The 288,358-nt window shown below is 45.9% G+C and overlaps 1 pseudogene; it reads left to right on the top strand.

Annotated features, from left to right (window-relative positions):
* The first annotated feature begins 91,596 nt into the window (after window positions 1-91,596).
* On the top strand, window positions 91,597-231,755 carry LOC146769595 (vomeronasal type-2 receptor 26-like; annotated as a pseudogene).
* The last annotated feature ends 56,603 nt before the right edge of the window (window positions 231,756-288,358 follow it).

The following is a 288,358-nucleotide window of genomic DNA, read 5'->3' on the forward strand; positions in this document are numbered from 1 at the left end:
TGAGGTACCGACGGACAGGTAAGGGGAGAGTGAGTCCTGTTAAGGTTCCGTCTGCTCATGATGTATTGGTCTCGTGACTGCAACCGATGGGAGGGCTTTGTAGCTTTTTAGAGTTGAGGGCTGACACCTCATATGCCTTCGTTTCTCAAACTAGCCATGTTTTGGTTCTTCTAAACGAGCCAGACTGCCTACCTATTTGGGAACAATGGAGAAATACACTACCGTTTCGAACTCCATCGAAAATAATGAACTGCAACTCCGTCTTTAGTCTTGTTTCACCAGATCAGGGCAGGGTTTGCAAACACATCTTTCCTACCTGCATTGACGCTTTTCATGGGTTCTCTTGAGGTCTTTGACTTTTTAGTTTTTGAGGTTTTTGACAAAGTGTTTAAAGGTATATGTGTTGAGTATGAAGCGGACAGGTATCCATATGCAACTTGTCTGTTTTTTCTCCACATTTAAACAGAGCGGTGCCCCCTTCTCCGAGCAGTCAGCCGGGTGAGGTGAGGCAGTTCTCCCACATAAGGCTGGGTGAGTTTTTTATAATTCACATACTGTTGTGTTGATAACATCATTCGAGTTTTTTAAAAGTAATGGCAGTGCAGAATTAGCTTTGCCGAATAGTGACCAGTAATGCTGTTTTCTTGTGCATGGTGTCCATTCCTGATGTTTGACCTTTTGGACTCGCTTTTTTAGGAAAGGAGTCATTGTTCTTGCGCTCAAACACGAGACTCCTTGTCTGGTAGGGTGGCTATTGCCACTATCTTACCCAACGTTCACATTTTTTGATTGCATGTCTTTTGGTTTTCACAAATCACTTGTTTTTTGAGCAGTAGCATCTTAGATTATATATTTTTTTTGGTCCTGAAGAAAGCCGGGTCAATTGACCACTTCGTCTGAAACATGTCGACCACACCATAATTGAGCCAGGAATTAGTCTATTTTTTTGAAAAGGCTATAGGCTCTTTTAGATATGAAACTTGGTTAATTTCCAATAAACATATTTTTTGACCTAGTATTCATTTTTAATCTCACATTACACATGAGCACTGCACATTTCTTGAGTCCCCAGGTCTTGGGTATAAACCCTGGCAGGAGTGTTTTCTTTCGGGAATCACTGGCCTGTGCACCTAGCAGAGCCTCTTGTGACCCGCGATTGTGGGCTCAGACCATGATTCCTCAGAGTTCCAAATGACGATGCTCCGCCAGTAAGGGTGGGCTGATGGACTCTCACCTCCTGTTAGGTGGTGTCCCAACTACCTGTAGGATCTCATGCACTTTCTCATAGCATTTATTGGTTAACTATTCTTCTCCACACGGACTTCACACTTTCTGATGGTCATTTGCGGTAAGCTTGGCCTGGCCTTGCCTTTTACCCTCCATCACTTGTTGACCAGGTGAACCCCCTACAGTGACCTCCTTTATCTGCTTCACAGGGGTCTTGATGGGAGTTGAGGTTGCGGGTGAATCTGCCTTTGAGGGCTTTTTCTGTGGACTCTTAGCAGGCACCAGCTTCACAGCAGGCACGGTAGCTGACTGCTCTTCTTTGCAAGAGACTTTTGGGACAGGAGTGTCCTTGCCTGGGGATGCCTTTGAGGCATGTGAACCTGAGGCCTGCATCTTGGCTTGATGCCCCTGAATGGCTTCTGCCTTTGCTCTCTGTGGTGGCTTTGATTTGTTTGGGGGATGGTGTCTGCGCTCTGGTCCGCTTGGGCTGCTGCTGTTGTGTGCTGTGTGTGATGTATCTTGAGCCTGAGGTCTGTGTTGTGTGATCACTCTCGTCAGATGTGGCCACTGGCAGGGGGGTGGCCAAAGGGACTGGAGCTGGAATCTGAGCCTGTGACAGCTGAATTGCTGCTGTCACTGTGGAGGACAAAGATGGACAGTCCTGTGTAGCCCACCCACGTCTGAATGAATGCCCTCCATGAAGGCAACTGCCTGTGCCAACTTCTTGTCATGGTCTAGGAAGGCATTAAGGAGAGTTGTCTGAACCACACACAGCTGGTGCAAAAAGGTCCACAGCCTCAACGCTGAGGGCAGCAGGGTAGACAGGGGCAGGGGCAGTGTTGCCTGAGGGAAAGGACACTCTTCCCTTCTTACTGTTGCGAGCACGTGCAGCACTAGTGGAAGTAGGTGGGAGGGTGGGCACTGGACGCTGTGTGGTGGAAGAGGAGTCAGAGTTGCCACTCCCTGTGCCCACCAACATAGAGGAGTCACCGCTAGCGCCAGATAACGTTGAGGTTGGTGTCTCTGGTTTGGATCCCTCAAGCAGGCTCCTCTCCCCCTCCGAGGCGCTGGTCACATCAGTGTCAGTGTGCTCGTGTGTAGCTGTTGTGTCTGATGCCTCACCACTGGTGTCCGTCCCCTGTCCTTCTCTGCCAACGGTAGATGCTGCAAGAGATAGAGACGTAGGTTCAGTTTAGTGCCATTCACACAAACATCACATGCAAGCAAAGCACAAAACAAGATTATGATACCCCCATGTTGCACACCACCCTGTGCAGTAACATTGTGCATCCTTAATTCCAAAGTCAAAAATTGCATGTAATCATGCAAACTTGGCATAAGTGACCCATGTGATGCCCACTCAGCCAAATAGCCTACCCGTGCCTCTGTGTAACCAGACATACAGATCAACCTGAGCATACATAGGGCCCTGAGGGGGGAAGACATGTACCTCCAAACATGTTGTTACTGTCACATCTGGAGTCAGCATAAGGGGACAACACAGATACAGACTCCAAAATATCAGTTCACAATGGCCATGAGCTCATGCCATCCACCATGTCGTACTTTGTGGCACAACTACGGTTGCACATTGGTGTCAGATGTGTAGTTCTTACAATTTTAAAGTCAGGCACTGCACACATTTATGAAAGCACACTCAGATGAGGCACACTGCCGTTCACTGCCATGGGATGTCCCTGACTCCCCCAATGCTGCCAATGCCATAAGGCCACAACTCAGAATGCAATGTCAAGGGCAATTACTTCAATGACATGAGAAAGTACATGTAGGGAAAATGCATGACAGCTGCACCCAACAGAGAGGTCACTTGCAAGCCATTGCATCACACGAGCAACATCGCAGAGCCCCGCGCTGGCCCAGGCTTGGAACACATGCAGCCACTCACGACCAAAGTCACCCTTCCCAGAATACTCACCGAGCTTGCTGCTGATGCTCCTTTAAACGTGCATCCAGCTCAGGCTGTGTCACAGCTAAGATGCGGGCCATTAGTGGTGTCATGCTCCTGCGTGCCAACCTGCCAGTCTGAGGGAGCAGCCCCAGCGTCATCTCTGCCACGTTTTTGCTCAGCCTGCAGACTTCATCCCACCTCATGTGACAGTGTGTGTGCCGTCGGTTGGAGACACCCAGAGCCCGCACCTTGCATGCAGTGGTCCTCCACACGGCCTTACGCTGGTGGACTCTGAGCTGCATGCATGGGAGACAGGAGGGGGAAATTTCAGTGACACTGGGTTATGTACCACTATCTCTCAGTACAGGGGAATGATACTAACTCAGCACTACTTCACAGATATGGTTAGCAGAGACAATAGAGCATGACACATAGTACATAGGCATGGGATAATCATACCAACATGCATTCAGGTATGAAGATGGACACAGTACCTGCCCATCTCATACACATGCAGGATGCCAGCACCGAAAGCTATGTGTAGGAGGCCCACATCTGCTATCCAGTTTGTGGGTGAGCAAGACATACATTATATTGGAAATGATGTGTCGGGGCAGAATCACTGTGTCCAACACTGCGCAGCCCTCAATGTCCTTGCCCTGTGAATGGCTCACTGTGTCATGGAGCTCACATTTAGGGACATGATCCTACAATCTCACCCCCTTCTCACAAGGTCTGTCGGGTGCAATAAAAAGGGCTGAGACAGCTCTTTGATGGATAGTCTAGCAGACAACCCATATGTCTCACTCTGCACATTCAGTGATGTGTCCTTGTCAAATTGGGCAGTGACTGTGCAGGCCAGGGGGGCTCACACTGAGGTTCAACATGGGGCATCAGAAATGTCACATGCAGTGACGATATGAGAGGGCAAACAGTGACTACACATGCGAGTCAGTACACATGATGATGAAAATGGAAGGGGGTCGGTACAAAAGTACAATAATCTGCTGTGTCATAGGTGAATTTTCACCAAGAGTATCACCCTCTGGCATTTCACTCTTGTGCATAGTGCTGACACATACATGGTGGCAATATTAAGTCAGACACACTTCCATCAGTACCCTCTTGACGTAAACTCTTGGTAATGTCACATAAGAGCCTGTGAAGAACCTCATGGACCCACACATTCATTAGCAAGGGCAATTTCTGTCCTTACTCCAGCTTACCAAACTCACAGTGTCACTGTATGTCTGCAAAAACACTGCATGTCCCTCCCATCCTGATATGCAGCCAGGGAAATGTGTAAAATAGGCTACAAACCCCTTTCCCCTGAAGTCAGCATGCTGGGCAGTGTATCACACAAAGCCACACACTCAGGCACATACGGCAGCAGATCAACTTCATGTGTGCACTCCCTTCACTCACACTTCCACTCTGAAGCACTTTCCATGACATCTGGAGCACCATAGAGCCTCCCATACTGTGTGAGCACCCCGTCCACCAGGACGTCCAGTGCCTCTGTGGTGAAGGGACGATCCCTGATGTTCTCAATCCTCACCATCACTGGGTCCAGGAGCCGCAGCAGCATCACTTGGTGGTGAGGAGTGTCAGGCAGCAGTGTCTGGAGACAGGAGCAGCAGCAGTTGGTGGTGAGGAGTGTCAGGCAGCAGTGTCTGGAGACCGGAGCAGCAGCAGTTGGTGGTGAGGAGTGTCAGGCAGCAGTGTCTGCAGACAGGAGCAGCAAAGGTTGGTGGTGAGGAGTGTCAGGCAGCAGTGTCTGGAGACCGGAGCAGCAGCAGTTGGTGGTGAGGAGTGTCAGGCAGCAGTGTCTGGAGACAGGAGCCGCAGCAGTTGGTGGTGAGGAGTGTCAGGCAGCAGTGTCTGCAGACAGGAGCAGCAAAGGTTGGTGGTGAGGAGTGTCAGGCAGCAGTGTCTGGAGACCGGAGCAGCAGCAATTGGTGGAGAGGAGTGTCAGGCAGCAGTGTCTGGAGACCGGAGCAGCAGCAGTTGGTGGTGAGGAGTGTCAGGCAGCAGTGTCTGGAGACTGGAGCAGCAGCAGTTGGTGGTGAGGAGTGTCAGGCAGCAGTGTCTGGAGACAGGAGCCGCAGCAGTTGGTGGTGAGGAGTGTCAGGCAGCAGTGTCTGGAGACCGGAGCAGCAGCAGTTGGTGGTGAGGAGTGTCAGGCAGCAGTGTCTGCAGACAGGAGCAGCAAAGGTTGGTAGTGAGGAGTGTCAGGCAGCAGTGTCTGGAGACCGGAGCAGCAGCAGTTGGTGGTGAGGAGTGTCAGGCAGCAGTGTCTGGAGACAGGAGCCGCAGCAGTTGGTGGTGAGGAGTGTCAGGCAGCAGTGTCTGCAGACAGGAGCAGCAGCAGTTGGTGGTGAGGAGTGTCAGGCAGCAGTGTCTGGAGACCGGAGCAGCAGCAGTTGGTGGTGAGGAGTGTCAGGCAGCAGTGTCTGGAGACCGGAGCAGCAGCAGTTGGTGGTGAGGAGTGTCAGGCAGCAGTGTCTGGAGACCGGAGCAGCAGCAGTTGGTGGTGAGGAGTGTCAGGCAGCAGTGTCTGCAGACAGGAGCAGCAAAGGTTGGTGGTGAGGAGTGTCAGGCAGCAGTGTCTGCAGACCGGAGCAGCAGCAGTTGGTGGTGAGGAGTGTCAGGCAGCAGTGTCTGCAGACCGGAGCAGCAGCAGTTGGTGGTGAGGAGTGTCAGGCAGCAGTGTCTGGAGACCGGAGCAGCAGCAGTTGGTGGTGAGGAGTGTCAGGCAGCAGTGTCTGCAGACCGGAGCAGCAGCAGTTGGTGGTGAGGAGTGTCAGGCAGCAGTGTCTGCAGACCGGAGCAGCAGCAGTTGGTGGTGAGGAGTGTCAGGCAGCAGTGTCTGGAGACCGGAGCAGCAGCAGTTGGTGGTGAGTGTCAGGCAGAAGTGTCTGCAGACCGGAGCAGCAGCAGTTGGTGGTGAGGAGTGTCAGGCAGCAGTGTCTGCAGACCGGAGCAGCAGCAGTTGGTGGTGAGGAGTGTCAGGCAGCAGTGTCTGCAGACCGGAGCAGCAGCAGTTGGTGGTGAGGAGTGTCAGGCAGCAGTGTCTGCAGACCGGAGCAGCAGCAGTTGGTGGTGAGGAGTGTCAGGCAGCAGTGTCTGCAGACCGGAGCAGCAGCAGTTGGTGGTGAGGAGTGTCAGGCAGCAGTGTCTGCAGACCGGAGCAGCAGCAGTTGGTGGTGAGGAGTGTCAGGCAGCAGTGTCTGGAGACCGGAGCAGCAGCAGTTGGTGGTTAGTGTCAGGCAGCAGTGTCTGCAGACCGGAGCAGCAGCAGTTGGTGGTGAGGAGTGTCAGGCAGCAGTGTCTGGAGACCGGAGCAGCAGCAGTTGGTGGTGAGGAGTGTCAGGCAGCAGTGTCTGGAGACCGGAGCAGCAGCAGTTGGTGGTGAGGAGTGTCAGGCAGCAGTGTCTGGAGACAGGAGCAGCAGAAGTTGGTGGTGAGGAGTGTCAGGCAGCAGTGTCTGGAAGCAGTGGAAATGTGAGGCTCTCTCCCACACATATGTGGCCCCCAGGGGTAGTTTCAGTGGTTCTAAGCTGCTGCAATTGGTTTTTCATGTCCGCTTTTTTCAAATGCATCCAATGACCGGACCTGCGGGGGCGTAACACGCCTACTGCAATTTTCAAAGTTGCATTAGGCTACCGTGATTGCAGTTCCCATTGGCTGTAAGTGCAAGGACATTGGCGGTGACACACCGCAAGGGCCAGGCAGTTGCTACCGTGGTCGTGCATCTTTCAATTGCATCCAATCACCAGCCGTGCATTGGCGGAGGACACCTACCGTGATTTTCAAAATTGCATTAGGCTACCACGATTGCGGTTCCTATTGGCTGAATGGGCATGGGCATTGGCGGTGACACACCGGAGAAGCCAGACGGTTGCTACCGCGGTCGTGCATCTTTCAATTGCATCCAATGACAGGTCCCACGGTGGACGAGCACGTCTACTGCGATTTTCAAAATTTCATTAGGCTATTGCGATTGTTGTGCCCATTGGCTGTAAAGGCATGGGCATAGGCGGTGACACACCACAGGGGCCAGGCAGTCACTACCATGATTTGGCCGCTTGATATTGGTGCCCATGGCTGTGATTGTGTTGGCGGAGCACACCGACCACCATTTCCCAATGTGTGAAACAGTACAGCGATTGCGGTGGACATTGGCGGTGGCACACTGCAGGGACCAGGCGGTCGCTACCGTCATTTCGACGCCTGATATTGGAGCCCATGGCCGTGATTGTGTTGGCAGAGCACACCAACCACCATTTCCCAATGTGTGAAACACTACCACGATTGCGGTGGGCATTGGCGGTGGCATACCGCAGGGGCCAGGCGGTCGCTACCGTGATTTGGCAGCTAGATATTGGTGCCACACTTCCAATAAGTCTGCCTGATACCCAATGTCTCCACATATGCCACACATCATCAACAATGCACAGTAAACAGGGGGGCATACTTTCAAGTTCCTTTTGCCACCAGTATTTCATTTTTTCTGACGCTCCAGTGGCGTTGCTCCATTCCCCATATTTACAAGGTGGTGCTAATTCACTTAACGTGGCTTAACACCAACTTGTAAATAAGCCCCTTTCCACTTCAATCCTCTGCGGCAAAGAGGCGTGCAATGGGTGTTGCTATAGACGTTCTGCCACAACACCCATTGCTTTTCGACGCTGCCCCAGGTTTACAAGGCTGGGGCAGCGCCAAAAACTAAACCCAGGTAATAGCTGGTCTTATTGCTGCTTGTTTGTTGCTCTTTCCATGTGTGCTGCAAATCGCCGTTATTGATTGTTTATGTGCAGGAAGGTTCCACTCCCTGCACATAAACCATCATCCCTGCAGCGCAGGCTCCCTTGTAACATGGCAGCAGGATGCCCGTGCTGGCACTAGGCAGCTTTTTTAACACCGCTAGGGGAAACACAGGGATGTGCTGTATGTTTTGTATGTTTGTAAATAGGGCGCATCCCTGCATTCTGAAAATGTCAGAGTGGAGCATTGCCAAATTTGGCGTAACACTGCGCTCCGGCATTTTATTGTACATATGCCCCAGGGTTGCTGTATAGATAACCCAGAAGGGCTCTGGTGTCTTATCAGGAAGTGCTCCTTTTTTGTTGACTAACTTTTCCTAGCTTCTGAAGTTAAGAATAACAGATTAGATCAGTATGGACTGCTCTGAAATATATCTTTGGAATCCCATGCAACACAGCCCTGTCTATGTGTTCTCATTAACTAAGAGACCAATAGCAGCATAGGAATAAGCATATGAAGCACCCTAGGAAGCCGCATAGTAAGCAGCACAGGAAGCATTATAGGAGGCAGTTTAGGTAGCAGCATAGAATGGAGCATAGAAAGCAGCATCGGAAGTAGCCTAGGAAGCTGCATAGTAAGCAGCACAGGAAGCAATATAGGAGGCAATATAGGAAGCAGCATAGGAATGAGCATATAAAGCGGCATAGGAAGCAGCATAGGAGGCAGCACAGGAGGCGGCATAGGAAGCAGTTTAGGAGGCAGCACAGGAGGCGGTATAGGAAGCAGTTTAGGAAAAAGCATAGGAAGCAGTAATGGAAGAAGCATAGGAAGCAGTATAGCAAGTATCATAGGAAGCAGAATAGGATAAGAGGATTAGACAAATAGCAGCATAGGAAGCAGCATAGGAAGCAGCATGGGAAGCAGCATAGGAAGCAGCATAGGTAGCAGCATTGGAAACCGCATAGGAAGCAGCATGGGAAGCAGCATGGGAAACAGCATAGGAAGCAGCATTTGAAACAGCATGGGAAGCAGCATGGGAAACAGCATAGGAAACAGCATAGCAAGCAGCATAGGAAAAATGATATCAAGTGGCATAGGAAACAGCATGGGAAGCAGCATGAGAAGCAGCATAGGAAGCAGCATAGGAAGCAGCATTGGAAACAGCATAGGAAGCAGCATGGGACGCAGCATGGGAAACAGCATAGGAAACAGCATTGGAAGCAGCATGAAAAGCAGCATGGGAAGCAGCATTGGAAGAATGATATCAAGTGGCATAGGAATCAGCGTGGGAAGCAGCATGGGAAGCAGCATAGGAAGCAGCATGGGAAGCAGCATGGGAAGCAGCATAGGAAGCAGCATAGGAAGCATGATATCAAGTGGCATAGGAAGCAGCATGGGAAGCAGTATGGGAAGCAGCATAGGAAGCAGCATAAGAAGCAGCATGGGAAGCAGCATAGGAAGCAGCATAGGAAGAAGGATATCAAGTGGCATAGGCTGCAGCATGGGAAGCAGCATGGGAAGCAGCATAGGAAGCAGCATAGGAAGCAGCATGGGAAGCAGCATAGGAAGCAGCATAGGAAGCAGCATAGGAAGAATGATATCAAGTGGCATAGGAAGCAGCATTGGAAGCAGCATAAAAAGCAGCATGGGAAGCAGCATAGGAAGAATGATATTAAGTGGCATAGGAAGCAGCATGGAAAGCAGCATGGGAAGCAGCATAGGAAGAATGATATTAAGTGGCATAGGAAGCAGCATGGAAAGCAGCATAGGAAGAATGATATTAAGTGGCATAGGAAGCAGCATGGGAAGCAGCATGGGAAGCAGCATGGGAAGCAGCATGGGAAGCAGCATAGGAAGCAGCATAGGAAGAATTATATTAAGTGGCATAGGAAGCAGCATGGGAAGCAGCATGGGAAGCAGCATGGAAAGCAGCATGGAAAGCAGCATAGGAAGAATGAGATCAAGCAGCATAGGAAGTGAGGCATAAGTGGGATTCAATAGAGCAATAGGAAACCTAATCTGTCTTTCTGACCAATTATATGTTCAGGCTAACAAGTCCCCTGCTGCATGAGGGCCACCAATGTGTGTGATATGTACACTGGCTCAAATGCATACATTATCATTAAACTACTCATACTGAGCTTCCATTAATAACAGAGGCAACCGAACATAATGTGGCAAATATGAGCAGCCAGCAGCTAATATCAACACAGCGACACAGGCTAAAGGACTTGTGCCCATTCGATATTAATTTGCTACTACCTGGGCTTGTCACAGTACAACCTGGGTCCATGGACTAGTAGCCAGTCTCACCCAGAATGGGTACATTTTGGGTTAGAACCCCAACAATCAGAAAAGCAATAGGTTGGAACTCTTGCAGAGGGCACACATGATTGTTCAGTACACCGAGTGGAACACCGAGAGAGACAAGATCATTCTTGTAGAGTATTGCAGTATTTGCAAACCTCACATTAATTCATTTCTGATCTTAGTAGAGAAGTGCATAATTACACCCCTCTACTCCCTCGGCCTCAACCTCTCATGAAGAATATTCTGAAAATGTTTCAAATGTTTTTGTAAGTTTCTGCAATGGATTCTTGTTAATACCACAAGTAGCAGAACACCTGCTTAGGTGATGAATCATTTAATTGCTGGTCTATGGAACACAGAAAGTATCCTGTTCTAAGACTGCGCGGGAGAAAGTGCCTCTTTTGCATGGTTAGCCCCCAACTTTTTCCTGGTTTTGATGTGGTTTTGAATGTAGTGCACAGGTGCCCTGTGCCAGGGCTCTTTCCCTAAAACAAACTCCCAATTGGTACTTCTGCCCATTGTAAGTCCCTGGTAGCTGGTACCCTGGGCACCTAGTGCCTGAGAGCTGAGGAGGGTCCCTTGGGACCCCCCTCACTTGGATCATGCCCTTGCAGCCTGCTTGCCTCCGAGAGGGCATAAACGACAAAGTCGACAGGGCACCATGTCTGGGTGCCATGCTAGCTAACACTGCCTGGCAGTACAGTTAAATCACCCTCTAGCAGGTCTTACAGTCCTAAGGCAGGGTTTGTTATACTCCAGGTGAGGGCATTTCTGCATCAGCAGATATGCCTCTACAACATTGGGCACCATTTCCTAATACTATAAGTGCCAGAAAAGGCATAGAGAGTGCATAGGCTGAGACATCGACAACTTGATGACTTCACTGAATACAGAAGTGTTTGGTACCAAACCACTCCTTTCAATAAAATGGGATTTATTGTACAATGTACCCAGAGGGCACCTTAGAGGTGCCTCCTGAATCCCTGCCAACTCTGTTGTTGCCTATGACCGGCTGTTGGCAGCCAGTCACCACCAGACATGTTTCTGGACCCCTGGGTAGAGAGACCCTGCTCTCTGGGACCAGAAACAATGCACATCCTGGGCAGAGGTGTATTTTCCCCCAGGATGGGCCAATGCTCAAAGAGGGAAGCTTCATAGGCCTGCCGTGTTTGTAATGCGAACCCCAGCCTCTGCCGCTAGCATCAGATGGCAGCCCTTGCAAGCCCCTGGTTTACACACCCACTTTGGGTGGGAAAACCGATGGGAAAATTAAAAAAGATAGGAGGTGAGCCCACCTCTGCCAACCTCACCTCTTAGGTGGAGGGAGGCTACGTGAAGCACTCTTTCAGTCCCCGCCATCTTGAGTATGCAGGACACCTCCAATCAGGGCTAGGTATATGCTCCCTCACCAGGAGGGTGGCATAATAGAGGGTATAGTCACCCCAGGTGTGGTGCCCATGGGCCCTACATGCAACTCCCCTAAAATGCCTCCTAAATGTAGTATTTAGGTGGCTCCCCTAGATATGTACCCCTGATCTGCGATGAACTAAGAAGGAGAAAGACACCCTGCAGCCAAAGCCAGAAGATGACAACTGCCTTTGGCCTCATCCCTGCTGGCTTGTCTCCAGCTTCGACAAACCCTGCGACATGTCCTGCAGAACAACCTCGGAATCCCCTGGGAGGACTGTTGCCTTCAATAGAAAGTCCAATCTCCTGAGGAGAGCGGACTCATCCAAGAACAACCAAACTCCAAGAACTGCACCAGGGCGGACCGGCCCTTGTCAACTCTTCTTGTTGCACTAGAACTACAAGAACTGCTGTAGTTGAGGACTCACACTGGTGTTAAAAAGTCTCACTGCAGTGGTAGAGGACCGGCACTTGTGTTGACAGGACTTATTCCTGCCCACAGAAAGCCCTCCAACGGGATGACCTTGAGGGATCCTCTCGCCCCACAACTTGGGTTACCCACACCTGCGGGGTCGAGAGCCTGTACCCTCCTTCTAGTGGCCCTGCTGGTCACCTTCTGCACTGTCGACCAGACCGCAATCTCTCTAAGATGATCCGATGACAGTGGACCTCCATCCTAACTACAGCCATCGAATACCCGCAGCTGTAACTGTGTTGGCCGCCGGCTAAAACCTAGCCCACTCTGTGCCTCTTCCCACCGCGAGGGCGAAGAATATTGCCGGTATTGACTGCCTCTGCAAAGTTACTGACATTTGCACCGTGCGGGTGCCTTAGCCCCCCATGACCGATCCCGCACTCCATGTGGGTCAGACCACACGAGGACTGGAACTGTAAGTTGTATGCTTGCTTGAAACACTCCTCACTTGATTCCCTCCTCAGGAATCTTGAACTATTCAAATATTGCACTGTTGATTTTTGAACGTGAAAAGTAGCTTTACTTGAAGCGTACTTACCTTGTTGCAAAGATTTAGCCTTAAAATAAAAATAAAAACAAAGTATAATTTTATATATTTGGGTAGAATCTACTTCTTGAGTCGTGTGTCCTTTATGGATAATGTGAGTGCAATACACGTCTTACACTCCTCTGTGATAGGCCTAAACCTGCTCGCCCACACTACCACAAATAGAGTACTTTGGGTTTTGCATTTAGCCCTGTATACTTTTGGGAAAGCCTAGGACTCTGTGCATGGTATTGCCACCTAGTGATAATATCACATACAGAGCCGGCTTCCTACGCTGCATACAACTTATTTAATAAAGAAAATATCAACTTTGTTGAGAATCAATCACAGTATACCTACGTGGCAAAAGGACAACCTGAATGTTTGTTTTCAAAACAACACTAATTAATCCGCTCTTTGGAGAAACTAGACCATCAAGAGGAGCAGAAGATTTTCCACTGAAACCAGCATTCTTCTGTAAGAAAAAGACTTACGATAGAGCATTCACGGGAGCTGCACCAAGGATTTGGAATTCACTCCCACCGTATATCAGAAGAATCACATATACGCAACGATTCAAAAGGAGACTAAGTCATTTCTGATGGGTCCATTTTCCCATAACGAACAATGTGTTCCTAACATAACAATACTATAACCAGCTTGGATATAGAAGAACTCATGAATAATACTATTTTAACCCCTTCAGCGTGGCGCGGATTACCGCGCCGAGCTGAAGGTTCCCTGCGCGGGTGGGGCCATGACGGAAGGGTTCCGTCATGCGCACAGCGCAACCGACGCGCATGACGGAACCGCACCGTCACTCGCATCGAAGGGGTTAAAATCAAGTACGACACCACAATCTTGATTGTAGTCTATTGATCTCTACTATTCCGCACTATATATGTATTGTGTAGGGATAAATATATGCCAACGTTAGCGAATACATAGACATGTTTGTGATGTGAGAGAATTGAATATCTGCTGATATCGAAGGTGTTTTTGAAATGTAAAGCACTCTGACACCCACTCTATGGGTCTGGTTCGCGCAATATAAAACAGTAAATAAAATAAAAACTAAAATAATTGAAAGAACATAAGCTGCTTTAAAAACTTTCAGTTCTAGAATGTAGCCACCATCCCTATGATTATAAAAAATCCCAAAGGGTTGCAAATTGTCACCTGCTGTTGCAAAGTTATCCTGTGCCCGGGGCACCCCCCAACTTTTTGCTGACTGATACTGGTGATAACTGACTCTGACTGACCCTGGGCTCTGTCTAACCAGGCCCAGGGCCCGTTCTATGCTAAATCAGACACATTAGAATACAGTTAAGACACCTACATATACTAGGGTACACAATGGTATGGTGGGGTGCCCCTGTGATTGGCATGACCTACGCTATAGGCCCCTAGTATATAATAGGGCAGGGGGATTGAAACTACCTAGATGTCCCTAGTACCCTAGGGCGTGGCAGTTTAGAGGCCAGCAGCTCTTTTTGCACTTGCATGTGTGCACTGCTGAAGCCTGAGACCAATTTAAAAGCAGCCCTGGGGGCCAGGACAGCTTTTAAAAAGTAAATTGTACCCAAACTCGACTTTGAAGTTTGGGGCACTTAAAATGGATAATCTACAATGCTTTAGCATATTAGGCACCCCAAGGGTCTCCCCTGGGTATCCCAGGGGTGGGGGAGCAGGTATTTATAAGGTACACCCTTATAAAATGAGTTTTTCTATGCCTGGATAAACGGAAATTTCACATTTCACTCCCCACATTGAGGTACAGTGCTGCTAAAATTTGACTTTGATGCTAGGAGCACTTTGGAGGGAGGATCTGCAATATTCCTCCCCTAGTTGCACATGGGGTGAGGTTCCTGTAGTTATAAGACAAGTACTTATAAAATATGTTTTTGTAAGTCCTGGTGCTGGAAAAATGGCCCAAGTCATTCTCCCCTTTGCAAATCCCCTGTTACATAGGTTGACATGGTAGGAAGTTATTGATTAATAACTCTTGATAGGAGAGGGCTAGAAGTGCCATTCAAAGACTTCCCAGAATGGTATTAAGGAATCCAACAATATCATATTGTTGAATTTCTCTTAAAGTGTACATAGAAGAAGTTATAAGACTTTCTTGTTTGTAAGTCCAAATTCAGCCTTCCAGTGGTCTGCCCTGATTTGTCAGAGTTAAGTGGATTAGCCATGCTGCCTTGTAGAGGTGATAAAGAGCTCCTGGGATTAACCAGCTCTGCTGGCAGGGCAGTGTGCTGTTCCACAGGAATGCCATGAGTAAATATGACATTTTTATGGTTAATTGTGTCCCCTATCTTAGACCCCAACGGCTCCATGTACATGCTACAAGTACATGTATGTTCCCTCCAGTTCCAGCTATGAAGACGCAAATATATTTGCGTCCACCGTCAACATGTCCTCTTTCAGATCCACCATGAATGGGTCGAATATTCCATTCCTAAGTATGATTGGCCACCGACTTTATATGGTTCACTTTTCACGTTTTTCAGTTCAGGCGAGTAGGCCCTGAATTCTGCCATCAAGCCTTTTTCTGCTTCTGCCTCTGAAATGCTCCAGCTTGGACCTGCATCTGTATCCATGAACTTTGTCCTACTCCCTGCGCGGCTAGCGGTGTCTGACGCGGCCTGTTGCCTGCCAAAAACTGTATTCAGCCTTCAAGTTATCTGCTCCGCTCCTCATCCAATGCATTCCTGTCTAGTAGTTTAAGGTAAACATCCTTCCAGCTACCGAGCAAAGAGCTTGGCCTCGCTGTCTTTATGCAAGTAATTCATAGCCCCTGTTACCCTGGAAGATTCCTGCCCCCTCGCATCTCATGTAGACACATAGACGCTTATACATGCACTAACAGTCAGTATAGAATAGATTCCGTCCGGGAAACCTTTCCTTTTGGATAACACAGTTCCTTAAACAAAGATATTAGATACAATTTGGGATTAGGTTGACCTGACCCCCCAGACTTTTGTCTCCACATGTAGAGCTAAATGTCAATTCCCCTTCACCCTCTAGTTGCACGTCAATCACACGTCATGCGGCTGCGCGCGCATCTCTGCCAAACATTTCTGCTGACACTGCAGGATTCTCTTATGGATCTACCCACTTGTGACATCATTTTAAATGACGTTTCTAGTATACGCCTGTTATTACGCCCATTTTCATTACGTATGTGTATTCTTATCTGTATTATCAGCTGTTACGCCTCCTGCATCTGTCTTAGTGCAATGCTTTTCATATATATATTGTTACTTGTCAATAATGTATTGCCTATCCCTTCCTGAACCTTCGTGGTGATGGAATAAGATTGCCTAGTTCGAACTATGATTCCTTTGTAAGGAATAAAGCCCTTTTCAGAACCTCTAATACCACGGATTCTGCCTCTTATTTTGACTGAGTTATTCTTACTAGACTTTACCGCATAAAAAATAGTACAGGTAATTTAAATATTTACCACATAATTGGCGCCCGAACAGGGACACTTTCTCATCTCACGCGCCGGAGGTGCGTTGCAGGCCCGGTCCTCTGCCATAGCTGGACGGACAAAAACGCGTACCCGCAGGATTTCCTGTGTCTCCCTCCGGCCAAGCGGGGGTGACTGAGGCTGCGATCAACACCCAGACGAGGCGGTGAGAAGTGCGAAGTATCCCGACCAGAGCCTAGCTGAGAGAGCAAGATCCGAGGTATACAGAGGCCCACCAGGTTCCGAAGTTTCCGAGTCGAGTCGAGTCCAGTCCGGTTCAGTTCAGTTCAGTTCCGAGGCCTTCCGTTCCGTGCTACCCGGTGAGTACCATTACTGGGGAGGCAGTTAGACGTGCACATTGGTTTGTGCCGGTCCTGACGGGTTTGGGTACACAAATCCGGTCTGCACTGTTTTAGCAGTGTATCTGTACTGTTTAGCAGTATATCCAGTATGTTCATGTATATATAATCTAGTATTATCTAGTATTAGTATTATGTCAGTAGTTAGTTTTCTCTTAATTATCATTGTTCGTTAAATGTTAAATGTTAAATGTTTTACTGTGTTCAAAAATTGTGGTATGAATGAATGTTCATTATTGTGTTTTTCGTATTAATTGTGTTCAAGTTCAGTTCAAGTAAGAATCAAGTGGCAAGGTTTAAAAATGCCGTTCTTTTCAAAATTAAGACAGATCAAAACTAGAAAAGGAGTACTCGAAGAAGCTGTTCCCATTCCACCTAGGGATACTCCAGGGTATTTTATGTACCATAAGCATGGCCTAGATGCCGTACTATATCTTGATTTATGGGTGGACTACACCAAGGATTTAGCAGAGAGTCAGAGATGGCCCGTTGCTGGGACATGGGATGCCGATTGCATCATGAGAGTAGAAGAAGAATTATGGAAAAAGAAAGCCAGACAGTCGCAGAAAGATGCCATTGAACTATGGCGTAAAGAATCGCATCGGCGCACAGAGAAAGCGCTCAGACTGGAAGAGAAAAGTAGGGAGAACTTAAATAAAGCCCGAGAAAATATGTTAATTGAGGAGGGTACCCGAGTAAAAACAGAACAAGTAGACAGACAACGAAACACTCTTATGAATGGTATGTATCCTCTCTTGGCCGAAGGTTTACCTAAGGCCACCCCGGAAATACCGAAAGATTTGCCACCCCCATTACTCCCGATTAAAACACATCCCAAGACCGCAAAAGATATTTTCCTTTCCTCCTATTTAGACGATGTAGCTCCCGAATATGTTAATGTTCCGCCACACACACCACCTGTCGAGGGTGCTCAACGCCGAGATCATCCGCCCCCAACTCCGCAACCACAAACTCCTCCGCACAATCCAACTTTTCCTGCATCCGCAGTTTCTACGTTACATCCCACAAACCCTTTTATGGCTAGCACCTCAGAAGGTGCGACAGGAGGTGCGGCAGCAATTTTCGCCACGCCACCATTACGAAGCAAATCGTCTCTTAGAGATTTAGCAAACCAACGTACACCACAAATAGCAACGTCCGACATGTTTAAGGAACATCTTATAGATTGTAGATATGATCCAGTGCCCGGTAAAAATGACAGAATGCTGTTATCATCACTACGTATACGACGAGCTTCAACGTATTTAACGACATTACCAGGGATGATTAAACATTTAAACAATATATATCGCTTTGTCCAAACAGGGCAAGGCCCTGAAAGTATTGACGAAGCCATGGAATACCAGAAAGTGGATGTACAGAGACTACTGTTACGTTTCTTCATAAACTGCTTGATCAGAGACAGAGATAGGTCCGAGGTAGATCAGGATGAAATGCAAGTCCTTACCAGATGGGGTCAGAATATATCAGAGGGAAAGCACGATAAACAGACATGTATAGTAGCTATGTGCCGAAAGATCCGCAAGGAAGTAGAACGAACACATAAAGCCAGATCGGAGGCAGACAAAACTGAATCAGAGGGAGAGGAGGAGGAAGAATCAGAAATGCCCACAGGACAATTAGAAACGATTGCTTATGTAGGTAGGGGAAGACCCTGTAACAATACCAGATACTTTAATGACCCGATACGTCCGATACGTCCAGAATGTAACAGACATTTTCAAGCCCCTATGCTAAATGCGAAGTCCCCTGAACACTTATTCCAGGCCGCTGATAAATTACTCCGAGACCGAAGGGGGTATCATATGCTCGACTCTATGGATGAACAAGAATTAGCCAGGTCAGCAGTACAATGGGTTGACAGTTCTGAAAAATACAGTGATGATGCGTTAGCACACACGTTTTTGAATCTTACCCCAGACGAACAGCGTTTAGCTGGTATATACATGATACAGCACCTCGTTATATTGTATAGAAGCCAACGTTCCGATCCTGGTCCCCTACCTGATATATTGGTAGAATTACTCACGAATAAATGGAGAGGAGCAGAACCACTATCCGTCGCAGCGAAGTCCCAGGGGTACCCCTCTCAGGCTCACAAAATATTTCCCTTGATTTTTCAGGAAAGCCCACTGTTAATGAAGTATCGCAACCGCTTGCATTAACGGTCGGTCCATTAACACGGACTACAGATCTATTGCTCACAAAATCATGCCCAGAAAACTTGTTAGGTATAAAAACATTGAAAGCTCTAGGAGCTGTAATATGTTGTTCTCCGGAAGGAGTACGACTATTTTTGCGTGACTTTAAAGGTCACTATGTGTCTAGAGACATGGATCACCGGTTACAGAATCTACCTGCACATTTATGGGCACAAGGCCCCACTGATGTAGATTGTATGCACATTACACCATATCGAGTTACACTCAAAACAGGAGTAGTATTACCACGAATACGACAATACAAGTTACCGCCAGATGCTGTTGTGGCTTTACTGCAAATCATTGACGAGCTCATTGCACAAGGAGTGGTTGTAGAAACGGACTCCAATATATGTAATTCCCCGATAATTCCGATTCTTAAACGAACTGATCCAAAAGCACCACCAGTATATCGATTAGTTATTGATCTGCGAGAATTAAATAAATGCATTGTACCACAATACCCCGTGGTCCCAGATATCTCTTCATTGCTAACAGCCATAGATTCAGAAGCAACGTTCTTTACTGTAATTGATCTCAAGAACGCTTTCTTTAGCGTCCCAATTGACCCGGAAAGCCAATATTTGTTCGGATTCAGTTTAAATGGACGAAGTTTTAAATTTGCACGCGCACCTCAAGGATTCACAGAAAGCCCCAGCATCTATAGCCAAGCACTGAAAAGAGAACTTGACAGTATCCACATGCCAGCTAACACTGCCTTGCTTCAATACGTCGATGATCTGCTGATCACCGCCCGAAGCGAACCTGAATGTGAAAAAGCATCACTGACGGTTTTACATTTCCTAGCCGATATGGGGCACAAGGTGTCCCCTTCAAAGCTGCAATTCTGTGTCCAGCAAGTTGTGTACCTTGGGCACTTGCTGTCCAAGGGGGGAAGACAGCTTACACCCGACCGTATCCAGTTAATTGTTAACATGCCGATACCCAAGACACAAAAGGAGGTACGGGCATTCATAGGCCTCACTTCGTACTGTAGGCAGTGGATCCCTCAATATGCATTTCTAGCAAAACCACTCATTCAGTTGACAACACAGGAGGCAGCGACATCAACTGTCCTCCCTTGGACTCAGGAACATACGCAAGCTTTTGAAAGCTTAAAGAAAGCTTTATGTCAAGCACCTGTTTTAGCAACACCATGTTACAATAAATGTTTTACACTTTTTGATACAGAACGTGAAGGTACTGCTTTGTCAGTACTCGCGCAGGAACAAGCAGGATCACACAAGCCAAGTGCTTATTTTTCCAGTACATTAGATCCCGTAGCTCAGGCTCTTCCTGCATGCCTGAAATCAGTCGCAGCAACGGCTTTAGCAATCAGACAAAGCGATGCCATAGTGTTAGGACATCAATTGACAGTACAAGTACCTCACGCAGTAGAGGTTCTCTTGAACCGGACCCAAACACAACACTTGACCATAGCAAGACTGACGGGTTATGAATTAACATTGTTCCAGCCACACATAGAAATCAGACGTTGTAGTACATTAAATCCTGCCACACTTTTGCCAGTAAGTGGAACAGACCCATTGGCACATGATTGTATTGAAGTCATTACTATTACGACGAAACCCAGACAAGACTTGACAGATATTCCATTATCAGATCCAGACCTGACATTGTATGTAGATGGTTCATGCATGAGAACAAGTACAGGAGAGTTAGTGGCCGCTTATGCAGTCACAACAGACACTGAAGTTATTGAAACAAATTGCATAGATACCTTGTCAGCTCAAGCAGCAGAGCTCATCGCTCTGACACAAGCCTGTATTCAAGCCAAAAATAAGAAAGTCAACATATACACAGATTCACGTTATGCATTCGGAGTCGTCCATGACTTCGGCGTGCTTTGGCGAGAGAGAGGTTATTTAACTTCTCACGGTGCCCACATCCAGCACGGTCCCCTTATTCAGGCTCTGTTAGATGCAATACATCTGCCGACTGCAATATCGATTATGAAGTGTAAAGCCCATACAAAAGTGATGGACATTATTTCTCAGGGTAACGACCTAGCTGACAGAACAGCTAAACAGACTGCTCAGAATCAGACTCATACAACTGACACGACAAAGACAATAGTTTCGACACCAACACGCTGCATGACAGTTAAGGATCCCGCCCTTGATGTAATTGACATACAGACACATGCTACACCAGAAGAAATAAAGAGATGGACTGAATTAGGAGGGATCCAAACGGATCAAGGATGGATGACAAAGGGAAAATCTATATGGTTTCTCCCCGACTCAATGGTTCAAGTCATCATTAACACAATACATAGTCCAGCGCACCTAGGAGAGAAAGCTATGCTAGACAGTATTCAACACATTTGGTTCAATAAACACTTGCGAGCAGCAGCTAAACAGAAAGTACGTACCTGCATGATTTGTTGTCAGTTCAATCCAGGAAAAGGCGTACCTGTAGAACAAGGTGGATTTCAAACCCCCGATCACCCTTTTGAAGTCCTCCAGATGGATTATATCCAGATGGAACGATGTCGAGGATTCAAATATGTCCTCGTAGTTGTATGCGCTCTTTCCCGGTGGACAGAGGCGTATCCCGTCTCAGATTACACTGCCCTGACTACTGCCAAACAGTTAGTTCGAGAATTCTTCCCACGGTATGGTTTGCCCCGTGTCGTGTACTCAGATAATGGCCAACCGTTCTCATCCGAGCTAATGAAACATGTTTCACTTTTGTTAGGCTATCAATGGAAATTCCACTGTGTCCGACATCCCGAGGCAGCAGGTCTCGTGGAACGGCATAACCAAACTCTGAAAATTAGACTGTCCAAAGTATGTAGAGAAAAAGGTGTCGACTGGATAGTAGCTTTACCAGTTGCGCTCTTTTACATGAGAATGGTAGCACACTCTCGAACAGGGCTATCCCCGTATGAGGTGATCTTCGGTAGACCACCAAATATGTGGGGGACGCCTATACCCCGTAAAATAACTGATGTTGATTGTAATATGCTGACAGATTACCTGGCTTCCTTGATGTCTGCACTACAATCTTGTCGTTCACAGGTAGCTGCAGCTTTTCCCGATAACACTGAGGTGAAGCCCCATGACGTGGTTCCGGGAGATCTGGTACTGATAAGGAACTTCGACAGAAGGAACCCGCTGGAGCCTCGCTGGCAGTCGCCTAAACTCGTCTTATTGACCACAAGGACAGCTGTGAAGATTGAGGGACGTAAAGGGTGGTTGCACTCGAGCCATATTAAAAAATTTCATGGACTATCATCCGACTTGAATTATCAGCCCTGCATTCCCTCACAGACTGACTCAAAACTCCCCTTGGTTGACAAAACCGAAAAAGAAAACTATAAACTGAAACTAAGGTCTAGCAAGTCAGACGATTTGATTGTTTAAGTCCTCTTCAAGGTGAATCGGTTGAATTTATCTCTGACATGTATCCTCTAGACCGAAATAGAGAGAGAAATAGACAGAAACAGCTAAAAAAATATGCGTACTGTAAATCACTTCGTAGTCACTGCATAGTGACATTGTTAATTATGTTTTTTCTAAGTCTTCTGATTATCATTACCAGTATGTTATTACACATGTATTACCCTATTTCCAAGCGTGCTTTTAATGTTACTGCCGAACATTCTTTTAGCGAACTACCCCCGCATGAGTTGTCCTATAGATTTGCGCTGCGCAACAACACATTCATTAGTATGTTACATCATTCCCATCAGACCAGCAATGCTACAAATTGTTGGATATGTGGCCGACTCCCTCCCTATCAGAAATACAAGGGAGTTCTGCCTCTCTTTCCGTATCCATTCACCCACAATGGCTCCTGTGGAGCATGGTTTAGTTTGATTAATTCCCTAGATTCAAATTCAGTAGTTTATCAAGACAACTGGGTTTGGGGAAACCTGAACCTAGTTTTACTTAAAGTCTGCTACCCTAACAAGGAGGGACTTCCCAAAAGAACAGGAACTGATCTAGAAAATGAAGTATATGGATTAGGTAACTTTACACTTAATTTCATGATCCTGAATGTTGAATCTGAAGCTACACCAATCTTGCCCGCTATGTCAGTATTTCCAGTTAGAGGTGAATTATGTGTAAGAAAGAATGGTTCAATTCACATGGGCCATAGTAAATGTACCACTGTAATAGAATTCAGTGATAAAGGCAAATCTACGTTTAGAGCTTCTCGTCATTCCTACTTCATCTGTGGTCACACCGCATACATACGCCTACCCCTAGATTGGGATGGTACCTGTTACATTGCATTCCTTCTGCCACCTGTTTTCCTAGCCCCGCCCGATTACCATAGGAATACCCATTTAGTACACAATAGACAGCAGAGAGATCTCCCGATTGTCGACTACACCGAAACAGCATGGGAGCAATACACAGATTTCAATAAAGGTTTCTTTCCCTACATAGGTACAGTCACTAATAGTAAGTTGATACGTAGATTAACTAGAACCCTTGAAGCAGTAGTGAATGAAACTACTTCCGCCTTAGGCAACTTAACAGAGGAGCAGTCTGCGATGCGGATTGTTGTTCTTCAAAATCGTCTTGTCCTTGACGTCATCCTGGCCGATAGGGGCGGAGCTTGTAGGGTCATCGGATCAAGTTGCTGTGTTTTCATACCAGAAAACGCGCCGTCAGTATATAAAGCCATAACTCGACTTCATAAGATCGTAAGCCAGATACACCAGAATCCAGGCACCTGGACTTGGTCCGGTTGGTTTTGGAGCATGTTGTCAGCCTGGGGATGGAGGATCCTATCCTTCCTAGGTATTGGCTTTCTCATTTTATTCAGTTGCTGCTTGTGTCTACAATGTGGGCCAGCGATTTGTGGTCTGTGTGCCACATCGTGTATCCCGCCTTCGAATTTTCATTCAAGATCCCGGAAGAAGAAAGAAGAACAAATGATGCTATATGAACAGATTGATGGATTGATGAAGATGGATATTTCATAAGGGTCCGTAGGGGACAAGGAGGGAATGAGGAAATATGAAATTTTTATGGTTAATTGTGTCCCCTATCTTAGACCCCAACGGCTCCATGTACATGCTACAAGTACATGTATGTTCCCTCCAGTTCCAGCTATGAAGACGCAAATATATGTGCGTCCACCGTCAACATGTCCTCTTTCAGATCCACCATGAATGGGTTGAATATTCCATTCCTAAGTATGATTGGCCACCGACTTTATATGGTTCACTTTTCACGTTTTTCAGTTCAGGCGAGTAGGCCCTGAATTCTGCCATCAAGCCTTTTTCTGCTTCTGCCTCTGAAATGCTCCAGCTTGGACCTGCATCTATATCCATGAACTTTGTCCTACTCCCTGCGCGGCTAGCGGTGTCTGACGCGGCCTGTTGCCTGCCAAAAACTGTATTCAGCCTTCAAGTTATCTGCTCCGCTCCTCATCCAATGCATTCCTGTCTAGTAGTTTAAGGTAAACATCCTTCCAGCTACCGAGCAAAGAGCTTGGCCTCGCTGTCTTTATGCAAGTAATTCATAGCCCCTGTTACCCTGGAAGATTCCTGCCCCCTCGCATCTCATGTAGACACATAGATGCTTATACATGCACTAACAGTCAGTATAGAATAGATTCCGTCCGGGAAACCTTTCCTTTTGGATAACACAGTTCCTTAAACAAAGATATTAGATACGATTTGGGATTAGGTTGACCTGACCCCCCAGACTTTTGTCTCCACATGTAGAGCTAAATGTCAATTCCCCTTCACCCTCTAGTTGCACGTCAATCACACGTCATGCGGCTGCGCGCGCATCTCTGCCAAACATTTCTGCTGACACTGCAGGATTCTCTTATGGATCCACCCACTTGTGACATCATTTTAAATGACGTTTCTAGTATACGCCTGTTATTACGCCCATTTTCATTACGTATGTGTATTCTTATCTGTATTATCAGCTGTTACGCCTCCTGCATCTGTCTTAGTGCAATGCTTTTCATATATATTGTTACTTGTCAATAATGTATTGCCTATCCCTTCCTGAACCTTCGTGGTGATGGAATAAGATTGCCTAGTTCGAACTATGATTCCTTTGTAAGGAATAAAGCCCTTTTCAGAACCTCTAATACCACGGATTCTGCCTCTTATTTTGACTGAGTTATTCTTACTAGACTTTACCGCATAAAAAATAGTACAGGTAATTTAAATATTTACCACAAGGGGGAGGAGTCGTAAACCATGGTCTTCAAAGAGAAGAGCAGGAACCATTGTCATTTACAACTCTGAACTTACCACCTCAGGCAGATTGTAGGATTAAGGAAGGTATGAGCAGATGCAGGGGGGAGAGTCTAAGTAAATTAGCCATCCTAGGGGTGTGTTTAGCCAGCTCTTACCTCCTGGCTGGAAATTCCGCCATTATGGATTTGGAAGATTTGATGCACTCTGGGGCAAAACAATGCCACACTCTACAGGATGTGTTCATAACTGTGAGGAGTTACCCTGCTCCCATTGGTCAGAAGTGACCTCCTGCATGACCCAGATCTGCTGCTTGAAACTACTGAAGCAAGAAGTGCCCTGATGAAAAGGTTTGCTGTGGAAAGATTTCCAAGGACTGACCTCTGAAGACTGCACCTTCTGAAACTATAGCCCTGTGGATTATTTTGCTGGAAAGGAACTAAAGAACCTGACATCTATAGGTTAAAGGAGCTCATCTGGAACATCACCAACTAAATCTGCACCTTTGTGAACCACCAGTGGATTTCTAAGGGCTTTGTACCAGTGGATTGTGGGAACTGAAATCCTCAACTTTCAAGGGCCATCCTGGAGCTTCCAGACACTTGGAGCGTGTTTGAGACACTTTAGGACCCCTTGAGGAACTTCAGGAAGAAGTTCAAGAAGTTTGGAGAACTTTGGAGCAACTTTGACAAAAAGCTCCATAAAGGGACTGACTCAACCTGGCCAGCAGGGCCGTCTGCCTTCAATCACGAGCCGGCCAAGCCAACCAGGTTTGTCCCGCTAAAAGCTCCATGGGTCCAACTTCCAAGAGTTTGACCGGGACTAGAAGAAAACTGAAGCCGGCGAACCCTCACTGGATCTGACTACATGAGGAGCATTAAGAGTCCCTAAGAGAAAAAGCTCCAGAAAAGTTTTTAAGTCCTCTCGTAGAAAAGGTGACCGGGAGCAACCGCGAGAGACAACCTGCCTGCCCTCCATCACATGTCGGCCTGGGTTCCTCGGTTGTCCCGTTTAAGCAATCTTGAGAAATTTTCTACGTCCGCTCCAGGGAAAATGACCGGGACCTCGTCACAAGTCAAGCCGGCGAACCTTCACCGAATCCGGACTGGCTGGGAGCTTCGAGGGGCCTCGAGGAGAAAAGCTCCAGAAAATGTTCTAAGTTTGAAGGTAGAAACTGAGACCAGGACCTGCCGCAAGCTGTAGCTGCCCAGGCTCCATTACGAGTCGACCTGAAACTTTGACTTTGCTACGCGAGCAAGTATCACAATATGGTGCTATTATCTTCTACGTACTATATTTTATTAAATCTTTGAAAATTCATATCTTCGGTTCCCTACATCCGATTTTTGTCGATTTGGTGTCATATTAAAGATTTTAAAAAATCCTATGTTTATAAATTGGTGTTGGATTTTCATGATATGTTGTGTCTTAATTATTTACTGATTTGGTGTTTTTAAATGCTTTACATACCTGTCTTTGAAGTTAAGCCAGTCTGCTCGCAGCCAAGTTACCAGGGGTTGAGCATTGGAATAATTTCCTAAGACCTATGCTGAGTCCTATCATGTGTTAGTGGCCTTATCGCCAGCGGCAGACCTACATTTGCCCCTACCAACAACCCACTTTCCAACACCTGCCAAATAACATTAATTAGTATATATTACAGTGGTCCCAGTATAAGAGCATCGAAATCGTGTAAAAGAAGGGAAGAAAAAAATACAATAATACTCAAAACAAAAAGTTAAAGCAAGACTGAATCCGTTGTTACAGTGTTATTCAATCACACTGCAACTGATTAGCATATCGTCAAACAAGTATTAAAGGACATACATTTTTGTAAAAAACATCATCATTACAGTGCCCGAAGGGGAGGAGGAAAGGAAAAGAAAGTGATTTGAGTGAGACGGTGAGGTAAGTAAAATATAGGTGGTGTTATAAATATCACAGTCAAACGTTAGGGCATTTACTGTTCGCAAGCCCAAGAAACAGTTAGATATTTATCACATTTTATAACATCTGTGCATATTTAGCCATGTAGCACACACGTCCACAGTAAAGTAAGTACTGTTGAAAGAAACTGGCAATAGCGAAGATTCGACGTTTCGACCCCTTTGTGTATGTGGGTTCTTCAGACCCTTACAGGCGGGGTCTTCCTCAGGACGAGTGTGGGGAGTGCGGGGGGCACCTAGGAGGGACAAAAGGGTGGTGCATGAGGACCATAATTAAAGTAAAAACAAGGTAAAACCAGTGACCCGCACGGTACTGATCAATATAAGCATCGTGAGGAGCAATACCAATAGCTCTACCTATAATATTGCCGAGACCATTGCATTGTAAATGCTTGTTTAATACTTGATACCGCGTACATAATAATGCATGCCTTCACCGCATTCCACCAGTCGGGATATTGCGCCACAGTGTGCTTTAACAACCTGTGAACAGTACCACACGGCAATTTTTGTAACTTATGTTTAATATCGCGCATATGTTATCACAACAATGCACACTCACAAGTCACCTTTCAGACGCATGTATCAAGAAGCGGACCTCACGCCTGATCTCCTCACGATGCTCCGCTAGGGACACTCGATGTTGAGAAATCCTTCCCGTGCACAACTGCTAATTATGTAGCCTGGCTAATGATATTTCTCATTGAGAGAGCAGGCACACCATCTCAGCTTCACACCAATTTCCCAAGTCACCAGGGTCACAGCATGCATGACCCTCTCGTGTTATTTAAACAGCCTTCACCTACCCACTGGTTCCTGAACTCCATGTTTTTTTACCCTCTGTTTGATTAGATCTGCAGACTCCCTTGAGTCATTCGGGATCTCAGACACACAGATTGATACGGATTCGCTCCACACTGTCTTTGGATCTATGCTTCCCCTGGACCGAACCTACTAGAATTTCACGAGTAAGTGACCTTTCCCAGAGGTAATCATTCAATTGCCTTTTGCCTCCCCATCGAGATAGCTCAGCTGGTTGACAGACACCTCATTTTTTGCAGGTGTTCTCTCACTCCTTCCGCCTTACGTTTGGGAATGACACTGAGTCCATTGTCCCTCCACCAGCGAATTGAGAGAGGCCCCTCCCTAACCATTCACGGTAATTATATTGATCAGTACCGTGCGGGTCACTGGTTTTACCTTGTTTTTACTTTAATTATGGTCCTCATGCACCACCCTTTTGTCCCTCCTAGGTGCCCCCCGCACTCCCCACGCTCGTCCTGAGGAAGACCCCACCTGTAAGGGTCTGAAGAACCTACACACACAAAGGGGTCGAAACGTCGACACTTCGTTATTGCCAGTTTTTCTCAACAGTACTTACTTTACTGTGGACGTGTGTGCTACATGGCTAAATATGCACAGATGTTATAAAATGTGATAAATATCTAACTGTTTCTTGGGCTTGCGAACAGTAAATGCCCTAACGTTTGACTGTGATATTTATATCACCACCTATATTTTACTTACCTCACCACCTCACTCAAATCACTTTCTTTTCCCTTCCTCCTCCCCTTCGGGCACTGTAATGATGATGTTTTTTACAAAATTGTATGTCCTTTAATACTTGTTTGACGATATGCTAATCAGTTGCAGTGTGATTGAATAACACTGTAACAACGGATTTAGTCTTGCTTTAACTTTTTGTTTTGAGTATCATTGTATTTTTTTCTTCCCTTCTTTTACACGATTTCGATGTTCTAATACTGGGACCACTGTAATATATACTGCCTTGCACCCAGGTCCCAGCGATTTTGGGTTTACCCTCATTTGTAACCTAATAACATTAATTAGGCATGTAGTTCCATAATTCAGCATTTTGAGAACCATCCAATAGTACATAGGTCTATTTGAAAAATACTATTTCTTTCAAAAAACATCTGAGCGGAAATTGCAATCACTTTTTGCGAATGGAATAAAAAGAGATCAGGACCCTAACTTGCATAAGAAGATGGTTGTCTAAGTGACTAGGAAGAAAGCTTCACAGAGACTAGCAGCCAACATGGCCGACAGGTGAGGAGCGGCTCTGCATCCCGCTCCTCTAGCAATTCCCAAGTTAAAAACTTAGCAGCAGTGCATATCCCTCTACACAACCCGTGCATACTTCTGCATCACAGAAAATGGTGATATACCCTCTCAAGTCAGTATCCATAAGGATGTGAATTCAGGTGGTCACCCTGCCATGCCGTCCCAGAAGCAGAAATCAATGGGTGGTCTGTCTGTCCTGCTGCCCAACAAGTATACACCCATGTTCCTCAATCTGATCCACTGATGCGTATGCCCATGTCTCATACAGAAAAGATTCCAGATATTATATGATCATATTCCAACAGTGTATTGGTTTGCTTCTATTCCCAAATTCAACATTATGAAGATAGATATCAGTGCATTTCGGGGTACGGTCCGTTTTCACGGCACTCCTATTTTGTTTTCCTAGTGAGCGATTTAAAGGCAAATACAAACACTTTGATGTTCCAAAGTTAATGATCATTCACAAAACCTGCCACTCACATTTGGCCATGTGCATCTTGGACCAGTTAAACGATCCCTCGCTTTAGTTGCATCGGTCTGTACATGTTGCACATTAAGCACAGGTGGGGCATCAGAAACCTCTCAGCCCTCTTCATGTCATCTGGCCACTTATTGGATGCAGCCTGAGATCATGTGTTTTTTTTTTAAATGTCTTTGAGTGTTCCTTTGCTCTTGTTTGCAGATCAGCTATGGCGCTCTTGATCCTCTCCTCAGTGACAAATTGAGATTTCCGTCCTTCTTCCGCACTGTCCCGAATGAGCTCTCCATGTACGCAGGAATCACTCAGCTGCTCAAACACTTTGGATGGACCTGGGTGGGGATCCTGGCCTCGGACGATGACAGCGGAGAGAGAGCGATGCGAGACCTTAAGACTATGATCACCCAGAGCGGAGGCTGCGTGGAGTTTTCCTATACGTTGCTCACAGACCTAGGTCCTCATAAGGTCAAAAGGATTAATCCAACTATTGATGCAATACAGAACTGCACGGCTCAGGTTATCATTGTGTACAGCACCAGCGTATCAATGACACGGCAATTTATGTATCATTATTGGAAAAGGATCCCTCATAAAATTTGGATTGGAACCGTGAGCATGTCTTTTTCTAAAATGAGGACCGGGTTAGATGACCTGACTGTATTAAATGGGTCCCTGACTTTCTCCATCAAGGAAGGACAGATTCTGGGATTTCAAGATTTCCTCTATGATGTGGATCCATTGAAGTTTCCAGATGCCAATGGTCTGTGGGAGCTCTGGATTGTAATGTTCTACTGTAACATTATCTCTAAAGCTGATATGGTCCATCTGTTTATACTGAATTTACCTCTGTGTTCAGGAAATGAGACCTTCCAATTGTCTAACGTGTCATCCATCAGCAACTTCAGTTTTCGATTCACCTACAGTGTGTACACGGCTGTCTACGCCTTGGCGCACGCCTTAAATGACATGTATGTGGATGAGTCCAGATCAGGATCTGCAGCTGGGAGCCTCAAGCAGGACTTCAAGCCCTGGAAGGTGAGGGATTGTTGCATGCCCTGCTCATGGCACCATGTCTTGATTGCTCTCTCATTCCTTATCTTCTGCAGTTTTCCTCTCATAGTGATGAGTTTACTTTTGTAGTTTTCTCAAATTTACAAATTTTGGATTTCTGTGGAATGTCTCTGTTCATAATATTCTGCATGATTTGAGGGTTTCAGAAAAGCCTCATGCTTATTTTAAGTCTGTGAATTCTTTTGGTAAATTACACCAAGTTTAGCTTAACATTCTATCTCCAGCATTACATGAAGGTTTGTGAAGTTACTCTGTTCCCTTCATTTATACCTCAGTTCACCTTGTCTTTGACCTTCAGATCCAACCTTCACACATTAAAGTCAATAAAAGAAGGCAGACAATCTCCAGCTCATTACTAGCAGAGGAGGGTGGAGAGGTGACCAGTTTGTTCTATGGGCACCCCGAGCGCCCTTAACAGACCACTGCTCTCATGATGTTTTGATTTATTAAAAGTTGAAAACCTTCAAAAAGAAATCATCACATTTCCTGCCATCTTGTTAATTATCCATTAATTCTGTGATAACACTTCAAAGTAAATTCTCACATTTCATCATACGGCAAATCAGTTCTGAGCTTGCATAAGTGTCATAGCCCGGTACCTGATAGACAGGATAGGCATGTAGATCATGCACAAGAGAGTAGCAACATACACAGATATCTACTGTGCACGACAGTGACAGCATGTGTCGGCACTGGACAGTAATACCATGTGAAGGTATCTCCTGCGTAGGACAATAACAGCATACACGAGTATCTCCTGCGTGGGAGGGTAATGGCATGTGTATATATCTACTGCACAAGACAGAAACAGTATGCTCATATATCTCCTATGTGGTATAGTAACAAAATGCACATGTAGCTCCTGTATGGGACAGTAACAGTACGTAGCAGTATGCTCTTTTAAAAAACAAAAATATATTGAGCAGAATAAATACATACAAGAAGGTATTAAAAATAGAAGTAAATATAATAACACAATTCATACTATAGAATCCTTTTCATTAAAGAGAAGATTTAATCACCACAAGTATTGTACATTAGATGAAAACCATTTCTTGTAAACTAAAGTGCAAGTTCTAAAGTGCCATAAACCCGACAAATATGTCTACCCTTGGAGATCCTTTTCCATTTGATCAAGATATTTCCATACTGAAATACATTTTCTAGTAGCTCCCACCCTTTTCGCATAAACTTCTTCATAGGTTTTTACTCGTTTCATTTTGTTATACCATTCGAAAAAGTTCGGGGCTTTAGTCATTTTTTAATTTTGTAGGATCAGTGAACGTGCCACCAAAAAAGAGATTGTTAAAAACATTTCCCGCCCTCTAGTTAAAAACTGGATTCGCCTGTTTTGATAAACCAAACAGTGCCAGCTCAGGCTTTATCCTACTCACGAGCACACGGCTAAGCTCAGCACACATATTCACCCAGAACTGGCTCAGCCTTGAGCATGTAAAAAAAACATGTATCCAGCCACCCTCCCCGACCTGTTGACACCGAAAAAACTTATTTTTACCTCAGGATACATTTTATGCAATGCTTGTAGGGTGTAATAAGCTGTCCACCGGGACAGAGATGCCATTCTTTAAAGTTTGCGGCTCTCAATGTCTTTCTGCCGTGTTGAGAGATAGTTTGCCACTCTCCAATTGAAGAATTACAAGATAATTCTTGTTTTATTTTTTCAAGAAAATTGGTAACCAATAGGGGCTCACCTTGATTTCGAAATACTCGATACCAATTCCCTATACCTCGCAATTTGGTTCTAAACACAGCTGTTAAAACCGGAGGGGTACCTATATTTCCTGGGAGTATATATTTATTTATCAATGAGCTAACCTGAAGGTAGCTAAAAAAGAGTAGCCTGCTCTGATTGCCACATCTAGCCTGAACCTCATCCCAGTTAATGCATCTACCTCCTATTATGAAGTGGCTTAGCTTCTTAAATCTTTTTATTTCCCAAAGTTTAACATGGATATTCCAAATATAATGGTCCAAGCTTCTGGACTCTGTCAAGCCCAGAAATTCAAATCCCGAAGACTGGGCCTTTAGAGAATAGCATTTCTGAAGTGTGCTGGTAAACGCTTGAAGCATCTTGTTTTTTTGGGAAGTTTTGATGTTTTTATGAAGGCCGGAAGCTGTGATCCAGCTTCATGGATCATCTTACTCAGAAAAAAGCTATCCAGAGATCCCTTATTATCAAGTAACCGAACAACTATATCCATAAATGCTGCTTCATAATAAGTACGAATATGGGGGCGTGCCAGCCCACCCCAGCTAGTATCCAGTTGAAGGATTGATAGTTTTAGCCTTGACGCTTTTTTATTCCAAATAAACTGGCAAAATAATTTTTCCAATTCTCTAAAATAAACTGCATTGACTTCGATCAAAATTAAAAAAAAAAAGAAATATTAATAAGGGTAGTACTGACATCTTTATTAGTGCAACACGCCCAATCAAAGTAAGGGGAAGAAGTGTCCAATTGCCCAATAGATCTTTAATTTTACTCAGCGTTGCTTCATAATTTAATCTAAATAAATCTGCATATTGGTTTGAGACGTAAATTCCCAGATATCGAATCGGCTTAAGAGAATAAGCTTGTTGTTTTAAATTATCTGGGAGAAAATTGCTACACACATTTAACGCCAAAAGTTCAGTTTTTTTATGATTGATTTTGTATCCACCAATCGCCTCAAACTCAGCAAATTCCCTTAAGATCATATCAATATTTTGTCTTTCCAGTTTAAGATACAGTATCACATCATCTGCGAATAACTTTAATTTCGCATCCCCTCTATTGGAATTTTAATATCTATATTATCCCGAATCCTAATGGCCAGAGGTTCTATGAAAAAGGTAAACAAAACTGCGACAGGGGGCACCCCTGCCGGGTCCCCCGTCTAATAGCTATTGTGCCTGCCGATTTTGAGTTTATCCTGATCTGAGCCTGAGCTCCTTGATATATATTCTGGAGCATAGCAATAGTTTGTGCCTGAAAACCAAAAACTTTTAAGACCATAAAATAATGCACCCCAATTCACCAGGTCGAATGCCTTCTCGGCTTCGACCATCATTTTTAAGGTGGAAATTTGGTGGATGTTAAAATTTTGAATTGCTTGAATTGAATAGCCAGTGTTTGACGACATTGACCTGCCTGCTATGAACCCAGTTTGATCTGTATGTATTGCATATTGGGCCACTGAGGTGAATCGATTGGCTCAAATTTTCATCAATTATCTGCAGTCTACGTTTAAAAGGCTAATTGGCCTATAAGAGCCAACATCCCTAGGATTTTTGCCCTTCTTAACAAAACTAACTATCGAAGATTCTTTAAAGACCGTTGGAACATCACCTCCCATTTTAACATAATTAAAAATTTTGAGCAGGAATGGTACTAGCTCTTCCGAAAAAGCCTTATAAATTCGGTCAGGAGACCGTCATTTCCACAGGCCTTACCTCCAGGCATTGAGGCCAAAGCTCTAGAGATTTCATCTGCTAAAATATCGGCCATTAATGCATCTTTCTGCCCTCTAGAAATCTGAGGGAGTACTAAATCATCAAAATTGCACTGAATAGCTTGTCTTGATACCCGACAATCAGTTGAGTAGAGTTCCTTAGAGTGATCTACAAATATTTTTTAAATGTTTTCTTTTTCAGAAACTATTATCTGCGTCCCAGGTATTACCACTTCATCAATTACTGCCGCTTCTTGTTTTACTCTGGTAGACCATGCCAACAATTTTCCCACCATCTGGCTTTCTTCATAGACTCTCTGCTGGTGAACTGCTTATTTCCTCCATAATAAAAAACTCCCTCAATTCCTGTTTGGCCTTGGTTAATTCCTCTCCCGCTTGATGTCCCCCCCCCGAGGAACCTCTCTTTTTTACCAAGGCCGCATCAACTGCTTTCTAAAGTTCCTTTATTCGAGTTTTGCGATCTCTGACTTGTTCCGCCATAAAAACAATCATTTGTCCTCGTACTGAGGCCTTAAAGGCCCCCCAAACTGAGAAAAGCCTCGCAGTACCCCTTTTGATCTCGAAAAACTACCTAATCCATTCTCGCATACTGATAATCCACTGTTGATTGGTTAAGAGAAGTCTATCCATCGGCCACCTGGATTTTTCTCTTCTCCCCAACTCTAGATCAATTTCAATTTTTACCAGAGAATGGTCTGAGAAAGAATTGGCCAAAATCTCAGTATTCAAACAGCTCAGGGAGTGTGATACCAGAAAGAAATCAATCCGTGAAGCAAACTTAAATTGACGAGAATAATAAGTAAACTGTTTAGCTGCACCATGGGTCCTTCGCCACAGATCAACCAGTTGATAATCCTGTTTCATAACATCTATCAACCTTTTGGTCCCAGTTTTCATCTGCTTTTTTAGTTTATTTGATGTATCCATTTGCAGATCTTGTATAAAATTAAAATCACCACCTAAAATTATTGGGCCCACCGCCGTTCTAGCTTAATCATTAATGCTTTTAAGAACTACAGAGTCATCTACAACTGGTGCATAATAATTTACAAAATCCAGCATATTACCATTCACCTTAGCTACAATCCATATCCATCTACCATATGGATCTCTTTGAATTTTAATGATGTCCCAGTTTATCCCTCGTGCAAAGTACATAGCAACCCCCTTTATTGCTGCCTGGGCTGAAGCAAAATAGGCCCTTGAGAAAGCTTTAGGAATAAATAATTTTGGCTCATTAGTCTTAAGGTGAGTTTCCTGTAAAAACAAAATTTGGGGCGAAAATGCCGCCAGCCATCTTATCAATCCACCATACTTTCACCTATTCGAAATGCTGCTAACGTTGCCCGACATAATACGCACATTATAATCCATCACTAGCACTATTGCTTACATCCAAAACATCAGTAAACATACCTTTCCTTCTAATATAAAATTTTAAATAATTTTGCTCATTTTCTTTTTTTTGCCCCACCACCGTCCTTCTGTGCCCTAACCCAACTCCCAAGCCCTCCCCAAATCCCTGTGACCCTTTCCGCTACTGGCAGATGGGGAATTGCCCGCCTTACCCCCTGCCTGCCCAATAAGTGGGTCCTCTATATCGGGTGCCATGATGTTGCACCCTGGTGTGATACACCACCCCGTCCCATACCATCCTGTTCCGACCCAGAAATAGAGAGAAAGGAAAGAGAGGGGGAAAAAAAACTAAAGACACAAGCACCAACGTCCTTCATATCAAACAGTCCAATCCCTTATCTTGCCCTTCGTGATTTTCTGGAGGAGTTCCTGAGCTTCATCTAGGCTTGTAAACATATGGAACTTGCCTTGAACCAAAATTCGTAATTTCGCCTGTTGAGCAATGGGCGCTTGATCTCTCTGCGCTTTAAACAAATAGAGGAGCTTAACAAACTCCTTCTGGCGACGTGCTGCCGCTGCACTGATGTCCAAAAATATACCACAGTTAGGAACCTCTCGCGACGAAAATTGCTACTTCTGTATTGCCCTAGTCATGATCTGCTCCTTCAGTCAATAATCTGCAAAATTCACTAGAATAGTTCTGGGCAGTTTAGAATTAAGGAATGGCTGCGCTGGGACTCTATGGGCGCAAGTGATCGTGAGATCCCCTGAAAAATCCGCAAGGACATTCTCCTTTATAAAGGACTCAACCCATTGTAATGGTTGAGACCCCTCACACACCTCTGGAACCCCAACTAACCACAGATTTGAGCGCCGGGAATGATTCTCTAATTCTTCCAGCTTGATTTCCAGCAAGTTCTTCTGTTTTTTATCTGTTAAGACCTGCTGCTGAATTGAGGTTATCTGATCCTCCTAAAGAGAGATTCTAGATTCGGCCTCCTGCAGTCTTGCCTGCAAATTCCCCACTGCCTCTTCAATTTTTGATAGGCATTAATGGAGTGCTGCAATTTCTGTTGCTTGTGTGGCCTTCATTTCCCTAATCTCGTCGAGAATAAGATTAAGCATGCTTTTTATATCTCACTGGAAACTAGTCGCGGTTACAGACTCCGTGATTCCATCAGCCGCTTCCAAAGATGATGCTGGAGGTGAGAAGTTCACCAAAGGTTGAAAAAGCAAAGGAGGTTCCTGGGCAATCATTTCAGGACAAGATTGAGACAGAACAACAAGTACATCTTTAGCGCTGTCATTATCCTGTTTAGGAGCCTGTTGCAACAAAGGAAGTGGAGACTGCAAAAGAAATTGAGACGCCTCTGGTTTCCGAAACAACAGATATTCCTTGACTTTGCCCAGAGGTAAACTGGAAGTATTTTCCTTCATACTCTCCCGATTCTCCACCGGAGAATTATCCTGACTTTCTCCCATCATAGCCGGGCCAGATATTCATTAACTCCTTCTGTTTCTTCTGGGGTTAATTTGTTAATCTCTGGCAGGCGTTATTCGAACTCACTTGACCAGTGCCCCCTTGGCCCCCCTCACCATGCTCCAAGACTTCATCCTCAGAGCTTGAGGGACTAGCTGTAGGAGCGGAGCCTCGGCGATCTTTCTGCACATGCTCACGCTCGGCCTTTGCTGTAATGGAAGTTACTTTCATCTGTGTCGTACGAGTTTTAGTGTTAGGGGGCATGCTTATATCTGGCTGAATCATTGTACTACCATTCTTTGAATGTTTTCCCATTTAAACAGGATTTAGTTTTTTTAAATTAATGCCTCAGGGATGCCAAGTCACAAAAGGAAAAACCCTTGACTGCTCGTATTTTATTTCCCCCTCCTTTTTGCTCTCACCTTGCTGTTCAGCCAGCTGCGGCCAATGAGGGAAGTTCTCCTTTCAAAACCGGAATCTTGCCCCCAGGCGCTATAACCCGCTCTGAACCTCGATACCTTCTCTGCAGCCTCAGAGGGAAAACGCCGGGTCAGCCAAACCACCCAAAGCAAGCCTGGCCCTCCTCAATTAATTAAGCAGCGACGCCGCACAGGTCTCTCAGCACCGGTAAGCAATCCTACTGAGCGAAGCAACGCACCCTCTTTTCCTTGCAGCCTGCAACACCCAAGGCACAGAGCAAGCCGCAGCTGGTGAGAAATCTGCTTCTCCCCGTCCCTCACGCCACCATCAATATGACGGTCAGAGCTTCCAGGTACGGGGCGAGGTGATGATCACCTGGAGCTACATGCAGGCGGGATCTGCCATAGCCTTGTGAATCACGTAGCAGTATGCTCAGGTATCTCCTGTGTGGGATAAGAACAAAATGCCTAGGTAGCTCCTGCAAGGGACAGTCAATCAATCAATAGATCAATCCATTTGTAAAGCACACTACTTACCCGCGAGGGTCTCAAGGCGCTGGGGGGGGACTGCTGCTACTGCTCGAAGAGCCAGGTCTTGAGAAGTCTTCTGATGGTCAGGGGGGGACCGCTGCTACTGCTTGAGGAGTAACAGCATGTTGCAGCACGCTCAAATATCTCTTGTGCAGGATACTAGCAAAATGCACTGGTAACTCCTGCATGGGACAGTAACATTACCTAACAGCATTCTCTGTTATCTCCTGTGTGAAATAGTAACAAAATTCATATTTAGCTCCGGAGTAGGACACTAAGAGTATGCAGCAGTCTGCTCAGGTATCTCCCATGTGGGATAGTAACAAAATGCATTGGTTACTCCTGTTTGGGACAGTAACAGTACTTAGCAGCATGCTGAGATATCTCCTGTGTGGGACAGTAGCCAAATGCATAGATAAGTCCTGCATGGGACAAGAACAGTATGTAACAGCATGCTCGAGTAACTCCTGTGAGAGATGGTAACAAAATGCATGGCTAGATCCTGAATCAGAAAGTAACAGTAAGTAACAGCATGCTCAGATATCTCCAGTGTGAAATACTAACAAAATGCATAGGTAATGCCTGCATTGGATATTAACGGTACATAGCATGGGACAGTAACAGTATGCAACAACATGCTCAGAAATAACCCCTGTGGGATAGTAAGAAAATGCATAGGCAACTCAGGCATGGGGAAGTAAAAGTAAGTAACATCATGCCTATATATCTACTGTGTGGGATACCAAAGAAATGCATAGGTAATTCTTGCATGGGACAATAACAGTATGTAACAGCATGCTCAGGAATCTTCTGTGTGGGATACCAACAAAATGCATAGGTAACTCTTGCATGGAGCTGTAACAGTAAGTAAGGTCATGCTCAGGTATCTCCAGTGTGGGAAACTAACACAATGCACAGGTAACTCTTGCATGGGACAGTAGCAGTACGTAGGAACATGCTCAGGTATCTCCAGTGTGGGAAACTAACAAAATGCACAGGTAGCAGTAAGTAACAGCATGCTCAGGTATCCCCTGAGTGGGATACTAACAAAATGAAAGGTAACTCCTGCATGGGACAGTAAAAGCATACAAAGGTTTTCCCTGCATGGGACAGTAACAGCATAGGCAGATGCCTCTTGTGCAATACAACTATTCTATGATAAAGAATCATTTTACGTCAGATATATCCCAAATTTCCCTCCATCGGATGCTCTGCTCTACAAAAGTTAATGGCAAGACTATGAAAGTTATGCTCATTCAGCAATGGAAAATATACTTTAGAGGCTTTTGTGAGAGCAGATGAACAGACTTTCACTCACAAAGGAGTCACTGATATGAAAACCCTGTTCTGCGTTCATGTTTGTGAGAAATTGGGTTACTGGTTGAGGGGGAGTGAAATCCTTCTCAGGCAACAACCACATTTCTTGTCAGGGTGAAACAAAAGCAGTTCCCAAATTAACCTGTGCTTAACCCTCCAGTTGACTGGCAGAAAGCAGTCAGGATTAATTTACAGGCATGTGTAAATTATTAATGCAGCACTTAAAACAGCAATAAAGTGAATATACAACACTAGAAAATCTCACATTAATCTTGAAAAATGGATGAAACCATAATGAATAATGTAAAACCAAAACAGCTAAAATCCAATTAGTAGAACTGGAGATATTCAATTTTAAAGGTTTTGAAGAAAAGTAGAGCTCAGAAGCAAGAAGCGCCAATTGCGATTAATTGGTTGTGCTGGAGCGGAACCAAATCACAGTCAGGCCAACTGCAATAGAACGCAGGCCGTAAACAGGACTGAGTTCACACTGTTGTTAAATGCACCTTGTTTCTTCGGCGTACAGATGCAACTTGCACTGGCCTGCGCAACTCGGGCGTTGAGTGTCGATCGATAGGAGCTTTCTTTAAGCGGTCCTGCATCAAGACGCTTAATGCTGCATCTTTGAAATGACTGATCAGGAGTTGCGATGTGGATGATGAGCTGCATCGTGCTGCATCGAGATCAATGAATTCACTGATGCAGAGAGGACTTGCATTGAGATGCATCGCGCTGGGTCGAGATGCATTGAGCTATGCCAGTGGTTAAGGTCGAGATGAGTCGCACTGGGTCGGTGTTTGTAAAGCCATCAAACAGAAGCTACGATCCGTGATCCTGTCTCAGGATGTTTTGAGCTAGGCCTGTTGACAGCTTCAAGATGTTTTGCACGGGGTCAGTGCCTGCGGAGCCGTCAAACAGAAACATAGATGCACGGTCCTGCATCAAGATGCAATGAGTTGTGCCGGCAGAGAGGAGACTGTTGTGTCCTTCTAGCTCAGAACAGGAGGTCAGCCAACTAGCCCTTAGAGTCACTTTGGTGGTCTTGGGTTTAAGATACAAGTTCACTCCATCTTCCTCAAGCAGCAGGACAACAGAGCTCCTTTTGCAGGCAGAGCAGCATGGTAGCAGAACAGCTGAGCAGTCCTCCCGGAAGCAGAGGTGCAAAGCAGCTTCCAAAAGTCTAGAGGTAAGCTAAAGAGTTGGGTCTGAGGGTCCAATATTTATACCTGGTGCCAACTATGAAGTTGAAGAAGCTTCTAGTGTCAACTCCAGCGGATGTGTCTGGAATTTGCTTCCTGTCTTCCCGGGCCACAGATTGTTGGGCTCACCATAGACTAGTGTGCTAGATCAGTCCCTTTGATGTGCAAGTGTGGTAGATGACAGCTCCTTCCCTCATCCTGACAGAGATGGCCCATCCTTCCAACATATATTCCTCTTTGTGTCTCTGTCTGGGAGGAATACAAAAAGGCCAAATACACCTAGTCATGTGACCCTGGATACAGGCTGAAGTCACCAAATGGTTAGGACAAGAAAATGCCAACTTTCTGAAAGTGGGATTTTCAGAATTCTGATACAAAATCTGACTTTAATATTAAAGAGAGATTTACATTACAATTCCTTAGGTACCGAACTCAATATCCCTACCTCAAATGTAATAAGGTGATCCAATATTATCCTGTGGAGGAACGTTTTACAATATTAAAGGTACATGCCACACATTTTTACCACAATGTACCCTGCCCTAAGGGCTGTTTAGGGCCTCCTCTAGGGGTGGAGTTTATGTATTAAAAAGGAAGGGTTAGGACAGGCAAGATGATTATTTTGCGATGTTAAAATTGCACTTTTAAACTGCATTCTCAGGCTGCAACAGCAGGCACGAGACATGTTTTGAACGGCTACTTACGTGGGTGGCACAATCTGCATGGCATGCCCACTAGTAGTATCTAATTTACAGGCCCTGGGGGCATATAGCATCACTTTGATTCACTGACATTATATCTGTACAATATCGAAACACAAGCATAGCGGAAATTAAATATTATTCACAAAACTATTGACTTCCTATACTTAACTAGCAAAATCACAACTATCAAGAACAACAATATTATTTTCAAAAATATTAATTTTTTACTATATCCAAAACAAAAATATTGGGTCCAAAAATATTGTTACCTTTACATAAAAATATATGTCAAAATTATGGACATACACAATACAAATCACAATAATTTTACCAAAATAATTAAATAACCACTAAGAAATATTTTTAAAAAAAATTTTTAGCATGAACAATCACTTGAAACAAAAATAAAACATTTTATACATTTACCTAAAAATATATTACAATTCATTTTCACCACCAAATATATATATTACGTACTGGCGGTCGCCAGTAGGTAGTTATAGTTAGGACTTATTTTCCATAGGAAATCCACAACATTCTATTCCGAATAAGTCTGGCGCCGGTTGACGAATCCTTGCGAAATTTTCCAAACTTTTGGCCAGCTCTGCTCCGCTCCTACCCTGAAAGTTTTGTGGTGATTCATAAAGCGGGGGCTGAGACAAAAGGGGGGTCCCAAAACACGTTTTCCCCATGCAATTTCCCATAAGATCTGTTGTCGCAGCTACAGCCCGAACCGCTGAACGGAATCACACCAAATTTGGCAAAGAGGTAGTCCTCAGTTCGGACTCGTGCCTTTTGCATATATGGTGTGAATCCGTTCAGTAGTTCTTGAGAAAATTAGAGTTAAAAGTACATAAATATCTATGGCCGCGGAGGATCAGCGGACCGTACATGCACCGTAAGCGCACCCTCCCCAAACTGAGCGCGCACCCTCTCGATCGCGCGCCGAATGCTAATTGGCTGTCGAGTGTCTCTCTACATTCGAAACCAGGAACTGTTGGCGGCCATTTTCTGCCTCGGTAGAAGCGAGGCTGAAGAAGTAAGGGGAATAAGTGTGTAAAACATTTAAAGGGGGCAGAGTGGAAATACTCTGACCCTCTAGAGGTGCTTAGGGGGTCCTAGAAGGAATCCCTGGGGCCCCCTTTTTTTTTTAAGCGGTGAAATACGCGCACAGTGCGCGCATCCTATCGCGTTGGGTGCACGGATTCTCACGCGTTGGGTGCGCGGATCCACGGCAATGTTTTTTTAAAAAAGACAAGAAATCATTGGTTGTATGACTACTTTCTACACTGAAAGGTAGGGTGTATATTTCTGTTTTTTAAAGGTATGATTCCTATTGGTTAACAAAAACAGATTGTAAGGAACAGTATATATGATAAGCTGATATGTTGAAAAGTCAAGCACACTTCCTGTCTTGTTTAGTACCATTGTGTGCTGAACTTGTGCTGAACTTGTGACCTGTGAGCTCAGTGCAGTGTTCCATGACCTGTTTCTAAGGTAACAGGCAGAAGGCAGATTGGGGGAAGGGTTGAAATGTATTTCAGTTGGAAAGGGTCGAAATGTTTAACCAATAGAAATGCGTGTTTGCTTTTGAGTTTATTTGTGAAGGATTGTGATTTGATGTTTACATGTGATATGTGTGGAATATGAAAGGGAAACTTTTCCATTCTTTGTTTTTGCTGAGAGGTGCACAGTGCAGAGATTCTGTAAATGAAAATATGGTGAGTGACTGATATACTTCTTAATCTACAAAAGAACTTGAAAGACGAGTTATTTAATTGGGAGGGGATGTATGTAGACTATTTTGATTTTAATCATACTAATGTATTTCTCCTGCTAAAGTGTAGGAAGTACTTTTTTTCTCTACAATCTTATTGACAGTGTGTGTGCATGTAGAAACCATTCTGTGATAAGCATTTGTGTTTTTCATGTGTTTGCAGACAGATAACTTTGTTGTTTTTATATTTTGGTAGAATTAGAAACCAGCCATTGTTTATGAATTTGTGAAATGAGTTATGTTATGGTTCTATACTAAAATGTAGTACTACTTCTAGATGAAGAAGGGATAGTGGTGGTTGTCTAGAATCACACTGTGAGTTAGTGTGTATTTGGGATCACTGTGAGAGAAGCATTTGGTAACATCATGTGTTTGCTGACAGATAACTGTTTAAAACCTGTCATGTTGTCAAGTTTTAGTAGCATTAGAAGCCAGTCATTGCTTATGTATTGATAAAATGAGTCAGGCTTTGACACTAATGTGCAGTACTGAAATATGTAGATTGTGTGCAGTACCCTTACCCCTTCCAGTCTAGTGAATGAGTTTTGGTAAACTCCTAGGATAGTGTTGCTTGTCTAAATTCACACTGTGAGTCTGTGTGCATTTGGGTAAGGAATGTGAGAGAAGCATTTGGTAACATTGTGTATTTGCTGACAGATAACTGTTTTAAAACTGGTTATGTTGTCAAGTTTTAGTAGCATTACAAGCCAGTCTTTGCTTATGCATTGATAAAGTGAGTCAGGCTTTGACACTAAAGTGCAGTACTTAAATATGTAGATTGTGTGCAGTCCCCTTACCCCTTCCACAGTAGTGAATGAGTTTTGGTAAACTCCTAGGGATAGTGGTGCTTGTCTAGAATCTAGAATCACACTGTGGGTCTGTGTGCATTTGGAAACCACTGTGAGAGAAGCATTTGGTAACATCATGTATTTGCTGACAGATAACTGTTTTAAAACCTGTCATGTTGTCAAGTTTTAGTAGCATTAGAAGCCAGTCATTGCTTATGTATTGATAAAATGAGTCAGGCTTTGACACTAAAGTGCAGCACTGAAATATGTAGATTGTGTGCAGTACCCTTACCCCTTCCAGACTAGTGAATGAGTTTTGGTAAACTCCTAGGGATAGTGTTACTTGTCTAGAATCACACTGTGTGTATGTGTGCATTTGGGTAACCATTGTGAGAGAAGCATTTGGTAACATCATGTTTTTGCTGACAGATAACTGTTTTAAAACCTGTCATGTTGTCAAGTTTTAGTAGCATTACAAGCCAGTCTTTGCTTATGCATTGATAAAGTGAGTAAGGCTTTGACACGAAAGTGCAGTACTGAAATATGTAGATTGTGTGCAGTCCCCTTACCACTTCCACAGCAGTGAATGAGTTTTGGTAAACTCCTAGGGATAGTGTTGCTTGTCTAGAATCACACTGTGAGTCTGTGTGCATTTGGGAACCACTGTGAGAGAAGCATTTGGGTACTTCATATCTTTGCATACGCATAACTGCTTAAAAACCTTTCCTGTTCTCAAGTTTTTGTACACTTAGAAGGCAGTCATTGCTTATGTATTCACCCAGGAGCTGTCTTGCAATACTGTAAACATTCAGTTAATATCCAAGTAGTAACGGAGTGAGGCAGGCCTTAGCAAATGCATTGATTCAAATGTTTATCCACTATGCATGCAGTCCTCTAACTATCTACACAGTTCTCTTTCACACCTTTAATTCCACAGTCAGTATCCATACACTTCCAGCAAACACCCTGTCACTCCCCTTGCACTCCTCTAGTGACCCATTCGCACCATGTACTAATCCATTCACTGCGCCAAAACCCAAACACATATACATTCACCCAGGCACTCTCTTTGCAGTATTCTAATCATTCAGTCAGTATCCAAGTACTCCTGCAGCGATCCAGGCCTTACAAAATGAACTGCTTCAAACCCCTATCCACTATGCATGCAGTCCTCTAACCACCTACACACTTGTCTTTCACACCTTCAATTCCCCGGTCAGCATCCATACACTCCAGCAAAAACCCTGTCACTCCCCTTGCACTCCTCCAGTAACCAATTCATCACCATGTGCTAATCCATTCACTGCACCAAAAGCCAAAAACATAAATTCATCCAGGCACTTTCCTTGCAGTACTCAAATCATTCAGTCAGTACCCAAGTACTCATACAGTGAGCCAGGCCTTAGCATATGGACTGCTTCAAACGCCAATCCACTATGCATGAAGTCCTCTAACCACCTACACACTTGTCTTTCAGACCTTCAATCCCCCAGTCAATATCCATACACTTCCAGGAAACACCCTCACACTGCCTTTGCACTCCTCTACTGATCCATTCAGTACCATGTACTAATCCATATACTGAGCCTAAACCCAACCACATATATATTCACCCAGGCACTCTCCTTGCAGTACTCTAATAATTCAGTCAGTACCCAAGTACTCATGCAGTGAGCATGGCCTTAGCACATTTACTTCTTCAAATGCCTATCCACTATGCATGCAGTCCTCTAACCACCTACACACTTGTCTTTCAGACCTTCAATCCCCCAGTCAATATCCATACACTTCCAGGAAACACCCTCACACTGCCTTTGTACTACTCTACTGATCCATCCAGCACCATGTACTAATCCTTTCAGTGCGCCAAAACCCAAACACTTATAAATTCACCCAGGCAGTGTCTTTGCAGTACTGTAATCATTCAGTCAGTACTCAAGTGCTCATTCAGTGACCAGGCCTTAGCACATGGACTGCTTCAAACCCCTATCCACTATGCACGTAGTCCTCTAACCATTTACAAACTTGTCTTTCATACCTGCGATTCCCCAGTCAGTATCCATACACTTCCAGCAAACATCCTGTCACTCTCCTTGCACTCCTCTAGTGACCCATTCAGTACCATATACTAATCCTTTGACTGCACCAAAACCCAACCATTTCTAAATTCACAGAGGCTCTCTCCTTGTAGTACTCTAATGATTCAGTTAGTACCCAGGTACTTATGTAGTGAACCCGGACTTAGCACATGGACTACTTCAAACGTCTATCCACTATGCATGTTTGCCTCAAATCAGCTATACAATTGCCTTTCACACATTCAATTGCCCAGTCAGTATCTATATACTCTAATAAACATCCTGTCACTCCCCTTGCACACCTCCATTGATTCATCCAGCACCATGTACTAATCTATTCACTGCGCCAAAACCCAGAAACTTAAAATATTCATGCAGGCACTCTCCTTGCAGTACTTCAATGATTCAGTCAGTACTCAGGTATTCATGGAATTACCCAGGCCTTAGATAATGGACTGCTTCAAATGTCTGTCTAGTATGCATGCAGGTCTCTAACCACCTACACACTTGTCTTTCATACCTTCAATATCCCAGTCAGTATTTATACAGTTTCCGCAAACACCATGTCAATCCCCTTACACTTCTCCAGTGACCCATTCAGCACCATGTACTAATCCATTTACTGCGCCAAAAGCCAAACACTTATAAATTCGCCGAGACACTCTCCTTGTACTTCTCTAATGATTCAGTCAGTACCCATGTACTTATGTAGTTAACCCGGTTTTAGCACATGGACTACTTCAAATGACTATCCATTATCCATGCAGGCCTCTAACCACCTACACAATTGTCTTTCACACCTTCATTTGCCCAGTCAGTATCCATACACTCCAGCAAACACCCTGTCACTCCCCTTTCACACCTCCATTGACTCATTCAGCAGCATGTACTAATCTATTCACTGCGCCAAAACCCAAAAACTTAAAAGATTTATCCAGGCACTCTCCTTGCAGTACTCTAATGATTCAGTCAGTACCCAGGTACTCCTGCAGTGAACCATGCCTTAGCCCATGGAGTGCTTCAAACGTCTGTCCAGTATGCATGCAGGCCTCTAGTCACCTACACACCTGTCTTTCACTTCTTCAATTAACTAATCAGTATCTATAAACTCCAGTAAACACTCTTTCAGTCCACTTGCACATCTCTACTGACTCATCTGACACCAAGTAGTAATCTAGTCACTGCACCAAAGCACAAAAACTTAAAAAGATTAACCCAGGCACTCTCCTTGCAGTGGTGTAATGATTCAGTCAGTACCCAGGTAATCATGCAGTGTCTGAGGTCTTAGCTCATGGACTGTTTAAACGTCTATCCACTTTGCATGCAGGCCTCTAGTCACCTACACACTTGTCTTTGACTTATTTAATTAACTAGTCTGTATCTATATACTTCAATAAACACCCTGTCACTCATCTTGCACACCACCAGTGGCTGATCCAGTACCATGTACTAATCTATTCAGTGCGCCAAAACCGAAAAACTTAAAAGTTTCATCCTGGCAGTCTCCTAGCAGTAGTTTAATGATTCAGTCATTACGCAGGTACTCATGCAGTGAACTGTGCATTACCACATGGACTGCTTCAAATGTCTATCCAGTATTCATGCAGGCTTCTAACCTACTATACACTTGTCTTTAACAGCTTCAGTTCCCCAGTCAGTATCCATGTACTTCCAGCAAACACCCTGTCACTCCCCTTGCACTGTTCCAATGACTTATTCAGTACCATGTAGTAATGCATTCATTGCGCCACAACTGAAACACTAAATTTACCCAGGCACTCTCTTTGCAATAGTCTAATCATTCAGTCAGTACCTAAGTAGTAATGGAGTGAGGCTCGCCTTAGCACATGGATTGATTCAAACGTGTTTCCACTATGCATAGAGGTCTCTAAGTACCAACGCAATTGTCTTTCAGACCTTCAATTTCAGTCAGTATCTATAAACTCCAATAAACACTCTGTCACTTTAATTGCACACCTCCACTGACTCATTTGGCACTAAGTACTGATCTATTCACTGCGCCAAAACCCAAAAACTTAAAAAGATTCACCCAGTCACTCTGTTTGTAGTAAACTAATGATTCAGTCAGTACTCAGGTAGTTTTGCAGTGATCCAAGTGTTACTCTATGGACTGTTTCAAATGTCTATCCACTATGCATGTAGGTCTCTAGCCACCTACATACTTGTTTTTCACACCTTCAAAATCCCAGACAGTATTCATACAGTTTCCGCAAACACCCTGTCACTCCCCTTATACTTCTCCAGTGACTAATTCAGCACCATGTACTAATGTATTTACTGCACCAAAATACAAATACTTAGAAATTCATCCTGGCACTCTCCTTGCAATATTGAAAACATTCAGTCAGTATCCAAGTACTATTGGACTGAGACAGGCCTTAACATATGGATGGATTCAAACACGTGTCCACTATGCATGTAGGTCTCTAATTACCTACACACTTGTCTTTCACACCATCAGTATCCAAGTCAGTATCCATACACTCCAGCAAACACCCTGTCACTCACCCAGTGTCTCTCCTTATAGTACTGTAATCATTCAGTCAGTTAGCATGTAGAGTTTTAGTGAGGTAGGCCTTAGGGCATGAACTGCTTCAAAGTAGTATGCACTATGCATGTAGTGTTTTAACCATCGTCACACTTGTGCTTCAGGGCTATAGTTTCTTAGTCAGTATTTATATAAAATGTGTTTCTACAGTAATAGAATAGTATAAATTTGAGTTATTAATATACATTTATTTGTGATACTTTTTTACAGATACTGTTTTTCAACGTTAAAATAGAGAAATCATGCCAGAAAAGAAAAGAACGGAGACAGGAGAATTACTTGAAGAAACATCAACCACAAGTATTGAATGAACAAGATAATGTGGCTAAAAAGAAAAAATCTGCTAGGAAGATCACAAAGCAATTTATTAAAAATGTTTGTAGGACCAAACAGAATGTACAGAATGCTGAAACCTCTGTCCCCAGGCAAGGTCGCTTCCTTCCCTTGCTGCTCTCACCGCCTCCTTGGACGACCCAGCCACCGCTGAGCCGCCCTCCAGCTCCCGATCGCCGCCACCAGCTTCCCGCCGCTTCCCGCCGTTTTCCCTCACTTTCCCGCCGCCGCTGCCCCCTGCAGACACGCCCCCCTTGCTGCCCATTCGCCGCCACCCAGCTGACCCTCCCTCCCGGCTCCTTACTTATGATGCCCCCAGAGCGACCGCGCAGCGGACGCGCGCAGCAGGAGCGCCGAATGTGCGCCGAAGGTGCGTCAAAGGTAAGCCCGTCTGCGCCCGTCCGTGCCTGGACCGCGCCCAGCGCCATACCCCCCGGTCCTCGCACTCGCCGATGCCAGCGCACCCGCCTCATCTACGACGCAACATCCCTCCACGCACTCAACGCCAGCCGAACCACCGCCTGCTACCGAGCCACCCCGAGGCGCACCCACGGACCCTTCACCTGCCTGACCTGCCGCTTCACCGGCCTCCGAACCAACTCCGCTCCAGGCAAACCGAGTCCCAGCAACAAACACCTGATGTGCATCCTGCTCAACACCCGCTCCGTCCACAGGCATGCCGTCGAACTCTGGAACCTCCTCGACTCGACAGCACCAGACATCGCCTTCCTGACGGAAACCTGGATGAACGCCTCCTCAGCGCCCGACATCGCCATCCCCATCCCGGACGGCTACAAAATCACCAGGAAGGACCGCATCAACCAGACAGGAGGAGGCATCGCCATCATCCACAAGAACACCATCCACATCACGACCAACTCCGATGACACCCTCGCCTCCGCCGAACACCTCCACTTCCAGATACACACCGACCCCAAGACCATGCTCAGAGGCACCCTCGTCTACAGACCACCAGGACCACGCACACAATTCAGCGAAGACATCACAGACTTCGTCAGCCCGCACGCCATCAACTCCACCGACTACATCCTCCTGTGGGACCTCAACTTCCACCTGGAGAACAAAAAGGACCGCAACACCACCACCCTGCTGGACAACCTTGCCAACCTCGGACTCAAGCAACTGGTAACCACCCCCACCCACTACGCCGGCCACACGCTTGACCCAGTCTTCTCATCCAGCAAGTACGTCGCCTTCAGCCACTCCACCAAGCTCCAAAGGACTGACCACAGCTGCGTCCACTTCAGCTTCAGAAAAACGACGACTCACCACCACCTTCAACAGGCCCCTCGCAGGAGCTAGAACAAGATCACCGAAGACCAGCTCACCACCGTCCTCAGCCAGAACACCCCCACCAACTCAACGGACCCCAACGAAGCCGCCAACAACCTCACACAGTGGATCACCATCTGCGCAGACGCCCTCGCACCGCTGAAGAACCCCCCCAGCAGACGCGGCAGCAAGAAAGCCTCCTGGTTCACCGACGAACTCATCACCTCCAAGAAAAACTGCCGAGCCCTGGAGAACACCTGGCACACCAACCAGACCACAGACAACATGACTGCCCTCAAACACGCCACCCGCAAACACCACCAACTGATCCGCGCTACGAAGAAGACAGCCTTCAACGAACGACTGAACAACACCCACAACAGTAAGGAACTCTTCAGCATCGTCAAAGAGCTCTCCAACCCCAACGCCGAAAACAACGACATCACTCCCTCCCAAGACCTTTGCGACTCCCTCGCAGCCTTCTTCCACGACAAGATCGCCAACATACACAACAGCTTCGGCCCACCTACCACAAACCCCACCACCGAACCGTCCCCCCCACCGCCATCCTCCGCACCTGGACCCCGGTCAGCACCGAAGACACTACACGCACGATGAACACCATCCACTCCGGATCCCCCACGGACCCCTGCCCACACCACATCTTCAACACGGCCGACCACATCATCGCGCCCCACCTCCGCGACATCATCAACACCTCCTTCCACACCGCCACCTTCCCGGAGTGCTGGAAACAAGCCGAGATCAGCACCCTGCTGAAGAAACCAACAACAGACCCCTCCGACCTCAAGAACTTCCGCCCCATCTCGCTCCTCCCGTTTCCGGCCAAAGTCATAGAGAAGACCGTCAACAGACAGCTTGCTGCCTTCCTCGAGACCAACGGATCCCTCGACCACTCGCAGTTCCGGTCCTAATCCATGCAGAGCCTTAAAGGCTATGCAGAGTGACTTAAATTGGATTCTCTGCAGTATCGGAAGCCAGTGCAGTTCAGCCAAAGCCGACGAGGTCGAGAACCGTCTCGACTTCCCCAGGACCAGCTTAGCTGCAATTGCTTGGATCCTCTGGAGCCTATCTATTAGGTATCTTGGGGAATCCAGCAGCAGCGCATTACAGTAGTCCAATCGACTTAAAATCGTGCTCTGGGCTACCAATATGCGCGCATGGATTGGCAGTAGTGGAAAAATTTTGCGAAGAGCTCTAATAATAACAAAACAGCTCCCCACGATTTTATTGACCTGAGATTCGAGCTTCAACTTGTTATCAAACACGATGCTCAGATTCCGAACCTTGTCAACAGGCAATGGAGGACGCTCCGAATTTGAAGGCCAAAAATTTAAGGGCAGCATGGAGGGATTCTTTCCAGCTAGACAATAGAGAACCTCGGTTTTCTCAACATTAAATTGCAATGAATTTTCCCTTAACCAGTTAGTTATATCTCTCATGCAGTTATGGAACACTTCAAGAGACGTAGACTGTTCCCCCTCCAAGGAGAGGATCATTTGAGTGTCATCTGCATAATTAACAATGTTAATATTATATGCCCTTATGACCGAAATCAAAGGTTGCAAATATATATTAAATAAAATTGGACTGACCGCGGAGCCCTGGGGGACGCCATGCGAGGTGTTAATGAAATTATATTGATATGGGGGAATCGGCACTGCCTGCTTCCTGTCAGAGAGGAAGGATTGAAACCACTTCAGAGCGATCCCTGATATTCCCACCTCCCTCAGTCTCGTCAGAAGAATGGCATGATTAACCGTGTCAAACGCGGCAGAGAGGTCAAGCAGGATAAGAACCGCCGCTTGACCTCTATCTGCCCGTGCACGAAGCTCATCCATTACTGTCACCAGTGCAGTTTCTGTACCATGTGCAGGACGAAATCCAAATTGCACATCTTCTAGGATCCTATTGGTTTCCAGATATTTGGATAGTGAACTATAGAACTATCCGCTCTACGATTTTAGTCGGATAGGATAGCAAGGAAATTGGCCTATAGTTTTTAGAACAGGCAGGATCCAGAGTTGCATTTTTTAAAAGGGGTGTTACCAGTGCCTGCTTCCAGCTTCTCGGTACTACTCCAGAACTGAGGGATTGGTTACAAATAAGATGTTCCCTCCCAGTTCCTTCCAGAGACACAGGGTCCAATGGTGAACCCGAGGAGATACCTAGGGCCACCTGGCTGAATTCCTTCATCGCGGGCATCTCAAATTCCATCAGGGAAAACATGCTCTCAGTCTCAAATTCTTTCCTAGCGCCGGAAGGGAACCTCCTCCGATGCCCACAAAGCTCTGGGCCAGCTCCTTCCTCTTCCACAGGGTCCCTGCCAAGGCCATCAATGATAGTTTTAATTTTGTCATTGAAAAACCTGGCAAGGTCATCACAGAGAGCTTGGGAGGAGGGAATCTGCTTCTTGACGCAATCAGGATTCATCAGGTTGTTCACAATTTTGAAAATACTAGTAGTATTATTAGAAGCGTTTAGGATCGACTTGGAGAAGTATTCCGCCTTTACAATATTTATCTCCTTTTTATAGCTAACGATTGCTATTTTCCAGGCAGACTTATCCTTAACTTCATACCTCCTCCTCCACTTCCTCTCTGCTTGTTTACATTCTAGTTTCCGATCTTTTAGTCTATCATTAAACCATGGGGCAGAGGGTCTACCCACTTTCCTACGATTCCTCAGTGGAGCAACCTGATCCAGGGTGGAAGTGATCTGTTTACAGAAGGTCGCATAATTCTCTCCCACATGTCGGTCTGGCATAAAACAGCCATCCAGAGCAAACACCGAGGAAATCCTACCCTTTCCTATCAGGGCCTTCCAATCTCTGCTAACATAATTTTTTATTTCCCTAATTACATGGCTGCCACCCTTTGGTATATATGCCTGGAATTTAATCAGATAGTGATCGGACCAGACCACCTGCAATATATCCAACATTCCCAATATGTGATCCTCTGCAAAAATTAGGTCCAGGGTATGTCCTCCCTTGTGGGTAGGCTCGGAGACCTGCTGATGTAGGTTAAAACCCTCACATGACTGACGTAGATTCTTAAAACCACAGTCTAATGATCCATTCAACCACAGATTGAAATCACCCAGAACCACCAACCTAGCGTGTGTAATTGCCAAGTTACTGATAGTCTCAATCAGTAGCTGTCGTTGCTGCACGCTAATGGCCCCTGGGGGTCTATAACAAACAATCCCAGTTAATACATGCCCATGGGCATCCTTTAGGGCGAAACCAAGCGTTTCGAACCCTTCTGTCACATCGATCTCAATAGTGGCCAAACTCTGTGAATCTTTAAAAATCACACCTACTCCTCCCACCCTCCCACTCAGTCTAGGTTTATGGCAGACTTTATACCCCGGTGGACAGGCCAGTCCTAGTTCTAAGTCACTATCTGGATGTGTCCAGGTTTCAGTCATGAATAAGATGTCCAGTTTATGGAGCTCCAACATCGGCTGAATCTCCACACAGTGCTTGGGCAGAGACCTTACATTAAGTAGCCCGCAGAGGAGGTACTCTTGTAATACAAAATCAGAGAGAGGGCCCGCATTCTCCTCAATTATGAACCCCCCCTTTCCCTTTCCCAGCGCACCTATGTTGCGAAGTTCCAGGCCTGTATAGCGAATACCGCAGCCTCCAACAGTAACAAGCTGTGGTCTGAAACGGGCAGCCTGGCTGGCGCTGTGTGGTGTCGATGCGCGGACGGGCGCAGACGGGCTTGCCTTTGGCGCGCCTTTGGTGCGCCGGCGGCGCGCCCGCTGCGCGCATACGCCAGCGTGTCCTTTGTAGCTGTGGGACCCGAAAGACTAGACCGCACACTTCCAAAATGGCGGGTCCGCTCTAACAGACGGACGCCGCAACTCCAAAACAGGGCACACTCAAGTCAACGAGAGTGACACCCTGAGAACACACGCAATTAATAAAAAGCCCTCACTCTTAGCAGCTCCCCGATTCGTTTTTTTAAAAAGGACTATACTTTAAAAGAAACTCCCCATCATGTGCAAAAACGCAAAGGCCAGGCAGGCAGTTATTTCAATAGGATCATACAACGGTCAGCAGCTCCCCGATAATATTAAAAGAGAGTCAAGTTTTAAAATTGTTTTTAAAATTGTTTCCCCTTCATGTGCAAAAGCGCAAAAAAGTTAATTAGCAGCTCCCCGTGCAACATAGAACTGTTAGAGCAACAATATAGCCTTTATCACAGGGGAAACAAAACACAGGTTCTTGGACTCTTATAGCGCACACTCTGGCCTCTTCCCGACCACTTGAAATTGCATCGCATAAAAAGACCTTCAGCTTCGTGGAACTACATCGCAGCCAAATATTTGTAACAGGCCACGATTGAGTTGTGGTTGTAGGCAGAGCAATTCTATGCAAATGCGGAGCGAGGGTGTGGGTAACGGCCAGAGCAGCCGAGAGCAGCCCACGGTGCAGCTGGGGAATCGGGTTCGAGTCTCGGCGAGAGGTTCAATCACTCGGTCTCCCCGTGGCTAAAAATGAATGTGTCCGTCTGTAATGCAAGGGGTGCGCATGCAAATTGCGCCGAAACCCTCTGTGCTGTACACACCGTCCTCGAACCACGGGCCTGCAGGAACCCTGCGCTGAAATGAAAACCCACTGAGCTGCCATGTGACTCCGTGCCCCGCGTGATGCCGGCTGCAGCCGCCCAGGCATTTTACCCAACAAAACTTTGCATGCCGGGATTATGACTTCACTCCCCACAAGGTCAAAAGCAAAACTAGAACTTGCCCGGCTCTGATCTCCGTCTGCTCTCTCCCTTCCTCCTCCTCCTCCCTTTCTGGTTGCCCCTAAAGCTGCCCCCCCCCCCCCGCAGTCTCTGAGAGGCTTGCCCGTCTGAGCACTGCTTTCATCTCCTCACACCCTGGGGGAAGAGGGACCCTCACAGCACCGGCCTTCCCACATTTAATGCCAATCTCCCTCGCAGCGCCTTCGCCGTCCCCCCTTTTGTAGTACGCGCCGCTCTTTCAACATGAAGCCCCTGAAGGTACCCCTACAGGTACGAGAGAAGCTTCCCTTCTTCACCAGACTAAGGGATCAGCCACCCTCCCCCCGCCCTTTGATGCTCCCAGCGAGAGTGGTATAGTTATGTTACACATATATTTATAGCACATTCCGCCAGCAATGGGACATAGTCAATTCTAATGGTGGCGGGGCACAGTCTTTTATCTTTCCGGTGGAGGGTGAAATGAGTGCCCTTGACTTCAGTTCATGCTAAGCACATCTAGGCACGAGTGAACAGGAAGAGACAACACTTCTTTTTAGGTCTCGCCTGACCAGCGCTTTAGCGCTGGCTCTGGCGAGACTTATAGTAAGCGCGTTTTGGAAGTGCAAACAGTGGCTTTGCAGGCCTCCAACTACAGTGCATGTGACCCGTCCGGGCGCGCGCACCATTTGGAGTCCTGCAACCACTTGTTTGCTTTCACTTTCGCCGTGATGTGATCGCAATCGCGATCACTTTCAGCGCACCATTTGGCAGCCTGCGTGCCCGCCCCCACTCCCCCCTCCCACTTCGTCAGCTTCAGTGCGCGCTTGTTTTGCATTACGCCACTGTTGTCTGCACAGTACAGCAAACATGACTCTGGAGCAGCAACCGCAGTCCAACAGGCTGTTAGGGACTTGGCTTTATTATATCATAACAAAGCGTTTTTACGACTCTCCTAATACAGTATGCACCTCCCATCACTTCCTCCATAGGAGGATAATTCGATGTCTACTCCCGGTGTCCCACAGACGAAGATTAACATCAGTATGTGCATTTCGCTACATCAGGGGACCAAGTTGCCACATCTGACACCTTGATGGATGGTTCTTCTGTTTTTAGAAAAAAAAAAAAATTGCAGTTTTATATCGCACGAACTCGACCCCAAAGTATTGGAGGGCTTTACATGAGCAGCAGTTACGTTACACAATGACTCATTAATTGTTTTGTTAGAGCCCATGCCCAGACTCGAACTTGGCTCCCTCCCTCTGAAGACGGCAGCTCTGGACATTACGCCAGAAAAGCTCCACAAATGCCCCTCTCCTGACTCCGAGGCTTTATCTCGCCGGGCTGCACACCGCCCTGGGAGGGCAGTCTGCAGAGCTCATATCCTACAGCAGGCATGGTTTATCAGAAGACCCTGATAATTGGCAGTAATACACTCACTCGGCGACGAGTTGCCACCCGCAGCTTCTCTACCCCGTAGTCCCCTTTGAACTCCCAGATTTACATATTGAAGGTCTCATTAGCATCGGTTCACAGGACATTAGCAGGCAAATCTTCGCTTCACCCGCTGGGGTACACTTGAGTTTCTTAATCAAGGCTAGATTACATCTCCTCTGCCCCAGACTTTCAAACTACGGCCACACAGCTCTGAGGTGAAGAGGTGGGAGGGACTACGAGGAAGAGTAAACATTTACTTTATCAAGACCTTAGGTACTACCTTCGCTTTACAGTTAACTACATTATATAAAAGAGCAGTAAGTAGGAGGCCTGTATGTTGGCTTCGGCGATATTTGTTTTCTGAAATACGTTCTTTCGAGATCGCTTCAAAATGTATGCCTTGGTACTTTGCAGAAGAGGTAATTGAAATATCCGCCACGTAGCAAACTTACTGACACATCTACATTGAGAGAAGGAGGTGGTGAGAATTATTTTCCATTGTAAAACGAAAACATTGACTGGAAAAAATGAAACCTTTCTGCGAAGCTTCCTGGCTGCATTTCTGAAAAACAAGCATTGGCATAGCTAATAGTTCTTGCCTTTGGGACCTTATGAGTGTTAAGCAGGGCTTTAAGTGGGATGAAAAAACTGCGGGTCTCTCAAAGGGGAGTAGCCAATGTAATTAAGGGCGTGGGTTAAAACACTTAAGATAACAAGCATTTGCAATGCAATAGGTCTCGCAGTTACACGAGTTAAAGCTATTGGCATTGTAAATGACAATGCCAATAGCCATTGTTATTTGCAATGTCAATAACTCAAACTCGCGTAAATGCGAGACCTATTGCATTGCAAATGCTTGTTATATAGAGTGAAACGTATGCTTCCACCGCTTTCATGAAAATGTTTTGTATCAAATGTATTGTCACACCACAGACGCTCTTTTCAAAGCAATAAACAACAAACTGATGGAAGGAATGCTGAACTGTATCTCAGCTGCTGCTGATTGGTTGGTGCTGCATTCTCGCCTATAGCCACTCTGAACAGAGACCAGCCATACCTACAGGACAGTGCAGCCCAAACTGCCCCGCTAGGACCCCTCCAGATGGGAGCCCTAGTAGCTGCGCACCCTTTCATAGCACTACTTCTAGTGAGGGGGCGCTCCTAGTTTACCAGAGCCCCAAACATGCCGGAGCTTAGAGTCTGGATGTATTGAATATGAAACTATCCCCTAGTGAGACGTGTGCAGATCAGAAATGTGACGCCATGCAATCAATCGTAACATGTAATAGGTAGAGAACTGTCAGTTGTCCAGGCAGGACAGCATTTTGTTGTTGTTGGAGCACTCCCACCCACTAACTAAAAGGCCATTTGGGGGGCCATTTCTTGGCATTCAGCACCACTTAGTGGTGGACCTGGAGGTCTCCGTCATTTATCCCTCTTCTGGAAGTGCAGGCCTCACAGCAGCCAGGCACCGGGACACGCGTGCATTGCTCATGGATGAGTAGTGCTGTTAAGCTTTCACCTCAGTGTAGGGGGCATGCAGGGGGTGGGAATGAACATTTGGCGCCCTCTCCCTTAGTTTCCGGCCTCCAGTTGTGCTCCAACAGGTGCCGCCCGTACAGATGTAGTGAGGGGGGACAGGACAAATAAAACTCCATCACTGAGCAACAGTTTCTAGGCACTTCCTATCCCTGCCAGCACCCTGTTAGGCCAGCAGGTTGGCTCAGTGAGTTCATGCTCACTCGCTGACACATGCGGTGATCTGCAGACCACAGGGTTGATTTCTGGCAGGTGAGTGATTGAACATGTGTTACTGAATGCATGGGAGACTAAACCATGTGAAAGTCTGTATCAGTGTCTCAGTTGGTGTAAAAGCGGCTGCATGGATTGTGAGTAGCTTTATGAGTGTCTACATGGGTTATTGATTTGTTGTCTGAGTATCTGTATGAGTGCCTGAGTGTCTGGGTGGGTGGGGTGGTGTATGACTATGTGCATAGATGTCTGACTGGGTTATTCATAGTTGTATGGATTCAAAAGTGCATCTGGGAAGGGCTGTATGGGTGAGTTAGAGTGTGTATGGGTGTGGTTGTGAGTGAATGAATGTCTCAGTGGTATATGTGTGAGCAACTACATATGTTTTAAGGCAGTATATGTGAGTGCTGGAGTATATAAATGACTATACGTGAGAGTAAGGTATTTTAAGAGTGGGCGTATAAATGAGTGTCTGCTTGTATCAGTGATTGTATAAGACAGTAAGTATGTGTTAGTATCTGCATAAATAAGTGATGTGGTGTGTGTATAAATAAAGGAGTTGGTGTGTATAACTGTATACATGAGTAAATATATGTGATACTTTGCATGACTGACTATGTGTGTGAGTAACTCTATGGATGAGTGGCGGAGTGTGACTGTATGTATAGGTGTATGAGTGCATATTATAGTACTGTATTGATGAGTAACTGCAGGTATAAGTGACTGGATGTGTGTGTAGACCTAGGAAATAGTGGGTGGTATGTAGTATGTGGCACTGTTGTGTGTATGGTTTCAAAAATAGTAGTCTGTATTTTAGAGTACGTGTATCAAAGTTTATATTAGGGCATCAGTATGTGCATCAGATTATCACGTGGATGATGTCATCAGTGATGTCATGAGTGATGTCATCAGTGATGTCATCAGTGATGTCACTGACCATGTCATGAGTGATGTAATATGTGACGTCATCACCAGTGCATTGCGGGCGCACAAGTTATAGTTAGCTCAACTAACTATAACGTGCACATTTCTCTGGTTTTATCAGTCAAATGTCCAACTAGCTATAACGCCCCTGAAACCTATGTTTTTTCAGTGAATTTCAAAGGTTTTTTAAATGTTAATTTCATATTTTAATCTTTATAAAACCCATATTTTTTCAAATTTTCTTTGTAATATTTTGGAACTCTATTATCCTATTTTTTTTTTAATTTGAAATATTATGTAATTTTTTTTATCTTCAAAAAAAGTATGTAGATCTTATTTTTTTTTATGTTGAGAAAACTGGACTCCCGTACCGATAGTGTACCAAGGTCAATCAGCACGCGAATCCTATCCTCCATATTGCTAAACTCGTAAAGGATGCACATTTCGTTTCCGACGGCTTCGTAGCACCGTGTTCCGCCTAACATCATATACGTATAAGGTCACGCCAGCTGGTAGTTTGGTATGCGACGGGTTTGCGGTACCAAGCCATGCATTACGTCATATACGTAAGAGGTCGCGCGGGCTGCGCGTTCCGTATGCGACGAGTGCACGCTGACAGGCCCTGTGTTACGTCATAGACGTATGGTGTCGAGCCGGGTACGCCATTCCCTCAATTTTTTTTATGCCTCAAAACTATATCTAAATAAGTTTATTTAAAGTGTATATGAGGGCAAGCGATAATCTAAAATATTTTAAACATTTATATATTTCTAAATGTAATAAACTTATATTATGGCAAATATATTTTCTCAAAATCACGTTGGGTGCGGCATCCTTGCCCGTTCGGTGCGCGATTGCCATGTGACCTTAAAAAAAGCATTTGATTGTTTAATAACAGTTCCTATTGTAACAGTTGGAGGACCCCACCCATTTTAGTCATTCTCTCTACAGCGTTTGATGAGAGACACCTCTTCTGCATAGAGCTTTTTTGAAAAGTTTTTTGCTGTGTACACATATCTTATAGTACACAAAGCGTGCAACGATCATCTTGATCAATATTCATGCTCTGTACAGTAGCCTTCCACGTGTGATGGCCATGCATCTGAGACGTTACATCAAAAAACAAATGTATGTTACACGATGCCCCTGGTGTGTGTGTGTGTGTGTGCGCATTATTGTGCTGCCTTTCGGCCTGGGTATTGGTGGCACAAAGGGGTATCATCAGCCACGGGCAGAGTGCACATCCTAGATCACATGTGACAAACACTAAAGTGTAATGTGTAGATTTGTGTTGCAGTATGCTCTGTTGTCAGGCTTTACCACTATAGTAGTGTGTCATATGTGAGACTTTCAGATTCACGTTTGACATGCATTGCTTGACTGTAATGATCGTTATCACTGTGTATGACGTAACCTCACTGCTGATCCTCCCTCCATCCGAGCACATTCACATGTGTGCGCTTCGCGATAGCAACACTTTCAATAATACCGCACACCATTGACATGCGTGTCTGCGCATATCCACAATGTTTTCGGACAGCATCTCATTAGCGATAGTTGCTGCCCTCCCGTAACATGCTACATTAATGTAAAATGCAGATTGTGCAACGTCAAAACTGCAACAGGGACACACAAATAAGCACACTTCCTGCCCAGGCAGGAACTGAAAAACGCCCAGGTCCCCGGAATAATTATTCACTTCCCTATGCTGGCCTAGCGTACACAAGCCCAGCCCACTTTGTGTACGTATAAATAGGATAACGATAACACCACATGTCCCAGTTCTTCTACACTGCCTCAGGTGATATGGCCACATCCACCTTGCATATCACAATGCGCAATAAAAAAAAAGGGATCCATGAGGTGTACACCATCCTGGCAATCAAAACTACATCTGAGTTGTGAACCCTGCTGGCCATCGTGTTTGGATACACACCAATGACAGCAGGTGAGCAGTGGGGCCTGGGTGCACAGGGGCTGCAATTGAGCGCGGTGCGGCGGGAAGGGTGGGGTGCATCAGCCTGGGTGCGCAGGTGCGAATAAGCGATGTTGCTGTGCGTAATGATGTGATCTCTGACCTCATTGAGACACATCTCTGTCTCATTTTAAGGACCTGCTGGACCGTACTGTAGGCCTGAGCCAGCGGGCAGCGCTGCCCTACAGACAACTGGTGTTGGCTTTTGGGGCACTGTAGTGAGCTGACTACTAAGTGTACATGCACACAGGCTTGCGCCACTGCATTGCACACGCACATTATGCTTCTAGCATGCGCTCTGTTCATTTGCATGTGAACGTTGGCATAACAAATTATTATTTAACCTTGTGTATTCTCGTGCACTCCAACTCCTCTTTGAACCATGATTACCACTAACAGTTGGTAGATCGTACTTCGGGAAGGAAGGATACACTCAACTGGTGTTCTCTATTAAGCTTGAAATAAACCTTCATTTACCTCAAGACGTTTCCACCATTATATTATTTCTTCCTTTTCAGACACTGAGTTAGTGGCATCAGATGAGGCCCTGTGCATTCAGATGCCTTCCAACGTGGTATCAAGACACCGTCCCCGACCGGAGACCTGCTGTGCCACCCTGAGTGAGGCACCCCGGAGTTGGAGCTCATACCGGCACTTCGTTGGACACACCGGTTGTGGCAGGTGAGCAGTGAAGCCTCAGTGCGCAGGAGCTGCAATTGAGCACAGTGCAGGGGTAGGGGCTGGGGTGCAGCAGCCTGGGTGCACAGGTGTAGGCAAGCGATGTTGCCGTAAATAATAATGTAATCTCTGGCCTCATTCATATCCCTGTTTCATATTAAAGACTTGCTGGACCGCACTCTTTCTCGGTGACCCCAGCATCCCAGACACACGGGTGACGGGAGGTGAACAGTGAGGGCTGGGTGAAGTAGGCCGATGCTCTGTCTCCTCCTCCCTCTGTTCTTTTGACTATCCCTCCCCTTCTCCCTTCCACCCACTCGCTCTCTGTCCCATTCTCACTTTCTTCCTTTCATTCTGACTACCTTTCTTTTTCTCTTGGACATGGCAGACATATCAAACATAAGCTAAGATGCACCACAAATTTATAAACAGTGTCAATTTGTCTATTTCCAAATCAATTTCAGAGGACAAAGTAATCCTTGATTTCAGTTTCTTTATTCCAAATTCATTGGACAATGCAAAACGATACAGCCGACGCGTTTCGTCCTAACACAGGACTTCTTCAGGGCAAGAATTAGTGGATAAGTCACTTCTAACTTTATCAATTTGATATTGTGCGATAGAGGCTGAAAATCTTCTGTCCAAATTCTTTTGATCCATATAGTTTAGTCTATATGCGAATATGAGATGTTCAAAAACATATTCTTTATACTGTTATTTTCCGGAATTATTTTTCTACTGAGTTTGATTGGAGAAAAGTGATCCACTCACAAATATGGAGAGGGCACATGAGCTGATCGTAATCTGCTAGTTACAAAAGGCGAGCTACAGGACAATCCACTGCAACAGAAGGTGGTCCACTTTTCTCCAGTCAAACTCAGTAGAAAAATAATTCCGGAAAATAACAGTATAAAGAATATGTTTTTGAACATCTCATATTCGCATATAGACTAAACTATATGGATCAAAAGAATTTGGACAGAAGGTTTTCAGCCTCTATCGCACAATATCAAATTGATAAAGTTAGAAGTGACTTATCCACTAATTCTTGCCCTGAAGAAGTCCTGTGTTAGGACGAAACGCGTCAGCTGTATCGTTTTGCATTGTCCAATGAATTTGGAATAAAGAAACTGAAATCAAGGATTACTTTGTCCTCTGAAATTGATTTGGAAATAGACAAATTGACACTGTTTATAAATTTGTGGTGCATCTTAGCTTATGTTTGATTTATCTGATTATGTTCCCTAGGGAACTAGCATTGTTACAATGGGTGCTACTCAGAATGCACACATCCCCTTGATTTATGTATAATAGCATATCTCTGTGGGAAAGATACTAAAGGGTGATATTAGTTTCAGGTGCTGGCAAAATAGAACGTTCCATTGTTAGTCCATTTCATAGGACATGGCAGACATACTTATGTTTCTTTTTTGTGTTGCAGGTTTTGTACGCTGCTTCCGGAGGAGTACCACCCACTTATTTCATGTTTTGCTGTTGTTTGTTCGAATAAAGTTGTGTTTCCATTTATTTGTGTTGTTTTAATAAAAGTAATTTTTTTTACCAATAAATAAGTGAGTGTATGGGTCTTCTTTTTCTGACAACACTTGTCTGTAGTTTATTGTGAAACCTACCAAATATAAACCAACAGACTATTACATAAATGAAGCCTAGGTAATTCTAAAACTGCAAGGGTTCTACAAGTGTATCACTTTATAACACCATGACTACTGCCTGTGTGATTAAAGAACCAATGAGGCACTGCCTAGGGCCACCGAGGCTTCAAGGACTGGTGACGCCCACCCTGCATATTTAAGTAAAGTCCCGTAGGGTGGCGATCTCTGGACTTAAGTTGGCCTCGAAGCCCCCCTAACAATTACTAAACAATACCCGGGGAGGTGGCGATCCCCTAGGCTGCGAAACATGTCTGTGCCCTCCCGCACCTAATTTACATGTGAGATTAAGGTCCCCAGTGCTGCAGAGACCCTGCAATATAATAATAGGATTGGCCCCGGAATATTACCCACCAGGGGGCTCATTTTAATAAACGGGTGAGACCCCACTTAATTTTTTTTTCCTCAATTTTTACTGAAGCGATATGAGGTTTTCCTCCTGTCGCTTCAACGAGGCAAACAAGGATTTGCTATCACAGCGTGGAAGCCATGCTCCCACCCTCTATTAGCAAACATAAATGTCCCGTGGATGCACACCCCGGGACATAGTATGAACTGCGCCTTGGAGGTGGCGCTCCATAGGGCCATGATGCATTGGTTACTGCATAACTACAGAATTAGTATAAACACATACTAACACTACTTGCACACGTGTTGTACAGCGACCAGAGTGTAGTGATGAGGCAGAGGAAGCCCAAAATCCAAAAATTTAAATCCTACCAGAGGTCGGATGACATTGTTCGATGAGCCAACGACTCTGGGATGAGGAGAAACAGCTTTACCAAGAAAACGGGTCTTCAGCAGAACGCAAGGAAGCACAAAATATTGGTGAGTGCGGCCTTCTTTTTACCTTCTCCCGCTCGTCGCCAAATTTATGTAGTGAATAGGAAGACAGCAGTGGATCCGATAAGTAGATTTATTGCAGGAAAAAAAGACAATTTTAAACAGCCACCAACAGGAGCAGACAGCAAGGCAACCGTCTTCTCCAGCACCGTGTACAAACTCCCCAAGATTCCCCTCATGACAGCCCTACATTCTAATATTACATACTTACATTCTAGTAGCATAACATACTAACATTCTACTATGACTTACATTGGAAAACTACACGGAGCACATGACTTTACAGCAATGAGCTCACGGTTTCATCCACAAGTCTTGAGACCGGTAGGGGTGAGTAGTTCACTTCCCACTCCCTGTATTGTATTAACTCAAACTAACACTACTTCCACCGGTCTGCTACAGCGCCCAGAGCACATCACTTTACAGCAATGAACTCACGGTTGAATCCCCGAGTCTTCAGACCAGTAGGGGTGAGTAGTTCGCTTCCCACTCCCTGTATAGTATAAACGCATACTAACACTACTTACACAGTTATACTGCAGCGGCCAGTATGCTACAGCGCCCAGAGCCCATCACTTTACAGCAATCAGCTCGGTTTGATCCCCAAGTCTTTACACTGGTAGGCGTGAGTACTTTGCTTCCCACTTCTGTTATAGTATAAACGCACGGTAGAGGTCAGTAGTTCACTTCCCACTCCCTGTATGGTATAAACGCCTACTAACACTACTTGCACATGTATGCTACAAAGACCAGAGCACATCACTTTGTAGCAATGAGCTCACGGTTTAGGCTCTCGGTTTCATACCCGAGTGTAGCAGCATCTCATCTCAGCACCATGTCATTCTGAGCAACACCACATTTTCAGACCGGTAGGAGTGACTACTTCGCTTCGCACTACCCCACAGAGGTTACAGTGCTCCTATCCTCCTGTTTCCTACTCTTTTCGCTCTTTTTCCCCCTCACAAAATGGCTGCAAACACTTCCTAGTTACAACAGCTCGCAGCCAATAAGCAGCAAGCTCGTGCTCGTAATGCCTCAGCCAATCAGATGGAAGAATTCCTAAATATCGATATCTGCAAATTTTGATATTTCTCCAAAACTACTGAACGGATTTATACAAAATAAACAAAAGCATGATTTCTAGACCAAGACCCTTCTCCCTGCCAAATTTGGGGTAATACCGTTCACCCGTTCGACCTGTAGCCTTGTCTAAAGTTTCCTATGGAAATTGCATGGAGAAAACACGTTTTGGGACCCCCCTTTTTTCTCAGCCCCCCCATTGACGAATCACCCCCAAACTTTTAACATAGGATCTGATATGATCAAATAATTTGTTTGGAAAATTCATGAAGATTCATCAAACGACGCCAAAGTTATAAGCAAATCAAAAAATGTTCCTAACTATAACTACCTACTGGCGACCGCCAGTAGGTTATATATATATAGGTTTCACACACGTTATAGTTAGGAATTAGCATTTAAAAAACCTTGCAAATACACTGAAAAAACCATAAGTTTCACACATGTTATACTTAGCTGGACATTTCACTCGTAAAAAACCAAAAGTCAAATAGGGGGTGCACGGCAAGTCATGTGATTTAGAAACAACACTTTTCATTGGTTTATAGTAGTTTCAGGTCATGTGATTAAGAAACAACACTTTTCATTGGTTTATAGTAGTTTCAGTTCCAGAAACTTCCAACACCACACCCACTCCCCTCATTATTACTTCTGATTCCCTGGGAGAAGGAGCTGAGCAGCTTTTCCAGTACTCCAGTACTTGAGAATGGCAGACGGCAGTCATCTTCTGGGAGTAAGCAGGAGACCCTTGTGAGACAGAGACAGAGGAAACAGAAAGACTCTTTTATTTGGCAATGTTTTACATTTCCAGTTGGGCAGAAGAAGGTGAATGCTCCAAAAGTCACCTGCACTCTTTGTGATTGTGTCTTATCAAGAGGAGATCCTAAAAAGAAATACTCTTTTAGTATCTTCACTATGATCAGGCACGTTAGAGATGTACATCCTGTGGCTTATGCTCGAGCTGCTAGAGAAAACCCTCCAGCAGCTCAGCCGAGCACATCCGCAGCAGCTCAGCCGAGCACATCATCGGCAGCTCAGCCGAGCACTTCATCTGCGGCGGCAGCTTCACCTGCTTCTGTTCCTCTGGATATACACCCTCTGTTTAAGAGGGTGCATATACGGTGCAATGAGTGCAATGCGCTTCTCTCTTATGGGGACACCAGCATTCCCCTAATAGAGAGCAAGATACAGCAGCACACGTGCGGCACCCTATAATTTTTGCCATTTTTCTGTTCCTCTATCCCTCTATTAACACAACGGCTCTTTTTAGAGCCACCTAACATCTAAACACTTAAATTTGATTTTTAATTCTATTTTTTTAATGATTTTTTTTCTGCCGTGCGCACACCCCGCGATTTAAAAAAATAAATAAAAAAAATGTTTCACCTTTCATGGTCCTTCAGGGACCCCCTGACAAAAGCTAGGGGTCAGGAACTCTGTACCCTGCCCCCTTTTCACATTCTCCACCTTTCTTTTTCACTGTCACACACAAAATGGCGGACGACACTTCCTGATTTCGAACGATTCGAATGTTGACTGACATGTAACCACCAATCACAATTACGCTCGCACACGGCACCGTGCACGCACCGTGCGCGCACGGTGTGCAGCTATAGATATTTATGTACTTTTAACTGCAATTTTCTCAGGAACTACTGAACAGATTGACACCATATATGCAAAAGGCACATCCCTGACCTGAGGACTACCTCTTTGCCAAATTTCAAGTAATTCTGTTCAGCCGTTCGGGCTGTACCTTCGACTAAAGGTCCTATGGGAAAATGCATGGGGAAAACGCGTTTTGGGACCCCCCTTTTTTCTCAGCCCCCACTTGATGAATCACCCCGAGACTTCCAGGGTAGGGGCTGAGCGGAGCGCCCCATTAGTTTTGAAAATTTCGCGAGGATCCGTCAACCGGCGCCAAAGTTATTCAAAATAGAATTTTCAGATTTCCTATGGAAACACGGTCCTAACTGTAACTATCTACTGGTGACTGCGGTCGGCAGTAGGTAGTTATAGTTAGGACCTTTTTTCTATAGGGAATCCGCAACATTCTTTTCCCAATTACTTTGACGCCGGTTGACGAATCTTCGCAAAATTTTCAAAACTTTTGACCAGCTCTGGTCCACTCCTATCCTGAAAGTCTCGGGGTGAGTTGTCTAGCGGGGGCTGAGAAAAAAGAGGGGTCCCAAAAAGTTTTTTCCCCATGCAATTTTCCCTAGGAACCTTTAGTCGCAGCTACAGCCTGAACTGCTGAACGGAATTACACCAAATTTGGCAAAAAGGTAGCCCTTGGTTCAGAGTTGTGCCTTTAAGTTAAATAGGGTAAATCCATTTAGTAGTTGCTGAGAAAATCAAAAGTAAAATCACATATATATCTAGGGCCGCGGATCCTCCCGAGCATGAGCTATATGCTAATTTTTTTGTCAACACTTCAAACCAGGAAGTGTTGGCAGCCATCTTGTGCCTTGGTAGAACCGAGGCACAGGAAAGCAGAAAAAAAGGGCACAAAACGCAAAAAGGGGGCCCAGTAGAAACACCCTGACCCCCTAGGCCTGCTTAGGGTGTCCCACAAGGCCCCCCAGGGTCACAATGATATATATATATTTTTTTTAAATCGCGGGATGCGCTTAGGATCTGCGCATTCCGCCTCGGAAAAAAAACGTGTTTAATGTAATGGGGGGCCCAGAGGGGCTTTTTATAATATGTGAGGGGGGCTGTCAGCCCCCCCAGCCCCAGGGACTGCCACCCCACAGGGCTTCAAAAATATTGGGTGGGGGGGCTCAAAGGCCCCTCCAAGCCTCGGTGACCACCACCCCGGGGCTTTATTTACATATTTGCAGGGGGGTCATGGCCCCCCGCAGCCCCAGGGACCGCCACCCCCAGGGCTTGTTTTATTAATAAATAAACTACCTGTATGTGGGGCTCTTGCCCCCCCACATGCCCTGGGGACCACCACCTCCCCGGGGCACTAAATATTTAAAATAGGGGGTCCGTGATGGACCCCCAAGCCCTGGGGACCACCACCCAGGGGGCTTTGAATTAAGTGGGAGGGGGCCGCACGGCCCCTCTCCTGCAGCCCCCGGGACATTGTAGTTTGCTCCCACCCTGCCATAGCAAACTTGGTTTGGATTTTGAAAGCGAGAGCAGGAAACCTGCTTTCTCTTTCAAAATTCAAACCAAATTGCTTTTCCACACGGGGAGCTGCATCTTAGCAGCTCCCCATGCGGAAAAGCAATGCCGGCTCCCAAAGGATGCGAGGAGCCGGCGGAACCGTGGGGGGATTGGGGAACCCCTCACAGTCCCCAACGGAGAGGGACAGCCCCGGGATGGGGTCCCCAGGGCTACAAGTGGCCCAGAAAGGGGGGCCACATGGCCCCCCTCCTCAGAAATATAAAAAAAATGAAAAATAGGGAAAAAACAGGCCGGCCCTGGGGGATGGGGTCCCTGGGGCCATAATGGCCTAAGGAGGGGGGCAAAGCATCCCCCCTCCTAAAATTAAAAGAAAAAATAAATAAAAGGGGTCAGGCCCTGAGGGATGGGGTCCCCAGGGCCAAAATATTAGGAAAAGAAGGGGGGCCACATAGCCCCCTTCTTAAAATAAATAAAAATGAAAAAGACTGGATTGAATTTATTGATTCGTTAGATATTATAGCATTTCAAGAGACCTGGGCGGTGTCGCCGATTTTTCATCATGGCTATCTCACTTTTCATAAACCTGCTCTGGGCGAACACAAGGGTAGGCCTTCGGGTGGTTTAATTATCTGGGTTAGGCAGTCGTCAGCCTTTAAAATAACCGAACTTGAGACCGACAATGTGGATATTTTGGCGTTAGTCATTAGTATTATAAATCAGCCAAAAATTCTTATCGTCAACCTATATGCTCGGGGGCAGGTAGGTGGTAGGTCCTCAACGACTATCACTGACCTTAACAATTTGTTAGCCAGCAAAGGGGAAGGGTACATTGTAATCATAGCTGGTGATTTCAATACTACCTTTGAGCCACTAGACTATGAGGATAGCCAATTAAGTATAGATGAAGACATCCAATGGGGTATCCCCCAATTGGAAATTGCACCAATTAAGAAATGGACGGAGGCAGCTCTCCAGCTGAAAGCTTTTAGTCTGGAGAGAGGTGTGCGAGCAGTAAATGGTCGTACTCCATCTGACCGCATAGGATCTCACACATACAATAACGGCTTGAGGAGCAGCCGAATAGACTATATTTTTATAAATGTAGAGTACTGGTCCTTTGTAGCAGATATGAAGGTCTGTAGTAGGATCGAAAGTGATCATAATCCACTGTTGCTTTACATAAAAGGTTTAACTCAAGTTGGATCTTTGCTACCAATAGAGCTAACTGAGACTGCCGATGGTGTAATTAGTAATGATATGAGGAGAGTTAAGTGGTCCCGGGTAATCAAAAATGAAAATTCCATCACAAGCATGAACGCTGAGGTGCAAAAGACGTTGGACCTCCTTGATCAATATTCAAACCAGGATGAAATAAATGAAAGCATTAAGCATATTCACGAATCCCTGTTTGAAAATATTAGGAGGTTCTTTACCAAACCTTATACAACCCCAAATCCATCTTACTTAAAGCGTGACCACTGGTACAACAAGGCATGCAGGTTAGCTTACAGACAGTTGTCATGGGCGATAAAATCAAAAGATATAAATATGATAAGACAAGCCCGCAAGGAGTACAAATCGATCCAACACTCTGCCAAACGAGTATGGGATGAACAGAGATGGAAGGATCTTTTGATAGCTAGCAAAATGAAAAACCCTCAATCATTTTGGCAGCTTGTAAAATGGGGTCGTGGAGGCCCAGGAAACATCCCGTCAAATCACATTGCCCCAGACCAATGGGAATCGTTTTTTGAGGGTCAATTTGCTGTCATGGGACAAGTATCCCCATTCCCAGCTCTAAGTATAGTGACTCCGGCTCAATTTTCCCTAAGAGAAGTTGAATTAGCTGTGATCTCGGCCCATGTAGGTAGGGCTCCAGGTCCCGATTGTGTCCCAGTGGATTTATTCATGTCAGACAAAGAACTCTGGCTAAGGAATATAGTGTTTCTGGCAAATGCTATCGCCAGTGGAGCATCTATCCCTGACTCCTGTCGTGGGGTGGAAATTTTCCCCATATAAAAGAAGGGGGATCGTTCGAGTCCCAATAACTATAAGCCTATCAGTTTGATTGACTCCACGCAAAAGATCATGGCCAGACTGGTGTTGAATAGAATTCAATCATGGATCACGGAGAACAATATTTTATCCCCTTTTCAAGCTGTCTTCAGGGCTTACGTGAGCACGATAGACCAAGTATTTTACTTCCTACTAATATATTGGCGTGTTGTACAGTTGGCGGGGGGTACCATCATCGCCACTTTCGTGGATCTCAAAGCAGCTTTTGACACAGTACCAAGAAATAAGCTTTGGACTGTGTTGAGAGACTTGGAATCCCACTAGAGCTATTGCAGTTGGTGATTAAACTGCACGAATCAACCTATGCTCAGGTTCCATGGGGTGGTCAAGGAAATACCAAAAACAAATTTCCAATCTCCAAAGGGGTACGTCAAGGATGCGTTTTGGCCCCAACCTTGTTTTCATTATTTATAAATAGAGTGGTTAGGTATTTCCTCGATCACCCTACTGATGCTCCTTCTGTAGCAGGTATCAAAGTTCCAATTCTCATGTTCGCGGACGATACCCTCATCTTATCTAAGACCCAAGCCGGGTTGCAAAAAGCCCTGGTACGTTTTGAGGTGTTTTGTTCCAAACATGAACTAACGGTGAACGTAGACAAGACTAAATTCATGGTGCTCCATAATCACAAAGCTATAAAGTCAAGAGTTCGAATGAATAACGAGCCCCTAGAACAAACTGACATATTCACGTACCTAGGAGTAACCATTAATCGAAAAATGGATTGGAAGCCCCAAATAAAACTAATGGCACTTAAACATTCACAAATAGCAGGGGTGATTTTGAAAGAACATAGGCTCTCCCAAAACAAAGCCAATAGGCCCCGCACTTCAGATCTATCAGGCCAAAGCCATGGCATCTATCTTATATGGGGCAGAACTGTGGGGGTTTGAAAATTTGTCTGTATTAACCCAGGCCCAAAATTGTTTTTTGCAGGGTCCCTCAGAGTACCCCCTTAATTCACTTACACTCTGATTTGGGGTGCTACCAGTTTACAGAGGTTGCAAGATTCAAACCATTGGCTTACTGGAGAAGGCTATGGTCCACTCCGGAATTAGCCCATTACGCTACAGCCCTCTTGGACATAAAAGGTAATGGTAATTCCCACAAGATTAGCTGGTTACAGCAGGTTAAAAGATCTTTGGTGGACATGGGTATGAGACAGCTATGGGATGATCCGGCCCACAATCTATTTCCGTCTAAAAATTAATATAAGGATGCGTACTGGTCTATGATTAGAGCAGGAATGCTGAAACAATCTGGGGCTATATCATTGACCAGTGCCTTCCTGGAACATAAGCTAGATCCACATTACGAAGAATTCTGGGATATACTAGCTAAGCCACTGGACAGGAAATGCTACTTCCAGTTTAGGGTAGGATCATTACCCACCAAAGCCTTCACAAAATCATGGTACTCGATCATAGACAGTAAATGTTTATTTTGTAAAAACATGGATGAAACTATTTCCCACATATTTTTTGTGTGCTCAGCATATTGTTCTCCAAGGAGGACATGGTTAAAACCAGTCTGTCAGAAGCTTGGTACCAGGTCTAGTACGACTGCCCTAAGAATATTAAAGTCTAGTACCCAAGAGGTAATCGTAATAGCCATAGCGAAATTCTTGGGATGGGCATGGAGAATAAAACAACAATTGGAAAAAACAAGCAGACTGCGACAGAAAAACATACCGTTCTGTCTTCTGCTTAGTTTCCTCCACCTAGTATTGTTAAAACTGTGACTACATATATCTATAAATGACTTATATTTGCATATTTGCTCAGGGGTTTCATGGTATTTTTTTTTCTTTAAGTAAAGCTCCCATTGGCATCGGTTTTTAAATATTTTTTCTTGGGGTTTACTTCGGAGTGGATCTTGACTGATTTTAATATGTTTTTATCACATGTTATTACATTTTTTTAAAAGTCCTTAAGGAACAATCGATTTTATTATGTGATGTTGTAAATATTTGTGTCTTTTATGATCAATTTGGTCGAAATAAAGACTAATAAATGAAATGAAATTAAAAAGACCGGCATCGTGCCAGAGGCCACACCCCCTTCTTGCATCACTCTGCAAACGCGACCCCTGGCACGTTTGCAGATGGAGTACGAATTCCCCTTGAATGCTGGGGGTCCCTGGGGGCCAACTAGCCCACCAGGAACCTCTAGTATGCACCAGGGGGCTGCGTTGCAGAGAGGTGTTCTGAGGCCACACCCCTTTTAACACCTCTCTGCAACACAGCTCTGAGGTAGCTGGTGGGCCACTTGCACCCCAGGGACCCTCAGGATTCAAGGGGAGTTAATCCCCCAACATAAAACACACCACGGGGCGCGTTTGCATAGTGATGAAGGGAGGGGGCGGGGCCTGAGGTGACATGTGTGCAAACACACCCTGTGGCGCGTTTTAAGTTGAGGAATTAATTCATCTTCATTCCTGAGGGTCCCTGGGGGCTAACTAGCCCACCAGGTACCTCCAGTAAGCGCAACAGAGCTGCGTTGCAGAGCGTTGTAAAAAGGGGCGTGGCCTCTGAACACCTCTCTGCAACGCAGGTCTCTGGCACATACAGGAGGTTCCTGGTGGGCTAGTTGGCCCCCAGGGATCCTCAGGATTGAGGAGGAATTAATTCGCCAACTTAAAACGCGCCACATGGCGTGTTTGCACACGTCACCTTATGCCACCTTATGCCACCATTGTGCAAACGTGCCCTGTGGTGAGTTGTAAGTTGGGGAATTAATTTGCTTTCAATACTGAGGATCCCTGAGGGCCAACTAGACCAACAGATATCTCCACTATGCGCCAGGGAGCTACGTTGCAGACAGGTGTTCAGAGGCCACGTCCCTTTTTACACCTCTCTGCAACGCAGCTCTGTGGCACTTACTGGAGGTACGTAGTGGGCTAGTTTGACCGTAGGGACCCTTAGGATTCAAGGGGACTTAGTCTCCCAACTTAAAACGGCCACAGGGCACGTTTCCAGAGTGGTGAAGGAAAGTAACGGGGCCTGAGTTAACGTGTGCAAACTCACCCTGTGGCGCATTTTAAGTTGGGGAAATAATTCCCCTTCAATCCTGAGGGACCCTGGGGGCAACTAGCCCACCAGGTGCTTCCAGTAAGTGCCACTGCGCTGCGTTACAGAGAGGTGGTGCAGGCCGTGCCACTTTGTACACCTCTCTGCTACGCAGCTCTGTGGCACTTACTGGAGGTACCTAGTGGGCTAGTTGGACCCTAGGGACCCTCAGGATTCAAATGAACTTAATCTCTCAAATTAAAACTGCCACACGATGTGTTTACAGAGTGATGAAGGGAGGGGACGGGGCCTGATGTGATGTGTGCAAAAATGCCCTATGGCGCGTTGGGGAAATAATTCCCTTTCAATCCTGAGGGCCCCTGAGGGCTAACTAGCCCACAAGGTGCTTTTAAGTAAGCGCCACTGCGCTGCGTTGCAGAGAGGTGGTCCAGGCCATGCTACTTTTTACACCTCTCTGCAACACTGTTCTGTGGCGCTTACTGGAGGTACCTAGTGGGCTAGTAGGACCCAAGGGACACTCAGGATTCAAAGTAAAACAGCCACAGGGAAAGTTTGCACAAGTCAGTTTAGCCCCCCCTCCCTTCACCGGTGTGCAAACGCGCCCTGTGGTGCGTTTTAAGAGGTAGTTTTAATCCCCCTGCCCTATTATGTACTAGGAGCTTACAGAGGAGGTCATCCTAATCACAGGGGGACCCCAACACACAGTGTTCCCTAGTGTATATAGGTGTTTTTAATGTATTCTAAGTGTCTTTTAACATAGCACTGGCTCTAGGACTGGTTAGTCAGAGTCAGTTACCACCAGTACCCATCTGAAAAAATTGAAAAAACTGCACCAAAACCCAACCACTTATAAATTCACCCAGGCACTCTCCTTGCAGTACTCTAATCATTCAGTCAGTACCCAAGTACTCATGCAGCGAGCCAGGCCTTGGCACATGGCCTCCTTCAAAACACTATCCATTTTGCATGCAGTCCTCTAACCACCTACACACTTGTCTTTCACACCTTCAATTCCCTAGTCAGTATCCATACACTCCAGCAAACACCCTCTCACCCCCCTGGCACTCCTACAGTGACCCATTCAGCACCATGTACACATCCATTCACTGCGCCAAAACCCAACCACTTATAAATTCACCCAGGCACTCTCCTTGCAGTACTCTTATCATTCAGTCAGTAGCCAAGTACTTATGCAGTGAGCCAGCCCTTAGCACAAGGACTGCTTCAAACGCCTATCCACTATGCATGCAGTCCTCTAACCACCTAAACACTTGTCTTTCACACCTTCAATTCCCCAGTCAGTATCCATACACTTCCAGCAAACACCCTGTCACTCCTCTTGCTCTCCTCTAGTGACCCATTCAGCACCATGTACTAATCCATTCACTGCGCCAAAACACAAACACTTTTTATATTCACCCAGGCACTCTCCTTGCAGTACTCTAATCATTCAGTCAGTATCCAAGTACTCATGCAGAAAGCCAGGCCTTAGCACATGGACTGTTCAAACCCATATCCACTATGCATGCAGTCCTCTAACCTCCTACACACTTGTGTTTCACACCTTCAATTCCCTAGTCAGTATATATACACTGCAGCAAACACCCTGTCACTACCATTGCACTCCTCTAGTGAACAATTTAGTACCATGTACTAATTTAAATTCACTGCACCAAATCCCAACCACTTATAAATTCGCCCAGGCACTCTCTTTGCAGTACTCTAATCATTCAGTCAGTAGCCAAGAACTCAAACACTAAGCTAGGCCTTAGCACATGGTCTGCTTCAAACGCCTATTCACTATGCATACAGTCCTCTAACCACCTGCAAACTTGTCTTTCACACCTTCAATTCCCCAGTCAGTATCCATAAACTCCAGCAAACACCCTGTCACTCCCCTTGCACTCCTCTAATGACCAATTCAGCACCATGTACTAATCCATTGTCTGAGCCAAAACCCAACCACTTATAAATTCACCCAGGCACTCTCCATGCAGTACTCTAATCATTCAGTCATTAACCAAGTACTCATGCAGCGAGCCAAGCCTTAGCACATGGACTGCTTCAAACCCCTATCCACTATGCATGCAGTCCTCTAACCACCTACACCCTTGTCTTTCACACCTTCAATTCCCCAGTCAGTATCCATACACTCCAGCAAACACCCTGTCACTCTCCTTGCACTCCTCCAGTGACCCATTCAGCGCAACGTACTAATCCATTCACTGTGCCAAAACCCAACCACTTATAAATTCACCCAGGCAGTCTCCTTGCAGTACTCTTATCATTCAGTCAGTGCCCAAGGACTTATGCAGTGAGCCAGGCCTTAGCACATGGACTGCTTCAAACGCCTATCCACTATTCATGCAGAACACTAACCACTTACACACTTGTCTTTCACACCTTCTATTCCCCAGTCAGTATACATACACTTCCAGCAAACACCCTGTCACTCCCCTTGCACTCCTCTAGTGACCCATTCAGCACCATGTACTAATCCATTCACTGTGCCAAAACCCAAAGACTTATAATTTCACCCAGGCACTCCCCTTGCAGTACTCTAATCATTCAGTTAGTACCCAAGTAATCATCCACTGAGCCAGGCCTTAGAAAATGGACTGCTTATAACCCCTATCCACTATGCATGCAGTCCTCTAACCACCAACACACTTGTCTTTCACACCTTCAATTCCCTAGTCAGTATCCATACACTCCAGCAAACACCCTGTCAGCCCTCTTGCACTCCTACAGTGACCCATTCAGCACCATGTACTAATCCATTCACTGCACCAAAACCCAAACACTTATAAATTCACCCAGGCACTCTCCTTGCCGTACTCTAATCATTCAGTCAGTACCCAAGTATTCATGCAGAGAGCCAGACCTTAGCACATGGACTGCTTCAAACCCCTATCCACTAAGCATGCAGTCCTCTAACCACCTACACACTTGTCTTTCACACCTTCAATTCCCCAGTCAGTATCCATACACTTCCAGTAAACCCCCTGTCACTCCCCTTGCACTCCTCCAGTGACCCATTCAGCACCATGTACTAAACCATTCAATACCCCAAAAGCCAACCACTTATAAATTCACCCAGGCACTCTCCTTGCAGTACTCTAATCATTCAGTCAGTACCCACATACTCAGCACTGAGCCAGGCCCTAGCACATGGACTGCTTCAAACGCCTATCCACTATGCATGCAGGTCTATAACCACCTACAAACTTGTCTTTCACACCTTCAATTCCCCAGTAAGTATCCATACACTTGAACAAACACCCTGTCACTCCCCTTGCACTCCTCCAGTGACCCATTCAGAACCATTTACTAATCCATTCACTGCACCAAAGCCCAAACACCTATAAATTCACCAAGGCACTCTCCTTGCAGTACTCTAATAATTCAGTCAGTATGCAAGTACTCATGCAGCGAGCCAGGCCTTAGCACATGGACTGCTTCATACCCATATCCACTAAGCATTCAGTCCTGTCCCCAACTACACACTTGTCTTTCCTACCTCCAATTCCCTAGTCATTATCCATACACTCCAGCAAACACCCTGTCACTCCCCTTGCACTCCTCTAGTGACCCATTCAGAACCATGTACTAATCCATTCACTGCGTCAAAACCCAACCACTCATAGATTCACCCAGGCACTCTCCTTGCAGTACTCCAATCATTCAGTCAGTACCCAGGTACTCACGCATCGAGCCAGGCCTTAGCACATGGACTGCTTCAAACCCCTATCCACTATGCATGCAGTCCTGTAACCACCTACACACTTGTGTTTCACTCCTTCAATTCCCTAGTCAGTATATACACACTCCAACAAACACCCTGTCACTCCCCTTGCACTCCTCTAGTGACCCATTCAGCACCATGTATTAATCCATTCACTACACCAAAACCCAAACACTTTTAAATTCACCCAGGCACTCTCCTTGCAGTACTCCAATCATTCAGTCAGTACCCAGGTACTCAAACACTGAGCCATGCCTTAGCACATGGACTACTTAAAACCACTATCCACTATGTATGCAGTCCTCTAACCACCTACACACTTGTCTTTCACACCTTCAATTCCCCAGTCAGTATCCATGCACTCCAGTAAACACCCTGTTACTCCCCTTGCACTCCTCCAGTGACCCATTCAGCACAATTTACTAATCCAATCACTGCGCCAAAACCCAACCACTTATAAATTCACCCAGGCAATCTCCTTTCAGTACTCTTATCATTCAGTCAGTACCCAAGTACTTATGCAGTGTGCCAGGCCTTAGCACATGGACTGCTTCAAACCCCTTTCCACTATGCATGCAGTCCTCTAACCACCTACACACTTGTCTTTCACACCTTCAATTCTCCAGTCAGTATAAATACACTTCCAGCAAACACCCTGTCACTCCTCTTGCACTCCTCTAGTGACCCATTCAGCACCATGTACTAATCCATTCGCCGCGTCAAAACCCAAATACTTATTAATTCACCCCGGCACTCTCCTTGCAGTACTGTAATCATTCAGTTAGTACCCAAGTACTTATGCAGTGAGCCAGGCCTTAGCAAATGGACTGCTTCAAACCCCTATCTACTATGCATGCAGTCCTCTAACCACCTACACACTTGTCTTTCACACCTTCAATTCTCTAGTCAGTGTCCATACACTCCAGCAAATACACTGTCACTCCCCTTGCAATCCTCCAGGGACCGATTCAGCACCATGTACTAACAATTCACTGCGCCAAATCCCAACCACTTATAAATTCACCCAGGCACTCTCCTTGCAGTACTCTTATCATTCAGTTAGTATCCAGGTACTTATGCAGTGAGCCAGGCCTTAGGCACATGGACTGCTTCAAACGCTTATCCACTATGCATGCAGTTCTCTAACCACCAACACACTTGCCTTTCACACCTTCAATTCTCCAGTCAGTATACATACACTTCCAGCAAACACCCAGTCACTCCTCTTGCACTCCTCCAGTGACTCATTCAGTACCATGTAGTAATCCATTCACTGCGTCAAAAACCAAACACTTATAAATTCACCCAGGCACTCTTCTTGCAGTACTCTAATCGTTCAGTCAGTACCCAAATGCTCATGCAGCGTGCCAGGCCTTAGCACATGTACTGCTTAAAACCGCTATACATTATGCATGCAGTCCTCTAACCACCTACACACTTGTCTTTCACACCTTCAATTCCCCAGTCAGTATTCATACACTCCAGCAAACACCCTGTCACTCCACTTGCACTCCTACAGTGACCCATTCAGCACCATGTACTAACCCATTCACTGCACCAAAACCCAACCACTTATAAATTCACCCAGGCAGTCTCCTTGCAGTACTCTTATCATTCAGTCAGTACCCAAGTACTTATGCAGTGAGCCAGGCCTTAGCACATGGACTACTTCAAATGCCTATCCACTATGCATGCAGTCCCGTAAACACCTACACACTTGTCTTTCACAACTTATATTCGCTAGTCAGTATCCATACACTCCAGCAAACACTCTGTCACTCACCTTGCACTCCTCTAGTGACCCATTCAGGACCATGTACTAATCTATTCACTGCGCCAAAACCCAACAACTCATAGATTCACCCAGGCACTCTCCTTGCAGTACTCTAATCATTCAGTCAGTACCCAAGTGTAGGAGAGTAGGATCTGCTTCACATGGGGACCCACACTTTTTGCTGGTGTTTCATTGTTTTTCTACCTTAGTCTGGCTGTGGCCCTGCTAATCAGAACCACAGCCTAGCTGCTTCCTCTCTAAAATGGTTTGCATGTACATTAGGGACATATCTAATTGGATTCTGGAGTGCCTTATAAGCCCCTAGTATATGTTATACTATGTACCTAGGGCATAGGTACATCAGAGGCCTACCAGCGGCTGCAGAATACATTATGCCACCCCTGGGAAGCACTCCAAAATGGCACCACAGGTCTGCTACTGCAGCCTGGGTAAGGGTGTGCTTGCACCCCTTACAGTGGTATAGGTTACCTATATCCACACCTATATACAGACACATATAAACCTATAAGCCACTCCTATGGCAGGCCTTGACAATCCTGAAGGCAGAGTGCTTGGTTTTATGTGAGAGGGTGCCCAAGCATGAGCTGAGCCCCTCTGCAGCTTTCGGAAATAGTTCCTTATGGCTGTTCTGTGATACAGCCATACCATATACTCTTAAGTGCATTATAACCTCGCGGAAAATGCTAACTTTGGGATGGCTGCATCAAAACATGTCGTGTTTGGTGTCAAACACTTTGGAATACTACCTCCCCCCCCACCAGTTCTGGCGGCAGGGGTAGCATTCCACCCTTCTAGAGGGAGAGACATGTTCACACTGGTTAAACCCAGTAGGACTTTCCTGAGCCCTGGCATCACAAAATGGATGCCTCTGCCACAGACACGGGTCTGGCCTCCTGCTGCTGACCGAAACTCCGGCAGGGGAGGCCTGGACAATAGGTTTTCTGTCGAAGTGAGGTGTGACCACCTCCCCAGACAGGCTGATGTGTATTGGGTTTGGGCGAGAGCACTCTCTGGTGCTTTGAAGTCCTGCACTGGGGGCACGTTTGCTGTCCCTGTGCATAGCCCATTTCAAACTGGTTGCAGGGGCTACCTGCCCCTGCTCTGGCACAAAATTGGACAAAGGAAATGGGTGTAACTACACCTCTTTCCAGGCCGACCCATAGGTGGGACCTTGGAGTTAGTCCATCCCCTAAACTTACTATAAGTATAGGAATTCAGTCCCTAGGACTTTAGGTTACCCTGGACGAAAATCTGCAATGTACATCCTGGACCTTCGACGTTCTATCCTGACTAGAAGACTGAAGAGATCTCCCTTGGTGTCAAATAGTGACTCCCCTACTTGGCAGGCACCAGAGAAGCAACTGACCGGTCTGCATCGCTGAAGCTCCCACCGGATGCCGAAGTCTTTGCATCACCAGAGGTGGATTTCCAGACTTCACCGAGGCTACCCTGAGTCCACAGCAAAGCTGAGGCCTGTGGGGATTTTGGGTGACGTGGAACCCTCACCCTTGGACACCATGAACTTTTGCAGCAACACTATTTTCCTAGTCCTCCTCGAAGTTGTGCTATGGGCTTCGACTTGCCCCAGCCTTGCGCACCTCCTGCACCAAAGATTGTTGGCCTCCAGTCCATGAGTGACCCGTGGGCCAGCTTCAAGTGTGACCGCTCAAGGTTCCCTCGCGATCACTAGCCCGTTCGCTAGCACGTCCCCACGAAGGCAACTCCTTTTCTGCTTGGGCTTTCCTGGTTTCTCCGGAAATGCACTGACCTACCCTTGCTGGGTGAGTCCCTCAGACCTTGCTGGTCTGCATCGCAGTCCTTTCTATAAATTCCAGTGACTTGCGGTTGCCAAGGATTGTTGGGTCCATTCTGGTCGCCGACATAGCAGCAGTCGACAGACTTCGTGGGGCAGCGTGAATCCAGCTCGTGGACTTCGTTGACGCCTCCTGGACCTCGTGGCTGAAGAGTCAAGACACCCATCAACTCACCTGAAGGACCCGACATCTGTGGGCATTGGTCTATCCTGCCCTAGGTCACTGGCAAGTGACCCAGGCTCTGTCCCCTCTGCTTTCAGGTTCCTTACATCCTAGATCCAGGCTTGGATCTCTCCGGACACTTCTCCTCTTCACGGCAGCAGCAGTTCTTTGTAGGCTCCCATTGAAATCGACGACTCGACCCGACACCAAATACATCTATGCACCCGGCTTCCCTGGGTGAGGTAACTTGAGTACTCCGGTGCTCACGTGGGTGCTAGCCCTAGAACTTCTTAAGTCCAAAAGGGTTTGGTCCTGACTCGATTAGAAGTGTCCCTAATCTTTAAATTTCCAACCGCGACATTGCCCATAGAAGATAACTGGAACCCCACGGTGGTGTTTACACACTGCATACAGTCCGCGTGGATCCCCTGTGTCACTACCTTGGGTGGTTCCTTGAGGTCCCAGCGATTCTAGAGGCTATAGGCCTAGTGTCTATCCCAGTTGTGGTTCTTATACCCCTTTTTTGGTATATGGTTTGGTACGCCCCTTGAGCCCAAACGTGTATTTGTGCTATTACTGATAATTGCTGACTTGTAAACTAAGTACTTCGAACTCCAGTCCCATAAAGAGACTAGAGGGGTGTGTTTTATACTAAAAAATATATTTTTAAAATATACCTGGTGTGGTTGTCTTTTCATTTGATCATTCAAGAGATTATAGACTGGTAAAACAAGCTGCTTTACATTCCTTCAAGACTTAGCCTGAAGGCTGCTCTCCATAGCTACCACTAGGATAGCTTTCAATAAAGGTTGTCTTTAACCTATCACCATAAGGGGTTGTTTGGACTCGTACAAGGTGCCACTTAGCACTAGTGGACAGCATATATCAGGCCACCTTCTCACACCAAGTACTCATTCACTGAGCCAGGCCTTTGCACATGGACTGCTTCAAACGCCTATCCACTACGCATGCAGTCCTCTACCCACCTACACACTTGTCTTTCTCACCTTCAATTCCCCAGTCAGTATACATACTCTCCAGCAAACACCCTGTCAGTCTCCTTGCACTCCTCCAGTGACTCATTCAGCACCATGTACTAATCCATTCACTGCGCCAAAACCCAACCACTTATAAATTCACCCAGGCACTCTAATTGCAGTACTCTAATCATTCAGTCAGCACCCAAGTACTTATGAAGTGTGCCAGGCCTTAGCACATGGACTGCTTCAAACGCCTATCCACTATGCATGCACTCCTCTAACCACTTACACACTTGTCTTTCACACCTTCAATTCCCTAGTCAGTATCCATGCACTCCAGCAAACACCCTCTCACTCCGCTTTCACTCCTCTGGTGACCCATTCAGTACCATGTACTAATCCATTCACTGCGCCAAAACCCAAACACTTATAAATTCACCCAGGCATTCTCCTTGCAGTACTCTAATCATTCAGTCAGCACCCAAGTACTTATGCAGTGAGCCAGGCATTAGCACATGTACTGCTTCAAACGCCTATCCACTATGCATGCAGTCCTCTAACCACCTACACACTTGTCTTTCACACCTTCAATTCCCTAGTCAGTATCCATGCACTCCAGCAAACACCGTGTCACTCCCCTTGAACTCCTGTAGTGACCCATTCAGTACCATGTACTAATTAATTCACTGCGCCAAAAACCAAACACTTATAAATTCATGCAGGTACTCTCCTAGCAGTAATCTAATCATTCAGTCAGTACCCAAGTACTCATGCAGCAAGCCAGGCCTTTGCACATGGACTACTTCAAATGCCTATCCACTATGCATGCAGTCCTCTAATCACCTACACACTTGTCTTTCACACCTTCAATTCCCTAGTCAATATCCATACACTTCCAGCAAACACCCTGTCATTCCCCTTGCACTCCTCTACTGATCAATTCAGCACCATGTACTAATCCATTTACTGCGCCAAAACCCAAGCACTTATAAATTCACCCAGGCCCTCTCCTTGCAGTACTCTAATCATTCAGTCAGTACCCAAGTACTCATGCATTGAGCCAGGCCTTAGTACATGAACTGCTTCAAACCCCTATCCACTATGCATGCAGTCCTCTAAGCACCTACACACTTGTCTTTCACACCTTCAATTCCCCAGCAAGTATATCTACACTCCAGCAAACACCGTGTCACTCCCCTTGCACTTCTCCAGTGACCCATTCAGCACCATGTGCTAATCTATTCACTGCGCCAAAACCCAAACACTTATAAATTCACCCAGGCATTCTCCGTGCAGTACTCTAATCATTCAGTCAGTACCCAAGTACTCATGCAGCGAGCCAGGCCTTAGCACATGGACTGCTTCAAACGCCTATCCACTATGCATGCAGTCCTCTAACCACCTACACACTTGTCTTTTACACCTTCAATTCCCCGGTCAGTATCCATACACTCCAACAAACACCCTGTCACTCCCCTTGCACTCCTCTATTGACCCATTCAGTACCATGTACTAATCCATTAACTGCGCCAAAACCCAACCACTTATAAATTCATCCAGGCACTCTCCTTGGAGTACTCTAATCATTCAGTCAGTACCCAAGTACTCATGCATTGAGCCAGGCCTTAGTACATGAACTGCTTCAAACCCCTATCCACTATGCATGCAGTCCTCTAAGCACCTACACACTTGTCTTTCACACCTTCAATTCCCCAGCAAGTATATCTACACTCCAGCAAACACCGTGTCACTCCCCTTGCACTTCTCCAGTGACCCATTCAGCACCATGTGCTAATCTATTCACTGCGCCAAAACCCAAACACTTATAAATTCACCCAGGCATTCTCCGTGCAGTACTCTAATCATTCAGTCAGTACCCAAGTACTCATGCAGCGAGCCAGGCCTTAGCACATGGACTGCTTCAAACGCCTATCCACTATGCATGCAGTCCTCTAACCACCTACACACTTGCCTTTTACACCTTCAATTCCCCGGTCAGTATCCATACACTCCAACAAACACCCTGTCACTCCCCTTGCACTCCTCTATTGACCCATTCAGTACCATGTACTAATCCATTAACTGCACCAAAACCCAACCACTTATAAATTCATCCAGGCACTCTCCTTGGAGTACTCTAATCATTCAGTCAGTACCCAAGTACTCATGCACTGAGCCAGGCCTTAGCACATGGACTGCTTCAAACGCCTATCCACTATGCATGCAGTCCTCTAACCACCTATACACTTGTCTTACACACCTTCCATTCCCCAGTCAGTGTCCATGCACTTCCAGCAAACACCATGTCACTCCTCTTGCACTCCTCTAGTGACCCATTCAGCACCATGTGCTAATCCATTTACTGCTCCAAAACACACACACTTATAAATTCACAAAGGCACTCTCATTGCAGTACTCTAATCATTATGTCAGTATCCAAGTACTCATGCAGCAATCCAGGCCTTAGCACATGGACAACTTCAAACCCCTATCCACTATGCATGCAGTCCTCTAACCACCTGCACAATTGTCTTTCACACCTTCAATTCCCTAGTCAGCATCCATACCCTCCAGCAAACACCCTGTCACTCCCCTTGCACTCCTCTAGTGACCCATTCAGTACCATGCACTAATCCATTCACTGCACCAAAACCCAACCACTTATAAATTCACCCAGGCACTATCCTTGCAGTAATCTAATCATTCAGTCAGTACCCAAGTACTCATGCAGCAAGCCAGGCCTTAGCACGTGGACTGCTTCAAAAGCCTATCCACTATGCATGCAGTCCTCTAATCACCTACACACTTGTCCTTCACACCTTCAATTCCCTCGTCAGCATCCATACACTTCCAGCAAACACACTGTCACTCCCCTTGCACTCCTCCAGTGACCCATTCAGCACCATGTGCTAATCTATTCACTGCGCCAAAACCCAAACACTTATAAATTCACCCAGGCATTCTCCTTGCAGTACTCTAATCATTCAGTCAGTACCCAAGTACTCATGCAGCGAGCCAGGCCTTAGCACATGGACTGCTTCAAACGCCTATCCACTATGCATGCAGTCCTCTAACCACCTACACACTTGTCTTTCACACCTTCAATTCCCCAGTCAGTATCCATACACTCCAACAGACACCCTGTCACTCCCCTTGAACTCCTCTAGTGACCCATTCAGTACCATGTACTAATCCACTCACTGCACCAAAACCCAACCACTTATAAATTCACCCAGGCACTCTCCATGCAGTACTCTAATCATTCAGTCATTAACCAAGTACTCATGCAGTGAGCCAGGCATTAGCACAGGGAGGGCTTCAAACGCCTATCCACTATGCATGCAGTCCTCTAACCACCTACACACTTGTCTTTCACACCTTCAATTCCATAGTCAGTATCCATACAGTCCAGCAAACACCCTGTCACTCCGCTTGCACTCCTCTAGTGACCCATTCCGCACCATGTACTAATCCATTCACTGCGCCAAAACCCAAACACTTATAAATATACCCAGGCACTCTCCTTGCAGTACTCTAATCATTTAGTCATTAACCAAGTACTCATGCACTGAGCCAGGCCTTAGCACATGGACTGCTTCAAACCCCTATCGACTATGCATGCAGTCCTCTAACCACATACACACTGGTCTTTCACACCTTCAATTCCCCAGTTAGTATTCATACACTCCAGCAAACACCCTGTCACTCCCCTTGCACTATTCCAGTGACCCATTTAGCTCCATGTACTAATCTATTCACTGCGCCAAAACCCAACCACTTATAAGTTTGCCCAGGCACTCTCCTTGCAGTAATCTAATCATTCAGTCTGTACCCAAGTTCTTTTGCTGTGAGCCAGGCCTTAGCACTTGGACTGCTTCAAATGCCTATTTACTATGCATGCAGTCCTCTAACCACCTACACCCTTGTCTTTCACACCCTCAATTCCCCAGTCTGTATACATACACTCCAGCAAACACCCTGTCACTCCCCTTGCACTCCTCCAGTGACCCATTCAGCACCATGTACTAATCCACTCACTGTGCCAAAACCCAACCCCGTATAAATTCACCCAGGCACTCTCCTTGCAGTAGTCTGATCATTCTGTCAGTACCCAAGTACTCATGCAGTGAGCCAGGCCTTAGCACATGGACTGCTTCAAACGCCTATCCACTATGCATGCAGTCCTCTACCCACCTACACACTTGTCTTTCACAGCTTCAATCCCCCAGTCAGTATCCATACACTTCCAGGAAACACCCTGTCACTCCTCTTGCACTCCTCTAGTGACCCATTCCGTACCATGTACTAATCCATTCACTGTGCCTAAACCCAAACACTTATAAATTCACCAAGGCACTCTCCTTGCAGTACTCTAATCATTCAGTCAGTACCCAAGTACTCATGCAGTGAGCCAGACCTTAGCACATGGACTGCTTCAAACGCCTATCCACTATGCATGCAGTCCTCTAACCACCTACACATTTGCCTTTCACACCTTCAATTTCCCAGTCAGTATCCATACACTCCAGCAATCACCCTGTCACTCCCCTTGCACTCATCTAGTGAACCATTCATCACCACATACTAATCCATTCACTGCGCCAAAACCCAACCACTTATGAATTCAACCAGGCACTCTCCTTGCAGTACTCTAATCATTCAGTCAGTACCCAAGTATTCATCCAGTGACCCTGACAAAAAACTAAATTTCAGTTTCAATATTTCAAAAAACATTTTTATTTCCATTTATTATGAAAATATACAGGTGCCGATTCCAATCCGTTAAACCAAATTACCGTACGACTCGTATCCGTATTTTTTTACAAACGAATCGTACAAGTCCCGTACCAATACATACGAATCGCTTCGGGAAAAGTCTACGAGACGTCCCCGGACAGTTTTACATACAAATCGTAAAACTGAAGTTCGAGCGCGCAAGTACGATCCGTACCGCCCGTCCGACAACACAAGCGCATGGAAAACACCCCGTACGGAGCGAACTTTGTACGACCCCTACCCCGAGTACACTTCTGCCCGGGGTACGAGTTGTACGTCCCCCCCAGCCTCCCACCCCTCCTGCGTACATCTGCACCGTACCCCCCACCCCCGTATGTACAGGGCGTACCCCCCACCCCCTGTATGTACGGACCGTACTCCCCACCCCCCGTTTGTACAGACCGTACCTCCCACCCGCGTATGTCCGCACCGTACCCTAGGCGTACCCCCCCACCCGTGTATGTCCGCACCGTACCCCAGGTGTACCCCCCTGCGTATGTCCACACCGTACCCCAGGAGTAAGTCAAAACGTTTGGGAGAAGACCACCTTAAGGCGGACAGGTCTAACAATATCCTTTAGTAAGTAATGTTTTCATCACAATTACAGACGGGCGAATAGCTTTTGACCTGGTTCATTGGGAGAGCCTTTCTATTTTTCTTAAGAAGTTTGGAGTCCCTAACTAGATTAGTCAAGATAATATCGAGTTGATATAAAGTTGCTAGAGAGAGAACAATTATAAATTCCAGAAATATCGGGACTTGTGGGGTGACTAGGGGGGCGAGGCAGGGTGGCCGCCTTTTGCCTATTAGTTTTGCTCTTTTAATAGAACCGTCAGCTATTGCCATACAGACAAATTTACACACAGTTCAAGCGGGATGGTTTTTATCAAGTTATATGTGGATGGCATTGTGAGGTTTTTAAAACATAAAATGGAGAACCGGAAGCGACTTTTCGCAATCTTTCAAGCATACCAAGCTTTGGGTGGCTTTAAGATTAATAAACTGAAAACAGAGATCTGAATATGCAACTGTGCACTGGACACTTTACGTGTTTCATCCTCCAGTTTATTCCTGGCCTAAGTGCTAGTTAGAGGTTCCTTTCTCAGGAAGTGTTGATGACCTTTTGTATGGGAATATGTCCCTTTAAACAGTAAGCTTAAGGCACTGTGTAATTTTCTCTTGGCTGCTATTCCATGAGCCCCTCAGATTATGTTTTTTAAAGAGATGGAGGGGATGTTCTGAGCTTTTACTTGGACCAGTGCGTCACCTTGATTGTCATTACGCACATAATAGTAGTTCCTGAAAAGGAGGGAGTGGGCTGTCCCAGATCTGAGAGAGTATTACTTTTCAAACTGTGTACAAAGCTTATTCAGATTTTTTAAATCCTCAAATGGGAATGGGTTTGAGATTTTTTGCTGAAATAGTTTCTCCAGGACTACCCTATTACAGAATGTTTGTGCCTCACCATAGTTCCTAAAAAGGTTAGATATGAGATGGTATATAAAGTGCACAGAACAGTTGTTCGAGTTCTTTGATATTCCCATGACTCATGAAGCTTCTCACTTGGGTGATCTCTGTACTGGGGATTGACCCCTTTAGAGAAGAATGTTGTCTTAAAGTGGCAGAGGAGCGGTTTCCGCATGATCACTGACTTTATGAAAGAGGAAGTTTGGAAAGTCTGGAGTGACATTGAACCTAGGATTAGGTATTTAAAAAACACTTTACAATGCTCCCTAACTAGGATCAGATGTTTTTAAGGGAATTAGATCTCAGATGAATCCAGGCAAGTCTGGAATTAGTAGAGGACTTGGTAGAACCAGAACGTGCGGATCTATTAGTTGCTGGGTCTCAAACCTCAAACAAAATTAGCATAAAACTGTGTATGAGAAGGTTTGTGATAGGTGGCACTCCAAAGAAAATATCCAGGCTTGAATCGCTGCCTGGAAAAAGATCAGCAAGTTTAATTGTACTTTAATGAAAGACACAAACTTCAGCCAGATGCAGTCTTATGCCAAGTGTGGGTTGTACATACCCCCAGGTTTTCTACACATAAAATGAACCCCGAAATCCCAGCAAATTGCTTTAGCTGTTTAATGGAAGGCGGGAGTTCATGGGCCCACATCACCTGGATTTGCTCAAGAATAAAGCAATTCTGGTCTGAGATTGAGCAGTGCTGTTACCATACCCTAGAACTGACAGCCTATAGAGGCCCAGACATCGGTTTTGGGGTTTGCACCCGATATTAATATAGGTCCCTTGCAGAGAAAAAGAGTCTATATCACTGTTTTAATTGCTAGACCAATAATCCTTCAAGACTGGCTTTTGGGAGAAATCCCAACATTCCAGCAGTGGTGGCCAAAGTTTGCAGAAGCAGGAACTTGAAAAAAGACAGACATCAAGGTCGGGATCTTACGCAAAGTTTCTTAGATTTTGGGAGGTGTTTGATAAAAGTATTTCAGCCGAGGTCAAACAAAAGGGGAAATGTGGAGAGTGTGCAATGTAAAATTATTTTTAGTGGCGATTTTTATCATGGCTTATTTGTTCTCAGTTTGAAAATCGCAGCATCCTTCTGCTTGTATATCATCTAGGTGAACTGCCTGAATAATTATGTCCTTCTGTTTTTATGAGTTTTTATAACCGTTGACCTGTTCCAATAAAATATTTTATAATTTTAAAAAATTACCTATGCCCATTTTGCTTCATTGTCCCATGCAATCTGCAGCTCTTTGAGAGTCTAACTGAATGAATGGGAGCAAACTCTCCCCAATTGTCCTTGAAAGTCTGAAAACAAAAGTCTTCTAACCCCAAATCTAAGCCACTTGCCTGCCCAGGGAGTGTTTGCTGAAGCCTTAAGGACCTCACTTCAAAGCCACCAGTGGTGCCCCCTCTGAGTTTTCAGGACAAGAGACATCTGCACCAACCTTCCTTCCTCACCTGTCCGCCTGACCCTGCGCTTACCCCTAGTGAACTGGTCAACTTTTACCTACAAGTGTGGGTTATTCCTTCCACAGTGGAGCACAGGAAAGAGCTTCCAGTCAAAGTGATCAATACTCAAAGTGGGCTTATTTGTAAAACAAGGAACCAGAAGTTCTTTTTCCTGCCACTCAAGTACCATCCACGAAAATAAGATTCTGCTTCACCTTGTACAGCGCTCCACTGCTCTTCAGCTCAAGTTATACAAATACCAAATATATACATACATACATATACATAAATACCACCTCCATATATACACAAATACGTGCATACATACATACTAAAATATGGTGTCCTTCACTTCCCCAGAGTATGTGCCCTGCATCTGTGTTGATGTGTGCTGTACATTCACACAGTGTCTTGTGTACATGACACTTCCCCTGAGTATGTGCCCTGCATCTGTGTTGATGTGTGTTGTACATTCACACAATGTCTTGTGTGCATGACACTTCCCCTGAGTATGTGTCCTGCATCTGTGTTGATGTGTGTTGTACATTCACACAATGTCTTGTGTGCATGACACTTCCCCTGAGTATGTGTCCTGTATCTGTGTTGATGTATGTTGTACATTCACACAATTTCTTGTGTGCATGACACTTCCCCTGAGTATGTGTCCTGTATCTGTGTTGATGTGTGTTGTACATCCACACAGTGTCTTGTGTGCATGACACTTCCCCTGAGTATGTGCCCTGCATCTGTGTTGATGTGTGTTGTACATTCACACAGTGTCTTGTGCGCATGACACTTCCCCTGAGTATGTGCCCTGCATCTGTGTTGATGTGTGCTGTACATTCACACAGTGTCTTGTGTACATGGCACTTCCCCTGAGTATGTGCCCAGTATCTGTGTTGATGTGTGTTGTACATTCACACAGTGTCTTGTGTGCATGGCACTTCCCCAGAGTATGTGCCCTGTATCTGTGTTGATTTGTGTTGTACATTCACACAGTGTCTTGTGTGCATGACACTTCCCCTGAGTATGTGCCCTGTATCTGTGTTGATGTGTGTTGTACATTCACACAGTGTCTTGTGTGCATGACACTTCCCCTGAGTATGTGCCCTGCATCTGTGTTGATGTGTGTTGTACATTCACACAGTGTCTTGTGTGCATGACACTTCCCCTGAGTAGGTGCCCTGCATCTGTGTTGATGTGTGTTGTACATTCACACAGTGTCTTGTGTGCATGACACTTCCCCTGAGTATGTGTCCTGCATCTGTGTTGATGTGTGTTGTACATTCACACAGTGTCTTGTGTGCATGACACTTCCACAGAGTATGTGCCCTGTATCTGTGTTGATTTGTGTTGTACATTCACAAAATGTCTTGTGTGCATGACACTTCCCCTGAGTTTGTGCCCTGCATCTGTGTTGATGTGTGTTGTACATTCACACAGTGTCTTGTGTGCATGACACTTCCCCTGAGTTTGTGCCCTGCATCTGTGTTGATGTGTGTTGTACATTCACACAGTGTCTTGTGTACATGACACTTCCCCTGAGTATGTGCCCTGCATCTGTGTTGATGTGTGTTGTACATTCACACAGTGTCTTGTGTGCATGACACTTCCCCTGAGTAGGTTCCCTGCATCTGTGTTGATGTGTGTTGTACATTCACACAGTGTCTTGTGTGCATGACATCCTAGTAAATGTCTAAATGTCCTATGTCTGGTTTCTCCACTTGAAGTGGTCCATGGGGGCTACACCTCAAAGACTCCCTCATCCTTGCTCCCAGGTCTGGGTTCTGTGCTGTGATTGGCACTCAGATGGAACACCCCACAGTGCATACATACAATTGCACTTTGGGGTACATTGTTACCCCTGTGCTGGCACCTCACTTCTATTGGCGAGAGGATGATACTAGACATCAGGGGTATATGAGCAGTAAAGGATAGCGCCAAAACACTTGGGGTCACATATTACCCCAAGAAGGTGCTGGTGAATTTCTTCATCAATTCCTTTAAGAGTGTTGTACTTTCAAACACTTTCAAGAAGGTTCACTGTATTGAGACGAGATAAAGCTTGACTAGAAATGTCCTTCACTACATGTGATTGCTGGAATAAACTATCTGAGTTTCAAACGTGCATCCAAGCTACTAAAGGTTTGTTAACCATTGATTCTACCTCTTCTCTAATTAATAAGTAGTTTTTTTTTTTAACAGCTGAATAAGTTTCTTATGAAGACACTCTTTAAGACACCGACTGGGGAGAACATATTCTTTGACATGCCAGCACAGTATGACATTCTAAACTGGGTTAAATTTCCCAATGGATCAATATCTGGCATCAAGGTTGGAAGCTTTGACCTTTCAGCCCCACCAGGTCACCAACTTTCAATCACCCAAAGCGCCATCATATGGCACTCTGAGGGGCCCAACCTGCAGCAGGTGAGTGTGAGACTCTGTCCTGAGTACATCTGCAAGTGATATTCCAATCAGGGGCTTTATTGTCCGCACTGGGCTTAAGTTACCTCATGCTCTGTTACTGTAGATATAACAATGTCGAGTAAAGTTATTGTTGACATGTCTAAGTAAATATGTATGTAATATACCTACATATCATGTGGAGACTTATATTCAGAAAACATTCATAAGCAACTTGTGTGAATGAGGAAGTGAGTAAATGAATTAGTGAGTGAAGAAAAGTGTGATGTTTGAGTGGAATGTCTTATAATTAGAGTGTGTGAAATCTACCACACCCACATGGGCGGCGCAGAATGTGCCCGACCAACATCACAGGTGATGTTTTGTATTTAAAATAAACAAATAAACAAAACACATAGTTTCTTGGATATCACTCAGTGTTAAGGATTCCAAACTCCCATGAAAGTGCCAATGAAGACGCACTTGAAGCTAGAAGCCCATTTACCGCTTCAGGAGGCCAGATATCTTCTCCTGAATGCTCGCTTTGTCACTGGAGGGGCAGTGTGTAGGGCTCTGGCTTGTCCTGGGTGAGGGCCCTCTTGACTTGGGGACCTTTGTTGGCCTGGCGCAGGGCCCTGTGAGGGCTCACCTTCTTGGGTGTGTGAATAATCTCTGACTAGACCCCAGGTTAGTGCTCCGGGTGCCTCTGGAGTAGCCTCCTCCTCTAGGCTCCATTAGCCATCCTGCTGTGTCTCAATGAACTTGGGATGGGTACTGTAGGCACTAGGAGGGCTTCCCTGCATGGCTGGATTAAGGCTCTGGCATGCCTAGGGCTGGGAGACCCTGCCCTGAGCACAATGATCCAACCAGCTGTGTCTCAAAGTGCCGGGGTGGCGACCCATAATATCCAGGGGAGTCTCACTAGCTTGGTTGGGTTGAGAATCTCTGACCAGGCCGCAGAATGAATGAATGTATGAAAGCTTCCTGCCCTGGACTCCATGTTACAGCTGACCGTGTCTCAAAGTGCCCAGGATGGACTCCAGCAGGCCCAGGAAGGTGTTCCCTGTCTCTCTCCATTATGAAACCGTGACTGGGACTTGGGTAAGAGCTGCGACTGGGCCTGTGGTTGAAGCCCCTTCCCTGGCCTCCGTTCCGGGCCCGCTGTGTGGCAACTTACCCAGGATTCAGGAGCTGCAAGCACAGGGAAAACTCCCTGCTTGGCATTGGGAAGAAGCTCTGACTAGGCTCCTGGTCTCGGTTCCTGTTGGCCCGAGGTGGGTGGAAGCCCCCTGTTCTCCATGGTCAGCTGACCATGTTTCAAAGTGCTTTGGGTAGGACCCAGCAGGCCCACAGAGGATTCTTCTGCCTTTCTTGGTTAAAAACCTCTGACTGGGCCTCCGGGCAGCGCTCCAGCTGGACTGGGGGTTGGAGGCTGTGGGACCCATGCTCCCGCGGGATGTGTCTCAAAGTGTCAAAGAGATGAGGGAGATCTCTACTGATTGGCAACGTTAAGAGGTTCAGATTGGGCCCTGGCTCGATCTCTGGCTGGCGCTGGGTTGGAAGCCCCTAGCCTTGGCTCCTTTCCCTGGCCTGCTGTGTCTCAAAGGTACTGCAATGAGGTCCCACAGGCCTGGGGAGTACTCCCCTGCTTGTCTTGGTTAAGAAATTCTGACCGGGCCCTCGGTCTGAGCTCCATCTGGCTCTTGGTAGGAAGCCCCCAGCACTTGGCTCCATGCTCCAGTTGTCCTTGCCTCAGAAAGCCTAGAATGGGGTCCGGCAGGCTCCGTGGGAGACAGCGTTTACAACACTGGTAATACCACGCGGGTTGATAACAACGCGGACGTTACATCGTCTGCGTTGTTACCACACATGGTATTACATCGCAAGTCGTTTCAATGACTTGCGCTAAGTGGCATGCAACACCAGGGAATGTGTTGGATTTTAAACCCAACACCTTCCCTGCTGTTGCGCTAACTGGAGTAGGAATAGTAATTTATACTATTCCTAAGTCCAGCGCGCCATCTAGTGCAAGTCATTGAAACGACTTGCGATGTAATGCCATGTGTAATAAGAACGCGGATGATGTAATGACTGTGTTGTAAGCTACCGCGTGGTAACACCATGCGATAAAACATCACATATTCACCCCGAGAGGTCTCCCCTGCTCGGCCAGTATATTTAACTCTAACCACTTCCCCTGGTACTAAGCTTCATGAGGCCCCAAAACCTGGTGTCTGGGGCCCAGATCGGTCTCCAAGAACCCAGTCAGAAGGGTCCTGTTGTCAGGATTGGCCAGGTGAGAACCCGAAGAGTCCCTAATTACTGTTATGCAGGCTGTAAAATGTGCAGGTACCTTTATTCCAAACTCCGCAGAGCCATTTCCCTTAAGTTGGTTTCGTTATGGCTACAATTACTTCTTTACTAGCAGTCGCGGAATTCCAAGATGGCCTCCCGTGATTGTAGCTTAGGTTGCAGGTCTAGAGTGTTGGCTGTTTGTCAACCGCAGATGTTCTCGCGCTTGCTCTCGTTGAGCGCTGCGCATTTCAACTGAAGTTTTCTGAGGAGAGGCAGCGCTTTTGTTCTCGCTGCCCTCAGTCTACAAGGAAGCCCGTATTTTGAGTGACAGTTTCCTGTGAATTGGAGCAGTTGTCCAGAACTGCTCCTCATTTGTATTTGGTTAGAGAGTTTTGGTCTCTTTGCTTGCTGGAGCTTTGCTTGAGAGAAATTCCCATACCAATTTGTGAATACAGCAACCTTTGGGGTCACAGAAGTTCCTATTCCCCTGGAGGTTTTGACTTCAAGTAAGTTGCTTATATCCAGCATTTTCACAGAGACTATTGTAGATATGCAACACAACTAGAGGGAAAACTATATTAGATACTTCAGAACTAGTGACTCCTTATTACAGCACATTTACAGAAAGGACAACAACAATAAGAGACATATCACAAGTATTTACAGGAGATAGCAAGAAGCAATACTTGAGGGTCGATTCCGAGAGCTGTTTGTAGCCTTACTGTGTGACCGACCCGTACCCGGAGCCGGTCCGTCCTGTTGATGAAGTACGATGCGCATAACTGCCAAAATCCCGACCGACACATAGGCTGTGACTCAAGTTCCAGTCTCTGTCCGAGCCATAACTCTTAACACTGAACCGAATCGCCCGGAAGCAGTATCCATAGCAGTTTCCGCCCTGACAAGTACGATGCGTACTTCCTGCACGCCGGACGGGTCGCCACGTACGGAACATCACAGCATCCGGAAAAGAAGCCTATCAGCTACGATTTGCGCCATAAATCAATCCACGGCTACGAGACGGACCAGCTTGCAACGGGTATGAGACGGAGCAACAAGCAGCGTGCACGAGACGAACACATCATGAATCCCATCGCGCAGGTCATACCAGTACTCTACATCTAAAACCGGATCAGGAACAGACGCGGACGGTGCAGACGGTAAGTCAGACACCCACAACAAAACAAATGACACGTACCCGCAAACTGTCACACACACTAAGGGGATCCATATCCTGGCCACTAACAACAGGCCACCTTAGGGGTTGTATGGCCAGCACTACTGCCACCCCCACCCATAGGGATTATGTTGCCCATCACCACTGCAACCCCCACCCTTAGGGGACCTGTTGCCCAGCACTACTGCTACCCCCACCCATAGGGGACCTGTTGCCCAGCACCCCTGCCACCCCCACTCATAGGGGACCTGTTTCCCAGCACTACTGTCAACCCCACCCATAGGGGACCTGTTGCCCAGCACTACTGCCACCCCCACCCTTAGGGGACCTGCTGCCCAGCACTACTGCCACCCCCACCCATAGATACTGCCACCCCCACCCCACCCATAGGGCACCTGTTGCCCAGCACTACTGCCACCCCCACCCATAGGGCTTTTGTTGCCCATCACCCCTGTCACCCCCACTCTTAGGGGACCTGTTGCCCAGCACTACTGCCACCCCCACTCATAGGGCTTACCTTGACAGGCACTACTGCCACCCCCACCCATAAGGGACCTGTTGCCCAGCACTACTGCCACCCCTACCCATAGGGTACCTGTTGCCCAGCACTACTGCCACCCCCACCCATAGGGGACCTGTTGCCCAGCACTACTGCCACCTCTACCCATTGGGCTTATGTTGCCCATCACCACTGCCACCCCCAGCCATAGGATGGGTGATGCACCATACATCCATCATACTCCAACATTAGCTATGTCAGCAAAATACATCCCCCCTAACATCATGACAACAGTGTGCAGTCTGTAACAAATGCCCACAACAGTGATTATGACTTTGAACATACATTGTAACTACCATCACATGTGTGACCAAAAAATGAGTGTGGCCTACACAAGGCAAGCATCACTAGCACTGTGGCAATGTAAAAATAACACCCCCTGACTGTGTAGAACAAAAGTTAAGTGTGTGGTTCTAAACTGCAGCAAAAGTCAAGCATTGTGGTGATGGGGTCTAAACCCCCCCTCATCACAGTGACCAAAATGTAAGTGTCATCATGGTCAAAGCTACAAATGCCAAACAGCATGTATGATTCCTGGTCCCAACACATGAAACACTTTTGTGGCAAATTAGTGGCTGTGTCCCATACCCACAGAGATGTGGTGAGGCTAACAGTGCTGTGAAAACATAACATACTCTCGGCCATGTGCAGACAAGCACCACACATGGGGGCTGACAATGCATACAGTGTACAATGACACAAAAGCAGAAGTGACCATCACAAAGCATATACACATCTTGAAAATAGACACACTAATCAAAACAACCTGTGTAGACTGCAGGTGTCAGGTCACAAACTCCCATTCCATGCCAGCAATGGGACCTAACAACCAGGATGAATGTGCAGAATGATGTGATATGACTCACAGGGACAGCAGGGTAAATCACAAAAACAGCATCCAGACAATGGCCCACAACAGCAATACCAATGCACTGGTGCAGATGCACAAACACAAACAGGCAACCTCACACTGCACATCTGACACAACATGTGTGTGTGTGTCTCAGTATCGCCAAGCAACTACACAACACATGAGGGGGGCTGAACCACAGTGACACAGATGTGGACACAGTGCCATACAAAAGTAACCCATCATTGGGACCCCCTTAGTGGGCAATCAGGCATTGTGAGATGAGAGGGAGCACAAAAGACACATGTGACACAAGCTGGAATGAACACAAACTAACACAGCAAGAGACTGACACACAACAGCACTACACACAGGGACCAGACATTGGGGTGACACAAGCATGCATGACACCTCCACTGTAATGACAAAGGTAGATGTCGTGCAAATTGTGAAACCCAGACATGTGTCCTGTGCAACAAACGTACATCACATCTACACAAACACAAATCACTCAGCATGGCCCATCATCAATGGACAAACGGGAGCTAGGGGACCATCCATGCAAACATTTACATCAGTCCACCCTCAACACCACACACCCTGAACTGCACCAATGTGCATCTGTGAAGCCCATATGGACAGGTGACATTGCACATGCACCCATGACAAACACAGGAATGTTGGGAGGAGCTAAAGTGCACAGACTCAGCACACAAGGACAGTTCAGAACCCTGGTGAATGACAGACATACTGCACAGTATGCGGTACATGGCCATGATGTCAAAGCACACGCAACCTTCAGAATACCTGCTAAAGTCCCAGGATAATGCAGAAGCCAAGGCGAACCACAAGGCACACATGCTGACACCTGCAAACATTGCAGCCCTGAACCGGACAAGTGGGATCAGTCACACACACATACACATGTCTCAATCACTGAAAGGTATCACCTAGGGACAACTACATGATATTGCGAACAAACAAGTGCCTTGGGGACCCCTGACTGTGTCCCATCTGCGTCTGACAACATCATCCCCACTCAGAACGGACAAATCCCAATGATGAAACACCAATTAAGAGTAGTTCGCTTGCAGAGGGTTCAGAATGCTGCAGCCGGGCTGCCAGTAGCACTCCCGAAGTCCAGCTCAGTTGCTTTTCGGCATCCCAGGCTGCACTGGCTGCCTGTTGAAAAACGCATCCAGTTTAAGGCACTGTGTGTGGCGCATAAAATCTTGTCTTGTCAGGCCCCTGTGGGCTTGTCCAACCTGCTCAAGTTTTATGTTCCGCAACGCCTATTGAGATCGGCGGGCCGTGCCCAGGTCTGTATTCGCCGGGTCTCTAAAGCTAGAGCAGGCGGCCGTTCCTTTCGAAATCTGGCGGCCAAACTCTGGAACTCACTGCCTGTCCCTATCAGAGTAATTCAGAAGCACCTGGCCTTTTGTAAAGCCATAAAAACCTGGCTTTTCTCTGGCTCTGTTAAATCAACATCTCTTTAGCTAACATCTTATTTCTGTCTCCTGGTCGTCTGTCCCGGTTGGGGTCGCGCTGGGACGACCCGTCACTGGGGCAGCCATGCGCGCTACAAATCGGACTAATAATATTAATAATAATAATAGTGTGTCATGCACCCACACATCTGGTAGTCCATGGCAAAGTTGTGGGATAAACACAGTACTACTCAGCAAGCAAGAACAACAGGAACATATCAAGGCAACACTGCCTGTGTATGAAAAGTGATGTGGACACACACAAACATGCTCACACAACACACAACATGGGCTCAGGCTATGTCACGGAACAACACACATACTTGAGGGGACCCACCTCCTGTGGAAGCCCAGCTGTGCCAAACATAGTCACAGCACATCTCAGTCATGTCAGCAGAACACTTGGTCATTCAGCCATCACAATGATGGCTCTGGTCACAACAGCCTGGGTACGGGAGTGTCCCTTAAGTCATCTGCACACACTCACAACATATGTCTAGCAAGTTGCACAGAGGACCCAGTTGCTCCTACACCAATGATGCCCACACCTGTAGGTCCAATGGTCATGTGCCCAAAGTCAGGGAAATATACAAATAGGACAATGGGAAGCACATTATATGTGCATGTGTGCAAGCCACAAATGTGACCATGCAAATGAAATGTTCACAGAAATGTCCACAAATTGATGATCATGACACAGCCAGTTAGCTACAAATGATGACATGGATACCGAACAGAATAGGATACATATCTCATGGACCTCAGTATTCAACAGTGGAAATCAAGCATTACAGGTGCAAGGTCATGCTAAACATCCTCAACATAATGTACTGCTAAATCAAGTTCACAAGGATAAAGAAAAAATCTTTATTCAGCAGATGACAATTTCAACGTCCGTTCAAAACAAAGGCCAATGGCCAGTCCATTATCAAATGACAAGGAGTGAACTTGAGTGACAACTGTCACACTTTGCTTGCCTGCACTGCTAAGGACAGGGGACATCCCCTCAGAGGGGCATGCATGGAGGCAGGCCAGGCACCGCAGGGACAGGATCAGGGCGTGGCAGAAGGAAGCAGTGAAGAGGTGGTGGATGCAGGAGAGTCACTGGCAACTGCAGTGGAGCTGACTGAAGTGGTGGGTGCAGTCACAACTGTGGGGCACAAGTCAGATGGGGTGGGTGCCGGCACAACTTCAGTGGGCAGGTCAGATGGAGTGGATTGGCTCCCCACTGCAGTGCCCAAGTCAGACAGGGTGGTCGTGGACTCCACTGCAGTGCTTAAATCCATGTGATCGGAATGGGGTGCAGGTGAGGTCGGCAGGACAGAGGGGGGGACATGGTCCCCACATCAGTGGCACTAACCGTCTGACCGAGTGTGGAGGAGCAAGTGGTAGGGGGGAGTGCCTCAGCATTTTGGAGATGGTGTATCTGTGGGTGGGGGAACCTGGGGCAGGGTGTGGCAGGAGAACCTCTGGAGTGGTGGTCTGGGAGATGAAGGATGGAGACTTTGTCGTGGAGCTGCATGGCGGGGGTGGGGTCTTGCTCTTTTGGCTCTGGGGGACTTGCGGGTGGGGGCCTCAGTCTGACTGCGCCTGGGGGAGGGTGTTTGGGTGTGAGGGGCACTCCCCTCTGTGTGTGGGGACTTCCTCTTACCCTTGTAATCTAGATCTGGTGGGTCGGTGGGGAAGAGGCCAAGGTCACAGAGGAAGAGCTTCTGTGGAGATGGGGTTGCAGGTGAGGCAAGGGAAGGGGGCTGGGAGGGAGAGGTTTCAGAGGACTGCGGAGTGGTTGTGGATGACTGTGTGTGTGTCTGCAAACCATCCCCTGCGAGTGTGGTATCAGTCCCCTGCACTTGCTTGTGTGCACGTCTAGACCTTGGTTTGGGTGTTTGTGTACTGCCTGTGTCTGTGGCTTTGTGAGAATGTGCAGGTGTGTGTGTGCTTGGGACAGGTAGGATGCTAGGAATCGTTGTGCAGGGGTAGGAGGGGTGTGGGACTGTTGGAGGAGGTACACTGCTGCCATCAGGGAGGAGGCCACGGACTGATTGGTCCTCTGTAGGGCAGACATACCCGATGAAATGCCCTCCATGAACGACACCAGTTGGGTCAACAGACTGGTGTGTGCATGGAGGACACTCAGCATTGATGTCTGCCCTACATGGATCTGTCTAAGTAAGTCCACAGACTGCTCACTCAGGGCAGCAGGGGACACAGGGGCAGGGGGTGTGGTGCTTGGCACAAAGGAGACATGCTCCCAAACACGGGAGACTCCACGGACCTCTGGGATGGTAGCCGATGGGAGGGTAGTGATGGTGGTGGTGGTGGTGGTGGCGGTGGCGGGTACAGCCTCACTAGCTGGGGTTTGGTGGCTGCTGACACATGCCTCCACAAAGGAGTCATCCTTCAAGCAGCTGTGGCCCTCAGCTGGGATGGATGGTGCTGAGGACTCCTCGGTGTGGCTCCACTCAACCTTCATGCCACTGGGTCCCCCCGACTCCTCTCCTTCTGTCCCAGTCAGGCTCTGTGGCTCCTTCTGGTCCGTGGAGCTGTCCCCTCCTGTGGCCGTGGATGTAACTGTATAGAAATAGGAAAAAAGAGAACAACATCAGTCACCTGCACTGACTGCACACACCACAGTGAGTACATCACATCACAGGGCAAGCCCTGGCATCATCATCTGAACACAGCTTAAAGTGCCAACACTGTTTAGAATAAGCCAATTGTCATTCTCACCATCAACCATGGCACACATATCCCTCCTGGACTTGCACCCATATGTCTGTTGCATGTTGGATGCTAATATCGCAATGTGCCGACATGCACCACCCACACATTTGTTGGACATGCAAGTGAACATGTAGGAGTATGTCACTATACACAGGTGTCCGGATGAAGGGATGGCCAGAGACTCATTTCACATGCTTGCGATGCATGCCAGCAACACACACTATGAGGCACTCATGTCCTGATGGGCAAGACCACAAGGGGGTGCATGGAGCACACTTGAACACAATGCAGGATCACTCATAGCAAGTTAAATGCCATGGCACTGGCATGCATGGAAAGTCAGTCAACACTGTCTCCTGTCACAGGGGCAGGGCATCCAGACAACAACAGTATGCACTGTGTCACAATCATAGCTCAGAGGTAAAGCAAACACTGCAGATGACAAGTGCACTTGCCTATCCCCTGCAAAACACGATATCCAGGACCCAGAAGACCCCACATCATGCAAATCAGATATATGAGTCTCTGCGAACACAACTCCCTGTACATTAATGAGTCTCTGCGAACACAACTCCCTGTACATTAGCACATCACAGTCTGCTGTGCATGTAACGCAGCTGCCTGAAGTGCACAGTTGAATACACCATTGTGCGCTGTCAAATTATCACACACCTATATGTCACACAGGTCTTGTTTCTCATAGTCACATCTCAGATGTCCTGCTGACCCTCAAAATCATGAACACCCCAGTTGTACGTAACAGGACGCCACACCATAATGACACAGAGGCAGAAACCTGAAAGCACATGTCACTAAGCACAACCTGTAAGTTGATACACAGGAGTGGGATAACAGAGTGTTTCTAAAAGCCCTTGATTAGGCATGACTGCCCAGGTCTACGTGAAACAGTGTTTGGCCCTGGACAGTGGTCAGGTGGCTAAGCAAGTGTGACATACTTGATATACATACTCCTGAGGCCCACAAATTGGAGTCCCCTGCTGCATGGGTTTGTATGAAATACCCCAGCCACATGTGGCGACTCAGACCAGCAATTGGAACAGATATCAAAGGCACACACAGATCACATGTCAGATCCCAGGTATTGGGTAAACAATTGACCCACCCATGAAACACACAACAGAGTCACGGGAACAGATGCTGTCCGGAAGCTGAAGCATAGCTGACTGCCGGGACACAGTGCCCTAGTTACACAAACAACAGACTGTAGAGGCCACACCTGTGGAACAGATGAGGAGGGTGCAACACACAATTGAGGGACCTGAGTATTGGACTACAAGACCTATGTAATGTGTACACAGATTAGGCATGGACTTACCCCCTCCTTGCTGCTGTCTGGCCTTCAGCTGCCTATCCAGGTCCGGGAAGATCACCGCCAGGATCCTGTGCATGTGGGGGGTCAGGGTCCAGTGTCCGCCCCTCCTGCGTGGAGGTGACAGCTTCAGCTGGACTCTTGCAATCCTCCGAGTCCAATCCCGAAGGTCCTGCCACCTCCTCTGGCAGTTGCGGATCCGGCGCTTGTAGACCCCCACCGAACGAACTGCCAGGGCGAAGGTCAACCATATCTCCTGCTTCTGGTGGGCATCAACTTGTGAGGATGACAAAGTTAAACGTCCATTAACACACAAGCCCCATATTTGTGCTGCACACATTGGGATATACATGTCATCATCACAAAGGGAGATGAGTGACAGAGGTAGTGCACCCATGGAAAAGGATAAATGCCCTGCATGTCTGACATGTTAACAATGCCTGGGAAGTTTAAGCAAGCACAAATGCACTTTAGCAGCAGAACACCTGTTCATTACATGTACCTACACAATTTGGCGGATGAAAGTGCTCAGTGAGAATGCTTGCCACTGGTGTATACACTGCTAGTACTGCTAGTCAGACAACATGCATAATTAGGAAGGCAGTGGACTGCACACTCACCTATTCCCCTGGTTTCCCATACAGCTTGCTGTACTGTGGAAGGAGCCCGTCCAGCAGGGCCTGGTTCTCTTCCTCAGTGAAGGCTGGGGCCCTCTCCAGAGTACGTGCCATAGCAGGAGCCAGAGGATGCAGAGACAGCAGCAGTGGTAGCAGGGATGTGGTCCAGCAGCATGTAGTGCAGGCAAGTGGGCACCCTGGGGTCCAGCCAGCCTTATATCTGTGCTGCAGAGGCAGACTCTGTGCCACCCAGTGATAGGTCCAACACGGTTGCATTCTATGAATCTGGCCAATCCATGGAAATGTACGACTCGTACACGTCTTCTGCATCGTTCAAATCTTCACTTTCATAAAACCCTAGGAATTGCAACATTCTTGTAGGCATCAAACTGAATTTCCAGCACACAGCTCGTACAAGTTTTGAATCCGCTCCGTCTCCATGACAGTCCAGAGCCAATGGGTGCGCACGGATCGGTCAACTGACTGTACAACCGGTATTTTGAAAATACACATGCATCCGTCTCCATACGATCCAATGGCCAAGGCGTACGCCTGTCTCGCAACATGCCTGCCCGACGCGCAAGCATGATAGTCACCCATGTCGGAACTCATTGCAGTCAATGGCAAAGCGTACGCACGGCCCGGTCATGAACCGTGCAATGCGTACGCATTGTCACCCGCGTCGGACCTCATGGCAGTCAATGGCAAAGCGTATGCACGGCTCGGTCATGAACCGTGCAATGCGTATGCATTGTCACCCGCGTCGGACCTCATTGCAGTCAATGGCAAAGCGTATGCACGGCTCGGTCATGAACCGTGCAATGCGTATGCATTGTCACCCGCGTCGGACCTCATTGCAGTCAATGGCAAAGCGTATGCACGGCTCGGTCATGAACCGTGCAATGCGTACGCATTGTCACCTGCATCGGACCTCATTGGTGTGACTATCTGACTGCTTCAACACACAATTACTTGCCAGGGACACATGTGCACACCTACCACACTACAGCATTGGCCACACAGTGTCCCATGGCATGTAAGGCTTCATTCCCTGTGTGTTGGGGGGGGCAACATTTGGTTTGTTGTGTGGCACTTTTGTTCAGCCACGCCCAGGCTGTGCACATGTTCATGGGGGCATAATCCTTTGTGTGTTGTGCACATTACCACTGTGATGTGCAACTGTACAGTAATGGGCATGAGTCATGGAACACAGTTGTAGGATAGATATGTTTAGAACATGTCACATACACCCTGAGTCCTGGGGGTGATGACATGTACGTCACAGTGAGACCTGTAGCCTCAATTCTGATGTGCATGCACAGTCTGTGTGCATGTTGTGTCTCAGACGTGGATGATCAAATGTGCCCAATGGGAGACAGTCTCTATATCCATGTGGTATGTGCAGCAACCTTGATGGTGTGTGTGTGTCTAAGAGACATACATGTAGGGCCTGCAGAGACAACAGTGGCCACTTCCTGTGGGACTCACGCTTGCCTTGTGGCGTGTACGTGATACACCATGTCATACCAGTGTTGATGTGGCAATACAGGGACCCTGGGTATCTGCATGGCAAAGATCTGTGATGCCTGGGAGACATCAGGCCTTACTTGTCACTATGGTGTGTGTTTGTAACGTCACAGTAGAACATAGGTAGGGTGACACAGCCCAATGATTGGCTATTGCACTACATGGGACTTATGTGGACATGTGGAATTGAGATGTGAGGTGATGGTCATGTAGGTAACATATGTGTCCATGCCCAACAGCACACACCTCAGTACATTGTGTAATGACATGATGTATCATGTGATATTGAGCCTGGTCATGGCCACATGGGTGGATGAACCGACAATCTTCCTTTGTGCATCTCTGTACTGCAGGGCACCAGCTGTCCATCGGCCGTTCCCAGACCTTGAAACCATGCAGGAGCGCAACTGCATCTGACGGTACCGCTTCACCAGGCCACTGATTGAGGAGTTGGCGGAGCAGTTGGCGCCACATCTGCTATCTGGCCGTGTCGTAAATTGGCTGCGATTAAATTAGCGTTAGCAGAATCCATCTGGTATTTAGAGGCTATCCTGTACATTTTGTGGAATCCATTTTGTATTTCTGGCAGCCATTTTGTTTTCCCTTGTGCTCTGTTTAAAGGACTGGCTATACTTAGACTCTGCTACTCTGCGCCTGCGCAGAAGAATCTAACTGTCCATACATCTGTTTTTAGTCTGTAACTATCAGGTTGTTTCTACCAGAGTCAGCAACTGCTAGCTCCTCCTTTACTGTTGACTGTGCATTTCTGTATGACCATCTATGTATGTAACTCTTCTCATGTATACTTGTACCGCCCTCTTTTTCAGCCCCTGTGTGGGTATAAAAGACCCATGGTTCTTCTACTCTGTGTGCTACATTCATTCAGCACCACAGAGTGCTGTGTGAATGTGGTTCCACTTCATGAAGGTTTATTAAACTTTGTATTTTCTATTCCAGTTTCTGTGCCAACTTCTTCTAATTGTCTGAGGACTCTGTGCAGAGAAGGGCAAACCCCTTGCACTGGTAGGCCTAGCTGAGGTCTCCTTACAACAGCCGGACATACCCTACAGCACTGACCCCAGAGGTGAAGGTGATGGCAGCCCTGCACTTCTTTGCTACTGGTACCTTCCAGTACACTGTGGCTACTGCTTGTGGGATGTCGCAAACTATGTTCAGTCGTGTGCTACGCGATGTCTTGGAGGGGAGGTTGCATTTCCTTGACCTGTACATCAAGTTCGCCAGCCCAGCTGAAATCCCTGAAATAAAGGATTCCTTTTATACACTGGGGAGGATGCCGAACGTCATCGGATCTATTGATGGTACACATGTGGCCCTGATACTACCACAGGCACATGAGAAGGCATACCGTAACAGGAAACATTTCCACTCGATCAATGCTCTGGTGGTATGTCTTGCAGACATGTGTATCACGTGTGTGCACGGTTCCCCGTTTCTGCGCATGATGCCTACATAATGAGGAGTAGTCGCATTGCAACGCTGATGTCACAGATGCCAGATCAGCGTGCCTGGCTTGTCGGTGTGTACTTACTGTTTACCATTGTGTGTGTTTTGCAATGTTGTATTCCGCACTCCTACAAAACTCAGCTAATTGTTCATTTTTTTGTGTGTAGGTGACTCCAGATACCCCAACATGCCATGGTTGCTGACACCCCTCAGGAACCCTGTGACACCAGCCGAGATGCGCTACAATGAGGCACATGGTCAGAGGAGGAGGGTGATTGAGCGGACATTTGGCCTCCTGAAAAGCCGCTTTCACTGCCTGGACAAGATCGGAGGGGCCCTCCCATATGAGCCTGCAAAGGTGTGCAAAATAATTATTGTATGCTGAATGCTACACAACATGGCAGTGCGAAAGAAGGTGCCTCTCATCCAGGATGAAGATGGCCAACCTTCGCCACCTGTGGAGGATCCCGGCCTGGGCCACGATGCCAGTGATGATGAAGATGAGGGTGACGTCCGCTCACAGCTCATCAACAACTTCTTCACCTGAATGTGAGTTTACAGGTTTGTTATGTCAATGTATGGAGTTAGCCTGGAATGTGTTGTGGCTGCTCTGTTGCTGTCTGAGTGTGTCTGTGTGCCACTTGACTGGATGCGTGCAGTGATGTGTCCATTCAGGTGGTGTGTACTCCACAACAGGGTAGTACTGATAACTTGTTTCTGTGTAGTCTTCTTGTGACATATTTTGTGCATGTGTATTGCATTTCTCTCCTGTTCTGCTGTGCTTTTGACTGTGTCTTGTGTCTGTCCTTTCCAGGGTACTTTGCCTGTTGTTTGGTCAACACTGACCCCCAACACCCAGAATCCAACACCAGTGTGGGAGTAGTCAATTGCCATCAAGTGATGTGCCACACACCCCTGAACTTCAATTCTCATTCTCAGTGTGTCCACCGTAACGTACAATTGCCTTGCAACTATTTGTGATTAAACATGTTGCTGATGTGTAATTAACCTGTGCTATGCTTTCTTAGGTGCGTTGTCTGTCTTCCCAAATCTGAGTGACATTTGCTTACCTCACCTGTGGACTTGTTGCCACTGACTGTGGATAGGTGTTGTGTCTGTGCACACCTATGTGTTTCAGGTCAACATCATTGTGTGGGATGAGTAACATGGCCATGGTGAGTATGTGTTGTGTTGCCATAGTGGTGTGTCTCCCACACATGTCTCACATCACCATGACTCACCTAACGGTGGTCACATTGTTGTAGTATTTGGCATGCACTGTGTTGTTTAGCAGATCGACATCTCCATGACACATGACAAGTTGGAATCACAACAGAGGCAAGTATGGTGTACTGGTTAGTTTATTTTCGAACATGTGTGAGGAAAGTGCACAGGATGGTGGGTGCTGTACATTGGTTTTTGAATCCAAAGTTCACATTAGAGTTGGAAGTGCTGGTAGATGAAATGTCCAGAGTAAAGTCCACAGTCATATGCTGCATTGGACCAACATGAACCCTCCATGTCATGTGGGCGAGTTGTGTGCGATTGGACAAGGTGAACGGGTTGCGCACAAACAACATTGTCCAGAACAGGTTTAGAGGACCTGGGGGATGTGCTGGGGCATCTGCCTCTCACATGTCCTTCTTCGGACGACCCCTCTTCTTCTTGGGGGGGGATCCTCAGGTGCAGGCCTCTGCGGTGCAGGGGACTCTCCGCGAGAGTCCTCCTCCCTCCCTGTGGCACTGGCAGATGGTGTTGAAACAGATGTTGTGGCCACATAGGGAGGTTTGGACATGTTTGTGGTGATCTGGCGGATGCGTTGGAGTATGTCCTGAGGCACCGCAGTAAGGGCATCCCACTTTGCCTCCATGTGGGCATGGTGGGCAGCCTGCTCCTGTTGTATGTCCTTGAGGATCCCCACTACCTGGCCAAATCTTCTGGTGCTATCCTGGTACGCATCTATGATGCGTGCCAGTTGGAGGTCATCATGCAGTCCAGACCCCTCTGCAAGGCACGCCCTCTGCCTCCCACCCCTCCCAGCACCTCTATCCACACGGCCAGGACCAGCGGCGGCACGCACAGGTGACACTGGGACACCTTTGGTGGTGTTGCTGGTGGTGTTAGCTGCAGCTTCCGGGGGTCCTGTGTCCCTGTGCTGTGGGTGTTCTGTGGCCTTGGACTGTCCGTGTTGGCGGGGGTGCCCTGTCTGTTTCCAGATGCTGGAGGCATGGGTACAGGGGGTGCAGATGTTTATGCTGCTGGTGCTGCATGATGACTCACACCAGAGGTGCCAGGTTGTTCTTCGTCATCCGAAGAGGACAGAGACAGAGTCAAACCAGAGAGCTGAGTGTCCACCGGAGTCTGGGACTAGGAATCCTCTTCATTTGGTGCTGTGTCCCCAAAACCACCTGTGTTTGGAAGAGACACACAATGTAAGTTATGTTTCTACAGGCATCAATGGTTCATAAACATGACATATTCTACTGTACGAATGGCTGCCTGCCTGTACACTGCTTTTTTCAGGCTTGTCACGGACAGAGATTGATATTGTTGTTGCACATTGCCCAGCCATAAAGAAACATTTCAATGTGCATGTCGAAGTGTGTGCATGCCCAGCTCATGCATAGATTTGTCTGTACATGCCCATTACTACTCAAGGGCCATCACGTTGCTGACACAGGTGTGTCATCCCTGTACACATGTTAGCTTTAACAAGGACATACGTGCTATTCCACTGGGGATATGTTGTACTATTGGGGCATGTGTGATAGCAGAGTTTGCTAGTCTTTGTGTGCCACATTGGTGTATTGGTACGACCTAGTCACAGTCCGGTATGCCTGTGATCTCTTTGGAGGAATTGTTTTTCTTCCAGTGTTCCTATTTCCCATCTCATTTCATACAAGTGATGATGTCACCATGGTCAATGAGTCTGGTGCTGAGTTTTGTACGAGCATATGTGGTTTGACTTGTCAATGTTCCACATGTTGACATGGATTGGTCAAGGTAGCACTCTGGCTTTTCAATGTTCATGACGGCGAGGGCCGTTGGTGTGTGTGTTGCAGTTTGACTGCTTTGAGTAGCATGTCTCCTCCAATGCTGTCCAGGTTTGACCTTGTCTCTACAGTGTCTATGTCAGTGAGTGGTGTGTTGTGTGAAGGATGCCTATGTTTCACCACGATGTAGGGGTGAAATGCAGCTCACAACAGCACGAGTGTGGATGTGAACATGCTATGGTGTTGGCTATATTGGTGTGTCCATTCCATTCACTGTCAGATGTCCACTGTCAATGATGTATATGTGAGTTCCTGTGTGTTTTGTACAATGTACAATATATATGGCTCTCCACATTTGTCTTCTGCAAGACACACCTCCCCTGCCCGGCCAGGGGGCACCCCTGAACATTTCATCCCCAGACAATGTTTTTGAACATATGGTTGCAATGGCTGTGTGTGTGACCTGGGTTTGTTTGGTCAGTGTATATGTGTGATTGTCAGCCACATCATTTTTCAGGCCCAGTGTCAGACATCTTGTCAGTCCCTTCCCACTCCCTCTGGGGCAAGCATGTTTCAGTGTGAGCGTGCGGGGCCATGTGGGTGGGTGGGGATTGTCTGTGACTGCAACTCCCATCATGCTCTTGGCTACACCCCCCTTCCCAGCATGTCCATACTTCCTCCCTCTTGACTTTGCTTCCCTGTGAGGGGGTGTGACAGCAATGGCAAGATGGCTGGCTGTGAAGTCCTGGTGTTTGTTGTTGCCCAGTTCCCAGCATGGCCTTCTGCTCCCCACAACAGAGTCCAGTGTCAGACATCTTGACAGTCCATTCCCACTTCCTGTGTGGTGAGCATGTTTCAGTGTGAGCTTGCTGGGCCATGTGGGTGGGTGGGGATTGTCTGTGACTGCAACTCCCATCCTGGTCGTGGCTACACCCTCCTTCCCAGCATGCCCATACTTTTTCCCTCTTGACTCTGCTTCCCTGTGAGGGGGTGTGACAGCAATGGCAAGATGGCTGACTGTGAAATCATGGTGTTTGTTTGGCTGCAAGTCCAAAGAGAACCCCTTTGCTTCACACAGCAGCACCCAGTACGGGGTATCTTTTGCTGATATTTCACCGAGGTGTGAGCCAATGCATTCTACCCGGTGAGTTGTGTGGAGTTTGTGTTGAGGGGTGTGTGTGTCTCCACATGCTGGTAAGTATGGTCAGAGCTGTCAGTTCTCCTTCCCACCCGGCCAGACATCCCACCATAAAACGTGCTTCCATTGGAGAGCGTGCAAGTTGTCTTTCAGGATGTCAGTCAGTGGTGTCCTGCTTCTGATTTGCACACAACCCCTACCAGGGCCTTGTGCTCCCCCCAGCAGGACCCAGTGTCAGCCATCTTGTCAGTCATTTTCCACTCCCTGTGATGTGGGCATGTGTTAGAATCCAGATTCCCTGGTTGGCACAAATAGGTACTTAGACCAAGCAGGGGACCTTTCCTCCAGTCAGGGTAAGGGGTTACACTCGATCAATAACCCCTGCTCACCCTCTAGGTAGCTTGGCGCGAGCAGACAAGGCGTTATCTCAGGCGTAATGGTTAAGCATTTTTGACTACATACAACACTTCAATGATACCCCCAACAAATGGACTCCACACTGGGTTATCAAAAATATACTTCTTTATGTAAGCAGACTTATCACAAGACCCAATAAAGTGTAACACGGGCCCACAATACTATTTAGATAAAGCGTTCTTGGTTAAAGATTAGTTCAGGAGGTCTGAGCGCTTATTGCACGTCGGCCGGTTCGTGTGGTGATAAGAGGCTGCGAGTGGGGCTCACAAGCGTCGGCAGACACTCCGGGTGACGCGTGCACCTTACGGTGTGAAGGGGGCACAGTACCTTGGTCTTTGTAGAAGTTCGTCAGGGACGGCGCAGTAAATCCTCAGCGCGCGCGGTTCCTTTCAATCGCGGTGCGAGCTCCGGCTCAAAGGGGGCCTCAGTCACGGTGCTCAGGGGGACGGTGCAGACGTACGGTGCGCTGGCTCTTTAGTTGCGGCGTTCGAGCCGTACCTTTGAGGACGGTGCCTTTGTTCTCAGCGTAATGCAAAGCCGGTCACACGCTCCGGTGGACACAGAGACACACATTTGAACATCGATGATATGTTGAACAGGGCATAGGATGCTGCCAAGGAATAGCATCTTACTCATATAGACATTGGCCTCTGTGGAAGCTCAATGCACTACATGGCATTGAAAGTACACAGGTGGCAGGAGGGGTGCGACACACTCCCTGATCATGGCACACACTGTGCATCACATGCAACACCAGGCTGATCGACAGCACCTCAAAGCAGTTACATGCCCCAGGCCACTGACGCAACCTCAGCAGAGTACACAGACACACACAGGCACAGATCAATCACCTGCCATTGGCAACAGCGGATACATACCTCACTCTGCACATGTGCCCCTTGCTTGTGGGGTGTCACAGGTGTTGGGCTTGCTCAGCAAGTCAGACACACAGCACGGCTTACTTCTCACATAAGATGGGTAGAGCTGTTGCCTCCTTCATGCAGCTGTGGTGCAACACTTCACTTAGGCACTCACCCACATGACAAGGAACCTTCACACACATCAATGTCCAGAAGGGTGTACACATCACTTGGACACTCTCACCACAGGTCCACTCAACTCATACCATCTGTGGGTACAGTCACCTGTCACACCGGGGGGACCACTGAATCACCTCAGGACAATAGCCAAAAAATGCCATCAAGGATTTTCCAGGCTGAATGTGCCATGCACTATGCAGTGAATGTCACAGTAAGCACAATGCAAGTGAGGAGTGCACACAGGAACTACATCATGCTCTGCATGACAGACATAAGCCTTCCCCCTCCTGGGACCCTCTCTAAACCACATTGCATGTCTGTCACACATGGACACAATGCCAGAAGTAACAGTCACAATAAAGGTGCACAGTCAAAGGTAGTGGAGTCAGCACTCACCTGCTCCCCTGGTCTCCCAAACAGGTTGGGGTACTGTGAGAGGAGGACATTCAGCAATGCCTCATTCTCCTCAAGTGTGAATGGCTGGACCCTCTCTACAGTCCGCGACATGGTGCCAGAGGAAGCACAGACAGCAGCAGTGTGGTCGACAGGAAAGTTGTGCAGGCAAGTGCCCTCCCATGGGTTCTGGCTGACTTATATCTGTCTTGCTGGGGGCTTTCATTTACAGAAGTTCAGAGTGATTGGTCAGACTCATTTGCATCCTACGTTTCCTCCAATCCCTTTAAACATACACCAATGACACGAATTTGCATGGTTCAAATTTTGAGCATCATAGCAAGGCAAACACCACTTTGCAACATTGTAATTTTTGGGCCAACTGACTTTTCAAGCCCACATGATGGCCACATTGCAACTGAAATCTCTGTATCCATGACAACCAGCATGCATTTTGGCCTAATACTTGTCCCCTATGTAATTTTTGATTCCAAAAAACATGTACGGTGCGTTTCTCACGTACCCGTACGGCACCACTACAATAGTGATACGGACCGTACACACGCTCTGAGAGCGTGTGTACGGTCCGTATCACTATAGTAGTGGTGCCGTAGGAGTACGTGTGTGTGTAGGGTCCGTACCACGCATACTTCTACGGCACATTACTATAGTGATACGGTCCGTACACAAGACGTGTGTATGGTCCGTACCACGTGTACTCCTATGGCACCACTACAATAGTGATACAGAGCGTACACACGCTCTGAGAGCGTGTGTACGGTCCGTATCGCTATAGTAGTGGTGCCGTTGGAGTACACGTGTGTGTACGGTCTGTACCACGCGTACTCCTACGGCACCACTACTATAGTGATACGGACCGTACACACACTCTCAGAGCGTGTGTACGGTCCGTATCACTATAGTAGTGGTGCCGTAGGAGTACACGTGTGTGTACGGTCTGTACCACGCGTACTCCTACGGCACCACTACTATAGTGATACAGACCGTACACACGATGTTTGTACGGTCCCTACCATGCGTATTCCTACTGCACCACTACTGTAGTGATACGGACCATACACACGCTCTGAGAGTGTGTGTACGGTTCGTATCTCTATAGTAGTGGTGCCGTAGGAGTACGCGTGTGTGTACGGTCCGTACCACGCGTACTCCTACGGCACCACTACAATAGTGATACGGACCATACACACGCTCTCAGAGCATGTTTACGGTACATTTCACACGCTTACACTGGTGATAGGAGGCGCACACGAAAGGAATGGAGGTCTCCAACTCTCACAAGGCTGTACATCAAGTCATTATCATTGCAGACTTTCATGTGCAGGGCCTAGGTGTGTCAGGCAGTGATATTGCACATGTCTCCTCATGTAGTTGCACAATTGATGTGTGATGACCTGTGTACACATGTCATGTGTGATGGGGCACTATGTGGCACACTCCCCCTTCACACTTTGCACATGTGTGCCTGTAGTACAAACGTGTCAAGCACAGCATCACTGGTATGGCACAGTCACCGCCACCCGCAACTGTCCCCTGATGCCAGAGACAGGGACACTAACAACTGACATTTCACGATCAGCGTGCCCCGATGTGACTATGTCATGTGTGTGTCATGTGTTCCCATGAGCTTGCTGTTAGGCTTCCGTCAACTGCATCTGCTGTTGCTGCATCCAACATGTGTCTGTGTGGAGATGGGCATGGCACACATCTACACACACCATGCCACATGTAGATTCCCACGTAAGCAGGGTCTGTATGCATCGAACATGATATTTTGACATGAGGACATATCTGCGTCGTCTCAATGTCTGTGTTTTCTGTTTTCACGTGTACCCCTTCATCGCAATGTGTGTGATCTGTACATTTGACATTCTATGTGACCTGTGCGTCTAGCTTGCCGTCAGCTGTCTGTATGAGATGACATCCTTTAAATGCAGCTATGTGGATGTATGTAACTCCTGTGATGTCTCTGGCTGTTCACTCAGACTGGCCCCCAGATCGTTTTAGGGCATGTCATGTAGACTTGCCAATCAACGGGTGTATCTGGATTTTCGTAGGAGTATCACCAAGCTGGCATACCTGTCCTGGATGTATTCCACAGACCAGACCCTGTATTTAGCAGATGTGTAGTAGCAGTTGAGCATGTGCTCTGTTCATTGACATTGATGTTGTTATGCTCTCAATCTTCGTTATTCATTACAATTTTCTGCAGAGCACCTCTCCCCCGACCAATGCCAGACTTGGGTGCCATGAGGGAACGTGCCTGCATCTGACGTTACAGATTCACTCAACAGTTGATTGAGGACTTGACCGCCAAGGTGGCACCACACCTCCAACCGCGATACAGGTATCCTACTGCGCTGACCCCCAAGATGAAGGTGATGGCAGCCCTAAATTTTTTTGCCACAGGTACGTTTCAATTCACCATAGCTGATGTTGGTGGCATGTCACAGACAATGTTCAGCCGTGTCCTGCATGATGTTTTGGCAGCCATGTTGGAGCACCTTGATGAATTCATCCATTTTCCGACTCCTGAGGAGTTGACAGGTGTCAACGGTGATTTCTGTGCCCTGGGAGGGATGCCCTATGTCATTGGGTCCATTGATGGGACACATGTGGCTTTGGTACCACCACAGGCACAGGAGGTAGCCTACCGCAACCGTAAACATTACCACTCTATAAATGCCCTTGTGGTGTGTCTTGCTAACATGTTGATTTCCCATGTCTGCATGTTTTCCAGGGTCAGCACACAATGCCAAATCATGAGGTGTAGCAGGGTGCCACAAATGATGCTGCAGCTGCACAACGAACGAGCATGTCTTGTTGGTGGGTATACTCTGTTTGTCCTGTGTGTTGCGGTATCTTTGGCTCTTACGGCATCTCCTGACCCACTTATTTACATGATGTTTCCACGTAGGGGACTCTGGCTATCCCTACATGCCATGGCTGATGACGCCTCTCCGCAACCCAAGATCAGCTGCAGATCACTGGTACAAAAATGCACACGGGCAGACCACGCGAGTGATTGAGAGGACTTTTGGCCTCCTGAAGAGCCGATTCCGGTGCCTTCACAAGACAGGCGGGTCCCTCCCATATGCACAGGCGAAGGTCTGCAAAATCTTCCTCGTGTGCTGCATGCTGCACAACATGGCAGTGGAGAAGCAGTGCCACTCATCCTGGAGCAGGATGAGCAGGAACATCCACCCGTGGAGGATGAAGGGATTGGTCCCAAGGAAAGTGAGGAGGAGGAGGAGGAGGAGGATATCCGGAGTCAGCTCATACGCAACTTCTTCTCATAATTGTGAGTCACTGGGTCTGAGTGTGCACACTTGGTGCCTTGGGTGGCATGTGTTGCAATGTGTGTGTCCAGCTGACTGTATGCTAAGTGACTTAGATGTGTTTTCTGATGTGTCACTCGAGTGATGAAGTCATTTCACACATTTTAGCTGAGACACTTTCTTTTAAATTAGCATGGGGATAACATTGTTCCTGTTTAGTAAATGACCATGTATGCGATGAAAAATATTTTAGCTGACTTCTTGTGTGTCTGTCATTCCCAGGTTCTTGCGCATGTTGTCTGCTCGTGTCATCGTTGTCCTCCTGCTATTCCTCATGAGTATTGCAACGTGTACTGAATCAGCGTTCCATGCACGGACATGGGGAAATGTCATTTTGGGTAAGGATTGCAGCAAGGCATATTGGGTGTGGTACGTGTTTGGAATGTGTGGGGACTGCTTCTGTGCATGTTGTGTTACCATGCATACATGTCGACTCACCATGGGGCACATAACATGTAGCATGACTCCCATGAATTGATAGTCACCCCTCGTGACAGTCATCTGTAATGGTTTTTGGATTCTGATGAAGGCATCAATGTGTGTAAAACTTCCCTCTGAAACATACGGGCTGCTCCGAGTGGACATACTGTGGGACATCCCCATAACAGGCTCAATGGGGAATTGCAGCCTCTCCGTATGCAGCAGGAGGTGTTTGGATCATTGCCGGTATGCGTCCATGATGTTGCGTATGTGTGACATACCGGTCCCTTCAGCTGGCTGGTCAGGTTCTCGCCTCCGCCTGCCTCCACTCCCACCACCCCTGCCCACATGAGCCTGGCCTGCGGTTGTGGGCAAATCGGATCTACGGGACCCCTGAGGGATGGCAGTTGCAGGGGTTGTCTGCCTCCTCCTGGGTGCCCGGCGAACCTTGTCCCACCAAGTCAGACTGGCTCAGTTGTTCAGTGCGGGCAGGGCTCCTGGGTGTCTCCTGGGATGTTGCAGGAATGGGGATGGAGGTTGGCACAGATGTACCTGAAGCAGGTGCTGCAGTGGCTTGGACACCAGAGGGTCCAGGTGGGTTGGGGTCATCCGCGGAGTTTTGAGAGGCGTCGCTGCCGGTGGGATGAGGTTCCTCCCGAGCCTGGGACTGTGATTCTTCCCCCCCAGTGTTGGGGGGAGATCCATGACGTTGCCCTGTGTGTGAGAGAGAGACAATGTTAATGCTGTTTCATGCAACATCCATGTTTTATACATATTCAAGTTGGAACAGTTCCTCCAGGTAGTCGTATGTGCCTAGCATTCCCCTCAATGTTCACTTGTGGATGGGTATGTTGCGGGGGAGAGATTGATATGTTCTCCTGAGTGTTTGACATGTAGATTTTTGGCTTGGATGCTTCTTTGGCTATGGATTGATCTTGTTGTGTTACATGTCCATTGTGAGAGTGGGTAAATCCATTGCCTGCCCCGGGGGTGTGTGCTTGTGTAAGGGGTGTGTGTGACCGGGCCTGCTGTTGGGTGTAGTGTGATTTGGCATTGGGTCTCCCAGGTGATATATCTGTTCCCTCATGGAGCATGCTGCCATGACAGTGAGCGTGAGTTCCTGTCCTAGATATCTGAGCTTGTGGTGATGGTGTTTGAGTTTACAGTGGTCACAGGAGGGCCTTGTGCTGCCTACAGCAGGGCCAAGTGTTAGCTACCTTGTCAGTACTTTGCCAGTCCCTGTGCATTGAGCATGGTGCATGGGTATGTACCTGGGCCATATGGGCTGAGGGCAATGGTGTCTGATTCTGAGCTGAACAATGTGTTTTGTGAGCCCCACCCTCCCAGCATCCCGGACATCCAGTCTTGGGTTTGTGGTTTGTGTAGCCTGGGACATGGCATGGCCTTGCTTTGTGAATGGAGCATACACATGTTAGTGGCATGAGCGTTGTTTTTTAGTTTGGTTGTGTCCGGTGAGGGCTTGGGGGTAGTTGCGTGCATTTGGTGTAGTTGGGGTGTGGATGCCATTACCACCATGTTACGAAAGTTGTTTGTGTACTCACCAGGCTCTGCAACTCCTTCAACTCCCAGGGATGGTAATTTACCGGTCTGCGGGGCAGCCCACCTCCAGTGATGTTGCTCTGGGCGTAGTCCTCATTCATTTTCCGCTTGACTGCCCTCCGCAGATCGTACCACCTGGCTTGGCAATAATTCCTGGTCCTTCTGATGGGCCCAACAGCATTCACCCTATCAACGATCCTCTGCCACAGGCGTGATTTTTCGGCTATGCTGGTCTGTCTGACCAATGTTCCAAAGAGCTGTGGCTCGACTCTGATGACTTCGTTGACAAGGATGTCCAGCTCCTCCCTTGTGAACTTTGGATTCTTGTCTGTGGGCATGGTGTGGGGTGAGGGTGTGGATGGTTGTGGGGTGTGGGTGTGAATGTGAAGTTGTGTGTGGGAATGTGAAGAGGGGGTATGTGTGAAGGAGTGTGTGTGTGAAGGTGTATATGTTAAGGTGTAGTGTAGAAGCTGCAGTGAGTCTGTTGCAAAGGCTCATGGTTTGTGTGTGTGGGCCCTTTTTATTGGTCCATTTGTGGGTGTGCCCGAGTTTGAAATTTTTGTGGGTGTGTTATAAGAGGTGGTTGTGAGTTTGGGCCTCTGTTTGCTTGTTTGGATGTGCCAGGTCAGTCATTTGATGTATTTTCTACTGTAGACGTGTTTTGTGGTGTTGTGCGAGTCAAATTTACCCTCCTTGTGCGGTTGTACAGTATCCTGGTTCAGTAGAAGTCGTTTTCGCGTATGTAAGGTGCGTACATACGCGATGTTGTTGTACCGTGCTCGCACACGCAATGTTGTTGTAAGGTCCGTACATACGCAATGCTGGGGGATGGTGCTGGGGTACGGTGCGTCCAAGTACGGGGCTGGGGTACGGTGCTGGGGTACGGTGCGTCCAAGTACGGGGCTGGGGTACGGTGCTGGGGTATGGTGCGTCCAAGTACGGGGCTGGGGAACAGTGCTGGGGTATGGTGCATCCAAGTACGGGGCTGGAGTACGGTGCGTCCAAGTACGGCGCTGGGGTATGGTGCTGTGGTACAGTGCGTCCAAGTACAGGGCTGGGGTACGGTGCTGGGGTACAGTGCATCCAAGTACGGGGCTGGGGTACGGTGCTGGGGTACAGTGTGTCCAAGTACGGGGCTGGGGTATGGTGCTGGGGTACGGTGCGTCCAAGTACGGGGCTGGGGTATGGTGCTGGGGTACAGTGCGTCCAAGTACAGGGCTGGGGTACGGTGCTGGGGTACAGTGCATCCAAGTACGGGGCTGGGGTACGGTGCTGGGGTACAGTGTGTCCAAGTACGGGGCTGGGGTATGGTGCTGGGGTACGGTGTGTACAAGTACGGGGCTGGGGTACGGTGCTGGGGTATGGTGCGTACAAGTACGGGGCTGGGGTAAGGTGCTGGGTACTGTGCGTATAAGTACGGGGCTGGGGTACGGTGCTGGGGTACGGTGCGTACAAGTACGGGGCTGGGGTACGGTGCTGAGGTACGGTGCGTACAAGTACGGGGCTGAGGTATGGTGGTGGGGTACGGTGCGTACAAGTACAGGGCTGGGGTACAGTGCTGACATACGGGGGTACAGTGCTGACATACGGGGGTACATGCGGACAAATACGCGGGGGGAGGGGAGGAGCTGTACGACTCGTATCCCGAGCACAAGTTTACCCGTGATATGAGTGGTACAGAGTTCGCTCCGTACGGGACGTTTTACATACGCTTGTGTATTCGGAAGGGCGGTACGGATCGTAATTGTACGTCTCGTAGACCTTTTCCCGAAGCGATTCGTATGTATTTTTCACGTACGAATCGTACTTCACCGGTGGGACGGGACTTGTACGATTCGTACGTAAAAATATACGGATACTAATCGCACGGGAATTTTCTTTACCGGATCGGAATCGGCACCCAAATGTATGTAATAATTAATGTTTTTGTTTCTGAATATTTTCTAATTCAAAATATTTTTTTATTTGAAAATAATTTTTTCATTTATTTAATATAATATTTGTATGTATTTGTCATATGTATTTAACATTCTAATATGTTTCAATTTGTTAATATTAAATATATTTGCATGTATTTATATATCTATTTATATGTATATCTATATATATATATATATATATATATATATTCACTGAAAAAACCATAGGTTTCAGGGGTGTTATAGTTAGCTGGACTTTTCACTTGTACAAAACCATTGAAATTCCCCCGTTATAGTTAGTTCAGCTAACTATAACTCGCGCGCCCGCAATGCACTGCTGATGACGTCACATATTACATCACTCATGACATGGTCAGTGACATCACTCATGACATCACTCATGACATCTCAAATGACATCACTGATGACATCACTGATGACATCATCCAGTGAATGTGTGTTATTCTGAAAATTAAATATGTTTTATATATGTATATCTCAAGGTTGATGGAAGAATAAATGGGTATATAAGTGTCTAAATGGATGATTTGTTTTTGAAAAATTGATTGTGTAACTGACTGATTAAGTGTATCATAGTGAATACATGGCTTAGTGAGTAATGTTTAAATATGTAAATATCTGTATCAGTCTCTCACTTTGTGTATAAGTGGCTGCATGGGTTGGTGAGTAGCTACATGGGTGTCTATATAGGTTATTAGTTCTTTTTTTGAGTATCAGTCTGAGTGTCTGCATGGTTCGGTGGGGGTATTACGTAGTGCATAGGTGCATGAATGAGTGACTCACTGTTTGTATGTGTTGAACACAGTATGTGTGCAGGACTGTATGGGTGGATGAGTGTGTGTATGGGTGTGTTAGTGAGTGAATGACTGTCTCAATAGTGTCTTTATGAGTAACTACATATGTTTTAAACTAGTATATGTGACTATTGGTGTATATATCTGAGTATATGTGAGAGTGAGAGATTGAAAGAGTTCCTGTATGAATAAGTATGTGTTTCTATAAGTGATTGTTTAAAAGACTAAGTATGTGTAAGTTTCCGTAGAAGTAAGTGTGGTGGTGTGTGTATAACTGTATATGCAAGTAAATGTATGTTTGATTCTTTATTAGCATGAGTGACTATGTGTGTGAGTAACTCTATGGATGAGTGGCATTGTGTAACAGGATGTATAGGTGTATGAGTACCTATGATGAGTGAGTACATGTATGAGTGACTGTATTGGACAGTTGGTGAATGAGTGGATGTGTATGTGGATCTTAGAATTACTGAAGAGGTTGTTGTAACTGGTATTGGTATGTCCATTGTTTTGAAAATTTTAGTCTCTATTTTTGAATGTGTGTATCAAAGGTTATATTAGGGTGAGAGGAGGTCTGCCACTCTATCACAAGGATGATGTCATCAGTGATGTCATCAGTGATGTCATTTGAGATGTCATCAGTGATGTCATGAGTGATGTCACTGACCATGTCATGAGTGATGTAATATGTGACGTCATCAGCAGTGCATTGCGGGCGCGCGAGTTATAGTTAGCTGAACTAACTATAACGGGGGAATTTCAATGGTTTTGTACAAGTGAAAAGTCCAGCTAACTATAACACCCCTGAAACCTATGGTTTTTTCAGTGAATTTCTGAGGTTTTTTAAATGCTAATTCCTAACTATAACGTGCCTGAAACCTATGGTTTTTTCTGTTAATTTCAAAGGTTTTTTAAATGCTAATTTCTAACTATACCTACAGAGATAGGACATGTGAAGAAAGAAGAAAAAATGCACAGAAAGAAACAAAAGAAGTGCAGAAAGAAGCAACAGAAGTCCTCAAATACGAAGATAAGTGCAGGAAGAAGGATAACGTGCAGAAAGAACAAAAAGAAGAGCAGAAAGAAGCCTTGTTGCAAAATCATCCTGTACCCTCAACTTTTTCAGACGGATACTGGTGGTAACTGAGTCTGACTAACCAGTCCTAGAGCCAGTGCTATGTTAAAAGACACTTAGAATACAGTGAAAACACCTACATACACTAGGGAACATTATGCGTTGGGGTCCCCCTGTGATTAGCCTTACCTCCTCTATAAGCCCCTAGTATATAATGGGGCATGGGGATTAAAACTACCTCTTAAAACAGGCCACAGGGCGTTTTTGCACACGTTAACTCAGGCCCCGTCCCCTCCTTTCACCATTGTGTAAACACGCCCTGTGTCCGTTTTTAGTTGGGAGATTAAGTTCATTTGAGTCCTGAGGGTCCCTAGGGTCCAACTAGCCCACTAGGTACCTCCAGTAAGCGCCACAGAGCTGCGTTGCAGAGAGGTGTAAAAAGGGGCTTGGCCTTAGAACACCTGTCTGCAGCGCAGCTCCCTGGCGCATACTGGAGATGCCTGTTGGGGGCGCGTTTGCAGAGTGCTGCATGGAGGGGGCATGGCCTCCGGCACGATGCCAGTCTTTTATTTATTTTCTTTTTTTAAGAAGGGGGGCTGTGTGGTTCCCCTTCTTATTCTAATTTATTGGCCCTGATGACCCCATCCCCCAGGGCCTGTCTCCTAATTATATTTTTTTGACCCCAATCCCCAGGGCCGGCCACTGTTTTTTATTATTTTTAAAAAATATATATTTATAGACACGCCTAGGACATGCTGGACAAACCGTACGTACCTATCACCATGACGATTTGCGTGATATTCATTAAAAGGCGACTATGCATGCAATTAATCCACGTGGAATGTATTTACACCACTAGTGAAGCTCTGACATGTCTGATGCTCTACCGTGCCTAATCCCGGTAGACACCCTTGTCGTTTATTTATACAAACATGGGTAGCTATTGACGGGCACATTTAATACACATGCACACCAAGCCATTCAAAGGGGATTCGACAAAAATTCGACCAAAACTATGCAAGAAACCCCCCTCACAGTTAATAAAACACACATCCACTGCCGGATGTGTAATACTTTTTATTTTACTCTCTGGAAAGGGGACGAACATCACTTGCGAGTCACAGCGCGCTCCTGACAGAGCCCAATGCTGTGTTACACCCACCATTGCCTGCCGAGTGCCACACACCTCTGTATTGTATTCCACTAGCTAGTGCATATGCTATGACACTCTCTAGCCCATGTGCACTGTAACACCACCCCGTGAAAATGTCATGCCACACTTGTCTTCGCACGGGTTATATTGCCCCATCTAACGTGCCTTCCTCGATGCCTATGTTATAACGCACAGTGCTATGCCATACATATTACAATTTGGGATCCATATCTTTGTCACAGTGCATATGCAACGTTACACTCCCCAGCACATATTTTATATTACAACTTTAGAGACTAGTTAGGTTACACAACACTGCCCTGTGCATATTACACTCCAAGGCGCATATCGCATAGCACGCGCTAGTGCCTGTGCTATCTCGCGCTCTCCAATGAATTTGTCATTGCGCACAATGTATTGCATATTATATTTCACGCCTGGTTCATCTTATATCACACTTTTTGGTGCATAGTTTATACCATACACTATATCTAGTTTTCATTTTCAATCGTGCTCTCAGGACTATGTTCTATATAACACTGTGTTCACCTACCCTTTTCACGGGCATTACATTTTGCGATAGGGGGTGGAGGGTCAGGTGGTGTTTTTGCCAAGTGAGCCCGGAGTCACAGTCACTAACGTCTTCTTCTTCCTGAATAAAAGTGAGATTATGCTGCATACTTGTTCATATTTTAAGTAGTTTGCACAGACAAAATGTTTTAAAAACAATAAAGTTTCTAATACCCGCCTTCTCTGAACAGTTAGCTTGCTGCCCCATCCCCCTCCTCCCTATCCTCTGTTGTGTGAATCCATGGACTAGCCTCCTCCCTCCTGCCATGCATGGTCTGATGTGCTGCCACTGCCCTCAATTTAGTATGATGTACCAGTCCACTCCTCCTGCCCTCCATTGCCCAATTCTATGCCCCATCATTGACCTCCTGCTTAAACTCTGTGCTTAGCTTGCTGCCCCTATTCTCCTTCCCCCTGCCCTCCGATGTCTTTGTGCATGCCCCTGCTCCATCCTTTTTGCCCACCATGTCCCATGGACCTGCCACTCCTATCTACTCTGAGTGTTCTGTTGAGCTGCCACTCCCCTCCCACCTGCCTAGCATTGTCAGATGACTGTAACCTGTCCCTGCCACCTCCACCCTGCCTGTCCACATGCCATGCCTCTATCCTCTTCCTCCTGTCCTACATGGTCCATTGTACTGCCACACCCTTCTGCCCTCCCTGGTCTGTTGTGCTGCAACTGCTCCTCCTGCCTGCCCCGTGTGGTCTGTTGTGAGGCCCCTTCCCCTGAACTTTCTTGTCTGTGCACAGGTCCTGACCCTCCCTTCTATCCTCCATCGTCCTTTGTGCATGCCCCTGCACCCTCCTTCTTGCCCATCATAGCCATTGTGCTGCCACTAACCCTCCCACTTGCCATGCATGGTCTTCTGTGCTGCCATGGCCCCTCCCACCTTCCCTGTGTGGTCAGTTAGCTGCCCCTGACCCCCTCCCACCTTCCCTCCATGGTCTGTGTGTATGCCATCACAGTCTCACTGTTGCTCTTCATGTTGTGTCTTGCTTCTAGTGCCCATCCTGCCTGACCTCCATGGCCATCTTGCTGCTCCTGCCCTGCCCCCTTGCCCCCAGCCCTCTGTTTACATGTGCAGACCCCTACTCCCTCCCTCCTGGCTTGTCTGTTCCATTGTAATGCCCCTGATCCGTCCCTCCTGCCCTTTATGGTCTGTTATGCTGCAGCCTTCTCTCCAGTCTGTCCATTATGGTCAGCTAGCTACCATTGCCTCTTGCCCCTCTGTGCTCTGTTGTCCATGTGCATGGTCCTGTCCCCTCCCTCTTGCTTTCTATGGATTGTTGTGCTGCACTCCCGTCCTGCATGCCCTGTGTGGTGTATTGTGCTGCTGCAAACCCTGATGCCTGCCCTGCAGGGTCAGTTTGGTGCACCTCTCCATGTCTCTCCTGTCCTCTGTTATCCAAGTCCATGTCCCTATCCTATTTCCTTCCATGATCCAATGTACCATACTTGCGAACATTTTGAACTTGGTAAGAGGGAGATTTTGAAAAAAAACTGGGGTATTGATTTTCCCCTTTGAGTTACATTGAAAAAGAGGATATTGTAGACAGGAGACAGATCAAATAAAGCCCATTTGAGCTTAAAAACATTGGACGTTTCCTGGCTGAATCGGGTCTGTTGGCATGTATGGTTGTACTACCATTGCCTCTTACTTCTGCCCACAATGGTCTATTACATTGCCACAGCCTTGAAGGAGGGTAGATTTTGTATCACAGGGGGCCCCTGGCCCGTTCTGTCCACACCTGAAGTATGAGACCCTTGTCCTTGCCCTGCCAGCCGCATTTGTAGGCCGTATTAAATTGACCAGCGGGTCCTGTGTTGCTATATAATTATCCTGAGACATCCTTACCACTCAGCCAGCATAAAACCCCTGTGTAGGCCCTTCTATTCAATATGTAGGCCTCTTTGTTAAATTGACCATAGCTCTGCAATTTTAGTGTATAGCAGTCTGAAGGCAGGTCTGCGAGGCCTTCTGCTCCAAACTAGTAGCCCCCACCCTACCCGAGTGCTCCGTGCTCGGTATCAAAGTTCAACATCCCCCTGAAGCTGTCGACATACAGTAGGCTGCATCCTGGACTGGTACTTGCTTCCTGGGCAGGTTTCCCGCTTTTAAGGAAGTGGCAACCGCAGAGCGTCAAGTTAGGAGAACTGAGGAGATTTTATACATGAATATATTGAATTCCTGTACAATACCCATTATTTTCTGCTTGCTCTATGGAACTTACGATAAGCGATTGGCCTGAGAGACTGACCTTTTCACCCAGTCCATTGTCAGCATTAAGTGGGTAAATGACGAAATGTCTGGTAAAATCTGCAGACGAAGCTTTTGGGTAGCATACGTAGGTAGATGTAGCGTGCAAAGGAGCCCACAAAATGATATAAAAAGGGAGCACCCACAGATATCGACGGACAACCTCGCCGTCTGTATGTAGGTTAACAGGCTGTGCAGGTTTTCCCCAAGAACTGGGAGCTCTTGTCTTCCTTTGCTTAAAATGTCTTGCTCTGCTTTGCTTGAAGTATCTTATTCTATTTTACCTATATGAAATGTCATGTTATGTTTAACCATTGTTCTCTTTACTTTTGCATTTAAAAGATGTTGTATTGTAATTGCAGGAATGCTTGCTCTAAGAGTAAACGTGAGTGTTCCTAGGTAACATTTTCCTTGGTGTAACTTGTTTCTCATGATGCATTTATAGATGTGTTTTCTCTCTCTCTCTGTCAGTACATTAATTGAGATACAGAGAATATCATGACAGCTGTATGATTATCTGGATTCTGTATTTTGTACTTTATGTCTCTATTCTGCGGTTTCTTTGAAGTTGCATCTTCTCATTAAACTGCCATTGTATTCTGCCTCCAATTCCATGTCTCATATGTCTGTTTTCTTCATTTTTGGAGCAAGCGTTCCTAGGCACCCGGGCTCAAATTAAGGTGCCCCTTTTGTCCCTGACTCACTCTCCTGCTCAGTTCTGTGGTGGCTCCCGGGGCTCTGGGGACCGCCCCTAGCTTCCTTGACCCGTAATAGATCTTCCCTCCAACAGCCTCTCTTGCAAGTCCTGTATTGTTGGTTTGTTGCCCCTGCCCCCCTTTCCACTGCCCTCCATAGTCTGTTGTGCTTCCACGGCCCTTCCTGCCTGCTCAGTGTGGTTAAATTGTTGCCTTTGCACCCTCCTACCTGCCTTCAATTTTCAGAGTCTGTGCCCCTGGCCTCTGCCTCTCAACAGTATCCTAATGAACAACTAGATTGCTAACATTCTATATTTATTACAAAAGTGTGGAACGCCTGACATCATCTTGATGTAATCAAAACTGTAATACCTAGAGCATTCCTTTAGAAATTACATATATGAGAGGGTCTTATTGGCATCAAAATTATGGTTAGTGCTCTAAAAGACTAAAATAAGGACATATTTTCTGAGTTTTCAAATAGCGACAAAGCACTTTTAAATTATTTGTTATCTTTATGTTTTTTTATCTAGTTGACAACTTGATTAAATGTTGCACTTAGGGGAGAGGATGTGGTGTTACTTCCAGAACTGCAGACTTTGCAACTGGGGAACCAGGTTGAAGTTTCTGCTTCAGCTCGACATTCTGTGATTCTGGTCAAATCACTTAGTCTCCCCATGTCTACAACCAAAATGAATTTGTTCTTGTGTGATGTAACCAATGCTCATGTAAAGCACTCCAATACCTGACAAGTCTGCACTATATAACACTGCAAAAACACAAAATAATAAGTGTTTTGCACACTTCTGTCATTGGGCTATATTTGGGCTATATCTGGGTGATTTTGGGCTACATTTGGGCTCTTTTGTCTCCGGTGGCCATCTTGGGAGATTTATTTGTTATGAAGTTTCCTAATTTCCTCATGTACTGCAGTCTCCTCAGTCGGAAATGCTTTCAGTTTTTTACTTTGATTCCATCATGAAGGTATCCAGATATGTCACACATTTGCCATGAATTCTGAATGTTAGCACTCTAGTTGCTCATTAGATCACTGTAGTAAAACTACTGTTCACCATGGAAGTCTGCTCCTGGTATTAAAAGTGCATGTTTCAGTCTGCATGTCAGAATTTTTTAATGAAATAGAAGAGGATTTGAGAAGTCACTCAAAATGTGCCCTCATTTTCTTTCTTCAGCATTAATCATAATTTCTATGGCAAAATGAACCCCCTCATTGTGTTCCTTTTTAAATTAAATGTTTTAAGTGTTACCAGTTTATTCCAATCAAGATGGCTTCAGGTGTGCCATACTTTTGTCATAATGAAGACAGTAAGTGCTCTAGTTGTTTTTAAGAACATTCTTGGACATTCTGTCATTGGGCTATACTTGGGCTACATCTGGGTGATATTGGGGCTACATTTGGGCTCTTTTGTCTCTGGTGGCCATCTTGGGAGACTTATTTGTTATGAAGTTTCCTAATTTCCTCATTTACTGCAGTCTCCTCAGTAGGAAATACTTTCAGTTTTTTACTTTGATTCCATCAAGAAGGCATTCAAATGTGTCACACATTTGCCATAAAATCAGAATGTTAGCACTCTTTTTGCTCATTAGATCACTGTAGTAAAGCTACTGCTCACCAGGGAAAACTGCTGCTGGTATTGAAAGTGCATGTTTCAGTCTGCATGCCAGGATTTGAGAAGTCACTCAAAATGTGCCCTAATTTTTCTTTCTGCAGCACTAATCATACTTTTTATGGAAAAATGAACCCCCTCATTTTGTTCCTTTTTAAATTAAATGTTTTAAGAGTTACCACTTTAATCCAAGCAAGATGGCTTCAGGTGTGCCATACATTTATCATAAGTAGGACGGTTAGCGCTCTAGTAGTTCTTTGGAACACTCTGGAAAGCTGCAGTAGAACACAAAGGAATCAACTGACAGTCTCTGCCCTTGTTGGATGTACATGTTTTACTGAGAATGTCAGACTTCATTCTCACATGACTGAGAAAGATAATGTGAATTTACAGAAAATAAGCTCTCAGTTTAGCTTATAGATCACCTTCCAAACCTCTGTGGTAAAAGCATGAGAAAATATTTTTCTCTCAATCATGATATCCCAGCAGAAGGCTTTTTCACATGGTGAAATCACCTTAGAACATACCACAATTCCTAAAATGAGTATGGTACCATCAACAAATGATTTATAATGTAACTAAAGTCTTAAAATCTTCTATTAACTGCAATGCTTTTTAATGAGGTGCTATCATGTATATTGGTCCCAAGATGGCTGCCAACACTTCTTGGATGAAGTGCTGACAGCCAATCAGATCTCAGGATGAGATGTGTGGTTAGGCTCCGCCCACATATATATATTGATTTAAATGCTATTTTCTCAGGAACTACTGAACAGATTTACACCAGACCTACAAAAGGCACTTCCTTGACCTGAGGACTACCTCTCTGCCAAATTTCAAGTAACTCTGTTCAGCCGTTCGGGCTGTAGCTGTGTCTAAAGGTCCTATGGAAAAATGCATGGGAAAAACGCGTTTTGGGACCCCCCTTTTTTCTCAGCCCCCGCTTGACGAATCCCCCCGAGACTTTCAGGGTAGGAGCGGAGCGTAGCGCCCCACCTATTTTGAAAATTTCGCGAGGATTCATCGACCGGCGCCAAAGTTATTCCAAATAGAATGTTGCGGATTTCCTATGGAAACAGGGTCCTAACTATAACTATCTACTGGCGACCGCCAGTAGATAATATATATATTACCTTTTTTCGTTTTTCCCATGCATTTTTCCATAGGACCTTTAGAACGAGCTACAGCCCGAACGGCTGAACAGAATTACTCAAAAATTGGCAGAGAGGTAGTCCCTAGGTCAAGGAAGTGCCTTTTGTAGGTTTGGTGTAAATCTGTTCAGTAGATTCTGAGAAAATAGCCTTTAAATCAATATATATATCTGAGCCCGCTTACGGTACGCTTACCGTACGCTTACGGTAAGCGTACGGCGGCGTGCGCGAGCGCGATTCTGATTGGCTGTTAGATCTTAGTAAACATTCGAATCGGCCGAAACCAGGAAGCGGCGGCCGCCATTTTGTGTATTTCACTCTGAAAAAAAGAGTGAAAACAAGGAAAGGGGGCAATGAGGAGAGTTACAGACCCCCTAACATTTGTAAGGGGGTCAAAGAAGGACAGAAAAGTACAAAAAAAACATTTATTGATTTTAAAAAAAATCACGGGGTACGCGTACGGTAAGCTTACGGTAAGCGTACGGTAAAAAAATAAAAATAGATAAATGAAAAGCAGATTTAAGAGTTTAGAAATTAGGGAGCTCTAAAAAGAGCTGTTGTGTTTATGAAGTCATTTTTTTAGTGGTACCTACAAGTAAGTACCGATGCAGAGTCTAAGGTTCAAGAGGAAGACTCTGTTCCCTTCATCATTGAAGTGCACACCATCTCCTCTATAAATGTCTTGCATGTCATAACGCAAGTTGTTGTGGTAAATGGCACCCATACCATAGTCACGGAGGAAAGCAGAAACAGATTTGTTGACGTGCTTTCTTGCTTTGTCAATCTGTGGACAGAAATGATTGGACCAGTTCCATTTTTGCCTTTGGCATATGTTGGAAAACACAAAGGCAGTTTTAGGGAAAAGTGTAAACAGTTGTGCAAAGGTGTCCTTCATAAGCATTTCCAGACCTACCCCAGTCAAAGTGCCTAGGTCATTGCCACCACAGTGCACTATTATGAGGTCAGGGTGTTGGATTTGAATGAAGGATTTCACCAATGGCATCAATTGGTGCCACTTTAACCCTCTCTGACCAATCCATTTAATGTCTACATTTGGCAAAGCAAGGTCTCTCACCATATCTGTTTTCTCTGCAAACTTTTCACTCCAGAAGACATAGCTGTGCCCTACAATCCACACTGTGAACATCTTCAAAGGAGAACTGGATGCACTCAGGAGGTGTCTTTCAGTAGAATGGCAATATGAAAAGAAAGACAGTTTGGAAATGGAGGCATACATATTTTTTTAAAACAAAAAGAACTGATTGGCTGTTTCATACCATTCTAGAATAAAAACTAGGCTGTATGTGAAAATTAATAGAAGCATGTTTTGTATTGGTACAAAAAAATGTGTAACCAAAGAACAGTACTATGGATTTGCTGTAAGGTTTGAAAAGTCAAGCACTCTTGCTCTGTGGAATTGAAACATTGTGTGTCGAACTTCTGACCTAACTGCACACAGCAGTGTTCCATGAGCTGTTGCTATGGTAGCAGGCAGAAGTCAAGTTGGGGGAAGGGTACTAGGCAGAAGTCAAGTTGGGGGCAGGGTACTTTTGGAAAAGGGTTGGTTTTCAACCAATAGAAATGTGTGATTACATTTGAAAAAAAGGGGGAAGCACTGAGATTTGAAACTTACATGTATATGTGTGAAAAATAGAGGGAAAGTTTGCCATTATCTGGTTCTGCTGAGAGGAGAGAGGTGAACACAACAGAGATCCTGGCTCTGATAATCTGCTGTTTGAGTGTCACATTTCTTTCACAACTAACTAATTTTAAAGGTGAGTTTAGAGTTTGAGAGGGGATGTATGTGGTAACTTAAGAAATGAATAATAGAAATGGGAATTGTTTTTGTTGTAGTTACACATGGTGGTTTCATAATGTGACAGTGTGTAAAAGTGATTTACACTTGCCCCGAAAAAAAAAAGAGCAGTAAGTGTGCTTTCAAATTGGCAAAGAAATTTCGTTTTGGGACTAATGTGAAAACATGACTCTGTGTGCATAGAAGAATTATAGGCAGAGATTTATTGCGTCTTGCTCTGGTGATTTCACAGTTGCATTAGATGGAAAGGGGGAGCGAATTTTTTGGGGAAGAAGCAGAGGCTTAGCACACACCCATGTGCTTGCCATGTATAGTCATGCACAGTATTTAGAAGCCAGTGGGGTTTTCAGGTTTAAGTCTGTAATGCAAATACATTCAGCATCACTAAGGCTGGTTGCCCTTGGTGGAGTGTAGGCAGTCACAGAGAATGCACATGGTGGTGGTCTGAAAAAAAAACAGCTTGGACACATGCAATTAAATAAATCAAAAATAGTGGTTTCATAATGTGTCAGTCTGTAAAAGTGATTTCAAATTGTAAAAAGAGATTTTCACTTGGCCCGAAAAAAAAAGAGCAGTAAGTGTGCTTTCAAATTGGCAAAGAAATTTCGTTTTGGGACTAATGTGAAAACATGACTCTGTGTGCATAGAAGAATTATAGGCAGAGATTTATTGCGTCTTGCTCTGGTGATTTCACAGTTGCATTAGATGGAAAGGGGGAGCGAATTTTTTGGGGAAGAAGCAGAGGCTTAGCACACACCCATGTGCTTGCCATGTATAGTCATGCACAGTATTTAGAAGCCACTGGGGTTTTCAGGTTTAAGTCTGTAATGCAAATACATTCAGCATCACTAAGGCTGGTTGCCCTTGCTGGAGTGTAGGCAGACACAGAGAATACACATGGTGTTGGTCTGAAAAAAAAACAGCTTGGACACGTGCAATTAAATAAATCAAAAATAGTGGTTTCATAATGTGTCAGTCTGTAAAAGTGATTTCAAATTGTAAAAAGAGATTTTCACTTGGCCCTAAAAAAAAGAGCAGTAAGTGTGCTTTCAAATTGGCAAAGAAATTTCGTTTTAGGACTAATGTGAAAACATGACTCTGTGTGCATAGAGGAATTATAGGCAGAGATTTATTGCGTCTTGCTCTGGTGATTTCACAGTTGCATTAGATGGAAAGGGGGAGCGAATTTTTTGGGGAAGAAGCAGAGGCTTAGCACACACCCATGTGCTTGCCATGTATAGTCATGCACAGTATTTAGAAGCCAGTGGGGTTTTCAGGTTTAAGTCTGTAATGCAAATACATTCAGCATCACTAAGGCTGGTTGCCCTTGGTGGAGTGTAGGCAGTCACAGAGAATGCACATGGTGGTGGTCTGAAAAAAAAACAGTTTGTACACGTGCAATTAAATAAATCAAAAATAGTGGTTTCATAATGTGTCAGTCTGTAAAAGTGATTTCAAATTGTAAAAAGAGATTTTCACTTGGCCCTAAAAAAAAAGAGCAGTAAGTGTGCTTTCAAATTGGCAAAGAAATTTCGTTTTAGGACTAATGTGAAAACATGACTCTGTGTGCATAGAGGAATTATAGGCAGAGATTTATTGCGTCTTGCTCTGGTGATTTCACAGTTGCATTAGATGGAAAGGGGGAGCGAATTTTTGGGGGAAGAAGCAGAGGCTTAGCACACACCCATGTGCTTGCCATGTATAGTCATGCACAGTATTTAGAAGCCAGTGGGGTTTTCAGGTTTAAGTCTGTAATGCAAATACATTCAGCATCACTAAGGCTGGTTGCCCTTGGTGGAGTGTAGGCAGTCACAGAGAATGCACATGGTGGTGGTCTGAAAAAACAGCTTGGACATGTGCATTTAAATAAAAGAAAAAAAAGTGGTTTCATAATGTGTCAGTCTGTAAAAGTGATTTCAAATTGTAAAAAGAGATTTTCACTTGGCCCGAAAAAAAAAGAGCAGTAAGTGTGCTTTCAAATTGGCAAAGAAATTTCGTTTTGGGACTAATGTGAAAACATGACTCTGTGTGCATAGAGGAATTATAGGCAGAGATTTATTGCGTCTTGCTCTGGTGATTTCACAGTTGCATTAGATGGAAAGGGGGAGCGAATTTTTGGGGGAAGAAGCAGAGGCTTAGCACACACCCATGTGCTTGCCGTGTATAGTCATGCACAGTATTTAGAAGCCAGTGGGGTTTTCAGGTTTAAGTCTGTAATGCAAATACATTCAGCATCACTAAGGCTGGTTGCCCTTGCTGGAGTGTAGGCAGACACAGAGAATACACATGGTGGTGGTCTGAAAAAAAACCAGCTTGGACATGTGCAATTAAATAAATTTTTAAAAAAGGTTTCATAATGTGTCAGTCTGTAAAAGTGATTTTCACTCGGCCCGAAAAAAAAAGAGCAGTAAGTGTGCTTTCAAAATGGCAAAGAAATTTCGTTTTGGGACTAATGTGAAAACATGACTCTGTGTGCATAGAGGAATTATAGGCAGAGATTTATTGCGTCTTGCTCTGGTGATTTCACAGTTGCATTAGATGGAAAGGGGGAGCGACTTTTTTGGGGAAGAAGCAGAGGCTTAGCACACACCCATGTGCTTGCCATGTATAGTCATGCACAGTATTTAGAAGCCAGTGAGGTTTTCAGGTTTAAGTCTGTAATGCAAATACATTCAGCATCACTAAGGCTGGTTGCCCTTGCTGGAGTGTAGGCAGACACAGAGAATACACATGGTGGTGGTCTGAAAAAAAAACAGCTTGGACATGTGCAATTAAATAAATTTTTAAAAAAGGTTTCATAATGTGTCAGTCTGTAAAAGTGATTTTCACTCGGCCCGAAAAAAAAAGAGCAGTAAGTGTGCTTTCAAAATGGCAAAGAAATTTCGTTTTGGGACTAATGTGAAAACATGACTCTGTGTGCATAGAGGAATTATAGGCAGAGATTTATTGCGTCTTGCTCTGGTGATTTCACAGTTGCATTAGATGGAAAGGGGGAGCGAATTTTTGCGGGGAAGAAGCAGAGTCTTAGCACACACCCATGTGCTTGCCGTGTATAGTCATGCAAAGTATTTACAAGCGAGTGGGGTTTTCAGGTTTAAGTCTGTAATGCAAATACATTCAGCATCACTAAGGCTGGTTGCCCTTGCTGGAGTGTAGCACTGTGGACATGGGCTTTTTAAAAAATCTGAAAAGTGGTTTCATAATGTGACAGTTTGTAAAAGAGATTTTCACTTGCCCAAAAAAAAGAGCAGTTTGTGTGCATTCAAATTGGCAAAGAAATTTTGTTTTATGACTATTGTGAAAACAAATGTAGTAATATATTTAAATACAATAAAGGATTTTTTTTTTAGTTTTTTTCAGGTATTGCTGAAGAACAGTGAACAAAATTTAAGATGCCTACAAAATCTCGAGCTCAAAAAACGCTAAAAAAAAAACTATATTTGAAGACAACTGGAGGACCAAAGTTAGTAGAAGATGCTCATGTTGGGAAAAAGAAAAAATCTTCTGGTAAGCAGAAAAAACAATTTCTTAACAAAATATTCAAAACAAAGAAAAATGTACAAAATGTCTGTCCTCGGAAAAATGTAACAAAACATAGAGAACAGCAAAAAATTGAGAATTTAGTTAATGCAAATATACCTTCTGCAATTGAAAAGTTTAACATAAACAGAAAAACAGCGTTTAAAGAGATACGTAGAAAAATGTTTCAGAGAAGAGTTATGTCCAATTTGATAAAGGATGTAAAGAAATATAAGCAAAAGGCAAAATATTACAAGAGAAAAAAAGAAATTGAAGCCATTGCAGCAAAAGCATTAGAATTAAAAAGGAAACTATTCATATTAATTTTGAATAGGATGCGTACATTAGATAAAATGGTTAATGTACTGAAATCACAAAGCAAAAGCAAAAGAGTAGTGAACAGAACAAACTTTTGTAAAGTGTTTTTAGGAAAGTGGATGCATAGTTCAAGTAGTGAACCTTTTTTTAATGAAGAGAGCTATTTTCAAAGTAATAGTTTGCTGCATGCAGTTGACACCAGAGGTCGTTCATACGAAGTAAAAAATGGTTGCATAATGGAGAAGGAGATAATGGTTCCAAGAGATGAGGTACAAGTGATGGCAGATGAGGCAATGGGGAGACGTCCTAAAGCCCCAGTGTACACTTGGAATTGTAGTAGTATTTGCACTGTGCGTCAGGAATCTATTGACAGATTTCGAGAGTTTCTAAGAGAATATAGTAAAAAAAGTGTAAAACAAAAGATTAAGGTGCTTCAAAGTCTGGATCCATGCAGAGTGAGAGAGAATACTGGTTTGCAGGGTCATTCTCTTGCTTGTCTATCTAGAAAAGTGTGCAATAGTGTTTTCCATCATTTTAGGATGCTGGCTGTTCATCATACTGAAATGAGAAAGTTTGTGAGACGGTTGTATTTTGCCAAAAGTCCAGCAATAAAGTTAAATGAATTGAATAGGACTCTGTTCCGAGGAACGGTATCAGATGTAGAGAAGGTTGTTGATGAAATTCAGTTTTGTTACTTTGGTCCTGAACAAAACAGTGCAGAGAAGGACACAGTAAATGAGGCAGAAGTGGAAGAGAATGTAGAACCCTCTGTAAGTAACACATTTAATGATCACATAACAAAATTTGCAATAGTCTCTAATGAAAGACCAAATGTTACTTGTATTTGTTGCCGCAGAACTCATTATAGAAAACAAACTAGGAATGTTGATCTCTACAGAAAGAGTGAAAATGAAGATAATTATAAGTGGATGGATTTTGCCACATATATATTTCTTGAAAATTGTTTTGAATTGGGTGAAGATCAGCGTATTTGTAAATACTGTTACAACAAGTTAGAGGAAAATAGAATGCCGACCAGAGCTGTACATAATAATTTAGAATTGGATGCTATTCCTGCTGAACTTTCTGAATTAAATACATATGAGTCTATACTCATTCAATGTGTTCATCCGTTCCAGACCATAGTACGTATGGAGCCCAAAACTGGTAAATTACCTCCTTCAGATTTACTGAGAGGTTTAAAAGGTAGAGTGGTGTATTTGCCCTTGGATTTGAAAAAAAATATGGAAACTATTGATGCGGATACTTTGGAAACTGAACCATTAATTATTCTGGTTAATGGTGTACCTACAAAGAATAAGAAGATTTGGCAGGAGCTGGTAGATGTGCGGAAAGTACAAAGAGCAAATTTGTATTTGAAAAAAAATAACAAATGGTATGAATCAATTTATATAGAAGAAGAAGAAGAAGAAGAAGATTTTCATGAACACACAGAAACACCAACTGGACAAATTGAAAAAGTGGACAAGTCAAAGGAAGAAGAAATTTATGAACATTTTAGCATACATCCTCTCCATTCGAAAGAAGTTATGGGAGACAATATTGATCTCTTTCAGATGAAGAAAGCAAAAGGAAATCCCGTGAGTGTATGGGAGGAGAGCTTGGAAGCTCGATGTTTTCCCCAGCTGTTTCCTAAAGGAAAAGGAGGACGATACGATGAACGTCCAGAACAGATTCCAGCTTCAGAGTATCGGACTACAAGACTATATGCTGAAGATCCCAGATTTCGACAAAGTATTCCTTATTTGTTCCATCTTTTATTTGAAAGCGACTTGTCTGCACTGTCTTATGCAGTAAATCACATTTTAAAAAGTGGAGTACATTTACAAAATGTGTCTGCTAAGGATTTTATGGAGAAAGTGCAGCACCGAGATGATCATTTGGAAACACAACTGATCAATCTGATGGCTTGTCAGCGTGGGACAAATGAATATTGGTACCGACGCCATGGTGAACTAAAATGCATGTTACGCAATTTAGGAACACCAACATGGTTCCTTACCCTAAGCTGTGCCGAGTACGCTTGGGATGATTTACTGGATTTTCTACGAGAGGCCAATTCAAACATTAAAAACATCGAATACAAGACAGCAGGAGAACTGTGCTCATTGGATCCGGTTAATGTTTGCAGATATTTCAATCATAGATTTGAGGCTATGATGTCCTTCATCTGCAATAAAAAAAATCCACCCCTTGGAGAAGTAGTGGATTTCTTTTGGAGAAAAGAGTACCAGGCAAGAGGTGCTCCTCATATTCATATGCTGCTGTGGATCAAGGATGCCCCAAAGTTTGGAACAGATACTGATGAAGCAGTGTTATCTTACATTGAAGAATATGCAACATGTGGTATACCAAAAAGCAAAGAAGAGAACAAGTTAAAGGAGCAAGTTCTACGTTTCCAAAGTCATCGGTGTGGAAAATACTGTCGACGGAAATACAAGAGCAAAGAAAAATACTACACTAAATGTCGATTTGGATTTCCTAGACCTGTTCTTTCAAATGGAAGAGTCAACAGTTTTATGTCAGCTGTGAGACATACTATCACAAGAAAATCACCTAAGAATACCTACAACCTTAAAAGAAAAGAAGAATCAAAAAATATAAATGACTACAACCCAGTCATTTTATCCATGTGGAACGCTAACATGGATATACAGTATGTAGCTGACAATTCCATTGCTGTTGCACGATATGTAACGTCTTACATTACGAAATCAGAAAAAACAGAATTGAAGGAAATGTGGGAAGAGATTTCTCACGAGAAGACTGTCAGTAAGAAGCTGTACAGTTTCAGTTTGAAGATGTTATCGCATCGAGAAATTGGATCCTACGAATGTTCAGATAGGTTATCTTCTGCAAGTCTCTACTCGAAGTCAAGAAGAATAATTTGGGCAAGTTTAGGCCTTGCAGCAATGAGAAATCGGGTACTGAAATCTGTTGGAGAAATTGAATATTTGGCCGAGAATGACCCAGAAAGTACAGATATATTGAAAACAAACATGTTGGACACATATTATCCCAAGAGAAGTCATCATCTGGAGAACATGTGTCTCTATGAAGTGCTGCAGAACTACATTTACTCACGGAAAGCTGCAGAAGACATCAACAGTGGAAAATATAAAGTTGTTGGTGAAGAAGGATGTTTGGTGAAGCAAACCAAAGGAAGTTTGATAAATCACCGGAAGCTGAGTTGCGACACAACCGACAAGAAAGAATTTTACTACTTGGCTCTTTTACAGTTGTTTAAACCATGGCGTACAGAGGATGAACTACTGGGAGAATTCCAGAGCTATGAAGATTCTTTTAATGCTTGCAAAGACAGCATACAATGCAGTACATTCTCAACTTATCTGCAAATGTTAAATGAAGAAATTGAACAGGAAACTACAATTGCAGCAGAAATAGCTAGAGACAGTTCTCAGGACAGCCAAAGTTCAGGAACATACAGTCAAGATCCCCTAGGACAACCAATCGTTGAAAATGAAGCATCAATAGCCATGAATGAAGTGGAAACGGCTATGAATCAAGCTCAAGAAGAATTTATAGACTTACAAAATTTGGAAAGACAACTGAATCAAGAGCAGCAACACATTTATGAAGAGATCAAAAACAAAATTGATCACGGATTTCTACATATAAAAAAAGAGTGCTCATGCACATCATTTCATCCAATCAGGATGTATGTAAGCGGACAAGCTGGCACTGGAAAAAGTTTCCTAATTAAAGTCATCAGAAGCTACCTAAAGCAAAAAACGGATTCTACTTTGTCTTGTGTGGTTACTGCTCCAACTGGGTTAGCAGCATATAACATAAAAGGAATCACCTTACATCGTTTGCTAATGTTACCAGTGGAGCATGAGAACAAAATACAATTCAACAAGCTAACTGGAGAAGCATCCTTGGAAGTTTCAAGAGTATTGAAGAAGATGCAAGTTCTCATTATTGATGAGGTGAGCATGGTATCAAACTTAATGCTTGCCTTTGTGCATTTAAGAATGCAGCAAATTTTGAAGACAGACTATGACGTGTTATTTGGTGGAAAACACGTCATAGTTTTTGGGGATCTTTTGCAACTTACTCCAGTTAAAGGACAACCAGTGTTTAATACTGTGACACATGAAGACACGAAGAAGTCATTGGGAAGCATTGGAAATACAAATATTTGGTCCTTCTTTGAGTACAAGGAACTTACAACTAATATGAGGCAAGCAAACGATGAAGAATATGGAAGTATTCTGAAAGATATCAGAATTGGACTACTCACAGAAGTTGGGAAAAAAGCATTACAGAGTCGGCTGCTACATAATTTATTTCCAAAGGAAGAAATAGTTGCAGAGAAAATATACAAGAATATTGCAGAAAACAAAAGTGTCATCTGCTTAATGCCAACTCTACGTGAATGCTCAATATTTAATGAGGAGCTTTTGAAATTGGAAAAGGAAGAGATCAGGAAATTGGAAGCAGTGGACAAAATTGAGGATGGAAGAATTACTGTCACAGTAACAGGCAAACTGAAAAATAAATTGGACTCACTAGAGAAGAACATCTCCAAAACAGCAGGATTAGAAAAAAATCTATATGTTTGCATGAACTGTAGAGTATTTTTAAGGAGAAATTTGGATGTTGAGAAAGGCTTAGTGAATGGAGCGATGGGAAGAGTTGTGGGTTTTATTAATTATCAGAAAAAAGAAGGAATTGAATGTTTACAGATAAAATTTGATCAGATAGATGAAGTTAAAGATATTTGTCGTTGTACAGTTCGTTTTATGCTTGTGAAAGACTTATATGTACGTAGGAAGCAGTTTCCGTTTTCTCTAGCATATGCTGTAACTATCCACAAGTCTCAAGGATTGACTGTAGATTGTGCATTTGTGAACATTGGTTCAACTGTGTTCAAAGAAGGTATGGCATATGTAGCTTTGTCACGAGTCAAAACATTATCAGGTTTATTCATGATAGACTTTGATGACTCAAAAGTTAGTGCTGATACAAACTGTGTAAAGGAGTATAATAGATTAAGAAGAAGCTATGCTCCTCATTTAGGTCAGTATCCTGTGTTGGAGAAACGTGTAGTTTCTCGTAAAAGGAGAAATGAGAATATCTGTAATGAAGATATAGAGAAGAGGAAAAAAAAGAGGAGTGATGTAATTGCAAGCAAAAAGAAAAAGGACAATGAAGAACAGGTTGTAGGATGTCATTTTGAAAATAGCTCTGGTGTCAACTGCTACGCTAATGTAGTGCTGAATGTTGCATTTTATCTGGAAAGTTTGCAAGAGCAGATAATAGTAAATCAGGGAAAAAGATTCTGTTCAGAGCTGAGTCTCCTTTTTCAAAAGCTGAGTAAAGATAAAACTCAAATAGAAAGTGCTACTGATATTAGAAAACTTTTAGATGTATGTTCAGGACGAACACAGTTTTCTCAAAATGAACAGCAAGATGCACACGAATTTTTGATGTATTTTCTTCAGGTAGTGGAAGAAGAAGGAGTTCCCATTGACATTTTTTTTGGTCTCTCTTATAAATGGGAACATAGTTGTGATAATTGTTATAATATATGTGGCTCTATTGTTGATAATGAAAGGTTTATTTATTTGACATTGCCAGAGAGTAAAACAGTCACTTTTGCAAAATTAGTTAAAGATGCTAATCATAGCATGAAATGTGGTGAGTGTAATTCTGACATGTTTTCAACATTAATTTTAAGGGAATACGGACAGTATGTAATTTTAATGATGCAACGATGTAGAGCTGATGGTTCAAAATTGGATACTTTAATAAAGAAGTTTACAGGACAGCAATTATCAATTTCAGGAAAAACTTTTGTAACTGTTGCAATAATTTTCCATGATGGACCTACTGTTACTTCTGGACATTACACAGTTTATCTAAAATGTGAAAAAGGCTGGACACTGTGTAATGATTCCCAATTGATTTTCAAACAACGTTTGCCTTTTGATTTAGCAAATTCCTATCTAATCTTCCTGAAACCTAAATTTTAGAGAGACTTGGCAAGATCTGGACAAAATAATTTTACCATTTTACTGGATTACCATTGCAATTTTGTAGAAAAAATATTTTTAAAATTATCATTTGGCCTAAAGGAAAGATAACCAATTGTAATGTGGACTTTTTTAATTTTTAATGCAATTTTGAAAAACCAATAATTTATAGATAATCGGTAACTTCTGCACATTTTAAATTTTGGAATGCTATTGGACTGCCATTGGAAATTTTTTCAAAAATGATTTAAAAAATTACTATTTGGCCATGTGGAAAAGTAAGCAATTCTATTGTGGACTAAATAAATTATTCAAAAAATTTTCGTGAACCAAAATGTTACAGAGAATCGGTGAGATCTGGACAGATTAAACTTTAGAATTTTAATGGATTTCCCTTGGAAATTTATTCCAAAAAAAAAAAAAAAAATACTATTTGGCCTAAAGGAAATGCAATCAGATGTATTTTGGAGTTATTTGAGATATAATATTGTGATTATACTTCTGAAACAAACATATCAGACGGTATTTTAAAGAAATAAGTATTGTTTTTAGATGATATTTTTTTAGAATAATATGCATTTCTGTAATGATAAGTTTAAGTGAGAAGAGATTCTGGGCTTTTTTAATACAATCTTTGAGATTGTTATTTTTTTTTGCCCGCTGTAAAATGATGAATGCAATTGCTTTCACAATTTATAGTGAAATGCAATATATTCTGAAAACAGCAAAAATAAGGCAAAAATATTTTTTTGAAAAAAATGTAAATATGTATGTATACTGTATTATAAATTGTTAAAAAAATATTAATACTTTTTTCTTTTTTTTCAGATCGATATAGAAAATTTTCGAAAACTACAACCATTTTTAAAACTATTTTTTAAAAAAACAAATGAATAAATATTTTTTTGAGTGAGTATGGTAAGTCAATAATAATAATTGTAGTCTCTCAAGGACCTTGTAATGTGATAATTGATTTTTAGTGTTTTTTTTAAAAAATAAAAAAAAGGTACGCGCACCGTACGCGTACGGTAAAAAAAAAAAAAAAAAAGGTTTTAAAAAACATATGTAAAAAAAAGATGAAAGATAAGGTTGGCTCTTAAAAGAACCGTTGTGTTCATGCAGGGACAGAGGAAAGGAAGCATGGGAAAATCATTCAAAGCTACAAATGTGCTGATCTATTTTGTTGTTCACTAGGGAAACACTGGTCTCCCTATGACAAATTAGACCTTTACAAAATGTGCAATGAATATCAACCTTCCGAAATCGAAGGTTCATTTCCAGAGGGCCAGCAAAAGGAGATTCTCCCCCCACAGATGAAGGGCTCACCTGACCTGCAGAAGAAGGAGTCAGCCCTGCAGATGATGGTCCAGGCTGAGCTGCTGTGGATGTACTGGCTCGTCTTTCTGAAGAGTTACCTCCAAAAGATGACCATGTGTCCTTCTGTGTACATCCTGGAGGTGTCTCTTCATGGTGTGATTCCCAAAGGAATACTTCCTGTTAGGATTACCTCTAGAAAGTACACGCTTACACAGCTTGCAAGTAACTAAGGGTGCATTCACCTTTTGCTGGCCTTCTGGAAAAGTAAAATAATCCCAAACATAAGAAGGCTTTTGTTTCCTCGATCTCTGCCTCAAGACAGTGCTGCTGGTGCTAGCCTCACTCTCAGAAGAGCTCTGCTGTTCTGCCATCGTATCCCAAAGACAAACCAGCTCCTTCTCCCAAGGGATCACAAGCAGAAATGAGGGGAATGGGTGTGGTGTAGGAGAGTTCTAGAACTGAAAGTAGTTTCAACCAATCAAAAGTTGTGTTTCAAGATCACATGACCTACCGTACGCTTACGGTACGCTTACGGTACGCTTACGGCAAAAAGTAAAAAAAGACACGCGCTTGCGCGCATGCGCATAACAGTCACTCCCCGGCACTTCCGCGTAACGTGCGCGTGTGGCGTAAGCGCGCTCGCGTCCCACGCGCAGTACGCGCGGCTACGCAAAGTGCGTAACTATACGCAAGCAGCGTAGATAGATTACGGACGTTGCGTAAACCGTACGCTTACCGTGAGCTTACGGTAAGCGTACTATAAAAAAAAAAAAATCTGTGATGTCATGAGTGATGTCACTGACCATGTCATGAGTGATGTAATATGTGACGTCATCAGCAGTGCATTGCGGGCGCGTGCGAGTTATAGTTAGCTGAACTAACTATAACGGGGCAATTTCATTGGTTTTTTACGAGTAAAATGTCCAGCTAACTATAACATGTGTGAAACCTATGGTTTTTTCACTGAATTTCTAAGGTTTTTTAAATGCTAATTCCTAACTATAACGTGTGTGAAACCCATGGTTTTTTCAGTGAATTTGCAAGGTTTTTTAAATGCTAATTCCTAACTATAACGTGTGTGAAACCTATGGTTTTTTCAGTGAATTTGCAAGGTTTTTTAAATGCTAATCCCTAAATATTTCGTTTTTGAAACCTATGTTTTTTTCTGAGAATTTGTATGGTTTTTTATATGCTAAGTTATGTATTTTTAATTAAAGATATTTTTTTTTATTTAAATAAAATTACTTTATATTCATTTATATATTATCTGTATTTTTTTATAAATTATTTTTTTAAATAATTCAATTTGGATATTTTTTTTTTATAATTTTTTAAATTATTTAATGTCCTCTTTTTTTTTTTTATTTATAATTTCTTGGGGTGCGCGCTCTGAGCGCGCACCTAGTACTATTTCGTATGTTTTTTATGAATTCCGGCGTACGTTATTTACGTACGCAAATATACTTGTTGGTGCGCGCTGGGAGCGCGCACCCAGTACGTATGCGTACGTACGTACGCACGCATGCGTCCTACGCCCTCGACGCGGTTTACTTCCGCATACGCTAAAATTACGCGCAATAACGGTCGCGTATACGCGTGTTAAACGTATGCGCGCTAGGTGCGTGTATATGACGTATGCACCTGCGCGTTTACGCGTTCGTGCATACGTCATCACGGGGTGCGCGCTCGGAGCTTGCACAGTGCGCGCACCTCGGGTTTATACATAAGAAAACAACATTTCTTATTGGTTATCATTACTTTCAGTTTCTAATTGTTTCAATACCACACCCAATCCCCTCATGGCAAGTCATGTGATCAAGAATCATCACTTTTGATTGGTTTGAAGTACTTTCTGTTCCAGATTCTTCCCAAACCACACCTACTCCCCTCATTATTAGTTCTGATTCCTTTGGAGAAGGAGCTATTCTGTTGTTGAGAGACAATGGCTGAACAGCAACCTACTTCAGACAGTGACCAGGACACTCTTGAGAGGCAGAGGAACAGGAAGCAGAAAGACAGCTTTATATGGCAGTTTTTCACTTTTCCAGAGAATGAGAAAAAGGTAAATGCACCAAAAGTTACATGTGTACTTTGTAACAAAGTCTTATCTCGTGGGAATCCTAACAAGAAATATTCTTTTAGCATTCACACTATGTTAAGACATGTTGACAAAATGCACCCAGTATCTTTTCGTCGAGCTTCTGAAGAAAACTCTCCACCTGCTCAGCCGACGACATCAGCAGCAGCTCAGCCGAGCACATCTTCGGCAGCTCAGGGGAGCACTTCAGCTGCGATGGTGCCTTCACCTGTTTCTTTACCTCTTGTTGGTCCACCTTGTTTGGCGAGGTTGTCTACACGGTGCACTGATTGCGGTTCACTTATTTCTGTGGGGGAGACCAGTCTTGATCTCCTTCAGAGAAAATTTGATGCGCATTCATGCACTAGGCCATAGATTTTTTTTCATTTTTTGCGTTTTTCTCTTCCTGTTTCCCTCCATTAACTCAAGGGCTCTTTTAAGAGCCACTTATAAACTTAACCAAAAAAATTTTTTTGGGAATTTTTTTTGAGGTGCGCGCACCCTGCGCGCACCCAAGGTTTTTTTAATTTTTTTTTTTTTTTTTTTTTTTTGAGAGACTCCCCCTTTTTCCTACTAATGCAACTGTGAAATCACCAGAGGAAAACGCAACAAATCTCTTCCTGTAATTCCTATTTGCACACAGAGTCATGTTTTCACATTAGTCACAAAACGAAAAATCTTTGCCAATTTGAATGCACACTTACTGCTCTTTTTTGTTGGCAAGTGCAAATTACTTTTACAGACTGACACATTATGAATCCACTTTTCAGATTTTTTTAAATGCACATGTCCAGACTGCATTTTCAGACCACAAACCATGTGTATGCTGGGTGACTGCCTACACTCCAGCAAGGGCAACCAGCCTTAGTGATGCTGAATGTATTTGCATTACAGACTGAAACCTCAAAACCCCACAGCACATTATCAGAGCCAGGACCTTTGTTCTCTACACCTCTCTCCACTCAGCAGAACCAGATAATGGCAATCTTTCCCTCTATTTTTCCACACATATAGATGTTAATTTCAAATCACACTGCTTCCCCCTTTTTTTCAAATGTAATCACACATTTCTATTGCTTGAAAACCAACCCTTTTCCAAATGTACCCTTCCCCCAACTTGACTTCTGCCTAGTACCCTTCCCCCAACTTGACTTCTGCCTGCTACCATAGCAACAGCTCATGGAACACTGCTGTGTGGAGTTAGGTCAGAAGTTCGCCACACAATGTTTCAATTCCACAGAGCAAGAGTGCTTGACTTTTCAAACCTTACAGCAAATCCATAGTACTGTTCTTTGGTAACACATTTTTCTGAACCAATACAAAACATGCTTCTATTAATTTACACATACAGCCTAGTTTTTAGTGTAGAATGGTATGAAACAGCCAATCAGTTCTTTTTTTTTAATAAAAAATATGTATGCCTCCATTTCCAAACTGTCTTTCATTTCTTTTTACCATTCTACTGAATTACACCTCCTGAGTGCATCCAGATCTCCTTTGAAGATGTTCACAGTGTGGATTGTAGGACACAGCTATGTCTTCTGGAGTGAAAAATTTGCAGAGAAAAGAGGTATGGTGAGAGACCTTGCTTTGCCAAATGTAGACATCAAGTGGATTGGTCAGAGAGGGTTAAAGTGGCACCAATTAATGCCTTTGGTGAAAACCTTTCTACATCTCCCACAGCCTAACCTTATTATTGTGCACTGTGGTGGTAATGATCTAGGCACTTTAACTGGGGTAGGTTTGGAAATGCTTATTAAGGACACCTTTGTGCAATTAATGTCGCTTTTTCCTCAATCTGCCTTTGTATATTCTAACATATGCCAAAGGCAAAAGTGGAACTGGTCCAACCAATTTTGTCCGCAGATTGACAAAGCAAGGAAGCACGTCAACAAATCTGTTTCTGCTTTCCTCCGTGACTATGGTATGGGTTCCATTTACCACAACAACTTGCGTTACGACATGCAAGACATTTATAGAGGAGATGGTGTGCACTTCAATGATGAAGGGAACAGAGTCTTCCTCTTGAACCTCAGACTCTGCGTTGGTACTTACTTGTAGGTACCGAAAAACAAACAATAAACACAAGGGCTCTTTTTAGAGCCACCTTATATCTAAACACTTAAATGCAATTTTTTTTAAATTTCTTTTATTATTTTTTTTTCCGGGTGCGCGCAGGGTGCGCGCACTCGGCAATATTTTTTTTCAAAATATTATTCTTTTTTTTTGCCCTACAAGGTCCTACTTTGACCCCCTTACAATGCCTACTGGGTCTATTTCTACCCACTCTGCCCCCTTTTCAAGTGCTCCCCCTTTGTTTATCACCCCCTCTTTATGCGATAGACAAAATGGCGGCCGCCGCTTCCTGACTTCCACCGATTCGAATGTTTACTAAGATCTAACAACCAATCAGAATTGCGCTCGCGCACGGCAAGGTGCGCGCACCCAGCGCGCACTCTGCGCGCATACAGATATATATATTGATTCAAAGGCTATTTTCTCAGAATCTACTGAACAGATTTACACCAAACCTACAAAAGGCACTTCCTTGACCTAGGGACTACCTCTCTGCCAAATTTTGAGTAATTCTGTTCAGCCGTTCGGGCTGTAGCTCGTTCTAAAGGTCCTATGGAAAAATGCATGGGAAAAACGCGTTTTGGGACCCCCCTTTTATCTCAGCCCCCGCTTGACGAATCCCCCCGAGACTTTCAGGGTAGGAGCGGAGCGTAGCGCCCCACCTATTTTGAAAAATTCGCGAGGATTCGTCGACCGGAGCCAAAGTTATTCAAAATAGAATGTTGAGGTTTTCCTATGGAAACGTGGTCCTAACTATAACTACCTACTGGCGACCGCCAGTAGGTAATATATATATATATATATATATATATATATATATATATATATACATATATATATATATTACCTACTGGCGGTCGCCAGTAGGTAGTTATAGTTAGGACCACGTTTCCATAGGAAAACCTCAACATTCTATTTTGAATAACTTTGGCGCCGGTCGACGAATCCTCGCGAATTTCTCAAAATAGGTGGGGCGCTACGCTCCGCTCCTACCCTGAAAGTCTCGGGGGGATCCGTCAAGCGGGGGCTGAGATAAAAGGGGGGTCCCAAAACGCGTTTTTCCCATGCATTTTTCCATAGGACCTTTAGAACGAGCTACAGCCCGAACGGCTGAACAGAATTACTCAAAATTTGGCAGAGAGGTAGTCCCTAGGTCAAGGAAGTGCCTTTTGTAGGTTTGGTGTAAATCTGTTCAGTAGATTCTGAGAAAATAGCCTTTAAATCAATATATATATCTGAGCCCGCTTACGGTACGCTTACCGTACGCTTACGGTAAGCGTACGGTGGCGTGCGCGAGCGCGATTCTGATTGGCTCTTAGATCTTAGTAAACATTCGAATCGGCCGAAACCAGGAAGCGGCGGCCGCCATTTTGTGTATTTCACTCTGAAAAAAAAGAGTGAAAACAAGGAAAGGGGGCAATGAGGAGAGTTACAGACCCCCTAACAATTGTAAGGGGGTCAAAGAAGGACAGAAAAGTACAAAAAAAACATTTATTGATTTTAAAAAAAATCACGGGGTACGCGTACGGTAAGCTTACGGTAAGCGTACGGTAAAAAAAATAAAAAATAAATAAATGAAAAGCAGATTTAAGAGTTTAGAAATTAGGGAGCTCTAAAAAGAGCTGTTGTGTTTATGGAGTCATTTTTTTAGTGGTACCTACAAGTAAGTACCGATGCAGAGTCTAAGGTTCAAGAGGAAGACTCTGTTCCCTTCATCATTGAAGTGCACACCATCTCCTCTATAAATGTCTTGCATGTCGTAACGCAAGTTGTTGTGGTAAATGGCACCCATACCATAGTCACGGAGGAAAGCAGAAACAGATTTGTTGACGTGCTTTCTTGCTTTGTCAATCTGAGGACAGAAATGATTGGACCAGTTCCATTTTTGCCTTTGGCATATGTTGGAAAACACAAAGGCAGTTTTAGGGAAAAGTGTAAACAGTTGTGCAAAGGTGTCCTTCATAAGCATTTCCAGACCTACCCCAGTCAAAGTGCCTAGGTCATTGCCACCACAGTGCACTATTATGAGGTCAGGGTGTTGGATTTGAATGAAGGATTTCACCAATGGCATCAATTGGTGCCACTTTAACCCTCTCTGACCAATCCATTTAATGTCTACATTTGGCAAAGCAAGGTCTCTCACCATATCTGTTTTCTCTGCAAACTTTTCACTCCAGAAGACATAGCTGTGCCCTACAATCACCCATGTGCTTGCCATGTATAGTCATGCACAGTAATTAGAAGCGAGTGGGGTTTTCAGGTTTAAGTCTGTAATGCAAATACATTCAGCATCACTAAGGCTGGTTGCCCCTGCTGGAGTGTAGGCAGTCACAGAGAATACACACGGTGGTGGTCTGAAAAAAAAACAGCTTGGACATGTGCATTTAAATAAATTTAAAAAAAAGGTTTCAGAATGTGTCAGTCTGTAAAAGTGATTTCAAATTGTAAAAAGAGATTTTCACTTGGCCCGAAAAAAAAAGAGCAGTAAGTGTGCTTTCAAATTGGCAAAGAAATTTCGTTTTGGCACTAATGTGAAAACATGACTCTGTGTGCATAGAAGAATTATAGGCAGAGATTTATTGCGTCTTGCTCTGGTGATTTCACAGTTGCAGTAGATGGAAAAGAGGAGCGAATTTTTGGGGGAAGAAGCAGAGGCTTAGCACACACCCATGTGCTTGCCATGTATAGTCATGCACAGTAATTAGAAGCGAGTGGGGTTTTCAGGTTTAAGTCTGTAATGCAAATACATTCAGCATCACTAAGGCTGGTTGCCCCTGCTGGAGTGTAGGCAGTCACAGAGAATACACACGGTGGTGGTCTGAAAAAAAAACAGCTTGGACATGTGCATTTAAATAAATTTAAAAAAAAGGTTTCAGAATGTGTCAGTCTGTAAAAGTGATTTCAAATTGTAAAAAGAGATTTTCACTTGGCCCGAAAAAAAAAGAGCAGTAAGTGTGCTTTCAAATTGGCAAAGAAATTTCGTTTTGGCACTAATGTGAAAACATGACTCTGTGTGCATAGAAGAATTATAGGCAGAGATTTATTGCGTCTTGCTCTGGTGATTTCACAGTTGCAGTAGATGGAAAGGGGGAGCGATTTTTTTGGGGAAGAAGCAGAGGCTTAGCACACACCCATGTGCTTGCCATGTATAGTCATGCACAGTAATTAGAAGCGAGTGGGGTTTTCAGGTTTAAGTCTGTAATGCAAATACATTCAGCATCACTAAGGCTGGTTGCCCCTGCTGGAGTGTAGGCAGTCACAGAGAATACACATGGTGGTGGTCTGAAAAAACAGCTTGGTTTCATAATGTGACTGTTTGTAAAAGAGATTTTCACTTGCCCAAAAAAAAGAGCAGTTTGTGTGCATTCAAATTGGCAAAGAAATTTCGTTTTGTGACTATTGTGAAAAGAAATGTAGTAATATATTTAAATACAATAAAGGATTTTTTTTTTAGTTTTTTTCAGGTATTACTGAAGAACAGTGAACAAAATTTAAGATGCCTACAAAATCTCGAGTTCAAAAAACGCTAAAAAAAAAACTATATTTGAAGACAACTGGAGGACCAAAGTTAGTAGAAGATGCTGATGTTGGGAAAAAGAAAAAATCTTCTGGTAAGCAAAAAAAACAATTTCTAAACAAAATATTCAAAACAAAGAAAAATGTACAAAATGTCTGTTCTCGGAAAAATGTAATAAAAAATAGAGAACAGCAAAAAATTGAGAATTTAGTTAATGCAAATATACCTTCTGCAATTGAAAAGTTTAACATAAACAGAAAAACAGCATTTAAAGAGATACGTAGAAAAATGTTTCAGAGAAGAGTTATGTCCAATTTGATAAAGGATATAAAGAAATATAAGCAAAAGGCTAAATATTACAAGAGAAAAAAAGAAATTGAAGCCATTGCAGCAAAAGCATTAGAATTAAAAAGGAAACTATTCATATTAATTTTGAATAGGATGCGTACATTAGATAAAATGGTTAATGTACTGAAATCACAAAGCAAAAGCAAAAGAGTAGTGAACAGAACAAACTTTTGTAAAGTGTTTTTAGGAAAGTGGATGCATAGTTCAAGTAGTGAACCTTTTTTTAATGAAGAGAGCTATTTTCAAAGTAATAGTTTGCTGCATGCAGTTGACACCAGAGGTCGTTCATACGAAGTAAAAAATGGTTGCATAATGGAGAAGGAGATAATGGTTCCAAGAGATGAGGTACAAGTGATGGCAGATGAGGCAATGGGGAGACGTCCTAAAGCCCCAGTGTACACTTGGAATTGTAGTAGTATTTGCACTGTGCGTCAGGAATCTATTGACAGATTTCGAGAGTTTCTAAGAGAATATAGTAAAAAAAGTGTAAAACAAAAGATTAAGGTGCTTCAAAGTCTGGATCCATGCAGAGTGAGAGAGAATACTGGTTTGCAGGGTCATTCTCTTGCTTGTCTATCTAGAAAAGTGTGCAATAGTGTTTTCCATCATTTTAGGATGCTGGCTGTTCATCATACTGAAATGAGAAAGTTTGTGAGACGGTTGTATTTTGCCAAAAGTCCAGCAATAAAGTTAAATGAATTGAATAGGGCTCTGTTCCGAGGAACGGTATCAGATGTAGAGAAGGTTGTTGATGAAATTCAGTTTTGTTACTTTGGTCCTGAACAAAACAGTGCAGAGAAGGACACAGTAAATGAGGCAGAAGTGGAAGAGAATGTAGAACCTTGTGTAAGTAAGACATTTAATGATCACATAACAAAATTTGCAATAATCTCTAATGAAAGACCAAATGTTACTTGTATTTGTTGCCGCAGAACTCATTATAGAAAACAAACTAGGAATGTTGATCTCTACAGAAAGAGTGAAAATGAAGATAATTATAAGTGGATGGATTTTGCCACATATATATTTCTTGAAAATTGTTTTGAATTGGGTGAAGATCAGCGTATTTGTAAATACTGCTACAACAAGTTAGAGGAAAATAGAATGCCGACCAGAGCTGTACATAATAATTTAGAATTGGATGCTATTCCTGCTGAACTTTCTGAATTAAATACATATGAGTCTATACTCATTCAATGTGTTCATCCGTTCCAGACCATAGTACGTATGGAGCCCAAAACTGGTAAATTACCTCCTTCAGATTTACTGAGAGGTTTAAAAGGTAGAGTGGTGTATTTGCCCTTGGATTTGAAAAAAAATATGGAAACTATTGATGCGGATACTTTGGAAACTGAACCATTAATTATTCTGGTTAATGGTGTACCTACAAAGAATAAGAAGATTTGGCAGGAGCTGGTAGATGTGCGGAAAGTACAAAGAGCAAATTTGTATTTGAAAAAAAATAACAAATGGTATGAATCAATTTATATAGAAGAAGAAGAAGAAGAAGAAGAAGATTTACAAGGAGACACAGAAACACCAACTGGACAAATTGAAAAAGTGGACAAGTCAAAGGAAGAAGAAATTTATGAACATTTTAGCATACATCCTCTCCATTCGAAAGAAGTTATGGGAGACAATATTGATCTCTTTCAGATGAAGAAAGCAAAAGGAAATCCCGTGAGTGTATGGGAGGAGAGCTTGGAAGCTCGATGTTTTCCCCAGCTGTTTCCTAAAGGAAAAGGAGGACGATACGATGAACGTCCAGAACAGATTCCAGCTTCAGAGTATCGAACTACAAGACTATATGCTGAAGATCCCAGATTTCGACAAAGTATTCCTTATTTGTTCCATCTTTTATTTGAAAGCGACTTGTCTGCACTGTCTTATGCAGTAAATCACATTTTAAAAAGTGGAGTACATTTACAAAATGTGTCTGCTAAGGATTTTATGGAGAAAGTGCAGCACCGAGATGATCATTTGGAAACACAACTGATCAATCTGATGGCTTGTCAGCGTGGGACAAATGAATATTGGTACCGACGCCATGGTGAACTAAAATGCATGTTACGCAATTTAGGAACACCAACATGGTTCCTTACCCTAAGCTGTGCCGAGTACGCTTGGGATGATTTACTGGATTTTCTACGAGAGGCCAATTCAAACATTAAAAACATCGAATACAAGACAGCAGGAGAACTGTGCTCATTGGATCCGGTTAATGTTTGCAGATATTTCAATCATAGATTTGAGGCTATGATGTCCTTCATCTGCAATAAAAAAAATCCACCCCTTGGAGAAGTAGTGGATTTCTTTTGGAGAAAAGAGTACCAGGCAAGAGGTGCTCCTCATATTCATATGCTGCTGTGGATCAAGGATGCCCCAAAGTTTGGAACAGATACTGATGAAGCAGTGTTATCTTACATTGAAGAATATGCAACATGTGCTATACCTAAAAGCACAGAAGAGAACAAGTTAAAGGAGCAAGTTCTACGTTTCCAAAGTCATCGGTGTGGAAAATACTGTCGACGGAAATACAAGAGCAAAGAAAAATACTACACTAAATGTCGATTTGGATTTCCTAGACCTGTTCTTACAAATGGAAGAGTCAACAGTTTTATGTCAGCTGTGAGACATACTATCACAAGAAAATCACCTAAGAATACCTACAACCTTAAAAGAAAAGAAGAATCAAAAAATATAAATGACTACAACCCAGTCATTTTATCCATGTGGAACGCTAACATGGATATACAGTATGTTGCTGACAATTCCATTGCTGTTGCTCGATATGTAACGTCTTACATTACGAAATCAGAAAAAACAGAATTGAAGGAAATGTGGGAAGAGATTTCTCACGAGAAGACTGTCAGTAAGAAGCTGTACAGTTTCAGTTTGAAGATGTTATCGCATCGAGAAATTGGATCCTACGAATGTTCAGATAGGTTATCTTCTGCAAGTCTCTACTCGAAGTCAAGAAGAATAATTTGGGCAAGTTTAGGCCTTGCAGCAATGAGAAATCGGGTACTGAAATCTGTTGGAGAAATTGAATATTTGGCTGAGAATGACCCAGAAAGTACAGACATATTGAAAACAAACATGTTGGACACATATTATCCCAAGAGAAGTCATCATCTGGAGAACATGTGTCTCTATGAAGTGTTACAGAACTACATTTATTCACGGAAAGCTGCAGAAGACATCAACAGTGGAAAATATAAAGTTGTTGGTGAAGAAGGATGTTTGGTGAAGCAAACCAAAGGAAGTTTGATAAATCACCGGAAGCTGAGTTGCGACACTACCGACAAGAAAGAATTTTACTACTTGGCTCTTTTACAGTTGTTTAAACCATGGCGTACAGAGGATGAACTACTGGGAGAATTCCAGAGCTATGAAGATTCTTTTAATGCTTGCAAAGACAGCATACAATGCAGTACATTCTCAACTTATCTGCAAATGTTAAATGAAGAAATTGAACAGGAAACTACAATTGCAGCAGAAATAGCTAGAGACAGTTCTCAGGACAGCCAAAGTTCAGGAACACACAGTCAAGATCCCCTAGGACAACCAATCGTTGAAAATGAAGCATCAATAGCCATGAATGAAGTGGAAACGGCTATGAATCAAGCTCAAGAAGAATTTATAGACTTAGAAAATTTGGAAAGACAACTGAATCAAGAGCAGCAACAAATTTATGAAGAGATCAAAAACAAAATTGATCACGGATTTCTACATATCAAAAAAGAGTGCTCATGCACATCATTTCATCCAATCAGGATGTATGTAAGCGGACAAGCTGGCACTGGAAAAAGTTTCCTAATTAAAGTCATCAGAAGCTACCTAAAGCAAAAAACGGATTCTACTTTGTCTTGTGTGGTTACTGCTCCAACTGGGTTAGCAGCATATAACATAAAAGGAATCACCTTACATCGTTTGCTAATGTTACCAGTGGAGCATGAGAACAAAATACAATTCAACAAGCTAACTGGAGAAGCATCCTTGGAAGTTTCACGAGTATTGAAGAAGATGCAAGTTCTCATTATTGATGAGGTGAGCATGGTATCAAACTTAATGCTTGCCTTTGTGCATTTAAGAATGCAGCAAATTTTGAAGACAGACTATGACGTGTTATTTGGTGGAAAACACGTCATAGTTTTTGGGGATCTTTTGCAACTTACTCCAGTTAAAGGACAACCAGTGTTTAATACTGTGACACATGAAGACACAAAGAAGTCATTGGGAAGCATTGGAAATACAAATATTTGGTCCTTCTTTGAGTACAAGGAACTTACAACTAATATGAGGCAAGCAAACGATGAAGAATATGGAAGTATTCTGAAAGATATCAGGATTGGACTACTCACAGATGTTGGGAAAAAAGCATTACAGAGTCGGCTGCTACATAATTTATTTCCAAAGGAAGAAATAGTTGCAGAGAAAATATACAAGAATATTGCAGAAAACAAAAGTGTCATCTGCTTAATGCCAACTCTACGTGAATGCTCAATATTTAATGAGGAGCTTTTGAAATTGGAAAAGGAAGACATCAGGAAATTGGAAGCAGTGGACAAAATTGAGGATGGAAGAATTACAGTCACAGTAACAGGCAAACTGAAAAATAAATTGGACTCACTAGAGAAGAACATCTCCAAAACAGCAGGATTAGAAAAAAATCTTTATGTTTGCATGAACTGTAGAGTGTTTTTAAGGAGAAATTTGGATGTTGAGAAAGGCTTAGTGAATGGAGCGATGGGAAGAGTTGTGGGTTTTATTAATTATCAGAAAAAAGAAGGAATTGAATGTTTACAGATAAAATTTGATCAGATAGAGGAAGTTAAAGACATTTGTCGTTGTTCAGTTCGTTTCATGCTTGTGAAAGACTTATATGTACGTAGGAAGCAGTTTCCGTTTTCACTAGCATATGCTGTAACTATCCACAAGTCTCAAGGATTGACTGTAGATTGTGCATTTGTGAACATTGGTTCAACTGTGTTCAAAGAAGGTATGGCATATGTAGCTTTGTCACGAGTCAAAACATTATCAGGTTTATTCATGATAGACTTTGATGACTCAAAAGTTAGTGCTGATACAAACTGTGTAAAGGAGTATAATAGATTAAGAAGAAGCTATGCTCCTCATTTAGGTCAGTATCCTGTGTTGGAGAAACGTGTAGTTTCTCGTAAAAGGAGAAATGAGAATATCTGTAATGAAGATGTAGAGAAGAGGAAAAAAAAGAGGAGTGATGTAATTGCAAGCAAAAAGAATAAGGAAAATGAAGAACAGGTTGTAGGATGTCATTTTGAAAATAGCTCTGGTGTCAACTGCTACGCTAATGTAGTGCTGAATGTTGAATTTTATCTGGAAAGTTTGCAAGAGCAGATAATAGTAAATCAGGGAAAAAGATTCTGTTCAGAGCTCAGTCTCCTTTTTCAAAAGCTGAGTAAAGATAAAACTCAAATAGAAAGTGCTACTGAAATTAGAAAACTTTTAGATGTATGTTCAGGACGAACACAGTTTTCTCAAAATGAACAGCAAGATGCACACGAATTTTTGATGTATTTTCTTCAGGTAGTGGAAGAAGAAGGAGTTCCCATTGACATTTTTTTTGGTCTCTCTTATAAATGGGAACATAGTTGTGATAATTGTTATAATATATGTGGCTCTATTGTTGATAATGAAAGGTTTATTTATTTGACATTGCCAGAGAGTAAAACAGTCACTTTTGCAAAATTAGTTAAAGATGCTAATCATAGCATGAAATGTGGTGAGTGTAATTCTGACATGTTTTCAACATTAATTTTAAGGGAATACGGACAGTATGTAATTTTAATGATGCAACGATGTAGAGCTGATGGATCAAAATTGGATACTTTAATAAAGAAGTTTACAGGACAGCAATTATCAATTTCAGGAAAAACTTTTGTAACTGTTGCAATAATTTTCCATGATGGACCTACTGTTACTTCTGGACATTACACAGTTTATCTAAAATGTGAAAAAGGCTGGACACTGTGTAATGATTCCCAATTGATTTTCAAACAACGTTTGCCTTTTGATTTAGCAAATTCCTATCTAATCTTCCTGAAACCTAAATTTTAGAGAGATTTGGCAAGATCTGGACAAAATAATTTTACCATTTGACTGGATTACCATTGCAATTTTGTAGAAAAAAGATTTTTAAAATTATCATTTGGCCTAAAGGAAAGATAACCAATTGTAATGTGGACTTTTTTAAATTTTAATGCAATTTTCAAAAACCAATAATTTAGAGATAATCGGTAACTTCTGCACATTTTAAATTATGGAATGCTATTGGACTGCCATTGGAAATTTTTTCAAAAATGATTTAAAAAATTACTATTTGGCCACGTGGAAAAGTAAGCAATTCTATTGTGGACTAAATAAATTATTCAAAAAATTTTCGTGAACCAAAATGTTACAGAGAATTGGTGAGATCTGGACAGATTAAACTTTAGAATTTTAATGGTTTTCCCTTGGAAATTTATTCCAGGAAAAAAAAAAAAATACTATTTGGCCTAAAGGAAATAAAATCAGATGTATTTTGGAGTTATTTGAGATATAATATTGTGATTATACTTCTGAAACAAACATATCAGACGGTATTTTAAAGAAAAAAGTATTGTTTTTAGATGATATTTTTTAGGAATAATATGCATTTCTGTAATGATAAGTTTAAGTGAGAAGACATTCTGGGCTTTTTTAATACAATCTTTGTGATTGTTAATTTTTTTTGCCCGCTGTAAAATGATGAATGCAATTGCTTTCACAATTAATAGTGAAATGCAATATATTCTGAAAACAGCAAAAATAAGGCAAAAATATTTTTTTGTAAAAAATGTAAATATGTGTATTGTATTATAAAATGGATAAAAAATATTAATACTTTTTTCTTTATTTTCAGATCGATATAGAAAATTTTCGGAAACTACAACCATTTTAAAAACTATTTTTTAAAAAAACAAATGAATAAATATTTTTTTGAGTGAGTATGGTAAGTTAAAAATAAAAATTGTAGTCTCTCAAGGACTTTGTAATGAGATAAATGATTTTTAGTGTTTTTTTTTAAAAAATAAAAAAAAGGTACGCTTACCGTACGCGTACGGTAAAAAAAAAAAAAAAAGTTTTTAAAAAAAAAGAAAAAAAAAGATGAAAGATAAGGTTGGCTCTTAAAAGAACCGTTGTGTTCATGCAGGGACAGAGGAAAGAAAGATTGGGAATATTAGACGGTACGACAAGTGTGCTGATCTATTTTACTGTTCACCAGGGAAACACTGGTCTCCCTATAAGTAATTAGATCGTGACAAGTGGCGCACCGTACTTCAACCCTCGCAAACCGAGGGTTAATTTCCAGAGGGCCAGCAAAAGGAGATTCTCCCCCCACAGATGAAGGGCTCACCTGACCTGCAGAAGAAGGAGTCTGCCCTGCAGATGATGGTCCAGGCTGAGCTGCTGTGGATGTACTGGCTCGTCTTTCTGAAGAGTTACCTCCAAAAAGATGACCATGTGTCCTTCTGTGTACTTCCTGGAGGTGTCTCTTCATGGTGTGATTCCCAAAGGAATACTTCCTGTTAGGATTACCTCTAGAAAGTACACGCTTACACAGCTTGCAAGTAACTAAGGGTGCATTCACCTTTTGCTGGCCTTCTGGAAAAGTAAAATACTCCCAAACGTAAGAAGGCTTTACTTTCCTCGCTCTCTGCCTCAAGACAGTGCTGCTGGTGCTAGCCTCACTCTCAGAAGAGCTCTGCTGTTCTGCCATCGTATCCCAAAGACAAACCAGCTCCTTCTCCCAAGGGATCACAAGCAGAAATGAGGGGAATGGGTGTGGTGTAGGAGAGTTCTAGAACTGAAAGTAGTTTCAACCAATCAAAAGTTGTGTTTCAAGATCACATGACCTACCGTACGCTTACGGTACGCTTACGGTACGCTTACGGCAAAAAGTACGCGTGCGCGTAAAAAAGACACGCGCTTGCGCGCATGCGCATAACAGTCACTCCCCGGCACTTCCGCGTAACGTACGCGTGTTGCGTAAGCGCGCACGCGTCCCACGCGCAGTACGCGCGGCTACGCAAAGTACGTAACTATACGCAAGCAGCGTAGATAGATTACGGGCGTTGCGTAAACCGTACGCTTACCGTGAGCTTACGGTACGCGTACTATAAAAAAAAAAAAAAAAAAAAAAACTGGAAATAAATTTTACATGTTTATTTTAAAAAATATATATAAAAAAAATATTTAAGGATTTTAAAAATTTAAGCATAGTCTTTATAAAAGATAAGAAAATTAAATTAAATATATGTTTGAAAAAAATGAAGAATAAAAAAAAAAATAGCATTTAAAAAACCTTGCAAATTCACTGAAAAAACCATGGGTTTCACACACGTTATATTTAGGAATTAGCATTTAAAAAACCTTTCAAATTCACTGAAAAAACCATGGGTTTCACACACGTTATAGTTAGGAATTAGCATTTAAAAAACCTTAGAAATTCACTGAAAAAACCATAGGTTTCACACACGTTATAGTTAGGAATTAGCATTTAAAAAACCTTAGAAATTCAGTGAAAAAACCATAGGTTTCACACATGTTATAGTTAGCTGGACATTTTACTCGTAAAAAACCAATGAAATTGCCCCGTTATAGTTAGTTCAGCTAACTATAACTCGCGCGCCCGCAATGCACTGCTGATGACGTCACATATTACATCACTCATGACATGGTCAGTGACATCACTCATGACATCACTGATGACATCTCAAATGACATCACTGATGACATCACTGATGACATCATCCTTGTGATAGAGTGGCAGACCTCCTCTCACCTTAATATAAGCTTTGATACACACATTCAAAAATAGAGACTAAAAATTTCAAAACAATGGACATACCAATACCAGTTACAACAACCTCTTCAGTAATTCTAAGATCCACATACACATCCACTCATTCACCAACAGTCCTATACAGTCACTCATACATGTACTCACTCATCATATGTACTCATACATCTATACATCCTGTTACACAATGCCACTCATCCATAGAGTTACTCACACACATAGTCACTCATGCTAATAAAGAATAAAACATACATTTACTTGCATATACAGTAATACACACACCACCATACTTACTTCTACGGAAACTTACACATACTTAGTCTTTTAAACAATCACTTATAGAAACACATACTTATTCATACAGGAACTCTTTCAATCTCTCCCTCTCACATATACTCACATATATACACCAATAGTCACATATACTAGTTAAAAACATATGTAGTTACTCCTGAAGACACTATTGAGACAGTCATTCACTCACTAACACACCCATACACACACTCATCCACCCATACAGTCCTGCACACATGCTGTCTTCAACACATACAAACAGTGAGTCACTCATTCATGCATCTATGCACTACGTAATACCCCTCACCGTACCATACAGACACTCAGACTGATACTCAAAAAAACAACTAATAACCTATATAGACACCCATGTAGCTACTCACCAACCCATGCAGCCACTTATACACAAAGTGAGAGATACACTTAATCAGTCAGTAACACAATCAATTTTTCAAAAACAAATCATCCATTTAGACACTTATATACCCATTTATTCTTCCATCGACCTTGAGATACACATATATAAAACATATTTAATTTTCAGAAAAACACACATTCACTGGATGATGTCATCAGTGATGTCATCAGTGATGTCATTTGAGATGTCATCAGTGATGTCATGAGTGATGTCACTGACCATGTCATGAGTGATGTAATATGTGATGTCATCAGCAGTGCATTGCGGGCGCGCGAGTTATAGTTAGCTGAACTAACTATAACGGGGCAATTTCATTGGTTTTTTACGAGTAAAATGTCCAGCTAACTATAACATGTGTGAAACCTATGGTTTTTTCACTGAATTTCTAAGGTTTTTTAAATGCTAATTCCTAACTATAACGTGTGTGAAACCTATGGTTTTTTCAGTGAATATATATATATATATAGATATATAGATATATATATATATAGATATATAATATTCACTGAAAAAACCATAGGTTTCAGGGCTGTTATAGTTAGCTGGACATTTCACTCATACAAAACCATTGAAATTCCTCCGTTATAGTTAGTTATCTGTATCACTTTGTCAGTTGTTGTGAAAATTGCTGCACCAGTTGGTTACTAGCTACGTGAAAGTCTATATTAGTTATTGATTAGTTAACTGAGTATTTGTATGGGAGAGTGAATGTGTGTGTGGTTCGGTGGGGGATGTGTGACTGCCCAAAGATGTGTGAATAGTTGATTCTGTAGGTATATCAGGTTAAGACTGCATGTTATAACAGTTGTTTGGGTGAGTGAATATCTTTATGGGTGTGGTGATGAGCAAATATATCTCTCAATGGTACATGTCCAACAAACTAGAAAAATAAAAGGCGGTGTATGTGACAGTTGTTGTATGTAAATAAGTATAAATAAGACTCAGTGATTGTATGAGTGACTGTACACTTGTAATAGTGATTTTATAACACACTAAGTATGAGATACTATCTATATGAATAAATGAAGTGGTGTTTGTATAAGCGTGTAGCTGACTAAATGTAAGTATGATCCATTGTTTGCATAAGTGAGTAGGATGACTGCATAAGTGAATAGGATGTGTGCTGGTGTGTAATGTCAATATAGGTGTATAAGTATATTTGATAGTGTTCTATTGATCATTGACAGACTGTATAGTGAATCTATAGGTGAGTGATTAGATGTGTGTGTAGATCTAGGAATCACTGAGTGGGTTTTTAGAAACTTGTATTGGTGTGTCAATGGATTCAAATATGGTACTCTGTATTTTACAGTGAGTGATGAAAGGTTATATTAGTGTATGATGAGGTGTATCTGATTGTCACGTGGATGATGTCATCAGTGATGTCATCAGTGATGTCACTGACCATGTCATGAATGATGTAATATGTGACATCATCAGCAGTGGATTGAGGGGGCGCGAGTTATAGTTAGCAGAACTAACAATAACAAAGGAATTTCAATGGTTTTGTACGAGTGAAATGTCCAGCTAACTATAACAGCCCTGATACCAATGGTTTTTGCAGTGAATTTCTAAGGTTTTTTAAATGCTAATTCCTAACTATAACATGTCTGAAACCTATGGTTTTTTTCAGTGAATTTCTAAGGTTTTTTAAATGATAATTTTTAAATGTAATAATAGTTATATGTATTTTTTATACTGATTTTGTACAGTTTTAAACTGTTTATTTTTTACATATTTTATTTTTTAAATTGCAATATATATTTTTTATATTAATGGAAATAAAAATGTTTTTTAAAATATTGAAACGGAAATATTGTTTTTTTCATTTTATATTTTTATTTTAATATATTTATATGATTTTCTTTATTGTTTTTTTCAATTTTTTGGGGGGAGTCGTGCACCAAAAACGTACCTTTCTCGATCACTACGCGGAAGCTAGCCACCATTTTAGAAATGTTGTGAAGGATCCGCGTAGGGTGTGCACGATCGCTATGCAACTGGTAGGCGACTCCAGCTCCCACGCATTCGAGACACATGCGCATTACTGTACGCGACGCTTGCGCACTTCCGAATGACGTCATATACTTGTTCGACGTGGTGGGTGCGCTACTCCCGCAAAAAAATTTTATGTCTAAAATGATATATATAAGTCTTTAATATACATATTAGGGCATGACATTATCTAAGCTATTCATAAAAAATAATATATTTTTACCTGTAATAAACTTATATTACTTTTAAATACAATTTTACGAAGTCGCGTTGGGTGTGTGCTGCCTGGGCGCAGGGTGCATGGACCCCATGTGACCTGAAAAAAAAAGATTTGATTGGTTCATAACATTTCCCATTCTAACTATTGAATAACCCCACCCATTTCCATCATTTTTCTTTGAGCTTCTTTGGAGAGTGATCTCTGAGCTTGGAAGAACCTATTCCCATTACATTTTTTTGGGTGTTTTTGAGCATAAATCCAACATCATGGCTTCAGGACAACAGCCACAGGAGCAGGAGGAACATTCTTCAGAGGAAGAATTTTTACCGAAAGCTCCATGCCCACAAAGGCCAGTATCGGTGGTATGGAAGTTTTTCAAATTTCCGGAGGGACAGAAGAAAGTGAATGCCACTAAAGTAACTTGCAAAATCTGTGAGCGTGTCTTGTCCCGAGGTAGTGCTGATAAAAAATACTCTTGCAGTACTGAGTGAATCTGGCTCGGGAAGAGTGCAGGAGAGCACAACAGAACCCTCTACCTGCAGTGCCTGGTACCTCTGGCAGTTCTACATCACCATTACCACCGGACATACGTCCTGAATTTGATCTACTGAAGCAGCACTGCGTAAAGTGCAACAAACTAATATCCTATGGAGAGCAGTCTGTTGAAGCAGTGTGTGCGGCGCAACAAAATCATCGTTGTGAGACTTTTGTTTGCTTTTTTTGTTGGGAATGGCTGTTAGTTCCTGAAGTGTACATTTTTTTGTTCTTTTTTCTTTTCTTTTTTCTTAAAAACACCAAACAAATAAAATCGTTCATAAAAATACCAAAAAAATATAAAAGAAAAAAAGAAGAAAGAAAAAGTTCTTCTCTCTGGTTAAAGAAAGAACTATATTTGTATGTTAATGTGTGAAAGCTTGTTTGAATGTATGTGTATAGCTTAATTGACTGAAATAATGCATTAGTAGTGTATGGTAAATGTATAAGTGCAGAACTATAAGTGTGTTGGTTAGTTAGGGGACTGCATGCATAGTGGATAAGGGTTTGAAGCAGTCCATGTGCTAAGGCCTGGCTCACTGCATGAGTACTTGGGTACTGACTGAATGATTAGAGTACAGCAGGAAGAGTCCCTGGGTGAATTTATAAGTGTTTGGGTTTTGGCACAGTGAATGGATTAATACGTGGTGCTGAATATGTCACTGGAGCAGTGCAGGGGAGTGACAGGGTGTTTGCTCGAAGTGAATGAATACTGACTGGGAAATTGAAGGTGTGAAAGACAAGTGTGCAGGTGGTTAGAAGACTGCATGCATAGTGGATAGGGGTTTGAAGCAGTCCATGTGCTAAGGCCTGGCTCACTGCATGAGTACTTAGGTACTGACTGAATGATTAGAGTACTGCAAGGAGAGTGCCTGGTTGAATTTATAAGTGGTTGGGTTTTGGCGCAGTGAATGTATTAGTACATGGTGCTGAATTGGTCACTGGAGGATTGCAAGGGGAGTGACAGGGTGTTTGCTGGAGTTTATAGATACTGACTGGGGAATTGAAGGTGTGAAAGACAAGTGTGTAAGTGGTTAGAAGTCTGCATGCATAGTGGATAGGCGTTTGAAGCAGTCCATGTGCTAAGGCTTGGCTCAGGCAGGAGTACTTGGGTACTAACTGAATGATTAAAGTACTGCAAGGAGAGTGTCTGAGTGAATTTATAAGTGGTTGGGTTTTGGCGCAGTGAATGGATTTGTACATGTTGCCGAATGGGTCACTACAGGAGTGCAAGGAGAGTGACAGGGTGTTTGCTGAAGTGTATGGATACTGACTGGGGAATTGAAGGTGTGAAAGACAAGTGAGTAGGTGGTTACAGGACTACATGCATAATGGATAGGGGTTTGAATCAGTCCATGTGCTAAGGCCTGGCTCACTGCATGAATACTTGGGTACTGACTGAATGATGAGAGGACAGCAGAAAGAGTCCCTGGGTGAATTTATAAGTGTTTGGGTTTTGGCGCAGTGAATGGATTAATACGTGGTGCTGAATATGTCACTGGAGCAGTGCAGGGGAGTGACAGGGTGTTTGCTGGAAGTGAATGAATACTGACTGGGAAATTGAAGGTGTGAAAGACAAGTGTGCAGGTGGTTAGAAGACTGCATGCATAGTGGATAGGTGTTTGAAGCAGACAATGTGCTAAATCCTGGCTCACTGCATGAGTACTTAGGTACTGACCGAATGATTAGAGTACTGCAAGGAGAGTGCCTGGTTGAATTTATAAGTGGTCGGGTTTTCGCACAGTGAATGGATTAGTACATGGTGCTAAATGGGTCACTGGAGGATTGCAAGGGGAGTGACAGGGTGTTTGCTGGAGTGTATAGATACTGACTGGGGAATTGAAGGTGTGAAAGACAAGTGTGTAAGTGGTTAGAAGTCTGCATGCATAGTGGACAGGCGTTTGAAGCAGTCCATGTGCTAAGGCCTGGGTCAGTGCAGGAGTACTTGGGTACTAACTGAATGATTAGAGTACTGCAAGGAGAGTGTCTGAGTGAATTTATAAGTGGTTGGGTTTTGGCGCAGTGAACGGATTTGTACATGTTGCAGAATGGGTCACTACAGGAGTGCAAGGGGAGTGACAGGGTGTTTGCTGGAAGTGTATGGATACTGACAAGAGAATTGAATGTGTGAAAGACAAGTGTGTAGGTGGTTAGAAGACTGCATGCATAGTGAATAGGGGTTTGACGCAGACCATGTGCTAAGGCCTGGGTCACTGGATGAGTTCTTGGGTACTGACTGAATGATTAGAGTACTGCAAGGAGAGTGCTTGGGTGAATTTATAAGTGGTTGGGTTTTGGCGCAGTAACTGGATTACTACATGGTGCTGAATGGGTCACTAGAGGAGTGCAAGGGGAGTGACAGAATGTTTGTTGGAAGAGTATGGATACTGACTGTGGAATTGAAGGTGTGAAAGACAAGTGTGTAGGTGGTTAGAGGACTGCATGCATAGTGGATAGGGGTTTGAAGCAGTCCATGTGCTAAGGCCTGGCTCACTGCATGAATAATTGGGTACTGACTGAATGATTACAGTACTGCAAGAGAGTGCCTGGGTGAAATTATAAGTGGTTGGGTTTTGGCGCAGTGAATGGATTAGTACATGATGCTGAATGGGTCACTAGAGGAGAGCAAGGGGAGTGACGGGGTGTTTTCTGGAAGTGTATGAATACTGACTGGGGAATTGATGGTGTGAAAGACAAGTGTGTAGGTGGCTAGAGGACTGCATGCTTAGTGGTTAGGGGTTTGAAGCAGTACATGTGCTTAGGCCTGGCTCGCTGCAGGAGTACTTGGATACTGACTGAATGATTACAGTACTGCAAGGAGAGTGCCTCGGTGAATTTATAAGTGTTTGGCTTTTGGAGCAGTGAATGGATTATTACATGGTGCTGAATGGGTCACTGGAAGAGTGCAAGGGGAGTGACATGGTGTTTGCTGGAGTGTATGTATACTGACTGGGGAATTGAAGGTGTGAAAGACAAGTGTGTAGGTGGTTAGAGGTCTGCATGCATAGTGGATAGGCATTGAAGCAGTCCATGTGCTAATGCCTGGCTCGCTGCAGGAGTACTTGGGTACTGACTGAATGAAAAGAGTACTGCAAGGAGCGTGCCTGGGTGAATTTATAAGTGGTTGGGTTTTGTCGCAGTGAATGGATTAGTACATGGTGCTGAATGGGTCACTACAGGAGTGCAAGGGGTGTGACATGGTGTTTGCTGGAAGTGTATGGATACTGACTGGGGAATTGAAGGTGTGAAAGACAAGTGAGTAGGTGGTTACAGGACTACATGCATAATGGATAGGGGTTTGAATCAGTCCATGTGCTAAGGCCTGGCTCACTGCATGAATACTTGGGTACTGACTGGATGATTAGAGTAATGCAAGGAGAGTGCCTGTGTGAATTTATAAATGTTTGAGTTTTGGCGCTGGGAATGGATTAGTACATGATGCTGAATGGGTCACTAGAGGAGTGCAATGGGAGTGTCAGTGTGTTGCTGGAGTGTATATATACTGACTGAGGAATTCAAAGTGTGAAAGACAAGTGTGTAGGTTGGTTAGAGGACTGCATACAGAGTGGATAGGCGTTTGAAGAAGTCCATGTGCTATGGCCTGGCTCACTGCATGAGTACTTAGGTACTGCCTGAATGATTAGAGTACTACAAGGAGAGTGCCTGGGTGAATTTATAAGTGGTTGGGCTTTGGCGCGGTGAATGTATCAGTACATGGTGCTGAATCGGTCACTGGAGGGTTGCAAGGGGAGTGACAGGGTGTTTGCTGGAAGTGTATGAATAGTGACTGGGGAATTGAAGGTGTGAAAGACAAGTGTGTAAGTGGTTAGAAGACTGCATGCAAAGAGGATAGGGGTTTGAAGCAGTCCATGTGCTAGGGCCTGGCTCAGTAGTACTGAGTACATGGGTACTGACTGAATGGTTAGAGTACTGCAAGGAGAGTGCCTGGGTGAATTTATAAGTGGTTGGGTTATGGCACAGTGAATGGATTAGTGCATGGTGCTGAATGTGTCACTGGAAGAGTGCAAGGAGAGTGACAGGGTGTTTGCTGGAAGTGTATGGATACTGACTGGGGAATTGAAGGTGTGAAAGACAAGTCTGTAGGTGGTTAGAAGACTGCATGCAAAGAGGATAGGGGTTTAAAGCAGTCCTTGTGCTAAGGCCTGGGTCACTGGATGAGTACTTGGGTATTGACTGAATGATTAGAGTACTGCAAGGAGAAGTGCCTGGGTGAATTTATAAGATGTTGGGTTTTGGCGCAGTGAATGGATTAGTACATGGTGCTGAATGGGTCACTAGAGGAGTGCAAGGGGAGTGACAGGGTGTTTGCTGGAAGTGTATGGCTACTGACTAGGGAATTGAAGGTGTGAAAGACAAGTGTGTAGGTGGTTAGAGGACTGCATGTATAGTGGATAGGGGTTTGACGCAGACCATGTGCTAAGGCCTGGGTCACTGGATGAGTTCTTGGGTACTGACTGAATGATTAGAGTACTGCAAGGAGAGTGCTTGGGTGAATTTATAAGTGGTTGGGTTTTGGCGCAGTAACTGGATTACTACATGGTGCTGAATGGGTCACTACAGGAGTGCAAGGGGTGTGACATGGTGTTTGCTGGAAGTGTATGGATACTGACTGGGGAATTGAAGGTGTGAAAGACAAGTGAGTAGGTGGTTACAGGACTACATGCATAATGGATAGGGGTTTGAATCAGTCCATGTGCTAAGGCCTGGCTCACTGCATGAATACTTGGGTACTGACTGGATGATTAGAGTAATGCAAGGAGAGTGCCTGTGTGAATTTATAAATGTTTGAGTTTTGGCGCTGGGAATGGATTAGTACATGATGCTGAATGGGTCACTAGAGGAGTGCAATGGGAGTGTCAGTGTGTTGCTGGAGTGTATATATACTGACTGAGGAATTCAAAGTGTGAAAGACAAGTGTGTAGGTTGGTTAGAGGACTGCATACAGAGTGGATAGGCGTTTGAAGAAGTCCATGTGCTATGGCCTGGCTCACTGCATGAGTACTTAGGTACTGCCTGAATGATTAGAGTACTACAAGGAGAGTGCCTGGGTGAATTTATAAGTGGTTGGGCTTTGGCGCGGTGAATGTATTAGTACATGGTGCTGAATCGGTCACTGGAGGGTTGCAAGGGGAGTGACAGGGTGTTTGCTGGAAGTGTATGAATAGTGACTGGGGAATTGAAGGTGTGAAAGACAAGTGTGTAAGTGGTTAGAAGACTGCATGCAAAGAGGATAGGGGTTTGAAGCAGTCCATGTGCTAGGGCCTGGCTCAGTAGTACTGAGTACATGGGTACTGACTGAATGGTTAGAGTACTGCAAGGAGAGTGCCTGGGTGAATTTATAAGTGGTTGGGTTATGGCACAGTGAATGGATTAGTGCATGGTGCTGAATGTGTCACTGGAAGAGTGCAAGGAGAGTGACAGGGTGTTTGCTGGAAGTGTATGGATACTGACTGGGGAATTGAAGGTGTGAAAGACAAGTCTGTAGGTGGTTAGAAGACTGCATGCAAAGAGGATAGGGGTTTAAAGCAGTCCTTGTGCTAAGGCCTGGGTCACTGGATGAGTACTTGGGTATTGACTGAATGATTAGAGTACTGCAAGGAGAAGTGCCTGGGTGAATTTATAAGATGTTGGGTTTTGGCTCAGTGAATGGATTAGTACATGGTGCTGAATGGGTCACTAGAGGAGTGCAAGGGGAGTGACAGGGTGTTTGCTGGAAGTGTATGGCTACTGACTAGGGAATTGAAGGTGTGAAAGACAAGTGTGTAGGTGGTTAGAGGACTGCATGTATAGTGGATAGGGGTTTGAAGCAGTCCATGTGCTAGGGCCTGGCTCACTGCATTAATACCTGGGTACTGACTGAATGATTACAGTACTGCAAGAGAGTGCCAGGGTGTAATTATAAGTGGTTGGCTTTTGGAGCAGTGAATGGATTAGTACATGGTGCTGAATGGGTCACTGGAAGAGTGCAAGGGGAGTGACAGGGTGATGCTTGAGTGTATAGATACTGACTGGGGAATTGAAGGTGTGAAAGACAAGTGTGTTGGTGGTTAGAGGACTGCATGCATAATGGATAGGCGTTTGAAGCAGTCCTTGTGAAAAGGCCTGTCTCACTGCATGAGTAACTGGGTACTGACTGAATGATTAGAGTACTGCAAGGAGAGTGCCTGGGTGAATTTATAAGTGGTTGGGTTTTGGTGCAGTGAATGGATTAATACATGGTGCTGAATGGGTCACTAGAGGAGTGCAAGGGGAGTGACACGGTGCTTGCTGAAATGTTTGTATATTAACTGGGACATTGAAAGTGTGAAAGACAAGTGTGTAGGTGGTTAGAGGACTGCATGCATTGTGGATAGGGGTTTGAAGCAGTCCATGTGCTAAGGCCTGGCTCACTGCATCAGTATTTGGGTACTGACTGAATGATTACAGTACTGCAAGGAAAGTACCTGGGTGAATTTATAAGTGTTTGGGTTTTGGTGCAGTTTTTACAATATTTTCAGATGGATACTGGTGGTAACTGGCTCTGACTAACCAGTCCTAGAGCCAGTGTTATGCTAAAAGACACTTAGAATACAGTTAAAACAACTACATACACTTGGGAACACTATGCGTTGGGGTACCCCTGTGATTACCATGGCCTCCTCTGGAAGACCCTAGTATGTTTTAGGGCAGGGCGATTAAAACTACCTCTTAAAACGTGACACAGGGTGCATTTGCACACTGGTGAAGGAAAGGGGTCTGAGCTGACGTGTGCAAACACGCCCTCTGGTCTTTTTAATTTGGGGGATAAAGTCCCCTTGAATCCTGAGTGTCCCTTGGGTCCAACTAGCCCACCAGGTATCTCCAGTTAGTGCCACAGAGCTGCGTTGCAGACAGGTGTTAAAAGGACCACCTCTCTGCAACACGGCACAGTGGCGCTGACTGGAAGCACTTGGTGGACTAGTTGGCCCCCAGGGGCCCTCAGGATTGAAGGTGAAATATTTCCCCAACTTAAAAAGCACCACAGGGCGTGTTTGCACACGTCACCTCAGGCCCCATCCCCTCCCTTCACCACAGTGTAAACGCGTCCTGTGGCCGTTTTAAGTTGTGAAATTAAGTCCCCTTGAATCCTGAGGGTCCCTAGGGTCCAACTAGCCCACTAAGTACCTCCAGTAAGTGCCACAGAGCTGCGTTGCAGAGAGGTGTAAAAAGGGGCACGGCCTGGACCACCTCTCTGCAACGCAGCGCAGTGGCGCTTACTGGAAGCACCTGGTGGGCTAGTTGGCCCCCAGGGACCCTCAGGATTCAAAGGGACTTAATTTCCCAACTTAAAACGCACGACAGGGTGTGTTTGCACACGTCACCTCTGGCTCCGCCCACTCCCTTTACCACTGTGCAGAGGCTCCCCGTGGCGCGTTTTAAGTTGGGGGATAAAGTGCCCTTGAAAACTGAGTATTCCTGGGGTCCAACTAGCTCACCAGGTACCTCCAGTAAGCGCCACAGAGCTGCGTTGCAGAGAGGTGTAAAAAGGGGCGTGGCCTCTGAACACCTCTCTGCAACGCAGCTCCCTCGTGCATACAGGAGGTACCTGGTGGGCTAGTTGGCCCCCAGGGACCCTCAGTATTCAAGGGGAATTAATTCCCCAACTTACAACTCACCAGGGGGCGCGTTTGCACAGTGGTGAAGGAAGGGAGTGGGGCCGGAGGTGACAAGTGTGCAAACACACCTTGTTGCGTGTTTTAAGTTGGGGAATTAATTCCTCTTCAATCCTGAGCACCCCTGGGCGGGCCAGATCCCGGTGGCAGAGAAACAAAAAGTGTCTTACTGAATGCATGGGTTAGTGAATAAACTGTGCTAATGTCTGCATCGATCTGTTAGTTGGTGTGTAAGCGGCTCCATGGGTTGGTGAGTAGCTACATGAGTGTCTAAATAGGCTATTGATTGGTTGTCTGAGTATCTGTATGGGTGCCTCAATGTCTGTGTGGGTGAGTGACTCTATGCATAGATGTGTGAGTGGGTGATTCACTGGGTGTATGGGTTCAAGTGTGCATCTATGAATAGCTGTCTGGGTGGGTGAGTGCATGTATCGGTGTGTTGGTGAGTGTTAAGGTGTCTCAATGGTGCATGTGTGAGTAACTACATATGTGAAAGGCAGAATGTGTGAGTGTTGGAGTAGATAAATGACTATGTGTGAGAGTGAGTGATTGTGAGAGTGGCTGTGTGGCAAAGTGTGTGCTTGTATAAGTTATTTTATAATAGTGTACGTATGCGTTAGTATATGTTTGAATAAGTGAGGTGGTGTGTGTATAACTGTATAGGTGAGTAAATTGGAGTGTGATTGATTCTTTGCATGACTGACTAGGTGTGTGAGTAACTCTATGGATGAGTGGCGGTGTGTGAGTGTCTGTATAGGTATATCAGTGCATATGATAGTGCTGTATTGATGGTTGACTGCATGTATGAGTGACTGTATGGGTGAATGAGTGGACAATTTTAGACCAATATCCAGACTTCCGGTACCTGCTAAAATCATCAAGAGAAATTTAAATATGTGACTCAGCCAATTTCTGGAGTTTACACAAGCCTTGGACCAAACTCAGTATGGTTTTCGAGGGGGCCAGAGCATCGAAGCTGCTCTCTTGAAATCTACGGAAGAGATACGGACTATTCTACATCAGGGTGGCAAGGCTGCTCTGATCTTGTTAGATCTCTCTGCAGCATTCGATACGGTCCACCACGAGTTGTTGATGGACCGGCTGCAGGAGATTGGTGTACAGGGTTCAGCCTGGAGACTCCTAAAATCATTCTTGTCAAACCGGAGTCAGCTGGTGGCGTTGGGGGAATTTGTATCCAAACCTTTCTCACTACCATGTGGGGTCCAGCAAGGGTCCTCACTGAGTCCAACACTATTTAATATATATGTGTCCTTCCTGGCGCCCCTTATTCAGTCATTTGGGTTCAGTCTGACTACGTATGCGGTTGATACTCAAATTGTGGAGCCTCTTCTACCAGCTGAGTCAAAGAGCACGGCAGTCCGTTTTAAAGATTGTATGAATGCCATAGGGATCTGGATGGCCCAAAACTGCCTTAAGTTAAACTCCAGTAAAACGGAGGTGGTATGCTTTGGGAATGATTCTAATTTTTGGACTTCAGATTGGTGGCCAGACACCTTGGGCCCTCTTCTCGCACCCAATAAGAATGTTAAATGGAAAAATATTGCAAAACGGCCCTTCAATGAGCCGCGAAAGTGTCCGTCGGTGCTTATAATCCAAAGGCTTGTTGTCCCCACATGTGGAGCATCAGAAAATTCTGCGCCCGTGGCCCCATGAAATCCGTTGGGTGGTGCACCCTCCACGCCCTGAAGCCGGCGCGAATACATCATACACAGTTTGTTCGGCAAAATAAGGGCGCACTCATATTTTTCCATCCCATTGGGTCAAAGGTTGGCTGCAGCACTACATATCCCAGCTAACACTGGGGTTCTCATTTGAGTAGCCCATTGGAGGGCAGGTATTTAAATTGATTGCTGCAGCATTGCGAGACTTTGGACTATGCCTATGATTAAGGGAATGTTTTCTCGAAACGCGTCAGGCAGCATGGATTTTTTAAAGCGTCTGCTGTGCTTAATGGATGATTCTTGTGTCCTGAGTGCGCCCTTATTTTGCTGAGCAAACTGTGTATGATATATATATATATATATATATATATATATATATATATATATATATATATATATATATATATAAACTAATGTAATTAATAAAAGTCTTAAAAGTAAATATAAAACTCTTAAAATAAATATATATATCCATACACCAGTAGAATAAGGCGATCACTCAGAGTAGTACTCCCATCAGAAAATGGTTTATTCAGTAAAGCTTGTTCACACGCTGTATTGTGGGTACTGACTGCAATACATACTGAGTATAGAGATCAACAAAGGACAACATCAGGTTAATTCACCTTTACACAAATGTGGCGTCCATCTTGTAGTGGTAAACATTTACTAACATTATTCAACATAAAATCTGGTTAATTTACCTTTATATAAATGAGGCATCCATTCGGTCGTGGTAAATATTTACTAACATTCTCCCACACATACCCCTCTGTCTGGACTGGCATCCTTAGTGCACATGAGTGTTACTCTATTGTTATGTCGGCACATGAGTCTCAAGAGTGCACTTCACAAGTATGTAAAACAAGTGTGCATAATTCAATCAAGCGTCAAGTTATCGTTGTGGCTAATTCAGTCGCAAAATGTAATAATAGACAGAAGCCTTCAGATGAATATAGTGCAGTTGATGCACCTGCGCCAACAGACTGCTATACTGCCAAACTGGCTCGGGATAGCCCGTGAGAACAACATGGTGCTGTGGCAAGTGCCAAAACCGGATAAACTGGCCGGAGTCCTGTAGCTGTACAGTATATGTGCCAAGTGCCTGAATGGTATATGATGGGTAGTTGTATCAAAACCAACACATGGGAATGCCCTCAAGACCTGTCACTCCTGTTACCCTCGGCCCATGCCTGATTGTAAGTAGATAAGGCTTAACAGTTAAACCAATCTCAGATACTGTAGTATGCACACCCCAACAAAACCAAAATCCACAAAGAAGAAACAAGACAAAATTTAAAATTGTGAAGTCATCGACTATCTCCCCATCAATTGTTTCGCCACAGATGAGCAAATATAAAATATAAAAAAATCAAGATAACAGAGAGTCTCTTATCTGTGGGGTTCTTCCCACCACCGTAGTGATGTCGAAGAAAAGGGTAGGGGGTGGATGTTCTATACTGAAGCACATCCTCTAAGTCAACCCCTTCCTTTTCGCCTGTGATTAAAAAAGAAAGAAAAGATGAGTTTTTCTCACAGTCGGGGTTAATATCCTTCAAATGTCATCAATAAAGTGCATACAGATAATCATCAGTAAACTAAAAGCTAGAAGACTACAGAGAGAAAGAGTCTAAGTCCTTGGGCGCATACAGAAGAAGTTACCCAAAGTTACTATTCATACAAGTGAATACTCATTTCTTTGTCCTGGTTAAGCCCATCCGGACTTTTAGTTTGTAAATTGATTATGTGCCAGGACTCATTCTTCCGTAAAATAAGAACTCCATTCCCTCCCCTGTGACTCTGCTCGATTTGTTCTATGGCATAGTAAGCAAAGAGGGATTGTTCGAAAGTTGATAGTCTGTGAAATGCCTAGCCACCGGATAGTGGGGGTCCTTGTTGCTGATAGCTCTCATATGTTCCAAGACCCTCTTTTTGGTGGCTAGTGTAGTGCTATATATAATAAATAATTAAATATTTAAGTTTATTTGTTATATTTGTTAAAATGTAAATTATATCTAATTTATTTTTTCAAATTATTTTATTATTTATTATATTTAATATTTATTGTTTTACTTTATATGTTTTAAAATTGATATTTTGTACAACTATATTTTTCATATCGATATGTTTTTCAAATATTTTTTTACTTACCTGTGTAAGTATAGGGAGTCGCTATTTTTGGATTCTATATTTTTACCTCTGTATTTTTTTTAATCTATATTTTTGAAGTCGATATTCTGTCTGTGAACAAACTGATGTAAAGCAAGCTGGCATTTCAAAGTTCCTAGATTTAGTTATCCCACTTCCTCCAAACAAACATGTTGTACAATGCATCAGACATGCTAAATTATCTTCTTTTACATATTCCCTTTCCTGACTCTTCTACCTTTTGGTCTTAATTTGAAGACATGTTTTTTCAAATTAATCTTGTCATGTTGAATTATCTCTAAGTGAATTGTGTATCTTTTACTTAACCGTAAATGTTCATCTATATAAATATATAGAATAAAATAGATATTTTCAGCTACACAAAATAAAACAATTTGGTTATTCAAAATATTTAGAAAGGGCGTGGCTTGGCAGCCGACGGGCATGGACGCGTGAGCACAGAGCTCCGCATCCAGCCCAGCCGAAATCCTGCAGTAACTGTGGCCCCGGTGCTCCGGGGGCCCCGGAGGGCACCCCCGCCTGGTCAGGACCCTGAGGGCGGCGCTGCAGGACGGAGCGAGGTGCCGAGGGCGGGCACTGCTACCGGAGTTGCGGAAGACGCGGGCCGCTGCCGGCCATTTTGTGCGGCCTGCGAGGTGCCGGGCAGCCGCGGCCCACAGTGCATCGGTGGCCGCCTAGAGACGAGGCGCGCCCGGGCAGGCACACCGGAAGTGGCGGTTCCGCCGCGGCGGAGGACGGACAGGACAGCGTCGAGCCGGGATGGAGTGGCTTGATGCTTGAAGCCCCACTGCGACCTCGCCCAGCCGCAGCAGCTGATAGCGGGTGAGGCAGCTGAAAGGAGCACTGAGTAAGGCCTGTGATTAGGGCAGAGGCCCCAGAGACGGAGTGGGGGCGGGAGCCCTAGAGGCGCTGGCCAGTGACTGGAGAGCGGACGGCCGGCTCTGCAGGAGCCGCGAAGGAGGAGGGCGGACTGGATCTGGGCTGCGGACCGGACCGAACAGCTGGAGGGCGGCGCCTGCATAGGTGGAGTGGCGAGAAGCAAACAGCAAGGCGGGCGATCTCAGGGAGAGGTGAGGGGTCTCCTCGCAGGAGCGCTTGGTGGACTGCGGACAGTGCTCGCAGGCGTAGTCATCGTTCTGTGGCAGGAGAGCGTGGTGTCCTGCGGCAGGTGAGGGAAGGGTCAGCGCACCGTGGAGACCACTGCTTTGGGGCACGTTACTGAGGGACGATTGCCTGGCGGCCCCCTGGTGTGCGTCATTCCCTGGGAGCATGGGTAAACCGAGGCCCAAACTGGGAGCGAATCCGCCAGACCCCGCGGAGGACTCAGCCGGTGGCCGGGATGGCGGGACACGCGCGGACTCTGCGGCGGGCCTCCAACAACGCCAGTTGGACCAAATCCTGCAGGCCATAGTGGATACGCGAGCTGCGTTGCAGACCGACATTGCGCAGGTGTCCTCGGATCTGGGACTGCTTAGGGCGGACCACAGGAAGCTGGTGGACAGGGTCAAGCAGACGGAGGACACGTTGGAGTTGGTGGCACCGGCGCAGAAAATATCGGAGGCTCAGACGGTGGACCTTCTCCGACGGGTGCTGATCCTGGAGAAGAGGGCCGAGGATGCTGAAGGGCGTAACCGCCGTAACAACATTCGTGTGGTGGGTCTGCCGAGAAGATCGAAGGGGGAGACATGCTGACCTATTTGGAGACCTGGCTCAAGGAGGTGGTGGCACCCGGGGGGCTCACGCAGTTTTATACCTTGGAGCGGGCGCACAGGGTCCCGGCTCGCCCCCCGGATCCGGGCCGGCCTCCCAGACCGGTAGTGGCCCGCTTGTTGCACTACAGGGACCGCGATATTATCCTTCAGAAGGCAAGAACCATGGGCCCCTATCATGTGGAGAATGTCCCGGTCTCTATCTACCCCGATTACCCCATGGAAGTCCAACGCAGGCGCTCCTCCTTTCAGGCGGTGAAAAAGGCGTTACGAGACGAAGGATTGCAGTACTCCTTATTGTTCCCGGCCCGCCTGCGAGTTGTGCTGGACGGTAAGACATCCTTCTTTACTGACCCCGCTGCAGCCTGGAGTTGGCTGGAGTCGGTCCGGACTGGAGCTGCGGCGCATACTGTCGAGGGGGGGCCGTCGGGGACCCTGGCGAGAGCCCGTCGCAGCAGACGCACCAAGACACGGGCGGCAGGGGTCCGATCGCCGGAGGCTTCACAGACGGTGCTGGAGCGGCGGGCGGCACTGCGGGCGGTCTCTGTGATATCGGGGGCCGTGGCCTCCCAGCCCGATGGTGACTCGGGATCTCAGAAGAGCTCTGAGGCCTCCCTCTCGGATGATGTTGGTGGGGAAGCAGAGTTGCTGCCTGATGTTACACCAGGGACAGCGGATGAACTGCTGGATGCCTGAAGGTGCGGGGTACCACCTGGACACCGTAAGAGGGACATGGGCAGAGCGGGAGCTGCTGGAGAAGGGGGGCTTCGCATGGTTTAGCGGGATTGGGGGAGAGGTCGATACCTGCTGACGGACTGTGGGAGGGGCCTGTTGAGGGGGCCTGGCCAAGGGAGCGGGGGGTCTGGAGGGCCGGGGGAGCACCGGGGGAGGATTTGCAGAGACTGGGCGCGGATGCACAGTTGGGGACCGTCGACAAGCCCAGCTGGCGCAGAGCCACCACCTCACCCTCACAGACGATGTGAGACCCTGGTGGCTACCAGAGTGTTTGGTTTTTTTCTTGGGGTGGTATTTGGATGGGTAACTGTGGTTTAGCACCTGTTCTGGGGAGGGGAGGGTGTTTGGGGAGTTGGGGAGTTTCGGGGTTTCAAGGGGATGTCAGTGTGCCCCAGAGGAGTCGGAGAGGATGGTTGGTAAAACAATGGGATGGGGACCCCACCTGAATTGCGATTTCTGACCTGGAATGTGAGGGGGCTCACCTCCATGGTGAAAAGACATAAAGTCCATGCCTACTTGGTAAGGAGAGGGGTCCAGGTAGCCCTCCTCCAAGAAACCCACTTAGACCGAGAGGAGGGGAAGGCTTTGCAACGGCGCTGGCGGGCCAGTTGTTCTATGCTACTTTTTCGAAGTTTGCCCGGGGTGCTTTGATTTGGGTGAGGGCGGGAGTTCCTTTCCAACCTTTGATGACGCATGTGGACCCGGAGGGCAGAGTTGTAGCAGTACAGGGGCGATTGGACGGGAGGGACATAGCCATATGCAGTGTGTATGCTCCTAATGTAGACCAGGTGGCCTTCTTCTCCCGACTGTCGGGGCAGTTGGCGGAGTACTTGACGGGAACGGTGGTGATGGGAGGGGACTTTAATTCGGTGGTCGATGTTGAGTTGGACAGGTCCCACCCGCCCCTTGCGCAGTCGGTGGTCCGTCGGGTGGCCAATAGTAGACGGGCTTGGCAGAACACCTGGGGGCTGGTGGACACTTGGCGGGCGCATCATCCGGTAGATAGGGATTACTCCTTCTATTCCGCTCCTCACGAGTTGTATGTCCGGTTAGACAGCATACTGTGCTCCCCGGATGCTCAGGCTTTGATGCGGCATAGTGAATATCTGGCGAAAACCATTTCTGATCATAACCCCTGTGTGGGTGCGCTGCAGTGGTCCAGGCAGCGGGAGGCGATCCCTACTTGGCGTCTCAACCCCTTGCTGTTGGAGGACCCGGTTTTCCAGGCCGAGGTTAGCGGCTGCATAGAGCAGTACTTTGAGAATAACTCGGAAATGGCATTGAGCCGTGCAACGGAATGGGATGCGTTTAAAGCGGTTGTCCGAGGGGTTTGTATATCGTCCACGGCTGGAGTGCGAAAGACCTTGCTGCGGGAGGTGGAGGGGGCGGAAGCCCAACTGCGGACGGCTGAGCGAGCGCACCAGGCGGGGAGGGGCATGATGGTTGCGGTCACGGAGGCACGCGAGGGAGTAGCGGTGCGGGTGGAGAAGCTTCGCTGTTTTGACCACAAAGATTATCTCACCCGGGCGCATGCGGAAAGAGATAAGGTGGGATCCCTCCTGGCATGGTTGGCGACCCCGACGGCCCGCGGTACCCCGATACTTTCTCTGGTCGAGGCGGGGGGGCCTCTGTCTACTCCCAGACGGGGATAAATAAGCAGTTTGCTAGCTATTATACAGGACTGTACGATAGCACCATGCCGGGGGAACCTGACGGCCTGGACGAATTTTTAGTGGCGGCTCGACTGCCCCGGCTGGACCCAGAGACCGGGAAGGACCTGGGGGGTGCCATATCACCGGACGAGATTCGCGCTGCGATTAAACATATGGCCCGGCGAAAGACCCCGGGGGCCGATGGCTTGCCCGTAGAGTTTTATGCGGCTTACCCGGATGTGCTGGTGCCGCAGTTGCAGGTCCTCTACAGCGAGGCGTGGCGGGTTGGGCGCTTACCTACCTCCGCTCGGGAGGCAATTGTGGTGCCCCTGTTGAAGCCTGGAGGAGAGGCCGGCGCTCGCGCGGCATACCGTCCGCTCTCCATGCTGACAGTGGATTATAAAATCCTGAGCAAAATATTGGCGTCCCGCCTGTTGACACACATGACCGCCCTGATTCACCCGGAACAGGCGGGCTTTATCCCTCGGCGTAACACGGCCACCTCCATTCGACGTTTACTGAGGGTGATGGAGATGGACCGGGACACGTACCCGGAGGCCTGCGCGCTGTCGGTTGACATAGAAAAGGCCTTCGACAGCGTGGAGTGGCCCTATTTATATCGCGTGTTGAGGGCATTTGGCCTGGGGGATGGCTTTGTGCGCTGGACCGCCTTGCTCTATAACGACGCAACGGCCCGGGTGCAGACGGGGGCAACTATATCGGCCCCTTACCACGTGCGGAGAGGGACGAGGCAGGGCTGCTCGCTCTCCCCGTTGTTGTTTGCCCTAGCCATTGAACCGTTGGCGGCGCATGCCCGGCTCGGGTGCTCCTATGTAGGAGTACAACTGAGGGGGGAGACCCACTATATGTCCCTGTATGCAGATGATCTGCTGATGTTCTTAGCAGAGACGGATGGCGCGCTCCGGGGGGCAGTCGCCTTGTTGGAGGCCTTTGGTCGCCTGTCTGGGCTCAAGGTCAACTGGGGCAAGACATGCTTGTTTCCGCTGTTACCGGGTGGACAGGCCCCCCAGTCGCTGGGAGTGCTCCGATGGGAAGGGAGCTGCATGCGATATTTGGGGGTTAATATTTATCACACCCAGCCTGATTTGCTGGCGGGGAATATTAGCAGAGCCATTCGTGGTTTGCGTGGTAGTATGGGTTTCTGGAGCACGCTCCCGCTTTCGTGCGCTGGGAGAGTAGCGCTGTTGAAGATGGTGGCGTTGCCACGCCTCCTCTACTTCTTTCGCACCCTGCCCATATGGGTACCTGCATCGATTTTCGCGCGGCTTCGAGCACTATCTACGAGCTTCATTTGGGGCTCGGGAAGGCGGCGGGTGGCGTTGACCACATTACGGCGGCCGAGAGCGGAGGGGGGACTGGCAGCCCCGGACTTTGAATGGTACTACCTGGCGGCCCAGCTTCAATGGCTCACGCAGGCGGTGGCCAGGGAGTATAGAGGTCCGGGCGGCCCACAGGGTAGGTTAATCCCGTGGCATGTGCTCGCCTTTATAGTCCTTCAACAGCGGTTGGACCTTGCCCAGCTTACTCTGGAGGAGCGTACCCTCCGGTTGTGCTGGAACAGGTGCCAGAGGAGGACCGCCGTGGCTCACCCCTATGCCCCGGAGATCCCTTTGGGAATGTGTACGGCGCTCCCGCATGGGGGCGATTGGTCTGGACTGGCAGTTTGGGAGGAGCTGGGTGTGCAGGTGGTAGGCGATTTATTTAGGGACGGGGTGTTGTTGCCCTTCCAGGACTTGCAGGACTCTTATGGACTGCCGCGGGGGGACTATTTACTCCACGCGGCCCTTATCGCGAGCCTCCAGAGGCATTGGACAATGGGGCTCTCGGAGCCACCGGTCGCCGCGGGTTGCCAATGTGTAGTGATGTCGGCGGGGACGGCCAAGGCCATTACTTGCCTCTACCGCAGGCTGTCGACAGAAGGCCTGCAACCCCTGACCGTGTTGAGGGGTAAGTGGGAAGCGGACCTTGGGAAATTGATCCCCGAGACCACGTGGTCCACGCTGGTGCGGAGGGCCTGGAAGGGAACGCGGAATGCCCGGTTTCAGTTGGTTCAGTTTTTTACGCTGCACAGGGCTTATCTGACACCGGTCAAGATATTGCAATATTTTGGGGGTGCTCACTCACAGTGCCCGCGGTGTGGGGGAGAGGGGGCTGATTTCCGCCATATGTTTTGGTCCTGCGTGCAGTTGGGTGACTATTGGGCAGATGTTGTGGATTGCCTGAATCAGCTGACAGACCGTTCTATTGCTCCGGAAATGGGGGCTTGCTTGTTACTTTGGTTTCCCCACACCCGACGGACGAAGGTTACCAGTAAGTTCTACGATTTAGGGTTGATTATGGCCAAGAGGGAACTGACTATGCACTGGAAATCCCGGGCGGGCCTAGTTTCTTGCGGTGGAGGGTGGCGTTTGCGAGATGGGCTGGAGCGGAGGGTACGCTCAGGTTGCAGTTGGCCCTCCGGAGGGAAGATGAGAAGGCCCTGGCGACGGCACGAGCGTGGGAGGCGCTGGTGGTGGAACTTCAGGGGCAGATGTCTGGCGCGGGGGAAGCGGGGAGCACCTCTGACAGGCAGGAGGACGCGGTGGGTGGGGAGTAGCGGAGGAGCAATGGTGAGTGCTGGACGTTTTAGAAGTAGCGGGATGTGTGGGAAGCCTGGGTTTCCTAGGGATGGTTGAGCACCCGTACATGATTCATTGTCGGGAAGGGTACATCGGGAGTGGAGACGGCAGATGGGGGCACACTGACATGAGGTGGGAGGGGGAGGGAGGGAGGGACCACCTGGGAAGGAGGATTAAGCTCCTGGACATTTGGCAACACTGATAAATGTAACGCTCTCCTTATTACTTGTGATATGCCGGTGGCAGCGTGACATGGGACACATACACATGAGTAGTTTACCATCAAGAACTGTGAACAATTTCTGCATTATGAACAAAAACTACTACTCACCCAGGTCTCCTTTGCCGTCTCACCTGAACCCTTCCTTCATTCCAGTGATGCTCCTCACACAGGTCTCCTTTGGTGTCTCACCTGATCCCTTCCTTCATTCCAGTGATGCTCCTCACACAGGTCTCCTTTGTAGTTTTACCTAAACCCTTCCTTCATTCCAGTGATGCTCGTCACGCAGGTCTCCTTTGCCGTCTCACCTGAACGCTTCCTTCATTCCAGTGATGCTCCTCAAACAGGTCTCCTTTCCCTTCTCACCTGAACCCATCCTTCATTCCAGTGATTGTCCTCAAACAGGTCTCCTTTGGTGTCTCACCTGAACCCTTCCTTCATCCCAGTGATACTCCTCACACAGGTCTCCTTTGGTGTCTCACCTGAACCCTTCCTTCATTCCAGTGATGCTCGTCACACAGGTCTCCTTTCCCTTCTCACCTGAACCCTTCCTTCATTCCAGTGATGCTCCTCACGCAGGTCTCCTTTGCCGTCTCACCTGAACCCTTCATTCATTCCAGTGATGCTCCTCACACAGGTCTCCTTTGGTGTCTCACCTGAACCCATCCTTCATTCCAGTGATGCTCCTCACACAGGTCTCCTTTGGTGTCTCACCTGAACCCTTCCTTCACTCCAGTGATACTCCTCACACAGGTCTCCTTTGGTGTCTCACCTGAACCCTTCCTTCATTCCAGTGATACTCCTCACACAGGTCTCCTTTGGCGTATTACCTGAACCCTTCCTTCATTCCAGTGATGCTCCTCACACAGGTCTCCTTTCCTTTCTCACCTGAACCCTTCCTTCATTCCAGTGATGCTCCTCACACAGGTCTCCTTTGGTGTCTCACCTGAACCCTTCCTTCATTCCAGTGATGCTCCTCACACAGGTCTCCTTTGGTGTCTCACCTGAACCCTTCCTTCATTCCAGTGATGCTCCTCACACAGGTCTCCTTTGGTGTCTCACCTGAACCCTTCCTTCATTCCAGTGATGCTCCTCACACAGGTCTCCTTTCCTTTCTCACCTGAACCCTTCCTTCATTCCAGTGATGCTCCTCACACAGGTCTCCTTTCCTTTCTCACCTGAACCCTTCCTTCATTCCAGTGATGCTCCTCACACAGGTCTCCTTTGGTGTCTCACCTGAACCCTTCCTTCATTCCAGTGATGCTCCTCACACAGGTCTCCTTTGGTGTCTCACCTGAACCCTTCCTTCATTCCAGTGATGCTCCTCACACAGGTCTCCTTTCCTTTCTCACCTGAACCCATCCTTCATTCTAGTGATGTCCTCACACAGGTATCCCTTGCCATCTCACCTGAACCCTTCCTTCATTCCAGTGATGTCCTCACACAGGTCTCCTTTGGCGTCTCACCTGAACCCTTCCTTCATTCCAGTGATGCTCCTCACACAGGTCTCCTTTGGTGTCTCACCTGAACCCTTCCTTCATTCCAGTGATGCTCCTCACACAGGTCTCCTTTCCTTTCTCACCTGAACCCTTCCTTCATTCCAGTGATGCTCCTCACACAGGTCTCCTTTGGTGTCTCACCTGAACCCTTCCTTCATTCCAGTGATGCTCCTCACACAGGTCTCCTTTCCTTTCTCACCTGAACCCTTCCTTCATTCCAGTGATGCTCCTCACACAGGTCTCCTTTGGTGTCTCACCTGAACCCTTCCTTAATTCCAGTGATGCTCCTCACACAGGTCTCCTTTCCTTTCTCACCTGAACCCTTCCTTCATTCCAGTGATGCTCCTCACACAGGTCTCCTTTCCTTTCTCACCTGAACCCTTCCTTCATTCCAGTGATGCTCCTCACGCAGGTCTCCTTTGTAGTTTTACCTGAACCCTTCCTTCATTCCAGTGATGCTCCTCACGCAGGTCTCCTTTGCCGTCTCACCTGAACCCTTCCTTCATTCCAGTGATGCTCCTCACGCAGGTCTCCTTTGGTGTCTCACCTGAACCCTTCCTTCATTCCAGTGATGCTCCTCACACAGGTCTCCTTTGGTGTCTCACCTGAACCCTTCCTTCATTCCAGTGATGCTCCTCACACAGGTCTCCTTTGGTGTCTCACCTGAACCCTTCCTTCATTCCAGTGATGCTCCTCACACAGGTCTCCTTTGGTGTCTCACCTGAACCCTTCCTTCATTCCAGTGATGCTCCTCACACAGGTCTCCTTTGGTGTCTCACCTGAACCCTTCCTTCATTCCAGTGATGCTCCTCACACAGGTCTCCTTTCCTTTCTCACCTGAACCCATCCTTCATTCCAGTGATGCTCCTGACGCAGGTCTCCTTTGGCGTCTCACCTGAACCCTTCCTTCATTCCAGTGATGCTCCTCACACAGGTCTCCTTTGGTGTCTCACCTGAACCCTTCCTTCATTCCAGTGATGCTCCTCACACAGGTCTCCTTTGGTGTCTCACCTGAACCCTTCCTTCATTCCGGTGGTGCTTCTCACGCAGGTCTCCTTTGCCGTCTCACCTGAACCTTCCTCTCCCAATCTTTGAAGCCTGAAAATATCAAAAGGTATTATAAAGCAAAAAATATATGATCTTAGATCTAATGGTCAAGTATTATAATAAGGCAAAAAATATATGATCTTAGATCTAACAGTCATAAATGCACTTTAGCATTTAGGAAAACTCTAGTAGTCTCACAAAAATCCGTTACAATTCACCAAAGTCTTTGACCAACTCAAATGAATTTCTAATACTTGAACCTGAAGAAAATTCACACCTCAAAACTTTGATCAGCTCAGTTTCCATATCTTGGGTGTGATGCACAAAGCCATACTGCAGTCACAGAGTCTCCAATTCTCGAACTGACTGTGTGTGTGACTGCAAAATTTCTTTTACAATGTACCAAACCCAGTGATTTCCCCAAATTGCAAATCTGATTTTGAAAGGCATTACATATTGCTATTAAGAAGGCGCTATTTTTTGTGCACCCCTTACAAATGACAATTCATCACAGTATATATCAATGTTTATGACAGAAATACGGTCACAAACATTGAAAGGTTGCTGACTCCCAAGTTGGGGTGCTAACACATTTGCGAAACTTCCTATTGGAGCCTTTTCCAATTTGTGAATGTCAAAATAGGTTTGTCTGGGAGAAATCTGAGGTCCATTGGACTAAGGCCAACTTTGTAACAAAAGTTAAAAAAAAAAAGTTGATTTAATTTAAAAAGTCTTCAAATCCATGATGTTCTTCTGTCTCAGCAGGTCACCATCCCTGTGATGACATCCAATCATAGTGAGTCACAATGTGCAACCTGTCTCATGATATTGACAAGGCCGGTCTGATTGCGACACACGATGGTTTCAATCTTGATGCACCCACCTGCTCGTACATGGAAAGTAGGGCAAAGTAAAGGGCTATACTGTCCGGCGCAGAGTGCACCCGAGGAGGTATTTGTACACTGCCAACGGCAATTCAAATACAAATATGTTAATATAGGGCACACCCCTAAAGCCAAATTATATAAAAAGATACAATTATTTTGAGTCCAAATCTCAACAATTCATTTATGTCATCTGAAAGAATTCTAGTCTGCAATAAATATATACATAAAAATAATATAATTATCTCTATATATTATCAATAATACAATGCTGAAAATTATCATAATCTCAATAAAATGTCTAAATGATATTTTTCCACCATAAAAATAACAATAAACCGCGGCTTGAGTTGTGAAACGTGTGTTGGCTTGGCCTATTTTTGAAGAGCTATACGACGAATGATTATACTTACTTTGCAAATATATGATACAGATATTGTATTGAGATACTTTTGGAGGATTGTAGTGCTGATATTATATTGAGATGATGATATACTTTTTTCCATATTCACATCAATTTTCTGGTTTATTTATTGCATACTAGAAATCTTTCACAGGACATAAATAAATTGTTGACATTTTGACTCAAAAGTAATAGTGTTCTCCTGTACAATTTGGTATTTGGGTTGCCCCCTACATTATTATTGTTGCTATTAGTACATAGTAGCAGGCCTGTTCAGACTATGAACCCAGTTTCTGGAATGAATGAATGAATGAAGGAACATTTCTAAAGCGCTTGGTTACCCGGGGGCATCACAGCGCTGTGGCACCATTTATGCTTTTAGCAGATGAGGGGAAAAAAAAGGTTTTCAGTAGTTTTCTAAAATGTAGATAGCTAGGCTCGGAACGTAGATGGTGGGGAAGGTTGTTCCAGAGCCTGGCCGCGTTATGTGTGAACAATCGACCTCCACTTTGTGATCGATTGATCTTCGGAACTGAGATTAAACCCTTATTGTCGGATCTCAGGGCTCTGTTGCGACTTTACGTGCTTGTTCCTTGAAACCAAGGTTGCAGTTGAGCCAGACCCCTAAGCTTTTATTCTCTTTTTTTGGAACAGGGGGTGAGTCAGGCCAAAAGAGGTCTATATTTGAGGGGGCGCAGTTACCCAGGAGCATGAGTTCGGTCTTTGCTCCATTACGTTTTAAGAATGAGTTGCTCATCCAATTGAATGCCTTCTCGAATCAGGAGGCTAAATCAGGACCATATTGGTTGTGTTGTGTCAGGGAGACGACTAACTGGGTATCATCAGCAAATGTGACGATCTGTACACCAAATGGGCATACAATTTCTGCCAGCGAGCTCATGTATATATTGAACATGGTGGGGCTGAAGGAGGATCCCTGTGGGACCCCACATGTCAGGGGTATTTGTTTTGAGGAGGATTCTTCTTCAAAGACTTAAAGATCCGGTTTTCAAGAAAGGATAATCCAGTCACTACCGCCTCCCTCAAAGGCTGCGCTAAGGTCCAGCAAAATCAGGGCAGCGCAGCCTCCGTTATCAAGAATCTTCCTAGTTTACTCTACAACGGCAAGAAGAGCAGTCTGCGTGCCCTGTTGGGATCTGAATCCTGTCTGAGTGGGATGAAGGCAATTATTGTTTTCTAGGAAGGCCGAGAGAATTGAGTTAGTATACGTCTCAGCTAATTTGCTTAATCCAGGCAGCAGGATGATGGGTCGATAGTTTGCCCACTCTTCTGGGTCAAGGTTTTTTTTTTAGGAGTACTTTGACCCTGGCGTGTTTCCATAGGGATGGCACGATCCCTGCCTTGAGTGATGTGTTTATCACATCGAGTATAACTCGCAACACAACCTCTGTGATCTGATGAAGAATGATGGGGGAGCGGGGTCTGTGGGGGAACCCGATTTTAACTCTCTCAGGAACCCTTGTAGGGTGGGAAGATTGAGTGGCGGGAATTCTTCCAGCAGAATCTGTACTTTCGGGATTGCAATGTCAGTTGATGAAAGAGTTTGATGATCTATGATTTGAGGAAAGGACTTGTAAATAGTTTGTATTTTTTCAGAAAACAATTCTGCTATTTGATTGCACCAATGTTGGACATTGTCAAAGGTGGTAGGGGGCTCGGGGTGTGAGAAGGGATTTGGCAATCTTAAATATTTCACGTGGGGAGCTTGCAGCTAATGTGATTTTTTTTTGGTACTAGAGAGCTTGGGTATTTTTTTTTTGGTTTTATAGATTTTAATAGCTTCTCTTTATTTGGCTTTCCTGGAAGCGGAAAAGTCCTTCCGCCAGCTTCTTTCATATTTTTTACATAGCTGTTTTAGTTCTCGCAGTTTCTGGGAATACCAGGGATTTTTTTTGCCTAACACTTTTTCTGAAATCTCTTTCCTTGAGAGGACTCGATTAAGTGATGACTCAAGCCAATTATTGAAATTGTCGTTTGCAACAACAGGGTTTGAGTGAGATATTGGAATAGTGTCTTTTAGATTACTTATCCAGGAATCCAAGGGAGCTTAGACCATTTGCGAGCCAGTTTAGTGGTTCTGCAGCTCGTGAAATGGAGTCAGGTAATAGCCAAGTGAAAGGAAGTAGAAAGTGGTCTGACCAAGGTAGAGGGACAGACTTAAAAGGTTACATATATTTGAAAAAATAGGATCAAGCAAGTGTCCTTTCGTGTGGGTGGGACCATCCACTTTTTGAGTGAGTTGGAATGTTGACAGTTCATCTGTAAGTTCCAACATGGATGAGGATTGGGCATCATCGAAGTGCATGTTAAAATCTCCCAGAATTGTGAAGTTGGGGGAAGAACTGGCAGGGTTTGCTGCAAGATCGGGAAGGTCTTTGTTAAAATGACCGAGGGGGCCTGGGGGTGGTAAACTAAGATCCCTGAACAGGTGTAAGTGGGTGATAGGCTGATTACAAAGTTCATACTTTCACAGTCAGGAATAGGATTTATCGCACCCCGGCATATAAAATCACCTTCATGGATTATAGCTAAGCCGCCTCCACGGCCTAGATTTCGGTCAAGCCTCGGAATTACATAATTCGGACGAAGGGCTTGAACAATGGCAGAGTCTGTCTCTTTATTTAACCATGTCTGTGTTAAAAATAAAACATCTGGGTTCCTCTCTTCTAGGAACAGTAAGTTTCAGTAGAGTGTTTAGGAAGTGAGCAGCAATTAAGTAAAAGCATTGTGATCTGTTTTTTGTTGGGGGTGTCTACAGGGGGTTGAAGAGTGGGATGAAGTTTAAAACTACAGTGTGTGCATTGCGTGCTGGTGCTGCCTAGCTACATAGTGTGAGCACACTTACTTCCCACTTCTCTTCTAAGATGGTGGAGTTGCTCCGTATTATAGGAGTGCCTCTCCCTCACATAACTGTCACGGGGTCCAGCCCCTGGCCCCGATTGGGTACGGACGGGCGCAGATGGGCTCGCCTTAGGCGTGCCGAAGCGCCCGCTACGTGCGTCCGCTGCACGGTCGCGTCATCGTCAATTTTATGGAGCCGAGTGTTCGCGTCAGCGTCAAAGACTAGTGCGCTGACTTGCCAAACGTTTGCATAACCCCCACGCCCCCCCCACCCCCCCCCGGAGCTATAACACAGCTCTTACGTACAGTGCACAAAATACAATTATAAAAATAATCTCTAAAACATTTGTTAAAAACTGTCTTGGATATTTAAATCATGAAGTTTCCTTTGGACAAAGTGGATTCTGCCCTGTCACCACTTGCAAATGGCAGAAAAAGCCAAGTGCCCCATATTCGTAAGGACCAGCCCAGCGCTGTTCCCACTGTGGAAAGGGTTGAAGATATAACTCTGTAAACAATACAGCAGCAACCCACTGGCCAGTTACCGCTCCTATCACTTGTTGACTGCATCTTGCTGCTGACCTTATAGAGGGCTCTGCTGCTATTTTGCCTCCACAAGCACACGTGCATGAATGCACGCCTCTCTGCACCCCTCTCATGGTAGCCCTGATTTATTATTTATGTGATGTGTCTAAGACGGGGAAGGGTTTTCGGAGGGCGCTGCATGAGGGGGATCTGCAACAAACCACCGAGTTAACACATTGTCAAAACTACCACTGACTCCACTAGCTAATCACAGGTCAGAAGATCTGCAAGACCTCAGTGTGTTAACTCCTAGCATGAAGCATCTGAAACACACGTACACAGAAGCAAGCAGGAGGGGCTGGATCACAACAGAACAGTGCACCACAAATCCTACCAAATGCTCCACCACACTCAAAATACTTTGTATCATATTTGTGCCTAACAAAAAAAAATAACAAAATGTGTCCTTGTGTAGCGCAACTGCTGCTCATGCAAAGCGCTCTGATACCTGAAACCTTCTGGTCAATTTTGCACTACATAAAACTCCTGGAGAAAGAAAAAAAAAGTAGGAGAGTCCTGATTTTATACAAAGTTTAACAGACCATGTAGAAGAATAACACAGAATGCTCTTCAAGCAGACCCTCAGCTGTAAATCAATCAATCAATCAATCAATCAATCAATCAATCTAGGGTTGGTTAAGCACAACTACTTACCCGTCAGGGTCTCCAGGTGATGGGGGAAGTGGGGAGCAGATTTGTTTAAGTGCTGGGTTCATTCAAAGAGGTCCTTCCATGACTGGGGGTAGCATGGGAGTTGGAGGGATACGGTGTGGGTCTATGGGATGGTGACCAGGGTGAACTGTGTGTGTGGAAGGGGAAGCACTGTTCAGATCTGCTGGTCCGGCATTGTGGGGGGCCTTGTAAGTGTGGGTGAGGAGTTTGAAGGTTATTCGTCTGTATGCCAGGAGCCAGTGGAGTTTGTGGAGTTGTTGATTGATGTGACTATGCCGGGGGAGGTTGAGAAACAGTCTGGCTGTGTGTTTCTGGCCATTCTGGAGCTTGCAGAGGTTTTTCTGGGTAACGCTGGTGTATAGTGCATTGCCTTAGTCAAGTCTGCTGCTGATTAGCACGTGAGTGACGGTCTTTCTGGATTCGGTGGGGAGCCATTTGAAGGTTTTTTACAGCAGGCGGAGGGTATCTAAACAGGCCTAGGCTACTGAGTTGATCTGGTGGTCCATAGTGAGTGATGCGTCTAGCATGATGCCAAGGTTTTGCGCATGGTCCGTCGGGGAGGGGGAGTTCCTAGCACAGAGGGCCACCATGTATCGTTCTATGTGGAGGGGGTGGTTCTTCTTGTTTGTGTTGTCTGTGTTGAGCGTAAGGCAGCTGTTCTTCAACCAAGAGGTGACAGCTTTCATCCATGCTTGGAAGTCGTGCCTGGTGACTTTAGGTTCATTTGTGAGGGAGAAGATAAGCTGTGTATCATCGGCATAGGAGACGATGTTGAGTCCCTATCACACTTGATTCATACTTAAGGCCCTAATTACTGCTAAGACGCAGGTAAACAAAATAATAATGGCATGATTTTTCCAGAGACTTAGCAACAAAAGAAAGTGGCATGCTCTGACTAGACACATAACTTAAGGACGTGACCGTAGCAGGTGACACAAAGTTCTCTGCAAACAAATGCGACCACAGCCGATGCCTGAAACCCTGCAGTGGAGGAGCAGTGCACACAGGGCCGGACTGGGAACCAAAACCGGCCCTGACAAAGTGCTCGGCCGCCCCCCCTCCACCCCCGGGGGGTTGGGGGTGCGGCCAAACTCTTTGACAGGGCCGGTTTTCGGCCGATTTTGTTACAGGGCCGATAGCTTCAAAAACGGCTCTGTAACAAAAACGGCCCCCAGAGGCCCAAAACCAGCCCCCACCCATGTGGCGCACCGGGGAATTGCCCGGTGCCCGCTACGGCCAGTCCGGCCCTGAGTGAACCCCAGGGGATCGATGCTGGTGCCTCAATCAGGAGCCTCATAGCTCTGATGGGCTCTCCCCACCATCCGGGGTGGCAGACCAGCAAGGGGCAATTTAACCTCTCCCCAAACCTGCCACCCAGAAGGGCTAACAGTGCTTTCTCTTCTCTTTTCTCATATTCAGTGAATGGCTTGAAGTTTGGGGTAAACACTGACATCCTTTAAAGTCTATAACAGTTTCCTTCAGGTGATAAGATTTTGCTGCTGAATGTGTGTGTGTGGATGGATCCTGGGCCTTCACATATTTATAAAGCCATCATTCCAAACAGCTTCTCAATGATTCCATTTCAAGAAATCTCTGATTCCTGCCCAATGACCATTGTTCTGCTAATCTTCTGCCTGATTGGAAACAGACATACTGGCATGTTTTAACTTTCACATCCCATATTTGTGCATATTAATGCTGCTTCTCAAAGATGGGTTTGTTCAGTTAAATAAAACATAAACAAACTTAATGAACCCTGTTCATACTTTGAGATTTGCAATGTTTCCTCTGTCTTGTGCTTTGGAGATTCTTAGCTTTCAGCTCAGACTTTACATCTAATCTTCCTCATTTATTCCCTCTTTCCTCACAGATTCCTCGCTCGGTCTGCAGTGAGAGCTGCCCCCTGGGCCCTAAGCTAAGATTTTACATATAATCTTCTTCCTATCTTTTATTCCCTCTTTCTTCACAGATTCCTCGCTCTGTCTGCAGTGAGAGCTGCCCCCCTGGGCCGGCAGCTCAGACTTTACATCCAATCTCCTTTATTCCCTCTCTCCTCACAGATTCCTCGCTCTGCAGTGAGAGGTGCCCCCTGGGCCCTTAACTAAGTCTTTACATCTAATCTCCATTATTCCCTCTTTCTTCACAGATTCCTCGCTCTGTCTGCAGTGAGAGCTGCCTCCCTGGGCCCTAAGCTAAGATTTTACATATAATCTTCTTCCTATCTTTTATTCCCTCTTCCTTCACAGATTCCTCGCTCTGTCTGCAGTGAGAGCTGCCCCCCTGGGCCCTTATCCCAGACTTTACATCTAATCTCCTTTATTCCCTCTTTCCTCACAGATTCCTCGCTCTGTCTGCAGTGAGAGCTGCCCCCCCTGGGCACCGAAAGGCTCCAATCGAAGGGAGGCCCATCTGCTGCTTCGACTGTGTGCCATGTGCCGAAGGGGAGTTTTCAAACAGGACTGGTGAGTGAACACCTTATAGTTCTTTCAGACCAGAGACCAATTGTGCAATGTACACATTTGAGCGGATGTTGATCATGAGAATTAATTGTTTGAAACTTGAAAGAACATTTCAAAGATGCCTGGCACATTGGAAGGAACACGTGGATTTATGAATTTAGCTGTTGCAATTCTCAGCAAATGGACTTGGTAGTTTGTACTTTGTTAGCTCTTGTGTCAATATGATTAATTAGCGGCTTAAGTTGGGCTGGTGTCACAGGAACTTGCAGGTCAGATTACCGATAAGACATATATCAAATGACATAAATATTGTGGCCTAATTATCACTTATAACTGCTTGTGGGTGTAGACTGTGTAGGATTAACTGCGATGGACATTTCTTTGTAAGCGATGTCTCAGATACAACATTAGGGCGACAATAGTCCGTGCCACACCCGCGCAGTCGATCTGAAGCCCTCTCAGAGGCATCTCATTCGAGAGAAGGGACAGGAGTGGACTGATTATCCCTTGTGATTGTTGACATGTATAGTTAGCTGTTTCACTGTTGGCTTATGGGGCCTTCTTATGTTTGTTGCCGCAGACTAAAGACAAATGTGCCCTCACTGACACCAGTCATCGCTCGAACACCACATCCTGGTAGATCCTTCTCAGCAGAGGTTCCCTTTGCTTCCAGATCCTCAGTGAATAAGTTCTCTGCTCTCTGTCACTTGGCCTCCTCTGCCTGCTTAAGCCCTCTTTGTGCTTTGCCACCTGGTGCACTCAAGAGACGTTTTTAATATCGTCTGCTGAAGGTAACGCTGCTTGTTCCATCGTTGCTCCTTTCTCTCCATCATCTCTCTGTACCTGATTCTCCAGTCACTTGAGTGCCCCTTTGTTCTTGTCTTCAGCTCTTCCATCTTCAATCATCAACTCCCTCTTAAAGAACTTTATTTCGCATGTTCTGGCCAATGATAACACTTAGGGGTCGATTCCGATCACGGTCGGGTCTGCCCCCAAAGAGCCGCTCGTAGGCATACCTTCCGAACGACACGTTCCGGCAGCCGGTACATCCGGGCGAGGAAGAACGATGCGCAAATGTGTCCAAAACCCGTACGAGCTGTACACTCCCATTCCAGCCACAGATCCCGTACGAGCCGGATCTGGAAAGGCTGAAACAAGTCACACGGAGTCAAAACAACAGTAGTTTCCGGGAGGGCAAGTACGATGCGTACTTCCTACGTGCCAAACGCGGAAGAACAGTATATCAAATTTGATTCATGCCACAACACGATCCACTGCTACGAGACGGACCAACTCACAATGCCGACGAGATGAACCAACGATCCACGGCTATGAGACGGAGCAATTCACAACACCGACGAGACGAACCAACGATCCACGCCAATGAGACGAACCAACCATGAATCCGATCATCCAGGTCATACCTGTACTGTACGTCAATGACCGGATCAACAACAGGAATCGACACGTACGTCGTAGAAGGTAAGTCAGACACCCACCACACAAACAAACATCACAAACCACCTAAATGCAACACAAACATAGGGGGTGGAAATCCCTCACCACCAGCATTGCCCAAGCCATAGGGGTTGGATATCATTCACGACCAGTACTCTCTACTCATAGGAGGGGATAGCTACCACTACCAGCAGTCCCTACTCATAGGGGGGATACCTACCACTTCCAGAACTCCCAACTCATAGGGGGGATACCTACCACTACCAGCAGTAACCACTCATAGGGGGGAAACCTACCACTACCAGTACTCCCTACTCATCGGGGGGATACCAACCACTACCAGCAGTAACAACTCATAGGGGGGATGCCTACCACTACCAGTACTTCCTACTCATAGGGGGGATACCTACCACTACCAGCAGTAACAACTCATAGGGGGGATACCTACCACAACCAGCAGTACCCACTCATAGGGGAGGATGCCTACCACTACCAGTACTCCCTACTCATCGGGGGGATACCAACCAGTACCAGCAGTAACTACTCATAGGGGGGATTCCTACCACTGCCGGTACTTCCTACTCATAGGGGGATACCTACCAGTACCAGCAGTAACCACTCATGGGGGGATGCCTACCACTACCAGTACTCCCTACTCATAGGGGGGATGCCTACCACTACCAGCAGGAACCACTCATAGGGGGGAAGCCTACCACTACCAGTACTCCCTAATCATAGGGGGGGGATACCTACCACTACCAGCAGTAACCACTCATAGGGGAGATTCCTACCGCTGCCAGTACTCCCTACTCATAGGGGGATACCTACCAGTACCAGCAGTAACCACTCATGGGGGGATGCCTACCACTACCAGTACTCCCTACTCATAGGGGGGGTACCTACCTTTACCAGCAGTAATCACTCATAGGGGGGGATACCAACCACTACCAGCAGTAACCACTCATAAGGGGGAAGCCTACCACTACCAGTACTCCCTACTCATAGGGGGGATACCTACCACTACCAGCAGTAACAACTCATAGGGGGGATGCCTACCACTACCAGTATTCCCTAGTCATAGGGGGATACCTACAACTACCAGCAGTAATCACTCATAGGGGGGATTCCTACCACTACCAGCAGTAATCACTCATAGGGGGGATGCCTACCACTACCAGCAGTAATCACTCATAGGGGGGATACTTACACTACCAGCAGTAGCCACTCATAGGGAGGATGCCTACCACTACCAGTATTCCCTACTCATAGGGGGGATACCTACCACTACCAGCAGTAATCACTCATTGGGGGGATACCAACCACTACCAGCAGTAACCACTCATTGGGGGGAAACCTACCACTACCAGTACTCCCTACTCATAGAGGGGGATACCTACCACTACCAGCAGTAACAACTCATAGGGGGGATGCCTACCACTACCAGCAGTAATCACTCATAGGGGGGATATTTCCGCTACTAGCAGTAGCCACTCATAGGGGGGATACCTACCACTACCAGTACTCCTGACCCATGGGAGGGGATACCTTCCAGTACCAGTACTCCTCACTCATTGGCGTTGCCGGACAAACACACCACCCCTACCATCACATCAAGATTGTATATTGTGTGTCAACTGCCTGCAAGTGAAGGACACATTTAGGAAATGCGAAATAACATAAAGTTGACCTATGGATACATAAAGTAAATATGTAATCACCCAAGTAAATATCAAAAATATGTTTTATTTTTAATCACTATATTTCTGGGGTACGTATGAAGTTAATTTTTCCAGTGAACAAAATACAAAATCAAGAGCATTTTTAACAGTAGATAGTACAATGTATTTGATAAGACTGAGTAGTTGTTAGACAAAGTTCCAGTCCATTGCTGCTCTTTTCTGATGCAGGCACTCATTCATTCATTCTATACCAGGACTGTGAACACACTAATAATTCACTTGCTGCCGCAATCAATAGTACAAAGGATGAATGATGCATTGTTTTCAAGTTGAACATACCCTGTATATTGAAATAGTTACAACTCAGAAGACAGCTACATTGATGAGGTTAAAACTGTCATGGCTGACGAAATTCGCATCTACGCGCGTTTCGGCGTTATGCCTTCATCAGGTAGCCAAGTAGTGGAGCAAACCTAAAGGATATTATAAATAAGGCATACTTAGTAAATGACATATATGGGGTCCTACTATTAATCTCTGATCCCACAAGAGTGAGGACATCATTCTAAAACAATCTTGAAGTGATCAGTTGTAGATGAGGAGAAAAACGAAAAGAAGAAACGCAATAGCCAACATTAGATGCAAGTGATAGCTCTCGTATGTAGGAAGGTGGAATCTGACTATATGGTTGCCCCCACTTTTTTCCTGGTGTTTTGCTGGTTTATGACTTAGTTGGACTGGGATCCTGCTATTCAGGGCCCCAGTCTATCTGCTTTCTCTGTAAAATGGTTTCCATGTACATTAGGTACATATCTAATTGGATTCTGGAGTGCCTTATAAGCCCCTAGTATATGGGATACTATGTACCTAGGGCATAGGTACCACAGAGGCCTACCAGGGACTGAAGCATTTATTATGCCACCCCTGGGAAGCACTCCAAAATGGCACCACAGGTCTGCTACTGCAGCCTGGATAAGGGTGTGCTTGCACCCCTTACAGTGGTATAGGCTACCTATATCACTACCATTGAACACACATATAAAACCTATAAGTCACTCCTATGGCAGGCCTTAACAATCCTGAAGGCAGAGTGCTTGGTTTTTATGTAAGAGGGTGCCCCTGCATAAGCAGAGCCCCTCTGCAGCATTCGGAGTACCTCCTCTGATGCTGTTTGTGGTGCAGCATGACCAAATACTCTTAAGTACATTATAACCTTTCGGTACATGCTAACTTTGGGATTGCTGCAAGGAAACATGTCGTGTTTGGTGTCAAACGCTTTGGAATACTACCCCCGCCAGTTCTGGTGGCGGGGGTAGCATTCCAACCTTCTAGAGTAAGAGACATGTTCACACTGGTCTTACCCGGTAGGACTTTCTTGAGCCCTGGCATCACAAAATGGATGCCTCTGCCACAGACACGGATCTGGCCTCTTGCTACTGATCGAAACTCCGGCAGGGGAGGCCTGGACAATAGGTTTCCTCTCCCAGGGAGGTGTAACCACCTCCCCAGACAGGCAGATGTGTATTGGGGCTGGACGGGAGCACTCTCTGGTGCTTTGAAGTCTTGCACTGGGGGCACACTTGGTGCCCCTGTGCATAGTCCAGTTCAAACCGGTTGCAGGGGCTACCTGCCCCTGCTCTGGCGTGAAACTGGACAAAGGAAATGGGTGTAACCACCCCTCTTTCCAAACTCTCCCATAGGTGGGTCCCTAGAGTATGTCCAATCCCCAAACTTAGTATAAGAATGGGCACCCAGTCCTTGCGACTTTAGATTACCCTGGATGAAACTCTGAAATATATATCCTGGACCTTCGATGTTCTACTTTGACTAGAAGACTGAAGAAATCTCCCTTGGGGTCAAGGAGTGACTCCCCTGCTTGGCATGCACCAAAGAAGCAACTGACTGGTCTGCATCACTGAAGCTCCCACCGGACGCTGAAGACTTTGCATCACCAGAGGTGGATTTCCAGACTTCCCCGAGGCTACCCTGAGTCCACAGCAAAGCTGAGGCCCGTGGCTATTGTGGGTGATGTGGAACTGTGACCTCTGAACACCGTGAACTTTTGCAGCAACACTATCTTCTGGATCTTCTTCAAAGTTGTGCTTTGGGCTCCGAGTAGCCCCAGCGTTGAGCACCTTCTGCACTGAAAATTGCTGGCCTCCACTCCACGAGTGATCCGTGGGCCAGTTTCAAGTGTGACCGCTTGAGGCTCCTTCGCGATCGCTAGCCCGTTGGCTAGTAGGTCCCCATGAAGGCAACTCCTCTTCTAATTGGGCTTTCCTAGTTGCTCCAGATGTGCCCCGACTTTCTCTTGCCAGGTGAGTCCCGCAGACCTTGCTGGTCTGCTCCGCAGTCCTTTCTCTGAATTCCAGTGACTTGCTGTTGCCAAGGCTTGTTGGGTCCAATCTGGTTGTCGATACTGCAGCACTCGACAGACTTTGTGGGACAGCTTGAATCCAGCTCCTGGTTGTCATTGGCACCTTCTGGACCTTGTGGCTGAAGAGTCAAGACACCCATCAACTCACCTGAAGCACCCGACATCTGTGGGCATTGGTCCATCCTGTCCTCGGTCACTGGCTAGTGACCCAGACTCTGTCCCCTCTGCTTTCAGGTTCCTTCCATCCCAGATTCAGGCTTGAATCTCTTTGGACACTTCTCCTCTTCACGGCAGCAGCAGTTCTTCGCCTCCATTGGGCTTGAGCTGTCGGCTAAAGTCCAGTAGTGTGATGCTGTGGGGCTCGCCGTCGGCCCTTGGAGATGTCTCCATTGGGCTTGAGCTGTTGGCACATGTCCCTTAGTGTGATGCTATGGAGCTCGCCATCGTCCTTGGAGATGCCTCCATTGGGCTTGAGCTGTCGGCTCAAGTCCCGTAGTGTGATGCTGTGGAGCTCGCCGTCGTCCTTGGAGATGCCTCCATTGGGCTTGAGCTGTCTCTAAAGTCCCGTAGTGTGATGCTGTGGGGCTCGTCGTCGGCCCTTGGAGATGCCTCCATTGGGCTTGAGCTCTCGGCTAAAGTCCCGTAGTGTGATGCTGTGGAGCTCGCCGTCGTCCTTGGAGATGCAGCGTGGCCTCCATTGGGCTTGAGCTCTCGGCTAAAGTCCGATAGTGTGATGCTGTGGAGCTCGCCGTCGTCCTTGGAGATGCCTTCATTGGGCTTGAGCTGTCGGCACAAGTCCCGTAGTGTGATGCTGTGGAGCTCGCCGTCATCCTTGGAGATGCCTCCATTGAGCTTGAGCTCTCGGCTAAAGTCCCGTAGTGTGATGCTGTGGAGCTCGCCGTCAACCTTGGAGATGTCTCCATTGAGCTGGAGCTCTCGGCTAAAGTCCCGTAGTGTGATGCAGTGGAGCTCGCCGTCGTTCTTGGAGATGCCTCCATTGGGCTTGAGCTGTCGGCACAAGTCCCGTAGTGTGATGCTGTGGAGCTCGCCGTCGTCCTCGAAGATGCCTCCATTGGGCTTGAGCTGTCGGCACAAGTCCTGTAGTGTGATGCTGTGGAGCTCTCCGTCGTCCTTGGAGATTCCTCCATGGGGCTTGAGCTGTCGGCACAAGTCCCGTAGTGTGATGCTGTGGAGCTCGCCGTTGTCCTTGGAGATGCCTCCATCGGGCTTGAGCTGTCGGCACAAGTCCCGTAGTGTGATGCTGTGGAGCTCGCCGTCGTCCTTGGAGATGCCTGCATTGGGCTTAAGCTGTCGGCACAAGTCCCGTAGTGTGATGCTGTGGAGCCTGCCGTCGACCCTTAGAGATGCCTCCATTGGGCTTAAGCTGTCGGCACAAGTCCCGTAGTGTGATGCTGTGGAGCTCGCCGTTGTCCTTGGAGATGCCTCCATTGGGCTTGAGCTTTCTGCTTAAATCCCGTAGTGTGATGCTGTGGAGCTCACCGTCGTCCTTCGAGATGCCTCCATTGGGCTTGAGCTGTCGGCACAAGTCCCGTAGTGTGATGCTGTGGAGCTCACCATCGTCCTTGGAGATTCCTCCATTGGGCTTGAGCTGTCAGCACTAGTCCCGTAGTGTGATGCTGTGGAGCTCGCCGTCTTCCTTGAAGATGCCTCCATTGGGCTTGAGCTCTCGGCTAAAGTCCCGTAGTGTGATGCTGTGAAACTCGTCGTCGTCCTAGGAGATGCCTCCATTGAGCTTGAGCTCTCGGCTAAAGTCCCGTATCTAACGTGCTGGTCCTCCGTCTGGTCCTACTTGTGCGCTGCAGATATGCGCGCATCAAATAGCGGGGAGACCGACAGCGGGAAAACGGCCTCATATATGTAAGTTGGAGAGTAGGTGCCGCCACAAATGAACAAGGGCGGAACTGGAAAGCCCAACACCGGCTTGGGAATCACTCAAACTCTATAGGCTCCGGAGCGGGGGAGCCCCTGATGATACGAAAATATGAGTGCATCTACGTCGGCCATGTTGTGCCGAGGATACAGCATTGCTACACTTCATCAATGCTTGTTTTACCCACGTGTATGGGCCCAAAACGTAATCAAGAGTGTCCGCATGAATGAATGCAAGCACCTTTCATTCTGTCGCATATGGGACTACAGTGCATAAAATTTTATAAAAAACGGAAAAGAGTTCTATGTGCCTGGGCGTCCACTCGAAAAAGTGCACTAAATCTTCCTATTAATATAAAGAATAAGATGAAGTAGGACTCTAAGATGGGTAGTGGCGAAAATGAAAAAGCGGAAAAGAGTTTAAATTGCCTGGATGTGCTCTCAAAAAAGTTTACCAAAACTTAAAATTAATATAAAGACAAGGGTGAGGTAAAACAGTAAGCTGTGTGCTGGCAACCTCAAAAGGGACTGTGGCCATATTAATATATCAGCATGCTCTATGGCGTAATACAGGTACGGATGGACATTAGTAGGGCGACAGCTCAATTAATTATTGTTGTATCGGATCACGTGGTCCCATGGGATTTCGCTTTTCAATCCCTTTCTGTAGGTATCCAAAGTAAAAATCCAATACACTTCTCTGCGTTTGCGTATTTCAGTACTTCGATTACCTGTACTAATTCGGATTTTTTCAAGGATTAGCCCGTTAATGTCGTTGGAGGTATGTTGGACTTCCATATAATGTTTGACTAAAGGAGCATTGACCTTATTGGGCCGGATAGCTGACCTATGTTCTGTCGAACGTGTGGCCACTGTCCTCGAGGTTTCACCCACATAGCTCTGGTTGCAAGGGCATACAATTACGTATATGATGTTTGAGGTTTTACAATTGGTCAGACTGTTCAGATCAATTTTGGTTGCATTAAAAGTGTAGGTACTAGTTTGAATAGCAAATTGGCATGCAGCACAATTCATATATTTATGGTTCCTAACCCGGGGTTTGTTGCCCAGTGCTGATAGTTGTTTTGACTCCTTCTGGTGATTGATCTTTAAGATTCTTGTTTTTACTGTGCTCAAAAGGGGTTTCGGTATGTGATTTTATCTGTCTCTATTGGCATTTAAGATCTTCCAATTGGAATTTACGATGTTTTGAATGTTTTCGTTCATCGTGGAATGCCGTGTTACAAATACCAATCTCGGACTGGGTATTGTGATGCGCTGTGAGAGTAAGTGGCGCCTGTTGTGATACCGTGCTCGCACTAGCCTTCTGGGGTATCCCACAGGCCAAAAATATTTCTTTCATTTCCATGGCTCTGGTGTCAAAATCCTCAAGTTTGGTGGAATTTCTGCGCAGGAACTGCCCAAATGGAATGCTGGTTTTGTGTGACTGGGGGTGAAAACGTTTGAAATGCAACAGTGTGTTGCGAGCCGTGGGTTTTGTATAAAGATCCACCTCAAGATGGTCAATATTGTTTTTGATGACAATATCTAAAACTCCTACTTTATTCTTGCTGGAATTTGCTGTAAAAAAGATTTTATTGTCACAGAGGTTTAGCCAAGATACAAAGTTAGGGTTATCCTGTTCACCTGCAGTCCAGATAAAGAAGACATCGTCTATGTATCATGACCAATTATTGACTGATTCACTGAAGGGCGCTATCTCGTTATCAATGAATTTGGATTCCCACAGAGCCATATAAATATTGGCTACCGTGGGGGCACAAGATGCCCCCATGCTTACTCCCTTGGTTTGTTTGTAGAGAGATCCATGGAACTCAAAGGTGTTTTCTTGGGAAATGATGCTGAGACATTCCACAATGAATGTTCTAGGACAATCAATATCAAAGGTGTCCATGAACCATGTCACAGCTTCCACAGCCTCCCTTTTGGGGGATGTTGCTGTAGAGAGCCTCGATGTCCATGGTAACCATGGTGTGGGTCATAGGATTGAATTGTAGGTTTTACTTTTTATTTATAATATCTCGAGTATCCCATATGTAGGATGGTATTCTGGGGACTTAGGGTCTCAGTATGGTGTCTACGTATTTGGAAAGTGGCTCAGTGACAGAACCAATCGTAGTTACAATTGGTCTATATGGCGGGTTGGTACTGTTTTTATGAATTTTGGGAATACCATAAATTGCCGCCATACTAGGTTTCTCAATATCCACGTAGTCCCATTCTTGATCACTGATCTGATTCAATCTAAGTGCATGAGTGGTGATATCAAGCACTAACGTTTGGACCCTTTTGGGAGGGTCAATTTTATTCGGTGTGTAGTGTTGTGTGTTCTGGAGCATAGCCTCCATATTGTGGACATATTGAGCGGTGTCAATGAGGACTGTGCCCCCACCCTTGTCACAACTTTTGATAGTCACTATTTGTCTTGTGTGAGATCTTTGAGAGCTGTGTGTTCTTCACGAGATGTGTTGTAACTAGGTGTGGGGATATATCTCATGGCTGCTGTTAGTTTATTAAAAACAACATGCTCAAAGATCTCTATCTCTGGACCTACTTGTTCCAAAGTGGGGAGAAAGGTGGACATGGGTATAAGTCCTGACCTGTTTGTGTGGGATTGGACATCATTATCTTGTCTTTCAAAGAAGGCACGCAGACAGATTTTACGAAAAAAGATGATAAGATCTTGAAAAAGTTCAAATGTATTCACTTTTGAATGAGGGACAAAAGATAACCCTTTGGTCAGCAGGGATTCTGTGAACGAATCTAATCTTTGACTACCAAGATTTAAAATGGGTATTTCGTCTAATCTCGCCAATACTGGCAATGTCGTGTTACCAGATGCTGGTTCTCGTTCTGGTATTGGATCTGCTCTTGTTGGAAGTAAGTTGGAGTTTGTTGGTATTGCTGGTTCTAAGACTGTTGGCGGTTTCCTCTGAACCTGGGTTGATATGTCATACACCAACGTGTGCGTTTTGTCCCGCGCCTGGCTAAAAAAGGACTCTGATCTGTCAACTGCCTGCAACTATGACACTGAAAGAGAACACATAACGTCCTCCCATCATTGATGTGACCAAAAGGTGAATGTGATGGTAACAGTGTTATAATGAGGTCTAAACACCCCCTCACTACAGTTACCAAAAGGTGATTATGGTGTTCAATAATCCAGCACATCATGAACATCATGGTAAAGGGGTCTAAAAACACCATCACTACAGTGTCGAAAAGCTCAGTGTGGTCACAAATTCAGCTGCCACTTCAACACACCAGGCATCATACCTGTCACGTACACAACAAGCAATGTAGTGACAAAGTAGTGGTTGTGTTCCAAACACACACAGATCTGTTGATGGATAGTTTGTTGGGTGTCACAAATGTACACTCAGCGATGTGCAGACAACCATTGCCCATGGGGGCTGACAATGCTCCTGTGGGCAATCAGACCATGTAACGCACGGATACATGCACACAGAACATACCCCATAGCCTCTGGCAATTGCACGGAATGACACACTGCCATGAGGTGGCTCCACTCCTGTGGAAGGTCAGGTGTGCAAAAAGTAGTCTGTGTAGGGCCCTGTCATGTCTGCCTAAATTGTGGTTAGTGAGCCAACAACTGCAGCACACTGAAAGCTCAGGTCACATCAGACTGTGTACAGGAGGGTATGCACATACTCAATTAACATATATGGCAATTTGCACTGATGCCACAGATGACTTGGTCACCATGTTTAGCAAAAACCTGCATGTCCAGTGAAGAAGTGCCCACTGTTCCAAGAACTGACTTTGTGCACAAGTGTGTGCACAACATAGGTGCAACAGTGCAAGCCACAGATGTGACACAGCAGAGGAATTGTGAGGCTCCCTGTGCCAAATTGTGCGGATCATGACACACTCTAATTGCAGCAAAGGATTACATGGACACATACTGTAATAGGACTCAGATACCAGGGACCACATGGAGTCCATCACAATTGAAAGACAACCAATAGCTACATTACAAGTATCACAACTGCAACTCAGGATGCACATGAACAACATGATGTGCAGCAGATGAAAAACAACATTGAAATGAAATGAGCATTTGCTTTATTCAGCTTCAAATCATTGATGTGGTGAAAACAAAGAGAACATAAAGTCCCGTGGCCAGTCCATTAATATTGTCCATTAGGTGTGCCACACAAATGAGTGCCCCACATTGCTTGCCTGCACTGCTACAGCCACAGGACATCTCCCCTTGGAGGGGCATTAATAGGGTCAGGCCAGGCACCGCAGGGACCGGATAAGGGGATAGCAGAATGGGGCATGTGAGGGGTGGTGGGTGCACGATTGTCAGTGACAATTGCAGTGGGGGTGTCTGACACAGTGGGCACTGTCACCACAGCAGTGCCCAAGTCAGACGGGGTGGAGGGGGTCTCCACAGTAGTGCCAATGTCAAAGGTAGGGTCTTCGGGCAAAGGTGAAGTGGGCAGGACAGGTAAAGGGGACACTGATTCCCCAGCAGTCGCAGGAACTGGCTGAGGGTGTGAAGTGGGGGGTGAAGTGCATGTGGAAGGGGAGATGGCCTAATCAATTTGGGATTGGTGTATCTGTGTGGGGGGAACCTGGGGCAGGGTGTGGTGGGGGAACTGTAGGAGTGGTGGGCTTGGGACTGGAGGACGGAGACTGTGTTGTGGTGGTGCATGAATGGGGAGGGGTCTGGCTCCTCCTGTTCCTAAGGGATTTGCGGATGGGGGCCTCAGTGTCCTTGAACCTGGGGGAGGGTGTCCGTGTAGCAGGTGAACTCCCCTCTGTGCGTAGTGACCAGCTCTACCCCTTGTGAGTGCGATCAGATGGAGCTGTGGAGAAGAATCCAAGGTCACATAGGAAGAGTTGCTGGGAAGTGGGTGTTTCAGGTGAGGCAAGGAAAGGGGCTTTGGAGGGAGAGGTATCTGAGGACTGTGGAGTGGTTGTGGATGCTTGTCTGTGTGTCTGTGCCTTATCCCCTGTGTGTGTGCTGTCAGTCCCTGGAGTGTGGGTGCTTGTGCGTCGTGATTTTGTATTGCGTTGCTGTGTGCTGCTTGGGTCTGATGATGTGCTTGCCGGTGCCTGAGTGAGCGTGCTCCGGGTAGGTAGGGTAATGGGCATTGTGGATGTGGCCGATGTGGAAAGTGTGAGGGACTGTTGGAGGAGAGACACTGCTGCTGTCAGCGAGGAGGCCATGGACTGAATGGTCCGCTGTTGGGCAGACATGTGTGATGAAATGCCCTCCATGAAGTACACCAATTGTGTCAACAGACCAGTGTGAGCGTGGAGGACACTCAGCATTGATATCTGCCTCACATGGATCTGCTTACTCAGGTCCACAGACTCCACACTCAGGGCAGCAGGGGAGACAGCGGCAGGGGGTGCGGTGCCTGGACTGAAGGAGACATGCTCCCTAACACAGTAGCCTCCACGGACGTCACGGATGGGAGCAGGTGGAGCCAGTGGTGGTGGTGGTGACAGACGTGCTAGCTGTTGATTTGGGGCTGCTGACACCCGCCTCCGCAAGGGAGTCATCACTGGTACTGGTTGCGTCCTCAGCTGAGGTGGTTCTAGCTTAGTGTTCCTCAGTGTGGCTCCCCTCACCCTCCGTGCCACTGGGTCCCCCCAGCTCCTCCTCAGAAGTCACAGTCTGGCTCTGCCACTCCTCCTGGTCCATGGAGCTGTCTCGTCCTGTAGTCTTTGATGCTGCTGCAAACAATGAAGAAAAACATGTTCACATTTGTGACCTGTATTGAGTGGACACATGACTGTAATCGCAGCACATCACAGAGCAGGTCTCGGCATCATCTGATAAGCATAGCAAAACATGACTGACACATATGTGAAGCAGCCACTTGTCATCCTGCCAAGCAAATATGCCTCAAGTACCCATCCTGGGCATGGACACATCCGTCTGGTGCATGTATGATGTCACTAAGTACATGTGCAAACATGCCGCACAAAGGGCCACATCTCAGATCTGCAAGGATTGTGAGTGTAATGCCTCACTATGCACATATCACATCTCTCTCCAGTGACTCTGTTCATGTGTCCGGAAATGGGATGTCCAAAGTCACTGTTACCATGATGGATTTAATTCCAATCCCAGACACCATGATGGCCTCATGTCATGATAGTCAATGCTACAACGGAGTGCGTGCAGGACAACAGACATCGCTGCAGTATCCTGATTTGCAGGTGGCACAGCATACCACAGGCCTGTCTGGCCAATTACTCTGTACTGTCTCCTGTTACCGGGGCAGAAAACAGCTGTGTGAAGTGTGTCACACCAATGCAGGCACTGCTAACTCTGTAGCTCTCAAGTACACATGTACAGCCCCTGCTACCGACATCACAACCAATCAAATGATCACAAGGTATCCACATGAGACCTTTGAGTTTGTGCTAACACAAATTAGTAAACATGGACACATCTCAACCTGTCGGGCATAAAGTGAAGCAGCTTGCACTGTAATTTTACATCCACAATCAAGTAATTACACCTCAATGTTTTGCCCCATGCACTGCTACACCAGCCACTTATCATAAGGCTAGCCGTTACGAAGTAAAAGAAGCCATGCCAGTCCACAATGACACAGATGCCGACACCCCATTGCACATGTCAGGATGCTCACATTGTTTGCTGACAGCCAGGATTGGGAGGTACAAGTGTCACATCTGTGCAGAGTTGGCATACCTGTCCTGGTTCATGGGCAACAGGTGATGACCAGTCACAGTAGGCATGTGGCTATGCATCTGTCATACATGGAAGGAAGTTGTTTACCGTGGTTACATTGTTCTAATATGGATTTACACGTGATTAGTTGTATATTACATGCTGGTTACTTAGACGAACCGTCAGATTGCAATTTCTGCGTTAAAATTTATAGCATTAGGGAGGACGGTGCATTCTAAACAATTGTTTGGAAACTTGAAGGTCCGGGGGAAAGTGAGATGAATCACATCTTGGTCTAGTGGTAGGATGTGATGCATTATGGGGCACGGAGTACACAGCGAGGTGGTGGGAGATGATTGGTCAGTTACGAGAGGCGGGGTAACAACACTTGAGTTTAAATGCAATGGAAGTGGAGAACGGGTTGGCACACCATTTTATCTTTGGAATTGTTTGAAATTGGATTCAAGAAGGAAGTAGCAACGAAGGTATGTGAACTGATGGGTGTGAGGTGGGGGTTGAGGTTATGGGTAATTAATTTAGAGATTAGATGGGCATTTCTTAGTATTGTGGGGGAGTAAGTACGGGGACATAAGGGCGAAAGGGTTGAGAGCTGTGTACAAAGTTCATGAAGCGGGAACCTTCAGGGCTGTGTGTTTAGAGGGAAAGCGCAGGCTATACAAAGCCCGAAATGCATTGGGTAATCCATGAGTTGCATCTGAGAATGTTTTACGTTTATGCACGTGCCCAGGAAAAGGCATATGAAGCTGCTGAATCTGTAATTGTCTCATGTGGGTGAATCAAAACAGCAAGAAAATAAATGAAGTTGGATTAACGTTCTGGAATACACTTTTCAAGTGTATTCGAATTTGGGAAAATTGATGGCAAAGAAGGTGTAAAATGTACACGTTAAGCTGTGCGTCTGGTGTAGGAGTGGGACTTTGCTCCATCTGTTGTTTGTATGCATCTGTCACAACCATGAGATTCCATCACCAGATGCACCAACATTCGCATCACATCATGCATGTGTGTCTGCTAAATACCTCTGACACAAATGATGCCCCAGATCAGAATTTAAAATACCTTTGAAAACCCACCTTTTTCCCTAAAAGCAACTTGCTCTTCCGGAACCCCGATCTCCTCCCCCCCCCCTCCCCTCCCTTACCCCCCTCCCTTCCCGGCCCTCTGACCTGTAGAGGTAGGGTTCTTAGCGCTGGGATACCTCCGGGTGACTACGCGCTCTATAACATTTTTTAATAATAATAATAATTTGTATTGCACACACAGAGTCCATGTCAGACACCTGTCTATGTGCAGACACATGTCATGAAGCACAGAACGAGGCACCTGTAGCAGATGCTGGCCCTGACATTATCCGTGGACAACAGAAAGGACACGCAGCACTAGTGACACTACCCAGAGACGCCAAAAGGCCGACACCCAGTCAGCAGATGAGAATGGGTATCCAGCAAATGTGTCCACATTAGTGTTGTCTCAGAAGACACACAAACTGTGGGAGTGTTAGGAGACTGAGGGAGTGCAAACAGCATGTTAGCCATAGTTCACCAAAGAGGAATGAACGTACCCCCTCCTTGCTGCTGTCTGGCCTTCAACTGCCCACCCAGGTCAGGGAAGACCACTGCCAAAATCCTCAGCATGTGGGGGGTCAGTGTCCATCCTCCGCCCCGTCTGCGTGGAGATGACAGCTTCAGTTTCAGCTGTACCCTGGTGATCCTCCTGCTCCAGCCACGGAGGTCCTGCCACCTCTTCTGACAGTTGTGGCGGTGGCACTTAAAGACCCCCACTGATCGGACCGCACGTACAATGGTCTTCCAGATTTCCTGTTTTTGATGAGCATCAACCTGCAAGGGTGACAATGTGAGGCACCATCACTATACATGCAACATGTTTGTACATTACCCATTTGACCATACATGTTGTCATCACAAGGGGTATGCTGTACACAGTTGGAGCCACCATGCTCGTGGGCATTGGTCCTGTGTGCAAGCCGGCATCAATGAACTGGAAACAGACACACACGAAAAACAATGCGCACACTGGCATCACTGCACCTGTACAGTAATTGTATCCACAAAGTTTGAGAGTTACAAATACTCTGTGGAAGAGGTGTGGCGTAGCGGTCAGGGTGCCTGCCTCTGGTCTACGGGGTTCATGGTTCGATCGCCGGCGGCGGGTTAGCCCAGCACCATGTGACTCTGGGCAATAGCTCGCTTAATCTTCCCGACGGCCCCCAGCTCCGGGACACCACTTCAGAGGTAGCTGTGCGCTTTACAAATACTGGTATTTCATTTCATTTATTCATTTATTTCATTGCTGAACACAATGCCAGTCGTGCTAGTCAGACTCCATGCACAATTTGGAAGACAGTGGACTGCGCACTCACCTGCTCCCCTGGATTCCCATACAGCTTGCTGTACTGTGGAAGGAGACTGTCCAGCAGGGCCTGGTTCTCCTCCTCGGTGAAGGCTGGGGCTCTCTCTACAGTACGTGCCATTCTTGAAGCCAGAGGATGCAGAGACAGGAGCAGTGGTGTGAGAAGTTGGCCTGATATATGCTGTCCACTAGTTCTGGTGGGCACCTTGTATCAGTCCAAACAACCCCTTATGGTGATAGGTTAAAGACAACCTTTATTGAAAGCTATCCTAGTGGTAGCTATGGAGAGCAGCCTTCAGGCTAAGTCTTGAAGGAATGTAAAGCAGCTTGTTTTACCAGTCTATAATCTCTTGAATGGTCAAATGAAAGGACAACCACACCAGGTATATATTCAAAATATATGTATTTAGGTTAAAACACACCCCTCAAGTCTCTTTATGAGACTGGAGTTCGAAGTACTTTGTTTACAAGTTAGCAATTATCAGTAATAACACAAATACATGTTTGGGCCCTAGGGGCGTAGAGAACCATATACCAAAAAAGTGGTATAAGAACCACGACTGGGATAGACACAAGGCCTAGAGCCTGTAGAATCCCTGGGACCTCAAGGAACCACCCAAGGTAGTGATACAGGGGACCCAAGGGGACTGTATGCAGTGTGTAAACACAACCACGGGTCCCCGTTAGCTTCTATGGGCAATGTCGCGGTTGGAATTTTAAAGATATGGGACACTTAGAATCGAGTCAGGATCAAACCCTTTTGCACTTAAGAAGTTCTAAGGCTAGCACCCACGGGAGCACCGGAGTACTCGACTTACCTCACCCAGGAAGCCGGGTGCATAGGTGACTTTTGGTGTCGGGTCGCGTCGTCGATTCCAATGGAAGCGTGCAAAGAACTGCTGCTGCCGTGAAGAGTAGAAGTGTCCAAAGATATCCAAGCCTGGATCTAGGATGGAAGGAACCTGAAAGCAGAGGGGACAGAGTCTGGGTCACTAGCCAGTGACCAGGGGCAGGATGGACCAATGCCCACAGATGTCGGGTGCTTCAGGAGAGTGGATGGGTGTCTTGACTCTTCAGCCACGAGGTCCAGGAGGCGTTGATGAAGTCCACGAGCCGGATTCGAGCTGACTCACGAAGTCTGCCAAGTGCTGCGGTGTCGGAGACCAGTATGGACCCAACAGTCACAGGAATTCAGAGAAAGGACTGCGTTGTAGACCAGCAAGGTCTGAGGGACTCACCCAGCGAGGGTAAGTCAGGGCATGTCTGGAACAACCAGGAAGCCCAATTAGAAAAGGAGTTGCCTTCGTGGGAACCTGCTAGCCATTGAGCTAGTGATCGTGATGGAGCCTCGAGCGGTCACACTTGAAGCTGGCTAACGGGTCACTCGTGGAATGGAAGCCAACAATCGTCGGTGCAGGAGGTGCTCAAGGCTGGGGCTACTCAGAGCCCAAAGCACAACTTCAAGGAGGACCAGGAAGATAGTGTTGCTGCAAAAGTTCACGATTTCCAGGGGTCACGGTTCCACGTCACCCACAATAGCCATGGGCCTGAGCTTTGCTGTGGACTCAGGGTAGCCTCGGGTAAGTCTGGAAATCTACCTCTGGTGATGCCAAGACATTGGCGTCTTGCGGGAGCTTCAGCGATGCAGACAGGCCAGTTGCTTCTTTGGTGCTTGCCAAGCAGGGGAGTCACTCCTTGACCCCAAGGGAGATTTCTTCAGTCTTCTAGTCAAAGTAGAACATCGAAGGTCCAGGATATATGTTTCAGAGTTTCGTCCAGTGTAATCTAAAGTCCTAGAGACAGGATTCCTATACCAAGTTTAGGAGATGGACTAATTCTAAGGCCCCACCTATGGGTGGGCTTGGAAAGAGGGGCGGTTACACCCATTTCCATTGTCCAGTTCCGCGCCAGAGCAGGGGCAGGTAGCCCCTGCAACCGGTTTGAACTGGACTATGCACAGGGACACCAAGTGTGCCCCCAGTGCAGGACTTCAAAGCACCAGAGAGTGCTCCCGCCCAGCCCCAATACACATCTGCCTGTCTGGGGAAGTGGTTACACCTCCCTGCGACAGGAAACCTGCGAGGAATTCTTCTTGCAGGTGAGGCCTCCGTTGAGTAGTCCGGAGCCTCTAGGTTTACAGTGAGGACTGCGGACTGGGCATCATGAACCTTTCGCTGGATCCGTGTGGGCCGCTGCAGCTAAGAGAGAGCTGCCGACGCTGAGTGCCCACCTGAATCTGAACCCCTGAACCGTTCGCTGGACCCGTGTGGGCCGCCGCAGCTAAGAGAGAGCTACCACCCCTGAGTGCCTGCACCCTTGCCAACGTTTGCATCATCGTGGCTCATCCTGTGGGCCGCCGCAGCAAAGAGAGAGCTGCTGCCGCTGAGTGCCCGCACCCTTGGCCACTTTGTCTCATCGTGATTTCTCCTGTGGGCCACCGCAGCTTAAGAGAGAGCTGCTGCCGCTGAGTGCCCCCACCCTTTGCCACTGGGCATCATTGTGATTCCTCCTGTGGGCCGCTACAGCTAAGAGAGAGCTGCTGCCGCTGAGTGCCCACACCCCTTTCCATTTGCATCATCGTATTTTGTCCTGTGGGCCGCAGCAGCTAAAATAGAGCTGTGGCCGCTGAGTGGCCGCACCTTTGTCAGTTTTGCATCATTGGAATTTGTCCTGTGGGCCGCTCCAGCTAAGAGAGAGCTGCTGCCGCTGTGAACCCACCACGGAGCTGCACCACGAGAGTCATCGCCACCACCAGCCCAGGCCGCCGCAGCCACGTGCTGCTGCCGCTGAAAGCCCGCCTGTCCCCAAGTGCCCAAACCATTGTGGGTGCACGCTACGGACCTCTGCAGCCATGACTTGTGGTCACTGGGAGTCCGCATGTCACCGTCTCCGCTTCTTCAAGAAACTGCGTGCTGTGTCCCCTTTTACTGAAAGGTATCTGGTGCACAACAGGTTGCGTAGGCTCCGGCCTTGAACTCAGTCAGTGTCCCTATTGGGTAGCGTGAATTGTAGTTGTTGAAACGCTTTGAGAATTTCGAGTTAACCGGTTAGATAACGATCAGATTTTCCTATACCTACCTGAGTTGTGTCCTTTTGTGGTGTCGTTATTACCATGTTGTGCGTGGTCATAAATGATTCATACACTGCCTCTGAGATAGGCCTAACTGCTCCGCTCCGCTCCGCCAACCATGCTCTCGCCACCATCCGCCGCATCCGCCGCACCATCGCCGGAGGAAGATTCTTCTCACACCTCGCTGCCAAAACCTGGAACTCTCTACCACTCCAGCTACGCCACACCCAGGACCTCCTAACTTTCAGGAAACGCCTCAAAACATGGCTCATCGACCAGTAGCATCCCCTCTCCCCAGCGCCTTGAGAACCTAACGGGTGAGTAGTGCGCATTATAAGTATACTGATTGATTGATTGATTGAACTGCTCGTACCGCGTTACCACAGGGTTGAGCAGGGGTTGTCAAAGGGGGTAGCCCACTTGCCCTGACTTAGGAAGAAGGGTCCCTATTTGGATATTGGCGCTAGCCATGGCCAACTAGAGACCCCCATTTCTAACATGCATTTTTGATCCACGTACAATAACTGGAAAACACCACTGGTGAGTGTAGACCAAAGCACGGCCACAATTTTTTTAAAGTATTGTTCGGTTGGTTGTCTTAGTATTGAATTTTTGATAGCAGCCATGAGTACTGCTAGTAGAGAAAGGCCAACGTCCAATGTTTCGGAGGATCTCACCTTTGAGGAGGAAAGATTAGATACCTATACTGCCAGACAGCTGAAGTCATTTTGTAAGCAATTTGCAGTCCCCGTGATAGGTCTTTCTAGGAAAGTACCAGAAGGCGCTCAAGGCCTGGTGGGAAGCGAGAGAGTCCGCTGGGGATGAGGAAGAGAATGCTGGAGGGCAGCCGGATGGTGCAGTGGTGGGGGGTGGGGATAGAACACCCTCCAATCCAGGTACTAGTGTATCCCAAAGGACCCTGTTAGAAATGGGGGTCTCTAGTTGGCACAGGTATACACTTGCGACAAGCAGGGACTCTCAATTCCAAGTCAGAGTAAGGGGATCACCCTTTCAAAAACCCCTGCTCACCCTTTAGGTAGTGTGGCGCAAGCAGTCAAGACTATTCTCAGGGCGTCATAGGTTAAGCATTTGTGAACACATACAGTAATACAATGACACACCACAAATGGACACCAGTCAAGGTTATATCAAAAATAGGTTTCTTTATATAAGGCTTAGCACAAGACCAGAATAATGATTACAATGACCACAGTATTATTTTAAAGTTCAATGTTCTTGTAAAAAAGGCTTAAAATGCAAAAATAGGCTTCTTTTACTCAATTCTGCTTCTTTTTAGGCTTTGTACGGTTCGTACCTGGGTGTGCGACTCGTCCGTATCAAAAACAAAGAAAGTACGAGTCAAACAATCGGTGCGGACTCCGGGGTCCGTGACGCGTACGCTGCTGTGCGAACAGAGCAAAGTACCTTAAGTTCGTGGGGTCCGCGACGGACAGTGCGGGACAAGTTGATGGGTCCGGGTCGTAGTTCGGCAGCGTATTCGGTCTGGTCGGGTCACGGCGTCGGTACGCGGCGTTGGTACGGGACCTTCAGGGATACGTGCGGATGGCCCGGATCAGCTTGCAGAGTCCGTGGCGTTCGGCGTTCGAGCCGTACCTTCGGTGCGGATAGGCGACGACACTTCTAGGCGCCGTACAGCGTACGGGGAGGATCAGCGTACTGCGGCTTCTCGGCTCTGAGCACGGCACGGAGCAGTACGTTAGCAGCATACGGTCCGTACCTGCGGGACAATGGAACTTGGGTCCGGCGTACAGGGTTCGGCAGCCAGTGATGTACGTCTCGAATCGGCGGGGAAGGTTAGGTGCGATCCGGCCGGGAGGGATACGGCGCGTACTAACGCTTTTGGATCAGCGTACGCACGGTGCCGGGCGGCAAAGACACGGCTTCGTGGCGGATGGGGTACGAGGCGTACTGGGGCCAAATCCAGTGGGAAACAAGCACAGATCGTCCAGGCAACTCAATTTTTGAAGGCAGATGAGTCCAATGGTCCTGGGACTCAGTTCAGGGGGCAAGCTCTTCTTCCAAGCCCTTGGAGATAGTTGAAAAACAAAGTGCAAAGTCTCTTTCAGTCTTTTCCTCTCCTTTCTCAGCAAGGCACCAACTGCAGGCCAATCCCCCAGGTCAGGGAAAGTTACTCCTCCTTCAGCTTCTTCCAGGTCCTTCTAGTCAGGCAGAGTTTCTTCGTGGTTCAAACAGGATCTGATTTCTTAGGAGCAGGGCTCCTACATTTATACCAAGTTTCTTTTGTCTTTACAGGCCAGGGGGGCGTTTGCATAATCCCAGTCCAGTTCTTTTCAGTGAGGAGCACTTTGTTGTTGGGACTCTGACTTCTTCTTTCAGCAGGCAGAGCAGAGACATCAGACGCTCCCCAGGGGGTGGAGCCAGCATTGTGGAGGCAGAGCACTGCCCTATTCAGAGTCAAGGTGCACTCCTCCCACCCATCCTGGTGTAATCTTTCTATTCACCACCTGGCAGCCCCAGCCTGTCTCCTGGAACTTCCCAGCCCTGTCACTCAAGCTATACACAAAGAAGACAACCCCTCCCAGCAGAGGCGGACTGAAATGGTTAGGCAAGCAAATGCTAACTTTCTAAAAGTAGCATTTGCAAACACAGGATATTAAAATAAACTTTACTAAAAGATGTATTTTATTATTCTGAGTTCAGGCATTCTAAACACGAATTTCTACCATGCTTCCTGAGCCTGCTAGGATTATAGAGTGTTATAATCTAGCAGCCCATTCTGGCCTATGGAGAGCAGGTAGCCTTACAATAGTGAAAAACGAAAATGGCTGTAATTCACTATTAGGACATGCCACACACCTCAGGGCATGTCCTACCTTATCCTTACAATGCACCCTGCCCTAGGGTCTACCATAGGGGTGACTAACATGAAGGTAAGGGAATGTTTAGGGACTGGCAAGTGGGGACACTTGCCCAGTCAGCATGACAGTACCAGACTGCATGCAGGTTCTGCAATGGCAGACCTTTAGACACATTTTACCCCGCTGCTTCTGTGGGTGGCACAACCAGTGCTGCAAGCCCACTAGCAGCATTTGGATATACAAGCCCTTGGCACCCCTGGTGCACTCTACTAGGGACTGATAGTAAACCAAATAAGCCAAACATGGAAGTCAATTCTCATAATACATTTTACCATAGGGAGAGCATATGCACCTTAGCACTGATCAGCAGTGGTAAGGTGCCCAGAGTCATAAAACAGCCAACAACAGGTCAGAAAAAATACAGGAGGAAGGCAAAAAGTTTAGGGATGACCCTGCAACAAGGGCCAAGTCCAACAGAGCCTGACCCCAGAAGAGCTGGAGGACAGGGAGAGAGATAGGAGGCATAGTTTGGAGAGGGCTAAATTGAAAGGTCAGAAGGACCTTGAGAGTCAGAAGTTAGACATTGAGAAGAATCGATTGTCAATTGAACTTGAGAAAATGAAAATGGAGCATGAGAGAATGTTGAGGGAGATAGAGATCAGGGCGTGGAGTGTCCTGGTCTCCTCCTCTGGTGGCAGCATACCTTTAGTAACTCCGGAGAGTAGAGTTTATGTTCATAAAGATGTCATTAGTCCACGAGTGAGGATACTGGGCAATGGTTTGCCGCATATGAGATAGCCATGGTGTCCCACCGGGTCCCTGAGAAGGATTGGGGAGCGGGGTTGTGGGTACGCTTTGTGAGTGATGGTAGGGATACCCTGTTGGACCTGCCTGAGGAGAGCAGGATGGTGTATGCCCATATGAAGGAAGCTTTGATAACCCGTTATGGTTTGACCCCAGAAATGTACAGGCAGAGGTTTAGAACCTGTAAGAAGTTAGAGGGTACCAGATGGGTTGAATATGTGTCGTATTTCTGCAGAGCAATGGATCGCTGGGTCAAAGGTAGCAAGGTGGAAACTTTTGAGCAGTTGTATGATTTGTTTGCGTGGGAGCATTTTTCTAGTAACTGTTTTCCAGAGCTATGCAGCACCTGATTGATAGCAAGCTGACTAACCCTAGGAAACTTGCTGAGGAGGCGGAACGCTAGGTGAGCACCTGGGTCCGCAAAGGTTTTGTGGGAGACTTCGCCAGAGGTGGGCAGGGTCCCCAGCAGAGAAGTGGGGGGGACAAGGGTAAGCCGAGGGAGTTCCAGAGAGGACCCCAAAGTAATTCTCCAGGGACCCAAGCAGTGGTTTCCCAGCGTCCCCCTGAGAAGAAGCCAGTGTCCCCGACAGGTAGGCCTGTTCAGAGGGGGCCACTCACTTGTTTCAAGTGTGGTCAAGTAGGCCACCGGTATTTTGATCTCCAGTGACCCCAGAGGGACCCCAATGCACCCCTCGTGCACCACCCCGTGCACCATCCCACCAGATTGCCAGTGTAGCCCTGGGGGGGAGGTGGAGGTCCAAGGTGGGTGGGATCCCGTAGAGTTAACCCTTGTCTCGCAAGGAGACTTTGAGAAGCTCTCTAACCCCACACTGCCTAATAACACTAAGAAGTACCGGCAGTGGGTGACCATCAATGGCCATAGGGTAGAGGCTCTCAGGGACACAAGAGCTAATGTGACTGCTGTCAGCTCCAGGTTGGTGTCCAAAGAGCAGGTTGTTGAAGTACTGGGTTTTTAAAACCCAGCGGTGCAGGGGAACACACCCTAGGACTTCGGGTTCTTCCTGTTTCAGACCTACAGAAACACAGAGTCTTCTGGGTGAAGTCAAAGATCTTGTTTATTGGCTGCAGACCAATTACAGGTATCAGAGAAGTACAACACAATGTATGTTCTCAGGAGACTGCTTAAACTTACAGAAACGGGCTTCTCCTTATATACAAAATATCATGCTTCAGGCACACATTCCTTGTTTTACGATATGGTCATTCATATGTATTCATTACAAGAGAAAAGGCAGAGTCATGATGACCATCCCACATTCCAGTTAAGCCAGCCCACAATTATTTACCCAGCGAGGCTCAGATCCCACATCAGATATCAACAGACCCCAATAAACACGGGCACCTCCTGTTTGTAAAACAAGCCATAAAGCAGGAAGAGTCAGGTGTGAAAGAGATTAGCCGGAGGCTCGTGTGGGATGAAAAGGCTTTATGGTGTGTCAAACCCTGATGCTAATCACAGGTGGCCGTAGGACGGGCAGCTCGTGGGACCGGACTGAGCTGGGGCGGTGGAGCCAAGTCGCACAGGTCACAGAGAAGTCAATGGAAGGCACATGTGTTCTAAAGGCCTGTACTTGTCCTTAATGTGTAGCCTATGTGAGGGCAACCATAAGATGGCCACCGCTCCAAGATGGAACCCACGAAGTCAATGCGTAATATCGTATGCACAGTGCATTTATCGATGAAACGTTATGCAAAGCACTTGTACATACTGCATTGGCCATTCGCGGTTCGCTAATACCGGAATAGACAGGGGTAGGGCCCTGCCTCCTACGCGGTCCCAAATTTTAAAGTACCAGATTGTCCCCCATGCATTTTGCCCCGTAGTGTCAGCAGACAACTCAGAGAGCCAGTATGAGGTGGATCAGGTTCCCTTCGAGTGGGGGGGGGGGGTCTCAGGAACTCTTCAAGTGGCGATGAGGCCCGCCATGCCTGTAGACTGTCTGTTAGGCAATGATCTAGAGAACTCTCCATGGGCTACGTTAGAGAGAAAGTCTCATTTGGAAATGTTGGGCCTACCTGAGTGGGCGTGTGCACCCACTCAGTCCATGTCAGCTCAGAATGGTATTCAAGAGGGCCTGGAGCCTGAAATTATGGCCCAGGCCCCTGCCTTAAAGAGAAGGGGTAGGGGGTGCAATAAACCGGCCCCCGCGGTTCCCACGGTCCCGGAGGGAGCAGGCCCTGAGGGGGATGCCCTGTAACCTACAGGGGAACAAGTGGCTGAACTGTGGGACCTACCAGAGCCGACCCATTGGCATCAGGAAGGGGGGCCCACCAGGGAGGAATTTTGTGAGCAACAAAGCACCTGCCCTTCTCTTGAGGGGGTGCGGCGACATGTCACTGCCCAAGCAGCAGGTGATCAGACAGGGTCACATTGGATCTATTGGGAGAATGACCTCCCTTACATCGAGCCTAAGGTTGCTGAGCCTGGGTCAGCCCGTGTGCTGGTGGTACCCCAGCACTTCAGGACCTTCCTACTGGGGTTGGCTCATAATGTACCATTGGCCAGACATCTGGGGCAGACCAAGACCTTTGAGAGGCTGGTCACCCACTTCTATTGGCCCCAGATGCGCAGGAGCTCTGATGCTCACTGCAGGACGTGTGAGACTTGCCAGGCAAGTGGGAAGAGTGGGGGAAGATTAAGGCCCACCTACAGCCCTTCCCTGTTGTGAGTACCCCATTCGAGAGAGTGGGCATTGATATTGTGGGGCCTCTGGACCCCAAGACAGCCATGGGCAACAGGTAAATCCTTATCTTGGTGGACCATGCCACCAGGTACCCTGAGGCCATCCCGCTCAGGACAGTGATGGCCCCCATGGTGGGACGGGCACTGATGGGGATTAACTTCATCTCCAAGTACATGAAGTCTCTGTGGGAGGAGTGTGGGGTAACGTATAAGTTTACCCCTCCTTACCACCCCAGGGCAATGGGCTGGTTGAGAGATTCAACCGGACCCTTAAGGGCATGATTATGGGCCTAGGTGAGCCCATGAGGTGTAAGTGGGATGTCCTCTTGCCATGCCTGTTGTTTGCCTATCGTGAGGTGCCACAGAAATCCATTTAGTCCCTTTGAGCTGCTCTATGGTCATCCGGTAAGAGGGCCTCTGAGTCTGGTCAAGAAAGGCTGGGAGCAATCGCCCAGGAAACCTCCCCAGGATGTGTTTAATTACATGCTGGCCTTCAGAAACCAGACTCGGCGTTTCATGAAACTTGCTGAGGCAAACCTGGGAGCCAGCCAGGAAGAGGTGAAACGCTAGCACGATCAGAATGCCACTCTGATCGACTTTCAGCCTGGACAAAAGGTTTGGGTCATGGCCCCAGTGGAGCCCTGTGTGTTCCAGGATAGGTGGACCGGCCCCTTTGAGGTGGTGGAGCGCAAAAGTCATGTTACCTACGTGGTGGACTTGCAGTCTCCCAGGAACCCCTTGCGGGTCCTGCATGTTACCTGTCCCAAGCCCCACTTTGAGAGGTCTGAAGTGGGAATGCTTCTGGTCACAGATGCTGGGATGGAGGAGGAGAGCCAGCCCCTTCCTGACCTCCTGTGTGCCGTGGAGCTAGATGGATCAGTCGAAGGTGTGGTCCTCTCCCCCACACAGACTCCTGAGTAGCAGTGTGATTGTCGCCTGTTGGGGCGATTTAGTTATCTGTTCTCCCTGGTGCCTAGTGTCACTGATTGGTGTGTCCATGATGTGGACACCGGGGACAGTCCTCCCATTAAGCACAAGGCTTACCGAGTGACTGACTGGGTTAGGGCCTACATTAAGGATGAGGTTACCAAAATGTTTGCCCTTGGGGTGATTGAGTCCTCTAGTAGCCCGTGGTCCTGGTCCCAAAAGCTGCCATGCCTGGTGCCACCCCAGAACATCAGATCTGCGTGGTGTATCGGGGCCTCAAATCAGTCACAAAGACTGACACGCACCCCATCCCCAGAGCTGATGAGCTCGTAGATCGGTTGGGGGCTGCGAAATACCTCAGCACATTTGATTTGACGTCTGGGTATTGGCAGATTGCCTTGACTGAGGGAGCAAAGGAGAGGTCAGCCTTCTCCACACCTGATGGGCACTACCAGTTCCGGGTGATGCCCTTTGGAATGAAGAATGCCCCTGCCACCTTTCAGAGGTTGGTCAACAGGGTGTTTGTTGGGCTGGAAGACTTCAGTGCCGCCTACCTGGATGACATTGTGGTGTTTAGCTCCCCTTGGGAGGACCACCTGCGCCACCTCTGGGAGGTATTGATGCCACTGCGGAGGCAGACCTCACAATCAAAGCCAGTAAGTGCCAGATTGGGCAGGGTTCTGTAGTGTAGTTGGGGCACAACAGGTTGCGTAGGCTCCGGCCTTGAACTCAGTCAGTGTCCCTATTGGGTAGCGTGAATTGTAGTTGTTGAAACGCTTTGAGAATTTCGAGTTAACCTGTTAGATAAAGATAATATTTTTCTATACCTACCTGAGTTGTGTCCTTTTGTGGTCTTGTTATTACTGTGTTGTGCGTGGTCATAAATGATTCACATACTGCCTCTGAGATAGGCCTAACTGCTCGTGCTACGTTACCGCAGGGTTGAGCAGGGGTTGTCAAAGGGGGTAGACCACTTGCCCTGACTTAGGAAGAAGGGTCCCTATTTGGACATTGGCACCAGCCATTGCCAACTAGAGACCCCCATTTCTAACAATAGGCGTGCGCACGTCTCGGTCAGTCAGTGTACGATGCATCTCCTGGGAACAACCACGCATCGATCGCCATTGTAGTCAATAGCATAGGCGTGCACACGTCTCACTCAGTCAGTGTACGACGCGTCTCCTGGGAACTCACATGCATTGATCACCATTTTTAGTCAATAGCATAGGCGTGCGCTTGTGAGTATGTGGGTACACATGGGATCTTGTATGTTGGACTTAGTGGCACACATTCCCAGGCTTTGCTAGGTGTGATGGTGACAGACACCACTGTGTGTAATGTACATAAGCACTGTCATTTCCAAATGTGCAGATCACACCCCGAGGCATGTACACAATTCTAGGTGCCCATTGTGTGCTCACATGTAACATACATCCTGACTCATAGGTGAAAGGGTCAGTGTGTCACTGGGTGTCCCACATCTGACATTGTGGTGTTGATGCTGAGTATGTGCGTATTGTGCTACACACATGTCTCTGATCATTTGAGGTAGTTGTGAATCGTCATCATCCTCTATGTTTTTTTGACATGTGATTCGCTGTTGTTCCTGTCCATCACAGGCATTTATTTTTTGACTGTGCAACACCCTGGTAGCACATCATGTATGTTTTGTGGGTGTGTTGTGACATGTACATCTGATGCTACATAATGTCAGTGCCCTTGTGGCGAGACAAGATAGCTGTGTGTGTGACAGACAAACACCGGTCATGTGGGAAACACATCTGTCTGACCTAGTCACTGAGGTGTGTTTTGGGTACATGACATGTGTGATGATGTACTGGGAGAGACAACATTGATTGTTCACAGCCCAGCCGAGCACTTGTTGGTGAACATGTAGAGCTGAGATGTCATTTGAGGGGCACATAGCTGACATTGTTGTCCGTGCCCAACAGCACACACAACACGTTATTGTGTCTTGTTCTGAAGTTACATGTGATATTGTGCATGGTTATTGCCACATATGTAGGGTCACTGACACACTTTCATTGCTCACCTATGTTCTGCAGGAGACCAGCTGTCTATAGACCATTCCCAGACCTTGCAACCATGTATGAACGTGACTGCATCTGGCGGTACCGCCTTACCAGGCCAATAATTGAGGATTTGGCAGAGCAGTTGGCACCACATTTGCAAATTGGCTGGACATATCCATCAGCTATGACCCCCAAGGTGAAGGTGATGGCAGCCCTACACTTCGTTGCCACTGGTACCTTCCAGTACACTGTGGCTGGTGCTGGTGGGATGTCACAGACCATGTCCAGGCGGGTGTGTCACGATGTATTGGCGGCAATGTTGCTATTCCTGAACTGTTACATCCAATTCCCAACACTAGGACAATTCACTGAAATTAAGAGAGACTTTTATGCCTTGAGAAGAATGCCACATGTCATAGGCTCCATAGATGACACACATGTTGCTTTGGTGCCACCACAGGCACATGAGCAGACATACCGGAACCGGAAACATTTCCACTCTATTAATGCCCTTGTGGTATGTCTGCCAGACATAACCATCTCGCATGTGTGTGCACGTTTCCCTGGTTCTGCACACAATGCTTATATTATGCGGATGAGTCAGATACCAAACATGATGACACAGCTGCCAAACCAGCATGCCTGGCTTGTTGGTGTGTATTATCTGTTCCCTTGTGTGTTTTATTAATTTTAGAGATTCACCCACTTCTCCAACCCATTGAATGTTTGTATGTAGGTGACTCTGGATACCCAAACATGCCGTGGTTGCTGACCCCCCTCAGGAACCCTGTTACACCTGTGGAGATCCGTTGTAATGAGGCACATGGGCGGACCAGGAGAGTGATAGAGCGGACATTTGGCCTACTGAAAATCAGATTACACTGCCTGGGCAAGAATGGAGGTGCCGTACAATATGCCGGTGACAAGGTGTGCAAAATCATTACTGTGTGCTGCATGCTACACAACCCGGCAGTGAGGAAGGAGTTGCCTCTCTTCCTGGATGATGATGACCAACAGCCGCCTGCCGTGGAGGATCCATCACTGGGGCCTGTTGCCAGTGATGGTGAGGGTGAGGGGGATGTACGAACACAGCTCATCGACAACTTCTTCACATGATAGTGAGTATACAGTGATATGTTGCCTATGTTTTGTAATTGGCTGATATGTGTAGGTTTTGCAATGTTGCTGCTTAAGTGTGTCTGTGTGCTCATTGACAGGCTGCCTGCAGTGATGTGTCCTACTATTGAGTATGTGCTACCAAACAGTGTTGGGATTGTAACTGCGTTGTGTCCAGGTATCTTGAGCTTAGTGACTGGTATGTGTATTGTAGATGTATGCTGTCATTCAGTGATTCTAATGGTGTTGTATGTTTGTGCTCCACAGTGTCCTATGGCTGGTGTTCGGTCACGTGTGACCTCCCAAATCACAGATTCCTGGTGCAGACAGCAGGCTGCCGTTGTCCTAACTATGATGTGCCACACACGCCTGGACTAATATGGTTTACCAGTGGCTGACTTTGTGCTCGCTGTCAAGTGAGGTTACCTCCCATCTGTTGATGACTTATGACTCTGGCTGGTGTAATAAACCTGTGTATCACTTTGGAGTGTGCTTTGACTGTGTCCACACATCCAACATTCGTTTGCATGCTGTACCTGTGGGCAGCTTGCCACAGACTCAGGATGGGTGTTTTGTACATGCATCACACTGCAATCTCTGTTCACATGTGTTGGGATGATGAGTTAGATGGGCATGGTAAGTGTGTGTTGTGTTGACGTAGTGGGGTGTCTACCTCACATATGTCACATCATCATGACTCATATTACTGTGTTCACATAGCTGTAGTAGTTCATCCTCTCAATGACACAAACCACGTTTCAGTCACAACAGACGCACGTATTATGTTGTAGTGTATTTATTTACATGCATGTGTTGGAAAGTTATACATAAGTGGAAGTGCTGTACAGTGCAATAGGAATCCAAATCTCACAGTCCAGTTGGTAGTGTTGGTTGATGAAATTCCTTTGGGACATTGGTCCAACATAGATCTGCCATCACATGTGTGGGAGTTTAGCAACAGTCAACAAGGTTAACGCTTTCCACACATTGGATGATGTCTAGAACAGGTAGTCACGTCCTGGTGGGTATGCATGGCGATCTGCCCCTTACTTGTCCTTCTTTGGACGACCCCTCTTCTTCTTCTCTGGGGGACCCTCATATGCAGGCTGCTGCTGTGCAAGGGACTCTCCGCCAGAGTCCCACTCCCTCCCTGTGGCAGTTGGTGATGTAGTGGCCACTGTTGTAGTGGGCAAAAGGGGAAGTGTGGTCATGTTGTTGGCTATCTGGCGGAGGCATGTCAATATGTCCCTATGCACCGCCGTAAGGTCATTTGATTTGTCAATTATTAACTCCATCTGGGTCATGTGTTGTTCCACCCAGGACATGTGCGAGTCCATTCTGGCATGATGTGCAGCCTGCTGTTGTTGCATGTCCCTGAGGATCCCCACAACCTGGCCAACTCCTCCGGTGCTTTCCTGGTACGCATCTATGATGCGTCCCAACTGTGAATCTTCCTGCAGTCCAGCCCCATCTGCAGGCCGTGGCCTCGCCCTGACCACCCTCATACCACCCCTGCCCACACAGGCAGGAGCTGCCCTAGCAGGCACAGGCAACCCTGGGGCCCTGTCTGTGTTGGCTCTGGTGTTGTTGTCCGTCAGCTCCTGGCTCCCCTGTGTACCTGTGCTGTCGTTGTCCTGTTGCCTTGGTCTATCTGTGTTGGCAGGGGTGATTAAAGTGTTTGCAGATGGTCCAGGAGTGGTGGCAGGGTGTGCTGATGTTGCAGCTGCTGAGGCTGGAAGTGAAGCCACACCGGGGGTGCCAGGTCATTCATCCTTGTCTGAAGAGGACATGAAGGCATCCACATCGGGAAACTCAGGCACATCCAGTGTGTGGGACTGGGATTCCTCTTCTATTCTTGCTGTGTCCCCAGCATCCCCTGTGGGTGGAAGAGACACACAATGTATGTGATGTTTCTGCACACATCAACGATTCACACACATCACAGTTGCCACTGCATGTCATGAAGAGTGTATGTACATTACATTGTCCTACATTGTCAGAGACCGGTGTCTATTTTGGTTTAGCACAATGTCATTTGATGCTTGAGCATTTTGATGGGCACAAAGAGCTGTGCGCATGGACATCTCATATCATGATTATTTGACTGTACATGGGCATCGATACTCATGTGCCCTCATGTGCCTGACATAGGTGTGTCCCTCCTCTCAACATTAGTACTTTAACAATGACATACATGCACTTCCAGCTTGCGATATGTAGCACGTTTGGACGATGTGTGCTGGTATTTGTGCTTGTATTTGTGAGTAACATTGTTGTGTCTGAACAACATGGACACAGTACGGTGTGGCTGCATTCACTGTGGAAATACTATTGTGTTTTGTGTGTCCCTAGTTCACATATCATTTCACATATTTGATGGTGTTGTCTGTAGCTAATGATGTTGGGGCAGAGTTCTGTGCGTGACGATGTTATTTATGTGGTCAATCTCATCCATGGTAAAGGGGATTGACCAAGGCAGATCACAGACTTTCCCATGCTCATGAAAGTGAGGCCCAGGGGTTTGTGTGTTTGACCTATGCTGCTTTAAGTTTTATGCCTACTCCTACCCAGTCCAGGTTGCTCTTTGTCTTGCAAGTGAAAATGACAGTGAGGGGAGTGTTGTGTGAGGGATGCAATCAACGCTGCACGATGTAGGAGTGGAATGCAGATCACCAAAGTGCCTTGCAACAATGACACCATGCTACGGTGTCAGCTATGTTACTGTGGCCATTCCATTCACTGTTATGTGTCACCTGTGAATGGTGTGTATGTGGTTTGGTTTGTGGGTTTTGGTCTGTGCTCTTTGTGCACCTCCCCAAATGTCATAGAGGGCACAAACCTTCACAGCTAGGACAGGGGGCACCCCTGCAACACTGCAGGCCCAGACAGAGAAAGTCTACATACAGTTGCAGTGGCTGTCAGTGTGAAGTGTTTTTAGGGGGCACGTGCATAGGTGGGACTTGCAGCCAATTCATACATCTGGCCCATGTGTCATGCATCTTGCCAGGGCATTTACTTTTTGTGTGAGTGGTCCTAAGGGGTGTACTTGTTCCTGCTGTGAAGGTGTGTGTATTTGCTGGATGGCTGGTATTTGGTGTACTTGCAGGCCCACCTTCTCCCATGGAGGCCTGCCAATCCCCCTGTAGGTTGCTTCCATTGCAGAGAGCCCTAGTTAAAGTTCTGGATGTCAGTCAGTGGAGTCCTGGTGTATGTTGGTGCACAACCCCCACCAGGCCCTTGTGCTCCCCATTGCAGGGCACAGTGTCAGCCATATTGTCAGTACTTTTCCACTCCCTGAGAGGTAGACATGGTTCAGGGTGGGCTTGATGGACCAAGTGGCAGGGGGTCTGGTGTCTGTGACTACAACTCCCATCAGGCTTTTGGATACACCCACCCTCCCAGCATTCCCAAACTTCCTTCCTGTGACTCAGCTTCCCTTGGAGGTGGTGTGGCAGGTTTGGCAAGATGGCTGACAGTGTTTGTTGGTGTTTAATACCAATGCATTGCTGTATTTGTTGTTAGGTTTTTACATGTTATGACCTAGTGCTATGTTACTCGTGGATAGCAGCTATTGCCTTTCTGTAACTAGCATCCACATCACTGAATAACCTTTTACAGGCTTAATTTGGCTTTGCTAATGCTACTTGTTTTCAATGTCCCCTTCTCAGTGATGTGTGTGTGTTGCCACACAATGTTGACTAGATTGGTTGTATACTCACCAGACTCTGGTATTCCTGTCAATCCATGGATGCCCTCCGGTGGGAGTATGGCCCGCACTTTCTCCTCCCAGGACATGAAGTATGTTGGTTTTGCAGGAGGGCCACCACCAGTACGCTGGCTCAAGGTGTGCTCTCTGGCTATGAGCTTCTTGACCCTCCTTTGCACATCGTAGTACCTGTTCTGGATGTCATCCTTTGTGCGCAGGCAAGGTGCTTGTGCATTCTGTGACATGGGTGTCTGATGGACAAAGGTTCCAAATAGATGTGGCTCTACTCAGAGTATTTCATCAAACAATACTTCTAACTCACTATCTGTGAACTTTGGATTCTTCTGTGGGGGCATGGTGCTGGGTGGTTGTGGAGATTGATGTGTGTGTGAGGGAGTAAGTGAGGGTGAGTGGGTGTCAGTTTCTCTTGCTTGTTGTGAGTGTGTTTAGGAGGTGATAATGGTGTGGATGTTGTGTGGTGAGTGAGTTGTGGGTGTGGCTCAGAGTGTAGTGTAGTTGTTTTCTCTGCTGTGATGTGTTTGAAAATGGCCAAAGGATCATGGTAGTGGACTTGGGCATTAAATGTAGGTGGAGTTGTGGGTGTGTCTTTTTTTTTCTTATTTCTTTATTGAGTTAGACATTGCTTGTTTGAATCTTTTTCTCTGGATTTCAACGTGGTTTTTGTTGTGCATGACAGAGACGTTCAGTTGACTGTGAATGACGTGGACAGGGGCAATCGGGAGATACTCTGAGTTTGTCTCACTCACAATGTGCTGTGTTGCAACGTTTGCGTACGCGTCGGTCGAGACCGGCTGTTTTCAACGGTAGTCACTGTTTCCCGTACGTCTCGTTCTTCCGGATTGTGCTCCGTGCTAGTCATTTTGCTTTTGCATGCATTGCATCGTACTTGTATGCTCGTACGGAGCGTATATGTGTCGTTCGGGTCCAGTCCGGGTCCGTGTCGGTCGGTAAGTTTTGCGTTCCCTTTACTGGCGGGTCACTGTTGACCGTGCGGCTCAGGTGTGCGTATTGCGCTCCCTGAGACTCGTTTGGAAATCAAACGCATGGCATCGTACTCGTACGGCTGTACGGAGAGTGTACGTGTGGCTCGGACTCCAGTCCCGGTACTTGTCGGTCGGTACATTTTACATCCCAGATCGGAATCGGGCCCTTAGCGTTTCATGGAAACTTCTGAGCTGTGCTAAAACTGAGATCATTCATCCTTATAGAAAAAAAAACACAAACAGGACATGACAACCTTGCAAAGAGATGCCCTAAAACGTAACCTCCTTCCAAAAAAGGCAGTGAAACAGAACAACAAAGCCTCTCCACTGGTATCGACGTATCTAAAACTGTCCTCAAGTGGCTCAGGGCTAATAATAGCTGGTAAAAAGCCTTGAGGTCCAACATTCCAATGGTTCTCTTTCTTTTCCTCGCGTTTCAAGGGCTTGACATGCAACTCAGCCTTTAGCTCGGGATCATGGCCTAGCCATGAGCTGCGTGCTGTAAGGCTATCTGACAACATAGAGAACTGCAGTTAAACTAAAACATGTATATACATTTCATGCTACACAAACACACCTGCAACCCATAACACTGTCACTGTGGTCATAATGCTGAACACCTGAAAATACTTACCTACACTTTGAAGAGGGGAGAGATATCCCCTTGCAGGTGGGTGCAGTGAGTGGCTGCACCCCCTGGAACGGTATGTGTGGGGGGACCATAGGATCCCCGTGATCCCCTCCAGAATGCTGCCATCAGAGGGCGTAGTGACAGTGCAACACCATTTTGTGATGCACTGTCAGCGCAACACCTAACACTTCTTTTGCCTTTGCGCCCCCGTCCATAATACAGCACAGAGATTCCCTCATTTGCATGGGTCTGCACCCATGTAAATGAGGGAATGCCCTCTTGAGATAGCACTAGTTTTTCATCTGCTCCTGCGCTATCTATTTTAGAAAAGGGGCTGTCCATATGTCTGCATCTCCTTCTGTAATACTAGGGTGCTCTATTATTCGCCTAATGTACCAGAGACCACTGATTGCTTGCTCATCCACTGGTCCCTACAAGAGCCAGAGAGCACAGGCAGAAAGTGAAACATAGTTGGAACATGTTGCACACTGCAATCACTAGAGAGTGTGGGATGATGGCCTGTGGCTTGCCCATTCCTGTGCCAAATTCAATCAATCAATAAATCAATTAATCAATCAATCAGGGGGTTATACAATGCACCTACTCACCTATGAGGGTCTCAAGGTGCTGGGGGGGAAGGGGTACAGTAAAAAAGCAAGGTATTGAGATCATTCCTGATTTGGGCAAACAACAGCGATTGCCTGAGGTGGAGGGGCAGGGTGATCCAGGTCTTGGTGGCGAGGTAGGAGAAGGATCTTCCTCCAGTTCTGGTATTGTGGATCTGTGGGACGGCGGCCAGGGCCAGTTGGGTGGAGCAAAGGGGTCTGGTGGGTAGGTGGAATGAGAGGTGGTGGTTCATAAATGCTGTTCCTGCTTTGTGGAGTGCTTTGTAGACATGTGTGAGGAACTTGAAGGTAATTCCTTTGTGGACTGGGAGCCAGAGGAGTTCGTGAAGGCGTTCAGTGATATGGCTGCCGCAGGGGATGTTGAAGCCCAGTCTGGCTGCAGCATTTCAAATATTATGTAGTTTCCTGAGGAGTTTCTTGGTGACCCCCCGTGTGGAGTACATCGACTCAGTTGAGTCTGCTGCTGACTAGTGTGAGGGTGACCATCTTTCTGGATTCAGTGGGGATCGATCTGAAAGTCTTTCAAAGCAGGCAGAGCGTGTGGAAGCATGATGAGGATACGGTGTTGATCTGGCACTTCATTGTAGGCGAAGTGTCCAGTATGATGCTGGGGCTACATGCGTGGTCTGTGAGGGCAGGGGGTTCCAAGTGCAGCAGGACACCAGGAGTTATCCCAAGCTGAGGGGGTAGGTCCTAAGATAAGTACTTCAGTCTTGTCAAGTTGAGTTTGAGGCAGCTGCCTTTCATCCAGGTGGCAACGGCCTTCATCTCTCTGTAGAAGTTGATTCTGGCGGTTGTGGGTTCGTTGGTGAGGGGGAGTGTCAGCTGGGTGTTTTTGGCTTAAGAGATGATGTTGAGTCTGTGGTTCCTGATGATGGCAGTGCGGGGGGCTTTGTAGACATTGAAGAAGGTGGGGTGCAGGGAGGAGCTCTGGGGTTCTCAAAAGCTGATCTCTGTGGGTTCTGAGAGGAACGGAGGTAGTCTGGCTCACTGTGTTTGGCCAGTGCGGAAGGAGTGAATCCAGTCCCCAGCCTTGTCGGATGCCGGCATCGTGGAGTCTTGTGCTCAGGGTGTGGTGGACAGTATCAAAGGTGGCCGAAAATTCCAGCAGGATGAGGGCTGCGGTTTTGCCTTGATAGAAGAGGGAGCGGATGTTGTCAGTTGCGGTGAGGAGTGCAGTCTTGGTGGTGTGATTGCTTCAGAAGCCAGATTTGGAGATGTCCAGGACATGGTTCACTTTGATGACCTCGATGAACTTGGACAGTTGGGCGTTGATAGCCTTCTCGATGACCTTGGCTGGGAAGGGGAGCAGAAAAGTGTCTGGTGTTTTTGAGGTCTCTCGGGTCAGCAGATGGCTTCTTCAGCCGGGGATTTATCTAGGCATGTTTCCAGTTGATGGGGATGGTGGTGGTCACAATAGAGCAGATGATGGCGTGGCGAAGTTTGGGGGTGATGGAGGTGGCTGCTCTGTCGAAGATGTGGTGCAGGCAAGGGTCTGAGGGGGCTCCGGAGTGTATGCTGTTCATGATCTTGAGTATGTTGTCTGAAGTGAGCGGGGTCCAGTTGAGGAGGATCTGATGTGGTGTGGCGTGGTTCGGTGGAATGGTGTCGCGCGTTTTAGGATGCTCTTGAGTGTTGAAACTCTTGTAGATCTGCCTAATCTTGTGGTGGAAGAATGTGCCGAGTTTGTTACAGAGGTCTTGGGAGGGTGGGATGTCTGTGGTATCACTGTTGTGCCTGGCAAACTCCTTGACAATGGCGAAGAGTTTTTTGCTGTTGTGTGCATTGGTGTTGATTCTGTATTGGAAGGCTGTTTTCTTTGTAGTTTCGAGGAGGAGGTGGCGTACGGTAATAGTTGTGTTGAAGGTTGCGTGGGTAACCTGAGTCTTATTGTTCCTCTATCTCTTCTCAAGTTGATTACAGGTTCATCTGGTCTCGTAGAGGGAGGGAGCGAACCAGCTGTCTATCTTGGAGTGTTGCTTGCCGGGTGCCTTCTTGAGGGGTGCCAGAGTGCAGGTGCAGTTGGAGATCCATCAGTGGAGGTTCCGTGCTGAGGTGTTAGCGTCTGCTGATGGTGGTAGTGTGGTAGTGCTGAGAAAGGTGGTAAGATGTTCTTCGGTGACCTTGTTCCAGCTACAACATGGGGGTGGTGAAGGCTTTGGTGTATGGTGGGAGTGGTGAAGGTGAAGGGCACGCAGTGGTGGTTGGTCCAGAGGAGTTCGGTGGTGTGGCTGTAGGAGATGTTTCCACTGTAAGAAAGACCGGGCTGAATGTGTGCCTCCCCTGTGTGTGTTAAGTGGTGACAAGCTTCTTGAGTCTGATGTTGGTAAGGTTCTCCAGAAGGGATGCAATGTTCGCGTGAGTGCGGTTTTCCAGGTGAAAGGTGAGGTCACTGAGTAGGATATAATCGGTGGATGCTAAAGCCTTGGATGCAATGAAGTTGACAATGGCGTCAGTGAAGTGTGGGTGGGGGCCAGGAGGTCTGTAGACAAGGGTGCCACGGAGGGTGGTGTTGGGGTTGGTCTAGACTGTAGGTGTTCCTTGTTTGTAGTTCGGTTGTCTGAGTGGGTGGTCAGGCGGAAGGTGTTTTTGTGAACAATGACGATACCTCCTCCTAATTGGATGGTGCGATCCTTGCAGGTCATTCCCCGGTTCAAGCCATGATTCCATTATTCTGAGAATAGTGTTGCTCAGTTCACCATGATGATGATGAAGCTACCCTCTAATGCTGTCCTGGCGCTAGGCAGCCAGAAACAACTTTTCTTTTTTTAAGAACCCAAGTATTCAGATTATTAGAGAATTGGCCCTCGGGCCAAAAACATGCTGCTAAAAGGTGAGGGCTAGAGAGCCGGAGAACTAAAGGGATAGAACTCTGGGGATACTGTCTGCATGGGTCGGCCCCCGGGAAACGCGTGCCTTCTTGCACATTACCTGAAATCAACCTACCTTTTTTGAGCTTTGACTCAAGGACCCACCACAATGTTCTATGTAAAAAACCTGTTTATCTGTACACGGAAGCAATTGGAGTGTTTTAGTTAATGTACCCATTCTTAAGGTTTAGTATCATTTTTTTTAAACTATTTTATCTGTTATGCAGTGGTTTTAATTAACTTATGCACAAAAATAAATAAACCTCGATAAAAATAAACAACATGAACTGACAGCTCTGCCCTATCACCAGCCTGTCCAGACCAGACCCCAAATTTTATGTGCAAGTGTGCATAGGGGGTATATGCAGTTGTGAAATACTGATAGCACCAGAATGGGAACTTGCCAGGCCCTGAACAGGGGAGGTTGAGTGGCCACAGTGGGCTGGGCGCAGGGCCTGGGTGAAGCCTTTTCACAATGCATAAGGGGTACGTGCCATGAGCAGTGGAGGCTGAGTGGCCAATGTAGGCTGGGCACAGGCCCTCATCAAGCCCTTTGCATAGTGCAGAACTGCTACGTGCCAGGCCATGAGCAGTGGAGGCTGAGTGGCCAATGTAGGCTGGGCACAGGCCCTGGTCAAACCCTTTGCATAGTGCAGAACTGCTACGTGCCAGGCCATGAGCAGTGGAGGCTGAGTGGCCAATGTAGGCTGGGCACAGGCCCTGGTCAAACCCTTTGCATAGTGCAGAACTGGTACATGCCAGGCCATGAGCAGGGAAGGTGGAGTGGCCACGTGGACTCGACACAGAGCCTGGTCCTGAAGCCAAGCCCTGCGGCAATGGCAGATTAGGAGCAGGTCTGAGGGTGTCATTTTGTGAGCTGCATAAAAAGCAAATGTGTGATTTTTTTAAAGTCGTTATCGCTCAGTACAAATTTTAAAGGAGATGGCAAAATGCCATAAAAAATTGAAAAAAGCCCTGTACGCAGCCAACCTTTGCGTGCATCAAGAGAGGGCTTCTGGTGCTTTGGTGACATTTATAAACCACCTGACCTGGTTAATGATCTCACCAGAACTCCTCGATTGCAATATGTTCCATTTGGATTGGATCGCAATTAGCATGCTAAATGTTTGTTTACCATTTATGAATAAATTGTTGCCTAAATAAAAGGCAAGGGAGAGGGTCAATGGATTTATGTGATCCAAGAAAGAACAGGAGAGTATTGTGATGAGTGTGGAGAGATGGTAGTGATTTGATAGTCAAAGGGATAAATGTATAATGGGAGAACATTACTAAAGGCAACAAGACATTGCAAGAACCTAATATTATGTCATGAATCACCTTTATTGTAATTATTGTTTAAATATCAGAATTTCATTAACAAATTTGTTGACATTATGCTGCATGTAGCATTGATGGAACATGTGTAGCTTCTATTTTTACAAATTATTAAAATATCTTTTTCACTTTAGATGTTGAAAACTGCCTGAAGTGCCCTGAGGACAAGTGGCCCAATGTCAGGAGGGACAACTGCATCCCCAAAACCATTGCTTTCCTCTCATACAGCGATATCCTTGGTGAGACTTTGGTCTTCACAGCTGTATCCTTCTCTATAGCCACAGCTGTAGTGCTGGGAATCTTTATTAGACACCGAGACACACCAATAGTCAAGGCCAATAACCGAGATCTCAGCTACGCACTACTCGCCGCCCTAATGTTGGCCTTTCTCTGCTCCCTTCTATTTATAGGACGCCCCGGGACATGGACCTGTCTGATCCAACAAGCTGCATTTGGGATCGTTTTTACTGTTGCTGTGTCTTGTGTTTTAGCAAAAACCATCACTGTTGTCATTGCCTTTAATGCCACCAGGCCTGGGAGCAGATTAAGCAGATGGCTGGGATCACGGGTGTCCGGCTCTTTTGTCCTCTTGTCCACACTAGGAGAAGTGACAATCTGTCTGTCTTGGCTGCTCACCTCTCCACCTCACCCTGGCACTGACACACAGTCTGAGACTGGGAAGATAATCTTGCAGTGTGACCAGGGCTCTGTCACTGCCTTCTACAGTGTGATTGGTTACGTGGCCCTCTTGGCCTTTGCTAGCTTCATGGTTGCTTTTCTCGCTAGGAACCTCCCTGACCGCTTCAACGAGGCCAAGCTCATCACATTCAGCATGCTGGTGTTCTGTAGTGTCTGGGTCTCCTTCATTCCTGCCTACCTGAGCACTAAGGGCCGCAACATGGTGGCCGTGGAGATCTTTGCCATCTTGGCTTCTAGTGCTGGACTGCTGGGCTGTATATTCATTCCCAAATGTTATATCATTCTATTTAGTCAGGATATCAATACCAGAGAACAAATAGTTTTAAAAAATAATATGTAGCCTTGAAGCGATATTGTCACGTGGCACTACATGCCACACTGCAAGGGAGACAGTCTACGACATATACATACAGTTTGTATATTTTACATACCATAGATTTTTTTTAGTTTGCTATATTTACTTGGGCACTCGCATCTTAGTCTTGTTCATCATAACTGCTCAGGAGCTTCAAAGGAAGTAAAAATGCTGTGAACATTGAAGGAGCCAATACCCCTCAGGACAACTGGTCTGCTTATAGATCCAGTGATAAGAGTAGATCAGAGTTTATCAATGAGACTCTAGCGCTTCCAGTGGTGGGAGATGGAATGACAACAGGGTACATTTTTACATCCTCGTTCTACCTGCAGAGCAGCTGGGGCACAGAGTGAGGGCATGATAGAAAGGGCACAAGACCTGGACACAGGCAAGAGCTGTAAGTTCCATTGACTTGGCCAACCTTTAAAACCTAGTTACCTGTAGCATTGGAGAGGAGAATTTTAAATACAGGAATGTTATATGTCCATATATTTACAGAAATTCAAAATATAAATAAACGTATAACTTTCTAGAAATGTGGGCTTGAAGATCAATTGATCAAAGTAGTCCCCGATCATTAGGCAGATGAAGATCTGTGTTCAGGTGTGTTTGGTCATACATTGATGCTTTACCTGTGAAGGTGCAGTGGGGAAATACATAAATGTTTCCCTCTGACATTAACTTTTCAGATTCTTACATTACTTTTTAAAGGGCTAAAGATGGGTGGAGCTGAAAGGACGCGCTCTTACCTTTCAATATGTCTCGACAGAAGAAGCCGTACAGCATCTCAGCCCGAAGCATATCTGAACATTTCTTTACAAGTCACTTATTCCTAACTACAAACCTGCTGCTCACACAGGTTTCACAGCACAAGTTTGATAGTTGTTGGATTCACTGAAAGCCTCTCTGGTGACAGCTGCTTATATTTCTAAAAAGCTAATTCCATATTTGATAATCCTTTGCAAGCACATAATCAATCAATCTATCAATTAGTATTTGAATAGCGAAACACCGTCACCACTAGGGGTATCTGGGCGCTGTGGATGTGACATCTCGGTAGAAGAAGCAGGTCAGAAACGAGCAGGAAGAGGCAAAATATTGGGCAGAATGAGAGCTGGAGGTTGGCAGTGGGCAGCAAAAGGCACGAAAACAAGCAGGAAATGAGCAGTGGGGTCACAAACAGAAGGAGCATGAGGAACGTATAGTAAGTGGTAGAGCAGGTCATGAAAATCCGTTCGGGTAGGGAAAAGGCTGTGGCTGGACACTACATCATATCCTAGAAAAGTTTGCTACTTTGCATCATGGTATATGCAGTCCACAATTGGCACTCCCTCACTGTTGACTGTAGCGTCAACACTACAGAAAACACACTTTTCATGACCTTCTCTACCATTTATCACATGTTCCAAATGTTCCTTTTGTAAAAATTGCATTCCAGCCCATTAATTACACTTCATCCGGCCCGAGCCGGAGGGAACGACCCGAGCGGGAGAGTACGGGCCGGGTGCAAAGAGTATGGCCAAAGCCAGAGATTCAGGTCCAACTGCAGACGTAAAGATATGACTCGTAAAGGACCTCTGTGAACACCAAGATTCGTAAAGATATGACTCGTAAAGGACCTCTGTGAACACCAAGAGTCGTAAAGATATGACTCGTAAAGGACCTCTGTGAACACCAAGAGTCGTAAAGATATGACTCGTAAAGGACCTCTGTGAACACCAAGAGTCGTAAAGATATGACTCGTAAAGGACCTCTGTGAACACCAAGAGTCGTAAAGATATGACTCGTAAAGGACCTCTGTGAACACCAAGAGTCGTAAAGTTAGACTTTTGTCTCAGATTGCCGTTGTGAATCAGGCCCAATGTCTTTCAAGGGATTGCGGTAAAAGTCCTTTGGCTGAAGGAATGGTGGGCGGCGACAGTGTTGCTGCACTTCCAGCTTTAAACAAGTCAAATTGATCGAAAGTGGTAGGTTCCTCTTCCGAATTGGTGGCGCGCACAGGTATACTAAGACCTATATAGGTCTACTTCTTATCAACAACTTTCAAAAAAATTCTTTCAAAGACGTACTCTTGATTTATCATCCTTATGTTTATTCACAACCATTTTTGTTGTATCTCCATTGCAAATTCATTATTTCATCTGAATTTACTGTCATTTTACAATTTTACAATCACCCAATGCATTTCGGGTCGATAAGTAGACCCTTCCTCAGGGGTCTGTAATTGGAAAGAAAAAAGGAAATTTACAGGGCTGTTCAGCCTATTTAACTCTTATGTGAAGTACAAGTACAATGCTCTAATTACTTAATGGACAATTTCTAGCTAATACCTCGCTACTCTTTAAAGGTAATGCATCTCTAGATTTGATGTTAGAAAAGAGGCCGATCTAAAAAACATAGTCAATATACAAGTGAATACCAGTAACTTTCTTTAGTTTATCAAAACGGTAACTGGTTTTCGTATTATCTCCAATCACGTTCAAATAAATCCTTAACATAATGCTGACTACATAAGTTAAGTAAATGATAAATTGAAAAATCGGTAACCTAGTTGTTCTCTGTTTGCGTGAGTGTGTCATGTACTTACTTCCTGGTGTAAAATTGCCGCGTATTCGTCTTCCAATGGAAATCGAGTTAGTGAACGTTTACGTGTCTATGGTATTTATGTGAATCCTGATTGGTTTAAATTTGTTCAAGTCTTCCAATACAATTACCTTATAAGAATTTCACGTATTGGTGCTATTGTAAACCTGTGTTGATTGGTTCCCGTCAAAATGACGTGTTTACACACTCGAGACCCGTCTAAGACTCTTGCGTGTGTGGGGATGCCACGTGTCTTTTAACCAATAGAAATAAAGTATATACGTGTGAACTTGAATTCTATTTCTTAATTAAACTCTGATTGGTTCAAACGCGTGAATATAGCTATAGAACCAGTTGATCGTGTGATACTCCGATGTTACTAGTTGTTTAAACAAATAACTACTGGCATATGTTTAAAACAATGCGTAAGTACAAACTCACATTTAGGATATTAAAAAGTGAAACATGAAAAAATGTCAAAAGGCTTATCCATCTTTCATAAACAATGCAAACAATGTGAAAAGCAAATTAAATCAACAATGTATGTTCCAAACGAAATATCATCTGAAAACCAAAAGTTCATGAGTTCAGCCATCTTGAATTGGGATGGTAATATGGGATTCAAGCAGGAATACAATATTGCATCCTCAACAAATGTTCAAAGAAAGCATGATAATTCAATTCTATCATTGATTCCTTTCGGTTGCATGCTGTCCATTTTCCTGATCCAAAAATATTCCGCTCTCAGTCTTTGTTTATGGGCATCCATAGTAGGATGTGGTTTTATTACTTCCATTATCGTGAATCTCAGTTGTGCGATGTTATGACCTGCTTCTGTCCAATGTCTGGACAATGCTGATTTTAAGTTCTTATTTCTGATGTTGCTTTTATGTTCTGTTATTCTTATTTTTATCTTGCGTTCCGTTTGTCCTATGTATAACTTCCCACAGGGACATTTAATTCCATAAATTACTCCTTTAGTGTCACACGTACTTGAGTGTAATAAAGTAATTCTTTTCCCAGTCGTTGGATGAGTAAAATCTTGGCCAGTCATCACATTATTGCAGTGCATGCAATTTTCACATTTCCTCATTCCTTTGTGTATGATTTGTTTGTTTGCCATGTGAGAGCTCTTCATTAGTTCTTTTAAATTTCTTGACCTTTTGTATGCAAATGTGATTTGGTTTGCTACCAATGGTCGAAGGTCTGGTTCTTCTGTGATAAGAGACCAATGTTTTTTCATGATAGTTGTGATTTGACTGGTTTGCACTGAATGTTTCAATACACATACTGTGAGTTTTTTGTCTGTTCTTACTTGTTTGTTGAGAAGAGATCCTCTGTTCATGGATAGGACTTTCATTTTGGAATCTTGAAGTATTTTTTTTGGATATCCTCGTTTCATGTATTTTTGGATCTGCGTATCAATTATGGAGGACAAATCATTGGGGTCTGATGTGATCCTTTTGTAACGGATAAATTGAGACAACGGTAAATGTGTCTTCAATGAGTGGTGATGAAAGCTGTCAAAATGGAGGCCGCTGTTTCTATCGGTAACTTTGGTGTGAACCTTAGTGTTGATTTGACCATCTTTTATGGTTATTCTTACATCCAAAAAAGCCAATTCGTTTCTATCCATTTCATGGGTAAATTTAATTCTGTCGTGCACTTGATTCAGTATTTGGATGTTTCTCATAAGATGTTCTCCAGCTCCCTTCCATAATATAAAAATATCATCAATATATCTTTTGAATACCATGATACCACTTGTCCATTGTGAATTGTTCAATATATGGTCGTTTTCAAATTTTGCCATAAAGGTATTCGCGTAGGAAGGTGCCCCCGCAAAACCCATCGATGTTCCACTGCATTGTTCGTAGAATTCATTATTCCATTCTAGGTAACTATGAAATAATGCAAAATGAAGTAGTTCTAACAGAAAAGACTTATCTGTTCCTGTAACTTCGTTTTCCAGTAAGATCCATTCCATGGCTTCTAACCCTTCATTGTGCGGGATAGAGGTATACAAAGCTGTTACATCAATTGAACATAGCCATAGTTCTTCATTTATTGGTATTTCAACCGTGTTCAATAGATTTAAAAATGCGGTTGTGTCCTTAATGGAGGTATTCCATTTTTGTACCAGCGGTTGCAGAGTGGAACACCTTGAGCTCACTCAAAGAAATGACAAACATCACTATACAAAAAGCTGATAAGGGAGGAGCCCTAGTAGTCATGAATACGGAATTTTACACAGAGAGTGTTAAATCACATCTACAAGATGCCAATACATATCGCAGACTTGAGCAAGATCCAACTGATGCCTTTGTAAGCACATTAAAAATAATTCTGGATAAAGCATTAGAAATGAAATGGATAACAACAAAAACATACCAATTTCTAAATGTCAAATATCCCAGGAGACCTCAGTTTTATATGCTTCCAAAAATACATAAACATGCCACCTTACCACCGTTTAGACCCATAGTGTCCGCCTGTGGATCAATTTCAGAACCTTTAGGACAATATTTGGATTGGTTTCTGCAACCGCTGGTACAAAAATGGAATACCAATTTATAAAACTGGGAAATATGTTTATCTGTAAATTGACACCAAAACAATGAAAATCAAAATGAGGGAGCCAGAGATATTAATTTTTAAAGAATAAACACTTTCTATTGCTTAGAAACCAAAAGTGCCACTTCTGGACATCTGGTCGCACTTGACCAGGACAAAGTCAAAGTTTGAGGCCAACCGCGATGGAGCCCTGCTCAGATACTCCACGCAGTCGACCTTGATTAAAACTTGTCTGTGGACTTAGAAATTTTCTTAAGCTTCTTCTGGCAAGGGCCCTTGATGCTCACTACCAGTCCCTATTCGGTGAGGGTTCACCGGTTTCACATTCAGGGATCTCCAGATCAAACTCTGGAATTTGGACCTTCGGAGCACTTCAGCATCACTAACCTGGAATCCGGGCCAGGTCGCGGTTGAAGGTGGCCGGCTTTGTTCTCGCGGTCGAGTGGGTAACCTCCCGGAGCTTTTGCCAAAAAGTTACCCAAACTTTCCCAAATGTATGGAGGTCCTTCCAGAAGGTCTCCTGGTGGATTTCAAGTGTCTACAATACTAATCCAAGAGTCTAGAATCTCCTAGATGGTCCTTAGCAGGCCTGGACTACACTTCCCACAATGCACTTGGTCAACCCCTTAAAACTCAACTGGACACACTCCAGGAGGAGGACTATGGCTGAAGTAGGGTCAGTTCAGCTCTGTTAACCTGTAGATGCAAGGAGACCATTCCGTATTCTTTATTGAAACAAGACAAAGTCCTCGGAGCTGTAGTTCCAGATAGTGCAGCAGGCAAAGTCTTCATCAGGGAGGCCCTTGAGTGAAGATCAAGATTCCAGTAGGACAATACGCATTCTTCTAGTAGTTTCAGGCAGCCGAACTGAGAGGCTATGCCCCTCTAACACATTTAATCTCAGCTTCGAAGCTTCAAGAGGGGTGCACCCCTGACAAATGAAGTGCAGGGTGCAACCCAGGTACATAACAATTTAATCCAAAGTGTGGCATCTTCTTGTCCCAGAAGCACTATCCCTCAAAGATCCATCCTGGCTGAAAAACTCAGCAGAGCAGCAAGAGCTAACTAAAGCAACTTTCATTGCGACTCATTTCCATGGCTCTCCTCCCCCTCCATCTGCAAATTCCTCCCTAAGCCTGCGAGCTGGCTGGGGCTCACGGGACGGAGGCAGGTAGACCTGGCATTCCCTGCCTGTCCTGTCCTCCTTTGAAACCTCATGCTTCCCGACCCCTCTCCCCTGCCCTGTCATTCCTGTGTATCTGCAGAGCTCTCTCCAGCAGACAGCCACATGTCACCTAATCACGTCAGCCTTGCTAAGACTGCTAGCACTGACCAATCAGGGAAGACTGCAGGAAGGCAGGACTTTGGTTTACATACAAGAAAGTGTTGTAACTTTTGTTCTGTATATTTTAGGATACATTTGACACAAACAATCTGTTGGATTTAACAATAACATTCTGTTAAGTCTTTGAATTATATTTCTTTATGCTTTCCTAGCTTAGTTTTGTGCCCATAGCATATTTCCCTATGAGGTCAACTATGTGGGGAAAATGAAATGTGCAATTTCGTCCTCACCAGGGTTTATAAAACCTATTTTGTAAGAGCTCTGCTTATAGTTACATGACCCAATCCCTAGAACACCTAGGGGGGACCTGAGGGAGTTCCTAATATGCAAAAATGATTTCAATTATTACTTCACAGTGCCCACTACACCTAAGTCGACTTTGTAGCAAATTTCCTGCACTGGGGAGAAACACATGGGAAGTTTTTACTCACATGTGTTTATAAAACATCTTTTATAGGGACCCTGCTTATAGTTACATGACCCCCACCCCTGGAAAACCTAGGGGAGATTTTGGGGGTACCTCATATGTAAAAATAAGGTAGATTGGCACTTTTAAGATGCCCATACCACCAAAGTCGAGTTTGCAGTGAATTTTACTTTTAAAAGCAGTGCTTCAACACAGGGCTGCTTTTGAAAAGCCCCCTGTCTCTCGGCAATGCACACATGCAATAACAACAAAGGCTGCTGGCTTCTAAACTGCCCTGATCCATACTAGGGCCTTATAGGTAGTTTGCATCCCCTTGCTTTATTATGTACTAGGGACGTACAGGTAGTTTGTATACCCTTGCCCTATTACATACTAGGGAGTTACAGGTAGTTTGCATCCCCTTGCCCTATTATAGACTAGGGACTTACAAGTAGTTTGTATCCCCTCGCCCTACTATATACTAGGAACTTATAAGTAGTTTTTCATCCCCTTGCCCTATTACATACTAGGGGCTTACAGGTGGTTTGTACCCCCTGCCCTATTATGTACAATGGACTTATAGGGTAGGTCATGCCAATTAAAAGTGTACCTCAAGGCATATGTTTGTGTTTAACAGAGCACTGGCCATGGGCCTGGCTAGCAAAACTCAGGGAACAGTCAGAGTCAGCTGCCACCAGTGTCAGTCAGTACAAAAGAAATGGAGGGGGAACAGGCATAAAGGGTGACTTTCAAACAGGTGCAGACTCGCTGTTTTCTTGTGGGCTGTTCCATTTAAAAGAAAAGCAATGGATGTAGGCCCAGATCTCTGTACTGGGGTGTATGTTTGACATTGTGCAGCATTCTGTCCATCAATAGTTCTTTTTTGCATTTGTCACCCTGAGTGGGACGGGTATGCGCAGACGTGGGTCCCGTGCTCTCCATGCCACTGGAGTCAAACTAGCCTGGCTGATGAAGGAGGATGCCCAGAAACCAGTCCCAGGATGCCAAATAGTTGTAGTCAACTTTGCCCTCTCTAGAAAAAAGCTTGTCGTAGTTTGCCATAAGCCACTTACTGGGACTAAAGTTCAGATGTAGTCTTTTACCTTGTGACGGCAGCCTCTGGACAGACCTCTGCCCGCAGATTCATCAGAACTTCTAATCAATTATGGCATCTGCTCAACGGTCTTGTTCGCATAGATGAGTCAGTTTAGGAACGGGTCCTTGACCTTCGGCAGCAATCAGGCTCGATAAGCCAATCTCTCCTAACCCGCTCGCCAAAATTTTTGCTCAGATATGAATTTACCTTAAAGAAAATGACAGGACAAGAGGCATTTGGCAATATAGAAATGAGCTGATTTATGTAAACGCAGAGGCCGAGAGAGTCTCAACAGAATGCATCTGAGGAAAGTCTCTTGGGTTACAAAGTTTTGGCTGCTAGTATATACGTCTTGTGAGGTACAATTAAACAAATTCTGCATTCTTGAAAAACAAATTAAGTTGTAAATTAAAAGGATTGGCATCTGATAAGGACACAGGTGGCTCTTAACCTCGGGGAGAGCTAGTGTGGGCTAGTGTGTACCTATCAAAATGTCCGGCATGAGGAGCCCTTGATCACTACATGTGGTGTGCATGTTGTGTCCTGATTGGCTGAGTGTTTCTATCTACATATGATATCTAACTTTGTGGTATTTTTGGGGAATACAAGCCTTTCGCCAAATGTGTTTCTTTGAGGCCAATTGCCTCAGACCTGTTTGTGGTGCAACTATCTATCTGTGGGATCGATCCGGGTTTTCCCTGGGCACGCGTTTGTCTTTGGGTTCAGAGAGACCCCACCTGTGACTTGTTATTTAATTGGCATGTGTTGGGGTCCCTGGATCTGTCTGACTACGTGGGCCCGATTCACAGAAATAACTTAAGACAAAATCCTAAACTTACTACTTTTGGTATTCACAGAAGTTAGGATTTTGTCTTAAGTTTGTCTTAAGACAATCTTAAGACAGACTTAAGAAAGACAGACTTAAGACAGACTCAAGACATACTTAAGACAAACTTAAGACAGACTTAAGACAGACTTAAGACAGACTTAAGACAGACTTAAGACAGACTTAAGAAAGACAGACTTAAGACAGACTCAAGACATACTTAAGACAAACTTAAGACAGACTTAAGACAGACTTAAGACAGACTTAAGACAGACTTAAGTTAGGATTTTGTCTTAAGTTTGTCTTCAGTCTGTCTTAAGTCTGTCTTACGTTTGTCTTAAGTTTGTCTTAAGTCTGTCTTAAGTCTGTCTTAAGTCTGTCTTAAGTTTGTCTTAAGTTTGTCTTAAGACAAACTTAAGACAAAATCCTAACTTCCGTGAATACCAAAAGTGGTAAGTTTAGGATTTTTTTTTAAGTTAGTTCTGTGAATCGGCCCCCGTATCTCTGACTCAGGGTTGATGGGGAGGTCACCTTGGGTAAATCCAGCAGCAATGGTGTGAGTTCACTGGAAATTCTAAAAATAATATGGCAGTCACTGGTGTCATTTCTATTGACATTCTCAACATTACGTATACAGTTGTCATAGCGTACATTGATATTGTCTTTACTGATAATTGACTTAGTTATGCATTCCTGGATCATGATGCACATTGGCATTGCTTTTACTGGTAACAACAGTGTCCTTCCTCGACGGATTGTGGCATACATTAATTATTGTTACTGTTGGTATCAGCATGGTTGTGCGGGCTCAGGACACTGCATCTGTGAGTATTACTGTTGTATGGCCTGCACATATCACAGTATTCATTGATATCTTAATATCGTATTTACCCATTCAAACAACCTGACTGATCTCCTTGAAGTACTGCAAAAACAAGTCAACCCTAAGGTATGGGCAATTTGGAAGAATGATGTAGGTATTATGCACATTGAACCCATTAAAGTTCTGCAAAACCAGATGCCCGACTACCTCCAATACCATACTATCAGATGAGGAAGATTAAAGAGGGTTATTCATGATTAGTTAGCAGATGGGGTGATAAAAGAAACAGAAGGAACTCATGCAATAGCCTTATACTGCTTGTGGTTAAAAAGAGTGATGACCCCTTCAAACCTGATCAGTACTGACTAGTGGTTGACCTCTGGTCCATTAACCGCATAGTGCATCCGTGATCTCCAGTGCTCCAAAATGTACCACGATACTAGACACCATACAACTGGCGGTAGCTCACTTCATGGTCACTGATCTAAGGAACACCTTCTTTTCCATCCCATTGCATGGACATTCCCCAAATCTATTTGCCTTCTGTTCTGTAGGTATGTCCTATACATTTATGCGCATACCCCAAGGATTTAAGGAGTCCCCTTATGTATATTCACAAACATTGAAAGCTGAATTAGATGCATTTACATTTAGCCACAACACCACTTTGATTCAGGACATAGATGATCTTCTGTTCTGCAGTATAGATGAAGACAGTGGCATTACAGACATAGTTAACATCTTGAATTTCCTCTGCAGCAAAGGACACAAGGTTTCACTCACTGAACTGCAAAAGGGGAGAGGAAAATTACTCCTGACAGAATATGTAACATATTGCAGATTCCTGCACCACAAGTACAAAAGGAAGTTAAAGCATTCTTAGGCTTAGCGGGATACTGTAGGCAATGGATACCAAATTTCTCCCTTCTCTCCTCTTCTCTCCAATCAACTACAAATGCTGACCAAGAAAGACATAACAGACCCCATCTTGTGGAGTGGAGAATGTCAACAAAATGTCAAGGCTCTTCAATGACCTGTGTGTGATGCACCCACACTATGGTTGCCTGACTACACAAAAAAAGTTCACTTGTACATACATGAAAAGCAGGGTTGTGCATTAGCCATGCTGACACAGGCCCATGTGAACCAGAAAGGGACGTGTGCCTACTTTTTTGCAATGATTTACTTGGTGGCAAAAGGTCTAACCATGTGTCTTCAAGGTACAGCAGCAGCTGCCACCTCCCTTCAGCTAACTCACACTCAAATGTTAGAAAACACATGGCATATATGTGTCTCACAATCCCTAGATTAGATTCTGGACAAAACTAGGACACAACAGCTAACAAATTCAAGATTGACACATTACGAATAGTGCCTAAATGCACCCAATACAATTAGGCAGAGATGTAATACTCTTAGCCCCCTCCACACTGCTACCCTTGCGAGCCTCCAACTGTGAAGAGCCCCATGATTGCGTACTGATAACAGTTGAACAATCAAGAGGAATGGTAGATACATGATGGGCGTGTGTGTCCCCTTCTGTAACATAGATCGCGTCAGCGCTATCATTAGGTGGCACAGAAGGGGCTTGTGTGTCCCCTTCTGTAACATAGATCGCGTCAGTGCTATCATTAGGTGGCACAGAAGGGGCTTGTGTGACCCCTTCTGTAACATAGATAGTGCCAGCGCTATCATTAGAAGGCACAGAAGGGGCTTGTGTGTCCCCTTCTGTAACATAGATAGCGCGAGCGCTATCATTAGAAGGCACAGAAGGGGCTTGTGTGTCCCCTTCTGTAACATAGATAGCGCCAGCGCTATCATTAGGAGGCACAGAAGGGGCGTGTGTGTCCCCTTCTGTAACATAGATAGCACCAGCGCTATCATTAGAAGGCACAGAAGGGGCTTATGTGTCCCCTTCTGTAACATAGATAGCGCCAGCGCTATCATTAGAAGGCACAGAAGGGGCTTATGTGTCCCCTTCTGTAATATAGATAGTGCCAGCGCTATCATTAGAAGGCACAGAAGGGGCTTATGTGTCCCCTTCTGTAACATAGATAGCGCCAGCGCTATCATTAGAAGGCACAGAAGGGGCTTGTGTGTCCCCTTCTGTAACATAGATCGCGTCAGCGCTATCATTAGGAGGCACAGAAGGGGCTTGTGTGTCCCCTTCTGTAACATAGATAGCGCCAGCGCTATCATTAGGAGGCACAGAATGGGCTTGTGTGTCCCCTTCTGTAATTTAGATAGTGCCAGCGCTATCATTAGGAGGCACAGAAGGGGCTTGTGTGTCCCCTTCTGTAACATAGATAGTGCCAGCGCTATCATTAGGAGGCACAGAAGGGGCTTATGTGTCCCCTTCTGTAACATAGATAGCACTAGCGCTATCATTAGAAGGCACAGAAGGGGCTTAAGTGTCCCCTTCTGTAACATAGATAGCACTAGCGCTATCATTAGAAGGCACAGAAGGGGCTTGTGTCTCCCCTTTTTTAACATAGATAGCGCTGAGGCTTGTGTGTCCCCTTCTGTAATATAGATAGCGGCAGCACTATCATTATGAGGCACAGAAGGGGTGTCCCCTTCCGTGCCGCCTAATGATAGAGCTGGCGCTATCTATGTTACAGAAGGGGACACACAAGCCCCTTCTGTGCCTTCTAATGATAGCGCTGGCGCTATCTAAATCACAAAATCTAAAATACAATACACGTCAGAAATGCTACACTCATGAATTCTCGCTAAGATCTCAATGATGTTGAGGTTTGCGCTTCCTATTCCTTTCATAAGCAAGCACCCTCGCAACTCAGGACGGTGCTCGTCCAATACTCAAACATTCTGACTTTTCGAGATGGGATCCCCTGCTTACTGTAATTATAACAGAGGGATAAAGTAACCCCTAGCAACTGCCAATATCTCTTGCTCACATATACATTTCGGAAACCTGTTACTCTCTGGAAGATAAATGAGTCTTGCAGGGATGCCTACTTCACACCCCCATAGAACAGGGACCCACAAGGAACTGTTAGTATAACGTGAGCAGATGGCTGCTGTGCACCTTTTCTGTAGTTAATACCTTAGTAGTATTGAATGTCTTTACGGTTGCCGCACCGTAACTGAAACCAAATGAATCAATTATATGCCCCCCAAGGCGGGCGACGGTTTGAACGATGTTATAAAGTATCACAAAGCGTTTGCCGCTGTTGTTTCACCGCTGTCGGCACAATGTTCCTATGCTGAGTGACCTGGCCGCGGTTGCTTCACCGCTATCGGCCCAACGATGCGGAGCAGAGTGACATGCCCTCCATGTCCCCCTCCCGCCGTACTACAATCGCACAGTCAAGGCAACAAAGTGAACGGAGCCAAAGTATACGCCCTATCGAGGGAACGCGTCCTGCAAATCAGGAAAGGCAAGTACTGAAAGGTTAACCACCGTAGAAACGTTCTGGTTATACTTGCGGGTTTACAGACGAGACCGGACTCTGCCTCCTCGTCCGCGCATACTCGCGCGCTCTGGTACGGAAGCTCAGCGGGAACACGCCGTCGCCGGAAACAAAGGCGGAGTCCACGGCATCAATTTCCAAAGCCTTAGAGGCGCTCAACTTGCGGTTCTCCTCAAAACTCCAGGAACGGAATCTGGAACGCAGATTCGACAAGTTTGAATTACGCACAACGTCTGTTGTGCGTCAGCGTTATTTATACACACGGCTCCCCCTCTCTCTCGCCGTTGTTTCTGGGAGATGTAGGCGAGGCAGGCGCATGACGCCTGATTCCTGACAGAGATAGTCAAAACTGCCTAAGTGGATGCCCCTATCTTTATTTATTCAGGTCCCCTCTTGGCAGAGTTAGAAAAAACAATGTGCGGGTATATAGGTGAAGCTACATCTCTGTTACCCTGTCTGCATGTGCCAACATGTTTCAGCTTATTCTAAATATCCTTCTGGGTCACTGGCCTTCTTTTTAAAGTCCTGATCCCTCCTAGTTTTATTTACCATATGGTAGGGATAAGAATAAATATATGGCAATATTGCCTTTAGTAGACACACTCAGGAGGCGTACCAAAGTATCATTATTAATGCTCCAAACTCGGGCCAGAGTGGGAACATAACCTCGTACTCACACTTTCATCAAGGTGTGGCATTTCCTTCTATGCCACTCTGCACCCTCCGACTCTCAGTGCGCTCAAAAGTGCCAACAGAGTTCCGAAGCACGGGTGCGCGATTACAGCAGTTCCCTGCCCGCACTGAGAACTCTGTTTGCTGGCCATTGTCTGGGTGGGACTTTGTCCCCCAGACTCAAGTGTGGTTGGAGGGCTCCCACCCGAGTGAAGAGAGGGCCTGTGTGAACTCATCCGCGGCAAACGAGGCTAGGCTGGGCTTCCGTCTTGGCTCTGGCCCCGTTTTAACCCTATCTCTTATGGGTGTTGTTTGGCCTCCTACCTTTTTATGAACTGCCCGCTGCTCTGGACCAGCTACCCAGGAAGTAAGTGCGAATTACACCTCTGTACTTTAGTATCGTAATGCACGGCCTTGTCCTTTTCCTTTGATGCCCAACTGGGATATATTGTACTAGGGGTCCAATTACTTCTCCAACCTAAGGCTCTATTTACTACTATGAGCAGAAGGTAAGAGGACGCGCCGAAGGGCTCTCTCCGTAGCATATGGAGGGCTTTTCCTCCCACTTCCTAAGCGCCATACCTTTTGTCGTTTTGGTGTCTATTTGTTCATTAAAATACAATCTACTTTTATAGATTGGAGTTGGATTTTTTTATTGTGTGCTGTGTCTTACTTATTTTATATATGGGTGTTTTTAAATGATTTACACACCCGTCTCCTAAGTTAAGACCGCCTGCTTGTTGCCAGCTACCAAGGATTGAGCAAGGGATTAATCTATTAAGACCCTAAATAAGCCTTGTATTGTGTCTGTGGCCTGGCAACTCATTGTAAGTCACTACTTATCACTACTAATAAAACCCTTTCCAACGCATGTGAAGGGGATATTCAGGTCAGTGGCGTTTGCTGCCTGATAATGCTGAATGGTTTATTCGGGTGGTGTCTAGGAATGTCTCGCTGGGATCTGAACACAGTGTTTTGTGCTTTGAAAATGTGTTTCTTGTGCTGGTTTGTTTTGAGTCACATTAGAGCTGGATGTGAGGTCGAGGGAGTGTGTCTCCGTCTTATTTCTGCCATTCGGAGCCATCTTGTCTCTTCATTTAGTTCCCTGATGAACCAAAAGCAATGGGGATCGCTTCCCAGCCTTTTGAGTTTTAATAATGTGACTTCACCTAGTACACCTGGCATGGTTGAATTGTAGGGGAAGTTGAGGCCATTCACAATGTGAGGATCACTGGAGGGTTGAGGGTGAAAGATGATTTTCAATGGCCGCTCGTTGGGGTGGATTCCTGTCGTGCTTCTGGCTCAGTGCTGCGGCCTTCAGGTTTATCCTTTTACTGCTAGATTTTCAGAAGTGAGGCAGAAGAGGATGGTAAGGTGGTCCGACCGGTAGGATGGGATCAATAAGTGTGAAGTCTGTCCGTTGGTTATAAGGAGGTCAAACACAGCTCCCTTTATGTTTGTTGGACTGTCACATTGTTGTATCAGGTTTTATTTTTTTATTTTTATAAACCTCTACGATGTGTTATCAGGGAGTTTCTGGGGTCATTTATGCATGTTTAATTCAACAAAAAACATGTTGTAGGGACACAGGCAAAATGATTCTGTAAGGAGATGCATTCTCTGATAAGTGAAGAGTTGGTGGTCAGCTTGTGGATGTGAGATGGCATGCATTGTGCTTGGTGTTAGGCCAGCAGAGAGAGCAAACCCCAGACACTGAATGGAGAACTATGTGTCAATAGTGCAGCTGTTGATTTGCAGAGGTGCTCAGGAAAACCATCTCTGGCATGATTCTCCTGGTCTGGGCACCTTATGGGGGATGTTTCCTGCAGGATGATACTAAATAGTTTATTTGGGTTCTGTCTGGAAATGTCTTGTTGGTATCTGAAGAATGTTGCTCTTGTTGTGAACATGTGCTTCTTGAACCAGTTTCTTTTGAATTGCAGTACAGTTAGATGTGGGATCAAAGGGCCATGTCTACATCTTTTTTCTGTTATTCCGAGCTGTCTTCTCTCATCCTTTAGTTCTTTGTTGAAGCAGAAGCAGGCAGGGTGGTTCCTTTCTCTTTATTTTTAGTGGGGCACCTTCGTTGAGCTTGTCGAACATGGTTGCATTGTAGTGTGAAGTCAAGACGTCAACGATGTAAGGCTTATCGGGGTCGAATGGGAGAGATGAATTTTGATGCCAGCTCATTGGTGTTGCTGTATTTAGTGTTTCTGGCCCAGAGCTTAGGTCTGCATGCTTGTCCTTGTACTGCTAGATTTTTAGAGGTGAGGTGGATGAGGGAGATGTGATGGTAAGACCAGTCCATACGTAGGGTGAAATCTATAAGTATGGATGCTAAGTTGGCCATACGGATATTAAACGTGGTTCCCTTTATGTGTTGACCGCTGTCACAGATTTGTATCGGGTTGCCTTTCTTTTTATAAAATCTCTAAAATGTGCAACTGGGGAGAAGCTGAGGTCATTCCAAGGTTTGTTGAAGCTACTTAGAATGACGCTGTTGGTGAACCGGAGGAATTGTTTTATAATGAGATCAGTTCTTTGCCTGGCTTTAATCGCCCAGAGGGAAGCTCAAGCCCCAAACACTTAAGGGAGGATTATTGCTCTAGATGGCAACCACAGTCCCTTCAGTAACACCCTCCTTGTCTCTCTGTTGAGACATTAGGAGGCACCTGAAGGTCAATCAAAGGTGAGGACAAGCGGCTCAGCTGGGTTTCAATATCATGAGACATCATTGTTTAAGGTAAAGGTAATTTTCCAGTATTTGCAAAGTGCAGCCCAAACAATTACCCGAAGGTGTGAAGGCACTGGGGGCCCTCGGGAAGGTTAAGCAAGCTATTGCCCAGAGTCACATGGTGCTGGGCTGATCTGCCGCCGGCACCAGGGATCGAACCGTGAGCCCCCGGGTTCTGACGTCAGTTTCCCTGGCTGCTGCACCACACCTCTCCACAGGGAAATCTGTAATGAGTTTGGCTGCTGATTCGAACTTGTGCTGCATGAATAGAAGCCTTGTTTTGGAAGTCATAGGATCTGATTCCCAAAGGTAATTAACACTTTTGAGTAAATTTGCTTTTGAGATTACTTTTCGCTACTCACAAACTCTGAGTGTAAATTTAATTCAAAGCTGTAACTTACCTATCTCAGAGTCTGATAGGCTTTATTAACAACCATAAACTTACGACATGTAATAATCACTGGTATTTACGTCTGGCAGAGACTCTGCACTCCGCTGGAGACTCCATTACCAGGACAGGCACTCTGCTTGGGAGAGCATAGGACACCTCCACATACGGGGCAGAATCTCTGCACATGAAGAACTCTACATGGTTGTGAAAATGAGACATAAACCTTTTAATGTTTAGAGACATTATATGCACCTTCAAGCAACCAGGCACACCTGACACACTGTTGCGTAAGTTACAACTTTAGCGTCATTCTACAAAGTGTGCTTTCCCACCAACGGTGAACTTGGTTCAATGCCTCAAAGTTGAATGTGAAGGACATCATTGTTTAAGGTAAATGTCATTTTCCAGTATTTCCAGTTGTAGCATCTCCAAAGTGCAAAGTGTGCCGGGAGTAGGTGAGACCATCGCTGGCAGAATCTCGGGTAATAATCGGGGTGAAGGACCTCTCCTGACAAGTAGTCAAGTGATATTCCTTAAGAGAACAGAAAATTAAACAGTGACAGAATCAGTTCAAATACTGTTTCAAATCCAGTCACCAGGCCAGATCCAATGTTCGTAAAAAGATGCACAAAACCAGTTGCTACAGACAATATAAATCTTGTTTGCACAATATCTGCAAAATGTGTTGGGTGTGTCCTGAATGTCTGAAGCAGAATTACAGGGACAGAAGGCCAGACCGTCAACAGAGAATTGAGTTGAATTTGAGGTTCCATTCTGTATTATAAAATTTATGCCTGATTCAGACATATTTGTTTGAAATTTCCAATTCTTGAACATAGTCAAACTGACTTTTGGAATAGAAGGTTCATTAAGTCCTTCATTGTTCCGTATCCCAGATAGGTCGTCTGCTGGATACTTTTGCTTTGAAAGATCGTTTCTTTTGGTGTTATACGGGCGGAAACAAGGCTTCTTTTCCTTGGAGCTGCCAGAATGTGGCTCTCCAAATACCTTTTGCATCAGCATTTGCCTTCCAATGCGCATATCCTTGAATAGCCGGGATTTGACTAAATCCGCTTGTTTGACTGATTCGTTTTCAGGAAGCTGCTGTGGCTTCTGTATGTAATACAAGGCTGAAGGATGTGACCTGTCAGCACTCTGAAAGGAAGGGAAGTTCTTCTAGAAGTTAGAATGACTATTGAGAGGCGGAACCTAATGTGCATCGCAGTACTAGAAATACATTTCTTTGTAATTTACTGAATTCAAATAAGGATCTTCCTCGTGCAAAGACGCCTGTAAATCAGATAGCATTCTTTTAACAGTCTCAATGTCCTAATTATCTGAAATAGAACCGGTGTTATAACATCATTCATTAAAACTTTTATTAAATCTTTGATCAAATAAGGCAATTGCAATGTCTCTGTGGGCCCCAGAATCCGATATGGAACCTTTTTCCAGGCTATGTCCTTGGGCACATGATAAGCTGTAATATTCACAGCGAAGAGATGTCCTCGTCCTCTGTGGGACGAAGAGTGAGGCTGCAGTTCACGAACCACAGGGGATGCAATTGTTCTTGCAAGGGAAAAGTGTCCATTGAGTAGAAGTAGAATGTCAAATATCATTGAAAACCACAGGATGAAAAGAAAAGTTCCCACAGCAATCTAGGCATGGCACCATGGACGAGTTAAATATTGCCACTAAACCATTGACAAGCATGAAGCAGATTCTGGCGGTGAGTGACTGTAGAAGGGTTTGAAAAATCTCCTGTAAAGTATCCATCATCACATTCACCAGTTCAAATGACAACGTGTCCAGTGGAACTTCATAGAAAACCTCCAGATTGCATTGGACGGCAACCACTGTATATTCTTGAAACTGCCCTGAGAGAGCATCAGTACGCTCGAACTCCAACCGTGAATAAAATGTCTCATGGGTATACGGATGTGCAACTATTACAGTAGCAACTGCCACCACCCCCTCATTGGGGAACCTCAAGTTATGAGATGCTGAGTAACCGCTTCCCTGCTATTGACCCCTATCACAGTCGGTGCACCCATATTGAATGGACCAATTGGAAATGGAATCAAAGAAAAAGAATGGGGAATAAACTTGCATGAGTCAAGTGTGACAAACCTATGTAAATATGAGCTCCCTTATCCCCAGTAGAGGTAACTCTAATTGCTGCGGATCTCTCCGTAATGACGTAATAATAATTCAAGTGTTTGTGAATGATGACAACTACTCAAGGCGTAACCGTAACATATGAGTCCCACATTGGGCACCAATCTTACAAGGAGGGCTTTCCCACCCACGGGTGACATTGGTGAACATGGTACAAGGCACCAAGGAGGAATGTGAAAGGCAGGTTAATGTAGCGCCGCAGTATCTTACTCAATGTCTAACTGAGATAGAAATGTTGCTTTTGAGTTACTAACTATCCCAGAAAGGAATCAAGTGGTAACAGTAACAAATGTATTTCATTATTAACAATATCACACACACAGCGCAGTAAGAAAAATGAATACTTTAAGTTAAAAGTATTTATTACTGCAAGAACAAAATGTTTCTCAGTGCATCTAAAACAACTACACAGAATATTTTAAAAAAACAGCAAACAGAAACATTTTTAATAATGAGAATAAAATGAAAATGTCTAACATTGTTAAAATGTCATCTAAAACCTAACAACCTAACATCTACTCGTGTGCGCTACCCTAAGAGGGCATGGAAGGCAGCACAACTATCAATGTAGAGTTTCTTAAGGAGAATAGGTGAGCTCCTTACCTAGTCAACAGCAAAGACTGACCTCATCAGCGGACACGTGAAGACAGCGTTCCCCGCTTTAGCGGTCTGTGGGTCTCCTCCTGGACATGACTTTATCAAGCTTCCGGGAATGTGTAGCATCTGCAAAGTGTGAAGTGTGCTGGCAGTAGGTGAGGCCATCTCTGACATCATTTTGGGAATAATCTGGGCGAAGGACCTCTCCTGGTAAGTGGTCAAGTCGAAGTCCTTAAAAATTAAACCTTATCAGAAACTGGTGTTTCTAACATACATTACTGGCATCAAGGTACGCGTTCCTTTTGAATATACAAGGCAAAAGGGTGTCAATGACTTTAATATTTTGGTTACATGTCTGTGTATGTTCCTTTTTTACCTTGACATGGTGGAGAGTAGACATTTGGCTCACATGTATGTTGAACTAGATGTTGTATGTATGTCATTAATCGAAGAGCTTGATGCTACCTCAATTCCTAGAAAGATAATGTCCGGCAGCATCTGCATCTCAAGGCACGCATAAGAATGATCCAGCATAAATCAGGGAATATGGCGGCTTCTGGTGTCTAAGTTAAGAAAGATGGCAACTACATAGGCTAAGATAGAGTCGAGGCCTGCATAAGATGTAGTCGGACCTTAAGTACTCTATGTTAACACATTCACTTACAAGCACATATATTCTCCCCACAACTTAGAGCCTATTTCTTCCATCTTCAGCATTTGCCTCCTGCTCCTTGGTGTGCAGTTCACTTTGGGACTTTTTCCAAAAAGGATGCTGCCTGAGCTGAGGAAGAGGAAGCAAAGAGTGACGTGTGGGATGATTGACATCTTCTCAGACACTGGTAATTGCTTGACCCCCTTACAGTCCATTCTTTTTCTGCTCCCTATGTCACCTCAGAATAGACTTAGCCATATGCAAATCAGCTTGATGCTGCGCCAGTTGGTACAGTCCAGCCTGAACTGCTAAACTAGGAGTCAGAGTTCGAAAAAACAGTAGAGTATGGGCACTTAGGGAGTCTTGTTTAATTAACTGAAGGCAGATTCAGAAATATGCAAAAAGTGTTTGTCCAAAAGCAGACAGCTTGTTCATGGAGGAAAATAACATTCAAGATGGGCTCCAAGTCTGTCCCTTGAAGGCTCCATCTTTAGTGATACTGGAAGAGGAGAAAACAAAGGACGCATGCCAGAAAGATGGGCGGCTCACTCATTGGATTCTTCCTTTCCTGCTTCGTCTTTGGGGTGGCTTGGTAGTGACAGACACTGATGGGAGTGGTAGTGCACTCCCATCGATGCCCCAGACGGTTTGGCCTGCCGTGTCACGCTGGCCAAACCATCATGCGCAGAGAACGCTCTCTCCAACCCAGCAGCGCAGCTGGGCTGGGCAGAGCAGGCACAGACTCACAGTCTGTCCCGGAGCTTGACTTGAGGGTGCTCAGGCCAGTCATGAAGCTGCTCTCATGTGTGAGAAGAGCTTCGGGATTGGCCGCAGGGCATTCTGGGAGCCTGTGCCTTCCTGAGGAGGTGTATAAAACGTGACAAGATGGCTGCAGGTAAGTTTTGTTTATTTGTTTATTCCCCCTCCCTGCGACCCCTAGTGCCCCTATCCAGCTATACCACCCACCCGCCCCTCCGCACCTTCAGCATACCCGCAGCTCCTGCTTAGAGTTTCTCATCACGCTTCTTCTTGGAGCTTCTAATGTGATTTCCCTCATGAGGCGGCGAGTTGTTTCTCTTTTGTAGTAAAGATATTTTTGTTTAGAAGTTGCAGTAAAAGAAGACACTACTCAAGCCTGCACGTGTCTTTCAGCGTGAATGCAGAGTGCCATATTCTCTCTGATTTCTACTCTATCTACTCTGTCTATCGGGACTTATTGCGATCAACTGCTTCCAACAGACTTTTCCTGAAATTCATTCCCAGGAGACCTAAAAGCACAACTGAAAAGCATGGCAAAAGTCAACTGAGAAAGATAATTAAGAAATGGTTGTATCATATTTAAATGCAATTACATTGTGTGAAAACAAAGAAAATATCAAGAGAATTAAGAGCATCTACAGAGACTGTTTAAGAGAGGCTAATTCCTATGTATTGTGGGTATATTAGAAAAGATATCATTTGTGTTTAAGTGGTTAGAATTATTGATAATGCTGTGTACATAATTTTCCTGAATCCAACACTCATTGGTCAGCAAACCAATCACCAAGAGAATTCTATACTCAACAGATGTGGGAGGAGAGCTGAGGAACCCCAAGTAAAACAAAGACAGTCTCTTCTCTAATCCCAAACCCCTTTGCCTGGTGTTTATCCTTTCATGGTTCTCATATAATCTAGAGGCCGAGTAGGAGTCTGATGAGGCATTGGGAACGAGACATCATTCTGCTCCTGTGACAGATCAGCGACTGCCACTAACTCCTCCATGAATTGGAACACTAGATACCCAAGACATGGCTTCACACGAGTTGGGGCTCTTCAGTCTGGTGCAGCTTGGCTCACGTGGCACATTAACCACGGTGCCCATGTCCGGGCAGAACCGACACACTTAAGGCATTGCAACACATGAACAAAAAAGTGAAGAGTGGGGTGCTTGAATTAATCTGTCAGTGCTAATTACTTGGGTCACATGCCAGTTCATTGTTTTATGCCCACAGTGGCTCCGCAAATGAGACCGAGCCATATGTTAATCAGCCTTGATTCCACGCCAACAGGAACAGTCCAGCCAAAACTATCTAGCCAGATCCTTTATGAACTGGAACAAAAGCAACCCAAGACAATTTCACCCTTGTTGGGGTGCTTATGTCGGGTACAGTTTGGTTCCCGTTGCAAAGTGTGCATGAAATCCTTGTCTGGGCATACCCATCACACTTAGGGTGTTCCAATGAAGTAAATGAAAACGTGAAGGGTAGGGTGCTTGAAATAGGCTCATCCACTGGTAATTACTGTTCTCTGAAGGAAGAGACATTTCCTTAAGGAGGAGACAGCCCATGTGGTGAAAATTAACAACTCCATGTGCTGCCTCCCTTCCCCCTCACAGTAGGCCAAAAGGCAGCCTCATGGCAGGTGGTGACTGATGGGGTAAACATATTGGGGGAGGAGTTATAAATGGCGGAATGGGAGGAGGCAGTTTAAGAAGTTCTACCAGATCGAGTTGGTGACGTTCTTCCTGGAGGACCAATTGGAGTCCATCTCCATCCCAACCCACTTGAGAAGTCTGTCCTCTCCACTATGCATCGCCATATGAGCATATGAGCTGTATCTTCCTGACAGCACTAATGTGGTGCACGGCCATAGTTGACAGCGCACTCCCAATACACTCCCTTGATTCTAACTTTCTCTGTTTTATGTGTGAGTAGGAAAGCCAGCGCACGGTTAACATTTTGCATAATGTGACTTGTAGTAATGATTTCTATAACATGAAGGAAGAGTTTTAATAAAAAAATACCCTCCACGGATATCATGGATCTATAAGTTATATTTTTAAGTTAATTGTTTATCTTAAAAATTGTGTTAATTGTCTCTCTTGTTTTTGTACATATATATGTTGCAATGGCTGTAAAAGTCCCAGAATCAGGAATAAAAAACAGGGAATGACCTAGTTAGTCATGCATGAACCTTGACTATGTGCCAGCTAAGAGTCCATCTCTCCATGAGTGAATCCACTATCTGGATGCTTCACTCATACCTGCAGACCCTGGTGGGCAACATATGTCGAAGAAACAAATGGCAGCCGGGGAACCCAATGCCGCCCAGCCTGGAGTAATCCCTTGTATAGTGATCCCTCTTTGCCCACTTCTAATAGCCGGCTGCTCATTGACTATACATTCTCAAGTTTGTGTACAAAAACAAGAGCGGCAACGAGCCCAATTTTTAACAGAAGTAATTAACTTCGAAATACAAATCCGAGATCTATGTTGTCCGTGTAGGACATTCTTTTTTTAAATGTATCATCCATGTTACAAAAAGTGCAGCCAACGAGTTTCACCTAAGCAAAGGCTTCCTCAGGGCTGCAACCAAAAAACAAACATATATCAAATCCCAATGACCTAAAACACAAACATACACTTCCATCACCAAGTTCAGTCTCTGAGCCTATTTCCTCGCCTCATTCCCAACACATTATAGTCATGGAAAAATGATATCACACCGAGGAACAACAATATAACTTAAGACATATTATTAATATTCATACAATATTTTAGAAATTCTATGCAAAATCTACAGAAAGAATGGCCAACAAACAAGAACAAAACTTAAAATCATATACAAATCCAATATACAATTTTTAAAAAAACTTTGCAATAATATTTTTTATATTATTAAAAAATGAATTTTACAGAGGCAGATCCAGAACATACACTGAAAAAACATACCAGAGAATACCCCCATGTAGGAAGGCAAAGTGCATGATCAGAAGAAGAAAATATATATACCACGAACCCCAGTCAAGTGCCAAGAGGGAGCAGAAACATGAACATCGCTTGCAACACAGGAGATAGGGGAGAGAGACAAAATACTATGATACCAAAAGAGAAGCAACTTTTATGTGCATCTAGTATACCTTACATACCCTTGTTGTGTAGTACAACCAAATACACAGACCGTGTGGGGTATTACCAGCATCATCAATCCAGCAGCTCTCCTAGATATCAAAAGGCGTTCATCAAAAGAGGTCCAATGTGAGACAAAGAAGTTCAGTCTTACTTACACAATGAGCTAAAGGTCTCAGGGACACCTGGAAGGGCCTCACACATGTGTATCACTTCATAATGCCCATAAGGCTACTTGAAATGTACATAAATTAAGATGAACTTCCTCTCAATGGTTCCATTTCTGCAATCTAGTCAGTCTAGTTCACATTCATCGCACAAGCATCATGGAGTCAGACGATGCTTAAACCGAGGTCAGCTGCTCCTCACTAGAAGGATCCACCTTCCACTCTGGATGATGGGTGGGATCCCACTTACGACCATGGTTGTACAGCCACACTTTGTTTACTTCCTCATTAGCCTCACTGTAAGATTGCCTTTATCATTCTTCTCACAGCTCCGCCATCTCCTGATTACACTGGTGTGGGGTGAGGCCAACATCACCTGAAATGGCTGACTCTCACAAGACCAAGGGAAGAAGGGGGTCTAGAGATGCCAGACTTCTATTTATATTGTTTGGTTGCACAAGCACCCTATGCCAGATGCTGGGCTCCTGATCATACACCTGTTATGCACTCTAGAACTGACTATACACTGGCTCGCCCCTTACCACCACTAGCAAAAAAATAAGAAAGTGACCTGCAGCCCCCCACGATGATGTGGATTTATTGAGCCTGCATGCTCGCCTTTGTAGGAGTCAACTCACCACAGTGAAGTGTCACACTCCCAGCTACTTACAGTCATCAACAATCCCAGTCTTCCACCTACCACAGAGAAAACTGCATTTGAAATTAAAGGGACATTTGGGATAAAAATGCAAAGGAGTCTTTTCTCAGGAGGAGCATTGATTACAAAGGGCGGGGAAGGATCACAGCACCGGCTGCTCTGTTTATCACAGTTTGAGAGATCAGCTGATGTATGCTGCCCACAGGATACCTTCAGAGGAGTGACACAGAGAATGAAACATCACAGATTGACAGCTCAGACGATGTATGCTGCCCACAGGATACCTTCAGAGGAGTGACACAGAGAATGAAACATCACAGTTTGAGAGATCAGCTGATGTATGCTGCTCACAGGATACCTTCAGAGGAGTGACACAGAGAATGAAACATCACAGTTTGAGAGATCAGCTGATGTATGCTGCCCCCAGGATACCTTCAGAGGAGTGACACAGAGAATGAAACATCACAGATTGAGAGATCAGCTGATGTATGCTGCTCACAGGATACCTTCAGAGGAGTGACACAGAGAATGAAACATCACAGTTTGAGAGATCAGCTGATGTATGCTGCCCACGGGATACCTTCAGAGGAGTGACACAGAGAATGAAACATCACAGCTTGAGAGATCAGCTGATGTATGCTGCCCCCAGGATACCTTCAGAGGAGTGACACAGAGAATGAAACATCACAGATTGAGAGATCAGCCGATGTATGCTGCCCACAGCATACCTGCAGAGGAGTGACACAGAGAATAAAACATCACAGATTGAGAGATCAGCTGATGTATGCTGCCCACAGGATACCTTCAGAGGAGTGACACAGAGAATGAAACATCACAGATTGACAGCTCAGCTGATGTATGCTGCCCACAGGATACCTTCAGAGGAGTGACACAGAGAATAAAACATCACAGTTTGAGAGATCAGCTGATGTATGCTGCCCACAGGATACCTTCAGAGGAGTGACACAGAGAATGAAACATCACAGATTGACAGCTCAGCTGATGTATGCTGCCCACAGGATACCTTCAGAGGAGTGACACAGAGAATGAAACATCACAGATTGACAGCTCAGCTGATGTATGCTGCCCGCAGGATACCTTCAGAGGAGTGACACAGAGAATGAAACATCACAGTTTGAGAGATCAGCTGATGTATGCTGCCCACGGGATACCCTCAGAGGAGTGACACAGAGAATGAAACATCACAGATTGAGAGATCAGCCGATGTATGCTGCCCCCAGGATACCTTCAGAGGAGTGACACAGAGAATGAAACATCACAGTTTGAGAGATCAGCTGATGTATGCTGCCCACAGGATACCTGCAGAGGAGTGACACAGAGAATGAAACTTCACAGATTGACAGATCAGCCGATGTATGCTGCCCACGGGATACCTTCAGAGGAGTGACACAGAGAATGAAACATCACAGATTGACAGCTCAGCTGATGTATGCTGCTCACGGGATACCTTCAGAGGAGTGACACAGAGAATGAAACATCACAGTTTGAGAGATCAGCTGATGTATGCTGCCCACGGGATACCTTCAGAGGAGTGACACGGAGAATGAAACATCACAGATTGACAGCTCAGCTGATATATGCTGCTCACAGGATACCTGCAGAGGAGTGACACAGAGAATGAAACATCACAGTTTGAGAGATCAGCTGATGTATGCTGCCCACGGGATACCTTCAGAGGAGTGACACGGAGAATGAAACATCACAGATTGACAGCTCAGCTGATATATGCTGCTCACAGGATACCTTCAGAGGAGTGACACAGAGAATGAAACATCACAGTTTGAGAGATCAGCTGATGTATGCTGCCCACAGGATACCTGCAGAGGAGTGACACAGAGAATGAAACATCACAGTTTGAGAGATCAGCTGATGTATGCTGCCCCCAGGATACCTTCAGAGGAGTGACACGGAGAATGAAACATCACAGATTGACAGCTCAGCTGATGTATGCTGCCCACAGGATACCTGCAGAGGAGTGACACAGAAAATGAAACATCACAGTTTGAGAGATCAGCTGATGTATGCTGCCCACAGGATACCTGCAGAGGAGTGACACAGAGAATGAAACATCACAGATTGACAGCTCAGCTGATGTATGCTGCCCACAGGATACCTGCAGAGGAGTGACACAGAGAATGAAACATCACAGTTTGAGAGATCAGCTGATGTATGCTGCCCACAGCATACCTGCAGAGGAGTGACACAGAGAATAAAACATCACAGTTTGAGAGATCAGCTGATGTATGCTGCCCACAGGATACCTTCAGAGGAGTGACACAGAGAAATGAAACATCACAGATTGACAGCTCAGCTGATGTATGCTGCCCACAGGATACCTGCAGAGGAGTGACACAGAGAATGAAACATCACAGTTTGAGAGATCAGCTGATGTATGCTGCCCACAGGATACCTTCAGAGGAGTGACACAGAGAATGAAACATCACAGATTGAGAGATCAGCTGATGTATGCTGCTCACAGGATACCTGCAGAGGAGTGACACAGAGAATGAAACATCACAGTTTGAGAGATCAGCTGATGTATGCTGCCCCCAGGATACCTTCAGAGGAGTGACACAGAGAATGAAACATCACAGTTTGAGAGATCAGCTGATGTATGCTGCCCACAGGATACCTTCGGAGGAGTGACACAGAGAATGAAACATCACAGATTGACAGCTCAGCTGATGTATGCTGCCCACAGGATACCTGCAGAGGAGTGACACAGAGAATGAAACATCACAGATTGACAGCTCAGCTGATGTATGCTGCCCCCAGGATACCTTCAGAGGAGTGACATAGAGAATGAAACATCACAGTTTGAGAGATCAGCTGATGAATGCTGCCCACAGGATACCTTCAGAGGAGTGACACAGAGAATGAAACATCACAGATTGAGAGATCAGCTGATGTATGCTGCCCACAGGATACCTGCAGAGGAGTGACACAGAGAATGAAACATCACAGATTGACAGCTCAGCTGATGTATGCTGCTTACAGGATACCTTCAGAGGAGTGACACAGAGAATGAAACATCACAGTTTGAGAGATCAGCTGATGTATGCTGCCCACAGGATACCTTCAGAGGAGTGACACAGAGAATGAATCATCACAGTTTGAGAGATCAGCTGATGTATGCTGCTCACAGGATACCTTCAGAGGAGTGACACAGAGAATGAAACATCACAGATTGAGAGATCAGCCGATGTATGCTGCCCACAGGATACCTTCAGAGGAGTGACACAGAGAATGAAACATCACAGTTTGAGAGATCAGCTGATGTATGCTGCTCACAGGATACCTTCAGAGGAGTGACACAGAGAATGAAACATCACAGTTTGAGAGATCAGCTGATGTATGCTGCTCACAGGATACCTTCAGAGGAGTGACACAGAGAATGAAACATCACAGTTTGAGAGATCAGCTGATGTATGCTGCCCACAGGATACCTTCAGAGGAGTGACACAGAGAATGAAACATCACAGATTGACAGCTCAGCTGATGTATGCTGCTCACAGGATACCTTCAGAGGAGTGACACAGAGAATGAAACATCACAGATTGACAGCTCAGCTGATGTATGCTGCTCACGGGATACCTTCAGAGGAGTGACACAGAGAATGAAACATCACAGATTGACAGCTCAGCTGATGTATGCTGCTCACGGGATACCTTCAGAGGAGTGACACAGAGAATGAAACATCACAGTTTGAGAGATCAGCTGATGTATGCTGCTCACAGGATACCTTCAGAGGAGTGACACAGAGAATGAAACATCACAGATTGCGAGATCAGCTGATATATGCTGCCCACAGCATACCTGCAGAGGAGTGACACAGAGAATGAAACATCACAGTTTGAGAGATCAGCTGATATATGCTGCCCACAGGATACCTTCAGAGGAGTGACACAGAGAATGAAACATCACAGTTTGAGAGATCAGCTGATGTATGCTGCCCACAGGATACCTTCAGAGGAGTGACACAGAGAATGAAACATCACAGTTTGAGAGATCAGCTGATGTATGCTGCCCACAGGATACCTTCAGAGGAGTGACACAGAGAATGAAACATCACAGTTTGAGAGATCAGCTGATGTATGCTGCCCACGGGATACCTTCAGAGGAGTGACACAGAGAATGAAACATCACAGTTTGAGAGATCAGCTGATGTATGCTGCCCACAGGATACCTGCAGAGGAGTGACACAGAGAATGAAACATCACAGTTTGAGAGATCAGCTGATGTATGCTGCCCACAGGATACCTGCAGAGGAGTGACACAGAGAATGAAACATCACAGATTGACAGCTCAGCTGATGAATGCTGCTCACAGGATACCTTCGGAGGAGTGACACAGAGAATGAAACATCACAGATTGACAGCTCAGCTGATGTATGCTGCCCACAGGATACCTTCAGAGGAGTGACACAGAGAATGAAACATCACAGATTGACAGCTCAGCTGATGTATGCTGCCCACAGGATACCTGCAGAGGAGTGACACAGAGAATGAAACATCACAGTTTGAGAGATCAGCTGATGTATGCTGCCCACAGGATACCTGCAGAGGAGTGACACAGAGAATGAAACATCACAGTTTGAGAGATCAGCTGATGTATGCTGCCCCCAGGATACCTTCAGAGGAGTGACACAGAGAATGAAACATCACAGTTTGAGAGATCAGCTGATGTATGCTGCCCACAGGATACCTGCAGAGGAGTGACACAGAGAATGAAACATCACAGATTGACAGCTCAGCTGATGTATGCTGCCCACAGGATACCTGCAGAGGAGTGACACAGAGAATGAAACATCACAGATTGACAGATCAGCTGATGTATGCTGCCCACAGGATACCTTCGGAGGAGTGACACAGAGAATGAAACATCACAGATTGACAGCTCAGCTGATGTATGCTGCCCACAGGATACCTTCAGAGGAGTGACACAGAGAATAAAACATCACAGATTGAGAGATCAGCTGATGTATGCTGCTCACAGGATACCTTCAGAGGAGTGACACAGAGAATGAAACATCACAGATTGAGAGATCAGCTGATGTATGCTGCTCACAGGATACCTTCAGAGGAGTGACACAGAGAATGAAACATCACAGATTGAGAGATCAGCTGATGTATGCTGCCCACAGGATACCTTCAGAGGAGTGACACAGAGAATGAAACATCACAGATTGACAGCTCAGCTGATGTATGCTGCTCACGGGATACCTTCAGAGGAGTGACACAGAGAATGAAACATCACAGATTGAGAGATCAGCCGATGTATGCTGCCCCCAGGATACCTTCAGAGGAGTGACACAGAGAATGAAACATCACAGTTTGAGAGATCAGCTGATATATGCTGCCCACAGGATACCTGCAGAGGAGTGACACAGAGAATGAAACATCACAGTTTGAGAGATCAGCTGATGTATGCTGCCCACAGGATACCTTCAGAGGAGTGACACAGAGAATGAAACATCACAGATTGAGAGATCAGCCGATGTATGCTGCCCCCAGGATACCTTCAGAGGAGTGACACAGAGAATGAAACATCACAGTTTGAGAGATCAGCTGATATATGCTGCCCACAGGATACCTGCAGAGGAGTGACACAGAGAATGAAACATCACAGTTTGAGAGATCAGCTGATGTATGCTGCCCACGGGATACCTTCAGAGGAGTGACACAGAGAATGAAACATCACAGATTGACAGCTCAGCTGATGTATGCTGCCCACAGGATACCTGCAGAGGAGTGACACAGAGAATGAAACATCACAGTTTGAGAGATCAGCTGATGTATGCTGCCCACGGGATACCCTCAGAGGAGTGACACAGAGAATGAAACATCACAGATTGACAGCTCAGCTGATGTATGCTGCTCACAGGATACCTGCAGAGGAGTGACACAGAGAATGAAACATCACAGATTGACAGATCAGCTGATATATGCTGCTCACAGGATACCTGCAGAGGAGTGACACAGAGAATGAAACATCACAGTTTGAGAGATCAGCTGATGTATGCTGCTCACAGGATACCTGCAGAGGAGTGACACAGAGAATGAAACATCACAGTTTGAGAGATCAGCTGATGTATGCTGCTCACAGGATACCTGCAGAGGAGTGACACAGAGAATGAAACATCACAGTTTGAGAGATCAGCTGATGTATGCTGCCCACGGGATACCTTCAGAGGAGTGACACAGAGAATGAAACATCACAGATTGACTGCTCAGCTGATGTATGCTGCTCACAGGATACCTTCAGAGGAGTGACACAGAGAATGAAACATCACAGTTTGAGAGATCAGCTGATGTATGCTGCCCACAGGATACCTGCAGAGGAGTGACACAGAGAATGAAACATCACAGATTGACAGCTCAGCTGATGTATGCTGCCCACAGGATACCTGCAGAGGAGTGACACAGAGAATGAAACATCACATATTGACAGCTCAGCTGATGTATGCTGCCCACAGGATACCTTCAGAGGAGTGACACAGAGAATGAAACATCACAGATTGACAGCTCAGCTGATGTATGCTGCCCACAGGATACCTTCAGAGGAGTGACACAGAGAATGAAACATCACAGATTGACAGCTCAGCTGATGTATGCTGCCCACAGGATACCTGCAGAGGAGTGACACAGAGAATGAAACATCACAGATTGACAGCTCAGCTGATGTATGCTGCCCACGGGATACCTTCAGAGGAGTGACACAGAGAATGAAACATCACAGATTGACAGCTCAGCTGATGTATGCTGCTCACGGAATACCTTCAGAGGAGTGACACAGAGAATGAAACATCACAGTTTGAGAGATCAGCTGATGTATGCTGCCCACAGGATACCTTCAGAGGAGTGACACAGAGAATGAAACATCACAGATTGAGAGATCAGCTGATGTATGCTGCCCACGGGATACCCTCAGAGGAGTGACACAGAGAATGAAACATCACAGTTTGAGAGATCAGCTGATGTATGCTGCCCACAGGATACTTTCAGAGGAGTGACACAGAGAATGAAACATCAGATTGACAGATCAGCCGATGTATGCTGCCCACAGGATACCTGCAGAGGAGTGACACAGAGAATGAAACATCACATGTTGACAGATCAGCTGATGTATGCTGCCCACGGGATACCCTCAGAGGAGTGACACAGAGAATGAAACATCACAGTTTGAGAGATCAGCTGATGTATGCTGCCCACAGGATACCTGCAGAGGAGTGACACAGAGAATGAAACATCACATGTTGACAGATCAGCTGATGTATGCTGCCCACGGGATACCCTCAGAGGAGTGACACAGGTAATGAAACATCACAGTTTGAGAGATCAGCTGATGTATGCTGCTCACAGGATACCTGCAGAGGAGTGACACAGAGAATGAAACATCACAGATTGACAGCTCAGCTGATGTATGCTGCCCACAGGATACCTTCAGAGGAGTGACACAGAGAATGAAACCTCCTCTAGTACAGAGAGGCTACGATGGCTGCATCATTTCCCCCACCACATCTGGTACAAAGAAATATTGATGAAAGATGTGCACACAGCTGCACAAAGGTTCAGGGGACCCCACTTAATTATCGGCATAAGCTGATACAACTTAGATACTTATACCAATCTTACTGCACCCCTGAGTGAATAGCAAAGTTTTCCCAGGCCCTATTCTTGGCAATGCTGGGGGCCACTGCGGACTTATCCATATGACGCTTTGTGTCCATGGCACTGGTTCTGCCCAAAAAATGGGTATCGGCAAAGCCCCCAAATGAGAACATTGGTTTAAAAAAAGGGGAAATATACTATGATTTGGTGTGACAACGCAGCAAGACACCTCGCTGCACTGCGCTGCGTCAAATAGAGAGAGCAGGGATGTGCCACAATTACTAACACATGGTACATTGCAGCTCCCTCGCTGGAGCACTCGTGGCTGCCAAGCACCAGCGCAGGCACCCCTGCGGCACGGTGGAAGGGTGTCTGTGTTACCGCAGGATTGCTTTTGGGCAGGAAGGTGCACCCTTACAATCCATAAAGGCCTTTTCCTCTTTCTTCATGTACTGCAGAAGGTCAATAGGCGAGTAGCCGACCCGCAACAAGATCTGGGTCACAGGGTCAATTTCCAGCACCCAAGGAGATTGATGACTCTGATTTCGCAACCGATCATATGATACCTCATTGATCCACTCTGTGATATTTGCAGGAAATCACAATTTTAGGTTTGAGATGGGAGATGGTGTGTCTGCTGCGTCCATAATTGTGTTTTCATGTCTGTCTTACCTTGAACACCTCTGAGGTTTGAATCACAGGCAATAAACATGTTTTTGTGGATCTTTCCCTTCAGAGATCAGACACACGATGAACAAATTCTGTTATTCTTTGATCTAAAACTTTAGAGTCTTGTCCCAGACCCTTGAGCCTCACATCTATATATAAGCTGGGCCCCAGGACGGTTATTATAATGCCCCAGATCAACACATTCACTAGCCTTTTTCTATAAGAACTCACCATGGACAATGGCTCGCGTAGCGCTTTGTTACTGTGACCTGTAATTCACTGATGCTTGCACACCTGTGTTTCTGCTGGAAGACGAGAGTCTTACAATATCTGCGAGCAGAGGTCCCAAGGCAGGATGGGCAGGGTTTATGATCTGCCTGCTGAAAGGTGAGTGCAAATTCATAAACACAATATTGTTCCTTTGCAAGAAAAAAGGCACCCCCTGTTCACTAGGGACATCGCCTGTCTAGACCCTGAGCTCCTTGTAGCCCTTTAGACCTTCAGCACACGCTCAGACCTCCAGAGAGAGGGCCCCCTCCGCTCTAAGACCTCAGCTTTGGGGTCCTTTCCTATTGATCTGCTCAAAGCTCAGCCTTCGAGTGGGCTCCCCCACACTATCAAATATGAAGCCCTTTGCCAAGAGACGTCCACAGGGGTGGTCAGAGCCTTAGGAATGTGGAGAGTCAGTCAAGCAGTTGCTCAGTAAAGATGTGTGAGTGAAGGGGTGGCCACGTAGGAATCCATCACTGTAAAGACTTCTTCGCATAGCTCAATGCACACAAAGCTTTTGTAGGATGAGATGTTTCTAACTTTTTTGCAGAGCTGTGGACAATTGAGTGAAAGTTTGAGCTCATCCTGAACCCTCTAGCAACAGTCATTCCCTTCTGTAGGTCTGCTCTGATGAGACACCTCGAGAGGACCCAATGTCAGACCTGCAGAGCTGGAGGTGAGCACAGTCCTGGAGAAGGGGCTCTGTGCTGCCACCTGCAGGGTGTGGGCTGCACTGAAAAGACACCGAGAGCTGGTGCAGGGGCTCTGTGCTGCCACCTGCAGGCTGTGGGCTACACTGAAAAGACACCGAGAGCTGGTGAAGGGGCTCTGTGCTGCCACCTGCAGGGTGTGGGCCGCACTGAAAAGACACCGAGAGCTGGTGAAGGGGCTCTGTGCTGCCACCTGCAGGGTGTGGGCCGCACTGAAAAGACACCGAGAGCTGGTGGAGGGGCTCTGTGCTGCCACCTGCAGGGTGTGGGCTGCACTGAAAAGACACCGAGAGCTGGTGAAGGGGCTCTGTGCTGCCACCTGCAGGGTGTGGGCTACACTGAAAAGACACCGAGAGCTGGAGAAGGGGCTCTGTGCTGCCACCTGCAGGGTGTGGGCCGCACTGAAAAGACACCGAGAGCTGGTGAAGGGGCTCTGTGCTGCCACCTGCAGGGTGTGGGCTACACTGTAGAGACACCGAGAGCTGGTGGACGGGCTCTGTGCTGCCACCTGCAGGATGTGGGCCGCACTGTAAAGACACCGATAGCTGGTGAAGGGGCTCTGTGCTGCCACCTGCAGGGTGTGGGCCGCACTGAAAAGACACCGAGAGCTGGTGAAGGGGCTCTGTGCTGCCACCTGCAGGGTGTGGGCTACACTGAAAAGACACCGAGAGCTGGTGAAGGGGCTTTGTGCTGCCACCTGCAGGGTGTGGGCTACACTGAAAAGACACCGAGAGCTGGTGAAGGGGCTCTGTGCTGCCACCTGCAGGGTGTGGGCTACACTGTAAAGACACCGAGAGCTGGTGGAGGGGCTCTGTGCTGCCACCTGCAGGGTGTGGGCTACACTGTAAAGACACCGAGAGCTGGTGAAGGGGCTCTGTGCTGCCACCTGCAGGGTGTGGGCTACACTGAAAAGACACCGAGAGCTGGTGAAGGGGCTCTGTGCTCCCACCTGCAGGGTGTGGGCTACACTGTAAAGACGCCAAGAGCTGGTGAAGGGGCTCTGTGCTGCCACCTGCAGGGTGTGGGCCACACTGAAAAGACACCGAGAGCTGGTGAAGGGGCTCTGTGCTGCCACCTGCAGGGTGTGGGCCGCACTGAAAAGACACCGAGAGCTGGTGAAGGGGCTCTGTGCTGCCACCTGCAGGGTGTGGGCTGCACTGAAAAGACACCAAGAGCTGGTGAAGGGGCTCTGTGCTGCCACCTGCAGGATGTGGGCTACACTGAAAAGACACCGAGAGCTGGAGAAGGGGCTCTGTGCTGCCACCTGCAGGGTGTGGGCTACACTGAAAAGACACCGAGAGCTGGTGAAGGGGCTCTGTGCTGCCACCTGCAGGGTGTGGGCTACACTGTAGAGACACGGAGAGCTGGTGGACGGGCTCTGTGCTGCCACCTGCAGGGTGTGGGCCGCACTGAAAAGACACCGAGAGCTGGTGAAGGGGCTCTGTGCTGCCACCTGCAGGGTGTGGGCCGCACTGAAAAGACACCGAGAGCTGGTGAAGGGGCTCTGTGCTGCCACCTGCAGGGTGTGGGCCGCACTGTAAAGACACCGAGAGCTGGTGAAGGGGCTCTGTGCTGCCACCTGCAGGGTGTGGGCTGCACTGAAAAGACACCGAGAGCTGGTGAAGGGGCTCTGTGCTGCCACCTGCAGGGTGTGGGCCGCACTGTAAAGACACCGAGAGCTGGTGAAGGAGCTCTGTGCTGCCACCTGCAGGGTGTGGGCTACACTGAAAAGACACCGAGAGCAGGTGAAGGGGCTCTGTGCTGCCACCTGCAGGGTGTGGGCTACACTGAAAAGACACCGAGAGCTGGTGAAGGGGCGCAAGTCAAACATAAATCTGCCCCTCAGTCACTTTTAGGCCCATGCTGCGTCAAAACCCTGCGCCTGCCTGAAGCAGACGTAAGGATTGACGCAGCATTGTACAGATAGGGCCCCCCAGAACATTGCTGGAGCTGCGTCGCGCTTGCGACGCAACTCCAGCAATGCGCCACTTTTACAGCACAGATGCGTGACGCATCTGTGCCGTTTTTGCCCCATGGTGCGCCGCATTATAAATGCGGCGCATCCATGGTGGCGCAGCTGTGGCGCATAATAATTGGCGCATCCCTGCTGATATGCAGGGATGCGCCAGTTAACATAAATCTGCCCCATAGGGGCAGATTTATGTTTGACTTGCGCCTCATTTACGCCGCCGTTGCGTCACTTTTGTGACGCAGCAGCGGCGCAAATCCTGCGCCATGGTGCGGGGTATTTACAACGTGACGCATCTGGGAGATGCGTCACGTTGTAAAGCCCTGCGCCACATGTAGGCGTTCCAGGGCAGGTGGGGGCGTTCCGGCGCAGGAACGCCTCCTAAAAGTGGCTGAGTGAAATCTACAAGATTTCACTCAGTCACTTTTGAGCCCATGCTGCGTCACAACCCTGCGCCTGCTTGAAGCAGGCGTAAGGATTGACGCAGCATTGTACAGATAGGGCCTCCCAGAACATTGCTGGAGCTGCGTCGCGCTTGCGACGCAACTCCAGCAATGCGCCACTTTTACGGCACAGATGCGTCACGCATCTGTGCCGTTTTTGCCCCATGGTGCGCCGCATTATAAATGCGGCGCATCCATGGTGGCGCAGCTGTGGCGCATAATAATTGGCGCATCCCTGCTGATATGCAGGGATGCGCCAGTTAACATAAATCTGCCCCATAGGGGCAGATTTATGTTTGACTTGCGCCTCATTTACACCGCCGTTGCATCACTTTTGTGACGCAGCAGCGGCGCAAATCCTGCGCCATGGTGCGGGGTATTTACAACGTGACGCATCTGAGAGATGCGTCACGTTGTAAAGCCCTGCGCCACATGTAGGCGTTCCAGGGCAGGTGGGGGCGTTCCGGCTGCGTCAAAACGCTGCGCCTGCTTGAAGCAGGCATAAGGATTGATGCAGCATTTTGCAGATAGGGCCCCCTAGAGCATTGCTGGAGCTGCGTCGCGCTTGCGACGCAACTCCAGCAATGCGCCACTTTTACGGCACAGATGCGAGACGCATCTGTGCCGTTTTTGCCCCATGGTGCGCCGCATTATAAATGCGGCGCATCCATGGTGGCGGAGCTGGGGCGCAAAATAACTGGCGCATCCCTGCTGATATGCAGGGGTGCGTCAGTTATTATAAATATGCCCCTTACTGTTCAGCGTGCCTGTAAATGAAAATCAGTCTGAAAGAAAGATAAAACGCATGTTCTCTATAAAATGCACTTTAATGATGTTCTGGACATTATAAAACTAGTAAGCAGCCCAGCCATATCTAGAAGAGGAGAAGGAGGCTTCAGGGAACTGTAAATGAGGGGAGGGGGATTCTTCACTCCGAATGTTTTGGGACTCATATTACGAATTAAATAAAAATGTCCCTGCCCTAATTCATAGAGGCGGATTGTACCTTTCACAGGTGTCGACGTCCCCACACCTGACAGGCACCTTCCCAATGCTAGCCCCAGGGAACAGTCGTCTGTGTATTGGAGGAGGGATATTGCCTCTCAGAGTCTAAAGCATGCTTGTAGGATGCAGGGGTAACAGCAGAGCAAGAGAAGATGGGTGACGAAAAGAGAGGGGAGCAGGGAAAAGACTCATGCAGAGATAGACAATATCAGGTTAAGAGGACCGGAGAAAGAAATAGACAGGAGACTAGGTGGATGACGCTTGGGCCATGGAGGAGACATGGAAGAAAGGTGGGGAAAGAGACAGGGAGACTAGAACCTTTCCTGATATTAAAATAAGATAACATGTGTGTTTGCAAAGCACACGTTCACCCAGAGGTCTCCTGACGCTCAATCATAGATGTTTATTGTCACCCAACTCAATGGTGCTGAAATGCAAACGATAGATCTGGGCTCTGCCAAAGCGAGGAATGACAGCGGGGCAAGATCTCTTTTATAAGGAAACGTGATTAGATGAGTGTGTTGTTAAAGAAACCTCACTGGCTCATCATCCAGGAGAGGGCACCATTCAAAGCTGGCCGTCTCACTCACAGGCACGCCCATCTGCACACCTGCACCATCATGCAGCACTTCTCACCATGCTGGGTGGAGAGGGGACTTAAAACAAATAAATCTTGCTTTAAACCCTGGCCTTGATTGCGTCATATCCGGTTCACTTGTAAATGGCCCACGTGACATTTTAAATTAAGCTGAGCCGTGTTGTTTGGGCACAGACTGGAACTCCCTCTCTAGAAATAAACTACTGACATTTCAGATTGTGGACGCGACCGAGTTGGGGTTACTGAGGATGGCCAAGCCCCGGTTACTTCGATTCATCACAACCAGCTGATGTTTTGGATTGCCTACGCGACTGCACCAAGAAAACTTGGGACTGTTTTCTCCCGGTCAACCTTTGCACCAGAACCCATGGTGTAAAACGTCACCCCAGATTGCCTGGCGCATTTCAGATCTTCCATAGATTGCTAAATTTCTCAAAGCTAAAAAGCAAGCGCTGATATTGTCGGTCTTAGTATAACAAAATCTCTCTGAGTCTTGGAGACCCAGGTACCCGCTTTGTCCTAAGGAAGCCTTGAATGGTAGGCCGAAACGTGTTGAACCCTACTTTCCAGGATCATCGCCAATCATCCAGAAGACATCTATGCACTTGATTGCGAGTTTGTGACCATAGAGATGCCATTTGAGGCAACGTATTGAGTTATTAACTAGATGATCAGAATTTAATTAGACGTTGGTACACAATGGTGGTATACACTCCTTTTAATTGTTAAGTATATATTATTGGCCGTTGCAGCAACTTGTGTTCACCTCTATGTTGTTTATGTCAGTGTGATGCTTTTTTGTTGTGTAAATATTGTGTACATATATATTATATTGTTTTATAAGTGAAACTTTGTGAATACATCTTGATTATTTGGAAAAAGCACTACATAGAAAGACAATAAAGGAATAGCTGTGACTCACTTCCAGTAATGTCCTCTGTTAGCGAAGAGAAAGGAATTCTCCTTCAGTTTTATTGGTAATTGAGTAAATATATGCGTCAAGCTCGATTTTCCTACCGCCAGAGGCGACAAACAGTCTTTCATCTGCCTTAAAAAATGTTTTTCAATTCTTCTTGCTAGAGCAGATCTCTGTTTTTCGTGAACACGTCCTCAGCACTGAAAGAGTCATTCACTGTTGCTGATCCCAGATTTAACAACTCCTTTTCTCCTTATCCTCTCTGTATCTGATAACTTTCAGGAAGCTTCATCTCAACTCAACTGACATGTTTCAATTTACCCAGCCCGCCCAGCCTCACTATTGTCTGAAAAAATTACTATTTTTGTTGCCTTTCAGATTTATTCGCATGAAAGCGTATTACTCTGGTTATTTGTGAATCAGACTCTGCTCCGCGCGAGCTGTGGCTGCGCCCTGCAATCCCCCCCATAAGCACTTGTTGACCTTGTATCTCAGTAATGTTAACAACATCCAGTGACAGAAGCTGGGTAGAGACAGGAGGGTTCAATGATACGTCTACAGGCGGCCTGGATACAGACACAGAGCTCAATGATAGGGCTACAAGAGGTCTGGTTACAGACACAAGAGTTCAATGATAGGGCCACAAGAGGTCTGGTTACAGACACAAGAGTTCAATGATAGGGCAACGGGAGGTCTGGTTACAAACATGAGGGTTCAATGATAGGGCTACAAGAGGTCTGGTTACAAACATGAGAGTTCAATGATAGGGCCACAAGAGGTCTGGTTACAAACATGAGAGTTCAATGATAGGGCAACGGGAGGTCTGGTTACAAACATGAGGGTTCAATGATAGGGCCACAAGAGGTCTGGTTACAAACATGAGAGTTCAATGATAGGGCAACGGGAGGTCTGGTTACAAACATGAGGGTTCAATGATAGGGCCACAGGAGGTCTGGTTACAAACATGAGAGTTCAATGATAAGGCCACAAGAGGTCTGGTTACAAACATGAGAGTTCAATGATAGGGCTACGGGAGGTCTGGTTACAAACATGAGGGTTCAATGATAGGGCCACAAGAGGTCTGGTTACAAACATGAGAGTTCAATGATAGGGCTACGGGAGGTCTGGTTACAAACATGAGAGTTCAATGATAGGGCCACAAGAGGTCTGGTTACAAACATGAGGGTTCAATGATAGGGCTACGGGAGGTCTGGTTACAAACATGAGAGTTCAATGATAGGGCAACGGGAGGTCTGGTTACAAACATGAGAGTTCAATGATAGGGCCACAAGAGGTCTGGTTACAAACATGAGGGTTCAATGATAGGGCTACGGGAGGTCTGGTTACAAACATGAGGGTTCAATGATAGGGCTACGGGAGGTCTGGTTACAAACATGAGGGTTCAATGATAGGGCCACAAGAGGTCTGGTTACAAACATGAGAGTTCAATGATAGGGCCACAAGAGGTCTGGTTACAAACATGAGGGTTCAATGATAGGGCTACGGGAGGTCTGGTTACAAACATGAGGGTTCAATGATAGGGCTACGGGAGGTCTGGTTACAAACATGAGAGGTCAATGATAGGGCCACAAGAGGTCTGGTTACAAACATGAGAGTTCAATGATAGGGCTACGGGAGGTCTGGTTACAAACATGAGGGTTCAATGATAGGGCTACGGGAGGTCTGGTTACAAACATGAGGGTTCAATGATAGGGCCACAAGAGGTCTGGTTACAGACACGAGAGTTCAATGATAGGGCTACAAGAGGTCTGGTTACAAACATGAGGGTTCAATGATAGGGCCACAAGAGGTCTGGTTACAAACATGAGGGTTCAATGATAGGGCCACAAGAGGTCTGGTTACAAACATGAGGGTTCAATGATTGGGCCACAAGAGGTCTGGTTACAGACACGAGAGTTCAATGATAGGGCCACAAGAGGTCTGGTTACAAACATGAGGGTTCAATGATAGGGCTACAAGAGGTCTGGTTACAGACACGAGAGTTCAATGATAGGGCTACAAGAGGTCTGGTTACAAACATGAGGGTTCAATGATAGGGCTACAAGAGGTCTGGTTACAGACACAAGAGTTCAATGATAGGGCCACAAGAGGTCTGGTTAGAAACATGAGAGGTCAATGAAAGGGCTACGGGAGGTCTGGTTACAAACATGAGGGTTCAATGATAGGGCTACGGGAGGTCTGGTTACAAACATGAGGGTTCAATGATAGGGCCACAAGAGGTCTGGTTACAGACACAAGAGTTCAATGATAGGGCTACAAGAGGTCTGGTTACAGACACGAGAGTTCAATGATAGGGCCACAAGAGGTCTGGTTACAGACACAAGAGTTCAATGATACGGCCACAAGAGGTCTGGTTACAGACACAAGAGTTCAATGATAGGGCTACGGGAGGCCTGGTTAAAAACATGAGGGTTCAATGATAGGGCTACAAGAGGTCTGGTTACAGACACGAGAGTTTAATGATAGGGCCACAAGAGGTCTGGTTACAGACACAAGAGTTCAATGATAGGGCTACGGGAGGTCTGGTTACAAACATGAGGGTTCATTGATAGGGCTACGGGAGGTCTGGTTACAAACATGAGGGTTCAATGATAGGGTCACAAGAGGTCTGGTTACAGACACGAGAGTTCAATGATAGGGCTACGGGAGGCCTGGTTACAAACATGAGGGTTCAATGATAGGGCTACGGGAGGTCTGGTTACAAACATGAGGGTTCAATGATAGGGTCACAAGAGGTCTGGTTACAGACACGAGAGTTCAATGATAGGGCCACAAGAGGCCTGGTTACAAACATGAGGGTTCAATGATAGGGCTACAAGAGGTCTGGTTACAAACATGAGGGTTCAATGATAGGGCTACAAGAGGTCTGGTTACAGACACAAGAGTTCAATGATAGGGCTACAAGAGGTCTGGTTACAGACACGAGAGTTCAATGATAGGGCCACAAGAGGTCTGGTTACAGACACAAGAGTTTAATGATACGGCCACAAGAGGTCTGGTTACAGACACAAGAGTTCAATGATAGGGCTACGGGAGGCCTGGTTACAAACATGAGGGTTCAATGATAGGGCTACAAGAGGTCTGGTTACAGACACGAGAGTTCAATGATAGGGCCACAAGAGGTCTGGTTACAGACACAAGAGTTCAATGATAGGGCTACGGGAGGTCTGGTTACAAACATGAGGGTTCAATGATAGGGCTACGGGAGGTCTGGTTACAAACATGAGGGTTCAATGATAGGGTCACAAGAGGTCTGGTTACAGACACGAGAGTTCAATGATAGGGCTACGGGAGGCCTGGTTACAAACATGAGGGTTCAATGATAGGGCTACAAGAGGTCTGGTTACAGACACGAGAGTTCAATGATAGCGCCACAAGAGGTCTGGTTACAGACACAAGAGTTCAATGATAGGGCTACAGGAGGTCTGGTTACAAACATGAGAGGTCAATGATAGGGCTATGGGAGGTCTGGTTACAAACATGAGGGTTCAATGATAGGGCTACAAGAGGTCTGGTTACAAACTCGAGAGTTCAATGATAGGGCCACAAGAGGTCTGGTTACAAACATAAGAGTTCAATGATAGGGCTACGGGAGGTCTGGTTACAAACATGAGAGGTCAATGATAGGGCTACAGGAGGTCTGGTTACAAACATGAGGGTTCAATGATAGGGCTACAAGAGGTCTGGTTACAAACACGAGAGTTCAGTGATAGGGCCACAAGAGGTCTGGTTACAGACACAAGAGTTCAATGATACGGCCACAAGAGGTCTGGTTACAAACATGAGGGTTCAATGATAGGGCTACAAGAGGTCTGGTTACAAACATGAGGGTTCAATGATAGGGCCACAAGAGGTCTGGTTACAGACACAAGAGTTCAATGATAGGGCCACAAGAGGCCTGGTTACAAACATGAGGGTTCAATGATAGGGCTACAAGCGGTCTGGTTACAAACATGAGGGTTCAATGATAGGGCTACGGGAGGTCTGGTTACAAACATGAGGGTTCAATGATAGGGCCACAAGAGGTCTGGTTACAGACACGAGAGTTCAATGATAGGGCTACAAGAGGTCTGGTTACAAACATGAGGGTTCAATGATAGGGCCACAAGAGGTCTGGTTATAAACATGAGGGTTCAATGATAGGGCCACAAGAGGTCTGGTTACAGACACAAGAGTTCAATGATAGGGCCACAAGAGGCCTGGTTACAAACATGAGGGTTCAATGATAGGGCTACAAGAGGTCTGGTTACAAACATGAGGGTTCAATGATAGGGCCACAAGAGGAATGGTTACAAACATGAGGGTTCAATGATAGGGCCACAAGAGGTCTGGTTACAGACACAAGAGTTCAATGATAGGGCCACAAGAGGTCTGGTTACAAACATGAGGGTTCAATGATAGGGCCACAAGACGTCTGGTTACAGACACAAGAGTTCAATGATAGGGCCACAAGAGGCCTGGTTACAAACATGAGGGTTCAATGATAGGGCCACAAGAGGTCTGGTTACAAACATGAGGGTTCAATGATTGGGCCACAAGAGGTCTGGTTACAGACACGAGAGTTCAATGATAGGGCCACAAGAGGTCTGGTTACAAACATGAGGGTTCAATGATAGGGCTACAAGAGGTCTGGTTACAGACACGAGAGTTCAATGATAGGGCTACAAGAGGTCTGGTTACAAACATGAGGGTTCAATGATAGGGCTACAAGAGGTCTGGTTACAGACACAAGAGTTCAATGATAGGGCCACAAGAGGTCTGGTTAGAAACATGAGAGGTCAATGAAAGGGCTACGGGAGGTCTGGTTACAAACATGAGGGTTCAATGATAGGGCTACGGGAGGTCTGGTTACAAACATGAGAGGTCAATGATAGGGCCACAAGAGGTCTGGTTAGAAACATGAGAGGTCAATGATAGGGCTACGGGAGGTCTGGTTACAAACACAAGAGTTCAATGATAGGGCCACAAGAGGTCTGTTTACAGACACAAGAGTTCAATGATAGGGCTACAAGAGGTCTGGTTACAGACACGAGAGTTCAATGATAGGGCCACAAGGGCTACAAGAGGTCTGGTTACAGACACGAGAGTTCAATGATAGGGCTACAAGAGGTCTGGTTACAAACATGAGAGTTCAATGATAGGGCCACAAGAGGTCTGGTTAGAAACATGAGAGGTCAATGAAAGGGCTACGGGAGGTCTGGTTACAAACATGAGGGTTCAATGATAGGGCTACGGGAGGTCTGGTTACAAACATGAGAGGTCAATGATAGGGCCACAAGAGGTCTGGTTACAAACATGAGAGGTCAATGATAGGGCTACGTGAGGTCTGGTTACAAACACAAGAGTTCAATGATAGGGCCACAAGAGGTCTGTTTACAGACACAAGAGTTCAATGATAGGGCTACAAGAGGTCCGGTTACAGACACAAGAGTTCAATGATAGGGCTACGGGAGGCCTGGTTACAAACATGAGGGTTCAATGATAGGGCTACAAGAGGTCTGGTTACAGACACGAGAGTTCAATGATGAGGCACAAGAGGTCCGGTTACAGACACAAGAGTTCAATGATAGGGCTACGGGAGGCCTGGTTACAAACATGAGGGTTCAATGATAGGGCTACAAGAGGTCTGGTTACAGACACGAGAGTTCAATGATAGGGCCACAAGAGGTCTGGTTACAGACACAAGAGTTCAATGATACGGCCACAAGAGGTCCGGTTACAGACACAAGAGTTCAATGATAGGGCTACGGGAGGCCTGGTTACAAACATGAGGGTTCAATGATAGGGCTACAAGAGGTCTGGTTACAGACACGAGAGTTCAATGATGAGGCACAAGAGGTCTGGTTACAGACACGAGAGTTCAATGATAGGGCTACGGGAGGCCTGGTTACAAACATGAGGGTTCAATGATAGGGCTACGGGAGGTCTGGTTACAAACATGAGGGTTCAATGATAGGGTCACAAGAGGTCTGGTTACAGACACGAGAGTTCAATGATAGGGCCCAAGAGGCCTGGTTACAAACATGAGGGTTCAATGATAGGGCTACAAGAGGTCTGGTTACAAACATGAGGGTTCAATGATAGGGCTACAAGAGGTCTGGTTACAGACACGAGAGTTCAATGATAGGGCTACGGGAGGCCTGGTTACAAACATGAGGGTTCAATGATAGGGCTACGGGAGGTCTGGTTACAAACATGAGGGTTCAATGATAGGGTCACAAGAGGTCTGGTTACAGACACGAGAGTTCAATGATAGGGCCCAAGAGGCCTGGTTACAAACATGAGGGTTCAATGATAGGGCTACAAGAGGTCTGGTTACAAACATGAGGGTTCAATGATAGGGCTACAAGAGGTCTGGTTACAGACACGAGAGTTCAATGATAGGGCTACAAGAGGTCTGGTTACAGACACAAGAGTTCAATGATAGGGCCACAAGAGGTCTGGTTACAGACACAAGAGTTCAATGATACGGCCACAAGAGGTCTGGTTACAGACACAAGAGTTCAATGATAGGGCTACGGGAGGCCTGGTTACAAACATGAGGGTTCAATGATAGGGCTACAAGAGGTCTGGTTACAGACACGAGAGTTCAATGATAGGGCCACAAGAGGTCTGGTTACAGACACAAGAGTTCAATGATAGGGCTACGGGAGGTCTGGTTACAAACATGAGGGTTCAATGATAGGGCTACGGGAGGTCTGGTTACAAACATGAGGGTTCAATGATAGGGTCACAAGAGGTCTGGTTACAGACACGAGAGTTCAATGATAGGGCTACGGGAGGCCTGGTTACAAACATGAGGGTTCAATGATAGGGCTACAAGAGGTCTGGTTACAGACACGAGAGTTCAATGATAGGGCCACAAGAGGTCTGGTTACAGACACAAGAGTTCAATGATAGGGCTACGGGAGGTCTGGTTACAAACATGAGAGGTCAATGATAGGGCTACGGGAGGTCTGGTTACAAACATGAGGGTTCAATGATAGGGCTACAAGAGGTCTGGTTACAAACTTAGTTAGGTCAGGTTCGCCTACGGACCCTCTGCGCCCAACACAATTTCAAGAGCTCGAAGAGTGCTGTTATCCGGCGATCCTCGATCTTATTAATCTATCCTTTGAATCAGGAAGTGTTCCGGTCAAATGGAAACAGGCAACCGTTGTACCCATTTTGAAAAAACCTTCCTTGGACCCCTCCCTTCCTGAGAGTTACCGTCCCATCTCCCTCCTCCCCTGGATCTCCAAATTAGCGGAATCTCATGCCAACCACGTTCTGTCTTCCCATTTGTTGGAAGCTAACATCCTCGACCCCTCTCAAAATGGGTTTCGAGCGCATCACAGCACTGAGACCGCTCTCCTTGCGGTAGTGGAACAAATTAGAAAGCTGCTTGATAGAGACCAAACGGTAGCGCTGATCCTGTTGGATCTCAGCGCTGCCTTTGATACCGTCTCTCATTCCATCCTTCTTCAGCGGCTTTCTGATGCGGGGGTTGGCCTGACTGCACTTGATTGGTTTCGGTCGTTTCTTACTGACCGATCCTTTCAGGTGTCCACACCGCCTTTTGTTTCCACCTCTCGTTCCATACTGCAAGGTGTCCCTCAGGGGTCGGCTCTCAGCCCGACCTTGTTTAATCTATACGTCCAACCCCTGGCAGAGGTTGCCCAGAGATACGGTCTCACCATGGTGTCTTACGCCGATGACACCCAGCTGGCGGTGGCACTTAATGGTGAGTCCGCATTGGACGCTGCTGCCTTTCAGGTCGCTTTGCGAGGGATCATGGAATGGATGTCTGACAACAAGTTGCAGCTAAACGCCTCAAAAACCGAGGTCTTAATCTTTGGAAAAAACACAGACCTCTGGGGCAACCAGTGGTGGCCTCCGGAGCTTGGCCCTGCTCCGGCGCCAACTGATGAAGTCAGGAATCTTGGGGTGTAGTTCGACAATAAGTTGTCCTACATTCCCCACACCAAAAGACTGGCCGGGATCTGTTTTGGCACCTTACAGTGTCTCAGACCTATTTTTAAATTTTTTGACCCTACCACCAGGCAAATCATAGTTCAGGCTATGGTTCTAAGTAGATTGGACTATGCTAGTTCACTTCTATTGGGATTGAACAAAGCTGAGCTTCTCCGCCTTCAGCGTATCCAAAACGCGGCGGCCAGGATGCTGGTTGGCTTGCCTCGCTTCTGTTCTGCCCGTCAAACCATCCAAAATTTGCACTGGCTCCCGGTGGAACAGAGGATCAAATTTAAGGCACTTTGCCTTACTTTTAAAATCCTAAAGCTGTCTACTCCTCCTATCCTTGCCCAGACTATATCCCCTTATCTCCCGAACAGAGCGCTTCGCTCTGCAGGATCAAATCTGGCAATTGTTCCCCGCTTCAAAAGAGCTAGAATGGGTGGACGTTCTTTTTCGGTGTTAGCTGCCTCACTTTGGAACACCCTCCCCCCTTCGCTTCGTTCTATCACCAACCTTTTTCCTTTCAGGAAATGTCTGAAAACCTTTCTGTTTGCCACTACTTAGGTCCTTCAGCTCATCTTGACTAGTTTTTTCTCTCCGTTATGTTTTACCGTCTCCTCAGCGCCAGGACGCCACTTTGCTGCGGCATCTGTGCGCTATACAAAAAAGTTATAACATAACATAACATAACTCGAGAGTTCAATGATAGGGCCACAAGAGGTCTGGTTACAAACATAAGAGTTCAATGATAGGGCTACGGGAGGTCTGGTTACAAACATGAGAGGTCAATGATAGGGCTACAGGAGGTCTGGTTACAAACATGAGGGTTCAATGATAGGGCTACAAGAGGTCTGGTTATAAACACGAGAGTTCAATGATAGGGCCACAAGAGGTCTGGTTACAGACACAAGAGTTCAATGATAGGGCTACGGGAGGTCTGGTTACAAAGATGAGAGGTCAATGATAGGGCTACGGGAGGTCTGGTTACAAACATGAGGGTTCAATGATAGGGCTACAAGAGGTCTGGTTACAGACACGAGAGTTCAATGATAGGGCCACAAGAGGTCTGGTTAGTGACACAAGAGTTCAATGATAGGACTACGGGAGGTCTGGTTACAAACATGAGAGGTCAATGAAAGGGCTACGGGAGGTCTGATTACAAACATGAGGGTTCAATGATAGGGCTACAAGAGGTCTGGTTACAAACATGAGAGTTCAATGATAGGGCCACAAGAGGTCTGGTAACAGACACAAGAGTTCAATGATAGGGCTACGGGAGGTCTGGTTACAAACATGAGAGGTCAATGATAGGGCTACGGGAGGTCTGGTTACAAACATGAGGGTTCAATGATAGGGCCACAAGAGGTCTGGTTACAGACACAAGAGTTCAATGATAGGGCTACTGGATGTCTGGTTACAAACATGAGAGGTCAATGAAAGGGCTACGGGAGGTCTGGTTACAAACATGAGGGTTGAATGATAGGGCTACAAGAGGTCTGGTTACAAACATGAGAGTTCAATGATAGGGCCACAAGAGGTCTGGTTACAGACACAAGTGTTCAATGATAGGGCCACGGGAGGTCTGGTTACAAACATGAGGGTTCAATGATAGGGCCACAAGAGGTCTGGTTACAGACACAAGAGTTCAATGATAGGGCTACGAGAGGTCTGGTTACAAACATGAGAGGTCAATGATAGGGCTACGGGAGGTCTGGTTACAAACATGAGGGTTCAATGATAGGGCTACAAGAGGTCTGGTTACAAACATGAGGGTTCACTGATAGGGCTACAAGAGGTCTGGTTACAGACACGAGAGTTCAATGATAGGGCCACAAGAGGTCTGGTTACAGACACAAGAGTTCAATGATAGGGCTACAGGAGGTCTGGTTACAATCATGAGAGGTCAATGATAGGGCTACGGGAGGTCTGGTTACAAACATGAGGGTTCAATGATAGGGCTACAAGAGGTCTTGTTACAAACATGAGAGTTCAATGATAGGGCCACAAGAGGTCTGGTTACAGACACAAGAGTTCAATGATAGGGCTACGGGAGGTCTGGTTACAAACATGAGAGGTCAATGATAGGGCTACGGGAGGTCTGGTTACAAACATGAGGGTTCAATGATATGGCTGCAAGAGGTCTGGTTACAGACACGAGAGTTCAATGATAGGGCCACAAGAGGTCTGGTTTCAGACACAAGAGTTCAATGATAGGGCCACGGGAGGTCTGGATAGAGACAGGAGAGTTCAATGATAGGGCTACGGGAGGTCTGGTTACCAACATGAGGGTTCAATGATAGGGCTATGGGAGGTCTGGTTACAGACACAAGAGTTCAATGATAGGGCTACGGGAGCTCTGGTTATAGATACAAGAGTTCAATGATAGGGCTACAAGAGGTCTGGTTACAGACACAAGAGTTCAATGATAGGGCCACAAGAGGTCTGGTTACAAACATGAGGGTTCAATGATAGGGCCACAAGAGGTCTGGTTACAGACACAAGAGTTCAATGATAGGGCTACGGGAGGTCTGGATAGAGACAGGAGAGTTCAATGATAGGGCTACGGGAGGTCTGGTTACCAACATGAGGGTTCAATGATAGGGCTATAAGAGGTCTGGTTACAGACACAAGAGGTCAATGATAGGGCCACAAGAGGTCTGGTTACAAACATGAGGGTTCAATGATAGGGCTACGGGAGGTCTGGTCACAGACACAAGAGTTCAATGATAGGGCCACAAGAGGTCTGGTTACAGACACAAGAGTTCAATGATAGGGCCACAAGAGGTCTGGTTACAGACACAAGAGTTCAATGATTGGGCCACAAGAGGTCTGGTTACAGACACAAGAGTTCAATGATAGGGCTACAGGAGGTCTGGATAGAGACAGGAGAGTTCAATGATAGGGTTACGGGAGGTCTGGATAGAGACAGGAGAGTTCAATGATAGGGCTACGGGAGGTCTGGATACCAACATGAGGGTTCAATGATAGGGCTACGGGAGGTCTGGTTACAAACACGAGAGTTCAATGATAGGGCTACGGGAGCTCTGGTTACAGACACAAGAGTTCAATGATAGGGCCACAAGAGGTCTGGTTACAGACACAAGAGTTCAATGATAGGGCCACAACAGGTCTGGTTACAGACACAAGAGTTCAATGATAGGGCCACAAGGGGTCTGGTTTCAGACACAAGAGTTCAATGATAGGGCTACAGGATGTCTGGTTAGAAACATGAGGGTTCAATGATAGGGCTACGGGAGGTCTGGTTACAAACATGAGGGTTCAATGATAGGTCCACAAGAGGTCTTGTTACAGACACAAGAGTTCAATGATAGGGCCACAAGAGGTCTGGTTACAAACATGAGAGGTCAATGATAGGGCCACAAGAGGTCTGGTTACAGACACAAGAGTTCAATGATAGGGCTACAGGATGTCTGGTTAGAAACATGAGGGTTCAATGATAGGGCCACAAGAGGTCTGGTTACAAACATGAGCGTTCAGTGATAGGGCCACAAGAGGTCTGGTTACAGACACAAGAGTTCAATGATAGGGCTACGGGAGGTCTGGTTACAAACATGAGGGTTCAATGATAGGGCCACAAGAGGTCTGGTTACAAACATGAGAGTTCAATGATAGGGCCACAAGAGGTCTGGTTACAAACATGAGAGTTCAATGATAGGGCTACGGGAGATCTGGTTACAGACACAAGAGTTCAATGATAGGGCCACAAGAGGTCTGGTTAGAAACATGAGGGTTCAATGATAGGGCCACAAGAGGTCTGGTTACAAACATGAGCGTTCAGTGATAGGGCCACAAGAGGTCTGGTTACAGACACGAGAGTTCAATGATAGGGCTACGGGAGGTCTGGTTACAAACATGAGGGTTCAATGATAGGGCCACAAGAGGTCTGGTTACAAACATGAGCGTTCAGTGATAGGGCCACAAGAGGTCTGGTTACAGACACGAGAGTTCAATGATAGGGCTACGGGAGGTCTGGTTACAAACATGAGGGTTCAATGATAGGGCCACAAGAGGTCTGGTTACAAACATGAGAGTTCAATGATAGGGCCACAAGAGGTCTGGTTACAAACATGAGAGTTCAGTGATAGGGCTACGGGAGGTCTGGTTACAAACTTGAGGGTTCAAAGATAGGGCTACAGGAGGTCTGAGTAGAAACATGAGGGTTCAATGATAGGGCTACGGGAGGTCTGAGTAGAAACATGAGGGTTCAAAGATAGGGCCACAAGAGGTCTGGTTACAAACATGAGGGTTCAATGATAGGGCTACAGGAGGTCTGAGTAGAAACATGAGGGTTCAAAGATAGGGCCACAAGAGGTCTGGTTACAGACACAAGAGTTCAATGATAGGGCCACAAGAGGTCTGGTTACAAACATGAGAGTTCAGTGATAGGGCTACGGGAGGTCTGGTTACAAACTTGAGGGTTCAAAGATAGGGCTACAGGAGGTCTGAGTAGAAACATGAGGGTTCAATGATAGGGCTACGGGAGGTCTGAGTAGAAACATGAGGGTTCAAAGATAGGGCCACAAGAGGTCTGGTTACAGACACAAGAGTTCAATGATAGGGCCACAAGAGGTCTGGTTACAAACATGAGGGTTCAATGATAAGGCTACAGGAGGTCTGAGTAGAAACATGAGGGTTCAAAGATAGGGCCACAAGAGGTCTGGTTACAGACACAAGAGTTCAATGATAGGGCCACAAGAGGTCTGGTTACAAACATGAGGGTTCAATGATAGGGCTACAGGAGGTCTGGTTGCAAACATGAGGGTTCAATGATAGGGCTACAGGAGGTCTGGTTACTAACAAGAAAGCAATGATATGGCTAAATGACAAGATAACAATGGCTTTTTCGCACATTCCAGGACTTTGTTGGAATTGATTTAGCCATAAAATAAAGTAAAACATGAGCCCTCAGTCTCCCCTTCCCATATGTGTGTATGTGTAAGTCTCCCGCATGTCTCTTTCTGCTTTCAGCTCAGAGGATGTTGGTGGGATCAATCCCGGGCAGTGTGAGAGTCTAAAGGCCTAAATAGTTTTTCATCAACACAAGATACCATCTCAGTATTCCTGGTGCCAAATTGTGTCTGAGAAAATTACAAGCAAACAATTTCTGAACGTACTTTAGGTAAAGTCTCAATGGGCTTGAGGTTTGCTTTCCACACTGTGCTTCCAGTGAAGTTTGCAGTTACGCCCCCAGCTACGCCCTAAGAGTCAGCGATAAACCGGCCTACTACAAGGAAGGGGACCTCGTGGTGGGTGGAATCGTACAGATAAACACACTCAATGTTTATACGGGGAAAGCATTCTTAGATGTTTAAAATCCACCATGGTACTGTGCAGAGTAAGTGCAGTTTTCATTAATTTCATAAATCATGTGTTCATTCCTATAATGCCTTGGTGACAGAGCATGTTTCAATATCAAGAACAGCAGGTCCTTGTCAAGACTTAGGCTGTATTTCTATACTTATATCTATGTCTATATGATAGATAGATAGATAGATAGATAGATAGATAGATAGATAGATAGATAGATAGATAGATAGATAGATAGATAGATAGATAGATAGATAGATAGATAGATAGATAGATAGATAGATAGATAGATAGATAGATAGATAGATAGATAGATAGATAGATAGATAGAGGTGCAGTAGTTATGAGTGCAGTGGGGTTACTGCTCCACTAACACACTCATACACCCACTTAGACATCAACTGACAGACAGATACACACATTCACACAACCAGTCACTCACCCATATATTCACTAGTATACCTAATCACTCACTTACACAGTCAATCACGCACCCACTTAGTGTTACACTTCAGACTTAGAACCTATTCCGTGGGCGCACTACATTACCCAGAATACAGCAGCACAGAGGGGAATGGTTGTGTGCGCTCTCAGTAATCACATGTCTTGGGAGGGGTTTATAAGCCTCCCTCAAGCAAGCACAGGTGCTTGACAACCTTCCTTCTGGATGGACCCCGCCTTCCTGAGTACACCTGAGATTTCTGGTATTTGGGAAAAACCTCACGGAGCTTGAATCCCCATTCTTACCTTGTTTCCAGCGTCCCCGGTCTCTAGAGAGACTCTCGACATCCCCGTCCCTGAGGTGTCGTGCCGCTACCTCGCGGCTTCTTGGATTTGACCTGTGTTTCACGGCGCGAGGAGTGGCCATTTGTAGAATGCCGGCGGTGCTCAAAATTGCCGTCACTCGCTGTCCGCATCTCCGCGGAGTCTTAGCTTGTTACGAGGAGAGCTGAAATTCCTTCCCCTCACATTCCAGCAGGTGGCGCTCCCGCATTTCTCTTTTGTTTGCCAGTCACGAGCATTGGAAGCTCGTTGGCTTCGTTGTTGGATTCCTGGACTCCCCTCAGAACTTTTGGGGATTTTCTTGACTTCGTTTGCTCCGGCTGCGCATCTCTAGTGTCCTCACTATTAAACAGCCTAACTCCCCTTTGAGACTATGTGGTGAAACACTACCCGGACTATCTTTTGAACTGTTCGATGCACATTTCGGCTGCCAGTCACTCCCTCCTCAGTCATCATCTTAGTGGCCATAATCTTCAGTGGTGCAGCATTCAACTGGGTCCCGTCTTTCGCTCTCTGTTATTATTTAAGGCCTGGACTTACAGAATACGACGGGGAGTCTGGGGGAGCGCACAATCAGGCTGGGGCAGCAGCTTAAGGGGGGACACAGCGGGGCTGAGTCAAAGCACAGTATATTTGGGGATCTTACACTACATTTAGGGGTAACCTTGTTTCTCTGTTGTCCCTCTTCTTTTTATAGGAACCTCGTACATTCTCTCCATCCTGTGCAGTCCTGTGCCTAATCTTCACCTGGTGGTCCTCCACAGTCTCGGCCCTCCCCTCAAGGTAGTCGGCAGAATTTCGAGTGTCATTTGAGTTCAGTGGTACCCTGGGGGAAGGGTAGAGATAGTTCTTCGCTCCCGAGCATTTGGATACCTCCCGTTTTGGAGGTCGGACTCTGACAGATTGTCAAGCCCACGTTTTCTCCTTTTCCCCTGAGCGAAGATGGATAAGAACGAGACGTTAGACCCACTTATGAGCGGGGCAATGGCAGACCAAGTTTCAGGAGTCACTATACATGACTTAGCAGCTGTAGTCACCAGTTTACAACAGGAGCTTCAGGCAGTAAAGAGCGAGAACTTGCGACTCACATTAGAAGTGAACACCCTGAGAGAACTCAGACAACCAGCCAGTAGCATTTCGGATAGTTCGGTTAAACAAAAGAAACCTTATATTCAGCCTGCACGATTCCACATGCCCTCTTTGTCCACTGATCCCTCTACAAGTGTAGCCCCGGCACCGGTGAATGTCACAGTTGTTACCCCTCCGCAAACCCCTTTGGCCATGCCCGAAAGGTTCAATGTGGAAAGCCATAGATATGCAGTCTTCATGAATCAATGCCACTTACAGTTCTTATGCCAAGCCGCTTCTTTTCCGGATGATGCTGCAAAGGTAGCTTTCATTATATCTTATCTGTCAGGCAATGCGGCCTTATGGGCCGTCCCTTTGGTGGAAAGCGACGATCCTATCCTGTACGACTTGTCGCGATTTAAGGACCGCATGAAGTGTCTATTTGCAAGGCACGCCTATATGCAGGCAAGCGATAACGATTTGTTAGGGCTGAAGCAAGGAACCAAAGATCTAGTAACATACATTACTACTTGTAGCAGAAACACAATGGCCCGAAGAGAAGCGAACTTCCCTGTTCTATAGGGGGTTGCGGGATGAGTTGAAAGACATTATTTCACAGATAGTAGACCCCCCCGAAGGCTGCCCTTCTTTCATAGACCTCGTAGTCAAGATAGATCACCGCCTCAGTGAAAGGAAGGGAGAACGCATAAAAGGGGGTTTTCCTCGCCTTCTGGTGACTAGTAGTGACAGGAAGGAGGGGAAAGAAGGGTAGAACCTATGCAGATTGGGGGAATCAGAGGTCCGCTAAGTAAAGAAGAAAAGGATAAGCGCAGGAGACTGGATCTTTGCCTTTATTGTGGCAAAGGGGGGCATTATGCCAAAGATTGTACGGCCAAACTTAAAGGGGGTCCTAGACCGGTTGAGAACAAGATAAGCGCAGCTATGCAAGCGGAAAACTAACAGACTTGAAGAAAAGAGAGACCAGTTCTTCAAGTCTTAAGTTGTCTCAGGTCTCAATGTTCCTGGGCAACACGGCAGTTGTGACGCCCCGACACTTGACTATGTACGTGACATTGATCCTGTCACCCCATGACAAAACCTCGCTATCCCTAATGTTGGTTTCAGGGGCCACTGGGAACTTTTTGGACATTACGCTTGCTAAGACTTTGGGAATAGAATTCGTTCCCAAGTCACATCCCGAGACAGTAAAGGCTGTGGACAGAACTGACTTATCGTCAGGTAGAATAACCTGTCAAACCCATGCGCTTACCATGGTGTGTGCCAATGGCCATACTGAGGAAGTAAGGTTCGACTTAATAGCAGCACCCAATTTCGGTGCCATTGTAGGTATACCTTGACTCCAGAAACACAACCCCAACATCGATTGGGTTACGAGAAGAGTTACTCTGAGATCTTCCTATTATATACAGCACTGTTATGCTGAACTCACTCCCACAACTCCTTCTGTGAGTTGTGCTTTGACAGATTCTGGTCCCACCACTTTACCTACAGAATATCAGGAATTCACGGCAGTATTTGATGAAGTTAAGGCAGTAGCCCTTCCTCCACATAGGCCGTTTGATTGCCGCATAGACCTTATCCCTGGCGCCGCTCTACCAGTAAGTAGAGTCTATGCTGTGACAGAACCAGAAAGTCGTTATCTACAAGACTATTTACAAGACATGTTGCAGAAGGGTTTCATACGACATTCGACTTTCCTACCCGCTGTTCTTCATACCAAAACGTGAAGGGGGTCTAAGAGCCTGCTTAGACTATAGAGCCCTCAATAAGGCAACAATCAAGAACAAGTATCCTCTCCCCCTAATTTCCAGTCTCTTGGATCAAGTCCGCAAGGCGCGCATCTTCACCAAACTTGATCTAAGGGGAGCCTATCAACTCATTCGGGTGAAAAAAGGAGATGAATGGAAGACGGCATTTCGCACGAAATACGGACTCTATGAGTATTGCGTAATGCCGTTTGGGCTCTGCAACGCCCCTGTGGCGTTCCAATTTTTTATTAATGAAGTATTGAGAGAATACCTTGATGTGTTTGTGATCGTCTACATCGATGATATTTTGGCGTATTCACAAAACGAACAAGAACACGTGATCCATGTTAAAAAGGTACTCCAGAAGCTCCATGACCATCATCTCTTTGCTAAATTAGAGAAATGTTTCTTTCATGCAGTAAAAGTAGA

Source organism: Triturus cristatus, unplaced genomic scaffold, assembly GCF_964204655.1.
Source record: "Triturus cristatus unplaced genomic scaffold, aTriCri1.1 SCAFFOLD_291, whole genome shotgun sequence".
NCBI classification, from domain to species: domain Eukaryota; kingdom Metazoa; phylum Chordata; class Amphibia; order Caudata; family Salamandridae; genus Triturus; species Triturus cristatus.